This window comes from Melanerpes formicivorus, unplaced genomic scaffold (genome assembly GCF_026170545.1).
Source record: "Melanerpes formicivorus ecotype bairdi unplaced genomic scaffold, bMelFor1.0.p_v2 SCAF_7, whole genome shotgun sequence".
In the NCBI taxonomy this organism is placed as follows: domain Eukaryota; kingdom Metazoa; phylum Chordata; class Aves; order Piciformes; family Picidae; genus Melanerpes; species Melanerpes formicivorus.
The window spans coordinates 16038013-16276521 of NW_027142359.1; the positions used below are offsets into that span (position 1 = coordinate 16038013).

Sequence of the window (238509 nt, forward strand, 5' to 3'; positions counted from 1 at the left end):
CTGGGCCCCTCAGTTTAGGAAGGATGTTGACTTGCTGGAGCGAGTCCAGAGAAGGGCAACGAAGTGAGTGAGGGGCTTGGAACACAAGCCCTATGAGGAGAGACTGAGGGAGCTGGGGCTGCTTAGCCTGGAGAGGAGGAGACTCAGGGGTGACCTTATTGCTCTCTACAACTACCTGAAGGGAGGTTGTAAACAGGCAGAGGTTGGTCTCTTCTCCCAGGCAGCCAGCACCAGAACAAGAGGACACAGTCTCAGGCTGCGCCAGGGGAAGTTCAGGCTGGAGGTCAGGAGGAAGTTTTACACGGAGAGAGTGATTGCCCATTGGAATGGGCTGCCTGGGGAGGTGGTGGAGTCGCCGTCACTGGAGGTGTTCAGGAGGAGACTTGACAGGGTGCTTGGTTACATGGGTTAGTTGATTGGGTGGTGTTGGGTGATAGGTTGGACGTGATGATCTTGAAGGTCTCTTCCAACCTGGTTTATTCTATTCTATTCTATTTCCACTCCTCCAAATATCCTGTAATGTCTGCCTGTACTCAACATACATAGGCATGGTTATTTGAATAACCGTCATTCACCAAGTAGCGTGCAAATATTATTCTCCTTAAATAAATGGACAGATAATTGAGTTGCTATCATGTATGCCATTTAAAATTGATAGAAACCACTACAAGGATATTGTGTGATCCTTCCACAGTCATTAAAACCTGATTTTACTTATTACAGATTTAGGACACGGCCATTGGCACACTTTAGTTTGCTTTTTGTTAAGGTGATTTCTAACCAAAAGTGCTATTGTCCTCCTGTAATTTAAAAAAAAAATCCCGGGTTCCTATTTGAAAAGGTCTTGAAAATAGTTGTTCTTACAGCAAATGGATCCAAAAGTTCTAGTTAATATGGATATAATTTTTTTTTTTACACCTATAAGTACCTTGTGAATTTATAAATGATAGTAGTGTTGAAATCTCACTGAGATTACAGAAAAATGAGATATGAGGTGATGCCACACAGCCATCTTGTATGCACACGATACACTAGGACAGTGATGTTTGCCTGAGGCATTGTCACCAGCCCAGGCTGACCTTAGGTGGCCACAGCTGCCCCCTGGGACTTGACCAGGTATCCCTTCTGACAGCTGCTCTGTATATTTCTGCATTACCAGAGACAAGGCTGGAGGAAGTAAGATATCTTTATGAGATGCAGTGGTATGCTACAAATACGATGCGTTTGTGAAACAGGAAACGTTAGCTATTTAGACAAGGTTACAGAAGTAATGACTACAGTAGAAAAAGTCATCTGTATTTCCATAAGTGTCTAAAACAGTGCAGTTTAAATACAAATGAAGATTTGTTTTCTGATGGTGATTGTTCTATTATTTATGTTGAAGAGAAAGGCATTGTTAACAATCTAGGAACAGATGCACCCAGAGCAAAATTGTGCATATTTATAACAAGATTTACCTATTTACTCACAAATTAACATTAAATAGTAGAATATGTTCACACAGTTTTGTGGAAGTGATGTTAAAATTCATCATATCCATTAACACAAGTATTTATTGTCTACTTTGCTCTATATCCTGTATTTTTTTTTCCTGGAGAGACTAGTGTAAAAGAGCAAAGCTGTCCTTCATCAAAGAAAAAAGCAGTGTCACAGTACAGATTTCATGCAGAATGATGAAAACTTATGCTTGTAACAGAAGATGGACTGTAGACCACTTGAGCAGTATCACAGAAAGCTATAGGAAGGAGAAAATGCTTCAGATAGAAAAGGTTGCAAATCCAGGTGTTTTATGACTGACAGTACAGAGAGTCATCTGCTGGCAGTGACAGTAAGAAGAAAATTGCTTTGCAAAATGTATTTGAAGATGCATATGTGAATAGCACATTAGCTTTCAAGAGAAAGAGGAGATGACGTTTAAAAGTTATGACAGGCAAGTTTTTGCTACAGAGTGTATGTATTTAACAAAATCACCAGCAGTATATTGATAAGAGATGTTGTTAACAGCCATGACTTGAGAATGGTCTGCAGCTATGGAAAAAGCTACCACCAAAGATGAAGGGAATAATTTCCACAAGGTAGAAGGCAAGCAATGACTTTCAATTACTGTAAGGAAATGTATGGAAAACTTTAACAATAAGAAGCAGAGAAAAAGATTGCCTAGGAAGAATACACATCCTCTATAGCAGGTGTGTTTTAGAAGCTGTTGAAGAAATACCTGCTAGCAGCAGAAAACCAGATCTGGGGAAGAAGGATGGATGAGAAGTCCCCTTCAGTTTTACGATTCCATTATAATTTTTACACTGAAAATTATTTTAGTGAAAACACCTATATAGTGATGAGTTTGACATCCCCAGTACCAAATGTGCAACCTTTATGTGCACCGCTAGGTGACCGAAGGTCACAGCTAGTCACTGCTGTTGAACACTTTGTGGGACCATGACAAAAGGGAATTTGGATCACAGCCAGATACAAATATATACCACACAGGCTGACTACTCGGGCATGCTAGATGCTACTGCACTGTTTGAATGCACTTCCTATCACTTGCAGATGCTGGGACACCACCACTGTCTCTAAAGCATTAATGGATATCTCTCACACAATCAATGAAATGAGACTTGAGAGAGTCAAAAGCCAGGACAAGACTTCAACTAAGCCATTCAGTCACCAGCATGTCCTGCTATGGCAATGCAAATCTGTCCCAGAAAGACAGAGAGACACCGAGTTACACTTTTTAAAAGGAATGCAGGTTAAAGTGATGAAGTCTTCAGCATAATAGAAAACAGTGCAACTACTGCACAGCCAAATGCCATTATTAACAGAGGGGAACGCTGCTCTGCAGGAAAAGCTCCCATTACAGTCAATGATTGGTCATTCTCTTAGTGAAGGTACAGGATCAGGTCTTACACACATCATGCTTTAGATATACAAACAGTGACTCAAAATTACTTCACCCAGATGGTTCACAGAAGTTTTCAGTTTCTGTTCCAGTACTGTTAATACAAAACTCCACAATGATTCTGTGAAGCTGTATTTTTACTAAATAATTGTCTGGGCTCCTCATTTGGAAGAGGTAAAGATATTACACAAGTCCCTTAACTTCACCTCACTGCATGCACAAGCTCTGAAATGGTTTTGCATTTTCCAAATGCTGAACAGATTTAGCTTGCCATTTATTCTTTATGTAACAGATCACTCCTGGAAGAGGAGACCAATCTCTTCTGGATGGTGTAAATCAACAGTATATCTGTCAGCCTTTTGGGGAGCAGCGTTTTCCCTTGCCTGAGTTGAACCCAAGTTATCCCACAGAGTCTTACCAGTGTCAGATTAATTCTATATATAACTGGTTCAGAGGAAACACAATATTTGTTTTGTCTGCTATGGGATAATGAACTGGGTGTTTTCTCAGCTGACATTTTGCATCCTCCGGAGAAGGAATTCCCATGAGCTGACAGCTACGCAGTTGTTGGGAGACAAAGCTGTCAAAGGCTGATTCTTTAAAAGTCAGCTTTGGCAGCATTGTTTCCATGACACATGGCACCAAGGAGCCTGGACAACACACCAAGCAGCAGGGCATTCCTCACATTTATAGTCCTCCCACATGTTTTGTCACAATAGGCTGCAGCAGTGCAGCCAGGATCAACTTTTGGATTCACTTGGCTATGCAAACAGATCACTGGGCAGAGAGTTGCAGGACTGACTATTTACCTCCTGTGCTCCTATCTCCTCACCTGTGCCATGCCTTACATTTGCTTCTGCCTCTCTTTGCAGAGGATAAGTCACTTGTTGAAGTTAAAAAAAAAAAAAAAGAAAAAGGAAGAAGAAAGGTTAGACACCACAGGTGCAGATCACCATGACTCAAAAATAAGATTAGTGTTCTGTGGAAATTTATGCCGAATTACAATACTTGACATCTCCCTTACAGAAAATAATAACAAGACATCATTTGTTTCCCTGATGGACATACTTCCCAGAAATACACCAGAAATACTATGCCAGCCAGGACAGAAAGAGGAGACAAGGCTAAGATAAGCGCTTTGTAAATTGTTCTTCTTGTGGCTGCCACGAGAAAATTAGACAGTAAGACTTTTCCTGCTATCAGAGAGCATTTAAAGTAAAGTATGATATTTTATCAGCTCAGCAAAAAAGCATCAGCTTCAGCAGTAGAAGGGAGGATGTCTCATGCCATTTGCACCGTTCAGTTGGTTTTGTGAATCCCAAATCAGATGCCAGGGATGAGCTGCAGGTGCCACCTGTCTGAAGGAAGGGTAGGATAAAGTCTTTGGTAAATCATGGCTGCTAAACTGGAATGCATTGATACAGGAGGAAAAATGCACATTATAGGCTTTTTGCTCCCCTTCCAGTCTTCCACCAAAACTATACCTTTATTCCCTAGATAACTAAAAGCTTAAAAATGCTGATCAATGAAGGTTAGTATTTTCTGAAGGACCAAGTCCACTGCAATGTAACTTGAATTGCATGTTAATGTTTATCCTAAATCTCAATTTCCCTTTTCTGTGGAGCCAGATGACCAGTCGTCAGCACCCTGCAGGTGTGGCAGGCTGTCCTTCCCTTTCATTGCCTGAAAAGCCCTCACAATCTCAGCAGTAAGATGCAATGACATTTGGCTGTGACATTTCCTGCTTTTCTTAGTTTTAATTTCCCATTCCTTCCAGGAGCCATCTGCCCAAGAATGAATTCCCAGCCTTTCTTATCACTGAGGTGTCATTTGCCTTGATTTATATACACACTTGGTACAGTTTTGGTGTAGACTTGGTCAATAAATTGAAAATACAACTATGAAAGTGTATATTTACACAAAACTTGTTAAAGTCGAATTAGCTTTTGTATCTACATGCAAGAGAATATAGAGATAAAAGATACACACATCTGTGTATGTATAGGTATGGACATGGGTAATTTCTCTTGTGTGCCTGCAAAGGGCAAGTAGGTATTTTGCCAGCTTCCTTGGCACTAAGATTAGTGCTAGAGATAAACTGACAGATTAATACATCACAAATCAAGCTAAGAAAGTGAAAGATCTCCAATAAGCTTTTTTACTAAGTTTATGAATATGCTGTCCAGGGTGACAGAGTTAAGAAGTTATAAAACATAAAAAGGTACACAGAAGAGCTTCAGTACTAATGTATCCAAGGCAAGAATTACTCTTGCTGTAATTCATCACAAAAATGGATGTGAAAAGACCTTTTCTTCTTCAGAGAAAATGTCGAGTATCTGTTCACCCTGCCACAGGGGAACAACAGGTAGTTGCTTCCACAGGAAGCAGATAGTACACAGGGAGAGACGCCAATTGGAAAGCTTGAAGAGGCAGTGGGTGATCAGTTTGTTCCATTTGAATTTGTGCTGTTCCTTATCACTTAACCAAGAGGTTTCTAGATGACTCTAACTCACCAGCTGAAAAAGAATAGAGAAATGGAGCAATTAAGGTATAGATCAGAACTCTACTCCCCACAATTTCCCTGCAACCACACGTCAGGGACCAAAGGCAGCACAGAGGGCACTGCCTTCAGCACACAATCTGCAGGACATGCAACACCCCTGATCCTACTTAATGTCTGATACCAAGGGAGTGCTGAGCTGAAGCATCTATGGGACTTCCAAGGTCTGTTTTCTGAAAGTCAGTAAGAAGACCAGAGCTTGTCTCTGTGTACTCAATGTTAGGATCACATACCCATGTAGTGCAAAAGCTTTTCATGATGTCCTATTTGAACTTCTCAAGGCACAACTTCTGCCCGATTTATCCTCTGTATCTACTGAGAAGAATTTGTCTGCATTGTTTTTGTAACCGCCTTTCAGGTGCCTGTAGGTTGCCAGTATCTCCATCTTGGCCTTTTCTTTCCCAGACCAAACCAGCATAGCTCCCTAAATCTCTCTTCCATGCCACGGTGCTTCAGACCCCTAATTACCTTAGTAGTCCTCTGCAGGGCAATCTCCTGTTTCTCAACCTCTCTCTAGACTGGGAAGTCCCACACCAGACAGAGTATTCCAGCTATGGCCTCACCAGTATCAAGGAGAGAGGGATAATAATTTCTCTTAGTTTACTGGCCAAGATCCTCCTAGTGCAGCCCAATATACTGTTGAATATTTGGCAATGTAAACCTCTAGCCCACAGTAACACTCGGATCCGTTTCAGCAGGGCTCCTGATCGGCTGGTTCCTATTTCGTGCAGACCCACCCATTTGCAAATGTCTGCAGTTCTCCTTGTTGACCTTCATGAACTTGCTGTTAGCCCAGTGCTCAGGTTTCACAGTGTCCATCCGAATTCTCCCACAGATCAGCACAACTCAGAATGAAGACTTCTATCTCAGCATATTCCAAACAAAAAGAGGGACAAGGTAGATGATACTGAATTACCCCTGTTGAGAACAACAGTAACCTTCTATAGATAATACAAACCCTCCTATCCTTTCACCTGATTAGCAGAAATTCTACCCAAAAATCAGCCAATTCCATACAATCCTATGACAATCAGGTGCCTGTATTCAGCTCCAGGGAACTATGCCTAGTTATACCAATGAAAGATCTCATTAACCTTTTCTTGTGCCAATTATTTCCCCCCCCTGAAATCCTGAGGACTTGTGATGACCTGTAAATCACTATGTGCTGCAGATATTCTGCACCAGTACTCACACTTCTTTCTGATCTGTTGATATTTCAAAATCTCTGTCCTTGTACATTTAACAGCAACTTAATATTTTGTGGAAACCCAGCTGCTTTATTCTTCAGTAGACATACAAACAACTGCCAGTAACATTATTGGAAAGGAATGAATGTTGTCTTGAACTGCCAGCAGAAGTCAGTTCACATAGTGAATATGCTCGCCAATAGCTTTGCTGACCACATAAATCCAGTTCTATTTGAAATGTGTTTGTGAAATCAAGTGAAGAGAACCAGTTATGCTTTTCACAAGATAACTGCAAAGACAAAATCAGCACTGAAAGCAGATAGCTCTCATACTGATTTCTCTGAAAGCAGTAACGGAGAAGTATATTTCATGCATTTTAGCAGTTCTACTCCTTACTGCTATAAATACATACAGACTAGGGCTCCAAAATGCTCATATTCTCATTCCACTCAGGATCAGAGAAGAAATACCATATGGTAAATGTGCTCAATATGTGGTGATGGAGGAAATTTTGTTGTGCATCTAGGTAAATATAATAATTATGGTCAAAGTTTTACCTGATCACTTTTACAGATGCATTAATGGCAGGAATGGAACTATATATTTATTTATTTATTCATTTCAGTTACAAGTTGAGGGTGACAGAACATTGGAACAGGCTGCCCAGGGGGTTGTGGAGTCTCCCTCTCTGGAGATACTCAAAACCTGCCTGGATGCATTCATGTGTGACCTGGTATAGGTAATCCTGCTCTGGCAGGGGGGGGTTGGACTAGATGATCTTTCGAGGTCCCTTCCAACCCCTAACATTCTGTGATTCTGTGAAGTAATCTAAAGCAACTTTTTAACAGCTAAGGGAAAAGTATTCTTTTATTTCTTTCTCACAACAGAAAGACGTATTTTAAAAGATAACTAATGGTTTGGGTCCCCTCCATTTATGGGCACTCTCAGGAGCTGAAAGTCAAAGGCTTGGGGAAGCACCTTGGAAAAAGCAACATCAGAAGTAGAGCACACCACATCATGAGTCATTTCTCAAAATGTCTCCATAAACAGTCAAGAAGACAAGACAATGTCATGTGGGAACTATTTGGTTACAAACTAGAACTGCTCTGTGTATAAAAGGAGACCATAATCTGATACTGAACATAAGGGGACATATCATTAACTGTTGTATTTTAACAGCTGTTTGAGGTACAAGATGACTTTTGCTGTGCACACTGTCAACTTCTGATTAGGAGGGGAGATATATATACAGAGAAGCAAATGTAACACAGCAGTGACATCATGATTTAAAAATACTCTAATGGCACAAGATAGAATTCAAGATCTAACCAACCAACAGAAAATGCATCATTTTCCTATTTTAAATTTGGCAAGTATCAATCTAAAACAAGATTTATTTATTTTTTTATCTCTACTCTCTTGTCCACATATAAGGTTTGCTTTCCACTACAGGCTATTTTAATGGGTTTACTTACTTAAGTCAACAGGAAATAAATCACTGTTTCCAAGAGGGCCTGTTCAAATTTGGAATTTATTTTCCTACTGCATCAGGTTAAATCTTTCTTTAAAAAAGACAAACAAAAAAACCTAGGTATGTCTACTCAATTACCATATTGATCCATGTTAGGCACTTCTTTCTCAGTAAATCAGAAAAAGACAATTTTAGAACATAAAACTGATTAGACAATATTACTCTTAGATTATTAATTTTTAGAGATGAGTCAAGTACTGCTTTCATTTTAATTTATTAAGCCATCACTTACTCTCTCTCTATATACATGGAGGTCGATTCCACCCTATCACCGCTGTCATTGTGGAATTATTCTAGTAAACCCACTCCAGAGCCAAACCTGAGCAAAAGGAAAACCAGTCCTGTATACTTCTATGTGTCTTCCCATTTGGCATACAAATAATTTTGCTAGAATTGGTACATCTGACAGTTTTTACTACTGAACCATTGACTATTATTATTTTTACTGTATAGTGTCCAGTGCCCCTGGCGAAATACATGATGGAATTTCCTGCATTAGTAAGTTGCATCTCCTGAATATTAGCATTTGAGTAACTACCTGTTCCTCAATAGAAGGGAACTGATTATTCTGACTGCAATTTTTTTTTAATTGCAGAAAACAAGTCATACACATTTGACAGGCACACTAATGTCCATTACATGCACAGTGTTAGATTGAATAGTTGTATAAAAATCTGCTTTTGCCTAATTATGCTATTTGCATACCATAAATTGCAAGTCTGTGTTTTTGATAGGCTTGCAAAGACAATTCTACCTGCTCCTCCTGTCTTCTCAATCTTTTCCTCCCAAAATGCCATTTTTTCCCCCAATTAAATTGCTACACTTTATACCTACGTGAGTTTTCTCATGTTGTCTCTGTTTCAGGATCATGACCTGCACCAGCTATGTGCCCCTGGAACAATGAAACTGTCAACCACAGGGCAAAAACATGGCATTTAGCCCATGAAATTTGGAAGCTTCGCCCAAAAGAGATCATGTTAACTGTGGACATCTGTGCCTTCAAAGTGAAATGCAAAATCCACTTCTTTGATCTAGTCCTCTACTCAGTAACACCACATATATAAACAAGCATGCATCATATAAAATAAACATTGCCCAGCTCCTCGAGCTGAGAGAGAAGAAGGCTCCCTTCTGTGCTCATTTTATTTTTGGGAGGCAACTGGACACTACAGCAAAGAGAGGCCTTATATAAGGACCTAGAGATGTGGAGATTTTCCAAAACTAGCAGCACAGTGTGGTAAGTGAAGCAGCTTTTACCACAAATGCCTTGCAATTCTAGTCATACATTCAGCTGAACCCCCACCTGAAATCTGCCAATGAAAGCAGCTTTAGCTTGCACACAGCAGTGACAGGGAATGAAGATACATATCAGAGTGATGAGCACTAAGAAGTAAATTGTTTGCCCAGATGGAAATCAATAGATCTTTTCACTCTCTTCATTGTTTGGGCTTTGGATGGCAATTAAATCTTACACAGCTGCTGTGTCTTAATTACACGGACAAGAAATCCCATGTTTTCACTTCTACCTGGAATTTCCCTTGTGCCACATTTATTAAGCTTATTACAGCCAGGCCTCTTGCTGTTGCTAGCACCGACATATCCACAGTCCTTGCTTGCACCCAGCTCCACCAGTGAAGTGATCCTCCCAAAGCCCTGGGGGTGCTCCATGATGGTTACCAATCCCTGTACTGCACAAGAACCTTCCAGGCACTGTCTTCCTCTTCCACCCAAATTTTAGTGTTATTTACCTCCCACTGAATTTTGAAACCCACCCTTCCCTGCCAAGATATTTTCTGTTAGTTATTTCCCTTCTGCTTACTTGTTCATTGGCCACTTGTTTTTCTCACTCACACTGTATCTCCCCTCATCACCCTGCTCTCTCAGGCTCTGCATTATTTGCCATACTGGGAGCAGCCTCTCTAGACAGTGAGAAGCAGCCCAGGCCACGGGCAAGATGCAATGCTAGCTCACTGCATGTGGGACTGCACACACAGGCCACCCACCAGTGCTACCTTTGAGCAGGTTATCAGATTTATAGGCAGGCAGGTCATTAGCTGTGTATGCCACTGAGAGCATTCAAAACAGAGCAGGAGGAGATTTCATTTTGACATCCATGAATTTGTCTGATTCTCTTGGAAACAAAGTCCTATCTTTTATGTATTTTGTCATTACAGCATTCATCCATCACTTGTGAAATGAGGCAGGTCTGGATTCTAAGAAGAAAGAGCAGCTTTTACTTCCCTTGTAAGAAAGAATATAGCAAAAATTTCTCATAGAACTTGATAATATCTTGTAACTTTCTGGGCACATTTTGGTGCTGTATAAATAAAAGCAACTAATGGAAAGCTGACCTCAAGCAGTGCAAACTCTTCCTAATTGTCCTTGACCAAAATATATGTGTTTTTTTTCTTTCTGAAACTTTCAATAATGAAGATCTAAAAATGTAGTGCAATTAGTGAAGCTGTGCAAAGAATAGTGAAGAAAAAAAACACACTGAAAGCTCAGGCCTCTTGTTTTATCATCATTATTATCACTTTGTTACGAATTAAGTTGGGAAAATCCATTAAGTACCCATGGATCCAAGAGCCAGGTCTCCAAAAAGCTCTAAAGAGACAAAGCTAAAATAGTTTCCCACTTAGCTCAGCAGCTCAAGATCACAATACCTAAAAGCATTGTGCTGTTTGTCACATTGTGTTTGCACAAAATGGTTAGATTGCCTTAACCACAAGATTCTCTGAACAGGGTTCAACTCTATTCACTAAAGCACAAATCAGTTATGGCATACATCAAGGGAGAAAGGAAAAGGTGAGAGGAAATCCATCATTCCCCTTGAGCCATCCAGAGTGGTCCAATTTACATGTAAACTTCAAAGGAGAAGAAGGTTAAATAGAGTATTGTGAGCATTAAAGAGTATTAACTCATGTCATGCCTTTTTTTGGTCCCTTTAACAGCACTTTAATTTTCATTTATCCTCAGCCTCTACTGCACTGCTCTGGAAAGGAAGAGAGGCCTCAGAGGTAGGTATAAATGAATTTACAGTGCCAGAGAAGCATGGCTGTGCCTTAGAGCTAATGAAAATTATCTCAATTATCAAAGAAACTAAAAATATTGGTCAGTACTACCGTTGGTGAAAGCAAGAGTTAAAAATGTTACTTCACCGTGATGAATTATATCTTGACAATAAATCCCATAGTCATTCTTTTAATACAAATAATTCATAAACTATTGCAAATAAAGCCTGATGGGAATTCTCCTTGCAGGAGGAAAAGACCATCTGTCTTTCATCAGCCAGGCACAAAAGGGATCCCAATGCTGTTTTACAGAAGCTGCCATTCTAGATGTGGGATCATCTATCACAATAGGCAACATGCCATCTCCCACGATGGTGAAGTGCTGTGTAACTTGCAGTGCTGTGAACATGGTTTGTAATTATATTTGATAGTTTTTACATTTAGCCGCTAATTCTTGCCTGGCATTGGCTCCTAGGGATTTTCAGGGGGGATAAGGACAAAGAAGAGTGTGGGGGGAAGACATGTTCTGAACTTTTTGAGAGACTCCTTTTTTTTTTTTTTAGAGAGTTTTAAGGGGAAAAAAAATCTATATGGAAATGTTTTATTATTACTGTAATTCTTGCTCTGTGGTCAGTTCAGTTGGACGACATCCCAGTAAGGCTAGCAAGGGAAGAAAACAAGACAAAAACTCTTATTTTTTTCCTTTTATCAAAGTGCAGGGCTGGTGGTATCTTTCTAGGTATGCCACAGCAGGACTGGTTTTCTTCTTTGACTTGCAATGATTTGTAAGCACAGCTTTCAGGCAGTATTCTGCTCTGGAAACAGGCTCCATAACAATAGTAGTTTTTGTACATGTTGAGTGCAATACTTGGTCATAGGTCATACCCAATGACTATCATGGCAGAGATATTCTTCAGGGCACAAAACACGAAGGCCCATCCTGCAGAGACCTTAGCCATGAAATTTGAGGAGCCACATTCTAATCACAGCACACAAGCACATACTCTGTGAGTCCCTGGGATCTGCTGCCATTAAGGAACCGGAGGCTGAGTGGTGGCACAGCAAAGCCATCCTCAAATGCTCATACCAGCAAAATGCTGGCTGATTGAAGATTTGCAACTATTTCATCTATTTTGGCCTGGAAAGAATTTAGGAATAAGAAGCTTGAATCAAAACTTGAGTAAGCCTGAAGCTATCCTGACATGTTTGTGAACTAAATTCCCCTCTCGACACTTTTCTATTATTTCAGTTCTTGGATCATCATTCTTTGCATGCTGAGACCAACAATGCCTTTTATTGTAGCCTGTCCCATTTTCCTCTTGCACACAAAAGGAAAGCTCCCTCAGTGAATGCCAGAGGCAAATACTGCTTTCTCAAATAGTTACATGGAAGAAGTACGCTTTGGCTTTTGTTTGCGTACTGTAATCTTCAGCTGCACGGAGAGGAGGCTGAGTCATTCATAAATATGGCCTTTGGATTTAAAGGTCAGCTGCGCTTTTCATAATAAAAAACTGTTAACATAAAATCATCCTAGCAAACCCAAACATCAGTTCTAAGTAACTCCCAAATTACCCACCATGATAAACACTTCACCCATAAACTGATGTTCTGCATCCTACAACAAGCAATACCAAATAAGATATGATGGAGATCAGGTGGTCTTAGAAAGGTGTAGGAAAATCTGTGATGTTTTTCACATACCATAGCTCAGTGGAGGAGTTTACAGAAGTGCCTGGCACAGATGGATATGGGAATATGTGGACTACTGAAACAAGAGGCCAGTTGTAAATAAGAGAATAAAATCTGAAACATAGAAAAGAAGCACAATCTATTTTCCAAATCACATTACAGGATCACAGAACCACACAATTATTGAGGCTGGAAAAGACCTCTGAGATCATCAAGTCCAGCCTATGACCTAACACCATGACATCAGCTAAACCATGCCACCAAGTGCCGCATCCAATCTTTTCTTAAAGGCCTCCAGTGATGGCGACTCCGCCACCTCCCTGGGCGGTCCACAATGAAAACCACAAAGTCTTTCAGAGGTTTAAGGGTATTTAAATGTAAATGAGCTTCCTTCACCCAACCTAGAATCAAGAGGTGCTTAGACATTGTTGCATGATTTTCTGTTGAGGAGTTACAACTATGGAGCATCCAGTGTACTCTCTGACAAAGAGCTGTGAGCACGGTGTTTAGGTGTGCATGGGGTTGTCTCCTATTAACTAGTGGGTGTCGGCTCTAAACAGATGCAGCACCTTCACAGCTAGGTGCTGTGTGCATCCATTTTGTTGACGCCAACTGCCTTAAGTGTGTCTGAGCTCATTGTAAACTTGTGATTTTTATGAAAGTAAGTTACAAATACGTAGAAAGAATGGCATGAGGTTGCAACCATATGACAACCACGTTGTATTTTAAAATTTATGACTGGATTTGGAGCTGATGAAAGGCTGCAGTTAGACAGAAACCAAAGTCCACTAAGCTCACAGGAGCAGTAGCTGGAAGCAGCTGTCCCCAACCCCTTGCACCATACTCTGGCCACAGCAGCTGCCACCATCACCCCTGGGGCAGACAGCTGCCCACACCCCTAGTGGTCTCATTCATCCCCAGCCAGCATCAGCAAAGATGCAGCTCAGTACCAACTGCTGGTCCTGCACAGTGAGATGGCAGGAGTGAGAGCAGATAGGCAATGCTGAGCTGTGCACTCATGTATGCCAGACTGAATCCTCATGCTCCTCCTAACCCTTTCCCTCTTGCCCCATTTGAATCAGCAGTCCCACCACCTCTCCTTCCACTCAAACACTCAGAGTTGGACAACTTTTGACTCATCTCGTTCCTTATCTCTTCTGTCTTCCCAAAATGCGTCTAGGCTCTGATATTTAGTCCTCTACAACTCTACTGAGTAGTCCAGGCTAATGTGGTCATGGCTGCAGCATGGCGTCCTTTCTGTCACCCTGGCACTCAGCCACCCCACCCTGCTGGCTAATAATGCTGCTTTTGAAGTCGCTCAACTCTGGGATTCTTCAAAACTATAGCTTCTCATGCGCCTTCAGCAAGTTTGAGCTTCTGAAAGCAAGCCTAAAGCTGATGGCAGCTGCCTTAGGTCCCTCTGACCTCAATATAAATCTTTTTACCATCTGTAGATCTGTGCCGTGCTCCTCCTTTGGAAATACAGCCCCTAACACCATCTCTCATATACACATCCCAGGTTCATCAAGACCGATGTTTTCTTCTCTTTCTTCTGCACCACTCTCCATAAGGAAATGTTTTGCTAATTCTTCTCAGCTTACAACATATTGTCTTTTAAACGCCTCCTCAAACAAATTCTTGCCAGCCTGTTCACAATGAAAACAAGGTAATGTCTGGTTATTTGCATTAGCTTCTCAAGAATTTATGCCACATTATGATACAACTTCAGTCTTTTCCCAGGCGTTTGCAGGCAGGGCTGCCAAAGGAGCTCACTGCGGGTCAGGATAGGTTCCTGCACATATAGGGAGGCTGAAGAGGAATAAAACACTGTGATAGCCACCATAATCCCCCTTCCAGAGCTGGTGCCCTGACCTCAAAACTGCTGTTGCTCTGGCCCCTGTTCTCCATCCCTTCTTCTGTTGGAAACACTCAGCTTTTTTTACATGCAGCTTTTGGTCTAGCTTAAATTTGGATTATTAAGCTCTCTGGACAAGACACTTGTGCCATTTCCAGTAAGAGGGTTTCCCCTAAAGTACCTAGCAATATTTGTTTCTGCTATTTGATAAATTTTGCTCATGCTGATTAAGAATGGCACTATTCCCAGGCCCAGTTAATTCTGCAGAGCGTGATTAGCGGTATGCAACATTTCAGCTGACTGACTCTTTGACCAAACGAAAAAGCCAAAGCTGAAAGCCTTCAAGTGAGCATGTGAAGATGGAAAATGAAGTAAGAAATTGCACACATTTTAAAATGCTTGAGCTGATGGATTTCTGTTGTAGATACAACAAGTACCAAAATGGCTCACGCCACACTGCTGCACTGCTACCCTATTTCTACACCCAAAAAGGTGACAGAGTGCTTGTCCCATTTTCTACATTTGAGAGCTTGTTAAAGCTTGCTCTTGTAACCTTTGCAGCTCATAAGAAGGTCTGTCCCTAGTGAAATGTGTATTAAATTTGTATTTTAAATAAGTTTTGGAAAGTAGAGTCAAGACTTGTTTTATACAGAAGAGTACAAAGGGCTTACAGCTGGCATTTGTCTGAGCTTCAAATTGTACTCCAGTGAGCCAAGATCTTATTTTAACTTGCTTATAAAGATTTCTGTTGGTAAGTGTCTGTAATGTGTTCTTTTGCTTGCCGTTAATGCCTCAAAGAACAGAAGATACCAATGATTGCAATTACAGAGCCTGTTTTCTCCTCCGGTATTGGAGCAGCAGTGAGAGCTGTGCTGGTGATTCCCGAGTGCATTTACAAGACAAACTGTCACAAAAATGGGAAATGGGGAAGAAGTACCAGTGGCAGGAAGGTGAGTGAGGCAGTGCAGGAAGAGTGCTCAGCTTCCATGCAAGCCACAGCCTCAGCTAGCTCTGGTTAGAGTACTGTAAGATTGCTATTGCCTCAGTAATGAGGAGCAAGACAGGCATCTCAACCAGAGAATGGGTAACAACTGGATAAAAAAAAATAAATGTATAAAAGCACACTGTAAAGCCAAGCAGAGAGGTACTGATACCATTTACAGACCCAGTCTACACAATCAGACTAGAAGTTTTTCTGAAAGTATAGGTAGGTGTGGTCTGTACTTCAACACACCAAAGAAAAGCTCCAGTTTAGGGGATCACCTAAGTGCTTAGGCTTATACATATGCTTGTACTTTCAAGCAGATGCAAAGCTAGGTGGCAGCCCAAAGACATTTCATTCTTCACAGATAAAAAATTGATTTTAGGAAGGGTGGATCACCTTTCTACCTTGTGCCTATGCAGCCCTGGGAGTACAGGCTCCAGAGGGTGAACCAAGGGAGACTTTCCTAGGAAGAACTGAGAAGCAAGGTAAAGTAACAGGTGTAAGAGTTGCAGGGACAGTTTGGGTGAAGTTTTGGATGCCAGCAGGGAGTTAGGGATGGGCATTTTCTCAAGAATTAGTATATCTTCAGGAACGTGACCTGAAACACAGAGTTTAGCATTGCACTAATGCATTTGCTGTGTGTCTGGACCTGGGGAGGAAAAAAGTTCAATACATTTCTGCAACAGACACAGGGTCTTTAGCTGGGACAGCCTTCCCACTGCTCTCACATAGTGCCCAAGCAGTCACCTCCTCACAGTTCAGCACACAGAGAGGTACAGGATGGAACTTGTTTTTAAAAATGAGATGTCAAAAGGAGACTTTTTTTTTCCCCCTCCAAAAATGGAAAACACCTTTTGCTGGAAACAAATAATTGAAAAGCTGCTGAAACAAGAGAGTAACAGTTAATCCTGCCCATAGGGTCAATCTAAATTCTCCCTGGAAAAGCAACTGCACGTGGGATTATATATAGTGGTTAACCGAATATTCAAGGGACATTAGTAATTACCATAACATCCCACCACTTACTCTGTCAAATGTACAATTTATGCAACAAGCCTAAACTTCAAAAGGCATTTGTTTACTTTAAAAATAGTTGGAAATAAATTTCCAAGCCACAGTTTTATCCCCAATACCTTCCTGTCCCCACCTCAAAAAATGCCTGAAAGGCTTCTAGGTGTTTTGTGCAAACACATTTCCCAGTGAATTTTCCCTGGTGCCATTAGTTTCTAATACATGGTGTGCCAGGGCATACAGCTCCTTCATTTCCCCTCCTGGCAGAGATGTGCATCGGCCACTAGTGTGAGATGGCTGCTCCCAATGCCAGCTCCCAAGTCCAGAGCCCTCTTGTCACCCTATGCACCCACCTTGGGGAATCTGCCATCATCTTTCACACTCATCGGAACATGGGAGAGGGTCACAAAGAAAGTGCCTGCACAGAGATCAACCTTTAGGCTGAAATCTCTTAAAATCTAAGATTCCTAACAAATACACTGCTGAAAGCAGAAATACACCAGGGAGCTGTAGATGGATGTCAGAGGCCAACAGTCCTCACCAGTCTGCAGCACCAGTGGTGCAGAAGAATGCAGGGGAGTTGATGCTCCTTTTAGCTGCTTTGCTCCTGACTTGGAACAACCCACAGCTTGGGGAGGATGGCATCCCCTGCCTGAGGGGAGCAGATCTTCTACCAGCAGCTGTCAGTGGGGAACCTCCCAACCCTTATCTGTCCAGGCTGTGCTGAGTCAGAACCCTAAAAATAAGAGCAGCCTACTTCTAGCCCCCATGCTCTTCTATCTCCTGGCCTGAATGATGCACTGATCCACAGCTTCTGGAGTGCTTTGACACCCAGGCTGGTGGCCTGCCTAGACTTGTTTTAACCTGTAGCCCAATCATTTCAGTGATGTGTCAATTGAAAGCTTACTCTTTAAATCCAACACACTTTGGTAGTCTGCTTTTCCTTACCTATGCTTTGGGACCACCAGACACTTTTAGGGACTAGAGATCAGAGTGTGTCCCTAATAATGCCGTGTTTTTACAGTAGCACTTCAGTTTCTGGTGGAATTTATTTAAGACTGTGAAATATTTATAGTTAAATGGAACTGACCAATGGAATAAAAATATACTTTATACATCTATGCTATTAATCAACTCAGTACTGGTAACCAAGAAACCAGTGCTTGGTAATATAATTTTGGCTAGCTTAATAAGCATGCTGAACTGAAGTGGTCCTCTGAAGTTGTGCCCTCTCTTAACTTGGACATAGAATGCAGTTGACAGTCTCTGGGGCTCGCTGCTCCTCACAGCATGGCATACTGGCAGAGGAGGACCTTGGCAGTACAGGAGGCAGCTCTTATGCCCATGCACATTGTGCCCTTGTCCCCCCCATCACCTGCAGTGTTCTCCTGACCACTCCTCTTCTGCCTCCTTCTCTGTTTAGTTTTGCCTCTGACCTTGATGGCTTTGCAGCTGCAACTGCATTGGCAGAAGCTCATTATCAAGCCTTACAAGGTTATTTTAAAAAGAAATCTCATGAAGATATGGGAACTGAAAGCCTCACTTTGTTCATATTTGTCTTCCTTTCCCTGTGTGCATGCCAAAGAGCTATCATCTTGCTTCCTGGCTTAAATAGAAATTCAGTAATGCATACTTGGAGAGTTCTGTCACTGTGGTAATCATATAATAGTGATAAATAAACCAGGGAATAAAACAAACAGATGGAAAATGGTCAACTCCATCCATGGACACCTGCTCTGGGATGCAGTCCGTAATGATCTTTATACACTTCAGAGACAAAATTACTTTACCACATGTTGAGAGTATCTGTTCAGATCTTGGAATGAGTTTCAGGAAAGACATAATGGGTACCAAAAATGGCAGAGTCTAAAAAGTAGCTAGTTGTAGTTTTGAAAATAACAGATTATCTCATTCACAAAAAAGCTCTTGAATTGGGAAACAAAACAAGAGTAAAAATATCCCCTAAAGGAAACCAACACTAGCCCAAGCACTATTCATCTCCAGGACAAGTCACCAACACCATAAGCTTCCAGGGCTTTTTCAAATGTGGGTTACCCAATCTGATTTTTTTCAAAAGACACATTCCTCTGACTAGGAGCACAATGGAGCCTTCCATGCAGTTCATTTCCAGGCTCAGGCTTCGAGGTATTTAAGTAGAAGTTAAGAACTTTAAAGACTTTTAAGACTTCTGATGGCCATATTGAATTTGGAAAAACCTAAACACTCAATACTTCCTGAAGGCAAGGTCAGCCTGATTTGTATGCCTAAGGAAGATTTTAAGAGCATAAGACTATTGGCAAGCATCCCAGTCTGAGTATGGGTTACAGTAGAAAAGAAGGTTTGCAAGAATAGCTCCTATCTGTTCATTCAGCAAAATTATTCATGTTTATTAGATTTCAAGAAGCAGAGAAATGATGGAAGAAACCAAGCCACTATTCAACTGCACCCTCTCAGCAAAAAGTTCATCTCTGTCTTTCTCTGTTTTGAAAATATCTCAAAATGCAGATGGCTAGAACACTCTTATGTAATAATGGTGTGGCCTCATGCTACAAGTCACTAGCTGGTCAAATTTCAGCTGTTTCAGTACATATGTATTTTCAGACTGGGGCTGCTGGTCTTTCTTTGTAGGAAGGTTACATTTAAGATTTCCACAAACTGAGCAGAAAGAATTCCCTTTCCCTGCTCTACTCCTTCCCTCCTGGGCTTAAGGGGAAGCAGAGCAGATCCTAAATACACATTCATCCACTACTTGGTCTTTCTGAGTGCATATAAATATGTTAAAATAATTCTCTACTTTTCTCCTGCAGAAAAAAAAAAGCCTAAGTAGGTGACAAAAATGTTATAATTAACTTAGTAAGACATCAATACTTTTACAGGACTAGAAGCAGCTCTGGACTTTGAATTGAATCTTTTATGTCCAATAATGCATTTGGAAAACTTAATCATGAGGAAGAAACAAAAGCAGATGTAAACATGGAAAAAACATTGAAAAAAAGTGGCTGAATTTGGTGGCAATTACACAAAACAAGTGTGATCACACAGAATATACATATATCAAAGCATTATTGCATGCTTGAGTATCAATTATAAACCATCATTCCAAAAATAACTTTCCCAGAAAAAAATCCCACATATCCACAGGAGGAACAGAAGATTGTTATATAAAGGGAATCAGAGTTAAAAAAGAAGGTCCAGGAACAGTGATCCATTCAAGAACCTTGAATTACTTCACCTCTTTCATGGAAAAATACAGGGCAAGTGTAGGCTTTCTTGTTTCATGTGGTTACAACTATAAATACATCTTCTGATGACCTCCAGATATTTACTGATACCAAGCAGACTAGAGGGGAAATCTTCCCAGCCCCTTGTTCCTTTATGGGTCTTTTTTTGGTAACAGGTACATGTTATCAAACACAGCTCTTAACCACAGCATGGTTCAAAAATTACTTTGAGACTCTTACCAGTGAGAGCAACTATTTTTGTAATCCACTTGTCTAGATCCGTGGGATTTTCCCCATTAGATAATTGTTATTTTAAGATTAGCTTGTCAGCCGGAAAGATGAGATAAAAACTTTGCACTGTTTGTATCACCATCTTGAGTCAGTAATTGGTAATGCTGTAAGACAACTCATTTTAGGCAGGAGACACATAAACAACCTTCACCTGGACCAGCATCATTAGCAAACCTGGTGCAAACAGAAAACTATTCAGCATGTTTCAGATGCTGCCCACCACTATTTGTCAGGGAAAACTAATTACCCCTACATCAAGATGCAGATAATATTGTTGCTGCACCCACTGTATCAGTCACAGGGGCCCTGTGAGCTTGGCAATGTACCACTTGACTTACCTTTGCTTCCAAAGGGTATCCTGACAGATGAATGTCCCTGCTGCTGCTGGCCATTACTCAAGCTTTCAGCAATGTGGATTGTGAAAGAGTTTGGCTGTATGGGAAATAAATTGTTATTTTTCTTCCTGTACAGAAAGGAATAGATTCAGCATGTGCCAGATTTGCCTTTTTTTTTTTTTTCCCCTCCTGACAACTTGCAGCCCATTGTTTATCAAATGGCACTCTGAGTCTTCTGCGTCATGTTTTCTTTGACTTAAATACTTTTCTTTAACACAATGTGTATGATGGCAAACAAACTAAAAACCTTAAGCAAGCAGGACTTCTGAGGAAACAGAGTTCACCATTTCCCACACAAATTAGATGCTGATTTTCCTAATGAAATAAAACACTTGCATATAATTCTGCCACTCTGTACTCCAGATGAACTCAGAGCCTCACACTGGATCTTTTCAGTGTGACAGCTGATTACAAACATCTTGTAACCTCCTCACTTCTGCACTTTTTTTTTTCTAAAGATACTATATTGCCATTTTCATTTGGCTTCTAACTATTTTTGTTTCCTCCAACTGGAACCAAACTGTTCCAAAAATACCAGTGTCACCCTCCCCATCAAGGATTCTTGAGGCAGGCTGATGCAGCTGTGGCAGATGACCAGCGTCCCTGGCCCACACTGGTAAGATGCTCTACCACATGCTTCTGTGCCATCGCTGAGCAGGGAACCTGCCAGCAACTCACTGGACACAAGAAGGATTTGGCTGGACCCCAGCACACTCTAGGATGGCAACTCCTACAATTTGTTAATAGCCTGAATAATTTAGAGCAGCCTTAGTGCTGCTCCAAGTCACTCCAGGGGCTGCTTAACCTTCCCTGCTGTGCTGTTGTTGTGGCCCTCAGCTCACTCCAGTTAAGCTGTTTAAATTTTTGCCTTCTATCAGAGAAAGTAAACAAGAAATTCCACGTGCAGTTTGCAAGGGTGGCAGGAGAACCCTGCAAGGGCCTGCCAAGGACAGGCAGCTATGTAATGCCCTGCTGGCACCACCACACCACTGCCTTCTGCACATCACTCTTGACCTGCCTCTGCTCATCCTCATTTGAGAAACACAAAAATACAATCAATCCCTAAAATCCCTTTGAACTTTCTTTCTTTGAAAATCCCTGTGGACTATCAGACTATGCTGTGAGATTTCAGATGGCTGCAGCCCTTCCAGCTAACACATTTACTGTAACGGATTAACGCACCAAAGGGTTAAAAGATTTATGGGCATCATGGAAGGAGGCCAGGAAACATGCAGAGTGCTAGGCCTGTTACAGTCACTTAGCACTTTTAAATGGTACCATCTCCTAAAGACAATATTCATGAGGGGGTGTTTTGATTTTTTTTTTAAAATAATATTCTTCTAAACTTATTTACAATTTTCTTTGAAGGCTTTTTTCTTCAGTTAGCTAGGTGATCTGTACTTATAGAAGCTCTGCCATTTTATGGGTTTTGTTTTGGCTTGTATTTTTTTAAAGCAAGATCCAGCTGTAAATAAGACCTCTGATGACTAAAACGGTGTAAAGCTTTTTCAGGCTGTTTAGAACATCTGAGAAAGCCTGGTTCACTTTTTCCTCTGTACAGGCAAGTTTTCTCTGCCTCTGTGTACAGCAACAGAGGAGAGAAAAACACTGGGAAGATGTTGGAAAATATGATAGTAAAACTGCAAACACTGATAGGTGGGCTCAGAGGAGGTAAAGCTCTCAATAATTTTGTTTTTAATGGACTAGATTTGATATCAAAGGGCTGCCTTCCCCTCCTGTTTAAGGAGGAACCTATTTACAGAGATAGGAGGAAAGAACGCAGGGTGGGGGCATCGAAGGTTGGTGTTGATATTTCACTCAATTTCCTCTAAGCTCTAAAGAATCACTCTGGTCATTTTGCTTGCCTGCCTCCCAAGCCTTCCCCCCCTCCCCCGACCCCACTCCATCCTCCAGGTGTGTGGGGAACCCTCCCGCAAGCAGGGGCGAGTTGGTTCAGCCCTGGGATGCACAGGGGTTGATCTCCAAGAGCAGCTCCAACACCCTTTCCAGACGTGAGGTTTCCAGGCTGCAGCTGGCGGTGAGCTGCTGGCTGCCCATTCCAGCTGGGCACGGCCCTCAAACCAGCAGTGAGGTGACCGGCTGGAAAGGATGGCTCGGGCAGTGCTGGGAAGGGCATCGATGGCACTTCCCCAGCAATAACCTGCCTTTTGGGGGATGCTGTGTTTACGGTGGACAGCAGCTTCCTGCTGGCCAAGCCACAACTGTACCCACAGCCTCACCACGCTCACCCACGCTACGGGCCATGCAGGGCCACAGGCAAAAAGAGTAGCACAGTTTTTTGCTAAGAACACTTGAAAGCAATTTGAGAGAAATGTGTCACATTTGAAAAATTTGGTGTCACATGGCTGTTGTCTTTCATGGTGGGGGGAGATGGGAGATGGAGGTACTGCATCACATAGGCAGGAGGAAAAGGCTTGCAGTGCTTTCAGCTCCACAAGATCTGAGCTGCTCTTCACATGTACTGAGCAGTGGCTACCCAAGCACACAGGTCATTTTTCCCTAATGATGCTCTTGAAGTGCTATTTTTTTCTTTTAAACTGTATATTGTGCTGCCCAGTCTCTCCCAGGCTCTGCATTACCCCCTCCCATGTCCCTTTGAGACAGCATGACAGTCACAGCAAACACCCTGATGGGATCCTAACCCCAAGAGGCAACACCAAAATCAAGCGGTACCCCTGGCCCCCTCCCCTGCCCAGCCCTGCTGCTTCTGTTCCTGGTGTGAAAGCACACCCTCCCTCTGAAATCCTAACCCCCACCCACAACTTCTTTGCATAATGAAGCAGTTGCAAAGCTGCCAACAAGGAAGAAGGATGATCCTTAGGACCCCCACCTCTTCTCTAGAACTCAAAAGCAGGGCAGAGCCTATTCCTTGCCTGCAGCCACAAAGCTTGCAGCAAGAGCTCACCCACGGGTGCCAACAGGCATTGGGAGTGGATCCAGCCACGTATCCATGCCCAGGCTGCATGGCCAACCTAACCAGCTGGAGTGTGAAGGAACAAGGACTCTTCAGTGGTTTTAAAAGGGGAATTTTTTTTTTGCTGCCAGACCATCCCTTCCAGCTTCCAGCACTCACCACACCATCTGACCATAGGTTATGTTTACAACATGCTTTCTGGCTCTTTCTTTCCAGGGAGAGGATATGAATAACAAGGTGGTACAGCCTTCTTATAATGCCACATTTTTCTGGTTGTTAAATTTTCTGGCAAAAGCACAAAGAAGATCCTGACAGATTTCAGTGTGTCAGTGCAGCAGATGCAGGTTGGATGCCTGTACAATGACAGCTGAACATCATCTCCTTTAGCAGCACCCTGGCTTGTGAAGCACCTTGAACTTGTGGAGGTAGAAAGGCAGAATGACTGAGGGAAGACATCTGCCCAGTTTCCAGTAGCCCTTTGACCAAACCAAACGCTTGGAAGTATTGGTGGAGCCATGAGCAAGTTGTGGGCAGTGGAACTAATGAGACCTAATTTCCTATGGATTTGTGTCTTGTGGTTGGACTTTCCGGTGTCTGAAGACCATGTGAGTGCCAAGGAGGCACTTTTTGTGGTCAGGGCGTTCACGACCTCTCCCTCTGCCTCCCCACCATAGATTCTTCCTTCAGCTTCTAGCTACAGCTGTGCTGAGGCTGCTGCCCCCCCTGAACATCAGCAGGGTATCCCTCCTCCCTCTGGCTGCTCATCTTCCTGGCCTTTGGCTGAATCTTTTAGAAGCAAACACCCTTTTTTCATGGTTGGCTGAAATTAATCCAATGGACTCAAAAATAGAGGGTGAACTAGCAGGCAAAAATAACTTTAAAAAAAGGGGCACTTAATAAGAAAGCCAGATTAACAACACTGCAAAAACATTATACTATAAAGCAGTAGCAGCCCAGGATCTTGAGTCAGCCACAAATGAAAACTTTCTCAAGGCCAGCAGGCACTAGGCAGCTACCACACACCTTGGAGTGCTGAGGACAGGCAGGGAGGGAGGGTTCTGAGTTACCTTCTCATGTGTCACAAAGTTACCTTCCTGGGCCCCCCACTGTGTCCCCAGCAATCCCAGCAGCACAATCCCTCCTTTCCTACCTCCTGCTGCAGGCATGAAGCTCAACCTCTGCCATGTATCACCCAGCACAGCAACAGAAGAGTAGGTGGAAAAAAAGCTGTTGAACCCCTTTGTTTGGTACACACAGCTTGGCAGGCACACGTTGCATTTCCCACATTAAGAGTGGATCTGTTGTGAATATGTGTTTTCTCTCAGTGACACTAATTATTTAGCAGGAGCAAGGAAACACCTCTGAACTTTGCTGACCTGCACATGGGTCAGTGCCACAGACCAGCTGTTGCTGTGATAAACACTGCTTCACATGCATCTTTTGCAGGAGCAGTAAGAGTAAATGTTTCTCCATGAAAATACACAACAGAACAAACCAAAGGCAAAAACGAGAGCATACCCAGCTTGATCTACAATGTTGGAGGTATCAGATGCCCTAAAGCTATCTAACTTTTAAAGACAGAAAATGGAGGCAAGCACATTCCATCGACCATAGAGTTTACAGTTGCAGGCAGCAACAGCTTTGAGCACACCATCATGGGGTCCTGTTAAAGTAAACCAGTGACTCTCTTTCCTGTACTCAGTGGCTGCAACAGGCATGAAGAATGATGAAGATGCAGGCTTCCTGCATGTGTACCAGGCACAAAACAGCAGTGAAGATGGCCATTGGTCTGCTCTGCTGAGGGAAGTGGGCCTTGGTCACCCTGGAGAAGGGAAGGCTCGGGGCACCCAAGAGCAGTCCCCAGCACATCTGGGATGGTTATCCAGAAGGCAGGCTGCTCACAGCGGTGGGCACAGGAAAGAGGCTGGGCATAAAAAGAGAGGTTCAGACTGGGTTCTTAATTCCAGACTGAATTATTCAGTCATCTTCTATTTTCCCTGTGCCCTGGCTTTCCATGTGTAAAATGCAAAGGCACATATAGATGACATTTCCAACACATGCAATAAGACTGTATGGCACCAGAGACCACAGAGGTTTAAAAATAAATACCTGTTTAAGACAATGAAGAATAAATACTCATCACATGAGCAAGTGCAAAATTAGCTGGGCTGTTGTCTGTGAGACAGGAATTCACTTTGCTGTCAAGCTGGCGTGCAGCAGAGCTGACAGGCTGCAGGGTGTGAGCTGACAGCACATCCCCTGCTGCAGGAGGCAACAGGGACAGCAGGACACAACCTCAGTCTGTATTTACAGCTTAGTCCATGTATCCCACACCTTCTCTCTTTCCATGATAATCTGCTTCTCAAAATATTTTTCTTTCTAAAACTAACATGAAAACGAGAGCAGAAGCAGCTTAGCTTCAAACTGTTGTTTAAATAGCACTGAGTTACTAAAAAGCAAAGGAAGGGGGAAAAAAAAAAGGGCATGCTGAAGGTGCTGTCATCTGGGGTAGTAAAGATGAGACTGACAAGAAGCAAGAGGCTTCCAGATACACTGCAGGTAAGATGGTTCCCGTTCACAACAACGGCAAAACATCACCAGCATTCAGACCAGAACCCCTCTGCACTGGAAATCAGCTTTCAGATGGGGGCCAGCCACTGTTTTGTATTGACTTGTCTGTGCCACAGTGATACTGCCACTAACAATTTATTTTGTCCATTTAGGAGACATCCAGTTATCTCAATTATTTAACAATGTGTAAAATTACAAACACATTCAACTACAATATGTTCCTCTTGCGTAAACCTCTCCTCTTGGCCACATACATAATAAAAACCCTGTTGAGTCAGTAATAAAATCCAGAGAGCTTTCAAGTCTCAGAACTGAATGTTCAAATTTTGTAGCTCACTTCCTTTTCTAACCAGACAGCAGGACTGCCAAGAGAATTTCTGGGCATTCAGCCCCTTCTGATATACATATACATACACACACCAAAATATCTATAGCACTCTATTGGGGCTGGCAGAAAGCAGGCACTAATTGTTTTTAAAGCAGTTATGAACAAATGCAATTAAAAAAGAAATCAGAATACTACTTGTTTTCATCTGACGGAACAGACAGCTCAGACCTGGACAGGGAAAACGATCAGCTCCAGCTCTGTCAATATAAAAATATTTGCATTTCACTCCAGCAGAGGAAAAATGCAGCACTGATTTTAGGAACCAACCTCAAAAATGCATGTGTGGAAATACCAGGGTTCTTTATGCAAACAGGCCAGTTGCACATGTCAGTGCCTGATTTGCACGAGTAACGGAGTTATATGTGGGCACAGGTCAGGCCTATGATCTAGCACACCACGTTTTGGAGGCTAAGCCTCAGTCTTGTGAAGAGCAGAGCATCCTGATCCTGCAGCAAAGCCAAACAGTAATGGGTGAACTGGGCCAATCACAGCTGGGAAGACCTCAATAGCTAAATATGAGAGCCTTAAGATTATATTACACAGAACACTTGTGATTTCTGTCTGAAAGACTGAATAGCTTCTAAATCCTTTGCACTATTTATAACAACAACCACCACCACAACTGTGTTTATTTCTCTTTAGAAGCACTGTCTGCTTTTGTATTTATACTGCAAGCAGCATATTAAAAGGAAACCAAATAGATTTCACATATGTCAATGCAATACAAAAGCAGGCATGAGCCACGTGAAGAGAACATCCAATGAGTTTCATATGGCATGGAAATACAAAGCTAAGTTCAAGTCTGAGAGTTTTCCCACACTTGGGCTAAGTACATTACCAACAGCAACCAAAGTGCTGCCTTGCCAGCACACAGGAGCAGAATGATACAGGGCATGATGCAGCATCCTTGCAGTGCACACAGGTACTTGCACTGGCATGGGAACAAAGAACAACTGAACGCCAACAACTGAACGCCAGACAAACTGGCAAATAAACGTTGGCTGAGGAATGAGACCCTGTGGCTCTTCACTTGACAGACAGAGCAAGGTCATCCTAACCTATTCTGCCCTCTAAACTGGGAGATCTTCACACTGCTATCATGATTAAATCTTTCCACTGACAATGGGCAATGAGTCAGGATAGGAAAGGGATGCTGTTTACTGAAAAAAATCTTGGAACTAGAAGGACAAAACCAGAAATACATAGGAGAGGCTCAGGATGGGTTCCAAAAACAAGATAAGAAAAATATAGACAAAATAATGGGATTGAGGATGGAGGTGGAAGAAGAAATACCTGACTGAAGGCAAAAAGGGAGACATATCCTAAAAGAATGCAGACAAATCTGAGTACAGGTAAGGAGTAGCAGAAGGAACAGCAGAAACATGTGAATGGGAATGAGAGAGATCAAAAATGGGGGACAAAAGGTGAATGATTCCCAGGCTGTGCACTAATGATGTGCCCTTTTTTAAAGTGAATACATAACCAAGATGAACCTAGCATCACCAGGACATGAAGGCATAAAATAATGATGTCTGAGTAGGAAGAATCATGGCAGTGACTAAAATGACTCAAAAGGAAGATCCATTGCATCCCACCAAAATGCTATTCCTCCCACTGTGAGGGGTCAAATTGGGTATCGTAGCTGCCCTGCACATGCTCTTGTCACTTGTAAGAATCCATAGCATTCTTGCTCATGCTTCAGGTGTCCAAATGCCTCCTAGTCCGAAGCATGCTCCTCTGGCATCCCTGTGAGTCAGGAAACAGTGTTTATCTTCTCTCTACAGAGGGGGCATTGAAGCACAAGGAGATGAATGATTTGTCCAAGACCACACTAGCAGGCTGTGGAAACCCAGAGTTTGAGGGCAGCTCTCCCAAGTCCCAGGACAGAACTGCAGTTGCTAATGAGAACCCAGAAAATTCAAAAAATGTAAATGAAGCATCTTGAAAGTTTAAGTTAAACTCCTGCTGGAGACGTGAATGGAGGAAGTGCATATTCCAACAGGCAAATTCTTTGCTACGCCATCTCCCGAGTCCCAGAAATCCTGTTGATCTGGGCTAATAAATTTCCCCAAGCCCTAGACATTCTCTTGGCCTTCATCCCAAGCTCACATAAGAAGCTATTTCATAAGCAAAGTTCTTATTTACAGTTACTCAACTCCCATAATATTTTATCTGAGGTGACATTTTTAACACTCTCCTCCCCAATACTGGATGAACTGTCTCTTTCTTTGCTTTATAGGTTTGTAACTAATCTAGTTTAAATCCCATAAATATTGGGATGTTTCTGTGGTCCCCATTCAGACAGGAGACTGGTTGAGGGAAAAATCCATTAGCATTAAAACGATGGTGAGATCCAGACTGAAGCTGACAATTCATTCATTTTTTAAGCCTGCTGTCACCATGCCAGCTGCCCTCCAGGAGCTCATGGTGTAGCCTCTTAAATACATGAGACTCAGGCAAGGGCATCCTGCCATAAAATCCAGAGAGCGTCACAAGTCCTTGCCAGGTTGCACAGTAGGTTAATGTGTTGGTTTGCTGCCCCTGGGAGACCCGAGCTGGAGTCTTTGTTTTACTGCAGCCCTGTGTGCCACTCCAACAGCAAGAAGGAGACCATAAATGCAGGGGAATGGAACATCAGGGAGCAGCCATGGCAGAGCAGGGTGACTCAAGCCAGTGCTGCTGCTGCAATCAATGAATCCCAGTTTTGGGGTAAGGTGGCTGGGTTTGCTCAAATCAGCACTAATGCACAGTAGAGGCATGGGTGGCTTACTGAAACATGCCCTGCAGTTCAACTTGCAGAGACAGATGCATTATTGTGCCATTTCTCTTGGGTGCACAATGGCCCTAGTGCTGTTCTGGTAACACCAGTACTGGGTATAGGAGCCCTCTGCATATATATACATATATAGCTGCATTTAATCATAGAAGTCTGTATTAGGCTAAGCACTCTACTTCCTAACTCTACTTTTCTTCAATAGAAAACTTTCCTGAGAAGTTAGTCTTCCCAAGAATCCCTTTTTAAAAGTTAATCTTTTTTCTTCAAGACTTAAAAAGCTGCCAGTTGTTTAATCAGATTATTGAAACAAACTCACTTCTCAGCTGAGGATAACTTCTGAGGAAATCAGAGAGGCATATGCAGTCACCCATTCCTTGGGTGCTCTCCAGGAACTCAAATGTCAGTTATTTTAGTTAATTAATGTGTGCTAATTAATCAGCTTTAATGTCACTGTAATTGAGATCAGAAGCTGGTGCTCGGACAAGACCTCAGCCAAGCTCAAAACTAACATGTAAAAAATCTCCCTGAATGTAGAACTGGATTTCCCACTGTCCCTGTCAGCATCTCTCATGTGTGGGAGATGTGTGCATCCTACTGTGTGGGGACGGCTCTGCACAATGTGCTTTCCCCACAGCATCTGTTCTCTCTCACCTTTTACAAACATGTTCATGGACAATGTTCAGACTCTCAGCTGTGGTCCCCAGCCTCAGCTCCTACTCTGTGGAAAACCACAGGCATCATGAATCAGCCTGTGCCCCCACACACAAGCTTTGCTGTCCTGCTCTTCTCACCTCTGAACTCTTCATTCCACACCCAGCTGTCATCAGGGGCATTTCAGCAACAACCCTCTTCTCCTGCAAGAACTGAGACCTTGCCTGTCCCTTTCACTGGCTACAGAAGTGAGGAAACACATCTTACCCCCCATTCTTACTCACCATCATCTAGTCCTGTTTTTGAAATGTGCAAGGCCTGAGATGTACAATTTTGAGTTTCACATCAGCTAATATTAATAGAAACATTCTCAGGATTTTTTTCCCCCCAGTGTAAACGGAACACTTTTATTTTTTCAAGCATGCCCCTGCGGTGCTCACAGACCAAACACTGCAGCATTATACCCACCCGGGAGCTTGCTATAAACACATCTGTCTTGCTGCTCTGTCAGGCTCACTGAGCAATCTATAAACCAGGAAAAGTAAACCTGTACATTAAATATTTACTGTTTTCATCACGTATAATCTAGAAGTGTTTTTAGCAGCACAAGTATGGTGCACTTTTAATGAATGGGTTTTATTTTGACCTGTCATTGTTAGACACTGTATGGGTACATCCCAAAAAACAAAAAAGCCCATTCCTGGAAACTAGAGGCTCTCCTCTCACAACCAGTTACAAACATTATTGTGTTATCACACACTGCTCACATGAAAAACCCATCCTGTCTCCCATTTCTCTGTTCTGATCCTGAATCATCCCCTAAGTCTAAAAATTGAGCTCATGGGGAGTTTCAGAAGTAGCATCCAGGCTAGGCAGCGAGAGAAGACAGTGACAAATCGGTAGTTGACTGCATACAAAACACCGAATACCACAGCGTTAGAAGAGTAACAGCACAAACCCCATCTTCTGTAAAAGTAAATAGACACCAGCCACCACTAATTTTCTTTTATGATTAACATGTCAGCTTTTAATGCTTGCTCCATACAAAAGAGCTCCTGCTTTCATCTCAACACTAAGAGTCATAATTTCTGTACAACAACAGGAAAAGAGACATTAATGCAGTCATAAAATAGTCTCTGCACCAAAGTAGTCTGCTGATAGCCCCTGCTAACCTTTTGCTTCCTGAGGACATTGGTTCCTGGGAAAACAGCGGGCAGCAGACAGGCTTCCTGGCTGACTCAAAGATATGTTCTTCTTCCCCTGGGGCTGCACAAGCCACCAGCTTCTCGCTCCTGGATGAACACCACATGATGACCCTTTTGCAGAGCTGTCCAACCTATCTCACCAGCTGGCTCCCTCAAGTTTTATTTTAGCCCCCCAGCAGAAACAAGGCAAGGAAAAGATTCCATTCACACAGTTTATTCTTCACTCCCCTAGAAATATCATCTCAAACAACTTCATGGAGCAAGACACATCTTACAGAATTGGATGCTAATCAAGTCTAGCAATGGCTTAGCACTTCTCCCTAATCACAGGCACAGAACACTGGGATGGGCAGGTATTTGCACATTCTTGGATCATAACTCTGTCTCCACATTCTTAAAGCACATACACGATCTGTTGGCTGCTTGCAAGTCCTCCCTATCTGCAAGGATGACATCGTGTCTACTTATTTGTCTGCTATTGGGTAGTTCACTACACTACCATGCACTGTTCTCCGGCTTGCGTCCCTTGCTTTAAGTCCAAGTAAATAATCTCTAACAGCACAGTAGCCCTGGAGGAGGTTGTTGTTGGCTTTCATGCATGGGTTAGCCAGTGTGTGCCATAAAATAAGCATGCACAACAGAGGAACACAGCTAGACACCACTGCAAGGTGCTCACATAGCAAGGGAGCCCACTTTGAACAGAATGGGAATGAACGGTAGCACAACAAACACAACTGAAGTCTCACCATGTTTTAACAAGCTTATGTATGTAGCAGAGAGTGAGTAATGATTCTGGACAAAGCCAACTGGCACCTCAGGGGATTCTGAAATTAATCCAGCGACATTTCCTGCAGAAATGTCAGATCAGGACAGATCCTGCTGGATCAGGACTCTCTATTTACAAGCAAAGAAAAACATATATTAATCAATACTTCTCCCCCCCTAAGAAAATTGCTATAAAAATGTGTTCTTAAAAATCAAAGGCTAGGCAAGTCCTTAGAATGTCCATGTATCAGCCACAAGAAACTGTTCCATCAGGACATGAACAGCAGGGAGGGAGGGAAAAAGTAAGAAAGAAGGCAGAGGGTTTCCCTAGCTGTGACACATCCTAACCTTATAGAAACGTAGCTGTGATTATTAGCTAGAATGCAGCACAACACCTCCGGGAAAAAGAAGAATTTGCCATGTAGTTCAAATGTAGAAAAAGAAAACAAACAAGCAAACCTGAACATACCTGAACAGGGCATATCCTGGGCTACTGCAACACAGATAAAAGTAGGAGGCAGTTCTCTCTAAGGTGCAGTTAAGCTCTAGACGAGGCAGACAGCATCTGACAATCATTAAGGCCCACAGCCTGGAAGCATGCTTTGATCAAGGACTTCTCAGGCACAACCTGATTGACTCCAATCAGGTTCAGCTAGTTTGAATAAACCCTTACGATCATAAGCACTTTTCTTTTGAGCTTGCTCATTTAATTTTAGCAGATGTCAGTTTGCATGCATTGCTCTGCTGGGAAATCCTGCACGGTAAGGAGCAAAGTTTGAAGTCAAGAAGTTTCTACTGAGGTCATTTAGGATGATTAACTCTCTGGGTTAGGATGTCTGTTCAGGCCCTTCATCTCAGCTGATGCTGCAAAGAAACTGGGGGTGCTCCTGATGCCTTGGACACCTTTACAGAACACAGACAACCCAGCTGTAAAATTTTTTTTTCTAGACTTCTGGCTATATTACTATCATTTGCAAGCTACAGTACTGCATGAGTTGAAAATGAAAGACATCAATAAGAAGCTTATATGCAGCTAGGTGCTAGCTAGGGCCACTTAATTTGTGTGTCTGTGTGTGTATGTGTGTGTGTGGCATGGAGAGCTAAAGCCCATAACAATCTTTTCATTGCAAACTTCAGCTATAAGGATGTGCCTGATGCAAACTGCCTCTTTTGAACATAGCCTAATGTCTATACATGCATGAGACTCGCCTCACTGAGGAAACAGTAGTGGCTGGTACTAAAACAAAGTTAATGCCAGATTCTTGAATGACAGTGACAAAGGTATTCTGAGTCTCTGGGCAGGAGGAACAAACCAGGAGCTGGCTGTAACTGCTTTGCATTTCTGCATCCAGGTGGGGTGAGAAAGCCTCTGTTCTACTGCTCTGTTCCTCGTATCTGTGAATGGTATAGCTGTACAGCAGTGCAGCTCACACACTGAAAAGCAATGAGCACAAATAAATACTACATCAAATTTTCCTTCTCTGTTCCATTGTTGGGTTAGAAGGCTCACGAATCCCTCTTCCACTTTCACACAAGGGGAACCTCTGCAACACCTTGACAACAGCCAGAAGAAAACACAGTGCACCTACAAGGTGCCTCTAAGTGCACAAATACTGTGAAGCAAACCCTTCAAAACATTAGAAGCCATAGGCAAGGCACAGACCATATAAAACTGACAGGCATGAGCATAGCTGAAAGGAGGGCAGTAGGGATGAGGAAGAAAACAAATAGGAAAGGCCATACTCAAAATTCATCATAAACTCTAAGCAAATCAAAGCAAGAAAAAAAAAATCTGAACCTACTTGAATTTTAGCTGCTGAAGCCTTCTGGCTACTCAGCTGCTCTGCCTGTGTGCTGCTATGCTTAATTTGCCACACTGGATTTGCACCTCCTGTGAGTGACTGAGAGACTGAGAGGAGCCATTGACTCTGGGAGGACTGATTTAGTGCGACAGGAACCAGCGGCCTGGCAGGGGCTGCAGGAGAGGCCCAGCCCAAGCTAGGTAAACACTAGAAGAGGGAAGGCCACAGGGAAAAATGACTGGAAAAGGGAAAAGGAGAAGAATGAGAAGAGATGGAAGAAACTCACAGCAAAGGATGGGGAGAGGAAAAAAGAGTTAAGCATGGTACAAAACAGGGCTGGACAGTGGATTTAATCTGTTCTTTCTCCATAACCCACAGAACTGTAAACCTCTGGCGTGCTCTGTTTTAATGCTGCTTACTTACTGTCAGTGGGAGCACCAGCACCCAGAGAAGACTCTGTCCTACACAGCACTTCACACTGCTCTGTAGTCCCTATGCATGGCCACAGAAAACTGACACAAGGTAGAGAAAAGATAAACCAGTTATTTTTTTCTCAATTTGTGTCTCTGGGAAGTCCTTTCCCTGGAGAGAATCAGGCCTGTGAAAACAATAGGATACGTTCAGTAAATCTTTTATAACTGCTACATAAGCCAACCACTTTGAATTTCTCCTTTGCATTAACCAAGCTCCCAGCAGACTTTACCTGACAAACAGCGATTGCCTATGTCACAAAAAGCGAGGAGCCAATACAAGACTCCTCATGATGTAAAGCAGGGAGTATTTTCCAGTTGACTTAGGACAACAAAGATGTGGAACAGTATGTTACACTGAACAAAATCTTAAGAAGGAAGATACTCCAAACGTTTTCCTGTTTCCTGATACATCCTGGAGATGTAGGCACAGCCTGGAAGGTAAACGTTGGGTCATTATTTGTGTCAGGGAAACATGTAGAGAAAGTATGAAAGGGTCACAATCTAACCTGAACTCCAAGGAAAGTCAAGTGTTGTCAACTACTTGAAATTCAGGACAGGTTTGTTAAAAGGTGCTTCAAAGCTTTCGAAGTAATATTTTTTGAGCAAATGTAGGTTCAGTTACAGTTTCCCATCAAAGTTGTGTGAATGTGTGGTAGAACATGAAACCAGGTGAGAAAGGGCACTATTCATGTACTTTTCCTGTGACATTTGCTGCATGTTGTGAAAGTCACAGATCAAAGCAAAATGCTTGGTGCACATCCTTAAATGATAGATAATTAGATAAACAAGTGTTTGCATAAATCCCTGGAAAGCAAACCTGGACAATTTATCCAGGCATTGGTGTGCCAGATTCTTCTGCTCTTTCAAAATTTTGAAAAATGTCATTAATCAAAGCATGCTGAATCACAGACTTTTCATCCAGATCACAACGCTGCTGTGTAAAGCCATCCTGGGAAAAAAGTACCGGTGTGAAAGCTAAAGTATCACAGTAAAAAACGTGATCTATAAAAGCGATGGAAAACAGCTTGGATAGCTTGGTAGTCTGGAAATGGGACTGCACCCGGCTCCTCCTCATCACCAGCTGGGGCTCAGCCAAATCAGTAAGGATAGAAAGTCATTACTACCATTACTTGCAACCATCTAAGTTTGCTGGTGGTCTCTGTCTATTTCTTAATGGACACATGAAATAACTCCAGTCATCAGAAATCACACTAAATGGAATATAGTGGCAGATTGAATTTTCCTTTCAGCTACTATCCTTCCTGGTCAAATTCTAAGGTATAACAGGGATGAAGAAAACCACTGCTAATTCTGAGCAGTGAGTTCTGGGCAAGGAGAACCTGAAGCTTTCATCCTGTCACCTTTCCCAAACCACAAAACCGCTACAAAGTAAAAAGTCAACCTAAGTTACTTGCATTAAAAGAAAAACACAAAGAGAATAAATTGTGGGAAGGAAATACCCACAACCCTCTATCAGGTCTGGCCTGGGCACGGGCCTAGGCACCACCGGCAGGAGGGATGCCAGTGCTAGGAACTTGCCAGAAGGGGACATCCTTTGAGACGCAGAAAGATCGGGCAGGGTTCCCGCAGCCTGGGCCGGGAGCGGCACCGGTGTGCCCTCCGATGATGACACCAACCGCGCTGCCACCTCTTCTCCCAGACTGCCGTCGCTGCTCCCCCCGTCCGGCTGCTCGAATCCGCTGCGGTTTCAGCGAGAGGGTCGACAAAGGTGATGGGGCTGCTTCCATCAGCCTCGACGAGCCGCCTCCATCAGCCCCGCGCTGTCCCCCGGGGCTACAGCCGCGCAGAGAAGAGTGCACGTTGGAGAAGCGAAATAGAACGGGGGATGTTTTCGAAAAGCCCGCCGTGAGGCTTCGGGCTGCTGCTGCCTCCCGGCTGGCCGGAGACAGGGGCCCATTGTTTGCACCCCTCCGGGTGCCACCGGCGTCCTCCGCGTCGACCTCCTCCGACCAAAGTCAAGTCCAGGAGCAGCGCTCCCATGACAACAACAAACCCCCTTTTCTGCGGCTCCAGGTCCGACAAGGCAGCCTTATTCCTGAGGGTACTGAAACACAAAACACCACAGCACGCACACACGCGTCCCCGGCCCCTGAGCAGATGGAGCTGCACTGGAAGCAGCACTTACCCAGAGCCATGTGCACAGTCCCCGCTCGGTCCCCGTGAAAGGACTGTGCCCGTAACCCTTTCGGCTGTGGCACTGGGCACGCGACGAGACGTCTGGGGTTCGCTTCTCGGACCAGAGAGGGTGCGGCTGCTCCCCCTCCCTGACTGCCCATCCTTTGGGAGCGGCGCACACAGACACTTACTGTATGGGAATGCGACGCGGACGGGTTAATCACAGCCCCCTCCTCTTCGCATCCCCTCCCTCGCCACTGTCTCACTCGCCCCCTCCCCCCTCGGCTTTTCATGGGTTTTGGAAGGATTTTTGCAAAGTTTTGCCTACCGTCCGAATCTGCCTCTCCACCGTCCAGCCTCGAAGGCCACCGAAAAACATTCCGAACTTGTGTTAGGAACAATAATCTCATTTGCAATGAAAAATCCCTGGAATGGGACTTACGGTAACGCCGTTGGGCAGCAGGCTCAACTGCTGGGCTTTTTTCAATAAAGAAGCTGACTGCACTATAATGCCAGTTGGCTCCTCCAGTGCAATTCTCCTAAATCATGATAGACAGATTGCGTGAAAAACAGGAATTCCAAAGAATTTCCTGCCCTGGGAACAGAAGTTAAGGCTATATTTAACAACATCTGAAGCTGTCAAGAATGCTTTGTGGTTGGATAACAGAGCAGAAAAATGTGAAAAATGCAGGCTACTGCTATACCAAATATGGAAATATTGTTACGTCTGGTGTCTAAATCCCCATCTGGAAATACTTACAGCCATGAAAAGACGCCACAACAGAAGCTTAAACTCTCCTCCCCAACCCCAAATCTTAAACTTCAACAAGGAAATACTATTCAAGGACGCCCAGGTTGAGTGAGGGACACTAAACCCCATGATGCACAGGCCAAAGGAGGGCTGCTCGCTGCCAACCCAGGGTTTCCTTCAACTTCATTTCTGGCCTGGCACCGGGACACCTTGCTGCATGCTGGGCACCGCTAAGCTCCCGTGCTCTGACACGACCCCTGAAACGTTTTGTTTCTCCCTTCAGCCACAGTAGTAAAGACAAAATCCCGAGCACCACCGGGTTAGTCTGCGAAACACGCAGTGATGCGCAGCAGCCGCGTAAGGCCGCGCCGCACCGGGTCCCGGGCACTGGGCAGATGCCTATCCCCTTGCTGCTGGCCGTGCAGGTGGCCAGGTGCACGGCACCACGAAGTCGCCCGGCGCCAGCTCCTGCGGGACACCCACCGGCACAGCCCCTAGTGCAAAAAGGTCCATAAGCATCCTCACGTTTAGGCGCATTTGAAAGGAGAACGGGGAGAAAAATCCCGCATAGCAGGGAAGAGCCTGTGCCGTGTAACGGCGGAGCCGCGGGACCGCTCCGGGCGTGGGCCCTACGGGAGGAGCCCGTCTCACGGCGAGACCCCCCAACCCGCATCCCGCTGCCCCCAGAAGCGGGGCCCGGCGGGCGGTGGGAGGCAGCGGGCCCGGCGGGGGCGGGCGGGAGACCCCCCGCGGCGGGGCCGCCGCCAGCGGCTGCAGTGCCGGGAGACGGGGCGGGGCGGGGCGGCCGCGCCGCGCGCCAGCCGCATTCCTGGGATGCCGCGAGCGCTGGACGCGGCCGCGGCCCGGAACGCGCGACGTCAGCGCCGCGGCGCACGCGGCGGCCCCGCTCCCCATATAAGGCGGTCGCACCCGCCGCTTCCTCAGACCGCGCCGGCCCTGCTCTCACTCTCAGTCTTTTGCTGTCCCTCGCTCTCTCACCGCCGGCGCTAGACATGGGCTTCGCGGGCACTCGCCCCGCTCTGGCAGCCGCCCTCCTCTGCTTGGCCCGCCTGGTGAGTACCGCGGTTCTGTCAGGAGGTTGGGGGTGGTACGGGGAGGCGGAGGTTCGCGTCGCTCCCGGCACTCACCGCTCGCCGCTCTGCTCCGTTCCGCAGGCTCTGGGCTCGCCATGCCCCGCCGTATGCCAGTGCCCAGCGACGGTGCCGCAGTGCGCCCCGGGCGTGGGGCTGGTAGCGGACGGCTGTGGCTGCTGCAAGGTCTGCGCCAAGCAGTTGAACGAGGACTGCAGCCGGACGCAGCCCTGCGACCATACTAAGGGACTGGAGTGCAACTTCGGCGCCAGCCCCTCTGCGCTGAAGGGCATCTGCAGAGGTAAGCGTCTCACCCTTCGCCTCTCCCGGGAGAAAAACCCCTGGTCCCCGTAGTGCCCGAGTTTAGTAATTTCGAGTCCATGTATGGTTATGCTTTGTTGTTGGTAGCTTGGCAGAAAGGCACATGACTTCAGCAGTCTGGAATGCGATTCAGTATGTCTGGGCTCCGCTAAACGCACATAAGGAAAAGTGATTCCTGACTAACTTATTGTTCTGGCCCCGCGTCTCCGGGGGGTTGCAGGGAGCTCCGCCGTAAATTGAATTTAACAGACCAGCAAATACCTGTGCTTAAACTAGCGAATCCCTCCGCTGACTCCCACCTTTTCCTCTCTGTTGATCTCTGCAGCACAGTCCGAGGGGAGACCATGTGAATATAACTCCAAAATCTACCAGAATGGTGAAAGCTTCCAGCCCAACTGTAAACACCAGTGTACGTGCATAGATGGAGCTGTGGGCTGCATCCCACTCTGCCCGCAGGAGCTCTCCCTGCCCAACCTGGGCTGCCCCAGCCCCAAACTGGTCAAAGTCCCTGGGCAGTGCTGTGAAGAGTGGGTCTGCGATGAAAGCAAGGGTGTGCTGGATGAGCTGGAAGGATTCTTCAGCAAAGAGTTTGGTCTGGATGATTCTGAAGGCGAACTAACCAGGAACAATGAACTAATTGCCATTGTGAAAGGAGGCCTGAAGATGCTACCTGGTGAGTATGGGCTGATCAGTATGACAGGTGACAGTTAAGGGGAGGAGGTGGGAGGATGGCTATATGACTCCTTAGACCTCTATGGAAAGAAAGAAACATAGTGAGAGAATGTATAAAATTTCCTTCTAAACCCTCCTTCTTATCTTTCCAGTTTTTGGGTCTGAGCCACAAAGTCGAGCTTTTGAAAATCCCAAATGCATTGTGCAAACAACCTCCTGGTCCCAGTGCTCAAAGACATGTGGAACTGGCATCTCCACAAGGGTCACCAATGACAATCCTGACTGCAAGCTCATCAAAGAGACCAGGATATGTGAAGTGAGGCCATGTGGCCAGCCTAGCTATGCTTCCCTAAAGGTAAATGCAGACTCCTCTGATGCTCCTCTTTTCAGACTGCTTTGGGTAGAGGGTAAGTGTTGGAGAAAAATGTCTTGCTAATAATATTATTGCCTGTCCTTCACAGAAAGGAAAAAAATGTACCAAGACTAAGAAGTCCTCATCTCCAGTGAAGTTTACTTATGCTGGATGTTCCAGTGTGAAGAAGTACCGCCCCAAGTACTGTGGCTCCTGTGTGGATGGCAGGTGCTGTACACCCCAGCAGACCAGGACTGTCAAGATCAGATTCCGCTGCGATGATGGGGAAACATTCACCAAGAATGTCATGATGATCCAGTCTTGCCGATGCAACTACAACTGTCCACATGCAAATGAAGCTTATCCCTACTACAGACTAGTCAATGACATTCACAAATTTAGGGACTGAGTCATGTTGGGGGTGGGATGCTAAATGGAATTTTGAAGTAACCAGCCATGGAGAAAGGACCTTTGATGGAAATGATGCCTTGCCCATCTGAGGGCAACATTGAGATGTTATGAGAGTGCACTGTGCAACTGGACACTAATGCAACAGAGATTTAAGCATATTTAAAGCTTCATAGTACTGGAGCAACCTTACTGCTTCTTTTTGGAGCACCTTCTCTAATTATATACTGTTTTCTGTTTGTAAGTGATCAGATAAATGTTTTGTTCTGGTTATGAAAACTTCTCTTCTATCCTGTTAACACTATGCTTCTCCCCTTCCCTCCTTCTCCCACCCTTTCCCAACCAAGTTGGAAGTTACATTCCTTCCTGAGGTGGGCACTTGTGGGGTGCTCACAGTGGCAGCTATTATGTACCAACTGTAGTTAAATAGCAAACAGAAATCAGTTGTTTTAAAGCTGAATATTTTATTTATCAAACTGTAGCTTTTTTGGGGGTTTTGTTTTGTTTTGTTTTTTTACCCCTTCCAGCCCCTGTAATACTGGAATAAGTTGTAAATGATTTTAATTTTATATTCAATGAGTTAAAAGAATTTATTTATGGAATTAATCATTTAATAAAAGAAATATTTACCTAACTCCTGGTAGTAGAGCATTCTGACAGACAACAGCCTTAACTACAACACATGCAAAAGCTTTCTCTGAAAACTTTGAATTCTGAAAAGCTTAGGTCCTCTCAAAGTTAAAATAAGGTCTTCCACAGATGCAGCAATGAACTAGAGAACCTGTGTCTTAACTCCTTGGGTAAATGACATTTTTTTGAAGTGGATGTAGTCTGCAACAGCATGCTTTAGAAAGCATATACACAAAAAATTCCCTGGCACTGAAGGCAAATGTTTGATAGACTGAAATGTTAATTAGAATGTCAGGTTATTCAGACTGTCCTAGAATTTGCAACATAAGGTACTTCATTAGAATGCAGCACATGCACGGTGATGTTGAACGTTGCAGTGGAAGTGGTTGTCAGGTCTCACATTTTTTGGTGGCTGCTTCTTGCAAATTAATACATTTCTGTGGCAGAAGAATGTTTCCTACAGTCTGCAGGAGGTAGTTTGCTTTCACTGAATTCAAATTAAATGAACTTGAAGCAATGACTTTTGTTAATCCTAATAACCCAGTGATGAAAAGTAAACATTCTGTTAGCAGGAAAAGAATGTGAGGAATTTCAAGTACTTCTTCAACAGAGTAAAAGGCAAAGGAGCTACTCTTTCCTCGCCTCCCCTTCGAACTTTTTAAATACGTAACTACACATTATACTTTGGGACCCAGATGACATTTGGCTAACTGAGGGCCTTGCAAGATAGCTCACTGGGCATGTGGTTAAAGATGACATTTAAGAAAGTTAACTACAGTAGGATCTGAGAAAGCAGCATCCAACATTTGTACTGTTCTGGTTAGCATAAAGCTGCTCAACAGATAAGACTGAAAGGAAAATTCCAACAGGGTTGTTTTGTTCTGTTTTTTTTTCTTGTGACCAGTTAGTTCTTTGGCAAAATATCCTCCCACAGTTGTTAGCAAGAAAGTTGCTTCTTGTGAAAGACTATTTTGAGGTTTTAGAATTGTGAAGGGATGCCATACAGTGTCATATAGCTAGCTGCAGAAGTGCTAAAGAGTTCGTTTCTTGTTAGATTAGACAAATATCTCAATAAAAGAAATAGCCAAGTATCTCAGAAGCTCATCTCTGGCAGCTACTGCTTTGCCTGAGAAATTACTGCCATCTCCCTTGTGCTCAGTCAAGTTCTTTCCCCGAAGGCATTCAAAGCTTGAGCTGTTTTGGAATTCACCACCTGGCCACCAGTCTCAGCTGTACCGAAACTTGTCTGTACAGTATTTGTTGACAGTAAAGGAGCTTTTGTTTTGCTTCTACTTACATCTAGTACTGGCCATTTGACTACATCAGCCACTGAGAACTCATCAGGTTTATATTCTATTTTACATGGAGACTATTTTACACCGCTCACAGGCACACACCAGCTGTGTGTGCATTCCTTGCCATCTCCTGTCACACTGGAGTGATACCCATCTTCAAACTAACGTCAGTAACAGTTCCCTGAAGAATTACATCTACGTGTAACTATATGCTGTATGCAAGTCTGTATGCCTGTAACAAGCACACCACAAACTGAAGTGGCCCTTTCCAACTCATGCCTAAAGTGTGGCTCTGGCCAAGCCCTGGATTTTACAGCTTTCACTTTGGGATTTCCATGTTTCATCAGGTAGAGCGTGGTTCTTTAATCTGCTCACTAAGAAAATGTAATACTGGGAGAGTAAGAGCTGCAGGAGCAGATCATGCAAATGTAAGATTACAATATAGTAAAGGAAACTACCCTGCTATGAAAAGAGGGGATAAACCCCACCAAAATGAACTGCAAGTCTTCTGGAGCTGGGATCTCATCATCCAGATAGCCCTTTTTGCATTTCACAATTACCTGGCAAAACTACCAAACCCCACAATTCCCAGGACTGTAAAAGGAAACAGTGCCATTTTTATAACCTCTGTTACAGCAGAAAATTCTCCTTAATACTGGGCATGAAAATATACATGATAAAAGCACAGGTTCCTTTGCTGGCTGCAAACCAGCAGGGACCATCAGGCATGTGGGTGCAGCTGGCAGGGCTTACAGGTAAGGTTATTGAGCACAGCTATGGTTTTCTTTCTTAGTAAAAAACTAAAATATCAAAATTATTCAAGATGAATACTAAAATATGAGGACTTAGGAACATAATGAGCAAAGTACAAGATAAGAAGCAGTAAGTTTTCAGTACATGTCATTGGCAGGCCATCAAGCAGTTCAAACTCTTAACATAAAGGCACTTGCACTACCTGGAGCCCCTCTGAGCTGGGCAGAGACTAGGACATCCTGTTCTCCTGCCTGAGGTGTCCTAGAGCAAGCCAGGCGGCCAGCAGCACTGCTGAAAACCTACGAGCATAGGGCTCAGAATATCCTCTCCGCAGCAGTCCTGGCTTCACTCCTCCCACCTCTCCCCTCTCACGTCTGCCCCTGGTCCTTTGGCTGTTCATTTTTAAGCTCCGGGCTGTGATACGAGCACACCCCCCCCCCCCCCCCCCCCCCCCCCCCTCCCGGCAGCCGTCCTGGTGCGAATGCTAGGGTCACCTGAGGATGGAGCGCGGTGGCAGGGGGCAGTTTGCTGAATCTGCTGCTGCCGCCAAAAGGAGCATTTGTCAAACTACACTTGCAGGACCGCAGGAATGTGAAATGTCGTCTTGTATTCAATGTACTTCTTCACAAGGATTTGATGGTGGTAACCACACTGTAGTCGGGGTTACACAGAAAATCTTCCCTACTAATGAAGGCAACACAGTGAAGACAAAGTTTCTGCTTCCTTAAGTGCTGCATCACAGGAACCAAAATAAAAGCAAGAGCACGCAGAAAACAGACTCCCCTGATGACATGAAATACTCTCTTGTGGGATGCTGATGCTTGCTCTCCTGAATGGGCAACAGATAGAGGAAAACGGCTAAAGTCTTACTGACAGTGGGATAGTCAAACTACTAATTAACCCTTGCTGAGTCGAGCCCTGAGAACCTTTATACTTCGTACCTAAATTACTGCAGAGCCCATAGCAAAGCAGTCCCCACTAGGCTGCCTGACTCTTCAAAGGACACCTAGGAATCAAGTTCATCACCCTGCTGCTAGTGGGAAGCTGGTGGGCTGTGGAAGGATTGCCAGTGCCCACAGTCCACTGATGCTGCCTGAATCCCCCATGGGTTTTGAGGACTGAAAGAAGGAGCTTTGCAGTGGACAGTCATTTAGAGTTGGAACTCAGCCCTACCCAGCTACACAGAGGCAGTTAAATGTGTTATACCAGAGGCTTGCTCTTGCCCCAAATTTGCCCTTTGAGCTGATCCCGCAGAAAAGCACTTTGATGCACGTGCACATTTTAGTTTACTCCTGTTTAATCAGTGGAACTATTCCCATGCAGTACCCAGAGAGCTTAGCATACAGCAATGGAAGGCTGTATAGTTTTACTGGCCGCTCTGCCGCAAGCCTATTTTCTCATGTAGACACGTCCCTGTTTTTTCATCTTCACAACACTTGTCTCCGTACTACACAGCCATGTATAAAACAGTACACAGAAATGTGGGGGGTGCCACAGTGAAAACAATAGCATGCAACTAGCTTTGGAAACCCCTATGCATGTTTTTGAACTCATGAACAACTGAACTACATTGAACTGCTGTGAGACTTGGGTGTCTAGAAAATCCTGCAATACAAATCCTGTAAAGAAAGACTTTGACCAACAAAATGATACATTGAGCATTTGTTTGTATTATCCTATAAAGACCAATCAACAAGAAACTGAAGAGATGGTATCCAGCATGCTATGATTCCCCACCCTTGAAAAACTACAGAGCTATGACTTCTACAAACACAATTTATATTGGAGAAGATCCTGAAAGACTCCAAGGCACCATTCACATAAGCAACCTCATCTGTCCTGAAGTACAACCACTTACAGGATGGAATGTAGCAGCTGTCCAGGAGGAAAGGATTACACAAGATTTTATAAGCTGTTTCCCAGACAGAAGAAATGTAAAGGTAGGTTGCACAGATCTGCTCATAAGAGAGCGTAGCTAGGACACACACGTTAACAACTTAACCTGATGATGAACGCAGTTTCAGCAAGAATGAAGAGACTCCATTTTAAATATCAGACAGACAGTCAGCAGGGTAGTCCAGCAGTATTTTGAGAACACTGACCACCAGATCAAAATAAGCCCAGTGCATCAATTGGCTCACAGACACCAGTTTCTCCACAGCTACTGATTTCCTTCAGCATCTTAGACAAAACAGGTTAGATTAAAGAATTTGACAAAATCAGACACCAAGACACCGTGGCTGTAAAGCCAGCAAGGCTATTAATCAGACCTTAAATCAGGAAAATATATTTTACTCTACAGAAGCAGATACTCATGCTGTAGTGGAACAATCCCATCAAAACCCATATGGATGCCTAAGTACAGATGAAAATAGGGGGGAAAAAGGCCAACAAAAAGATAGAATAATAGAATAAACCAGGTTGGAAGAGACTCTCAAGATCATGGTGTCCAACCTATACTAAATAAAATAAATAACCTATAATAAATAAAAACCAGATGCCACTGAGAGTTTAGATACAAAGTAATGGGGACTTCTCAGACAAAGTTTCAATGTCACCCTGGTCCTTTTCCTTAGTATCCATACCTCATCCATCAACTTTTTACCTCACTTGGACATACTCCCTTATCAGCACTCCTGCAAAATGGAGAAATTCTGGTGCTACCATACAAATCAGTAGAAAATCCGTAAGCAAGGACTGGAAAGGCAACAGCAGCTTTCACAGTCACTTCTTCCTCTTTTTCGAGGCAGAACTGGGATGACAGGAACAAAGTGCCAGTGTGAACACCTTTACTTTCCCTACCAGTTGAAATCATGCAGGAACTGGCCAGCACAGAGTGTGGTAATTTATCCTCTAAATCAAGACTCTCCCTCCCCTCTCATTTCCCTGTCCTCTTTGGCAGATTACTTTTAACCCCTTCTGATTTGTCATACAACCTCAGGAACAGCTGTACAGATGCAACTGACACAAAAAGAAGGCTAATGCAAGAGGATTAGATACATATGAGGACTACTGTGCTAGTTGTAAAAAAGTATTAAAATCTACTGTTTCTATCACTAGCAGAAGCCAGCAAGTCCACAAAGACTTCCCCTCGCTCCAAAGGTAGGTAAGGCCCTAGTGCCTTTCCATATTTTATTGCTCTATTTGGGTTTTTTTCTGCCAAAAAGCCTACTATAGTAAGATACCCTGGAAATGCTTTTCGGCAAGAAAAGTTAGCAGTGGTGAAATCACTCCAAGCCAGTTGAACTTTTATTCCAAAATAAAAAATGTTACAATTCACAGAGCTAATGAGGGAAACAAGCCCTTGCAATAAAGGCATCATTAGAGCTAGGTGTCTGATGGGTCACTGAGATCTGGCAGGACACAGTGGGAGCACATTTGTCTTAGGCAGTGAGCAACTATCTTGGGTTTTTTCCCCCTTGGTTTTACATCTGCAACTCCCCTTTCAGTTTCAGTATTTATTTCAAGTTGGTTTTGCTGCCATTTCTTGTCTTGCATGCATGTGACTTCCTTCCATTTCACCACAAATTTCCTCCAAATAAAACCATATGCACTGCCATAGCAACATTTTCATACAAACACAGGGTAATCTTTGTTCATTGAAACACACAGCTCTTTTTTCCCCTTTTTTCTCTTATTAACAGAACCTGCATCTGCATACAGTTTAAATGAATGTCATAGCAACAACATAAACACAAATTCAAGATATTTTCTCCTTTAGAGAGAGGAAGAATAAATGTTTTCAGGAAAAGACCGTGGGACTTAAGAAAGCAGAATGAACTGTTTGTGACCAAATAAGGCCTGAAGTTACATCATCACAGCTGTCTATTTGCTCTTTGAAGGCCTGCTCTCACAAGGTGTCATACATTCCCAGTTCCTACAGATGTCAACAGAGAACAGGCGTATTTTTCAAGGCAAGGTCTGAATTGCAACTACATTTATACACGGCACGTAGCTGGGACCTGGTATCAGCGCTATGGTGAACACAAATTTCTGTACCTTTTCAGACTACAGTGCTTACACTGCACAGCAGACAGTTTTACTCCTAATGCAAAGTAAAATTGCATTGCTTGACTGGAGCAATGAAACCTGCTCTAGCATGCCTGTAAGACCTAGCCACACACTTTGAGGCACGACCCTCTATGGATCAGAAATTCCTAATGCAGAGGTACAGTAAAACCCAGAATTGAGAGGTGTTCATTCAAAACCTAGCTGTTACACAGAGAGGGGATAACATTGTTTACCCATGACAACTGACTAACTTATGCCTCATACCCCCAGGAAGTTATACAAAAAAGGAAAAGAACCAAGTTCTCTCAAATGACTGACTCAGTCCCACCTCTCAGCTATTGCTATGCACTTAGCTATGCTCTATTTTTGTCCTTTACAGCTTGTGATAAGGATGACTTCATTAAGCTTTTAATTTTTTTAAAGTAGCGTGTTCATTCAGGACAAGAGCCTTTATTTGTAAGCTGATGGTCTCTCAGCTCAAGCACACTGTGAGAGTTCAGGGTTTGAACCTGAGAAGTCTAAACATAACGGGAAATGCTGTAACAACGTTACACAAATAGCTGTCTGTTCCCTCTGTGACAAGTAGTTTATAGAGGGAAATAAATGAGTAAGCGTAGTAGGCATAAAGTCAAGCACTCAACACAAGCTGTGTTGAATGGTGAAGATTAAATCAACATCACACAGTTTTCATTCACAGGCATCATCTGTGTTGAACCCAGGCTCAGTTTGGTAGGGATACTCATATAATATAATTACAGTAGCATGTCTGCAAACTGGACAGAACCAAAGTCTTCCAGGCAGCCTGAGCTCCAGGTCTTTAAATAAAGTACTTCACCAGGTGTTTAAAACCACAGCATTTAAAGATGCATTTTCTCTCTCATTAAATGATGCCTGGGTTAAATCATGCAGAAAGGGACTAAAAACTTGCTCTAACTGCCTATGAATGGGTTAGAAACTCTGCCTAGCCAAAGAGTGCATAAACTTTGATTAAATCTTATTACCTTGTTATTATGAATTATTACTGTTGCAGAGCTACATGACTGTAGTAGTTACACTGTAAGACATTACTTTTAGCTGGAGACTATAATTTTCATTCATTTTTATAAACAAAAACTGAAAAAGTTTAGCAAAACTGAATAAAAATATTTGAAATCAATCTTGGCTTGCATTTGATGACTCACCACTGTTCAAACTTGTGCAACCATTATCAAAACTAAATAAAAGAGGTAAACAGTAGCCTGGGAATGAATGGTACAGGCCTTACTACCAAGGCCTTTTATTCTCAGTTTGAGTAAACTCCAGAAGATGGCTCCCAGCTTCAGGAAATTTCAGTTCTAGTAACTACCACAGGAATGCTCCTTAGTAATTTAAAAAAAAAACTTGTTTAAGTTAGGAAAAGATTTACATCTGAAGGAGCAGCAGTAACTTAATTTAAAAACAAATTATGGTTCTGTTGGACTCAAAAGTAGCTTAAACTAGATTTACATAAGAACAAAAGTCCAATGCAGCAAGCCCTTTCATACAATTCATGAAAACCTCCAAGAGGAAAGTAAAGCAAATTCTGAATTTGTGTTCCTCTGCCAAAGGCTAATCACACACATGCAGATCAGCACTAGTATTTGCAGTGCTCTCACTTCCACTGTGCACTATGAATCTTAACAGAAATGCCACGCTTTTACTCCAGATGAAACATTTTCTGGCAAATGAACTGTGGCAGTTTTGCTGTTCTGCTCTTTTATTGGTGTTATTATGAATGAGTTCAAGACTGGTTTAAAGTAATTTGTGGCTAGCAAGTCAGCATGCAGTGATCACTGATTAGGAAAAGCTTATTCACTTTCACTGAACTGAAAACATATGAAAGCAGCACCTACAACTAGGAATCCTGGTCCTTTAAAAAGGGTTAAAAAAACAAACATTGAAACAAGAGGTGGGCAGAGGACCAACAATGACTGAAAAAGAAAATAGAGCACAGGTGGCTTCTGCCAGGCAAGAAGAAAAACTCCCCTGTTTTACCAGGGGTTACAAAAGAAACAAAGGAAAGGACATGTGGTATCACTGGGAGAAAAGTTATTATCTGACTAGAAAGGTCTGATGCTTCTTCCAAACTTCAGTAGAGAGATGTCACAATGAGCAATTTTTTATTGACCACTTGTTGCAAAAAAAAAAAAGCCCACCTGAGCATCTCGAAAATCATCTTTGCACAGCATGGCTGGTAAGGAACTGACAGCCTGGTGCCCTGAAGCCTAGACTGAGACACTGGAAGCCCAAGCCTCCTCCCACACTGATGCCACAGAAGGGCTAACAAGGATGGCAGCAACAACCTCACAGAGTTGTTTACAGAGGGATCAAGTCCTTAAGACTTCACAAATGCTGACTGAGCCAGATGATTGCAAATTAACCCCAAACACCGATGCTGATGCCTGAGAACTGCCTGGTGCAAGTGTGCAGAGGGGCCCACCTGCCTCACGCTGCTCCCACCACATGCTCTCATCCTCCCACAGATCCCACAGATACGGGGGACGTAGACACAGTGATTCAGAAATTGTCTTACAGGTTAACAACATATTTCTATTGTCAGCTGATAGGATCATGGTTTTAAAGGTTTATTTGATTTCAGGTAGGTAAATTTAGTTGATATTCCAGTAAATATTTACAGTATTTGGCTTCAGTAGGTAAACTAGTAATCTGAGATGCATGACATCAGCATTGTTTAGAATTCCAATACGTTAGCACTTGTATGCATTTCTATTTATTTAAAACCCCATGCTAGTTTAGAAGATCAGGGTAGAAGATTAAACATACTAGCAACATGCCACTCTCAACCATGGTTTGACCTGTCCTTTACACATCAAACAGGATGCAACCCAGTTAGAGAAAACCCAATGTATTTCATCAGGCACTCAAAATGTCACCAACAGGAGACTGAAGTAAAAAATAAAAGTAAGATTATTTGCAGCAGCTCAGCATGACAAAGAAACCCTCTAAAAGAAAATGTAATTTAATGAAACACTGGCAGTTTTAATACAAATATGTGGTTAGACATTTAACCTCAGAAATCAGATACTGAGCTGCTAGGGGTAAAAGGGAAAAAAATAATTGCTAAGATTGGAAACATTAAATTTGGGTTACTCTGACTGATTAAATATTCATGGCCAAAAGATTGAAATTAAATAAGAATGCTTTCTTTCCAGCCCCCATCGCCCCCAAATCAGTAATTCCCCATCTTTCTGTTTACATCCTTAAATATGCATTACTAAACTAAAAAATAGGCAGGCAGTTTGGAACTGCTGCCTTTAGTGAAGGAAGCCAAACCAAACCTCTGAGAGCTCAGTTGTACAAAAAAAGATTTAATTTAATCAAAAAAACCCCAAAGAAACATAAAATGCTCATTCCACCCTCTTCTCTCAAAGAACTGTCATGAACTGTCCCGAATTTCCCCTTCTTCCATAGATGAAAGCGATGAACTTTCACTGTCCGAGCTCTCTGTAGATTCAGTGGCATCTGAGGGTGTAGGGCACAAAAAACAAACAAGCAATTAGTTTCAGCAATGTTGTTTGCACGTCAAATAGAAGCAGTTTCGTACCTTTCTTTTTACTAACACTTTCCTTGAGGACAGTTGTTTCTGAAGACCTACCCAGTCTCATAACATGGGATAAAGCCCTGGGTAGAGCCTTATTGTTGAAGGAGAAAGCTAGACAACGTTGAAAATTTCTTTTTGTTTTCATATCTTGGTCTTTCAATCAAGTAGGTAAGAAGAGTATTTATCCCACACAAACTCTTCCTCTTCATCCACTCAGATTTTCAAATTGTTCTCCTTGCTTGTTTGTTGTATATGCTGTTTTCTGACTTGCTACACACATATGTCACAACTATTAGGAATTATAAATAATTTACACTTTTATTAGCATTTCAGTTAAGATAAGAGAACTACTGAGAAATTCTAAACAGAACTGGGAAATTGAGAAGATGTACCCATGTGCTCCTTCCACATGTTCCAGCATCCCAATGACGGTGTTAAGCTGTGTGAATCCATGAACTAGTGCTGATGAGGTTAAAGCTGTACAGTAACTTGGGCTTCAGGACACGGCTGTTGTACTCTGCTGACATCATACTGCAAAGAACTCATTTCCCAAAGTGGTCTTCAGGCTCACACCCTGAGACTCCTTCTTTAACGAGCACTGACCCCGGTCACCTTGTGGTGAGGTTACTAGATGCCACTGGTCAGTGGCACTCAAGCAGCACAAAAATAAACTACAGCAAAGCTGGCCCATGATTCATACTCTGCTCTCACTGTTATTTTCAGTATTTGATCCAATTGTGAATTTAAAGAAGTTTTTCAGCATTTAGTGTCAGATGCTTCATTAAGGAAATGCTATTCAAAGTACAGTTACTGTCTTGTCAAGATACGTTCTACAGCTGGCAAATACGGGTAATACACAGGACACAGTGTGCACCTGTATAGTTTCTATGGAATTTGGTCAAGAAAATAGAAGCATTTCACCCAGAAACATTGGAGGTCACATTTTGTCCACATGAAATCTAGTGTATAATCAATTAACATTTATATGCCAGATATGTACTGAGTAATGCACAAAGTAAGGATTGTTTTTGCCCCTAAATCCTGTGAAAGCTTCTATAATCCCCTACTATCTTCAGCCATGACTGACCCTGTATGCTGAAATCAGAGCACCTGTAGTTTTTGCTATAAGCAAGTCAAGCATCAAAATATCCCATAAAAGAATGTGGCAATCTTCTGACTCACAGTGAAGCTCAATGGACAAATTCTAGCTTTAGTTTAGTCTGTTAGTGAGTTTTATGTAACAAAAATTACATTGTCTTCACTCAAAATGAAGACATTTTTTATGGTGTTGATAGCATTCCCTACAACCGAAAGGTTGGTGGTTCGAGCCCACCCAGGGACGAGGCGCTACATTTTAGGGGCAGATGTTAGTCAGAGGGTAGAAAGGCTCTGCAGAGGGACCTCGACCAACTGGACAGATGGGCAGAGTCCAATGGGATGGCATTCAACAAGTCCAAGTGCCGAGTGCTGCACTTTGGCTACGGCAATCCCATGCAGAGCTACAGGCTGGGGTCAGAGTGGCTGGAGAGCTCCCAAACAGAGAGGGACCTGGTGTGCTGATCGACAGCCACCTGAATATGAGCCAGCAGTGTGCCCAGGTGGCCAGGAGGGCCAATGGCATCCTGGCCTGCATTAGGAATAGTGTGGCCAGCAGGAGCAGGGAGGTCATAGTGCCCCTGTACTCTGCTTTGGTTAGGCCGCACCTTGAGTACTGTGTCCAGTTCTGGGCCCCTCAGTTTAAGAAGGACATCGAAACACTTGAGCGTGTCCAGAGAAGGGCAACAAGGCTGGTGAGAGGCCTTGAACACAAGCCCTATGAGGAGAGGCTGAGGGAGCTGGGATTGTTTAGCCTGGAGAAGAGGAGGCTCAGGGGTGACCTCATTGCCCTCTACAACTACCTGAAGGGTGGTTGTGGCCAGGAAGGGGTTGGCCTCTTCTCCCAGGCAACCAGCACCAGAACAAGAGGACACAGTCTCAAGCTGCGCCAGGGGAGGTTCAGACTCGAGGTGAGGAGGAAGTTCTTCACCGAGCGAGTCATTCGTCATTGGAACGGGTTGCCCAGGGAGGTGGTTGAGTCATCGACCCTGGAGGCATTCAAGGGGAGATTGGACGTGGCACTTGGTGTCATGGTCTAGGCATGGGGTCTGTGTTGATAGGTTGGACTCGATGATCCTTGAGGTCCTTTCCAACCTAAGTGATACTGTGATACAGAGTAAGATTGCCCAGTCCTTACCACCATAAAACTGTCTGCCGTTTACTTATTCTACTCTGGGATTAAATTTTTCAGTGCCAGTTTTCTTCCTCAATCCTTACTGTCCTTTTCTTCCTCAATCCTTACTGTCCTTTTCTTCCTCAATCCTTACTGTCCTTTTCTTCCTCAATCCTTACTGTCCTTTTCTTCCTCAATCCTTACTGTCCTTTTCTTCCTCAATCCTTACTGTCCTTTTCTTCCTCAATCCTTACTGTCCTTTTCTTCCTCAATCCTTACTGTCCTTCGATTGTTTTTTTCTTTAAGTTTCAGCCAAAATACTTCAGGCATTTCTGAGAACCAGGATAGAAGAAATACATTTTGTCCTCGTTAAACTCTAGCAGTCTCTCTTCGAAGGTGTTTAGTTTTAGCTCTCTGTCAGTTTTGGGGGGGAAGTAACTTGAATTGCAGGACAAATTGTGATGTTTTCCCAGTATGTGCCTATTGCTCTGAAAACTTGCCTTGCTTTCTTCCTGGGGAATGGGGTGGATCTGAGGTCGCTCAAAGTAACATCATTTCAGCAGTTAAATTCCCATTAGACTGTTTTTTGTTCTAGCCTGTGCCCTTGGGAAACAGCCCCTGGAAGGCTATGGCAGTTGAAGCTCCTGCGCTCTGGCAGACACCCTGCCAAGCCATGCGCTCATTGATGTGGCAGCTGTTTGCCTGGAATGCCAGGGGGAGGTCAGTCGGACAGGCACTTGAGACAGGTGTCCCTCCGGGTGTGAATGGAGAAGGAAGGCAGAAAGGAAAGGCAGTACTGGCAGAGACAGGATAAGCCAGAGCAGCATGGATGGCTTGGGAGGAATGTGCAAGCAATACAAAAAGCCTTGTGTGCTGAAGAAACTGGGCTGCAAGTAACACAGATGATGCTGCAGTAGAATGGTCAGCCCCTGGGAGATGGGAGTGGGCTAAAGCACCTTGCTGATTAGAACAGACTTCATGGAGTGTCCCCAGAGGTGAACCCAGTAATTCCAATCTTGAATGCACCTGGCAGAACAAACTACCATCTTTACCCCTTTATTCTGTAAGGATGACACGCAACAGTGACTGCCACACTTCAACAAAAGTCACATTGGTCTTCAAGGGGAGTAACAGCAACAAAAAAGCCCTCCAATTTTTATAGTCCTGTTCTGAACACACTTTTCTTCAAATAATCTGGGGCTTCTCCAACAGGCTTCTATTCTTAACAGGAAAAGCTCCAAGAACATAGGGTCCAAATCAAACTCAGGGTGAAATCTTAACGTGCTAACTAAAACGATGTACAAAGATTAGTTGGTGAAGTTGTGAAAATAATGAGTTTTTTGCCATTTGCTGTTGTAATCGAGACATGTCAACAGAGACCTATGCATTTGATTTTTATGGAATCTATAGAAGCAATGAAAGAAGTGTTAAGAAAAGTAGTGGTTCCCAAACCCAGAAATAGCTACCAGTGTTCTCTGGATACCATCCTGAGGGATGACTGCTAGCTGAATGATTCCTGCAGCAGAGGAAGGTCACTGTCAAACATTTGCACTGCCCTGTGACAGAACTGCTGGCACTTCCCCCAGACCATTATTGTCTCTCTCTTCCCTTTGGCTTTCTGTTCTGCCTTTTACAGAATTAGCTAGCTGCTGTGGCAGCACAACCTCAAAATCTAGTTGGTCAATCACCACTTATTTGAATCTATACCCTTAAAAGAACAACCTCCCTCCTGGCTCAGGAGATGACACCCAATCCATTCAGGCTACATTTATAAGTCAATTCATTATAATTCCCTCCTGACATCTAAATCATAGGGGTAGGAATGATTACTAAAAAGCAAGGAACCTAGATCAAGAAACAGTAGATAAACTGAAAGCACCTAGTTTCTTTGTACTCCAGTATATGTACCTCTACACCTAGGATGAGTATCAGTGGACCTAGTTGCTCAGACAAGACTCTTATCTCATCCCCTTGCACGGCATCTCACTTGCAGAAGCTCTTGCAGTACAAAGCACAAAAAATGTTTACATGTCGTTTCTGTCAGAGCAGATTGCTCCACTTAGCGTCATATAGCCAGAGCAGCCAAGATCCAAGTCTCATATTTGTTCAGTCAAATTATACACATACAGAGGCATGATTGAGCTGCCACAGGAAAAGAGCCATTGCAAATATACATCAACACTTACCCTCAGAAATGTGTGAAACTTACAGACTGGGCCATGACTGAAAAGTATGTAATTTGTTAACTAAGGTGACTAGCTGGGAAACTAAGAGACAAGAGAACCACAACTGCAGAAAGTGAAGTTGGGACATGAAGCCTTTACACAGAGAGGAAAAAGGGAAATTAACTTCAAAACTAAAACACAGATTCCTGCTAGACCTGGATCCTCCTCTAAGTGAACTCCATGATGAAAGTCTTCTCTCAACTACGTACTTTTGGAAAGACAACATTGTTCTTTTAACCCTCACAAAAATTATATGCTATTATGATGCCTAATAACTGTCCTGTAGGTCAGAATTATTTGTCCAGGCTTAGGAGTTATGATGGGAAGTAATGGAGAATGACTCTTTATCTGGTTAGCAAGCTTACTTAAATCCCATCTTCCCCAGACAGCTTGACTTTTTAGAAAAACACAATCCTGCCAAACTTTCCTACACACAAAAATCTTGGTTTAAGCTTAGTGGCTAAAAATACATTTATTTATTTATTTTGAAAAAATCAAGTACCAGTAAACAAAATTTAGGAAAAACATATATAACACAGCTTATGGATATAAGCCATCAGCCAGCAGTTTTAAGACAAAGCATTCGAAACAGCTTTTTAATATCCATCTTTTAGATTCAAAGGGAAATACAATACACACTGCACATTCCTGGTATTACAGAATCATAGAATCAGTAAGGTTGGAAAAGACCTCAAAGATCAAGTCCAACCTGTCATCCAAAACCTCATGACTACTAGACCATGGCACCAAGTGCCACATCCAATCCCCTCTTGAACACCTCCAGGGACAGTGACTCCACCACCTCCCTGGGCAGCACATTCCATTGGCGAACGACTCTCTCAGTGAAGAACTTTCTCCTCACCTCGAGTCTAAACTTCCCCTGGTGCAGCTTGAGACTGTGTCCCCTTGCTCTGGTGCTGGGTGTGTGGGAGAAGAGACCAACCCCCTCCTGGCTACAAACACCCTTCAGGTAGTTGTAGAGAGCAATAAGGTCTCCCCTGAGCCTCCCCTTCTCCAGGCTAAACAATCCCAGCTCCTTCAGCCTCTCCTTGCAGGGCTTGTGCTCAAAGCCTCTCACCAGCCTCGTTGCCCTTCTCTGGACACGTTCCAGTGTCTGAATGTCCTTCTTAAATTGAGGGGCCCAAAACTGGACACAGTACTCAAGGTGTGGCCTAACCATTGCTTAATCAATAGGTGTATCACTAATTATTATTTAGCTAAAATATCTAAATACAGCATAAAGGAATATAAATATATGCTTACCTTGGCCAAGAACCACCATGTCATTCTTCAGTGGTCTCAAGACGACAAATAAAGTTGGATACTCAATTACTACTTTGCCTTTCAAATTGTCCAGGAGGCTTCTACTAGCATCCAGTTCATAGTACCTTAAAAATAACAAGGAGGTTTATTTTGGATTTTAATACTATCAAGAACATAATAAACACTTGGGGTGAGGGGGAAGCTTTCCAGAAATTCACAGACTTTTCATATGGTATCATGTTCAGAAGAACTACCTTATGGTTCAAATTACACATTCAGTCTTATTATCCAACCACACAATTTTTAAGGAAAATCAAAGTGAAATTTCCCTAAGACCTGAAACGTTGTATCAGTTATTAATGAGTATCTTCACCAAAACTGAATGTGGACACAGAGTTATCCAAATGGATATACTTACCAAAATATCAATTAAGAATAAAACACAATGTTTTGTTTATGGGCTTTAACACCTGAGGTTTAAGAGATGTGGTTAGTAGTGTAGTGTACCTTACTTATCATGCTTGCTTACGAATTACCAGTGAAGTACTGTGAAGATGAAATGAAAGGCACATCTGAACAATTACTACTGTGAAGGCATACTGGAAGCACTTAGGAGCTGTCTCTGTAGAAGTAATGACTCTGATACCCAGAATATTGGGGCATTAACTTCTAAAAGGCAGTACAACATCTCAGTTTCTGCCTAAGCAAATCTCTGCTACCAGCACCATCTGCAAGAAGGTCCCTGTAGAAATCCCCATGTGTGCGCTACAAGGGGCGCGTGACTCAGATGCACAGTCCTTTTCCAGAAAAGGCAACTCTTTACCCTGGAGGGTGAAGCCAGGTATGTAACAAATGATGCCACAGTAATAAAGAGTAAATTGAGCATCTTCACCATAATTATTTCCTAGAACTGCAATATTATCTTCTAACTCTCTAACTGAAACCTGGACATGGGATTCTATGGAATGGAGTATTTCAAAGCCCTCTGAAAGAAATTCTGTTGCTTTCACTTGCTGTTAACTGTGGTATCCAACAGATGCTCTGATATTATTGCACTGCAATCTGAGTTATGCAATTCTATCTGCAATCAGCATTATTGAATTACTACTAAGCTATTGTATCAGTTAGAGGCAAATGAAGTTCAAACCCAAAATACACATCAGGCAATAAGTGGGGTATTTCCCATAGCTGCTCTACCCGCTCTGTTCATTAACATACTATGCAGTTGGGTTTTCTTTTGCCAAAACCAACAATGGATAGATGAAGGAAACGATATAGTTTATGATTTACAGTAATGTGTGATTAAGAATGGTACACCAGAGGAGTCAGCACATGAGAAGAACATTGAAGGTAAAATAGGATTTGAGTTGTTGGAATTTAAGGGAAACTTAGTTTGAGCAAAAATTATTTCTCTCTCATATTCAACTTCAATCATCATGAAAATATTTGGTTTCATGTTTCTTTCAAGCCAAAGTAATTATGACCTCTTCTTAGTGAAACCCTTTAAAAAGGATAACAGTATATTACATTTCTCATTGAATGAATGCATTCATAACTTGTGGATTAACACACATGAACAGAAACATATTTACTGCTTTATTTACAGTGCTCCACATACAGAGTATGGCAATACCTTTCCCTTGGCAAGGACTGCAACACATTCTTTTCTGGTTAAGCAAACATTTACCACCAAGAGGCTAAAGTAATCCACATGCCACAATACACTTTCCATTATCTCATGTTTTAGACAAAATATCTTTAGTGTCCAGCTTGGCATAAGATAAAACATTTGTACTTTAAACTATTTTATGATAGTAAATTACTGAAGTGTTAGATCACTGAGTCAGAGCTTTATCTTTTTTCTTTTTTTTTTGAAAGTCACTTTTATTGGTTGACAGTGACGGAGGAAACATCTGAATTTTTAGTGCTTTAAACTTCAGTGAGAACCTAACAGAGAAACTTAATGCTTCTCCTTTTAAATTTGCTGGGTTTGGCTATCCAAAGGACCTCAGTCTACCATATTCCTTACTTTATACACAAGTGCAGATTCAGGTTTTCTCTTAGTCCAAGCTATTCCTTGACTTTGCATGCTTCAAATATCTCAAAACAAAACTAATCATTGTCATAGAACTCCATAGTCTAAAACAGGATGGTTCCCAAGGAAGACTGATTGTTCAGATTCTCTCTGTAAGACTCTGTCATGACAAAAACCTTCCTCATCTCATCCCAGAACTACAACAAAGTCATACGTCACAGAGTGAATAACAGACTCATGGGTAAGAGATGAGTGTCCTTTTCAAGAAGCCTACATACACACACAATTTCAACTTTTACTGAAGAAAAGGCTAGACCTGTTTGGAGAAAAATGAAATGAAATGACATTTTGGTAAGACTTTTAACTCCCTGGACTGATTATTCACCAGGATGAGCTGAGGACATAGGGTAACAGTGGAATGTAGGTCCTCACATACATGATTTGCAGAGAGGTAGTCTCACCATAGGTAGGAGATGGGCAGAGAGAACTTGGTCATCATGTATATTTTGCATTACCATTTTTACCTACTTGTCCTGAATCACTGGGACTGTGTAGCTTGCTCAGCAAAGACCCATAAGAAGCTCCAGCCTTCTTCAGGCCTTTCCTTCACTATACATTTCAAGTGACAACCCAGTAAAATGAATGACAACCAGAGTAAGTCTGTCCTTCAACTCAAGACTCTTTCATGCTCCAGCATCAGTTGCAGGAACCAACTCAATTAAGGCTGTCATCCCAGACAAGCTCCTTCAGCCCTTCATGACAAGGTAAGCCTGGCTCCAAACAGACTGACTACCCTGACAGAACCAGCACCTTAACACCCCATCTTCACATCCTTTTTTTAAACCCTCCCTGTGGTTTCTTGCTTCTCTCACTGCCCAGCTCATTCAGATTGTCTGCACTTCAGCTTCTCAATCCCTGTATTCAGTGGCATTTCTCCTTGCACCCTTCTCTTTCACATTTTTTGCCTCCCTGCTATTTACTTCCCATGTATTTGCTTTCTCTCTTCCATACATTCTCTCATCCTCCTTGTCCAACACCCATCATCCAGTGATACACTTTCCTGATTATTTTCTTTCCCTAAGCAAGGCTCATCACGAAGCAAGAAACAGGCATAGATTTCTTCTTAATAAGGCGACTCCATTTATAAGGATCACAAAGAGAAAATCTTGGCAGACAACAGCTTTTGGTTTCATCTGGAATGCAGTAACAATAACTGCTTTTTCAAGGACAAAAATTAAACAAAATTTGCCTGCCAGCAGGCAGTTTAAAAGCCTACAAAAATTTTGACAATTGAGAAAATTTCACAGGATTCAGCAATCCCACATCACATTCCTCCAGATAAATCGTTACATTTACTCCATGAATGTCTTTGTTACCTTTCACAAAATGCTGACATTAATGTGGCTCTGCATTTCTGATGGCATCTTTGAGCTTCTGCAAAGGACAGTTTTGCTATCTATAGTTATTCCACCACCTTCCAGGAATTCAACATTTCAGTCTCCTAATCTGTCTCCTACAGGCAGGAATGCCGTGTTAGGTCACTGCATCACAACAAGTTCCCCTCAAATGGAGCCTGTGGCTATTGTCCCAGTGGTGTAACTTGTCTCCATGAACTCAGACAGCAGGAAATTCCCTACTGATCAGGTTTTCCTGAATGTCATCTACAGGAACTTCGATTTTAATAATAATAAAGAGAAACCTGCAATCTGAAATTAAAGATAAATTGTAACCATGTTATTTCTTTAGTTTAGTCTTCCAGGCACTGAAAAGAGGACAAACAAGTTTCAGCCATCTAAGTAATAGTAAATGCTGCTAAAATGCATATTTGTATAATGACGTTCATAATTTTCCTGTCAGAGATCAACTAAAACCCTTGTGCATATTTTAAACAAAGATGATTTTCTTCCTAGAACTGTGGAAACATCGAGGTCTTTTCTTGGCATTACTCAGATACAACAAATCATGCTATCTATGTTGGGCCTAGTCCTAAAAATCCACACTCAAACTCCTGGTAACTTATGGGGAAAACAAAGATTTATTTTTTCTCCCAAACAGAAGAGCATAGCATTTCCTAGGTATCTGCATTTGCCTAGAAGGGAGCAAAGACTGGGTACAGCCTTTAGAGCCTCTCCCAAGCACTCACTCTGAAGTACTGCTGCACAGCAAAGATAATAACTAACAGATGGACTTTCATTCCTAACTGATGAATAATCTCTTTGTGTGGTTATGATTTGGTGAACATGGAAGTAGTGAAATGCATGTTTGAATTAGGTATGAAAGGAAAGTTATATGGCAGAAAGTAAACACCATGTATAGAAATAATGCAACATTTTTGTATTTAACCTTGTCACTGGGATTTCAACATTCAAAAACCCAGAACACAGTGAGTTTTGTTAGTCCATGTATGGGAAAAATAATTAGAAAATTCAATGAGCAAAATAAAAGCCAAGAGCTTAGAAATGAAAAAAGGAAATGTCATGCCTTAACACTTCCTTTGTAATTAATTCTTATCAACAGCTGAACAATATGAAAGACTACTCTGTATGCTCTTTAAAGAAGGGGACAGGAATCAAGGTCAAGTTAATATTTTAACATTAAAAAAAAAAAGTAATTCACTAGAGATTACACAAATACTTTAAAACTTGGCTAAGCTCCTCCTTCCACTCTTTGTCTGTGGTTTTTCTCCTGGTCTAGGATCTTGATAATTTGCCTTAACGTATGTTCACTAACCTCTCTTCTGTACTGCTGATTACCTGCATGGCTCAACCTTTACCAATACAGACCAGATCCCTTCCAATCCCTTTTCAAGTCAGATTCCCATCTTAAGTACCGCTTTCAGCATCATTGATGTCCGTTTCCATAAAGAAGAGGAAACCTAGGACAAGGAATCTCCTCTTACCAACCAGTTAGCCCAAAACTGCTAGGGCGCAACTACAAAAGCATAGAGGGAAAACTGGCCAACATATCAGTAAAGGATGTCAGTTTTTATCAGCATCTCCTAACTATACCTACATAGCCAAAATATAAAAAGGCACTTCCAAATAACAAGAAAACCATGACGCTGTTCCTTTTCCTTGCCGTATTTGGGCCTTGTATCAGCCTCAAACAAAGACTATTAAGACAAGCCAGATCAATCTACAGACTCCTCTCTTCTATGGGCTGTAAGAGGCACTTCCACTAGGGAAATCTAAGAACTCCTGGATTAAAAAACAACCAACCAACCCACAACAAAACACGACAGCCAAACATACGTAAGACTCACAAAACCCCTCTTCTTACAAGCATATTTCAGGGAGCAAAAACGTCATAGAAGAAAAAAGAAAAAAAACAAATACCCAAGTGAAGACAGTAGGAACACAATTGTCACCTAAATTATTTGGCACAATAATAGATGTCCAACTTCGTGCACTTTTACCCAACAAATGTATCAAACCATCAATGGAAATATGAGATAAGTAAAATAACACTACATCTACGTTGCTCTAGAAGCACAAAGGCTGTCCTTGTTTAAATCTCTTGAGAATGAGGCAATTATACAGAGAAAAAAACCAAAGTAAAAACAATTTAACAACAATCATGGAAAAATGTATCATTTGAGGGCAAAACCCATAAAGAAGATATGGCATCTGCGGCAACGATTCAGTGGACTGCGTATTAAGAGTGATATGGTAAATTCAGGATGCACAATAACAATCCGAAAATTAACTGAAGCAAAAACCACTTTGCATTTTTTTTGTTATGGGAGAATTTAAGACACAACTGCAGGAAAATGTGAAACTAGCAAATTTCAGTTTCTTGTACTTGGTAGAATTTGGTTTGAAGAACACAAAAATGATACTCAATTTCAAGAGAGCAAACACTCTCCCCATCTCCTAAGACCTACTGAAAGTAGTAACAAAATCCAGTAGCAAGGAAAGATGTTATAATTTAAGTGCAACATAAAAGTTAAAATATGTAACTTGTACAGCTAATAAAACACTAGCATGATCATGAAGCAAACCAGAGTGTCGTAAGTCTGCTTTAATTACAGTGGCTGTTACACAGCCTCATGAAACGCTACTGCAAATAATTTTAGAGATGAGTGGCGTACCTTGGAATAGCAAAGGATGGCATGAAAAACTCTTAATACATCCAATTCAGAAAATTGCTAAGTCTAATCTTGTTTAATAAATTAACAAAATAAACACAAATGCAACACTGATGAGAAATCAATCCTTGTAAATAGGCAATAGATTTTTTGTTACACTTTGATTAATCTAATGAACTTCCATAGCAGGAACAGGAAGAATTGATACTTCAGTCATTTCCAATCCCTAGACAGCAAATTCCAATTTCCATATTTAGCTCATATGGAGATAGCCTGAATACTTCCAACACTCTGTACTAAATGGTGGAACCATATCCACAGATTTATACTTATTTGCATGGGAATCAAACTGCCAAAAAACTTTCCATTAAGGGGTTACTAATGCTTTACAATGAAGAGGAAAAGCTATGAAATAAAGAAAACAAATTATTTTCTTGGCAAACAAACAGGAAGATCAATTCCCTTCTTGGCAAGGTTGAAACAATCAGCCCTAGCTCATTTCTGTCAAGAAAGAGAAAAAACAGAGGGATTCCCCTTTGGCAGCATCAGGAGGACACAACAGGTTTTCTCCTTCCTGACTGGAACATGAAAAGGTTCTCCCATACTCTGCCCTGATGAAAATGCTGATGGCTACACTGCTGTGCTCCGTAGTGCTGCAGCTTCCAAGTTCAGTTTATGACTCCAAATGCTTGTAAATGCATCTTTACTCCTAGAAGCCTCTTAATCCAACCTCCCATTCTGCCTGATCCCCCAAATTCAAACTTTAAGTCAGTATCTCTGTGTGACCTTTTTCTTTCAAGAAACGACAGCAAATTACTGCTTCAGAGAAAAAATTTCACAGCAACTCAGACAGTTGAACCTCACAACACTTATCCTAGACTTGAATCAGACAAACAGTCTGAACGTTACTTCTGCTCTAGAGCCCATTTTTACCCCCACCAGGAGTCAATGGATCATTCAACAGGGTTTTCCCATCTGCAAACTTGGACTTCACCGCCTGTCAATTTCCCATCAAGTCTGCCTTATACATGCATGCTACACAGTGCACAGACTTCCATGAAGGTATTTTCCATACTATGCATGTGTTACAGAGTACAATATATGTACATGGTTCCTCTCTGCTCCCTAGTAGAGATGGTGGATTGGAGTAAACTGCAAGGTTTGTTCTTGAAACAGCCTTTCCTAGATATTAATTTTTCTCAGAGGAAGAAAATCTGCCTGTGCATAAGCTGGGGATGCTGCTACAAGACCAGCTATGGTGCAGAAAAGAGACTACTGTGCAGTTTTCTTTACATTTCACAATTTGGGGTGTGCCTACCTGCTTTGCAAACATGGAGGGTTTGTACGTCTTCAGTTTTACCTGTGGTAGGTACAGAATAAGACAAACTGCAGGCTGAAGCCCACACTAGCACTCATATTGTTATCTCATCCTCCACCTCTTTACTAACTTAAATATCACTCCTTTGTAAACGGTCTGGATCCAACTTGCTGCAGCATGGACAGCAGAATGTTGGAGCAGAGGCTATAATTCGAAATAAATCTTTGTGTAATAGATGTCTCAGTCAGCAGCTCTCTAGCTGGGACACTCCAGAAACCCTAATGCAATACCATTAATTATAAAACAATTCATCCAAAAGAATTCAGCATGGGTTACAAAATGCTGGATTGTTATTTTAGAAAACAGGCGCCTACTGGTTCATAAAGGAATCCCTTTCAAGAAACAAAATGAATGATTGCTCAAGATAGTAAAATGGACAAATTCTGATTTTTTTTTTTGGCATCATCCCAAAAATCTTCTCAAAGGTCAAGTAATTGTAGTCAGACATCATAAACATTTAGCTATGTGTGGTACAGATTCAGATCACACATTTTATGTTCAGCAATGACTAGTTTTCTGCTTTCCATCTGTGTTACACAATGCAGGATTTCAATGAAAAATGTAAGCTGATAGGAAGGAAGAGTGACTATTTTTTACAGTAAAAGCTATATATCCTGGCATTTGTTGCTCTGCATCACTTTTGTCAGCTGAGACTGATGTTCAGATAAAGGGGGAGCACGTGAAAAATGATGCTAAAATGGCTGCAGTAACAAAACTAGAAAGCCTGAAATGACCTACAAGAAAACATAAAGTATTCAGTACGAAAAGCGGAAGTTTTAATAACCACCCCCCCTCCCTAAACAAAATATAACACTCTGGGAAAAATACAGCAGCAAGTATTAATACACAGAGGTGTTGTGTTTAAGAAACAGACTACAGACCAAATTCTACTTCCCCTTGAACGAAGTCGACAGAGCCTGACTACAGTTGTGCAGTGAAGAATGACTATTGTAAGCTAGCTCTCTGCTTTTGTAAAGCTGGCAGAGCTGCTTTTGTGCCAGCTGCTGTGAGCTAGAGAGGAGTAATGAATTCTACTGTCAATCTTCTGTTGGCATAGGTTAAAGCCAGCTTGGGGTCCGTTCCAACTCATGCCAAGGCCAGCAGTTCAGCCAGGGATTTGTATCCTTAATTCCTGTCTCATGTATACCACATAATAATAACACAAATGTGAAAAGAAATTGCTTCCTAAGTAAGACTGGAGAACCTTAAATAAACCACCCCACAGTTTTCAACATTTGCAGAAAATGCAGAAGAGGAAATAATGCTTGCAATGTACCAATTCTAGTACATATGTTCTGCTAGGTGAAGTAGTATTTTTGAAATGAGATTGTAATATGGTGATAAAAAGAACTGATACGTGCACCACACTAAGAGCAGTGACTTTTTAAAGCAGCTGGAGTTACGAGAAAAGCAGAAAGCAAACTATAAGCTCCGGTAGTTTTAGATGAGGTTATCCACAAATGATAATGCAGAAAGAAGTGCCCTAGAAGAGGATATCAAAAATTAAGGATAACACTAACAGTATTTGAGGCTATCTGCAACATATATTTAAATAGAAAATTTTGATAATAAAATCAGATATAACAGGTATCTAATAGATACTTTCAATGACAGAAAAATAGATAACCCAATATAAATGCAACACTTAAAAAGATTTGGTTCCTTTATATTAATCTTTAAATTCCAAGGTGAGTTCCTAAAAGTCTGTTGGCATATTTGCACACGCCCAAGCAAAAAACTTACTTAGAGTCTTAAATCTATTATTTTGACTACTGTGACCTACTAATGTGATCTAATGCTTAGTTATTTAAAAGCAACAGACTACAAAAGAAAATTCTCTTTGAGCAGAGAACTCAGTCATCCAAGGAAATAACTCTCATTTCTGCCATCTGATCTTGAGACAGGGAAGTGCTCCAAAATTACTAACATCATCCAGCTTTCTGGGAAGCAACTGCATTGGATCAGTCAAAGCAAAATTAAGTGTTCACCACCATAAAGCAATGGCATTTAGTAGGAAAAAAACCCCTGATACTAGTCTAGCAGATTTTCTTCCCTGTGGCCCACAAGAATTAAGTGGCAAACATGCCAGTATTCTCATGTGCACAGCCAATGTCACCACAGAGAGTAAGAAGCCCCTTGATGTTGGAACTGGTACAAAAATGCTTTTGGTATTTTGTGCTTTCTGAGTAACTGAAGCATGCATGAGCTGCACCAGTACTACCAATATAAACCCCAAAATCTACAACTGATTCTCTACCTATCCCTGTATGGTGGCAGTTTTACAGAAGAAAAGCTACAGGATACAGTCTGATACTACTCTGTACTACAGCTCCTTTAAGGATATGGTTCACTGAAACCAGTGGGCTTTGCAAAGCTGTTATATACAGCCAGAGTGTATTTTGCAAGCACCCAAATGTTCTATCAGTGTCTAATGATACCTTCAAATCCCAAAAAGTCTTCTACAACAACATTCATGTGCCAGTCTGAATATATTAACAAGCAAAACCCAGTATCTATGAACAGACCTAATGCAGATGCTTAAAAAAACCACTGCTTTTTAATTCCATTAAACTAAATGCATGTGATTAAAGACAAGCAACTATCTGAGCTAGATTCATGTAAGATATTACTGAACCCTCAACAAGACTTCTTTAATTAATTGTCTCTTAGATGACGATATCTACCTTAAACCAAGTCTGCTGCAGTTATTTCTCTTGTAGAAATAGGACCATCTTAGAGTAATTAATGTTTTCATTAAATATCTGTAGTTAAAAAAAACCCAAGTCTGACCATTACCTTAATTATAACAAGTGTCAAGGGTCTGTTGGATTTAGGAATTATATTTCTGGTTTTTTTGTTGTTAGGTTTTTTTGTTTGCTTTGTTTTGGTTTTGTTACACAAAGCCTAACAAGGAAAACAAGAAGGTATATTTCCCAAACCAGATGGTATAATTTTGCAGTTGGATCTTTCCTTAGTGGAAAAAGCAATACTCTTACCATATGAAGTCACTTTGAAGGCATCCCAAATAAGGGACTGAAGACAGTCAGGACACTAATTTATCCTGAAGAAAGAAAAGACTACTTTATAAAAGAATGTACACTGTAAAATCATCCAAGAGGCTGCAGTTAAACCTTTCTTGGAATAGCTACAGCTAAGGAGAGAATAGACACCAACCACCATCTAAATATTGCACAACAGGTGACAGAGGCAAGCACCACCAAATGGAAAACTATTATAACCCATTCAAATGCAGATTTTTTCCAAACCAAGGTTTTAAAGCAGAGAGAGAGTTGTGTAATGCTGGTTTTCTCAAACCTTTCTTTGTAAGTTTCATTAAAGAGTAAGTGCAATTAATAAGAAGACTATCAAGTGGCTTAACAGTTTCAGTGTTATACAGCACTAGGTGACAGGTAGGGAGGAGAGGACAGGAGGAGAGATTATGCTTTACATTACTCCAAGTAATTGTGAAGTGCTTCCAATTCATACTGAAAGCACTTCTGACAAGCTGGTTTTACAGAAGACAAAAGTAAGAGCTTATCACACAGTTCTCTAGGAACAGTCACCACCAATTATAAAAGGCACCTAAGAAGAAGAAAGCAAGCTCTGTGTTGTTTGGCAACTGTCCATGATGTCCGCACACCAATGGATCCATGCAGCTGCTTTCTTAAGATCTGCAGAACTCCTGTGAGGAAGCAGAAGTCTGTACTACATGACTAATTTATATTTTTGGAGAAAGAAAAAAAGAAAAACCAAAAAATTTAAAGCATTCTGCAAAGGACCTTCAAACTAAAAAAGGCATTTGCTGTGAAACACAGAAAATAGCCAGAACGAAACCACAAACTCCTGTTCAATAAACAATTGCAGGAAATACTAAAATCCTTCTGTAACATACTTATCTTTAAAACAGAAGGCTGACATTTTATAACCCATAATAATTCTGCTTAGATATTATCTGAAACACCATTGGATTTCCTCAATAAGATGTAATTGTAACTATTAACTGTGTTCTTTTTCAGAAGGTTCTGCTAAACCTAAAATCAACATCCGACTCAGCAATGTGTATTTACAGCCTTTCTATTATCTAGTGTTTGTGGAGAAGAAATTTTTTTGGTGAGCCCAAGGGAAGCTTTGAATAACACAACATTCATGCAGACTGTATTTATTTGTGGACTACACCAATCCTACTCCTCCAGTCTGCCCACAGAAGGACGGAAGAGGATTTTGTCATACAGGAACGTACAGCCTAAAACCCTGTAGAGTAAGGTGGCACAGAATGACAAATTACTCTGACAGTGGTGCTTAAGGCTACACAAACCAGAAGTTAACAGCTCCCCACTGTTAAAGAAATGTGGATAAAGAAACATGACAGCACGTCTCCACACAGCTTTTGTTCCAGGCTGAACACCACCATGCAGCAAGCTGGTCACAAGTACTTCCACTGCAGTTGCAGGTATTGATTTATAGAATGAGAGCCATACATCTCAAATTAATTTAAGTGAGGGGGAAGTCCATAGGAGAAGAAATCAATTCACATTCTCTTTTACTTAACTGTAATGCAACTACAGAAAAAATTAAATTCCCTCATAGAGCCTTTGTCACAACAAGCACGCTGGCCTAACTGTGCTGAGAGCGCCCGCTGGCAGAAACACAGCTTGTGTCGACAGAAGATGCTTTTCTGCTGACACAGCAGTGCCATCATTTCAAACAAACTTTGTTCTTTCCTTTCAGACAAGGAATTTTCTTTCAATATGCTGCTTCCTTGACCTGTCTGCACTCCACAGCTGGGCTTGCTCCAACAACTCCTATGAACAGATTCACATAATTTCCAAGTGAGGAACTGCATTTCTCAAGTCAAAACTTTCTATTTTAACTTTCTGCAGTTCTTTTAAAACTTTAAACTTTGCATTCACTAGGTGTGGTAAATACCAATTCCTGTAACTTAGAATAGAATAGAATAGAATAGGACCAGGCAAAGCCAATTCGGGGAATACAGATGGGGCTGAAACTCAAGGTTATTTACAGCAATTAAATTTAACTTCCTGAGGAGAGTTCTCTCTCAATAAATCAGTGAGCTAAAGAAGCATCACACAGATTTCAGAAGAGGAAAATGGTTAAGTAACAAAAGAAACTGATGAGCATAGAGACAGTCCACTTGGATATTAAACTAGTTCTTTCCCAAGGCTTCTATGCAACTCACATACTTCACCTCAGAAGATTAAGAGGTGGACATTACTTGCTATTACAAAAGCAATTTTTTCCTTCTTTTCTAAAAAAGGAAATGTGAAAACCCAAGTGCCAAAACACCACAGAAAACCCCACCTGTGTATGAATTCCTTTATTTTCCAATACTAGTAACTCTTCAAGATCATTGCTTGAATACCACCTTCCCAACCTTGTACTGCAAGATGTACAGCAGTAACATGCATTTACAGTTTTTGTTACTTGAGAAGGGGACAGATGTTGCTCATGCTCTGGGAACCTGTTCTGTTAGCAGATAAGCAGAGGAGTCTGCTAAAAATATTTTTTAAGTGGGAAGTTGTTTCTGATCTCATTTCCTATAGCTGAACTCCCAAAAAGGCTTCCTTACTTGGGTGCAACAGCACATCCAGGCAGCATGGCTACTGTGCCTGTGCTGGACAGCCCTTCATGGAGCACTGGGAAATGCAGCAGAAAGGCAGGAACTGAGCAGAATTCATCTATCAACAGGTGCTTCTGCAGTAAACTTTCCAGGGCAGCTCACAACACCAGCTAAACCACTGCTAAACTTCTTCCCTAAACACCCAGAATTTGGTTATTCTTGAACTAAATGGGAATCAGTCCAGACATCTGTCTTTCAGAAATCTGCATAAATGCCTCTTTTAATCCCTACTGGGAGCACCAGTAGGCCTTAATTACCTGGACAATCTTCACCTGGGATTTCCAACCACATTCCCTTCCCAGGGGTTCAGGAATAGAATAGACTAGATTATTTCAGTTGGAAGTGCCCTACAACAATCATCTAGTCCAATTGCCTGACCAATTCAGGGCTGATCTGATGTAAAAATGTTACTAAGAGAATTGTTCAAACACTTCTTAAACACTGATAGGCTTGGGGCATTGACCACCTCTATAGAGAGCCTGTTCTTGTGTTTCACCACTCTCTCTATAGAAATGTTTCCTAATGTTCAGTGTAAACCTCCCCTGGACCAGTTTTGAGTCATTCCTGTATGTCCTGTCACCAGATACTAGAGAGAAGAGATTGGCACCTCCCTCCCCAATTCCCCTCCTCATGAAGCTGTAGGGGGCAATAAGGCTGCCCTCAGCCTCCTTTTCTCCAAACTAAACAAGCCCAAACTCCTTAACTGAATACTGAAGACACTGAATACAGCCAACAATCACCTCTTCTGACTGGCTGGTTATACCTTACAGGATGTGGTTTGCCTTCTTGGCTGCCAGGGCACACTGCTGACTCCTACTGAGCCGGCTGTTGACCAGTACTCCCAGATCACTTTCTGTACGGCTGCTGTCCAGCCACTCCCCTCCCAACCTACACTTGTGCCCAGCATTACTCCATCCCAGGTGTAGAAGCTGGCTTTTTGACTTGTTACATTTCATCCCATTAATCATAGCCCAGTGCACCGGTCTATCTAGAGCCTTCTGCAAGGCTTTCTGTTCCTCAGGAGTCAACAGCATCTCCCAGTTTGGTATTACCAGCAAACTTGCTAATGGTACATTCAACTCCTGCATCCAGATCACTGATAACTATGTTAAACAGAACCGAACCCAGAACTGAGCCCTAAGGAACATTGCTGGTGAGCTATTAGCAGCCAGATGTAGCCCTATTCACTATGGCCCTTTGAGCTCTGTCTCAGCCTGTTCTTCACCTAGCATACCATGAACCCGCTCATCCCACAGCTGGACAATTTGTCCAGAAGGATGACAGTATCAAAAGGAAGGAAATAAAGTATTAAAAGCCTTACTAAAATCCAGAAAAACTACATCCACCAGCTCCCCTTCATCCACTAGGTGGGTTTTAGTTAAACAGGACTTTTGCTTTGTGAACCCACAATGACTGTGCCTGATGGTTCCATTATTTTTTATATGCCTTTCAGTTGCACTCAGTAAATCTTTGCCACCATATTTCCAGGAACTGAGGTTAGACTAACAGGTCTGTAGTTCACAGGGTCTGCTGCCTTCACACCCTCTTTGCCAACTGGAGTAACCACAAAATATGGTTACATGAAGAGTGATGCAAAGGAGTTGTATCAAATGCAGTGACTGGATGCTGATAAACACAGAGCTTCTGCTGCAATGATTTAAAAAGACAGCTCAATTCAACTATCCCCTCAGTCCTCTTGAGGAGATTAAGACATACACAGAGGAACTTGCAGAAGGGAATGGACACCTCTCTTTCTACTGGTTAATACAGTAATTTCACATTTTAACACAAACCTAGCTTTACTGCAGGTGTTACATTTGCATGGCTTGCTACTGAGGCAACTGAGGTACAGGTACACTCGCTCTTCCACCAATCTAGCTGCAAAGTGCCCTAGCTTCTTAAATTGTCCAAGGATGAGTCTGCTGAATTTCCTACTCAGTAACTGCACAGAAATTTCAGTGTTGACATATTGCAAGACAAAGACATAACAGTTTTGTTTTTTTTTAAGATGGCTGGTAATTACTCATTGAACTTTAACCTGTGAGATTATGTAATCTCCATATTAAAGGCTAAAAAAAAGGCATATTAATTTTGCTGGTTTTAATTAATAAATGCACAAAATGAAGAATCACCTTACCTGACAGAGTTTTGTTGCCTGTTTTCTATTTTCATTAAAATTTGTACATCTGACTGAGGAGACATTGTATACATTTTTAATCTGAAAGAAAGAATATGCCATAGAAATGAAGAATCCATGATGTATAATGGCTTTCTTCTCTGTAAGAGATGGGCATCTTTTGCACATCAACAGCCAAAAGTATGTATTCACAAAGACAGTAATTTGCCACATACTAAGTATTTCCTATAAATGAGAGCTGTAATGAAAAGTATGCTTTTCTAATTACTCTAAAGAAAAGGTTCCCTCTCACCCCCATTGAGGTTAATTATGGTTACATTTTTAGAATTACAGTTGCTTTATTTGATCTTTATGCCACAAGTCAATTTCTTAATCTTTTTCCCAGTTTAAAGTTGGTGGCTCTACTCCAGGGTTAGTTGGTTGGTTAGGATGGTTTTCATCACAGGATTTAAAAGATGTACTGCTGACTGGGAATTCAGCTCTGCATGCTGGAAGAGCAGCTAGTTGAAGCCATTTACTCAGAACTGTTCCCTTCTTTTATTAGTACATTAGATGAACTAAGTAGAAAAGCTGTTCAATACACACCTTTGACAAACTACAGGATCTGACTCCACTGGATCAATGTACGGCTTAAGGATATCAGCAAGTGCTTTGTCGTCAGGCACCCTTTCATCAAAGATAAAAATCAAATACATAAGGCACGGTTCATCATGTACACAAACATCTGTTAGCCAAGTCAGCTGGAGGGAGCTGAGTGTTTGCACACTACAGTGGCACAATTGAGTAGTTTTTGGAAGGATCACAAAAGTCTATCAATGCAGCATAGATAATTGGGAGCTTTATCTCAGTTTCAAAACCAGGACTTCTCTGACATATACAAGGAATAAGCAGATGTGTATCTCTTAGTTTCTAACCCTGCACCAGAAACATGCTGTTCCTACAGTATTAAAAGCAGACAAGGGCATACTTCTCATCCTCCTGCAGGCTAGGAAAAAAGGACAAACATTTGTCAAAAAGAGCTTGGTTTTTGGCCTTTGCAAAATGTGCATGTGGGTTTTCCCACAATGCAAATCTGTTTCATCTTACATGAAGCTCCAGTGTCCCAGGGAGGAGAGACAGCAAACCCTGCTGAATGTTTGCTCCATAAGAACAGGATATGTCAGGTGTACAGGATATACAAGCTGCTCTTGTTTACAGAGAGAAAAGGACTAGCAAACAACCATTCTGGCTGATTTGAAAAGCCAGATAACTTTCAAAGAGGAAAGTACTACACAACTTTCAGTATATTTTCAATTTAAATGTCTTTGTAATGAAAACTAAAAATAATGTTTGAGTTTACTTTCTATAATAGAAACAGATAAGAATTCATTAAAATATGTTGCAGTTCAACTTCAGCAGACTAATTTATAAAGTCTGTTTTTCAAGCTCTTTACCCTTTCAAAATGTATTCAGCATGACAGTGAGGAAATACAAGCTTCAAATGCCAGTAAAACTTTTTCTCCCTGAAAAGAAAAAGAAATGCATATTCTTAGTGTTAGCCAGTAACTACACCTTGTTTTAACCATGATAAAGCTCTAACCCTAACCCATACCCTATAGTTACATGTTATCAACTAAATGAGATTTTCTAGCATTTTTTCATCATCCTCCACAATTTTTCCAAATAGGCCACGTTCATCTACTCTAAGTGACCAAACTTTATTGAGACAGGCTTTCTTTCTGTCAGACTTTTAAATCAAGATAGCCAGAGCAATAGGAGCTCTACCCATCTTCCTCTCCCAAGATGAAAAGGACAAACCCTGATACAGCTCACAGAAATATGTATGTAGTCTTGAGAGCTGTCTCCAAAACAGGCACTTGAAAAAGAAATGTTCCAGAAATACTTCTATCTATCTACTACCTGTTAGGAATACTCTTTATCTGTCTGCAGGAATGGTTATCACATAGCACATTCTGATTTCACATACAAGAGCAGTTTCCTACAGGCTCACTGAGCAGATCCAGCTCATCACTGAGTAAAAATCAGCTTAAGAGGGGTCTTTACAGACTTTCATCATCCCTCCCCCTTCCAGACACATGGAAGAAAGTCTATGGAACAGTGTAGAGGAAGAGCAATGAATCTGGGATTTGAAACACTGCAGTTAAAAAGATTGTTTGTTGTCAAAATGTTTCACTGTAGAAAAACAGAAGTGCTGATCCTTTTTTTATTTCCATTTTCTTCAAAGTAGTCTTGCGTGAAGTAAACAGCAAACAGAAAGAGGCAAGACAGATGAAGAACAGGGTAGGAGAAGGCAAGGGAAAAAGAAGCTTAGAATTGGCATAGCCTCCCTCACCATCACTGATCTCTGCCCAGTTAGAGAACTCGATGTCAACTGCAGATTCTATCAAAGCTGCTTCACAACAAGTTCCGATTAAAATTAGATATCCTGGCTCCAGCTCTCACTGACTTCATTTTCCATTATGGCTCACTGGGGTAGTATTTCCTTCAAACACAACTGACATGTACTATGTTCATTTTTAAAATGAAATTGCTTAATTGAGTAAGTCATCTGCAGTTGAGCAACAGCGCAGTGCATGAAGTGTTCCATACTGCTCAGCTGCCATGGAACGCCACCCCACAGTTTTCCAGAATACCATGGCACTGACTATAAAACTACAAAATGGCAGAGATCTGGATGAGGCACAAGTACATCACTGATGTCAGTAAAAGCAACATCCTAGCCCATCCCTGCATTGCTTGGCTTCACATCCTATTTTGGCTTCTTTGGAAGCATGGAAACTGATCAGAGGGGAAAAGAGCAATAAGGCACCTCTTCCCCGGCAGAGATGTAGTTGCAAATTATGTTCAGAACTGTACAGGCTGTGTTGCAACTACCGCTCTTGTGAAGCAAAATAACTTTCTCCCTTGTCTCCCTTCCATCTCCTCTAAGATTTCAAAAAAATATCTTCTATAATCAACTGTAGTTTTCACAGAATTAGAGATGTATGATCCAAAACATCTTCACAGCAAAGCACACAGCACATCTTACATCAAAATGCAAATACTATTTCCTGTCCATATTATTTTGATGAAGAAGAGATTAAAAGGCCACAAAGCAGTTTAATGAAGGACCAGCTATCCTTTAATTTGACAGCATCCAGTACTCTCACCTAATGCATTGAAGTTTAATTGAAACACTGGGCATTCAGTATTTACACCTTTGGATAACAATGCCTTTCTCAGCTTTCATAAGCAATGCAAATTCAGCCCAAGTAAGTGACTAGATTCTCTTGTGGATTAAGAAATAGTAACTTTCACATTAACGCACAGAGGTATGATTTCCTTCCTCCCACCCCTCTCCAGACTGTGCTCCTAGTGCCAAATTGACTTTGCTGCACTTCTAACAAGAGCACTCAAAACAGGAAGTCTCCGTTTTCTTGAAACTTCATCAAGCTAATTCCTGGATTTGATGTATAAACAGCAAAACTGAAATATTTCTACCAGGCTGTTTCCTAGTTACAGTAAACAGCAAGACAATCAATGAAGAACTGAAGCGTGCTTCCTTTGTAACACGTGTAGTGTTCTAATAAGGGGGCTCCCAACAGCAGAAGATATTATTAACAGTGTGTTGCAATAATAAAACATGCTAGGCTTGAATTGAGAGTCTTGTGTAAATTAAAGGGATGCTGTCAAGGCCCAGTAACCCAAACTCTAACAGTCTTTAAAGAATAAAACCACTTGAAATTCTGCAAATAAACAAAATTATGATTGGATTCACTATGAGAATGAAGTGTTTCAGGTACAGAAATTGGTCAGTACTCATCTTCACATAGAGATGTTCCAAAGAGCTACTGGTTTATTGAAATGGCACTTCCAAGTGCCATTTCTTTGCCTTGGAACTTACTCTGGGAGGTCCCAGAAAGCAAGCAAAACTTGGAACAACTCCATTCAGGTTTAACAGCTCCAACAGTGCAATATTAGCCCAAACCCCAGCTCACATAGCTCCCTGGTAAACAGCAACACTTCAAAAAATTAATTTTAATTATCTCTATTTAGCTAAGGATTAGAGTTAACATTGTAGGCCTTTCAGGTAAAACTCAAAGTAGTTTCCTTAACACTAATGATGTCTTAACTGATGCTAACCCAAATCTCCACACTACACTTTATTCTCAGAACCAAATCAAGGAAGACAGACAATGAAAAGGATTCCTTTTTCTCCCACATACATTGTATGATCAGATGCTCTCAGACTGTAGGCATGCCTTTTACCAGCGGGGAAGACTTGAGCCCTCTGGCTCCCCTTGCCGGGGAGGAGAGGTAAGAAGGATTTTGTTTGGGAGGTCTTGTGAACAGAGATGGGAGAGAGCTAGGTGAAGATGCCTGTGACACTGTAGGCAGCAGGGAAGATCAGAGCAGGACAGCAAAGACTGCAGAGCTGTAGGAGTTGCACTATTCCATTTCAGTGTCTCATCACTGTCATCATCTCCAGCCATGGAGTTGCAAGCTCACTCCCCTCTTCCCATCTGACTACTGACTGGAGTTTCCTGGTTACTGCCTCAACCCTCATCCCATTTTCGTCACATTCTCCACACCTTTGCCAAAGAAAGGATAAGGCATTCTCCCAGACAGCTTGTGAAATATTTCCATACCTATCTGCCAACAGGTTTTTAAATCTACTTGTGTTAAACAACATAAAAGTATGTGATACGCTTCAAAGAGTAATCTCAAAGCTCAATTTGCTCCCTACAAAAGCTACACTTCAGTATGTACCCAAAAAGGCTTGCTAGAGAAAAATAGATTTAAAAACATGATACATGAAGGCAAGTTTTTGTCAGCAAATTATTGTACCATAACCAGGATCTTCCCAATAGCATCAAACCTCCCTTTATCTGTGCCCTTCCTGTTCTTCTGTCCTTTTCTTAGCCACTGATTCCATTACCCTGAGGCCCTCTGGACTTGCTCAGAAAGATACTCTTTACCCTGTACTAACCTTAAAGGCTTATGTTGTTTCATCCACAACATTAAGGTAATCCTCTAGAAAAGTTAAACTCAGTTCTAACCCTGAGATACTTCAATAGCATAACATTAGCAGAATGTATCTGTAAAAGTCTGAGCACATTACCAAAGAAAAGAAAGTCAGTGGCATAACACACAATTAACAACTGGAAGGTTTCAGGCTATTTGGTGTATTCTGAGGGAAGAGTCTCAGTGATCCATAAATTTGGATCTAGAGAGGAGAAAATGTCCCAGATTTCCTTTCTTTCCATTAGTCCACCCTAGGTTTTCTCTACCAGAACCAGTAAAATATGTAACTTTAAAAGGCTAAACTTCTACATCTCTTTTATGCCTTATGTTCTGTTAAAAAGGAAGATCTGCAAACCCAAAAAACTATGCTGTTGCCTCAGAAGAAATGATATACAGGCAGGTGGGTTGAGTAGTTTTCCAGGTAGGTTATTTGTTATAGAGAGACACCTGGTGGTTAGTCACTGGCCAGTCAGTGCCCAGCCACAGGCCAGTGCCCTGCCAGACATCATGGCTTGTACCTTACAGAGAATAAATGGAAAAATGCATCCTGAAAACAGAACTTGTCTCCAAAACTGCAATCATAATAGAAACAAGTGAAAGAGCCATCAGCAGTAGCTGACACAGCTGAGTACTGTGGAAAGCTCGGAAAGCATTTATAATTGCTCCCAGTAGAGCATCAAGTCGATCTCTTAGACCTGTTCCTATGAAAATACTTCAAAATACAAACTCCGGATATCAGAGAAAACCCAGAGTGGATAAAGGAAAAAACACTTAAAAGTCTTTTTAGCCTCTTTCCTGAATTCTTATCTGTCTGTCTGCACTTGTCTCTCTAAGTTATGTTGTATCACGCATCCATATCCTCTAGCACAGCAACTGCTCACACAGCAAAGCAACAGAGATAACCGTATCGGAAGCACCTGTTCAGACTTAAGTCTGCCTTTTCAGAGGGATTTCTCCAATCATTCTACAATAATCCTGTTACAAATCTTTGAAGAAGTGTTTCCTTTTTCTTGTGTTCAGCAAGAAAATTCAATGTCAACTAGAAGATGGAAAAACACAACAGCGCTGGTTCTTCCTCCTGTTACCTAACGTTGGTATTTTTCAAAACAAAATATGAATTCCATCAGCTGCTAAACTCACCTCAAAGAGCCTAAAAAATTGAAACCTGCAGTGTGGAATGATAAATCTAGGTAGCTTTTGGAAAAAATCATGCATCCAACAGATTTTAGAAGCAAGCATGTTGCTATGAATTCAGATTTTGTCTTTAGTGAAAGCAAAATACTGACTGCAACCTAATGAAGACTTACGCGGCATTGTAACTGGTTGAATTTTCTCTTCTCTTTGTAAACCCCACAGGCATTGTTCTCAGATCGATATTACACTTCCGAGCTCTGTTTCTCAACCAATATAACTAGCAAAATAATTAAAAGATAAGTAAGTTGAATAATACATTCAAAATGCAAAGTCAAACAATAAAAGAAAGCTTACAGGAATGAAAAACTTAATAAAGGGACCATGGAAACTATATATTTTCAGGTGAATTTTCCCTTAATAACCATTTTTTCATGATAAACAAACAACATGCCAATGACCTCTTCACAGTAAAGTTCTCTACCATGACAGTCACTGACAGCCATTGTGGGTGTAATGCTGCCCACAGATCTGATTTTTGGAGTACAACCTCACCAGCAGAAAGGATGTGCATGGACCATCACAGCCACTCTGACAAATTCTGATTTGAAGGTAGCGCAGAGGTTATTGTCCTGTAAACACGCCTTGTACCACACCTTAAGAACTGCTACCTATGTAGCATCTCACCATCTTCAGTGCATGTTTTCAAGACATCATGGTGGTAACTGCACACAGGGCATGACTTCAGCATGAAAGCTGGAGTCTTCTAAATTCACTGTCACCAACGTAGGCTCTCTCCAACTGAGTTTAGTGCTGTATTTAAAGATATCATCACAAGACTGTAAAACAACATGGTCCTGATGCCTTTCGGTGACTTATCCACAAGTCAAAGTATTTTGGAACAGATTTTTTTTCTCTTCCTCTTGATCTTGGCCTTCACAATTTATCATCATAAGATTTTCAGAAAATGTCATATATTTCTGTCACCTCATTAATACTTTACTGGAACTGGGGGACTTTCAACAAAATTCCCCTCACCCTTAGAAGGCTGCATTTCATTTCATTGTTGGTTAGATTTATTCTTTGTAGAACTTTAGCTGCATTCATTTGATGTACGAGGAAGCATGTAATAATTTTTAAGCTATTAATAAACACATTGTTTACATGGGAATTTTGTACTTAAAAGTTCAAAAAGTTGTGGAGGTGAAAGCATTCAAGCTTTCTTAACACACATCTATCATCAAACAGCAAAAAACTACTGTGATACTGTGATACATCTATCATCAAACAGCAAGAGTGGTCATGCTTTAATCTAAACAATGTACATTGCTAGCAATCTATTTTTCTAAGCAACTGGACACAGCCATCAACACTATTATTACATATACCTAGAGACTTCTTTTGATTCATGACTCTAAATTTCTAGGTCGTTCATACCCACATAAGAGAGGTACCTGCTCAGAAATCTGGACTGGGACTGCCCCAGTGGGAAATCATAGGTGGTCAACCCTATCTCCACCAGTCCCACTTGCTAATTTAAAACTCACATGTTTTTTTGTTGATGGGCTATGCACAATAGGATGTCGAGCAGCAGCATCAGCTGTCCTTCCCACGTCTTCCAGGAAACGATAATCTGAAAGTTAAACAAGAACAAGAAAGAATGTGGTACTAGCCCAGTAAAAACAATTAACTTTAAAAACCACAAGGAATATTCTTACCACTCAGTAGGTTCAAGTCGGTAAACTCATTTACAGAGACAAATGCTGTTTTATCCCTGATTCCATTACAGCTCTGCAGAAGCTTATGCTTCTTTACACATAACAGACTGAAACGACAAAAAGAAAAACGTTAACGTGCCACATTCAGCACAGATGGGTTAGAAAACCAGAACAATTTAATTCAGATAATAGATACCTGCACGAGTATTTCATGCATCGTGGACATCTATACTTAGCTTCCTCCTGGCTACAGGTTTCACATCTGAAGGAAGTAAAAAGTACCTATTAATAAAACAGTATCTTTGTGCCTTCTTGGCCTGGGGAGGTGAGTGCTCAACAACCATCAATTGACCTTTTCAGAAAGAGTCGTATGAACTTTGAAAGAAGAATGAGAAAATACAAATACTCTAAATTAGTTAAGGTGGCAGATAAAACATAAGACTATGGCAAATATCTCGAGTCTTACCTATATTAAAACACAACACAGATGCCTGAAAGAAAGCTAAAAACCTCATGCTAACTGCAAAGTTAGAAGCATAACAAGGCTGTATCAGTTGATGCTGAGTGGCTGGGTTGTATCAGTGCTTTTCTCCATCACCTGCAATATGCATCATGCCACGCTGGCTTATAACGCTCCCAGTCTTAGGCAGAAGGAAAAGAAATGTTGGGGATTCACATTTAAACTTGAACACTGCATCACATTTTAAAAACGAAACAGAGAAATCATGGCAATATTGTCAGCAAAACAACTTCTGGATTTTATCAAGGTCAAAGTCAGGGAACTTCTCAAGTACAATATGCAAGCTTTATGTATGTATCCAACAACAGTAGTTTGCCAAGAATGATACAAACCCCCCACTTTCAACTACTAGAAAAAATACATAAGCCTCAAAATAGTTTCCTTCCCCTCCCCAACAAGCGTCTACTACTAGCTGACGGCAGAGATGTGAAGGCCAAGCTCAGCAGTCAGTCCCACCTCCTGATGAGAGGCTGTCTCTGTACACCGGCAGCGCAAAATATTCTAAGAACGGGGGGAAAGTGTTTCATACACTGCAAAACAGAAATAGGGATTACTCTGAACATAGATGTCGCCCCCGCTCCGCGCCCCTAGTCTCTCCACAGTGCCCAATGCACACTGGGGCAAAGCTAGAACGCCACGCTTCACCTCTGCGCAAGAATCCGCAGACGCTGCCGCGGGACAAAACTTGCCCCATGCTCAGAACCAGTTCCCTCACTGTGAAGAAAACGGAACCGCCCCGTCCCGGAGCGGTAACGCCCACGGCAGAGGCGGCTTTCTCTCTCCCGAACTGGGAAGAAACGCGGCGGCGCGGGAGCTGCGGGCGGAGAGCTCCGCTGCCGCGCACCACAGGCACTTGCGTTCCTTTGGGCCCTCGACGCCCCCCGGAGCGGGTAGGAGCGCAGGCCTGGCCAGCAGCAGCCCTGGCCGCCATGAGGCCCCGTGGAGTCCCCGGGGCAGGCCTACCGTAGCGGTGCTACGTGAGGAGAGGCTGGCGCAGCCTCTGCCGGCGGCAGCACCGAGCATTTCCGAAGCATAGCCGGCCGCAAGGCTCGGCGGCCAGGTCCGAGAGCGCAAGCCAGATGCGGCCCCGCACGCTGTCCTTGCCCATACCTCTGCAAGGATATCTTCCGCCCGCCCGCTGACGGCCGAGGGCTCCCGGACTCGTCAAGCTCCGCCATGGCTCTGCAGCGCCGCCTCTCCACGCGCTGTCCGCTGGGCCTGGGCAGGGCGGGCCCGGCCGCGGCCTTTCCCGGGCGGCGGCGCCGCCTGGCGGCCGTCAGAGGACAACGACCTCAGGTGGCTGAGGCGCGGGCCGACGCCGGGCTTGCCCTGGAGAGAGGGAGAAGGGTTCCCCACTCGGAATCGCCAGGGGCAGGAGGCGGTCGGCTCCCAGCGGCACCGTTCTCCCTTCAGGGTTTATCGCTCCTGCGCTGGCTGCTACAAAAGCCCTACTTCCCAGGGCTTGTAATCGGCTTTTAACCATGAAAAATAACAATGAAAGGAAAAGGGATAAAAGGAATCGGACAAAAGACTTTTAATCTAGGTCAGGGCTTGCTCTAAAATTAAGGGTAACAAAGTAGATGGCCACCTCAGAAACCATAAAAAAAATTGAAGACGACAGGTCCTTGTTAACATGGTGGAACAAAACTGCACCAGAGCGCCTGTGAAGGCCTTAAGTAAAAGATGTCTGATTGCACGAAACTTTCCAACACGCACACTGCACTGTATACAAATAGACTGTCCAACGGGGTGCCTTCAACCAAATGGTTCCGGCAACCCCCCAACTCAAGTGACGTGGTACACTGCTGCACAAGTTCACTGTGCTGTCTGCATGGGACATGCATTTTTGCCTCAGTTACAGAAATGCATGTTTGCACCTGTGCTGCCTGATAACTACTTTAAGCTCTTTAAAAGAATATAATTTCTGTGACATGCTAATATAACTCAGAAATATAGGCTATAGAGAATTTCCAGGAATAGGGTGAGACTAATAAAAATATACATGAGGCAGAAAATGTTCTAAAACATTAAGTTCATGAAGAAAAAAAAGAATTCCATTTGCCACAACATGAGCTCCACAGCCAAACTAGGAACCAGTGATACCATCAGAGCGTAATGATATTGAAAATGCAAAAAAAGTGGAGCATTTTCTCTGTAATCCTGCTTTGACTTTAGTTTTATGAGATTTTCTTAAAGGGAACACGATGCTTCAATATAAAATGTAATGTGCAATGGCTTGAGTTGAATCTGCTGCTGATATCCTGTACCACGCTGCTGTCATGCCAGCTTCAAAATGAATGCGGTGGCTGGAGCAAAGTATGGTGGGGCTTCAAGTTCACAATGTAACATGAGAAGCTTCCTGTTCTGTTTGCTGCTGCTGGTTTCAGGTTTTTTGGGGTGTTGGGCTTTTCCACTGGGTTGGGGGAAGGTTGCTAGCTTCTGCTGCTGCTTGTGCATTTTGCTGCAATTTTCTGCAAAGAGGCTAAGGTGATTGTGCGTTGCATTATTTCCAGCAAAATTCTTTATCTCAGCCCAGAGGTTGTGGGTGTTTGGTTTTTTTTGGGTTTTTGTTTTTTTTTTTTTTCTCCTGTTGTTACTTTCCTCCTGCCTGTGTTGGGGGAGAAGGGCTTTTGAGTGGGCTGTGTTAACCCAGGACAGGTGTATATTACCTTGTAAAGGTGAGCACTGTCCCGTAGTATTCCATGGCACAAAGCCTGTGTGTTTTCCCTTGGAAAAAGCAGCATTGTCACCTAGTAAGTATCCTTACAGAGGATTTTCATTGTTACTGAGAATGAACTATAAAATACAAAACAGAATAGTAAAAGACAAACAGATAGCTTGGAAGCTTATTTTATTATACTTTGGTAAGTGTGTTTCCCATGGATCAAGACAATTAAACAAGTGTTTGAACACTCCACTACTCCCCAGTATAGTCTGGTATTGCCTGTGGATTGATAAGAGAGGCATATAAAGAGTACTTTTCCTAATGGTAAAATTGTTCTTTTTTTTTTTTTTTTTAATTAAAAAAATTGGAAGATTTTAAAAATAAGATCTAATAGCTTTGAAAAAGTGGAATTTCTAGGTTGAAGAAATGCTGATTATAATTTAACAGCAGCCATTCAGAAGACATGCTGTAGTAGATAATTTTCACAAGTTACAAAATATATACACAATGTATCATCTTAAGATGCCTTTGGCATTAGAAATATTAACTGAAACACAGAATCTAAACCTCAAATCTACTGTAGGTAGCTCTTCTACAACAATTTTACAATGGCTGTAAAGCTAACTGTTCTGACTATATATGCATCATATACAATGTGCGGTTTATATACCATTTCCACAACAGTACACAGAAATATTTTAAACAAGAAATCCACATAAATAATGTTTTCATTGTAGTGAAGTATGTGAGCAACAACTTAAAACAAGTACCTTTACAACAGAAACACATCCTGATGTAACCAGCACATACAGTCTGAAAGATAAAGGGATTCAAATAATCTCTGCTAAGGCCACAAGCACCTTGTGTTATGAAAAGCACCAAGGCAAGATGGACAGGAAACAAAAAAGAGGTAGTGTGCCATCTGTTAAGATGCATGTGTCCACAAAGGACTATAGTAAAACAATGCTTAAGAAGACCTATTGTACCATGGCATAATTCACTTCTCATATATAAACTATTGCACATTTGGGAGCATTAGCCAGTATTGCTCCTTCGTATTGTATGTCTCCAGCTTTCCTCGGGATGGCTTTTCTGCAGTGCTGTTCAAGAGATTGCTAAGAACACCAGATGTCCTGAAAAATTCCATGTTCAAATACTCAATTCCAGGAAATTATGCAAGAAAGCACTAACAAATTTTTGGTACCTTTTTTTATGAAAATTGTTACAGCCTTTTGGTTCTTTCTTTTCTTTTTCAATGCCATTTCTCCTTAGGAGGAAGTCTTTTTCTTCCTGAGGTTCTTTAACCAGCACTGTTTAAAATGATTCTTCAGTTTCCTAGTCATTTTGCCTGCGATGCATTATTACTTTTGCAATCAATCTATGCAGAAATTCCATGTTGATGCAAAAAATTCCAGAACAGAAGCCTTAAAGGAAGCACACTGAACCACTTTCTATGAAGTGCTGCTGTCCTGGTTTGAGATGAGGAAGTGCATTAACTTGTACGACTGGAAGCTGATTAGTGTCCTGAGTGTGAAAAAAGAACTGTGTCTTATGCCAGCTGCCATCTTCAATCTGCAACACACAGAAGCAGAAGGTTAGATTCATATCAAAGATGACCCTCAGAAAACACAAATTGTGCTTGTAGAGAAAAAATAGAGAAGAAGCTTATAGAAACATTTCTTCTCCCAACAGCTCCCAAAGAAACTGTGCAATTTAATAAATGCCAGTTCTCCCATGGGCACTCCTGGCAATGCTCTAACTGTGGAAAAGCCCAGCCTGGAATCTGGAGCAGGCGCAGATACAGTGCAATATGGATCAGGGCAGAGCGCCTGTCACTTTGCAAGTAGTCCTGGACTCTCAGATCGCTTGCTAAATTCACCGCCAATTCTAAACATTAGCTCTCAGGTAAAGAACTCTACAGGTACTTGAATGACTCCTTAGGCCCTTAAAGAACACTTGTAAGGAATGAGAGCTGCATTTTTGCCATGAACTTTGTAGTTTATTCTAATCCTTCAAAATCTCAGTAGAAATTGATTCCTCTTTAAAAACTGTAAAACAACATTATAATGTTGTCTGAAGCTCAGAGTGTCTTGGTGCTTGCAAGCACTCCATTCTTGGAAACCATCAAGTACAGTGGACACCACTGAAAAGTGAAATCCCTGAAGAACAGGTAGTGTGTGAGGCTCTGCACCGCATCTGTACATTACAGTTTTCTACACAGAGTTACAGACCCTACAGAATGTCACAGAAAAATGGCACTTCTCAACAGCCATCTCTGTGTGTCTCAATTTTTCTCAGGGATTAAACCAGTTCCAAACAGACTGGGAAGAAGGGACTTCAATGGCCATATCTTATCTTCATGACACAGTCTACAGCATCTCATTACCATGTGTTAATAAAGGTTGGAGTGTAGCATCTTCAAAGTGACTCAATAAAACCACTTTCTGTCTTCAAAAATCTCACTTGACACCCCTGTATCAATATGGAACCAGCCTCACATCTTTTGTTATTGTGAATGAAAACAGAACTATAAAATACTGAAAGTGTAGGATGCTTGGCTGCTATATTTCACAGTATTCTACCAAGACACTGACTAAACGGATTAGATCTTTGTGAATGGAGTAATCAAATAAGCATTAGAAAATTAAACAGCTCTTAGAATTTTTCTAAATGCAAATAAAATTTAATATTTTAGTTACCCACAGAGTCCATTTCCATTCAGCATTAAATTATTAAATAACCATACAATTGACTCAGTTAATGAATTTAAAGATATTTAATTGTGTGAAACTAATTTCCAGCCTGTTTGAACCCAAGATTGTGTGTCAGATAATTTCAACAGAGTTCCTAGTGAAACCTAAATCTGTTCCTAAAACTTCCTAGAAGACCTGCTTATTTCTGTTCTGATCTCCTTCCAATGTCTCAGTAGTCTTGAAACACATGACACAGTGTGAACAGCAGCTTATAGATAGCCTGTATCACATTTGGATAGATATTGAATACAGTGTCAAATTGCAGAACAATGCAAGAAGTAAGATTAAAGGGATGTGAACCTAAATGTTTGTAATTTGCAGAAAGTTAGCAATGTCTAAACAGAAACTACATTATGGTTTCAATAATGCCAGTGCTAAAAATATTTACCATGCATTCGTCCATAAGCACTTTCGGTTCAAGTAGCGTATTTGCTTTAAATATTTGACCATTCCATCCTTTGAAGCTAACAGATGTTTTCTGGCCGCCTGCATTGTTTAATCTCCACATTGGTGTGTTCAGACAATGAATTGTGATGCTGTGGGTTGCTTCTGAGCTCAGTAAATGAAGGAAGTTCATCTGCACTTTTCCAACGCCGAACTCCAGCTAAGTTCCAAGATAAATGCATTGTTAGACTTACAGCTGGACTATGCTGAATGGCCAGCACAACACAAAGTAATATGCACATACATGTCTGGTGTCCGGCATGGGAGCATGAATAGAGGTTTATACATTGAGATCAATGTCAAAGAGCATGATCTGTGCTTTTCAGGAGAGTTGCTAGGTTCTATTATGGTGATTACTGTAAACAAGAGCGTCATAGGATAGTTTCAGAGTTTAAACATTTGCTAATCTGTACAACATTGTTGAAACAGCTGGGCAGCACACACACTTTTTAAATAAGGAAACTGAAACAAATTATTTTGTGATTCAAACAAAGATATTATTAGCAGCAGTATTTTAACTGCAGCCATATCATGCTAGTGTTTAGTCTTCCTGGGCCACAAATTCTGGCAATATCCATATTCTATTAAAAATAAAAAAAATTCACAAGCCTACTTTGATTTCAGGAAGAAAATCTAGTTACTCATTACTCAACAAGAATGTCTTCAAGACTAGATCATATTCAGGGGTCTTCCAAATGCAGGAATATTTCTTCTGATATTTCTTTTAAGGTATTCATTTTGGTTTTTTTAAACAACTACAGTGTATATGTGAAACTCCACAAAGGGCTATATGAAGAGGGGCATGGACCAATGATATAAAGGAAATCAGTCTCTACCTAGTGGTATTTAAAAGTAGCTAAGTCCTGAAAAGTAGCCATAATTGTCCTTCTTCCCACTGCATATGACCTCAGCGTTGCTAAATTAAACTTAGCTGCCCTGGGTGATGAGTTACTAATGTAGCTTAGACGTATTTCAGGCTTATTTTTGTGTCTTGTCTAGAAAAGTATAAAGCAAAACAAAAAAAATCCATTGGTGTGGAAGGTGAGTAAATTAACAAAGGGAGAGATACACTACTATGTCTTGTGTCCAGAAAATCTGCAATTTCTGTAACAGAATATATAACATGTCCTTCCACAAAGATGCATGTGACCCCTCTCTGGAGTGTAACACTTTTTCATGAGTTAAGTAAATAAGCATTCATTTGCTGACAGTTCTGAGTACAAATACAGTGTCTCTGGAAACAATGCATACCTTTGTCACAGACAATGGTGTTAAACATGTCTGACCACCTGCAGTGAAGTTGCAGAAAACTTCAATGGCATCAGAAGGACATCCAATGTTTGGGTCAATCCAGTATTTTCCTATTAGTGTACATGAAACAAAAATATATTTGTTATTTAAAATTTTGCTGAAATATTAATACTTTTTGGCAAGTATTAGATATATTGTCACATCAGTTTCACTAGGAAATAAGTCTTTTCACTATTATAATTCTACTAACACATGCTGAGCAAAATTATCAGCACTATTCAATTCCGATTACATGTACAATGACTCTTGAGTACTGTCATAGTTTCAAAAAAGTTTTATTTTTCTGTAGGTAAAAGCTGAGGAAAAAAAGGTGCTATGTCCAGGCTGCTCTTTCTATATTAAAACTTAACTTTTTCCTTTTTGGCTTGGCTTTATATAGGAAATATATTCAGGAATGTAAAATATGCATCTAAATTCTCTTGCTCTCACAGCATCTTGAAGATCCTTTTTTTCTTCACTACCATTCACTTACTATTGTGAATCCAATAAAAGAAATAGGACACATACAAATTATATCAGGATTTAGCTTCCTTTAACTGATGGTTAAGTATGAGTCAGCTTGTGCTCTACAATTTATCTGTGAGTGTGTGAAGTGGGTGACTGTATCAGTGACCTTTGTGGCCCTAAAGGACTGAGACTTAGGTAGGAGAGCACAGCTGTAATAAACATTAGGCTCATCTCTACTGGAGTCATAAAGAATCAGTCCATCATCATCTGTGCTATAGAACAGTGATTTCCCAGTGGACTCCAACTTCATTTCCCATTTCCTCCATAGCTTGTTAATGCTAATATTTGATAATAGGGATATTTACAGGTTTTTATGTTATTAGGCACTCAGAAAGTGAATTATGTCACAGTATTGACATTACAGGTTTAAAGAGTTATTTCTTATTTGAAATATTGATTCAGAACCTTCTGCAATACAACAACTGTCAGCTCTCATTAGGATTCTAGAATCGGGTCTACAGAAGTGACTTCAAGATTAGCTGTGTCTATTCACAAAATTGGAGTCAGTTTCTAGTTTTCTGGACACCATTTAAAAAAAATACATAGATATAAATCTGTCTCTAATATCTATGCAATAGGAGATAGCTACATACTTCCATCCTTAAAATTCAGAAATGTTGTCTTAAATATAATATGAAGGCATACGGCAAGAGCATAGAATAAAAGAATCTACACAATAGAATTTTGATGAAAGTAACATTTGGAAGCAACACATTCCCCAGCCCAGCTTTAATGAAAGTGGACACTCACCATCTGACACTTTACGTTCACAGTTAAGTAAATCCCTGCAGATGCGTGCTGGGTTATCTCGTGTGCCAAGAGGGTTCTTGATGCTGTGCAGTAAATTGCTAAGGTAGTGCAGCGTTTTGAATATCTCTGTACTGTGATCTAGTAACGTTACTTCAGTATTCTGGTATTTCTGCCAAGGGCCATTAGCAAATATGTTACCACAAAGAAGTATCACAGCAACAGTACATACAGTAACAGTCAAATGGGCATTGAATATTGCAAAATATTTGCAACGCATGCAGTCAGCCATATAAGACAGAGTAAGAATAACATATTCCAATAAATAGATTAGTACATTTTATTATAATTATCAGAGCAGTGAAGGTACAGGCAGGTAAAGATCATGCAAATACATCATTGTGACATATTAACCAAAAAGAAAAAAAAAAAAATAGAAAAAAAAATTTAGTGTATTTTTAAAATATTTTAGCAGTTTCAGATTGTGAACAGTGAAATCTATGTAGCAAATGTATTTATTTCATACATGTAAGCAATTGTCTTGCAATCAGCGAGACCACAAACTTGCATATATCATATACACTTTTTGAATCAAGGCCTAAATGCCACCATCATTATCTGTGGCTAAGCAGATGTGTGGCAGTCAACAAATTTCCATTACTGTCAGTCAGGACAAAAAGGTAGAAATGATGCTGGTTTTCTTAACTCCATTTCAATTGTATCTTATAAATCCTAACAATAATACTTGCTGTCCATAATTGTTTTTAAATTAAGCCTTTAAAGAAATCTTGTTCTGTCCTCAAAAAATAGTATTACAGTATCACAGTATAACTTAGGTTGGAAAGGACCTCGAGGATCATCGAGTCCAACCTATCAACACAGACCCCATGAATAGACCATGGCACCAAGTGCCACATCCAATCCCCTCTTGATTATTTTTTTTTAATATAAATTAATTTTAAAGGCCATTTTGCTTTTATTGATTTCCCAGAAGAGCTCTTCCTTGCACTTTCCAGACATGATACAAAACAAGCAACAGAACTTTTGTTTCCTGTACAGAAACAGTTTGCTGTATTGTAATTGCATAGCCTGTATGACAATGCAAATGCATTGAAATACATTACCTCCCTCTGCAGTACAGCATTTGACTCAATTAAAGCCTGAACAGCAGCATTGATGTCCACTTGTTTCTGGGAAAAAAAAAAAAAAAGGATATAAAAACATTAACAGGAATATTCTACAATGTAGGTGGTAAATTCTTTGAGCACTATATAGCAACACACACGATAGCTTCATCATTTTGGCATTTTAGAAAATAATGAATTGTAAACACTTACTTTTAAAATAGGATCCTACCTTCCATTTCCAAAGAATGCAAGCATGCATACAGAAAAAGCATATTTGATTTTTATTACTATCCCTATACCAAATTTAGTGATGGTACTCTTGGAACCTGTGAAAAAGTTACTACAATAGTTCTTCCAGACTAATATCCCTACTTAGTTCTCCCAGCCATTTAATTTACATATTTAAGAAACCCAATCCAGATAAGTGTGAAAAGGTGTCGTTCCTTTACAGAGAAGCACACACAAAGCATATCTCAATCATCTATGAGCAGCTAACAGATCAAAGTAGTCTTCATGATGCATTAAGAAATGCCAAGACTGACAGAGTAGCCTCTGAAGCAAGCCTGTTTCTTGCATATTTTCATTCTCTGCACTTTGTGTGATACACAGATATATACCAGACCCTGACAACAGGTTTGTTTATTTTTAAAGAACCGAGTCATGCACACAAGCATCTAGTTCTTGTAATGTCTTCTCAGATGATATATGTCATTACAGGTTTAGGAAACTTCAGAACTGAGTCTGCCCTAACTGGTACAATTCCATTATAAGCTAAATATCTGTGTGTGTATATACAGGGAGAACATCTGGGTCAGAACTAGCACAAAATCCTCTGTTGCTATCTTCCAGAGTGTTCAAATACAGGACAGGAGAAAAAGCTTTTAGAGTGTGATAGAGTTAACCCATGTCAAAAGTACAGAAGGTTAAAAAAAACCAAATATATTGCTGTAGTGATGGAAGTTGTAGAAAAATGTATTTGCGTTTCATGTGCAGTGATGAACAAGCAATATGTTTGAGGAGGATCCCACTATTTTAACTTTCATAAAAGAACTGTATTGTAGGTTAGGGTTGTTACAGGACTTACTGTTAGTCCTGGTGGTCCAGGTGGTCCCTGGAAAATGGGAGAAACCAGGTATTAGGTGCTTCACATGTTTATATAATGCAATCACAACATAAAAACGCAGGCATGGAAATTATGCACTCACACGTGGTCCTGGCTGGCCTCGAGGTCCCTGAGGCCCCTAGAAGAAACAGAGGAAAAATGTAACACATAGATGAACATCTCTGGGTTTTACATTTATGTATTTTTCAAATCCCAGAAGCCCACAATGCATACTGGTTTGGGTAAAGCTGTAGATGATTATCCCCTGCTGTTAAAGTACCATACCCTGTTAACATGTGTTAGAATTGCTGGGTTGCCTGGTTACTTGTTTATCTAATTACTTTTGATATGAAGGGAATAATAGAAGTCATGCAAAGTATTAATACATAACGTGCTATACATTGTGCCAGCATTATATGCATGTTGCCAATACAAGTACCCCAAAGGATGAGTGACCATAAAAGCATTTTAAGTAATGTTATGGGGAGTTGTAAAAAACTAACTTATCTGCTATACCCCATGACTCTCTGCTGGGCTTTTATTAGCTCCATTTATCAGCAGTTCAATTTTCAGGCAGAACATGTTATATTTGTTGTTTAATAGTGACAGTACAAGCTTCCTTCATTTATTTATTTATGTCTGTTTCCTCATCATAAGTTGGATGCATGGAGGAGACAAGGAGAAGAAACAGTTGCTTTTCCCTAGCTTTTAGTGCCTACAATACATAGAGTCTTAAAATCTAAGTTTTAGGCTTGCCTTAGGGCTGGACATGGACCTTCCACAAAACAATAACCTCATCTGAATTACTCTTTCTTTGAGCAACTATTCCCATTAAGATGGAATGATTGTGAATATTTATTAATACACATCAATACTTATGTCTCTCTTAGATTATCCTCTTCAGTCTCTACAATACTCAAAGCCTCTAGGAGCTGCTGTAACATAAACAATAGAAGGAGTAACAACAAAGAAAAGAAAAGGCCTTAATACGACCACAAGTGAAAAAGGATTGAAAGGCATAAGCCAGAGCTGCACCATGTATTAGGAAAACCTTTTAACATAACTGAGTTAATTTAAGCAAAACATTCTTTAGCCCGTGCTGCTTGTAACCAATTATTCAAGCACAATAAACTGTTCCAGCAAAAGCCCTCTTAGTGTATTGTCATGCAGTACTATGTCTGTGCCAAAAGAGAAATAATCTTATCTGACATAGCCATGCTGACAAATATTGTGAAACTGATCTAGTCAGAGGTATTAATTTGTAAACCACTCAATATAGTAATAAGAAGCATTCCTGCTGCGAGATTTCACAGCAAGATTCTTTGTGTGTCACTGCATCAGAGCTGCTGAACTTAGGGTGTACTTCAAGCTGCCACAAGCAAGGGCAGCTGGAAATGGGTAAAGAAAGGCAAGATTCAACCTAACAATTAAGGTATATTTTAAAAAGGGATCTCAAAGCAGATAGGAGTGATTTATTTAGGTCACTGATTAAGAGAATACCAGCTCCATTTCTTATTATCTCTAGATACATTCATAAGGCAAAGCACATGGTAGCTACTGGGGAATGCATGTGTCAGGGGTTACAATGACCTCCATAGCCACACCAGTTAAGCATACCTGCACATGACCTGCTTAGCCCATGCCAAAGAGGCTGACCTGCTGTATTGTGAATGGTGTGAAAAGTGGAAACCATCGTGTAATTTCTAGCGCTAGATCTATACCAACAAGGCTATATTGAGATACTGCAAATGGCTTTAAGGCCATGACCCATTTTTTATACACATCCTTTGGAGACTAGAAGAGAACCAAAACTGAAGCAATTTGATTGTTTAGAGATATGGTCTTGTGATATTTAATTAAGATAATCTTAATGGCAATAAGCTCTAGGGACTGTAAATATAGTCAGCTTTTCAATTGATAAATTCTGACCAGTTTATGTTTCATCCACTTACACCCATTAAAAGGACCCTATGCTGTCTTTTAGGGCAATATTTACTGATATTTTATAAAGACATTAATGCTAAAAATTGGAAAATAGAAAAGAAACCACATATATAGTACAATAGAAATCTCTGTTTGTTCTGTGGCAAGTTCTGTGTAGCTTCTTTTTACTCTTCTGAGTATTACTCAGCTTGAAATTTTCTTTTAAATTCTATTACTACTAAACAGGCATAAAACATTATTTTTGTTATTAATTATTACAAAACTGACGAGAGATGGGTTTGCAGAGATGACATTCACTATTTTGGGCTAGTCCCTCTGCTCTTGACAATCAACTGCCAGCTGAGTAGGCTGACCTCCACATTTCGTTAATCAGACAACTCAGGTGCTGTTAGTCTGCTGTAGGACACAAGGTCTGCCTTGTAGGCACAAGGTCTTAAACAGTTTGTCCCTAAGTAACCACTGCTCTCTGATGAATAGATGTCCTTATTCTGAGTGCTGACATTTAGGCATTCCAGTGGATTTTTCAGATGACTGAATACTTCAGTTAATGCTATATATTCTTGGCATGTATCACAATTTTAAGACTCAAAGTCTTGGGACAAGGACAGTTAAAATCTGCAGTGGTTTCTGAGATAGAATTGAATCTTTCAAAAATTAAAACCTGCGTTGTCCAAATGAATTTAAGGTATTTTGTAAAAGAGGACTGTGATTTGTCTTAACTCACTGTCTCCTTGCCAATAAAACCCATATGAAGAAAAAACAAAAGTAAATATTGAATGCAATTTGTTAATTGAGTTAACTACTTTTGGGAATATTACATTTCTTAAGTGCCTTAAAACTTGAGAGGACTATTTCAGTTACCTTTATAAGCCCTTAAAATATAATGAATCTGCATAGACTGTGTTGAAAATCCTGTAGAGATGTTATAAATGTTCCTTTCCTGTTGCGGAGCAGCAAAATGAGGTTAAATTAAACTTTTCAGAGATTAGATTATTTGCTAAATGTTTCACTGGAATGTACAGGATTGCCTTTACAAATCTACTTAATTTACCCTTTGATGACATTAGTATTTAAGTGAGAAAGGTATAATTCTAGTTCATAACAGCAAAAGCAGAGAATAAAGCAGTTAGTTTCAGTGTACTCTTTAATTCTTTAATCACCTGACTGGATTGCTAGTGCAGAAGTTCAAAGTTTAAAACCCCAACCTTTTTCCAATAGTGTAAAGCTATAATTTTACACGCAGTGACACACATGCTTAACTTTGAAAACATGAGCAAGAACTTCCATATTTTCCATGACTGATGAAAATTTCCAAGAAACAGAAAGTGTTTAACAAAATTATTAATATTAAGCTTTCCCTGCTCACTGATGTCAATATGATGTTATGTCACCATATCTCATAATGGGTAAATCCTAATAACACCATACAATATAATATAATACAGTGTAGCATCTGCCATTAATTATTGTAAATCTAAGCTAAAAAAGCTAATAGAGAATTACAGATAATGCCTTGTCATCTCATCTCGTGTCTTTTTTGTCACCTTGAGGATAGTAAGACACTGAAACACATTCCCCAGGGAAATTACTCAGCCTCTGTCCCTGGAACTTTTCAAAACTTGGCTGATTAAGGCCCTGAGCAACATGGTTTGATTTCAGAGCTGACTCTTTTAAACAGGAAGTTTCTCCAGAAATGTCTTGAGATCACTTACAACCTGGATTATCCTATATCTCTACATTGTAATTCATTATTTGACATGCCATCCTATGTCTCTACATTGTAACTCATTACTGGACATGCCATGAGATAAGAATAATAATAAAAACACAGCAAGAAAATGAAACACACTTTCAGAAATGTTAGAATTCTGAAACAATATTCCAAAATGTACTCTTTGTTTGTCTAAATGTTGCAGTCACAGTGATATGACTATTTTGAACTGAATAGTAACTTTGACTAAAATTTTTCAACAAGCTCTCTTTCTGACTCTATCATTTTTTTCCTCCAGAAGTAGCCTACAGGACCTGAACTTTGGTTCACCACTGAGCAAAACAAGGAGACATGATTTTACCTTCCATGTTTTCCCCAAGATAAAAGGACATTTCTTCCTAGTGAGGTACACTGTATCCCTGACAGACTAAAAACTGTAACTAAAACTTGGACTGCTACAAAAGAAATTTAAATCTTTGTGATTCTAGGAAGCGTGCCAATATAAATTTTAAAGATATAAATTTAAACTCAGAATATCAGATGAAAATAATTTTCTCTCATTTGTATCTGAAAGTAGGTGGAAATATATCCTTGGCTATGCAATATAAACTAATGCCACTGTGTATTAACATTAAACATTCTTCTCTGAAGAAGAAACTAATTCATCTTGATTAATTCAAGAACTTATTAGGAACTAACAAGCACCAACAATGGAAATGGATGCTTCTTGTTCACCATTTTGGAAGTTTATTAAGTGTCAGCATTTTTACCTCTATGCTGGCATAGCAATTCTTATAAACAAACAGTAGAAAAGGACTTTTGAGATGTTTAATAGCAGCACTAATTAAGAAACTAGTTTCCCTCTTATTCTGAGACAGCAATTGCCTCAAGAACATTAGAATCAGAGGACAGCTCTCCAAGACATGTATAGCAAGTTCAGATTCAAGCCTTAATTCTTCAGCAATTTTGAGTATTTCTGATTTATTTTTCAAAACTTTTATAAGGCAGTTAGGTTGAAATTGTACACAGGTGGCTGCTAAAAGCACAATAGAGCAAGATAAGACAAATGATTTTAAGTGATGTGGAGTGAAAGGCAGGGTAAGAGCAAGAGGAGCAAGATCGCATTGGCTAATTACTGGAAAAGGAACTAATTATAAACCTGACATATAAAGTCATGTCATGGGTGTTACCTATCACTGCATTTATACTAGCTGAAATATGATCATTTAATGGCTTTTCATATAGCCATTATTAATTTGAGACTTTATTAGCGTTAACAATTTTTAAATCAAATCTGAACATTTACTAATGTACAGAAACTAACATAATAGCCTTACAGAAAAATGAAAGACAGCAACTTCATAACCTAGCAATGCTGCCTATCGCTACTACAGCTGGCACAGAAGGCACAGACACCCATTCTCAGCTCTAGGCTTCTCCTGACCTTCTGCCTGTCTAGACAAGATGATACAGAGTTATGAACTTGTGTATGTCTGCTATGCTGTGAGGCACTGACAATAAATGTGACACAGGATTTTTCTTTGCTATCAGCTTTCTTGGCCAGCACTCTCCAGGAGCACAACATGACTGTCTGACATTCAGAGCATGCAAGACTGTATTCAGAGTAACATGGCAATAGGTTCTGCACAGTCAAAAAATTAAAAGCAAAGAAGTTGTTTCATCTTACCATTTCACCTCTTGTGCCCTTTTCACCTCTTAGTCCCTTTAAGAAAGAAAAGATGTTAATTCAGTGTGCTTTCTAACCACCTAGGACTGAAAGAAGATTAATATCCATCAGAGTTATACAGCTCTCATAAAAAATCCAGTCTCATCTGTGGAAGTATTTACAAGTCTGGGGCTTTAATCTTCCTGTTCTATTAGAAAGTTAAATTGTTTGAAAACATTTTGTAATTCCTATGTGTGGAAAGCTGTTGTTTACTCTGGATTGTAAAAGTGGTTTTCACAGTAATTGTAACTGTCAGTGTTCTCCCTATCAATCAGCTGCATTCTCTATGTTTTAATCCACTCTAATACATCAATCCTTCACCCTCTTAAGTATAGAGAACCAAACTTAGTACTTGCTACCACTGAAGAAATCCATTGGTTAAATAGCTGAGTTTATTACCCGATTAGCTCTCCTCTCACAGACAGATTAGAGACTGTTTTTCTTTCTCCATGGCATTTTTGTCTAGTTTTACACTTAAACTGTGTCTCTGAAGATGGTAACAATTCTTCAATTCTACAGTACTTCTCTGGAAGAATTTTGCATCTTGATAGCTGCATTTCATAACACAAAGAACTAATCTTCACCTGTAATGCCTTCTTAATGACAAGAGCAAACCATTACAGTCAATATGAAGTCTGTTAAAAGCCTTCATACGAGCAACCGTAAAGTTTTCCTCCCGAGTGGGACTGAGAAGAGTTCCGCAAGGCTTAAAGTACTGTGTTTTTCCCAATAAGTGGAAAGATTAATCTAATTATAGAAGGAACATTTCCCTTCTCCCTTTTCACTTGTAAATACCTTTATTTATGACTTCTATTGTATATTCCTATTACTTTTATAATCATTATTTACATTTTTAGATGTTTTCATTCATCCCTAGTCTTGTTGATCAGGCAGAGGAGCTTGGGTGGCACAAAGAGCCTCTAAAACTACCTTGCATGGCTGGGTAGTCTGCAGACATGAGCCATGGATGTTCTCTTAAAGAACATTGCTCTATCTCTGGCACAGGGAGTGCAACAAGGGATGGAAAGTATGATGAGGTTGGAGCTCTATCACTGCAGGAAACCGGGGGTCCATTGATGGTTGTAAGAAAGGCTAACAACACTTAAGTTGTAACAGGGACCTCACCAGCACCTGGAATACCCCAACAAGGCCTTGTGGGCATTCCTGACAGGTCTAAAGGGGCATTCTGGACAGTTCAGCCCAATCAACACATAAAAAATAAACTCCATTGAAACTGAGTATGGATAATTTAGATAGGTTCTCAGCCGTAGGTCTGAGACATAACTACCATGTGGATATTCTAGGTGCTGGTGTACATCTTGACTCACCCATTGCTACAGGCATGCTCTCTGTATACTGTACTTAGAAGACCATTGAGATGACATTTTTTTTGTCACAGATTTTTGTGCCTTCCCCCCCCACCCCTTATTTGTATTACAGGTCCTGGAGTCACATACATTAACCTACCAGCATGGTATAATGTGAAGGTGTTCCTGCTAGCTGCTATTTGCAAACAGAAAAATGAGAAGTTCACATGTTGCAAAACAGATTACTATAAATAAGGCTAAGTGAAATAACCAAATTATGCAAAAGAGAAGGGAGACTTACAGGCCTGCCAGTTGGGCCTGTTATGCCTTCTTGACCAACAGGGCCCATATATCCCTGTAAACAAAGAATTTATTAGTTGACCATGTTTTCAAAATGAAGACAATCCATATGACATATCCTTGTTTAAAGAACCTAAGCACACAGCCCTGGCAAATATCCAACAATCATGGTGTTATTCTCTTTCTGGACACTGAGTGCACATTGCTACAAAATCAGCAAGGTAATTATTTTAATAATTAGTAATAGGTGTGGTTGGAAAGCCCACACATTCTTTTATGTGAAAGCTGATATACTAAAAACAATGGAAATTTAAGTACTCTGATTACCCAAGACCACGTATTTATTGAGATACAATCAACTACATCTTGAACTGTATTACTGCCCACAAATGCTTTTGTAAGGCTGCCAGGAAGTGCTGCTAAAATGTTTCTCCTCTTTTCCATTTAATTTAGGGCAAATTGCTGATTTCCAGTGTTCATCTTGTATAGGAATGTTTAGAAAAAGGACGTAGTTATTAGAACAGACCCCTAAAGCTGCTGCTCTGCATCTGATTAACTGAACTAATTAACTTCTGTGATGAGAGAAGATTTTATGGTAAGGCCTTCCATACTGCAACTTTCCCTCTTTTTCACTTCAAACTGTAAGCTGAATGCACACTGCCCAATATTTTAAAATGCTAAAGATGCATGTAGAATGTAGTGAAGAATGAGCTAATGCAGTTTAGTAACCTTGTAGATAAAAAGAAAAGAATTATTAAAAAAGAGTATCTACTAATCAATAATGCCTGAGCACCATTCTGTCGTACAGGAAGCTTGGCTTTTTTTTCTTTTGCCGTAGGACAGAGATATACAACCAGCACTGCTGCCAGTAAGAGGAAAGAGAAAGTTCAACCCCAACAGACAAAGATATGACAGCAATAAGGATACTTGTGTAAATGAAATTATACTAGGAAAGCCATGCTTGTCAGCAGAGCTTGCTTTTATCCTTCAAAATTAACAGCACAGCTCTGCTTTTGTACCTGCAACCATGTTGCAACCAGAGCACTCTTGCAGTACAAGCAAAGGGTTTCTAGTGGAGTCAAAATCAGAGAGAAAGGTTTGGTTACAGTGTTGCAGTCTTGTAATAAGGAAAAATGGATAATTCTCTAAGCTATAAATGCGTCACTTGCAAGCCATACTTCATGGAGTAGAACACTTACAGCTTGGCCAGTTGGACCCTTGGGGCCCAGAATTCCAACTAAACCAATGTCCCCTGCAAGACCCTGAAAATAAAAAGGTACAGTTTAATCACATGGGGACATTAGCTATCCATGTTGCGCTTTCTTGGAATCAGTGAAAGTAAGACAATTTCTAAGAGCAGTAATGAATATCAAGCTCACTGACCCAAAATATTTGTCCTTGGACATGAAGTACACAGTTCTGCCTACAATATTCCAGTGGTTCAGATGCATTTTGAATAAATTATTATTAAAGTTAATTAATTCTATGCTTTCCTGATGTTCTTACTCTGTAAATGGCTTAAGATCCAACAGAAAAGAATGAGCACATACTCTTAGACCTGGTAATCCTTGAATCCCCATTAAACCTTGATCTCCATCTTCTCCCTGTAATAGAGGCAGACATCTGTTCTATTGTTTCATGTTGGTAACTCTTGGAACTAGTTGTTTTGCATTAACAGCTATGATTACATACAGTCTGTCCTTTCAGTCCTGTGTCTCCTGCTGGTCCTTGGTCACCTTGTGATCCTGGAAGGCCTCTTTTGCCTCGCTTTCCTGGATGACCAAGAATCCCTGTCTCACCCTATCAATAGGAAGATAATGCATCCTTCATTACAATTATAACAGTTACAAATGTAAAGATGGGTTTCTTGGCAGAAACATGGAACATGTCTTCTCTCTAAGAAATATACCTACTACATTACTTTTATTTCCATCAGTAATGTTTTCAATAATCATACATTCACAACATGCAAATGTGACCTGACTGTTTCTTGGCTTGGAAACATACAAAAAACATACATGTTGGATCATTTCCAGTATAGTGCCTTACAACAAACATTAAAATCACAAAATGAAATACAGAACAGGCAGGTTAGAAGCAAATTTAAAATCTAATCCTCTGAACAAAGCATAGTATAGCTGTGGAACTCCTTGTTGTTAGACTAAAAGTTTACATTGTCTCAAATGGAAACAAGAAAACTTCATGGAAGAAAAATATTCTGAGGACTATGAAACACATGGAAACCATGTCTAGCTCGGGAGGTTACCGAGCTCCAATTAAGGCTGTGAGTCTAAACCTTTCATGCTTGTCTTGTGCTTATGCCCTTTCCTAGGTGTTATCTTTCTGCTTTAACAAAGACTTTTGACCTGCCTTGATATGACCACACTTAATTTGTGCTATGCAGTAACAGTTTTTCCTCACCCTCATTTATTCCCTGTCTTTTTGAGATTCAAACACTTCTGAGCAGAAACTACCTCCTATGGTTCATTGTCTAGACACAGCAGTAAAAATCAGACTGTGAGCACTGGCAGTAAATACTACAAATAGTGAATACAGTTTAAAGAAAAATATTTTCATGAAAAGATATCGAAGACAGTATTTCCCTCTCCCAATTTTCAAGTAACTTAAGGTTTTAAAAAACTGCTTACCAATAAAAGAGCATGATGAATTGTGATTTTTGATTGAAAATTCTATTGTAAATGGCAAAAAAAAAAAATTCTGGGTTTGTTTATTTTTCTTAAACACTGAGTCGAATTAATACGGGGATGTGCTGATGCAAGGCAACCAGAACTGTCTGGAAAACTTAGATTTCTTCTTACTGAAAGGGCTGAACAATAGCAATTTTGTGATAAATGGACTGCCCAGAAAAGTCTGGGGGCTTCTGAGCACCCAAACTTGGGACTTAGGCTTCAAATTCCCATACTTCTCTGCTAGTAGACCATTTAGGTATCCAAATCATCCCAACTGTTGTAGCAGTTACATAATTTTAAGAAGAAAAGTCAGGAAACACCTGGCCCTGAAACTTTCACTAAAACCCAAAGTGTGTTGAATGGCTTCTGGACTGGGAATTGCATCCAGGTGGATGGGACTGTTTTCAAAAACGAGGTCAGCACAACTTACACTCTTACCCTTCAAATAAGTTTTAGTGTCAATTACTTGCATAATTAACAGTAGCATGGTGGATGCACAATCACTGCTCGCAGCATGAAGACTAAGCAGTATCAGTAACACTGTACTTAAACAAGATCACAGGAGTGTACCTTCAGTCCGGCTTCTCCCCTGGGCCCTGGCATGCCTGGCAATCCCTTGGGACCTCGTGCTCCAGGATAACCTGCCAGACCTTGTAAGCCTGAGTTTCCTTTATTGCCCTTAATAAATTGAAAACAATTGATTACAAGCAGAACAGCCAAACCTGCTTTTTTCATTTTATGCTATAACAGGAGTATAATGCACAAAGCCACTGCTTCCTGTATATACAGGTACACATTGATAGTACATCAAAATATATGAAAAGACAATGATTGGCAGCATCATCTGGATTTCTGCTAATACTGTAAAAGCAAAATTCTGTCATACTTATCAATAAAGCTACATTGAGTTGGACTCAGGTTTCTGAGGACTCAAGTTATTATAAAATGTTTAACAAGTCATTGACCGTCAGCAAAGCAAATACTAACCATGTCACAGCCCACTGCAGTTGTTCAGTCCAGTGCTCATATTAAACCTTGCTCTTCCTACCCTAAATACATCCTGTTGTCATTTGTGTGGGATCACCTACCTAGACTTGAAAACTTCTGAGAATATTTAAGAGAATCAGTTGGCTTATGTAAGGCATCCTCCCTGTTGGCACCCTCCTAAAGATGAATAGTTGCCCAGCTTAGACACCAGTAATCAAAAAAGAGTGAACAATATTCTGTCCACAGTAATTGTGCACTCAAGTATATATGGGAAAACTACTGGGCATACTAGTGACTAGTCTTACCTCCTACAGGTAATCATACAGAATAGTTTATATGGGACCTAACATTTTCCCAGATCTGATTATTTGCATCTTCAGATTAATAGCCTTTAGCACTGATCCCTGTTTAATTCTGCTCTAACTCTGTTTTGAAATCTGCATGAAAAGAGTACTAATCTCCATTAATTGTGGAAGATGATCCCTGGAGATGGTTCTTGGATGAGTGTTGTATGATGTCTGAGGATTCTAAGCCTATGATAAGGAGCTCTTTCTGATGAAAACAAGATGCTGAATTAATTTGTTACAGGTGGACTGAAAATACAGTTGAGACTCACAGTATTGATTTTTTCAAGAAGGAACTTTACAAGAAGAAACAAAATGAGACTACCTTCCCACAGACTCATTCAAAATTCAACACCCTTATTCATAAATATCAGACATGCTGAAAATATTAGGATGATTGTGTGCACTCTATAGGGATTCAGATACAGTAACTTTACCTCATGAAGATTAGATCATTTGTTATGGAAATGTATGAGAACATAAACAAAAGCAACTATGACTGAAAAAAGCATGTTACTTAGTACATGGAGTTTAAGCCAATTTTGACACATTAAAAAACACAAAGTGGAATTTCACTGCCATCCAAATAAATATTTCTGTGATATCATTTAGTAGAAATACACACACACATATACAAATAAGAAAGAATATATATATATATATATATATAACATTGCATTCAGCTAAGCATTCATTGAATTATGACTTTTAAATTAACATGTTTTACAGGGCTTTTGATTATAGTACTGTGGCTTATGTTCTGATGGACTAATAAACTTGTATTTATTGTGGCAAAAGCCATTGACAAGCCTCTTTATTACAATTGTGATGCTACTCTATATTGTTCATACAGAGTAGTGGAAAAGACAGGCAACATTTTGAGTGGAAAGGTAGAACGTAAGAATTCTTTGGGTTGATACTCCTAACTCTAAAGAGCAGGGTACATCTGCCCCCTATGGGTAACTTGTTTAGTTTTCTTTTTCTTGAACCAGATAGGTTTGGCACATTGATTATTTCCCACCACCAAATCTAACTTGCCTTCCTTTTATAACAATGGCTGGTCCATCTAACAAGAACTACTGAGAAATACCACACCTGAAAACAGTGATCAGACTTTCGAAAATAAGAACAAGTAAAGGCATTTTCTCCCTCTTCTCCTGAAGAGCTGCATCACTGCTTCTAGAAACAGCTGGCAGCAGGTGACCACCCTTGGCTCAAGATGAAAAACAAACTCACTGCAAGACTGCAAAGCTTACAAACTTAAGGCAATAAGGAAAGTGCGGGATCATCTCAAAGCCTGAGTGGAAACAGTCTCAGCTGGGCTCTATATCTCATTTCCAGAACAGAACTGCCAAGCCTCTGAGATTAAGAAAGCATTTTCACTTGGCTGTAATTGCTACCAACAAATGCCAGTGAAATGTTTTTTTCTTACAGCACACTTCCCTGGGGTCCTTGTGATCTTATCAACATTTATAAATACCTGAGGTGTGGGTGTCAAGATGAAGGTGACAGTCTCTTTTCAGTGGTGCCCAGTGATAGGACAAGGATCAATGGGTACAAGTTAGAACACAGGAGGTGCCACCTCAACATGAGAAGACACTTCTTTCCAGTGAGTTTGATGGAGCACTGGAAGCGGCTGCCCAAGAGAGACTGCGGAGTCTCCTTGTCTGGAGACTTTCAAAACCTGCCTGGATGCATTCCTGTGCAGCCTGCCCTAGGTGATCCTGCTTTGGCAGGGGGATTGAAATTGATGCTCTCTGGAGGTGCTTCCAACCCCTAACATTCTGTGATTATGCTAAATTTGCATCCTGGCCAGAACATCAGGAGAAAAAGAGAAACAAAACAATTGGTCTAATTGTCAGATGCTCAAGAAACTGAGAATGTGTCCTTCTGTTTAAATACATTAATCTTAGAAAGTCTGTAATGCAGGATGACATAAAGAGAGGCAATGTGGAAGGCAACTTACCTTAGGGCCAGGCTTTCCTGACAGCCCAGGCTTGCCAGGGTTCCCAGAAATGCCTTCTGGTCCAGGGTATCCAACTCCTCCTTTCTCCCCAGCTGGCCCTGGTTTTCCCTTGAAACAAATTAAAATTAAATACAGCATTGTTAGCTCTCTTCATCTTCACCATCACTGAACTAGATTTTAGCCACAGTATTTCCTAAAGCCTACATAATAACATACCCAGTGATACAAATGAATACTTGAAAAGGGAGCTCTGAGTTATGATGCTTGGTTTGAAATATTCTTCACTTAACCCTAGACTTGCTGTGTTGTAAGATCTGAGCACATTCACCTGAAATCATTGGGCTGACCCCTCTGTGTTTAAACTGAAGTGAGGAAACCTAAAAAAGTAATTTATTTATCCCTGTGAAAAACCCAACCATATATCTTTTCAGCCTTTATGTTACTTTATATTCTGTGCTGTACATTCACAAATACATGCTGTTCAAATTTGAACATTTCCAAAATATATACAGTCTTCTAATAAGGCAAGTTTGTGCTAACTAGCTACAGTTGCATGAAAAAGCCTCATGTCACATCCACCAGGGATACAGTGATTTTTTTTCTTTACAATTATGTTCTTTTAGACTGACATACACAATCTTAAGGGGCTTGGAGTTCTGCAGTCATCTCTGCATGAATGCATCTCTCAGGAAGTTAGAATATGCTAACTACAACATATCTTGTTACAAAAATTGTATTTAACAGGCATATGCAATGTAAGAAGTGTGTCGCTTAATCTTATTCCTAACTTCTGGTTGAAGTATCTTGCTCTTGGGATGTGCTTTGAGACTTCCTATTTCCCCTCCTCACTTCTCCAAATGTCTTGCCTTTCCCTTTTTCCCTTTGTCTGCTGAATGATATACTCTCTGCAGTCCTACAGAGGAAAGAGCCAAGTATTTACATAAGACAAACGGTTCCTGCCTTCAAAAGGCCCTTCTTGCACTCTGCCCAGCAGGCCCAAGTTCTGCAAAGCAGCAGCATTTTTCTGGTTACTGACAATGTTTTGATGTGAGGTAGTAAAAGTTATTTACAGTATGTCCTGGTGTGGCATTATTTATTAGGGGACCAAAATAGCGTTGATTCAGTTTGTTCTTGGTCATGTTTACAGAACACCTACTGCTTTCTGCTCTTTTTTCTCCGTAAGGGAGAAATGGGCAGATGCAAGTTAGCTTATCTACAGTAACTCAAAAGAGAACATGAAAAAATTCAGCTTGGGTCAAGTTAAAGAAAAAAGTAAGGCTCTGGGAATCTTCCAGCCCTATCCATTGTGGACATACGAATCCAGGCTTCTGTATGCTTCAGCTGCACCACAAATGGATGGAAACAGAGAGTGAACAGTAGTACAGCTCCATGCAATATAATTATGATGACTTGCACTTTGACTACAAGCTACATGCAAAAGTAATCTAATTAAGTAATTCTACAAGTGGGAAGGACCTTGTTGTATTAGCTACACTTCACTTCCATGTATTAACATTACAATTCAACATACTTTCAAACACCAGTTGTATTTCCACCAGGGTTCTTTTACACTCCTAGACATGAAGTAGGTTCTTTAGAATGAGCATGAAATTTTCTGGTACCATTGACACAACCCAATTTTTGTTTTATTAGTTATTATCTTATTAGTTTTATAACCTGAAGATAGACTGTAGACTTTTGTTACTTACCGGAATTCCAGGTTTGCCTGCCTGACCTGTTGCTCCTTTCTTCCCCATGGGCCCCTAAAAGTTACAAGTACTTGTGAACTGACAGATGTCTTAAACTCAGTCTGATAAGAAGAGGTGAGAATTGTTCTCCTCTAGTACACATGCACAATGTGTGGCTTTGGATCACATTATTTCCACTTCAGGAGAGAGCAGAAAGCTGTTCAAGTGAACATACTTTGGGTAGAACTGTATATATTTTTTCCACTTGCTGAATCGCTACAGTGTTTCAAAAACAAAAGGCATAAGGTTTTTCGCTATGAATCTGGCAATTTCTCCTCTATCAGCCACATCTCTATAAGGAAGCACACTTTGATATTACTGAACTTCCTGTACCTTTTAAAAAGGGAAATAAAGAAAAGGAGGCCACTGAGTGTGGAGAGGAATACTAGAAAATAACAGTGTCACATATGGAAACATTCTTTTTAAGTAATATGTACACAAAAGGAAAATTTACTTAAAATCAGATTAATATTTATTTCTTTTTGGCCTTGACCAATCTAGGAATCTGCAGTCATAGAAATCTGAAGTGATACTGATAGGAGATAATTTTCTTATAAGTGGTTTAGAAACATAGAAAGCCAAGTACGAAAAGCTCAGAATGGGTCAAAAGCATCTCTGAGAATTTTTCTTTATAGGATATTCATCATAAAATATAAAGATCTATGGCATGAATTTTATCCTGCCACTAAAAGATACAACTACTTGGACACCAGGGAAAAGAGTACAGCTTGTTAGCATAGAACAAGTAGAAAAAGGTTTCCAAGATTTTCTGGATTAATTATTTTAAACACTGTTCTTAAAGTATAAATGATACTAAATTACTATGCTGCAATGTTATGTAACATGCAATAAAGTGAAAAGCTAAAGTCAATGTTAGAGTAAATGGTTTATAATTAAAGATGGTAATTTAGCTCTATACCTTAATTTAATGCCTTTATATTAAGAAAGGCATAAAAAGGTCCACTAATCAGAACTGGAATATGTATATTCAATGAACAGTATAAAATACAATTTTCAACACACCACCAAGATGAACTATTCTCTCTAAAAGAAAAGATTTAGTCTTTTGTCTTTTTTTTTGTGACTTGCTCTGTCATTATTCCTCTACCATTCTGCAGCAAATTCCTTATTTCTATCATTGAAAACTCAGTGCAGCACAGTATGAGTTGGCTTCATTTAGAGGTCAGAGCAGTAAATTCCTGGGTGCTTTTCAGAGATAGTTTGCCACAAGGAACTCCATTTAAAGATGTAATTTACTATCACTCAAGCATTTCTAAAAGAGCCTCTCAAATGCATTATATCATTCCAAAGTAAAACCACTTACCTATCAAATAACACATATTTAGTACCCCAGATCATTGTGCAGTTTTAGATTCTGTATTTTTGTTGTCCCTGCCAGTATGAAAAGTAAACTCAAACAGTGAATTTTAGCCTTATAGAACAGTTTCACAAGGGCAGTCAGTGAACAGGGAAACACACAAATTCCAGTTAAGTCAGTTTTGCTTTACTTTTTTCCACTTACTTCTGGACCTCTTTCTCCTTTTTGTCCTTGCTCTCCCAATTCACCTGGCTCTCCCTTTGGAAAGAACATATATTAAATAAATAAAATGAATCATTTAGATGCAGATGAAAATGTATTTTCAACATCCAGTAGAGAAATCTCACTTGTTTGAAACACTTACTGGAGGCCCCTGCTGTCCAATAGGTCCTCTAAGCCCTGGAAGACCTGTATGTCCCTAGGAAGAGAAAGTATATTAGATAAGTAACTCAGGAGGTCATGCTCAGTGAGCTATAGATTTCCCTGTAAAGCCCATCCTGGGAGGTGCTGGATTGCCCCAGCTTCACTGATGTGACCTATATAATGTATACTCAGCTCTCCTAAGATCAGACTGCAGGGAATTTTTCTTCTTTAAATTCTCTACTCCAAATTCATGTGAGAATTACGTATTGTTTAAACATTTCTGCACTTCTGTAAGAACAGATCATATTCAATTCTTTTTTTGATATCTACCTGTATTATCTGTGTAAGGTAAACAGAATATTCTATGTCAAGGACTGTTTCTTTTGTGTTTCAGCAAAATGCATCAGCAATTAGCAAGAGCTGCCATCCAATCTGTATATGCTGAAAGACTGAATACAAATAATTATTAATTATTAGATTTACAAAGAAACAGTGCTTACGTCTCAGAGAAAAAAGGATTTAATTGATTCAGTATTACAGAACTGTTCAGGCTGAAAGGGACCTCATGAGATTATCTAATGCAATCCCTACTTCCCATGCAGGGTGCGGTAGAGAAGTTTGTCTGGGACCACACCCAGTCAGATTTTGAGCAGTTCCAAAGATGGAGACTCTACAGCCTCTCTGGGCAGCTTGTTTTGGTTCTCAGTCACCCTCATATTAAAAAAAAATCATTTTCTTGTGTTCAAAAGGAGTTTAATATGTTTTAATTTTGCCCTTTTCCTCTTGACCTGCCACTAGACACTACTGAGACAAGACTGGCTCCTTCATCTTCATTCCATCCCATTAGATATTTATACAGAATAAGATCACCCAAGTGTTCTCTTCTCCAGCATGAGTCCCAGCTCTCTTCTCCTCATAAGAAAGATGCTTTAATAACTTCTAAAAGCTCATCAGTGAGACAACAGCAAGTCCATTTCTGGACACTTGTGAGAGAAGATGACATTTCTGCTACATTCCTTTACATGATTGCTCAGCACGCCATGTTCAAATAAAAAGACTAGTGAGCAAGATGTATTACCTTGTAGCCTTCATCACCAGGTTCTCCTCTATCTCCACGTTCACCACTAGGACCCTGGAGAGAAAAATCAAGGAGCAAAATATTACACCTGAACTGAAAAAAAATGGTGCAGTGAAGTACTGAAAGGAGATGGTATACCTCTCAAAGCAGACTAACCAATGAGTTGGAATTGAGGATTGCAAAGATGGAAGCAAGCTTGTCTAAAGGAATTAACATGCTTTTTTACCTCAGCAAAACACATTGCTGTCAGACAGCAGCCACTGTCTAAAATATTTTGTATCTGAAGACTAGAAGCTGAAATATACATCTTACGTCAGCATAAATGAAATAGGAATATTGACATCAGTAGGACCTCTCCAGGTTTATACCCTCATGTACATATCCAAACTAATAGTCTCCATAAATAAATGAAGAGATTTTGTTTTCAAGATATGCAAGGAAAACTTTCATGGTTTCTGTAAGACAGCACATTAAAAATTGTATATTTTTTCTGAAATGGCTGGATGTACTCTGCTTAAATCTGATGTTTGCCCTAATAAAAAGGCAATTTCAATCCCTCAGCATGTCTCACACAAGAGCTGCACAGGAGCAGAGAGAAAAGAAAAATTTTTGTCAGTCATGGTTCACCCTGCTGCGCTCAGACACCTAGCTGGTACTACTTTATGGAAAGATCCCTACTCCAATCCTACAGGATACAGGATTTTTCCCCAGAATTTTAATTCTCATTGTATCAAACAGTCCAAATGTCAGTCAAAGGAAAAATTATGGGACAGGGAATCATGACCAAATAAATGTCAAAGATTTTCCAAAGTACATCCAGTCAATCATTATGTGTCTCATCATGAAAAATTGGCTAGGCATCACCTACTGCAGCATATCCACTAACATAATATTATGCAACTGCCTGTATACTCTCCAATGTTTCAACAGCCTCATGGCACACTTCCTAGATGGAATCCACAAGGTGGAAAGGCCCTGCTTATGACATTTGAGCACACAGCTTTACAGAGACAGTTTGTCTACAACTGAATTGGCTGGAGTCTCTTATCTCATGCATTACCATAAGTAAGAATCTAGTGCAGACCCTGCTTTCAGTTACATTCAGGGTTTTATAGCCCTGCATTTTGAGGACGTGAAGCATAAATAGTAAGATTTAGTAGTGAAGAGAAGAGAAGTAGGCTGTACAAGTATTACTTCTGGTGCAATCAGTCTGAAAATGAAACACTGTTTAATAAGATTTTGAGATGGATTTTTTTTTCTTGACATGTTCATAACTGCTGCAAAGAGATACTCAACATATGAATTAAGTTAAAAAAAAAGTTACAAAATGCAGCTCTCTCTAAATTAGCTAAATTGCCTTTGTAGTGAAAATGAAATAAGTCAAAATGTGTTTCTGGTTAGTAAACCAATTAGGTATAATTCAGAATAAACAGAGAGGGTAAAATTCTGTTCCAAAATGTACTGACCTAAACACAGAGGAATGGCATTAGTATAATTTAACACAGGGCACATAGTCTTTATCAGGAAAGAGCACATGACTGCATTTTTCAGAGAGGGATTACCAATTAAAGGATCATCATTCTACATTTTTCTGCAAGTACTGACTACTGAGACAATGATATAAAGTACCAGAAAGAATTTGCATTTTCTCTTGCCTTGAGAGGTAGTAATATAATTTTTTTGAGAAAGAAAGACCTACTGGTTCACCTATGGGCCCAGGTGGTCCAAGGACTGTATTGTCTTCTCCTGGGTAACCCTAAAACCATGATAAGTATTAAAAAATATTAATATGGAGATTCGACCTTGTCTACAATGCACACATGTTCAAACGCTAATAGACACCCAGAGAGCACATTATTACAGATGCTAAAAGTAAATATACAGAATACAGAATGAACTAGGTTCAAAAAGACCTTCGAGGTCATTGAGTCCAACCTATCACCCAACACCATCTAATCAACTAAACAATGGTACTAAGTGACACATCCAGTCTCTAATATGATGCCTATGGTTTTAACATGTTAAAAATTGTAACTTCATTTTAATATGTACCTAAATGTGCTGAAGACATTTAGGAAGGAAAGAAAAAAAAAAGCTAAGTAATTTCTCTCTTTTCAAAGACATATCTATATATTTATATATATATATAGAGAGAGAGAGATACTTGAAAAGGGTCCATATAATCATTTATTTATTTAATGAGAAAAAGCATAAACAGGATATTTGACAGGAGGAAAAAAAGAAAATTTCTTCCACTGTTTTGAGAAACATACTAAATATAGAAAAACAAGTGCACAGAAGACTCCAACACTAAGCCTGAACTCTATTAAATTTCAAATATGAAACAACTGCCATCCAAACCAATAGACACAAACTTATCTTTTCCAGATGCTACTTACCAGCATTTCACAGAATCATGGAAGAGATTCCTTGTGGTTAGAAAAGACCTTTAAGCTCATCAAGTCCAACCATTATCTACCAAGTCTGGTGCTAAACCACGTCCCTTAGCACCACATTTGTGTGTCTTTTAAGAGTCTCCAGGGAAGGGGATTCAGCCACCTCCCTTGGGAGCCTATTCCAGTGTTTGGTAATTCAGTGAAGAAGTTTCTTCTAATATCCAAACTAAGCCTTCTCTAATGCAACTTGAGGCCATTTCCTCTCATCCTAATGCCAAGAAGCTCACATCTTAAATATGATTAAGGGTTTCCAAATACACATCAAAGTGCTTTTTCAGTAGTGACCAAGCAAGCTAGACACCAAACAACTGCCTTTTCAGTTATTGTTTCTGAAAATTTTATCAGAACCACTATTAGCAGTATTCACTGCAATACTGGCACCAATATAAGAATCTCTGTCAGATGCAATTTCAAACTAATCTGTGCCTCCTAGGGGCCACACAGATTTCAGTCAGCACATAAATCTTTCTGGAGGATTTGAGACTTAAAAGAGCAACAGTGAATTTTACACTGACATGGCAGGACTGAGGTAACATCCTGCCTCTAACATTTTATATTAAGCACAGACCTTTGTCCATATTTGCAGGACTTTCAGCAAAATCTGAGAGCATACTCACAGGCTTAAAGCTAGGTAAATACTTAGCTTGTTTCATGATGAGTATTACTGTCAGCAGTGTTCACTAAGGACAGTGGTGCTTTCTGATACAATAGGATGTGTTTCTTAGAGTGGGTACCGTGTGTTTTAAAACCTGATACATTTCAGCTGTATAATTGGGAACTCTGCCACTGAATGATCGATTTCCCCACTTTGGAATTTCTATTCTCTCCAGTACTGATAAATATTGCAAACAGTGGCTGTTGTTGCATGTGGTGGAAAACAGAGGGCATGTAGTAACATTTCCTTGCTTTGTAATTGCTCAAATTGTAGGAGTACCGTCTGTCTTCATACCTTTTCTCCTTTGGGTCCTGGGGGCCCTGCAGGCCCTGGAGGACCCTGGTGACCCTAGAGAAGAAACAAAACAAAACTTAGTTCCAAAACTAACCAAAGAACTAATTGATTCCAAACTCTCTTTTAGCTGCTTGTTATTATTATTTTTTAGCTGCTTGCTAATAATGGTAAATAGTGATATGGCTCAAAATTAATGTGCCCAGGCAAAAAATGTATTATGTGCAGGAAAAGCTCTGTGCACATTGGGCAACCAAACATTCTGGCAAGGTTTGGGGCAGGTGAGGGGAGCTGGGCTGGTTCTCACTTTGAGGCTAGGAACACTGATGGAAATTTCTGCTTGGAAAAAAGATATGACAGGACTCAATCCATCTATGATGATGATCATAAACACTTTTCAGTTAAAGGGCACAATATCTTTACGTGCTTAACCAAACTCATTCAACCAGTTTTTGTGTATTGATTTACTGTTCTGCCTGGCCACACAGTAAGCAAAAGTAGTGGTGTTTGCTGAACTCTATTTATACTGTTTTATATTAACTTTATTCACAAAGAGAGAGATACATTAGTCAAAAAAAGTTTGCAAAAAACAAATGCTAGGGAGCTCATAAAAGCCAGTAATCATTGCATAAGGCTAACATTATCACATGTCATATAAACATATGTGAGTATCTGACTCTCTTAAAGATATTTATGTGTTCTGCATGCAGACACCCATCTTTGAAATTATTTGGAGTACCATAGACTTACTTAGGGATGTGTTTGTAGATGAATTTAATAAACTCACCCCATAGCCTGGAATTCCTGACTCTCCTTCAAGTCCCATTCCTCCTAGGTGTCCCTGTTAAATGTGATAAATCAGTGACAGGAAAATTAGTTCTGTTGCAAAATATCACAACAATGTCACTTGAAAAAATCTTAAATGTTGAGATTTGAGAAGCACAGGCAATTTTTTTATTAGGTCCAATTTCAGTATTTTAAGTAATAGCAAACCTCATGATTTCTGTTCTTGGAACTGAAAAGGTTTAAGCAGCAGTGAGGTTATACATGGGTGTATGTGGATTAAAGAATCACAGAATCACAGGATGCTAGGGGCTGGAAGAGACCTTGAAAGATCATTTAGTCCAACCTCCCTGCCAGAGCAGGATCACCTATACCAGATCACACAGGACTGCATCCAGGCAGGTTTTGAGTAGCACCAGGGAGAGAGAGACTCCACAACCCCCCTGGTCAGCCTGTTCCAGTATTCCATCACACTCACAGTGAAAAAAGTTTTCCTCGTGTTTCTATGGAACTTCCTATGCCTCAACTTCCACCTATTGCCCCTTGTCCTGCCATTTGGCAACACTGAGAAGAGCCTGACTCCATCCTCTTGGCACTCACCCTTTACATATTTATAAAGATTAATGAGGTCACCCCTTAGTCTCCTTTTCTCCAAGCTAAAGGGCCCCAGCTCCCTCAGTCTCCCCTTGTAAGGCAGGTATTCCACTCTCCTAATTATTTTTGTGGCTCTGTACTGGACTTCTTCAAACAGTTCCCAGTCCTTCCTGAACTGAGGGGCCCTGAACTGGATACAATATTCGAGATGCAGCCTCAGCAAGGCAGAGTAGAGGGGGAAGAGAACCTCTCTGGACCTACTGACCACAGCCCTTCTAACACACACCCAGAATGGCATTGGTCTTCTTGCCACAAGAGCACATTATTGACTTGTGGGGCATGACTACTCCATAGCATGCTCTTCTGATAGTGAGATTAGGAACATGAGCAGAGCATGAGATAGCTCCTTTCAGGTCCATGACACATATTTCTGTTTGGAAAGGTGCACAGGTCTTATTCTGATGCTGAAAGACTAGGGCACGCATCGGGATGCACATAATGGGAAGGACACTGCCTGCATTCTCCAGCTACCTCAGAAAATATGCATACATGTTACAGCTGTGACTTGCCTCTTTCCATGAAGAGATGCGATTCAGTTAAACCAGAAATATATGAGCTCTTAAATAAGCATATTTTGTACAAACCAAGGGACCTCGAGTTCCTCTTGCACCTTTGGGACCAATTTCTCCAGGCTGTCCTGAGTCTCCAGCAGGTCCCATTTCTCCAGGAGGGCCAAGCTGCCCTTTTTCACCCTGTTGGTGTTATTGTATTAAAAATAGTAAGAAACTACAACTCTTTCAAAGTACAATACTCACCAGAGTGAGTAACATTATTTAATAGGACTACCACATTTACATATGATATACACTGTACCACTTAGAGTGTCCGAACCCAGAGCTCTGCAGTGAAAAAGACCCCTCTGCTAAAGCGTATTGGTTTGCTTTGTTTTAGCCAGAATTGATATTTTTAATAGCAGCAGAAACTGTTCTGAGTTGGAAAATCACATTCTGATACAAATGTCAGTTTCCCGAAGTCCTGAATGCTACTGATTGCAGAGTGAGAATAATTCTAATTGCTGCAGCTGGAAAGAAAAACATTGGCTTGAAGCATGACATGAAACAGGGATAGACTTGGTTCAGTGGAATAATTTTGTAATGTAAGTTTGAGTTTCAGATACAAAGAAGAGAATTTGGAATATGAATAATGCTACCTTCTTTCCTAAACGGCCCCTCTGACCTGGATTTCCTGGTGTTCCTTCAGGGCCCTGTACATTTATTGAGGAGAAAAAATAAATGAATAAGAAAAGCTTGAAAACATTTAAACTGTGCTCCCAATTGGATAACTAAGTAAGCTTTTGGAATGCAGAGATATGGGAGGAAAAATTTCATTAATGGTGGCTGCAAGCAAGTTTGTAAGACTATTTCAAGTTACCGCAGAAACAAGTGGGCAAGCATCAGGGATCACTTATCGAAAGACCAGTGAAAATGCGCTGAAAATAGTGTGTGGGGAGCCAATAAACCTTGTCCACACAGAAAATAGTACTTTAGGAATAAAACTGCTTCAATACAATCATGGGATTTAGAGAAACACAATATATAACCAGAGGCAAACTAAGAAACCCTTAGGCTGTCAAGTGTGAAGAGCAGGGGCTCTGACACAACTTGTAGAGCAGGGACCTAACTTAGTAAGTGGTGATGCCTACCATTGCCTGCATCTTGGTGACTGTGTAATTGGGTGTGCTGCTGCAGATGAAGGGTGCTGTGGAGCTACAGCCCTGATGCCCTCTAGGCCGTTTCAAAAATTGACCCTTCCCAAAGGCTGCTCATTGGTTTCAGTTTACCTTGAAATTCTGTGAGTTAGAGGAGGTAATTTAGCCTCATTTTTGGATAAAGGGAGATATATTTGGATTTTTTGAGTCATTGTGGTGATAAGCCAGGGTAAATGCAGTTGAAGCTAATTTGGGAAGCTTGTTGCTTTGTAAACTTCTAAGAAAAATGCAGTCTTATTCTCATTTCCAATAAAACACTCAGACAATTGATTATAGAACTAATTTCCATGTTTGGCCCAAGATGTTATGATCTGTCCACATTCCTAGAAGGAGGTCAAACCAAAACTGTGATGTGAGCACTCCCAGAGTATGAGTGGGGAGGGAGGCAGCTCTGCAGCCACCGTTGGAATGTGTGGAAAAGAAATGTGGAAAATCCCCCAGTAACCACATCCTCCCAAACACTGAATTGCCAGACCCTCCTGTCTCACTGAAGCACAGCAGCACTGCTGATGTTGTTTACAATCTATGAGTATGATTACATACAATGTAGGCATGCCAAGGCTGAGCTGTTTTTTGATAATTTCAATATATGAAGCTTCCATGCTTTTCCAGAATCGCCAATCCAAAACAGAGAGAAAAAGAAGTCAGGGCGATACTGTTGTGTCAGGAACAAAAATTGTTTCATAGCACATCAAGTGCTTTTTTCCTTCATGAGGAGAGTAGTTCACTGCGAAGAACATAGAACTAAAGACATCAGATTGTAACATTAATGCTTACAGGACAGAGGGGACAGTGCTCACAGCAGCTGTCAGCTGGCCCTCCAACTAATGTTTACTCAAACTGCATCACTGCAGAAAAGCTAAAGAGAAGGCAGCCAGAGGACTGCAAATGAGAACATGATGATTTTTGGTACATGAATCTGATGTCTAAGTTGAAGCTACAGACTTGCTTTGGAAAATATGCTCCAAAATATTAGTTCATATGAAGAAGTTGCATAAAATTTCAGCAAAATAGATTTTCTAGAAGGGCTCTAGCTGCTGGGAGTGATGCCAGAACAAACATCTGAACTGATCTAACAGTGTTGACTACACATCCCACTGCTCATCTACTATTTATGTATGCTTGCTGTCCTTTCCCTCCATCTGCAATCTCTGTTTCAGTTGTATATATCAACTGGTATTCTCATGGTATATTTATATAGTTCCTTCCCAAGGTACGGAAATGAAGTTAAAGAATAAATATCTTTCAAGGATGAAAGGGAATCATGATGTTCTTCATTCTCCCTCCTTACTTTTTATAGTATATGTCTCATCACAGGGTGCTTGACAAGGTGAGAAGGTCCACCAAAGATGTGACATCACAGCTCAGAACTATCATTTGAAGCAGGACTGCCCAGCATCATAGACTATCATACCTGGAAGTCAGTTCCAGTGCAAGATGAATAACATCCGTAATTTTGTCTTTAACAACAAATTGGCCAGAGCATAGAAGACCATTGTTAAGAAAGGCAGGCCATGCAACTGATCAGGAATCATCAGTAGGAATAATTTGGATTATCTGATATCTATCATGTGATACTGATTTTAAGTCACTTTTGACCTGCTTCATATTCCTTAGAAGAGAAGGTGCTACAATCCACACTGATGCTTAAGAAATTTCATGCACTTGATGTTTGTGCTGCAATGTAACTAGAAACATTTCTATACGTTTCTTGAAACATTTTTAGACCTTCCTTTTGTTGTTAATCAAGCTAAGCATGTATGTGTTATTCAATTTCAGTCATATCTTGTGTGCTCTAAGTTGCATGACTGTTTACAATCTGCTCCTTTGCCCCAAGGAACATTTAATCTAAACTGAAAAACAGATAGCCCTGGAATAGTAAACAAAGTCAGAAGTAAGGAAAGTAATACAAAACAAAAAAAGATCTTACAGCACAATTTATGGTAGTATATGCATCTAATCAATTTGGGTGTTTTTAAAATTTAAAGAATGATCTAATACTTTGTGATTGATCAGTCTCCAGATGAAGGTGAGGATAGAGACTAATGACAGGTGGTTGTCTGGAGAGAACAGACATGAAGAGAGAGGCTCCAGGCTGTGTGATGTATGTGTCTAGATTACAAGTGGTGATAAACCACCATCTGCCAAGAGGTCCCAGAATGAAGATATAAAGAACATTTGTCTCCTCTCTCTACCAACTCTGAAAAGTGAGGTAAACTAATTTAGTGATGTCATCTTTAATTGCAATAGAAAAATCAGAAAATAAATAAAAGAAGAAAACAAAATTTAAAATAAAATAAGTGACAAAAAGCAAATGAACAAAAACACTTACAGGAATGCCCATTATACCAGGCTCACCAGGAGGTCCAGCAACTCCTGGGAACCCCATCTGTCCTTTTTCACCACTTTCTCCAAAGAGTCCCTGGTCTCCAGGTTCTCCCTAAAACAAACCAAAACCAGACTAAAAACAAGGTTAGTGAAGCTGCTGCTACAGATTTACTTACTCCTGGGAAATGTGAATCCTGAATCTTTGTGTCTCACAAAAAGCACAACAAAACTGCTGCAAATCTTACCAGTCATATTCAGACAAGCCACCATGTTAGGAGAAAGCCCTTTCTATCTCATTTATATACTCTTATTGACAGATATTGTCTCATTCATCAACAACTACCTGAAGGTGTCCTCTGTGACATTCCCTGTCTTGGTACCTGCCACAGTCCCTGGCACAACATTGATTCAATGCAGGGAATAGAGCATCTTTGGACTCACTCTCTCCAACAGCATAGTCATCACAGAAATAAGCTGTACTTGGTTCTACAGCTTGCACTTCTCTGTCAAGTCATCCAACTTCACAGCCCTTGTGAGACAGGCATGTGCCTAAACTGCACAGGAAAGCCTACAATGTACCGGGCCTCCTGTTAAAACAAAGTTCACTTAGCTAAGTTCTGTTGAAGTAAGAGAAAGAAAAGATATTTGCATCCTTAAGCTAATAGGCTGCTTTACATCTGCTACAAAATCTGAACGTACCTTTGGGCCATCTTTTCCTTGAACACCATCTTCTCCTGGAGGTCCTGGTTCACCCTTACAGAGAAAGGAACAGTTTGAAATGAAGTTATAGTCTGAATTTCTTGACATAGAAGTATTGCCTTGGAAGAACTCAGACTCATTTTGGACATGCTTATTGTCTTTCTGGACAACTTTTATATTGCTGTTATAATTATTTATCTTCATTTCTCACTGCTTCACAGTGATAGTCACAGATCTGTGAATCTCAAACACAGGAAAACATAAAAGATGATCAACATTAGAAAAATGAGGCAATACTATGTCCATATAACACTGGAGATTTGAACAGTGGCATTGGGATTTTTCTGTTTCAGACCATAAAACATGTAATTACAGTAACCTCAAAAATACACCTATTCTGTCCTGAAACTTCCATGTTTATGCAAGTATCTGCTATATTGGTACATTTAGTGAAAACGAATAACTCACCAACAATATTGGCACTTTGGCATTTTAGAATATTTGTCTTTTGCAGGGTGTTTAAGAGCAGGCTGGATGAGGCTCTGGGCAGCCTGATCTAGTGTAGGGTGTCCCTGCCCCTGGCAGGGGGGCTGGAACTAGATGATCCTTGTGGTCCCTTCCAACCCTGAATGAAACTATGAAACTATAAAGACACTGGCAGCTTGCAACTTTTTATGCAGATACTAAAAAAAATGTTTAATGCACCTCACTGAAGATTTTGGGCAGGAGGAAAGCATGGTAAGACTTAAATCTGAAAGGACAGTTTATGCTCTTTTAAGAACAGCCTGGATAAAACCTTTTCTAGCACATTGGAAGTATTTTTCAGTCTTTGAAGTAGGCAACTGTTTCAGTCAGATAAGGGGTGTAAGAAAGCACAGGAAGAAGGGGCACAAGTGCATGATAAACCCAAGTGCCAAATGATCCACCCAGGTGCTTTGGATGGTGGTACCTTTTAGACGGTGTACACCCTGCTCTGCTGACTCTATACTGTTCCTATTATCTCACCTGGACTGGGTATCTGTACGCAGAATTATTGCATGCTATCATCTTAACAGCTGGGCTGGACACCCTTGGATTTATTTTTATGCTCAAACCACTTATTCCTGTCTCTTAGTGACATGAGACACTTAAAAATATTTCAACACTATAATCAATACCCTTGCTACAAATCACCTTTTTTATTTTTCCCTCAAGGTATCAGAAAACAGCTTCTTTTTGAATTCTTATAATAAACCAAGATTTCTCAACCTGCATTTCTTGCACATTTGTAACATCCTTTCCTTTTTGGAAGAAGATTTGTATCCACAGCTTACCCTTAAACCTTGGATGCCTGGTTCTCCAGCCTTCCCAGCAGGTCCAGTGTCTCCCTAAATTATCACAACAAAAGTAAATAATTGGATTTTAAGGACAGTATTCCTAACAATGGTTTACAGATAATGTAGTCATCATGATAATAACAATATTTCTTACTGGCTTGTTTTCTGTATCACTACCTACTTGTCTAGTGAATGAGATCACTCTGATTTGATTTGCTTTAAGGAAATTTAAAGTTTTAAACAACACAAGAAAATAATTGTCAACATTTACCTTTGTGCCTGGTTCTCCTTGCAGGCCAGGTTCTCCTTCAGGGCCAGGAGGTCCCTGCATGGTACAAGAGCTACTGTTGTACATGATTACAAATAATAGTTTTGCAACACCGAATAATAGAGACAAAATTGAAGTAGAAAAATGGCATGGGGAATGATGCATGTCTGAAAAAAACAAATTAAAACAGTTCTTTGTTCTTACTAGAGCTGAACAGAAGAAAAGAAAGGAGAGTATAGGAGCTGCTGAGGAACTGTGCTGTGGGTCAGGAATATGTTGACAACTCAGCAGGACCACTAAGCCTGTATCTTCCATCATAAGTTATTAGCAGGTTGAGCAATCATCTATCTTTTGTAAATCTGACTGTGTAGGCTTGGAGCCAAGTAGATAGAGCCTTTGAAGAACAAAGGCCTTTTTAGAGGCTTCAGCCCTTAAAGAGTTAATAATACCAGACTGCTTCTTTTAGAGTTTGCATTTAAACCTTTTTTAAAACCATTCAGAAGACTGGATTTTGGATGAGTGCAGAAGGACATTTATTTGAACAAACCAAATCTCTGCTATTCTAAGTGAGCTCATCCCTCAGCTACTTCATTGCAAATGTGGCTAATACATTCTGTCATATTTCTTTCAAAGAGATATTGAAAACAAAATGAAAATACAGAAGCAAAAGAAGACTGCCTGCAGCTGCTTTTGGTTTTGGTGTTGTGGTTTTTTTTTCATGTACCATTTGCAAGGACATATGATTAATGCTGCCCTATTGTTTATAAAAAGGAAAAAAAAAACAAGAGTAATTTGCACTTTTTAGGTGCAGATGTCAAGAATGTAAGCCCAAAGACAAAGGTCACAACAGAAAGTTATTTGAAAGTTGGTGTGTTGTTTTTTTTTTTTTCAGTAGCTTTAAGTAGGAGAGTCTGTTGGCAGCTCAAGGTATTCCTGTCAGCTGTAGTACACATTTTCCAGGCTTATTCAGTTGCTTGAGTGCTTGTAATTGCTATGCAAAAGGTTAAAAGCTCACCTCAAACCCTGCTTCCCCAATAGGGCCAGCATCGCCTGGTTGTCCTCTTGGACCCTGGCATTAGACAAAATTTTGTATGCATCATTCAATTGACATTAAATTATACTGTATCATCTTTACGTTGTATAGTCTCCTCAGAACTCTTCCAATTGGCATAAAGAAACGTATTTCATTGTCTTTGCTCCTAAACAGAACAGTGTAAGTACATGATGGCATACACTACTGAAGACCTCACTGCCAATCTTGACACACTGAAATAACAGATTTCAAATAATAGTGCAGATGTCTTTTCTCTCAGACCAAAAGTAAATTATTATCTAAACTAATCTCTCCTCTTCATTAACTGAGACTTTGTTTAATTAAGGTTTGTTAGACTGTCTGGTTTGCTTTGCGGAAAAGCCTACAGTCTGGTGTGGAATTAACTGAAAACAACTACTGTATGCTTCACTATGGATTTAGCAATGTTTACACAGGACAATCGCTGAAGTGTAATGGACTGGAGGCTTTTTGGTAATATTAGCAACTATACTGTGTGCATTTTCTTATAAGCCCTACCACAAGTAATACATTTACTGCTGTGACATGTAGGGACCTTCCTAAGTGGCACGCTCAAATTCTCTACACCTATTATACCGTCCATCTTTCCTCACAGAGGTGACATTTGTGTGCTGGGGGTAGAGGTTGCCTGTAACATCTTACAGCTGATGCCATAGCATGTATGTATGTCAGGATGAATCAACATTCTGGATGTACCCAGTCTTTGAGCTTTCATGAAGTTCATAACCATTTACCCCTTAAGGACTGTGTTTAAGCTCATTCTAAATTGAAAACACTTTGTTGATGTGTTACTCTCATGCAAAAGAAAGATGCTGCTACCCATATTTATGATAGAACCCTTTTAGGCAAATATTTACTCCTTTTTGTTTTGCTTCCTCTTACAGATTATGCATATGGTTTTGCTCTTCCTGATGACTTGGCAGCAATAATGCAAGTAATATTCTTCCCTTGGAACAATAATGTAAACAGTATAGTCCTGAAAGGATTTCAGCAGTTGCATATATTTTGCCCTATAGCTTCATTTAAGTGTGAACAACTGAAACTGCAGTTAATTTCCTGTTAAGAATTCACTTAATTCTAAGCTAAGTCCACTGGTTTTCATTTGCAGCAACTCCATAACATTCCACTAGGTAAGTGTTGCAAAGCCTGATTCATAAGCCAAGCATTTCTTTGTATTACCATGGAGCTAGGTTTGTTGGATAGGTAATGTATTTTACCCACAAGACTTCCAGGCAATTTCAGATGCCAAAATTTTGCAGCAATATAGGGACTCTTTTGAATCATTAACAACAAGGATTTGCAAAGAAGGATTACACTGAAATATCTAACAGGTAGGTTAGTGTAGTTTAGATCAAGCCTCTTACTACAAATAGTTGCAACTGCTTGTTTCTCTGCTTCTCCACCAAGGAGTAAAGTTTTTCTAATCCGTGCAGAACTATTGACAGGGTCAGAGAAACTGCTTCAGCAGCTGACTTTCATGTAGGGACTAGCCAACAGAAGATGAAATCAAGCTGATTGGCTGGGCAGTTAAAAAATGAGCCATACTTCTAATTTCATAACATCTTGCGTCATTCTCAACACTTCTTTCTAACTCCAGAGACCACTTTCCAAAGACGTTTTACTCTTTCAGCACTTGTAGGAAAAGGTACCCTGTTCCTTCCAGAATAAGCTTTTCTATCTTCTACACTGCACATGCAGATTCTACAATGATGAGCACAACAGAAACATAGGTTGCTCAACAGTGGACCACTTAGATTAGGTAAGGCTGATTATCATTCTATATATATGAAAATTCAGACTTGACCAGAAAATGGCAGGAATTTTAAGTACAAGCCTTGCTCTATAAGGCTCTCAGATGTCACACCATGAAGATTAGATAAAGTGACAAAGTAACAGAAATACAACAATAACTTAGAAAAAACATTTTCTATTGAAATGTTTTGCCACTCCTACAGCTGGCAACTCAAACTGAGATGGCAATTATGTCCAAAAGAAAAGTTACCAAAACAAAGTTGGTATTTTTCTAGCCCCATAAGCATGCCAGCCAATGGTTTAGTAGAAATAATATTTAATAACATTAGAAATATTAATAACTAGTAGAAATAATATACTTTATATCAACAGTCCAAACAGGATTTAAATTAAGTGTATGTCATTTCATGTGCAAAATAACTTTTCAGAAGCAATGAAAACACAAAGTTTTGGACACTTTATTATATTTCTGCACTATAAAATAGCAGCCTTCTCTGAAGTTTCCCTAGGACAGCACACACTCTTTCACTGTATTTATATAATCTGTTTTCTCCCAGTGATAAAGATGTAATACTATTCCTGTCATGGCTACATCTTGCAGCACTTTGTGTATATTTGCTGCAGGTTCTGCACGATCTTCTGTTACAAGATTAGACACATAAAAGTGAGCATGGCTTTGAAATAATAACAATCAAAACAAGAATCCATTCAGCAGAGGAAATATTGGAGGCTTATTTTAATAGTCTCTTTTCTGCTGAAAATTTAATTTGCCAAATAGATACGGTCCCTGAGTTCCTGAATAAGTATCCTAAAATCTGCTTGAAAAAGCCATGCCACCAGTATCTGTATTGGCACTTATATTTACACAATCCATAATGTAGTTTGCTACAGTTTGGTCCAGATTCTGTCATGATCTTTTGTATTGTGCACCTCACAGAATCACAGAATGCTAGGGGTTGGATGGGACCTCCACAGATCACTGAGTCCAACGCCCCTGCCGAAGTAGGATCACCTGAAGCAAGCTGCATGGGAATGCATCCAGGTGATTTTTAAGTCTCCATAGAAGGAGACTCCAGAACCTCTCTGGGCAGCCTGTTTCAGGGTTCCCTCACCCTCAAGAAGCATCTCCCCATGTTGAGGTGGAACCTCCTGGGTTCTTACTACAGTGCTTCCTAACATGATTAACATGTCTCCTTATTCGTAAGTTACACTAAGCATGGAAGGAAGACTAGTCCTGCAGTTTTGGGACAACTACTCCACATTTCCTATCGAACCACAGCTGGCAACACTGAAACTTGGTAAAACAGTGCCTGATTTACCAGGAAATTCAGCATAATATGTGGAAAATATTTTAAGCCTGTATAAGGATCGACTTACTGGCTCTCCCATTGGTCCTCTGTCTCCTGTGGTTCCAGGAGGCCCAAGTAAACCCTGCAAGAGTAAAATAAAATAAAAAAATCAGTGGAAACAAGCTGGTTTGTATTCTGTGAAAAACCACTTCCTCTTGTATTTCTGCTCACTCAGTAACTTGCTCAGAAATAGCCAAGAAATACATTCAGCTTTTTCTACTGGTTGCAATGCCACATCACTACCTCCCTGTGTCAGGTGAGGAAGCCCTGGAAAAAATTCTTCCTCAGTTCCTTTTACATAGACATGGATCTTAATTGACCCTCTATTTGCCAGTTGCTCACCATTCTCCTTGGACTCATGTGCTGCTTTGTGTGTGCACAATGGGCCTAAACACAGTGTTGAGTTTCTTATCCTACAAACTGTATTTAAGATGATCAGTAAGGTTCACAGCCCACTTTCTGCTCAACCTAGCTCATAGTGTATCTATCTCACACTCCTAGAAACTCTAGTTGTATCTTGTACTATCTGCAGCAGTATCTTGTACTTTGCAATAAATGTAGTAATTCCCATAATGACAACTTAATTAGGTTTTGTTTTATTCATTTCTGTATGTATAAATACAGCTAAAAGTCCTAGTGAATGAAGAGGAAATGAAAATCCATTGTGTCAAGGTAAAAGGCAACAAGCTCGTGCATCTGAGCAGAAGAATCAAAAGAAGTGCAATGACAATCAACATTTGGAGTCTCAATTTCAGCACAAAATCACCACCATCTGCTTTTCTGCTTCCTTCCTTACTGAAAATCCAATATAATTTGAATTTTTAAAACAAAGACTCAAATTGCACGTTAGATTTCTATTGGAAGAAGCCCTGAAAGGAGAAATGTTCTCTTGTACATGGTATACATTGAAAAGATTTTTCTGCATTTATCCCACCACTGAAAGTACACATCTACTCTAAAATCTATCAAAGAACTATTTTTCTATGTCATAATGATCTTCTCCCTTGCAATTAGAATAATGAAAAAAAATAAAAGAATCTTCTAGGCCACCCTCTACTAACTTCTTCTGCACTTTGCTACCAAACAAAGTATGAAGTTTTGTGAATTTTTTTTTGGTAGAAGTACTAGAGAATTTCATACTCACAAGTGCACCCTCATCACCTCTTTCTCCTGGACTTCCAGCTTTACCCTGGTCAAAGACGAATTGAAAGACAGTGCTGGCTTCAGATAATTTCCATAGACAGCTCAGAACTCAGTTGAAACTTAGTTAAGGCTTACTACAGAGATTGCTTCCAATACTTACGATGAGCCCAGGAACTCCTTTCTTTCCTGGATCGCCTCTTTCTCCCTGATAAATAACCAACAATGTGTCAATTCCATGTGCATTTGCTGGATGAGCTGCATAGACTCGCTGCCAGTTTAAATGCTGGGTAACTGCACAAAGTGCAAATTCAGGCTTAGAAGGGCTTACACCATAGTAATAAAGTTCCTGAAGAGGGAGAAATTTGCAAATCACCTGGATTATATGGAACTTCATGGCTTCTGACCTGCTGGGTTGGTTTTCTGGTGGGTTGGGTTTTTTTGGTTTTTTTTTGTCTGCTATGGCAGATGGTTTGTATAGTATTGAGCAATGCAAGCACTCACCTTAATGCCTTGTGTTCCTGGTTCTCCTGGAGGACCATCTAGACCTCTTGGTCCCTGAATATTGAACAAGTGATTTAGAATATTAATTACGTATTATATTTAGCTATCATCAAAGCAATGCAACATAAGCTTTAGGAGAGAGGAAACATGTTTGTTAGCACAAACCCCAATTTTCATTGCATGTTAATTGTGAAATAAAGTTTCAAAGAGTAAAGTATCTGGTGTGCTAAAATAGAAATTTAAGAAGAAATATTTTTTTTTGAAAAATATGTAAAGAAAGTGTTCTGGGTCTCAAAGATAGCTTTCAAGGTACTATTTTCATCTCTCTTTCCCATCCATTTCTTATGCATGCAACAGACATACATTTACGGGGATTTACAAGATGAGCAGTAGCTGCATATTGTAAGTTGTATCTGCAAAAATCCAGCTTCCTAGTACGACTCTAAAACAGGCAGATAATTTTTTCCCATTACTAAATCAATTTGAGGTAAGAGTAAAAGCAATTTATAATCTTGCATAATGAATCACTTTATTGTTATACTGGAATGTCTCTTTGTAAATTGACATTTTACAACCAATACATGATTGTTTAAGACTGGAAAACTAAATCTATTTGTTTAGAAGTTAATGGAAAAATCCTCAAAACAGATGACAAGCAAAATGGAAATGAATGTTTTTATTCATGCTGAATTAAGAGGTTATTTCCATAATACTAAACACCATGACTATTTGGGTATGGAAAATAAAACTAAACCCAGTTAATAACGTCCTAAAACAAATGACCACTTTAAAGCAAGCGCTAAATAAGTATAGGCACAGAGCCAGGCTCTTTACAGCAGTACACAGTGGGAGGATGAGACAAAATAGCTTTTCTAGTGGAATCTGGGCTGGGATCAGACAGAACTAGTACACTGCTATGGCAGTGTCTAGAGGAAAACAATCTGCATTTTGAGAGTGTATTTCTGAGATGCAGAGCACCTTATGTCTTGGGTGACAATATATAGTGGAGGGCATACAATCATGACTGATTTCCAGAGAGTTATACTGTTCTAATAGGTATTAATAGAGATGTGTAAAATGGCTTTGTTGGAAGCACACCTGATTTGTTTAGATTACTTTCCCCTCAAAAATGCCTGTGAATTACTTTCTCCTCAAAAATGTCACAGCTGAATTTTTGGAAACAAAACATAGCAGAATTCTGGTCTGTCTGACTTGGATTTACTTATACACATCAAAACCTCTGTCAGAACAGATTGTGAGCATGCACATGCTTCTCTCTGGAACTACAGTGGAAATGTCTGACTGGTAATTCATGAACAGTGTGTATCCATATTCTTTTAAGCTTTCCTCCTGAAATGGAGAAATGTCAAGAAAAGGCCTTTCCTGTGAGCTGATATATATTACAACTCCTGGCAAAGACAGAAGTACCCTATGAGAAACTTAATCTGCCAGCATTTCAGCACTGCTGCTTCTGGCCAGCACAAGTGAGCCCAGAAAACATAGGAAAATGAAAGGCATGGAAAGCTGTCTGAAAACTTTGGATACCTCAATAGTTTGGGGGGCATCTGTTGTGAAGCAATCCCTGGGTTAGCCTGGCCACCTTTTTTGTTTTGGTCTAAGCCAGGAATGAGTAGTTACAGGCTTTTTTTTCAACCTAGAGGAGAAGAGAGGCTACAGTAGATGACACTCCACAAGAGTGTCCCAAACCAAAGGATATTAAGTTTGTGAAAAAAACTCATGGTGATTTCCATGCACTCAGAGATCAGAACCAAAACACTAATGGTGTTTCCAAGGGTAATGGAGGCCTTTAAAAGAACAAGAGTGAGCCTCACATTAAGATTATGTAACAGTGCAAACCAAATTATTGAATTATTATATAGCATAACATAAAGGAAAGATAAACATCTTGATCAGATTAGCATCAGGTTAATGGTTTGCACTTTTTCTGTAACTGATATCCATAATGCACACAAAATGGCTTGCAACAAAATTCAGGGCAGACTAAGCAGGTTTTGAGTCCCATGATCTGATGTTCCTTTCAGGTGAAAAGTCTCAAAGAACAGGAGAAGAAAGGAGAGGGGGAAACTTTGAGATGGAGTGAGGATGGGTCATTAAGCTGGAAGATAAAAATGGGGAGACACTCTCAGAAAAGCTGCAGAGAAATCATCTAGAGCAACACAGGAAGGGGGGAATTGAGTGTTAACCTGAGCAATTGCAGGATAGTTTTAGTGTTTCACAGATATTTTTGGGTATGTGATCTATCATTTGTCTTTTTGCATCCTCCACATGACTTACCAGGGAAAAGAATCTCAAGATGAAAGGACACATTTTGATTATACAGGTTTGTGTAATAAAGAAAATTCTTCCTGTTTTTTCTTTTATCAATCACACTAATGAATAAATTCTTTGAATGCCCGTGACTTCCTTTTAATTGCAAAGAGGGTCATAAGTCCATAGTTTGAGAAATGGTGTTGTCAGAACACTGGGCAGGATTCTCAGTCTGTGGAATGCACATAACACACCAAAAACCTTCCTGCTAATCATGCAGTTCTCCAAAGGAGTTCACACCAACAGCCCAATCATTAGGAAGAGAATGACAACTGATTTGGTCAGTAGAAAGGAAAAGAGGCCCACCATTCAAATCACCAACCCTCTACTACACGACTTCAAAATGAAAACAAAGTAACAGAAGCCAACACCATGCTCTGTTTGAGACTCTGGGGCATGCCTGTCTTTAGCCAGCTGCAGAATAGAGTGAAGGATCCCCAGGGAAGGGCAATTTAATAGTTTAAACAAAAGCACACCATAACATTCCTATAAATAGTATGATGTGACTCATTATTGGCATAGTTTAATTGAATCTGCATAACTTCCTACTATAGCTAGTACAGAAAGAGAGATACACAGTTTGCATGCTGTTGTTGAATTTAGGTTGCAACAGAACTGAGCGCTAAGCTGCCAAAAGATTGCTCCTGCTTTTTTGCTTTGGCATGGTTTCAGCTTTGTTTCTAAAATGGAACTTACTACATTGACAACTTTAGGATGATAAACTGAGAAAAAGTTAATCTAAGGCATCAAGAAGGTTCTCTCTCATCCTGCCTCCTAAATATAAGAGTGAAAATGTCAAGTATACTAGGTAGCTACTTTTCTTTTTCATTGGTGGCCATAGGAGAATACTGTTCCATTGAACAATTAAGCCAGATAAACATATTCAGCTATTGATGTATCACAAAGTACAGTGGGCCCTTGTTCTGCATAACTCTGAAGCACATACATTTTTCTAGGTTCCACACTCCCTGCTCTGAGAAGTATGAAAGATACCACTCATTAAAACCGAGCACTGATGTCCTTAGTTAATTGAGGTTCTTTGTGCCAATGCAGACACAACTGAAGAAGAGCTAACCATACTGGCTGCTACAGACATAAGCTGCCATTGCGTGACCCCAAATCTACAGCACTTCACTATGCCACTTATCTGAGTTTTCAAAATTGAATTTCCTGAGCTGCATTTCAGGAAAAAGCAAGCAGAAAAATCACAGCTCTTGAGTTTAAGAAAAAAAAACAATCATCAGCCTGAAGGATGCAAGCTGCTAAGAACAGTAGCAACTATCAGGAATTTGTTTAGTTCTTACTCATGAAATTAATGCAATGATACAGGACCTTGTCCTCTCAAAAGCTCCAGTGGTACTAGTTGGAGATTACAGCGTGAACTAAATGAACCAATCTCTGACATTGTGACTTTCTTCTACATGCATCAGCAAACAAGAGCTACAAAAAAAACAACTATGCAACAATGGCTTCAGGGCTGCTATGCTGCAACCAGTGTGCCTTCAAGATAAATGTATTTCTGTTTTCTGGTCACAGAGAGAACTTCCTAATTTTTTAGAGGCAGATATTCCCACCCCTACTCCTCAAGTGTCATTCTGCCATTGAAGTACCTACCCACTGTGTTTTCAAGAGATTAAAAAATAAAATGTGGGTCACAGGGGGACCCAACCTTCCAAATGATTCCCGCTGAAGTGCATCAGCTCTTGAGTATGAGCTGAGGAAGCAGTGTGCCATCACTACAGCATATGCCCCCCAAATCTCACAGTGACAAGAGACTCCATAAACTCCTAGACAGCCTGCCTTCAGCTGTCCATAACTCCTGGGTGTACTGGAGACTGAGCAGCTGGATACTCTCAGGCATAAGCATGCTGCTGGGTAATCTTGGATGCGAACCGGTTGCTGAAAGGTCCAGAATTTATGAGATGAAGGAATTCTACTCTGTGACAGTGCCGAAGCAGAGGGTCAGTGCTCCTAAGACTTTCTGCAGATTCCAGCTGTGAAGATGGGATATGTTCCTGTTTCAGCACACAACAAAGGGGATTTTCCATATGCTTCTATTTAACTTCTGTATGTGACTGTGGTATTCATTTTTCCAAGGCTTGCCACACAGAGCTCAGGTTCTGACACTTCTCTGTCTGAATCCAGTGATGATAAAGACCAGGTTTCAGGTGGCCCCAGATATTTTCCTTATACAAGATTCTACTTTGGGTCTAATATTTTGCTTTGGTGGGTGTTTTTTTGCAGAGCCTGAAGACTCAAGTCTGCCCTGAGACCCCCTTCCATGAAGCATTTCCAGTCATGCTGGATGGAAACAAGGGCATAAACCATAGCTCCAAACTGGGACTTCCACAGAGCTCAGGATGTTTGGGATTTATTTTGAGTGATTTTTAATTATAAACAATGTACTCCATGAAGTGCTGCCAGAATCACAGAGAAAGACTCCCTCAAAAATTCCTCTCAGTTGGCAGAAGATGTGACACTCCTTAAATAAAAACTGTCTTCTACCGTCAAAATACAGTCTAAATTGAAATAAGTCATTCCCCTATGAAAACAATTACCAGGTAGCAGATGCTGTTGGGAAGGAAGAGAGCCTGCCTCACATTCATGCCAATAGCTTGGCAATGAGTCCACCTGTGGCGATGATGTCAAATGGTCTTGCTAGGAACAGTTTAGAGTGGAATACTACATTCAGAGGAATTAAAATGTACAACCTGCAGCATTTAAATACCAATCTCAGGGATAACTATTTACATCAAATTGTCTTTGAGCTAGGCTTCTAAGCCACTGCACTCTCTGGGACACCAGTCAAACTGAAATTCTAATGGACTGATAGGGCTCTGGAGTTTTCCTTTTTAGATGAAGCTCAAACATCACTTTACAGTGAAAATGACTGTACATGTGTACTCTTCATCTGATGCCACTGCCTTGTGTGTCATGATTCAGTATAACACTTCAGCACATATTCTGCTTTCAGACATGCTCCTACTGAAATCACAGAGAGGTAAGGCACTCATTTGTTTCACTGAATAAGAAGTGGTGCAAAGTTGCTACTTTATTTTTTTTTCCCCCTCTTTCACAATTGATTTGCATTTCTGTTTCGGTTTCCATTATCAAACCTGCCTGTGAAGGAAGAAGGCTGTTTCTCTCTTTGTGACTCTAAACCAAAGCAACGAGTTCCACTCCTGTCAGAAGGCTTAGTCATGCACGTAGGGTTCCCATGAGCCTCTCTCCACTGAACTCATATGTATAGGCACCTTTTGAACACTTCACAAACCACTTCTCTGCTAGCTGATACCTGTGAGTAGAGCGCACTGCGCTAATAAGTGTGGGTGGATTTTGCTTCCTGCAGGCATTTTAAGCTTAGACTGCACAAACATGACCAAAAAAAATGGCAGAGAGGAAGAGCAAGGGACCAGTAGGGTTTATGAAGGAAAGTGGTTCTGAAATCCATGTAGCCAACCATCCCCAGGTAACAAACTACAATACTTTCACCAATACTGATTTTGTGCTTTGTGATGAAATGCACATACAAATCAATGTAGACAGACTTCCTCCTCACTTAAGTGGGCCTTGGATTAGTGTTCTGTACACAGTGAAAAAATAGCTCTCATTTTCCTGATAAAAATGAATGAAATAGAAAGGACTATCAAATCTGAGGTTTGAGATTCTAGCATGTACTATCTTCTGACTTTGCTTCTTGGAACTCTATTTAGGTGATTTTGATTGTTTTTCTAAAGACATAAATGACGTGCAGATAAAGAAAATAGTCCTTAAAACACTGAAACAGTCCTATGGTAGTCATAAATGCCAACATTTCCATACTTATGTATAGAGAAAATACAGCCATTGATTAGTTTTGTTCTGGTCCTGCTCTCAGCTGAAATCTCAGCCCCATTTTATCTGTACTGTGAAATGGAAATCCAGGTATCTGATTTCAGTGTAAATGGCTTGAGTCCAGACAGCAGAGCTCAAAGGAAGCAACTGTACATAGGTAATACATTAGATGCATATTGGCAACACACTTATCTCAAAGTAACATGAAACAGCAATATGACTTACCATTCTTCCCTTAAGTCCCTGTGGCCCTGGTGGTCCTCTTGTCCCTGAAGGTCCCTACATGTCAAATAGACATATTAATTGTCTTTTACATACAGGTCTCTGAAAACTGCAAGGCTCATGCAAAATGAGCAAAAGCCAAAATAACCACAACAGTTCAATCACTTCAACTCAGAATTCAAATTCAATTACTTGTGCTAGTACAACTTATCTAGAAAAATCTAAACAAGATACTTTATGTAACTTTATCATAAGAAATCATAATGTGACTGTGGGAAAATTACTTCTGTCCAACATCCCCAAATGGCTAAAGGATACTTGGATTTCAGCAGTATTATTTTTAAAAATAGCCTGAAGATTTCTGACAGAAGGTTCAGGTTTTGTCTGTCCTGAAGACCCAGACTAGCCAACTTATAACACAAGTACACACAGAAAATTAGAATATAATTTATTTTTTATTTACACTGAAACTAAACATGTAATGAATGGATTTATATCAGGCATCAATGAATTAAAATCTAAATTGCTGCTTATTTATAAGCCACCCTTTAAAAATCATGTTCTTTTACTTGCCTCAAATGAGTAATTTTGAAATGGATGACTAGATGTTATAATTAGTTCTATCTCTCATGGATCATCCTGGTAAAGAGGCAAGCAGACTTTGTGTCTGGATGGGTAAATTTTCATGACAGTTTGTAAAACTGCAGTATAAATTAGATACCATTCTTAGCTTCAGCAAAGAAAAAAAAACCCAAACAAACAAACAAACAAACACAAAACCAACAAACAACCAAAAGCCAAACCAATTTGAAAATGGTATACTTTATGGTAAACCAAAGCACCATTCTATACCTACAGGTAATCCTTCTGGCCCCAGAGGTCCAGGGCCTCCTGGAGGTCCTGCATAGCCCTAGAATTGAAATACAGAACAGTTTTATCAAAATTGTCATAACAACAATCAATCCATTTACTTACCTGAAAAAATGGAGGTAAGTTAATAAAATGCTTGATCTTGCAAAATTTATTACCCAAATTCTGTCTAGAAAACAGGCATTTATTTGCATATATCACAATAATCATTAAAGCAACCCACACACAGACACTAGCTGACAGGGATGTACTGAAACAAAAGCTACTGATTCCTAGATTAATTTCAGATTTCAACACTGTGACAATGGGAAGAGAAAGTTGCCACATCCTGGTGTTGTGAAGAACTAACCAAGACAAAAAAAGCTAAGAACAGTTCTTGAGGGATGCAGTGGAAAGGGCTCTCACTGCTGTGGCTTAACTGGATTTGCCCTATGGCAATAAGCATTATTTGTAGTTGAAAACAGAAAATGATAGGACTGGATCCTATGCTAATAAATCTTCTTCTTTTAATCTCTCTAAAAAGATTTTTTCTCTGGATCAAAAGAAGCTGGTTGAAGGTACTGCTTGGGTACTGCTCTGCAGTAGAATTAGAGATTATGCTAGTTACCAGTCTATATATTAAAAGAACCGGTGATACCCCAATATATACAGGAGGTCTTTATTTTACTTTCCCTCTTTTATTTATCTCTCCTTTCAACTAACTGTATTTAATTTTTTTATATAAAGTTGTGTAGAGCCGTTTTTCAAAAATGCAGTTGCCCTGCTGCTTCATTCAGTGGATCACTCCGCAGTACCATTTCCACAGAGGGCATAAAGTTGCTAAATTAACTCTCTTAGGATCATGAGTACAACTCTTTTCCATAAGGCCAGTGCAGTGAGAAGAGTGAGAATTTATTACTGTTTTGGAAAGTAAACTGCCCTTATAAGTAACATAATTATGGATTCTACATTACTTGTGACTTACCATGACACCTTTCTCTCCAGGAGGACCTACTGGTCCTGGACTGCCTCGCTCTCCCTTTAACAAAAGATTAAAAATAAGAACCAAACCAACCCAAAACAAACAAAACAGTGAGCGCTCTTTCCCTGAGTCATTACATGTCCACCGAGCCAGGTGATTCTGGCCAACAAGTCCAATCTACAATAACAATAGCAGAGCAATGCAAATTGTCTTTCATGAAGGTTGTAGCCCATAGTCTATAAGACATTTATTTGCTAAAGAGAACCACTGCTTGCACTGCACAACACTATTGGTTCAGGGATGGCCCTTCAGAAACAGCAGAGAGACCTTTTTTTTCCCACTTGTACATTTCTGCACTCCTTCCTCCTATAAGATCACTCATTTTGAAAAGTTGATAAAAACTGAGTTTCTCTGTCTTTTCTTTTCCTAAAAGACTAAAGAAGAGATCAATACTACATCAGTCTCTGCAAACTGCAGCTAGCAGAACCCTTTTCTCTGTGTTGGGTGCATCACATTTGTAGTTATGTTTTTTAGTCCATAAAATGCACAACAATAAACAAGCAAAAATAAAAAATTTGATTTTCACTCCCTTATTTCTACAGTATGTGTTAGAATGTCTGTTCAGTTTGTTTATTGCAGCTAGTACCTGTGACAAAGCGATAACACTGTATTGCATACTGTAAAGATACGTTTCTTCAACACAATTATACTGGAAGTAGGTTTGTCATTTTAATGCACATAGCATGTTTACACTGTACTGTTTAAATCATAGAAGAGAAAAAAAAATTCTATAGAAAGAGCATAGCAATGACAACAATTATTGCACCATGAATGAGCTTGCTTCCATTTGCTGGTGACAGATGAATTAATTTTTTACTACCTTTTCCCTCCTAGCAGCAGTATCCCAAGGTAATTTTTGTTGTGCCAAGGATAATTATAAAGAACAGGAATCCTTTGACATTGAATTCTAAGATGATATTATGATTATAACCATATGAGACCTGTTTTAACAAGGATTGGTTTCCACTGATGTATTTCCTTTCATAAATTATATAAATTATAATCAGATTTTCATGGAATTTCAAATACATTACTAAGATTTTTTCAATATAATATCTGAATAGCTGCCACCAGTCTAGGTGAAATAATTCAGCCCTACAGGGAGGAAATGCAAATGGTGCTGGATAATTCTGACAAAAAATTATGGTTTTATTATAATTGAAGCTGACATGCTGTCCAGTAATAGTTTCCTGTTTTTCAGTTTTAAAATACTTCACCTAAATAAACCCACGTCAAGTATGCTTAAGCTATTTAAACTGTCTGCCACATTAAGTCTGCTAAATTTTGCTTTCATAAATACAACTGCTCCTGCACAGCAGAAAAAATGTTGTCTTCTTTATTCCGTCAATGCTTACAGTCAGATTTTACCTTTCTACTTTTGTCTGCATTATGTAGCAGTGCAAAACCACTAACTGCTGCATAAAACAAGTATAACTTATGTCAGTTTCTGTGTCAGTGGATAATAAAGTGAGAGCCCTAATATGAACAAGACATCAAATCTATCCTCTCTAAACTAACTACCAAATAAAATCAAGGACATGAGATGCATACCTCAAATAACAGTATTTGCATTGCCATTTATTACAGCTCTGAAGTAGCTACAGGAATGTTAGCTTTGTCAGAGGTCAGTAAACGATCTCTCACTGATGTTTTATCACCCCAATAGCTTTGATGCTGATTTTTGCTGCTGAGTAGTCAGATATGTTATTGTACCTTTTCTCCAAGACTTCCAGATGGCCCAGTTTCTCCAGGTAAGCCAGCTGATCCCTGTACAAAAAGTAAGCAGAGTTTGATAAATGCAATGTCTGTACCAGTTCATGGTTGGCACATAACCTGCAAACCAGCAGCAGAGCACAGCGCAGCACATTTCTTCGTCCCAGAAAAACACTGGTCTGTTTGTGTAGATGTTCCTGTGGAGAAGTGAGGACTGCACAAGCAAACCTGGCTTACAATCCTTGCAGGAGGATCACTGCATCTAGACACACCAACAGTAAATGGCAACTGCTAGAACAAAAACTATATTCATTTAGTCAACATGCTGTGCTACTACTTAAGGTCTGCCACCAAACTCAGCCTTGCAGTCCTACAAGCTTTGCAAACATAAAATTAAAGGTGATAATTGCTCTACTAGCACTTCAGTCTAACCACAAATTCCCAGGGAAAAAAGTTCAGTGGAAAAAAGTAAAATCTCATAAAAAAAAAAAAATTATACTGGATCAGGCAATGTCAGAATTTTCACTTCAAGAGTTGTATCCCTAAATGCTTTTGCAGTCAGGGGAGGATCAGAGTCTTTTAGCCTATCAAAAATGAAGTAACTCTCTCCTGAGGCTCTCCCTTAAGTTTCTGCTGGATAGAACAAGTACCAACACAGGGGACAGGAAACAGGAGCAAAAGTACTTTTCAAAAGCTTACTCCCAGTGCTCATGATACCTTATGTTATGAAATGAAAAGAAAACAACAACAAAACCCCAACAACCAAAACCAGTTAGTGCAACATCCCAACCAAGAAAAGTATGATATGGTGAACTTGAATTAAAAGAGTAGGTGTCCAGAGTACATGGCATGACTGCTCGTGAAAGATGGCAGAACCAGGAAAGCTCTTAGAAGTGACATAATACTCAACTGTACCACATCTGTAACACCTTAAACAAAAATTTGCATTTTAAAACATACAACTCACACATGGGCATTGCTGTCACTATATGTGTAGGAATGTACTGGCTTAAGCAGCACTACACTGGGATTTAAGTGAGTTTTCAAAAAGCATTACCTCTGAGATCCCTAGTCTGCTCATATTCCTTTCAAGAGCCTAGTAGTAGTTTATTACATTGTAGCAGTTTTAGGCTATGCCTTTAAAATTTAGCTGCAGATTTTGAGCAGAAAAGTAGAAATATATAAATAATTCACTATTGGGTATAAAAAGGAAAAACAAAATATTATTCCAAACAAATTCATTGGGCAAAGTCTGGGGTATAGAAGCAGTTGTTCCATAGTATCTTTCACATTTCACTTCCATTCCCATTCCTTTTCTTTTCTCCTGTGGTCTTAGCTGTTCTGCTTCACTCAGGGAGATAATAACCACTTGTGGTTGGCCTTGAGAAAAGATAAGAACACTAACACTGCTTCTCTAACATTCTTTCCTTTTTTTTTCTCTTTGGTACAAAAGGAAAAGGGGGTTGTAGACTGGGGGGGTGTGGGCAGTGGAGCAGCTTCCCTGAGCTCTAGGGAACCAGAGGGGTGTCAGGTAATGCCCCATGCATTCACCAGTCTTTGAAAAATAAGGTTTTTCCTCAACTGCCTTTTCTCTTGGCCTATGGCTTACATTTATTGTTGCACATCCCCAAAGCACAGACTTTTCACAGCAGTTCAGAGAACTCTGTCTCTTGAACATGCTGAAAACATCAGTTAAAGTCCATTTAATCTTTTTTTCCCCAATTGCAGTTTCCATTTTCCATGAATTAAGCATCCTTGCGGTGTTATTTTCTAATGGTATAATATTGTAAATACTGTATATTTTGCACATATTCATTGCATTCCATTGTAGAGTGCAGTTTTTGCTTGTAAATACATCTTCCATTTGTTTCCAGCTGAGTTAGTCGTGCTTAGCTAATGTGAATGGGAAACTTCAATCCACCACATTATGCAGAAATAATTTCATAGAGAAAGACAACATTCCAGTCTGAGATTTCTGCCTTTAAATCCTTCCAATATAGTTCAGCTCCAAATACTTTAATATATCAGGTACAAAATAACTAAGGTTTAGGATTGCTACTTACTTTCTTGGACTGCTAGCTACCCTGCAGATCCCATAGTTCACATAGATTGCAATGAGCCATTGATACAGCTGCCTTTGAGGTTGACAATTGTGGCACAAATTAATTTCTGGAAGGGGCTAAAGAGATAAATAGTCATCAATATAGCTGCTGGACCAGTGTATTAGATGTGAGAACTTGTGTATTATATGTCAGACCTGAGAAATCTTTTGGCTTGGTAGCAGACAAAGATTCATGCTGGTGATACTGGCTCAGCCAACACCCAGACGTCACTGGTAAGAATGAGGGACTTTCATGATGAACTCCCAGTGAGCTACTACTGCTACCAGTCATGGCCAACAGTGGGCCTCAGTACAAGGCAGAAATCTGTGAGACAAAGAATTAGTCTGTACTCATATTCATCAAGATAAAAGAGTGTGAAGGTACAGTTTCAAAAGGCTAACAACTAATGACTTTGATTCTCTTATTCCAGAAAGGGCATAAGAAATATCAGAGCCAAGATGTAACTCAGACCTCCTCTTCTTCCACAGAGACACTCCTGATATCCCAGCCAATGCCACACTGTTTGTAGGACTGAAGATGCTGATTAGAAACATGGGTAGCTGTGCCTTGCCCCAAGAATGAAACATTTACTATACAGCCCTTGATCAAGTCCCCTTTTCAACTCAAAAGTATTGTATTTCTAGCTCAGTCATTCTGTTCTGATAGAAGGAATGACTACGAAGCACTGACTGTGAAGGTGACATTAGGATTAGCCTACAAAACCTCCCAGAGTGAAGACAAAATTTGGCAGTATATCAGTTCATTTAGGGTGAGACCAAGGTACAACATAGACACAAAAGTATCATTATTACCATTCACCATTCACCATAAAATCTTCACAGAATTTATATCAATCTGAACACAATAGTTTCTGAAAGCAGCAGGTAATGCCCCGTGCATTCACCAGTCTTTGAAAAATAAGGTTTATCCTCAACAGCCTTTTCTCTTGGCCTATGGCTTACATTTTTTGTTGCACATCCCCAAAGCACAGACTTTTCACAGCAGTTCAGAGAACTCTGTCTCTTGAACATGCTGAAAACATCAGTTAAAGTCCATTTAATCTTTTTTTCCCCAATTGCAGTTTCCATTTTCCATGAATTAAGCATCCTTGCTGATTTTCACTTTTGCAAGAGACATGCTCATTGCTTTACAGGAATTCTTCTCAAAAGCAACTCTACTCCTAAGCACACAGCCTCTCTTCAGTGTGCGATTGCCTTCCCACACACTCTCACAGGCTAACCATTTTCGGCCTGCTCTGGGCTGCCACTGACAGCCTAAATACAACTATTTTTTTTAAAAAATTTGTTGAACTGTAACTTTCTTTTCTTTTTATATACACCCCTCCACGCCCCACACACTTCCCCTTTCCCCCCTGTCCCCAGATGGCGAGGGAGGAACACTTCTTATTTCAGCTTGATTTGTCTTTGGCTGTTTGAAAAACTATTTGTAACTGGGATAATGCAACTGGGGAGACTTGCTGACATACAACGTTTCCAGGTCTTTGAAGATTATTTTTCCAGGATTTGTGTTCATGAACTCTGCTTATTTTAGTTCGTCCTTCTAACACCAGTTGTACATGCTGCAGCTGACAGTTCTACCCATGTATTCTTTTCCAATAGCTGTATAAGCATCAGTTATTTCTCATTCAGAAGCATATTGTCCAAGGGCTAAACTTCTGTAATGGAGGTAGCAAGGAGAAACTGGAATAATCTTGCACTTATTCAGTGTAGCCTAGTCTGGGCAAATACTAGCAAAACAAAACAGCAGCAATCCTGAGAAGCAACTGTTTTAAGTTCAGGTAAGTTAACTTTTGTGCCATAAAAGCTGCGATATGAATAACTTTGTTAAATCATCCCTGACACTTCAATACAGACAAGTTGTTTGCATGAGATGCTGATGCTGCTTTCAAATATTTGCTACCTATCACTGGATATTATGTGATCAAAGCTTACAAAAATCCAGTTACATGACACGAAAGCAAGATTTTCCTCCAATTTTCTCAGTAGCTGAAGAGGCTGTTTCCTTTGGCATGACTTCCAAAAGACTCTGTCTCATTAGTAGTGTAAATTTGCTCTGCCTGCTGTCCCTCACTTCTATCTTACCCACTTCCTCTTCACTTGAACCTGGTAGTCCTGCAGTTAACTGAGTATCTTACAAAGAACAGCTGCTGGGTCCTACTGCAGCTTCGGGTGGCACCACCTGAACCTGCCCATCCTTCCCTTTAAATAGAGCATATGTTGTTAAGAGAGAAACAGTTTTTGCTGTATTCTTGGTTAAAGAATAGTGTCTGAATTTTGATCCTGGACACATTCCTGAACTTGTAGTAAAATCTGTGTAATTTTCAGCTTATGAGTCCAGTGAACATGCACTTCATCAGAAATGTGGAGCATCAGCAGCTTTATGTGACCTAAGACATGTTGGACAATAAGGCTTCTACTGACAAAGCTGTGTTTCAGCACACATCCCAACTTACTAGACTGAATAATGAAACACTGTGGTCCAATCTCCTGCTATTGAAGCTTCCCTGCTTGTGTACAGCTGCCATCTGTATTTCTCTAAGCAGATATTAAGCAGTACTTGACCTGGAAAAGTTGTTATGGAAAACCAGTAACTATTTTGGCATCTCAGGTAGCAGTGACAGATGTATTAGTCAAAGACAGAAGACGGATGATACCAGGGAGAGTAAGAAAAGGGAGAAATGGAAGAAAAAATATTGATGTAACCCTTTGGTATTAATATCAGATACACACATGTGCTTCATGTCATAATTACCTATGAAATTGACATTTACAAGATTTATTATAGCTTCTTTTGACAGCTTATTAGCAAAATGCTCTATACTTCTTCTAGACACTGGACTTTCTATCAACATTTTGGTAATTTCTGTTTCTCTTTGCCTTTAGTATTAAATAAATTGTACAATAATTGCACAATGTTTAGTGCTATTTCCACAAATCCTTCGTGTTTGCCATCACCAAGCAATTGTCTCAAGGCATCAGCAAGGACAGGTGCTTTCTTTCATACCTTCCTTTGGGCTTCATCTCAAAATCTGTCAGAGCAGCTAGTAACATTTGTACTTTGTATTCTGTTTTTCAATTTTTTTTCTCTGTGTGCAGCATATTTGATTCCAGAGATGTCCTGGAGTCATCACATATGCCTCCAGAGCCAATACTGAGTATCAGGGAGCAGATTTATCTGGGAATCCAAAGTTTTCATTCTCTCAGCACAGTGAGGAAAATAAAAATTACTCATAACAAACAGAAGCAGTAAAAACTGCATCCAAAGCATACAGAAGTATTTTGCAGTAGGACTCACATCTGGAAAACCATTTTCTGAGTATGAGACAAACTATCCTCTTCCTGCTAGTACATTTCAATTTACTTTAAAAAACCCTTAACTGTTACAGATTGCAGTGGTGAATAAAGTGAAGGGATTTTGAAAGGTCTTCCTGTGAGTTCTGCTCAGTGTGTTTGAAAAGCTTCCTGCTCTTGTTTGACCATCAGCCTTAACCACAAGATATAAAGACCATGCAGTGGGTTAATACCACAATAGGATCAAGGGCATACAAAGCTCATATAGCAAAATGCATGTACACAAAGCAGAAGGCACCCTACAGTCCACAAGTAAAAATATCAATAAAAATCTTAATTGATATTTTATAAGCTAGATCTCAGTTATGTCATCTATATCATATTCAAATAATCAAAGCAGCAAGTCTGGGGAGTGGTAATCAATAATGGGCCATAATGACCTTTTTAAATAACACTGTAACAGGGCTGCAACATCCTCTGTTTTGGCACAAAGAATATTTTTATTATTTTATCCTTGCAGCTTGCACCTGACAGTAATTAGGTAGTTAACATAATTCTTTTATTACTTATCACTGCAACATATAATCACCAATTATTTGAGCTAGTGACTATTACACTTGTATTAGAATGAGCTCATTTAGTGCTAAATGAGATTATGTCCATACAAAACAGTTGGTTTGTGGAATATGGGTATGCTGAATTCAAGTTCAGTCTGGAGCAAAACAAAGCCCATGACAAATCCAGAAACTTAAGGTTAAGTAACTAGCTTCTGTGACTGTTTTATGTACTCTTTCTAGCGTAGTGACTTAAGATTGAGCTTAGCTGTATTATTTGTTGAGGGTTTTGATGCATGTGGCACTGTAGAACAGAGTAACTGTTACAATTTTTCACTAACATATTATAGGCTGAAAACATGAATTCATATGCTACAAAAGCTTTATTGTGCTCACTGTTGAGAAGCAAAAAGGAAAAAAAGAGGGGAAAAAAATCAGCAGGTGTAACATTAGCAGAGAAATACTAATTGTATGGACAGGAGAATTGTATTTCTGTGTCCCAGTAGAGTCATTTCTGCATCTCTCCATAAAAGGCAAGGTAGCATTATGATGTCCTATCTATTCTCCTCGACCTTGATATCCTCATGCTCCAGTATTTATCCATGTTTGCCCTAACCATTCAGCCATATATAAACTCCCAGATTTTCCAAATGGTATCATAATGGAAGCAGATTACTACTTTACAACTCTGATTAAAACCTAACAAAATTAAGGTTTTGCTAGGTATAAACTGCTGAACAAAGCTATGGATTAAGCTGCTGTTAAGTATACTTGTTACATTTAGAGACATGCTGGTTGACTTCTAGTGGACCTTATGGCATTACCAGTTCCTGTCTAAAAAGATAGTTTTAACTGGGCTGAGAATCCAGCTTCTCAGTTCCCTCCTCTACAAGAGAGTAAGAATATGACTTAAATTATTTACAAAACATGAAAGGCTAAGTGAATTGGGACTGTTTAGTGTGATAAGAAAGACTGGAGGTGGCACACAATAACAACCATCATTTGCACAATGTGTGTTTCAGCAGGAGGGTGTCAGGTTACACAACTGGAAGATATTAAACAACAACAAAATGTTTTTGAAAAATGAATAGAGAAGCCCTGGGCTGCCTGCAGGTCACAAAGCCTTTGTTGGAGATTTTTAATAACTGATGAGCCAAGTATATGCCAGGAGTGATATAAAGATCCTGCCTAGACAGTAGAGAGTGGCCTGTCACCTCAAGGTCACCTGGGTCTCTGTGACTTTATGGAGCATAGGCAGAAAAAGTCTGCAAAATACATCTCAGGCTAAATGCAGCTTCTCAGATGTTTGAACTGGAAAAGGAGCACTTGTTCACTTACTCAAACATGCTTTGGAAGATCCCTACAACTACCTGTAATGTTCACTCAACCTAATAGGAAAACAGTAGAATTAACTTTGGGAAATACTTAAAAGGGGAATTTTGTTAAACAGTATGATTCTGAAAGACCACAAAGGTACAGCCAACATATTACAGCTTCAAAAGAAAGGCAAACTTAATCAGAAAGTTGCTGCAACAAATTGTTCATTCACTCCCAAATAAACACAGAATTAAAAATAAAACTAGAAAGAAAGATTCAAACTTACTGCTTCACCAGTTTTTCCAGTGTTTCCTTGGTCTCCTTGTTCTCCCTGGTAAATGTAAAAAACAGATGATGGAGTTCATTAGAAAAGTAATTTCTTTCATATGTGTATATGAGAGTCCTCTATTTTCCTAAGAGCCTCTTATTTTCTAAATTACATCTGCCAATTAAAACTGTAAGAAAGAAAATTAAGCAACCAGCAAAAAAAAAAAATAATATTTTTTTTGGTGTCTACTTCTGATTTAGTAAAAAGATGTCCTCATGTATTTAGGACTTGGACTTGTTCACGAAAAAGAAAACTATGTATTAAGGGCTCATCAAATACATTGCCAGCAAATGCTACAAACAAATGATTTAGTTTTTGTTTAAGCCTGCCTTTCAGTAAATGACCTTGTTTCACAACTGTTTAAAAAGTAAATGTTACCTCTGCACACTATAATTTTATTTTTGCTATGAAATATTAGGAACATTTCACATTTCAGGGATATTTTAATAAACTTCTACCCCTTCCACATTCCCCCAAAAGCTTGGAACTGGCAGAAAGCATTATTCTGTTACTTCTCCTTAATAACACTGCAAGTCATGTTGTATACTGCAGAACGTTTTGCTTCACATTTTGCAAATGGAAGCTGGGTGTATGTGCACTATTAATTATCTGACTCTGACTGTAATCTACGTGCCCTGACAAACACTGATTTGGATACTGTTTACTCAGGTTGCAACTCAGCACTGAGAAATTCTGTTGCCATAAGCTCATCTTTCAATCTGCAGCACTTTGTTTTATCCCTTCACCACCTTGAAGTCCTGTCAGAGCAGGGACTGCCCTGGATCCACTGCTGTCTGCAGGCTCAGCCACCTCCACATAACCAAACAAACAGATCTCATTTTAGCCAGCCTTGTCTTTGTTCATATATTCCTATATCCTAGAACTGCATTATTTCTTTCTTTTCCAAAATGACATGTTGCCAGAGAGAAGAATCACCAGTATGGTATCAATTTTTATTGTATGGAAGCATGTCCACTCATATCCTTCCATTAAATCACAGAATTATAGGATCATTTTGGTTGGAAAAAACCAAAACAAAACACATTTAAAATCATCACATCCAAACATTATCAAACTCAACCCAGTTTGGTGCTAAACCATGTCCTTTAGCACATCTGTGTCTTTTAAACACCTCCAAGGATGATGATTCAATCACCTTCCTAAGCAGCCTATTCCAACATTTGACAACCCTTTCAGTGAAGAAGTTTCTTCTAATATCCAATGTAATCCTCCCCTTATGCAACCTGAGGCCACTTCCTTTGGTCTTATCACTCGTGGTTATTGATCTCTCACCTAGTAACTTCACTACAAATCTCCTTCCAGGTACCGATAGAGAGTAATAAAGTCTCCCTTCAGAATCCTTTTCTGCAGGCTGAACAACCCCTGTTCCCTCAGTCAGAGGGAACAGATCTCAGAAGATCTGTTCTCCAGTCCTTTCACCGGCTTTGTTGTGCTTCTCTGGAACTGTTCCAGGACCTTGATGTCTTTCTTATAGGAAGGGTCCCAAAACTGAACACAGTGTGCAAGGTATGGTCTCACTGATGATGAGTACAGGGGGACAATTACTTTCCTGCCTCACAGAAGCCATCACTTTCTGCTACATAGATACCATCAATCTCTGGTCAAGCTGACAATATTTCAGTGCCTTCCCCACGTGCCCTTCTGCATGAACTGCTGTGCCACGGCCTGACTGACATCCCACACCCTGCTAGCTATTCAGTCACTGACCTCCCTGGGGACTTATTTTAAAGGCACTGGTGTGCTTATTGCACCAGCAATGCTCATGCCTCATCTGCCTGTCCCATGAGAGCTGCCAGCTCAGTGGCTCTCTTCTCCCTCAGCATTTTCCTACAAAGGGAAACCCAGAAGAAACCACCTGTACACCGAGATTTCTCTCTCCACTGGTGGCCAGGCCATTTCCAAAGCAGATGCTCTTTATGACTGGCTATTAGTTCCAGTTTTAGTGCCACTGTATACAGCAGTGTGTAACTGTACACAGCTGATACTCCCAACATCTTATTTCATACATATATCCAGCACTTACCTTTAAACCTTCAGGTCCAGGATCACCTACATAACCTTTATGTCCTGGCTTTCCCTAAAATAATGATTAGAATAAAATATTGTAAATTTTTAAAAGATAGCCTCATATCAATTTCTGTATTTACCAAAAGATATGCACTCAAAAAATGTACCACTTAGTAATACTTAATACCAACATTTGAAGCAAACGTATTTATAAATCTACATCTGAAAACAGACTGTTGATGTTACAGCAAACACTAGCACAGTAAGCAGAATCTGTATTAACTCTTGGTTAAAGTGATTATCACTGAGGAAAAACAGGAACAGTCCAAAATGTATTCAGGAGACAAAGAAAAGGCAAGGTCATGTTCTCTCCTAGTTAATTCCAGCAGAATAGGGAATCATACTAACAGAGTTTGATGTTTGGACTTCAGGGACTAGTCATAACTGTCCTTCCTCAACCAGACAAAATGAGCTCGAATATCCTCTCCTCTTTGTTTCTTTTAATCCTCATGCCTCTCTACTAGCATTTTACTACTGATAGATCTTGCTGACCTGATATTCAGTTCATAATATGTAGTTACACAGAAGAAAATACAGCAACATCAACCACAGCAGGAGGCCATGAAGTGAGGAGGTCTTTGAAACATTTTTTAACATACGTCCCTCCTTCTTGTCACTTGCATAGACCCACAAAAGCACCCAAACCAGAATGCTTTTCTCATTAATTTTCAATTAGATGTTTATAACTCAATTATGTCTTCTTTTGCCTCCAGATAGACATTCTCTGCAACATAAATCATGGCCTAACCATTTGGTTATCTGAACAACATGGCTATGTATATATATATAGGACAGTTTTCCCCATGTACTCTGAGGCAAAGACTCTAGATCAAAACTACAGGTCCAGTGGACTGCCTTTGGCTCTTGAGCAAGTTGCCAAGGAGATCACTGAAGCCTGAAAACTGGAGGAAGAAAATTAAACACTTCAATGATTCAGTATCAAACCCACACAGATTTCTGCTGAAAGGAAATTATCAGCTGTTGTTTCAGTAGATTGAATAATTGCAATCACAGGACTCTGTAATGAGAGCTTTCCTTTCCATGTTGGCTGTTCTGAGACAAGAGCAACAGAAGTAACATATAATAAACAGGTTTCTTGTAAAAGGATGCAATTTTTCCCATTTGGCTTTTTTGTTCTGCTGCTCTGTGCCTGTCGGTCAGCGTACAATGTGTGTGTTACTTTCTGGCCATCTGAGAAACTGGCTTAATATTATATTGTCTTAGTAGGCTCCATGACTTGTCATATTAATCCCTTTTTATCTCTCTTCTTCTCACTCTGCCTGCCCAAATTTTGCCCTACAAGTTCCAACAAATATTGCTGCTTTAAAAAAGAGAGTTTTGTTTTTGTCAATGGAATAAAACATGGCATAACCATGAATGCAGGGAGAAAAGACTGTGACGTTTTGAGAGATAATGCAAGCCATGTCTTTCCACAAGGCTTAGCAAAGAACAAGTGATGGGTTGCTGCAGGTTACTCCATGATGCTTGACTACTTCGCTGAAAACAACCTTCAAGTCTAAGAGGGCAAGACTGCAACGTAGATGTTTTAAACTAGACGACTAGCAGCCATTATTAACTGCCTTAATAATTTTATTCCTATCAGAAGTGGCATTACAGCACGCAACAGTTTCTTGGCTGTAGTACTCCAGCTATGTACTAGCTGCAAGAAACACACAACATAATGCAAGCTGATCAGAAAAATGGAGCATAGGGATTTAACTGGTAAAGCAATATGAAACATACAGACTTAGCATTAACCAAAAGTGTAATACAACTGCAAATTACACATGGAGGAAATGCCACTGGCAGAGGGTTAAACTAGGGATGCCTGATTTTCTGCTTGCTAACACCTGAGAAAATTGCTCTTTAGGGCAAGGTAACCCCAAGTGAAATAGCTTGTTTCCTAAAATATTATCTGGAAGTTCTGGCCTTCTTTTTTAGGAAACAGCACTCACCTATGCTCCTTTCACCTCAAATTGGGTTGATACAGATCCCTATATTTAATATAAATATCTCTCATTATCACTCTTTTCCCATCCCTTCACAAGAATCTCACAAGCTTCTCACATGCCTTTGGCCCACAGGAAGACATATGCCACCTCCAGAAAATACTGCACTAGGCGGGAGGGGCAGGTTTGAGGGTAATTTTCCTCCAATTTCAGGAGTAACTTCTCACCTTATGATGATACAAATATCAGCTTTTGATTTACATATGTATCTCAGAAAGGAATCAACTCAGTAATCCTTTTTTACATTCCAGTTTAAAAGTTTAAAACAATCTGCCCCCGCTTTTAAAAGCAATATCTGCTCCAGTACTGAAGTTAAAAACAAAAATAGAGTACCAATGCTTGCACTGAGCTCAGATACATTGACAGCTACAGTGCTACTATTTGGATAGCCTTTGAGAAGGAGTTAATTGGCAGGAAATTGGATAAACTTTTTTAACATAGCATCTACTGTATTTTCACATGACAAAGGTGAACTAACTAAATTTAAAAACCCTGTATATCTATAAACAAGCCTTTTTTGTTTAGAAGGATTAATTTAGGAGAATGCAAGTATTTGAGTTTGGAATAGAATGAGTGGGAAGTCTTGGAAAGGAATGAGTAAAAATAAAAATAAAAATAAAATCATGTGATCAGATTCAGCTCAAAAAACTCTTCCTAAATTCAAACAGGCTAAGCTCTGTGGGACCTGAGATATATCCTGAACATTCAGTGAGATCATCCTCAGTTTGGGCTCCAGTTGTTTTAGACATACAGGAATTATTTTTTAACCTGAGACCTGAGAAGCAGAATGAAGGTTCATATTAATCTTCAATTCGAATAGAGGATGATCTATTTTTTTTCTGGCGGCACTGGTCAGGTAGATTCCAGGAGTTTTTGGTCTCATGCACATTTTGTAAAGCAAATGCCAGAAATGAGGCCAAAGGTAGGGGATGTGCGCAGAAAAAATGAGGTGAGAATTTATGGCTGTCAATTTGGCACACACCAAAACCTGAACAACTTTGACCTGAAAATTACAGAGCCGAATAGATGAGGAATACCAGAAGCACTAGGAACATGCTTCATTACTGTCCAAGAAAAAAAATAGAACAGTTTCATAAGTATAATCAAAGGTTTACAATATATCACCTATAAGGATAGTTTGGACAAAATTTAAGTCAGAGTTAACAGTGGCTAAAAAGAGGACAACCTGTTAACCATGCCTATGAATAAAGCCTGTAGGACAGGAAGCAAGGTTGCAACAAGAAAGACGCAGACAAAACATTCAGCTAGAATGGTTAGATGTTAGAAAAATGTCTGACAAATAAAGGACTGAAGCAGATTGCACTCCTGGATGCTGCAAAAAACAAGTTACGAGCTGTCAGCTAAACGCATAGCTGACAACTGATGCTGCCTCAGGACCATGCATGGCCATGGGTCTCAAACACCTCCCCTTCCCCCATGGCTATTTAATTAGTACAGTGACAACAGCTTTGATAGAATTTACTTTCAGATGCAGTATTTACTTTTTGACACTCCTTTCATGGAAAATGGAAACAAAGGAAACAGTGGAATCAAATGAATGTGAAACTGCAATCAAGCAAGCATAATTTTAAAAGACAGATATATTCAGCAGCTTACAGACTCAGTCCTGCTAAACTGTATCAGATTTAATGACTTCATAGTTGGCACCCTCTCTCCAATATAATCATACAGTCTGTGTAGAAGTGGGAGTGAGGAAGCAAGGACAAGCAGAGATGGGAACAGAGTTCAGAGCAGCAGCATCAACAAGTTGGCCTGGAGCTATGAAACAGCTGGAGCCAACAGAAGCTGTATAATCCAGGAAAGAGCAGATGGGCCCTGGGATGAGGGGAAAAAAACAGGCAGGGATCCCCATCAAGCAAAATTCCCATTTCCCCTACCTCTCATTTCAGAAAGGGATGTTAGCCAGCAAGCTACTAAAAAAAGTCTGGATACTGCAACTCTAGGGCTCACCTCAGATGCACACATTCTTCTCTCAACAGCTTGTTGTGAGAGACAGAAACCATAATACATGCCAACGGTGTGCACATTTCCCATTTGGAGAAATCAAAACCAAAATGATTTAGGTCGAACTGACCCCAAATAGATCTAAATTATTTCAGTGTCCTAGGTTACACAGCAATTTTTCCTTTTGGGTCACTTTGACACCAGTTTATGGTGGCTTGTGCATGCCCAGAGAGACAGAGAACATGAAGGTCAGTGTCTCATTGCCCATGAGTCACCCACTGTAGCAACATCTTTTCCAGTTACCACAGCACCATATGGGAGACGCTGTCCAGCCATGAAGCCCTGCTTAAGAAGGATACTTAAAGTATGATGCAGCCAAAACAATTTCCATAAGGCTGTTGGTAGAAGTTCAGGCACATTAAACTGAATATTGAACCAAGTCACAAAATGTTTTCCAATTCTGTTCAATTTTGTCATGTTTTTCTCAGCTGGAAAAAAAATATTATGTGTGTTTTGTGGGGTTTTTGTTTGGCTGGTTTTGTTTGGTTTATTGTGTGGTGGTTTTTTTTCTAAACACCTAATCTGTGTGGCAAATACATGCTTTAATGCTATTTCTAACAGAAAGCAAATACCCAGTTTTGATTACCTAATGAGCAGGAAAAGTTACACAGGACAACATCTGCTTTAGAACCAGGAAACAACAGTAAAGACTTTCCCAAAGCAAGAAATAGGAAATCATTCAAAATGAAGATCAAGCTAGTGATTACCACACAAGCAAATCAAGTAAATGAAGATGATCATACTGCTTTCAATAAAATTTGCAAGACTCCTGCTGCCCCTGCTGCAGGATAGTGTTCATTTTTAGCTTAGAATTTTTCTAGAAGTAGGCTTCAAATCCACTAAAATACTCTTAGACACTCGTATATTTTTGTAGCTAACAGAACTGGCTGTTAGTTGTCTTTTTTGTTTGTTTGGGTTTTTGTTTTAATCTTTAAAGACATGTCAGCACAAATACCATTAAGACATTCCAGCTCTACTGTTTTCAGCAAATGTCTACCACATCAGTTTGAAAATCATTTAAAGCATCAATTCCTTTATGATTCTCCCTCTGAGCGGAGTCTCATTCTTCTCCAATTTAAATATTTTGCTATATCTGCTGGTTCAGACCCTAGGAAGCACATGTTGGTTTCATCTGTCTCAAGGAGCACCATAAACAGCTTCATATTGACTCTGCTTTTCAAAAATTTTATTTTGTGCACCACAGCTGCGATTTCCTTCCAAATCCTCCATATGGAAATCCATTTCTCCACCCAGTGCTGCTCTGAGCACGTGCTGAGGAAAGTGACACATTTATTCAGGGCATGCTACTTTAACATAGTCACTTCTCACACTAAATGTATTTTTTTTTAGGTACTCTGCCCTAACAAAATTACTTATACTTACTCTTGGGCCAACTCCTCCAATAGGTCCAGTTGGTCCGACTTCTCCCTAAAAGAAATCAGAACTTCAGTAATCTTGATCCAAGTCTAGCTTTAAAAAAGAAAATCTACACATAACTGTATTTATTATCATCTTAGATTTGGTTCATATGTGTTGTATGAGTTCATGTCTGGTAGAAGCACTATATGAAAGACCAGGCTGATTTCATTACCCAGAAAGCCATGCCCTGTGCAGCCACTAGGTGCACCCAGAAGGCTGTGAAACTGCTGGTATACCTACCATTATAGTAACATTTTCACAGCTTTAAGCAGGAAAAGACTCAGCAATGAGGGACCAACCTCTCTGTCTACTCTGCAGTTACTCTCTTCTAGTAATGTTTGACACTTCATGACAGTAAAACCAGTTGGAACATTCCTGCTTTTCTCTTCCATGTTGCTGTACACTAAGTTAGCCAAGCCTTTTTTTTTTTAACACCCCCCCCCCCCCGCCTCCCTTTAAGGATGGAGAGAGACTGGAGATCAGCCTTGTCAGGTGTATAAGAGAAGAAATGAGACACTGTGTCTCTGCTGCACAGTACACTGATATAATTACATTTGATGGGGAACTGCAGAGTTAACTCTTCAGGTTCACTCATTACACAGGTATATTAAAGCATGAATTTGTATCAATGCTGTGTCAGGATGCCATGCTGTGATCATTTTATGGTTCACTGGTCCTCCTCAATAGGGAAGATTTTCTCCAGGTTTTGAAGGAAGTGGTACACAACTTTTCAATTACAAGCCATAGGAAACAGCAGAATTAAGAAATCCTATCAGCAGCTTCCTAGCTTACAACTAAAGAAATCCTTTTGCCATTGTTAGTCTTTATTTGTCTATCATGGAAGCCTGCAATTAAGTTACTTGAAAGTCTAGAGGTCTATTTCTACTATTAATTGCTTCTAGCCTGAAACACATGAGTTTTAGTTTTTACAATGATGAATACTCAATAATACTAAAAAATGAAGAATACTCAATAAATTTGCAAGATGAAGAACTGCCTTCCTCTCCCTTCAGTTACTAGGGGTCTTACTGTTTATTTCGGTGTATCTAACAAAGTAATTACATCGATCTACACTATCCCACCAACACCCCAGCTCACCAGTTTAACTACAACCACATCTGATTCTGGGCCCACTGTCCGAGAAATACCGAAAATAAACCAAATAATAGATGCACAGCGCCATAAAGTTACAAAAGCATCTTTGCAACCCTTGCTGAAATGCAAAAGAAACTTGAACATTTGCATGACAACACCATAAACATGCAACTACTGTTGTCTAACCCTCTTATTCCTCATAATTTCTTATTTTAAACAATCTCTTTACCAGGTAGCTCTTCCATCTTACCTCAACTCCTTTGGGGCCTTGTGGCCCTGGAGGCCCTCGGTCACCCAGAAGTCCCTAAACATACAAACACAGTGAAAACCTGTATCAACAATCTGGATGGTGTAGTTTCTTTCCTGATGTAAACCTGGACAGAAATGCAAAAATGAGGAAGCAGGTCTCATTTCTTACCATTGTCTTTGGATTTACTTTAGGAAGTCAGGAGAAGATGCAGCAGAATTTAAATATCTGCTGGAAATTTGAGTATCTTAAGAACTTCTACTACATGCATTTTCCTTAATCTTTTTAATGGAACAAAAAGACAATTCCTCTTTTTGGAAGACATAAAGCATACAATCATGTAAAGTAGAACCAGTGCAAGTCTCATAGATCTTTGATTTAGGTAGTTTTAAGCATAACGTGATTAAATAATTGCAATGGAAATGAGTGAATTTAAACTACTAGCTCGTTCAAAACTACCTGTGATTTTCAGCCCTTATTTTTCTGTCAGGATTATAATCAGTTTCTCAGAGATACAGCACCTTACCCTCTGCCAACTCTCAGTTTTCATGACTGCTCACGCCAACATTTGCAAAACTTTGTTAAAATGACTTTGCAGCTAGCGGTGTGTCAAAAATATCGTTCATCCCAATTGCAATGGCAGTAATTGGGAAAAGCACTTGACTTGGCGTTGGACAAAAAAAATAATCTCTGTAAACATATTATTAGTGTTCTGGGAAAGCTAGGCTGAACAGTATCAGGTAAAGCAACAAGAACAAAGAAACTGCCCTTTAGGAGTGATATGATTAGCCTGTGAAGAAAGCAACGGTGGGAAAGTTCCAAGGGCAAGCTTTGTTAATTGCTCACTAATGAAGCTGAAGTCTAGACAGAAGGTGCCAGCATTGGTCCAGAAGAGTTTACTTAACACACAAAGTAAAATGGAACAGAAAATGGAACAGGCCGCCTCAAGGTAGAGATCCTGAAAGAGTCCATCAGTCTGGGAAAGACTAGGGTGGATTGTTTCATGTTGTAGGTTATGTCCTCAGCCCAGAGCTGTTTCAACTCAAACCACAATGCACATACCCCTACAAAAGTGACAGGAGGGCTTTTAGTAGTAGTATTACATGAGTAATATTCTTGTGTAGTTAGTCACCACAATTTTTCCGTGACAGAACTGTTGTTTCATTCTAATAGCAAAGCAAATTAGGAGATAAAGCTTTCAATGCAATGTAATTGCACAGTGGAAATGTTAGAAACGCTGCTACTGTACACACCCTTCCACTGCATTTAAACAGATCTGCAAAAAAGTCACAGGCTGTAAAATGAGTATTAAAACTAAATGAAATTTCCATCTCCCTCTTGATGTTTCAGGCAACAAACAGAAAATTAAGATGGTCATTACACATATGCCAAAGTGTCTGGAATAAAAATAGGGGGTCAGAAAAATGGAGGTATCCTGTATTTCACATACAGAACTGTGCAGCTGAGCATCCCTTCCAGAAGTGGCAAACTCTTAGTAGTCACTTCTATTAAATGTGTTATCCAAACAAATGCAAATGAGCAGAGGAAGGAAGTTCCTAACTACTTCCATAGTACAACACACACTGCTGGAAAAACTACAGTCATAGCATATTCCAACCATCATTTCTTCTCACTTCTTTCAGTTACAGAGCATAAATATTTGCAAGAATAACATAGGAAACAAACTAACTTGTTTCAGAACTTCTTAAAAACATTTTTATTTCCTATTTTTAAAAAATATTTTATTTTCTAGTAAGTGGTGGACCAAGATCAAACACCTTCCAAAATATTCTTTCCAAGTTCAGAAATATGCTCTAGACCAAATTACATAATGAATCTTTTGAATCTTATTCTAGAGGGGTCAGATTTGCTGATTATTGCATTAATTTAGGTAAAACTGACAATCCAGAACTTCTACTGGTATTTAGAGATGGCTAACAACACTCAGAGGGCTTAAATGTTTCACCAAGAGGCTGATTTTTTTCCCATGCCAACTGCTAACAAAAGATAATTTCTTGGTTTTTAAAATGGTATTGTTTCTGAGGAAGTATAAACAAACACATGAGGAAAAGAGGAGCACAGTGAAAGCAGTTTTCTAAAAATAAAAGCTGGAGGACATTTTTATAAAACTGCAGTCAATGCAAGACAGCTGGGAATCCCAAAAGCCAAATATTTCCAGTGTTATGCAGCCCTGATCCCTTGGTACTAGGAGCAGTGTAAGAATTTTTCCAGTTTGGTAATCTTCCTTCTCACATGTAAGCCATCAATTCTTTGTTTAGAGAAGGCTAAGCTTTTTAGTCTCTAAGACCAAGTGTGCCGGAGTCCTCTGAATCTTGTTTGGCTAGATAATTTCTGTATCAAAGGAATATGGAGTCTTAAACTTTGTAGGCTACCTTTTTGAATTTTTTTTTTTCCCCCTAGAATCTGTGAAAAGGCAAAAGATCAGCAATGTATGTATTAAAACATTGACCTAATTCTAACAAAAATATCTAAGTTAACACTTTTGATTTGGAATAATATGGTCTCAGTGAAGAAGCTGGGCAGCAGTTACACCATTCATGTGTCATTTGACGCTCAAGAACTGTATTTCTCTTCTCCTAGTTCTCCAAGACCCTAGACACAGTCTTACATCAAAAGGGTTTAAGTGCCCTGGTACTTCAGAAAGACAGAAGCAACTGCCACTGCAATGGTCAGGGAAAACTAATTTGTATAAGGCTCCCAATATTATACATAAAAAAAAGTTAGCAAAGCAATAAATCACAACTAAAGGAAAAGTCCCTATTTGTCTCTGGAAATGTATTCAAACTTCTCCCCCATTTGCTACATGAGTTACTGTGTTCTTAGTTTTCCAAGTAAATTCATGCCTGAGCTATTTTGAGACAAGGTTCTTGACGCAGTTGGAAGATAATGAGATTCAGAAAAGATTTGCCATGGCTTTGGCAACTGGATTATTTGAGATGTTCAAGAGTGATTAGCTTTGGCATAGAGAGTGTATTACAGTCTTCCAGGTACAAATAAGACTGTATCTTTAGACTATTTACTGCTCCCTGTCCAATGTTTTCTTAAGTACTCTGACACATAATTTCTGTCTCTGTTTACTCATGGACAGCTTGGATGTTTTTTCCTCGGGCCAGTGATATTGTTGCTCTTGCACAGTTCTTTTGCCTTGACATTTCTGCCCTCTAGTTTCCTTATGAAGCTCCAAAAGGCCCTTCATTTTGGAGCCTCTCAGAATACAGTCATTCAAATGTCCTTTTGTCTATGTAGTCCCATTTGATCGAGCCCTTCTGGAATGCAAATGCTCAGAACTGTGTGTACTACTTAGATAAATCTTCTTGTGTTTTGTGCAGTGGCATCAATGAAACACCTTGCCTCATGTGTTCTAGAATTTCACTTGATTTCTAACCACCTTAGTGTGCTTTTATTTCAGAGAGATCTGGCAGTGTCCTTCCTTCTTGCCAGGTGTGAAGCTCTAAGTTTACAGCAGGACTTGCTGTTGTAGTCCTTGCATACATCAGTTTGAAGCAACAGAATTGGGATGAATTAGCACAAAGTGCAGTTTTAAGATGCTGCACTCTGTTTAATATGCAGATTAAATAGCCAAGTATGAAGGAATTAATGGGTGAAAATACAACATAAAAATAGTCCCAGGACTGGTGAGTGAGGAACATAATTGGTACTTGCCTTCCGACAACAAATAGTCCATCTTTAGCTATTCTTCAGTCATCTTCCTCTGGGTTAATTTCTGATCCACCTGCACTTTTTGTACCAGTCTCCACCTTTGTCACTTCAGACAAAAACTTCCCATAGGTACTTCAAGGCAAAGCTTCACTGAAAGCTCTATACATATGAACTGTTGCCTAAGCTTGGTCTCAAGTGACCAAAAGCTAAATGAATCTGTCACAATCATTTTTGGGGTAGATAATTTAGCTGTTGTTGTGATGTATATTATTTTATACATTATTTCATCTGGATTCTGAATTCTACCCATTATCCCATGTCTTTAGCAATTACTTTTTTCCCCAAAATTGTGAATAAATCTGTATTATGCAGACAAGGCTATAGAGATCTGATTGGATTTGGTATGCATTTTACTTTAATATAGGTGAAATACAAGCTACTTTGTAGATTCATAGTATGTTCTCCTAATTTCCTTGCACTTAACTTGCCATTACATGCTTCCATTTAATGGTCATTACTCTTAAAACTTCATGGACAGCACAAAACATCAGATAAACTTTCTTATAGTGACACCTGAGGCAAAGTACTTACATTTTAACAGTAAGGTTATCTTCTCATAATGCCAGTGACCATCCCTCAGAGCTTTTCCTCAAATATTTATACTATTTATTGTCACTATGAACTCGTTTTCCTATAGCCTTACCTTTGGACCTTCAGGGCCATTTAATCCAGGTACACCAATATCTCCTGGAAAACCCTAGAGAAATCACACAGACAAATTATTTACAGAGTAGGAGTGTTTCCAATCTACTTGTTTTGATTCTGTTCATTCATTTAACAAACCTGAATCACAGGAAGAAGAAATAAATTTGTTCTAGCATCCCTAAAATGTCAAAACACATTAAGTTTCCTTGAAAGGACTTGGATAAGTGCCAAGTTTTAGGCAGCTTTCATCAAACTCAATTTAGCAGATGTCAGAATCTGTTTCACTTCTCTTAGCATTAGACTTTTTATCCACTAAGCAATCAAACCATTGGACTGGTCTTGATGCACATATACACACATTAAAAAAAAAAAAAAAAAAAATATATATAAAAAAAAAATCAATCCACAAAGCAGCCAACACCAGGTCCTGTACTCAGGAACTCTACTGGTTTTTAAACAAAAAAGTGCAGAGAGCAGCTGAAGCCTTTTAATCTGTAGCCACACTTTACGGACGAGATCACTGCAAGATTAAGAAAAGGGTAGAAAGCCTTTTGCCTCCAAATCAGCAGGTACTAAATCCAGGCCTGGCTAGCAATAACTGAAGGTCAGCAGCCTGAAGCACTATTCAGAATAAGCCTTTGCTAAATAGTGTGTGCCATGGGACCAGTTGTTGGTAAGGAAAAATGAATATGCAAAGAACCAACTAACATTACCATCCTAAACCATCTGGAAAGTAGGCATGTGGTGGGACTCTATACCAGAGGAATCCAGTGCAACTGGATTGCTTTATAAGGAATGAGTGTGTTTTAAGGAAACAAAATGATGCAGCTAACCCTTATGCAATACGCTAATGAATTACATTTCGTAAACATCCAATGAAGAAACAATCTTTGTATTTGTAAGCTAAAGCAAAGCATTCATAATTGACATTTTAGTTAGCACAGGGCTTACTCTGTCACCTGCATTTGGTTTTCTTATTTCTATAACATTTCATTAAATCACATCTATCTGAAAATAGACTGCCACTGAGAGGTTCTACCTCCGAGTAAAATATTTATTACTACATCTCTGCACATCTATTGCCCAATACCAGTCAAAAAGTTTAATTCTCCCCTAATACAAAATCATTGCAGATTAAAATGTATAAGTATTGCTCCTTGCTTGCACACACATTCAGAACAAGCTAAAGAACATCTCATAAAGAACTTCTAGCATTAAATCCACTCTGGCACCCTTCCACACTAATGCAGGCTAATACATGTCATTATCAAAGCTTCAAGTCACTTTTTAGGTTCTTTAAACAGGAAAGAGGTATTTCAAATATATTTGCTTCACTAAGTGGATAATAGTTAACCATACTCTAGTCTTCCAGCTTCAAATACAGGTAATAACCATTTCTAATGATTATTAATAATTAGCTGACATTACCTTTCTGGTAAGTTTTATTTGTGATTAAAGAAAAATCATATTGCAGCAAGGAGTTTAAACTAAAGCTTTATTTCACTCTCAACTGCCACATAATAAAGTTTTATAAATATTTAGGGCATCCCTGTTCCTACTTGCAGGGCTTTCTTCTATTTGGTTTCTATTACCTGTTCTTAACAGGGTGCAGAGTGACTTGTAAGTAGACATTTAGATGGGATGTAAATATTTTTTGGGGGTTTATATAACACATCAAAATATGAAACAGAATTATGATTTTTTTTTAATAAAAATAAAATAATTAAACAATGTAAGTTTTAGCATGTCAATGCTGAGTACTAAAGCAAACTACCAAAGAGTAAAAATTACTCAAGCAAAATACTGAGGAGTAAAAATGAACTGATCCGAGTTTTCAGAACAAGTGGAACAATGTGAACACAACACACGGGACTTTACGGAACAGCTTGGGTGTTCATTTCTTTTTGCCATAAAGCAGGAGCCAGTAGCAAAGCTATGCAACACCTCAAGGTGCCTCTAGGTGGCACATAGCATATGATTCACGTGTGACCAAGGCACCCGGTCCGATCCTTACCTACTCACTTGGATCAGCCTATATGGTCCATAAAAGAACTTTTACAATTTACTGAAATACATTGAAGAGTTTTGTCAGTTGTTTGGAAGCTGCTAACTCATCCTTTCTTAATTTTCAATTTGCCTATTTACAGACATTAAATAGTTAGGAAGGGGTGGGTTGTTTAGTACATCTGTAAACCTTAGACTTTCTAATGTGTGAACTCAGTCCTAAATGCTGACACAGGGAATTTCCCTCAAGGTAATAAACATTCCAGAAAACAATCTGTCAAGAAAAATGTCTATTTCAAAAGATTTTTATACATATATAAGGGAATACATCTACTTTATTTATTTGTTTAAATACTCCTAGAAGGAATTCAGTGAAAACCACAGGATGTAAGCATTGACAAGCACTATCACAGGCAGAGCAATCACAACACCTGGAAACTTTTCATCTCAGGCAGAGACGTAGGATGTGAGGGCTACAAGCCTGACAACATCAACACAGAAATGCATTTAAAAGTTTCAAATCTTCATTATTTTTGTCTCTGCTGCAAAGCTGGAATTAGAGAAAATTCAGACACTATAGCAGCATTAGGACACTATTTCCAAGATGTTCTCACATTAATAACCCATGAAATAACTGGAATAATCCAGGACACCGATAGCCACTTGAAACAATTCCAGAAAACGAATGAACCAGAAAGGAAAGTTCTTAAAACACCTCAGCAATACTGCTTGCCATTCAGATTCTGAGTAAAGTGGTATACATGTCATCATTTATTTGAGTTTGCCAAGACTTATCCAGCAGCCAGTTCCCTATGGAGACACTCCAGATCAAAAATTTGTTCTTCTTCCATAAGTGAAAGGCCAGATCAATGTACTGTTTCCAGCTACAATGTTATTTTCAGCAGAGACTACACAAAACAAAACAGCACTCAATATTATGACTTCTACTAAGGAAACACAAAGTGTAGATGCTTATCTTCCCAGCAGCCAGAAGCCTGGCAGCTGGTAAGTTACAAATTATTTTCAAAATCTTGCTGCAGTTGTGGCTTTCTGCCAGCAAAGCACTTTAGAGTTCACTCTGTTAAATCAAACTACAGAGGGTGTCAGTGAAACCTGAAGTTACCAGCCATCTTGACACAAATGGGCTTTAACCTTGCTGTGAAAGTGTTGCTTTTTGGACTGAATATGTTAAAATATTAAAGCACTATATTTGCATCTATATAATCTTTTATTAAAAAAAATGCAGAGGTGATCAGACCCTTACTATGTCAAGGCATGTCTTTTTGTACTGAAGTCAGTGCTTCAGAGATGAGGAACCTGCCAAAAACTGTTGCCTTTTTGTTTGTCTTCCTGCGTGGTTGCTAACGTGGATGCAGAATATCTGAAATGTTTGGAAATTACACTACAGTTCAACTACAAATTCTCTTACAGTCACAGAAATCTAATCACTCCAAGCAATTTCCCTGGAACATTTGCCATCATAGTTGTAAGTCACTGGCTCTCATGTCCTCTAGCTCCTCAGCAGCCCTCAATAGGATTGAGACACAGGTGCTGGTGGAAGAGCACCACAGAGCAAAATCCTCTCCAGGGACTGGGATCATTCCTTCTGTTGCCAAGTCTCCCTGTTCCAATATTATTTAGTTCAATCACATGCTTCATTTCATTTTTATGAGAATTTAGAATGAGTTTTCAAAAGCCAAAATGAGGGGATACAGCTACTGATCTTCAACAAGGTGCTTATCAAAGCTTTATTACTAATTATTGCCGAATTACAAAAGGAAGATTTCTGCATAAAACTAAGGTAAGGACTTCAGTGCAGACCCTCTCCAAGTTATGTTACAGCTACACTTGCTTCCAGTAGTCAACACACAAGGTGCACCACAGAAGTGGTTACATGGGCAATCATGGCCTAGGGAGACCTTAGCCACCTGATCAATTACTCACAAGGCTCAAAAATGAAGGCAGTAATTCAACACCAACAGCTACTTTTGTGGAGCTTTACAACATGTTCATAAATGCTAAGCAAAGAGATGTACATTTTAAAATTTTGTTCTCACTTGTGATGAAAACAAGCATCAAGTATGGGAATCCCATGAGGGACAGAAATACCAGAATATGTATATATTTTAAAGTATTCAGGCTCACTTGTGTATTACAAATTACTAAGAGCCCAAGAATGCATCTTCTTTCAGGCATGCTTCTAATATGACAGTGGGGTTAGGCAAAGACTGAATACAGGGGAAAGTCACCAGAAAAACTCTTTAACGCTTAGAAAAGGGCAGTAACTAATTAGTAACTAATAATCAGTGAAATAATCCTTGTGCAAGAGGAACTCTGTTATCTTGCAGGATGATTATTTCACTCTATTTGGCATCTATGCCCAGCTACAGAGAAAAGATTTAGGAAGCACCTTACTTCTGACCTGAATATAAGAAGCCAAAAACCTTGGACCGAAGCCTGCCAAGCAGCTTCTACTGTTGTGTGCAGAGATAACTATACACTTTCAGCTGCTGAAATAATATTTTCTTTTCTGAAACTGATTTGCAGCAGTTCACACATGAAGAAAATTAGGGAAATGACAGCTGACTCTTTGTGCTGGAAGTTAAATGTATACTCAAATGTGAGGAGACTGGCTGTCCCTGTGTAGACTTCCATAGTACTATATACAGTTCTTAATCAACTTCCCAGCTAGATTCAGCTGATTGACAACGTGGCATGTGTTTATTTCTTGCATTCATTGCAAATAAAGTTATTTTGTAAAAGATAAACATGCAACCAGGCTTGGAAAATCCCATTTGTAAACATGCTGCAGAATTCATTACTTGAAGTGTATCTGAGAAATCGTATAATCCTCATTCAAGGTGTAATCCGTAACACCTGGATTCACAAGACAGTATATCCTGGACACATAAACAAGTAAGGAAATACCTGGTATTCAGAAATCCTCTGTATTAATTTTAGAAAATTATGAGCTAGCCTTTTGTACCTTATGGGAGAGAATGAATTAATAAGACTGAACAAAAAGTAACTTCTAAGACAAGTAAGACAACAACCTTTTGTGAAGCAAACCTATTTCCCTTCCATTTTTGGTAATTTAGAACTAAATGACATTTCATTTGTCTCCATCAAGCAATTTTTTTACCTCAGGTCCTGGAGGACCCAAGGGTCCAAGGGATCCAGGATCTCCAATTTTCCCCTTAAAAATAAAGTGAAAAACAAACAAACAAAAAAAAAGAGTTAGATTTTAAAATATTTATTTATTTATTTTAACAACAGATTGTTTTGACTAATTATCAAAAAGAAAGTCAAAGTGTTGAGATTACTTTTCCACTAAAGAGGAAATTTTATAACTGTCTTTGGATTCAATTGAAAAATTCTTCATACCTCTTTGAAGTCCATGGAATGGTCCATATAATCATACTAAAAAAACCCCTCTTGTGAGGGGAATTGCAGTTGTTTTCACAATAAAAAATAGAAATTATTTAAAAGTCTAAGAAATAATTGTTATGGATATTGGTTTAGGTACTACATTGAGAACAAAAATCTCTGTGTAAACTTACTTGGGGTCCTGGCTTGCCTCTGATTCCTGGAGGTCCTGGCAAACCAACAGCACCCTGAAAAAAGAAAGCTATTAAATACACCTGAAAATTTGTGTTATATTGGAAGCAATAAATTGCTACAGGTTGCCAGCTGAAGCAGGATTCAAAATAATTCTGAGAGATGTCTTCTAGCATTCAACCTTCATCAAAAGACTTCTCATGGGATGCTTCTCACAGAGACTCCTGATCTGCTAGCCAAATAAGAAGATACTTATTTGTTTCAGTTTCATGATATGAAGGAGCATGTCAGACCATGTGCTGCTGCCAACCACAGCTGGTCCAGGTGAGCTGCAGAATAACCTTAAGGTTCAAGGGAACATCTTTTACAACAGGTTTCAGATCATACCATAGTTTTTTTCTTGTTTGGTGCATCTCTGAACACACAGCAGCCAGAATTCTGCCTATGTTCTTTGTCTCCATTCACTGCTTTCCTTGACTAAGTTTCAACTAGTACAGTGTATCTTAAAAACATGTCAACTCACTTGTATCCAGTGACTTTTAGTACTGCATTCCATTTTTATGAAACTGGCTTGTTTCATTTTAAGAGACTCAGGGCCCTGATAAAGTTGCTGAAATTAGACGGTTTTGTAAAACAATGCAAGTGTAAATTACCTTGTCACCTGGGTACCCCTGTTCTCCTGGCTCTCCTGCAAGGCCATGTTCACCCTAAACAACATATTATTTTAGACACACATATGTTTATGGCTTAAAATCAGGTAGTTATCAGAGAATGAGAAAGATGAATCCAATACTGAGTATTTAATTTAACACAGATCTCTGAATGACAGTGCAAGATGTTTCACTGAAGCACACCCTTTAGGAAGCTCCATTAGACACATTACCAGATATTATGCCCAGCAGAGTAGTATTAGTAAGCCTAAAAAGTAAATTTGTCTAAAGTACCAGATAATGAGACTGAAGTAGTTTTAAAAATTAAGTCAGAAGAGAAATCAAAAAGGGAAGATGCTGTCAAGCACATAATTTTGCTCAAGATTTACCATAAGGAGTCTGAAAAAAAATATTTATCTTTAAGATAATGGAAATATTTAAATCACCTTATCACCTTTCATTCCAGGCTGTCCCACACTCCCTGGGAGACCCTATTAAAATGAAGACAACAAAAATTCAGTGGTTTCCATTTCCATCTCAAAAGCAGCATAGGCAGTGGACTGTGAGATTCTTTGGCACTATACCATGGGCCCTGGAATTCCTGATGGTCCTCTTGGTCCTGCTGGCCCAATGACTCCCTACAAGACAGGAGGAAATGTGACTGCATTAAGTATTTGATGAAATGGAGTTACTTAAAGAGTGGTAACTGAATGTGTCATTTTCTGCACCACAGGGATAAGCCAAAGTGTTTTTCAGGCTTTTGTTTGTTTTTTGGAAAACCTTCATACTTCCCAACTATACCATGTTGGCACATGCTTATCAGTTGGGTTAAACTTCACTGACAGAGAGAAAACAAACACTGCTTCAGCTACATATAGTGTACCTTTCTCACCCTTTCTATATGACAAGTGAAATCAAAGTAAAATTGCTTTTACCTATCAAAGATATAAGATACCAGTATTATGTGATTTTTTTTAAGGAAAAGAAAAAAAAAAAGGTAAAAAAGCTACCTCTGATAACTGTAGCTGCAAATGTTGTGAAAGTCTTCAATTTACTACAACTCATGGCCTTGCAAATCTTAAGAGACTGACACAAAACTCTGAACTTAATCAACAGCTCTGCATATAAAAAAAAAAAAAAGGGATGGAAGAAAGAATTCTTGGACTCAGCTTTCTGATGCTGCTCACTTTGTCATTGTTCTCAAGACCAAACACAAAAATATGAGCTGGAAGCCACTCAGCTTCCTTGACCAAGATGTGTGTCTTCATTATAACAACGCCATAGCAATCCCAATCAGGCAGCAAGGGAAGACTTACAGGAATATTTTTTTAGTTAACATATAATAAAGAAGATAATATTACTGGAACTCAACTGTCGTACTTCAAAGGAAATGTTAGATGGCCATCAGTGTAAACTAACAACCTTATCATGGAAGTTTTAGATCTCCAGATCTCAAAAAAAAACCCCAAACAACCCAAACTAAAATACAAAATCCAAAGAACAACAATCACAGCTTTCTTAAGTGCAAACATCCATGTTCTCCCACATTATGAACTATGAACATGGCTGAGTAGCCAGCCTTGACTGAGCCAACATCCAGACTCAAACATAGTATCCTCTATCAGTAAACACATCAATTACTTAAAATAACAGAGTAAGACTACACAGTATGAAAGTATCAGTATTTATTATATCCTGTAGGACTCGCTCATGCCATAGAGCTTCTCTGGCACAACTGTATTTATATAACTACAGCTTGCAACTCCATAATGAGCACTGCAATTTTATTCTAAGAACATTTAAAAGATTTTTGTATGTGACGCTGTATACATGATAGAACACTTTTGCTTAGGTATGAATTCTACTTAGAATTTGGTAGCCAAAGAAATGAATAAGGACTGTGGATGCTAAAAATCTTTGAGTGAATTTGGTTGTCTCAATTAGAAAATCCAGACCTACAAGAAAAAAGGCACACAAACCCAAACCAAGTACAAAGGTGTTCAGGAGGAGACTTGATGGGGTACTTGGTGCCATGGGTTAGCTGTTTGGGTGGGTTGGATTGGTTGATGGGTTGGACACGATGATCTTGAAGGTCTCTTCCAACCTGGTTTGGTTTATTCTAAATAAAGGTTTATTCTATTCAAAAGAACTCCATCCTAGCAATATGACAGTAGTTTTGTGCAATTATTTTAATGAAAATTGTGTCTAACTAAACCAAAGTATATTTAAATCCCTGGATTCTTAGATTCCTTTTTATTATTCCACAAACATACACAACAAAAATTTTAATGAAACCATATCAAAGTAAGTATTAAAAGTATACTCACTCTTAGTCCTGGAAATCCAGGAGGACCAACACCACCAACAATTCCCTTCAAAGAAATTGAATTTTAGATTATCTGAATTGTACCATTTACAAAAATTCCCTATGAGAACATAAACCAAAGTGATCCAAAAAGCAAGTCAGGTTGGATTTTTATATAGAGTTCCTGAAGAATGTCATCTTATCCCTGTATAGGGCAACAAGGTTATTAAAATCCCTGCTGTGAAATTAGATCTCAAGATATTTGCATCATGAAATCAGTCCTGCATTGCCAAGGAACAGGAGATTGTTACCTGTTCCCAGGAAGAAAAGAAATATTTCTGGGTGGAAAAACCATCATGAGAATTTGAAATATAAATAGAACACTGGCTCAGTTCACAGAAAAACCTTTGCAGATGAAGGCTACATACTCTATGATATAAACTACAGTATTTGTACTTTACATAGAAGTAACAAGTTTAGCAGTATTCTATTACTGCCTCTGCTGCACTCATGTTTGACTCAGCAGAGAGGCTAAAATCCTGGCCACCAAAGAAAATACTTGCCAAATCTCTTTGCCCTGCACGAAGGGGTATTGCAGTCCTCCAGATCAGCATGTTTTGTGCATGCTGTCCCAACACCTTGGATTTGACAAACAATAGATACCATACACAGGGCTCACTGCAGCCTATTGGCACCCACAGTAATGGGGAATTTTTATGCAAGAAAACCTGGGTCCATCCTGAAGCTATCCAACAGGGCATGGCTGCTGGGCATGGCAGAGAGGACACCTTCATGCCCTCCTCTATTCTCTGGTGCCTAAGCACCTTCTCTAACTTTCCCCAAACTAATCACAGGGGAAGCTCAATGCTTTAGCAACATCTTCACTGTAGACTGACATCTTCAGAGAACTGAGGTGTGGTAGAAATGAAGGATGGCATTATTAAGTAGACGAAATTAGTCATGAACACAAATGTTTTTAGTGTCAAGTCAGCATATGAGAAGATGTGTCTTTCCTTCCAGTTCCTGCCACCACAGGCCTCCCAAGGCAGCTCCTGCTCATCTCTGCCAGCTCAGAAATGGGCTCTGTAAAAATAACCCATTAGCCTTGCAGCCCCCTGCAGCTGCAGTTCTGGCCCCTTGCCTGAACAAGCCCTGCAGGGTGAATTTTGGGAAAGAAAAGGAGAGGGGTTGCTGCCTGTCTGAAGAGGCAGTAAGATCAGCAGCTGTCTTGGCAGATCAGAAGGAACTTGTTTGCAAATGTTTGCATTAGAACAGGCTTCTTTGTAAAGTGCAAGTCTGTAATTTCAGATCCAGGGTTTATGCGGCTGTGTTTGTGTTAAAAGTACTGTTGTTCTACAGATCTGGTGGAAAGACAATATCTGCTTTATCAGGAATGAAGAAAGGTTTAGGAGTACCTAGGAGGGGAAGGAAGAACTCCTTTTTGTATCCTCTGCAAAGCAGCTGGTGACACAACCCCTCAGAGGGCTTTTAGGATGAGAAGCACCATACTGACATCACCTGACATTACCCTCACAAAGACAACTCTGCCTCAGGGACCAGAAATGTAAAATAACTTTCTTCCTATGTTCCAGATTGCTGACACCAAACATTGATAACTCACCAACAAAATTCACATAAGCTCTTTTAAAATAAGTTTCTAAGATGGGCATCAGGAGAGAGCAGGCCTTCAAAAAAGGAGACCATCTCTGCACTGCTGCTGACTGGTCTGTATCAGAACAACCTTTAGGTAGAAACAGATAGCAGTTTCCTAAAAAGCACCCAACCATAAAAGCAGATTCAAATCAGCAGCAATTTTACCCAGCACTTGTTGCTTTCCCTTTATCTGGTCCAAAGCCCTTTTACTGGTTTCTTGTGTTAAAGGAAACCTGAGTTTGGAGTCTGCAGCCAGTTTCCCTACAAGTACAGCAAGACAGCAAAGCTCCTTTGAGGGCAGCCAGTGAAGTGATGTGACTATGCCACATTTACAGCACCATAGCACAAGAGCACTTTAGTCTGCACACACTGCCAAGAACAAAGCTGTTATACTAATTATAATGCACTAAATGACATACTGAATACAATACTAATTGTATTCAGTAACAGTTCAAAGGATACCATTGACTATCAAATGCATAAGCGAGGGTTTTGGCACATATGCAGAATCCCATTTTCTTAAGGTGATCTTAGAATAATGGTTTAAATAAACAATGCAAAGTCATATCCAATGCAAGAATTTTTGAGGACAAAACATTCATCAGTAATGCAGTGAGAACAGCAAGACATCTGATTCTCAAGGTAGAGAGCACATGCAGCATTGGAAATGCTTCTCCCAGTAGCTTTCTGGTTCTTTTTTCTCTCCCTCTCTTTTTACAATGGTATCTTAGTTATTTCCATAAAAAAGTAACAGTCCAAAATTTTTCTGTGGACTTCAAGGCACAGATTTTGAGGCAAAAGTCTCCTGTCATTTGGGAGGGGAGTTAATATTGTTACAAATTTTATCATGTTAATCAATACACAATTTGATACTTACAGGATTCCCATCTGGACCAGGGGAGCCCCTATTTCCAAAGTCACCTGGAAAGCCCTAAAGCAGAAGACAGAATGCTTGTTCTTTATTATCCAAGACAGAAAAGGTGGTCTGAACACTGAATTTGGACAGATACTAGAAATCAGGACATTGGCAAGTGGATTCAGGGAGAAAGATGGGGGGATGGACAAAATAAAAGTTTCAGCTGTGCAGTTCAAGTGAATAGAATAGTGGTATTTTTGTCTCCTAAAATCATGACCATGAAAGACACAACTATATACAATGTAAGCATGGGGCAAAATAAGATGACTGGAGGCTTTAAGGGCAATAATAAACAAGTGTTGCTTGAATTGTTTGCTTGGAGTCTCTTTTCCTGTTTAATAATTTTACTTCAAATATTCCACCACTACCACACACACCCTCCATTTCCTACAGTATTCACTAAAACATCCGTCTTTTGTTTTCTCCTTACTCTTCCCCAAATACAAACAGTTTCAGTCTCAGTGTGACACATTAGAAATCAAACTTTCCATCTTTTTGGCACATCACTATCCTTACCAACATGAACATTTACCTTAGTGTGCAACTAGAGACTGAAACAGTAACCCAAACGAGACACAGAAAAGTCTTCATTGCTCAGAGTTTGAACTTCAGACACTAAATCATCAGGACAGGAAAGAGATTTGACTGGCCACATCAAGTGCTCTAACTGCTGAGTACAACTGAGTGCCCAAATGGAGAATGCTGTTGCTGCTTCCAATCTCAAAACCACAAGCAAGTTTACATTGGAAACTCCTGGATAACTTCAGAGATCTGAAATAATAAGGTTGCAGCAGAAAACAGGACAATTGGCATTGATGATACACCACAGGAAATACGTAAAACCTAATAATGTGTACTTAACAGATTTGTGTTTATTCTCTGCTGTAGAAATACAACAGAGAATAATGTAGAGGACAGTTTTCATTTAACATATTCCAAAAATACCAGATGCTAGAAGCAGCTCATTTGCACTTAAACCAACACCAAAATCAGACTTCTAAGCCTTATGAGACTTCTATCATATCTGTACCTTGTGCTAGCTCTAATTTTACAGATTATGTTTGTGTTTCTGATCTGGCTCATACCAGTAACCAGCCACAGGCTCATCATGTTGTCTTCCTGTCTTCAGAACATGTAGTAATAACTTGTACATAATTTGAAGTACTAACTAGAAATAATAGAAAGTCATCTATAGAAAAAAACAAAACTAACATTTCTCAGCTGGTTACAGTTACAGAGTGAATTACAGTGTATTTACTTTGACAGCATAAATTGTGACAAGTCTTGGAATTTTACCTGTCTCCCTTTAGGACCTTTTCTTCCACGGGTGCCTGGGATGCCCTGAGAAGGAAGTAGTTCATCATAAGTAAGTTTTCTTCAAAAGCTTAAAATAAAGCAATTAAACCTGCATTTGATTGAAAAAGATAGTGTGAGAAGAAGCACCACTGTCAGAGAGATGAGGTTGTATAACAGGAAAGCAGAAACACAAATATTGCTTCACTGTGGCCACATGAGAAAAGCTATGCTCAAGAGAAGCAAGAAAAACTCAGAGTGACAGAGGCTGAGATTTTCTTTAGTTTTATTGCAAACTTCATCTGACATCTGAAAAATACTAATTATTGACTGAACAAAATGGTTCAATGAAAAATATTCAGTATGGACCTTGGTGGTAAGAAAAAAATACCCATAATCCTTGCTGCTCTTGATTAAATTCAAATAGTAACTTACAGCTGCTTTCCATTTAACTTAAGCACCAGGGCATTTCATTGATTAGAATAATTAGATATGACTTATTAAATTTCCTCCACATCAGTTTTCTTTTAGACAAAGACTCAAATGAATGGTTATACTTTGTATATTTTTTCCTCATTCTAACATATATCACGTTACCATCCAAATATCAATTATTTCATTAAACCTACCCTTTCTCCTTCAGGTCCTGGTTGTCCTGCCACACCTGGAGGTCCAATGAAACCCTAAAAAAACCCCACAATTCTTGATTACAATGCTGCCTCCCACTGATGTTGCTTTTCCCACAGTATTGGTCAGCTGAGGGTTCAAAATCCAGGGATTAAATTTTGGCTCATTTAAAATTACCAGTAAAGCTCAGTCAATTTAAATGTGAGCAGGATTTACTCTCCAATCAACAGGAAAAGCAGTTATCTATTATGAGGAATAAATAAGGAATTACTAAGTTTTACTAAATGCTCCAGTAAGACAAAGTTGCATCACAGAGGTTTTTTTTTTTTACTAGAATAAATGAAAAAAAAAAAAGTTAAATTTATTCATTAAGAACATCAGAAAACGTGTTCTTGTCTCTAGTAACACTGTGTGATCACTGCTATATGCAAGAGTCCTAGAAAGTTTACCTTTAAGAATATTTTCCTTAAAGTTCAGTCATATGCATTTCTCTCCCACCTTCCCCCCCTAGAAAGTCATAAACAGGTCCTGTCATAATCAGTTGCATGAGCACAGAAATGAGCTTCTGATTTACCAGAAATAACACTTCAGTTTACAAAGACAGTAGTAGAGGTGGATTCTGCACTACCAGATTCCAACTGAGATCAGAACAAAAATATTATTAATTACTAAAAAATAATCCTTTGCTTTCATCTCTCTCTCCTGTCCTCTGATTGTAATGATTTGGGGTTTTGGGGTAAGGGTTTTGTTGGATGGGGGGGTTTGCTGCCTCTTTGTTGGTTTACTTTGGTTGTTGGGTGGTTTGTTTGGTTTGGTTGGTCTTGGGGTTTTTGGTTTTGTGCTGTTGGGTTTTTTTATAATTATGAGAACTAATTCTCATCTTGTCATCTAATTCTAATGAGAGTAAGGAAAACAAAGGCATTTCTATTTATTTGTTTTTTCCCCACAGTTTCTTAAACCAGCTGATAAGTAGAATATAGTTTGATTGCAGGAATGTTCTAATCTTAGTGCTCTAGATGCTTCATACCATGCTGCAATACATTTCCATCTTATGAGGGCTGAATCATTGCTTTTATTGAAACCTGTTTGCAGAATACATATACAGGACTTAGCTTCAAGACCTTAGAGGTGTTTTTCCTTAAAATTACTCATACATTGGCCATTATTAACTTTGTGGAAACAGAGAAAGAATAACTTCTCAGGAAGTGAAAGGGATCACCTGATGTTTTATTGGTCTTGTAGAAGGAAGAAGACAAAATACATTGAGAATCTAAGCAAAATTAAACTGAAAAAATGTAAAAGATACACCCCCTGAGGGTGCAATGTCTGTTGGCACTTGATCCTGACAAACTATTTTTCCCATCAGTCTAATGAAAACTGACATAAAAAAAACAACCTCTGTTTAAGAAACTGCTACAGATTTCTAGTAACATTGAAACAAATCCAAACCCAACAAATAACACAGGACAAAAGCAAATCTAGCAACACAATAAGGTTATTTTAATAGATACTTGAGAACACAGAACACTGCTAAACAGCCTATATGTGAGCCAAAGGCCTGAAAACACCTAGCAAAAGTCTCCTGCAAATCCTAGGTGCAACTAGCAACATGCAAGTTTCTGAAAACTTGTTCTTTGGCCTGATGATGAGAGTTGGTCTAATAAAACATTCATACACAGACAAGCAGGTGTAGGCACGCACATGTGCCTATTAAAACCCACCAAAATACCAAAGAAACAAACCTCCAGCAAAAAGACCAACCTATTTTACTTCCAAGAATAATAAAAAATTAAACCTTGAATCACCAGAGCATTAAGAGCCTTTACAGCCTAAAATATATGACAACTGAACCATTTAAAAAAATCTCAAGATCATTTTTAAGTGACAAGATAGTTTCCCTTCTTCTGTAGTTGCTACAGACGACAAATGCCAGATATGTCTCCCTTCTTGACCGTTTCCATTATGGAAATAATGCTTCAGGCATGAAATATCCACTCCTCTTCACACCCACTCTCACACACCCACATTCAGTATTGCTTTCCTCCTATTGCCTGCATGCATTACAGATGAGAAGAAGGGAACAATGCCCTATGCTGCTTACCATGGGGAAAAAAAAAACAACCTAAATTTAAATCCTTACAGGTATTTTGAGAAAAATCCCACAACAACAAAAACCAACAAACAACAAACCAAAAACCCCACTGTGTTTTCCCATTTGCAGGTTCTGTAAAGATACCTGGTCAGCAGAGCTGAATGAAATTCCTCATCCCCTTTCTTATATAACTGTATCGATACAGATAGGCATGCCAAAAGGCTCAAAATGCTTACTTACTCTTACACCTTTAGGACCTGGGTTACCTTCTGGTCCAGCTAAGCCCTATTACAAAAAGACAGGAGTTATACTTTGTTTTAAAGAAACAGATACACTCTACTTAAAAAGAACTGTAAAATCATTTGTCAACTATAAACTGTCACTACATTCTTAAAACCATTAAGCTTAAAAAGGGCGTCATTAAGCAGCCCCCTGGGATCATGTTCAGAAAGGTCTCCCATCAGTTCATGCATGACCCTTAGACAATGACTGAAAATTCCTTTGCATTAAATTACTTCTTCTGGGAGCAATTTTTTTTTTCCAGAACAAGTGATTCTGGCATTACAGTTACAAAAATTTCACAGGGCTTTTCATAAGCTTTTGTATTTTAACACATTTCCAGCTATTTTCAAGCTTCTGTCAAAAGAGCAGATGTAGTCCAAATGCTCTAGACATTTTAATTCAACAAAAACGTATTATCATCCATCACTGTATAGGATATTGTCATAGAATTTTAATATATATCATCATTACAAATGTAACCAGATAAAACACAGGAGTACTGGTCAAATTCATTCTTTAAGGAGACAAAACCACAAAGTCAGTTGTTGAATTTGGCTCATACACTTCCATATGGGAAAAATAACAAATATTTCTACTTCATGTATTACTGGACTGAGGTATCTCTTAGCTTATATGGAAACTAAAAAGAAGGTTCATATAGTGCTTGTGTTTATAGAAGGATGATTTCTGTCTTTATTGCTTCTCCTTCTCAAATATCTGAACAGGAAAAATAAATCCATAAAAAGAATCTTTTAATGTTCTTTTTCACAGATTCAGCAGTGATGCAAATACATTGGTGAAAACCAGGAGGAACTATACTACAACAGGTAGTTTCCTATTGCTTCTGGGCTTGAAATATGAAGATAAGACATGCACAACCACAAGAGGTTTGTGAAGGAGCATAAAGTGTTCAGAAGTTCAGTGCTTTGGAAAAGTCATTAACATCTTCCAGAAAGCTACAGCATCACTGCATCTAAACCACTCCAGTTAAGAGCCACAAGACTCAACATTACCTAAAGGGTTCCACCTGTGAAAGAGTTTTGTTTCAAGGATAAATGGCAGGATGTAAACACTTAACTTTTTTTGGAAGTACCAATAGCATAAATGTGATACAGTACTTTTGAAAAGAACAAACAAGAAACCCCCCAAACTGCAAAAAACATTCGTATAGTTACTGCACCTGCCTGCCAGGGTAACCAACCATCCCAATATTGCCAGCCACTCCTGGAATTCCCTAAGTGGAAAACAGGGTGAGGAAAAACATTTTAAAAGGCAAGAAAGAAAAGCAGGCTTAACACCATGTTTTAGAGTTCATTTTTTAAGAATCATTTCTCTCTTAACATCTAGTCATATGACAGAGCATAAACTCATGGAAAGATTACTTTTTGAGCAAGCTACATAGCAACACCCTAGAATTTACACATCATACATAAAGAACTCAAATTTCAATTGCATACCCTTAAAAAATACTACAAGAAGGCTAGTCTCATGTTTTGTGAAATGCAGCAGTTCATGCCTTATTTCCATAATAAAAATATAGATGCTATTTATAAAATGTATTTGAGGACAGGTCCTTATAATGAAATAAGGGCACTGGTCCTAGTGGCATTTGAACAAATGTGTTCAATGTTTCATTAAAAAAAGAATCTTTGTGTCCTTACAAAGCCAAATTTTTATGACCGTTTCCTTCCTTTCTGAATCAGGTCAATACAGCACTGAGTTAGTCATGAATGCATGGATCTTCCCTCCATCTTTCTCCTCCTAATTCAAACTATAAGTTATACTGCTGTTATTTTATTGACATCTGAACACCTCAATGCTTATTTTCAGAACAATGAACTTCTCTAAAAACATTTCCAAATGTCCTGAGCCCATCACCATAACACAGGGTGCTCCACCTAACCTCTCCTCAGTTAATTTTATTTTAAATAAGCCAATTATATAAACTGGACACTCCTCTAGCCTGACACTTCCACCCACTGCCATATTGTCAACTGTTACCACTAAAGCCATAACACAGAGCAATGAATCAAGGCTTCCTTTCTGAGCTGTTCATAGTTCATTTATGATCTTAGGATCAGACCTCAGAAGTGCAGGTGCAAAAAGGAGTTGCAGTACTTTTTGTTTAAATGAACTGCCATTGAGATGATTCCGTCACCTGCTTTCAACTGCTAGTGATTAATCTTCTGACATATGATCTGTCATGCAATACTGTCTCCTATTTTGGCTCAGATGTACCCCCAAATATGAGTATATTAAAAACTACTAGCATTTGAAGCATAGCATTTACAACTTATCTTTTAAAACATTTCCTTTGCTGTTCCACACATCACAAATTGTGCAAGCTTCTAAAAACTACAAGCACAGGAAGGCACTACTGATGACAATAACCTAACTCATCACCTCCACCAGCCAGGCCCTAAAACACCACTAGTAATAACTGCGTGTAAATTATAACTCTTTCCTCTGAAGTATGCTCCTGGTCAAGAACTATCAAGTACTTCCTTAAGCAGTCAATTTATTGACTCTGATACCTTGTATTGAACACTTACATTGGATTATGCATTCTTCTGTACTCAATTGTTCATTTGTAGAGTATGGTATACTGTGTTTTCAGCACTCACCTGCTCACCCCGAGGCCCTTGAAGTCCCAGAAAACCTTTGAGACCCTGCAGGTAGAGATATGTTACAGTTAAATAAGCAAAACATAGCTGCTTCTTTTTTTTTCCTACTCCTATCTTTATTTATCAAGCAAAAAAATGATCCAAACTTGTTTGCCTGCACCATTAGTGTAAGTTCATATGAAAGCCAAGTCAGACAAAAAGTAAGAAATCCTCATGGCATTTTAGACAATTTTGGTGTATCAGCATACTTAAAAGTCAATTCCTGACTTGTACTCTTAAACAAATGAGTACATGGGATGCTGTCACCAGCTATCACTGAAAGGGCAAAACTGGATCCAGTACAGAGCATTTCTCCATCCCAAATCCTTGTCAGGATGTCCTTTCTGAATAAGGCAGTTCAGAGGAGGGGTGTAAGTAGAGGGTTATCCCACACTGTTCTAGGACACTCTCAAGAAAGACACACAACACAGAATTCCAGCCCTAATATTAAAAAAAATATATATTGGTAGGGAGAATAGCCTGCTCCTCATCTCAACACTCTTTCCTGTGGTGCTGGAATCATGAAGCTGTCAAACTTTACTCCCTGTGCATTGACCATTTCATGCATATTTTAGCTCTTAAAGGAAAACAAAAAATAATTAAAAGTGGAGCTGAAGCCTGCCATCTGCATCAGTACACTTGAAACAAGACATCTTGGATGTTTCTACACTGTACTAAACATACCCAGACAAGCTGTCCTAGAAGGAAGACTGTATAACAGTTGTATGATTGATGCTGAAGCCAAGTGTCTGGTGTTCACATCCCTTGCAAGAGGTACTGGGGATACACAAGTTCCAAAAGCTGCAGCTTGAAAGACTAAAACAATCCTTATTCTGGATAGAAATCTATCCTAAAATTGGCCTCAAAGACATTGACTGAGTAGCAGGAGTGTTTTGGCTGATGTCAAACATCTGGCTGCCTTGCATCATGATGATATTCATTAGTCAGTAGAGACTGGAGACCCACTGTAATAAGGAATACTGCAACTGATTTCAGCAGACGAGACATCCCCAAGTTTCAGATAAGCTTCTGCATGACCACTAGAGTATTTCTTCATTATATTAATTTTATTCTCATATACAAAACTAAAAGGAGGAATGATTTTGCTCGGTGATAATTTTAGATAATAAAAGAGAAGGATATCTCTAAGGCTTCAAAATTTGCAATTTTTCTATTATGGACTTGCTTGAGGAATCTTGATCCAAAAGAGATGCAGACACTGAGAAACTCAAAGACCTTACTTTCTCAAAACACAACACCACAGGTGCATCCTTTCATTTTTCTAGTCACAAAAAAGGCACTGTCAGTTAACGAAATTATAATCTATTCTGGCTTCAATCCTCTCCTGTAGATTAAGTGTAAACAAGGTACATGTGAACTTGTATCTAAGGAAAGAGGTCTGCATTGCTGTTGGGAAAAAAAACAGAAAAAAAGTCTGTAACACAGGTAGTCAGGAGCTTGGACAAACCAGTTAATATAAAGTATCCCCATTTGCTATATTAATGCATCAGCTCTACACTCTCATCACATGGCATCCACTTTTGAAAAACTTCTTCACTGGCAAATGTTTTTTTGTTGTTTAGTGTTTTTTTTTTCCCCCTGCATTACTCCATTCTGTTTTGTTTGCTGATGTTTATTAACACAACTAAGATTTCACCTAGTATCTCTTAGCCTGAATATCCTAAGGAATGGAAATACCACTTAAAAAAACCCAACCCAAACCATATATAAAAAAAATTGGACATTTTCTTAATGTAATTTATTCTATTCTTTATTCTAATTCAGTAGAAGAATTTCTCTTACAGAGCTGAAGTTTCCTCCAGCTCAAGGAAAAATGCACTTTCTAGGAGAAGCAGTGGGAGATGCTTGGTAGCATAACGTTGACGGCACCACGGGTACTGCTTTCAAATGTATCCATCTGCCTTGCCTCTTACAGGATGCAAAAGTCAAGACAAGAAGAAATACTGAGCCTTTCTCAGGTTGCAAATATTTTTTTTTTTCCTCCAAGTTGTCTTACCACATTATCTTTTATAATGTGAACTTTATTGGGATTTTATAGATACAGATTCCCATGATTTACTCTTACACACATATTAGATATGGAACAAGGCTAGCCCCAAATTTCAGTCAATCTTTTCAAAAAACATTTCCAATCTCATCACAAAGTATCTGCAACCACCCAGGCACTGCTGTCATTCTAATGTACTGGCATGATCTTAGGCAAATTAATGTCTAGGAGTGATGTCCTTTGGCTAACAATCTACCCCCAGTACCCTGACTAGCAGACGTAAGCACTTGCATGGCTGTGCAGTGAAGCTGGATTTTTTTGGGGGGCTCTACTCTGTGAGGTCTCTGGACTGATATATGGAAAGTTTTGAGTGCTGATTTAAAGATGATCCTGCCAGTACAGCTCCAAAGATGAGATTGTACAACTGTTCTGGAATCAGCGTGCTCCTCAAATTAATCCTCATCTCCTGCCATTGTGTCTGTGCTTCAAAAGATATCTGAAAGTAACAGGCCTCTAAACACATCATAAACATGCAATTTTCTGTCCTTATTCTAGAAGAAATTTGAAGCCCTCTCTCTGAGCACAACATGGCCTTTTATAGCATGTTACAGGCATGAAAAACATGTCATATTTTATATGCAACCACAAAGATGCATACTTCGACACTCGCCATACAATGAAAAGTAAAGTCAGTTGTCTGCTCCCTGAGTCTTGATTATTAACACACATTTGTTTTACTACCTCTCTAAAAAACCCTGTAGATTTTCAGCTTTATAAGAAGAAATACACCATTTTATAGTTCCAATCTAAGACAGTAGTTTATTGGTGGTGTTCTACTGCATTGAGGGCTTCAAATGTTTTTGGTGGGTTTTTGGTTTTTTGGTTTTTTTTGGAAAGGGAAGAATGATTTTTTTTCCTCAAGAAACCATCCTAACATGATCTCAAATATTCAGAAGAAAATAGAACCAAACCCACAAGGAATATAGCTTCTCAAAGTCAATCTTGTCAAAACCCCTCAAAATAACATGCACCCTTGCCTCAATGTTCCACCACACATGTTTTTTATATTAGCACCAAATAATGCTGCACAGAAAGTTCAGAACCAGGCAAATTCTGAATAAAGAACTTGTCCTGTAGAGTATCCTCCATATTCACAGCCATCCTGGCATGGTGTAACCACGCCCGAGCAAAGACTGCAGCCAGCACAGCACACCCTCCACTGAGACTTAACATATCCAAGTGCTGGGCTCTACACATTGGCCACAACAACCCCATGCAGCGCTACAGGCTGGGGTCAGAGTGGCTGGAGAGCAGCCAGGCAGAAAAGGACCTGGGGGTACTGGTTGACAGCTAGCTGAACATGAGCCAGCAGTGTGCCCAGGAGAGCCAAGAAGGCCAGTGGCATCCTGGAATGTATCAGGAATGGTGTGGCCAGCAGGAGCAGGGAGGTCATTCTCCCCCTGTACACAGCACTGGTTAGGCCACACCTCGAGTACTGTGTCCAATTCTGGGCCACTCAGTTTAGGAAAGATGTTGACTTGCTGGAACGAGTCCAGAGAAGGGCAACAAAGTTGGTGAGGGGTTTGGAACACAAGCCCTATGGGAAGAGGCTGTGGGAGCCGGGGTTGTTTAGCCTGGAGAGGAGGAGGCTCAGGGGAGACCTCATTGCTCTCTACAACTACCTGAAGGGAGGTTGGAAACAGGTGGGGGCTGGTCTCTTCTCCCAGGCAACCAGCACCAGAACAAGAGGACACAGTCTCTAGCTGCACCAGGGGAGGTTTAGGCTGGATGTTAGGGAGAAGCTCTTCATAGAGAGAGTGATTGCCCATTGGAATGGGCTGCCCAGGGAGGTGGTGGAGTCACCATCACTAGAGGTGTTTAGGAGGAGACTTGAGGGGGTGCTTGGTGCCATGGTTTAGTTGATTAGATAGTGTTGGATAATGGGTTGGACACTATGATCTCAAAGGTCGCTTCCAACCTGGTCTATTCTTCTATTCTATTCTACAAACCCATTACTCCATCCATGGGAAATGGAGGATGAATTCTATAAAGGAAAAAAACCTCACACTTGAAGGTCTTTCAGTAAAATACACACAAAAGTCAATATAATTGTCACAAACCAAACAGATTTGTATTACACCATTAAAAAATATTTGGAGAATTCAGTGTTTATACTTGCTATCAAATATCTATTTAGAAACTACTCAGTTAACACAAGCACCATCAAAATCAAACAGAATGTGGGACACCATTAATTGATATGTAGGATTTGGTTTTATCTTCCCTTTTGCCTGGATGAGAAAGAATATTGGAAATACGCTATTTCTTCAACATTGTAAAGGATACCAAGTATTACTGGTGCTCAAAACAAAAATGGAAGTACTTGATTCTTCTGCAGTTTGTTCTTGTAGCTGGTTTAGTTCACAGCTACTTCTTCTCATATTCCTTTGAAAATGATTTTTGAGATCACACTGAACTAAAAGCATATTTACCTATTTACATATATTTAAAAGCAAAAGATCGGTTATATGAAGTACTTTTAACAGTTTACAAGTATAGTGTTGTTGAAAAGATGATATTCTTACAATCTGGACCAGGCAGAAGTTATGTTAAACTCATTCTAGTTGGTCTGATGTGTACAATGTGGAAACAGAGCAAAATTTCCAGTGATTAAGTGAGCATGATTCTCCACAGAATCTCTAACCCTTAGATAAGGAGTGAATTCTTGTGGCAGGAAGAGAGCATGATGTCCATAAGATTTTAATTTCCTTGCCCTTAAATATCAGTCTCATAATCCAGAACAACTGACAGCTGCTTCCCATCTAAAAAGCCTTAAATCAAAAACTTCTTTGTTTTTGGAGCAAAACTATAAACTTAATGAAATAAGAAAGTACAATGCTTTGGGAATCTCAAGGTGGCCCAAAACAGGCAGTGACAAAAGCTGCCAGTGTCCCAGCTTGTAGGTTAACTCTTAGCAGAGGGGATGCAAATTCTTGTCAGAGCTATGCGTTTTCTTAGTTCAAAAAACTCTGGACCACGTTTGGCAAAATAAATGTCCACACTCCTCCTGGTGCTATATCAGTGATAGCTTCCTTCTCTAGATACTTTTTTCCTATGCTTTGGTTAATTCTAGAAATGATTGAAAAGACTTTTTGAAAAATAATTGTCATACATTTTAAAATCAATATATTGCTGAATTAAGCCATCTTAAAACATAACACTGAGTATCGAGTTTGTTGTAATGGCATTTTTCTTTAGTTTCAACAAGAAGCAACTATTTAATTAATATTCCTTCTATGTAGGTTTCTTGCTGATTTTTGCCACCAAGTATTCAGAGCAGCCTAGTGTCAGATAACCTTTCTTTGCACATGAATTATATTCACTATCTTCTGGGCTGATTATCTTAAGCTTGTCATATTTCCTCTTGACATCTTTCATGTTTCCTTCCCAAAACTGCCTGTCTGTTTTATACTTTCCTATACACACAGGACTGCCATTATTAAACACAGTGTGCAGCACTTGACATTTCTCATGTTGAAAAACATTGCATTATGTTGCAATCTTCCTAGTACTTCTTCTGATGGACAGAGGTACACTGTGTCTTCTGAGGAACACCAACCTAAGCAGCTGTGATTTAGTTGCAAAGGAAGGTTTTGCACTGTTGGCCCTGGAGCCTGACGCTATAGGCAGTCACAGTACCAACAGCAGACCTAAAGCCCTTCTGTTGTTTCCTGACTGCTAGATATACAGGTACTGGCCATTTATTTGAGCCAGGGAGGGTTACATGAAAATGAAAACAGAATCTTACCTTCTGGCCTTTGATTCCAGGTGGGCCTGGAAAACCCAAGGGGCCGGGATCACCCTGCACAGCAAAGAAATCCATAATAATTGTTTCACTGGAACATGATACAGAACTTCCTATTTTCTCTGCATTCTCAAACATTTGGTATGATGAAGTAGCTAATGTTGCTTTATCAGACAAATTTAATTTTTCTTCAGAAGAGGAAAATTGAAAAGCCTCAACTGCAGCTACCTGGTACAACTTGCCTGCTCCTGCACAATGGCCGAAGCATGGCTGGAATAGAATTAGTTCACAACCCACAACAGTGACTTCTAGCCAACCCATCAATAAATGGGAGCAAAGGAAGTACACAATTCTTAAGCTAACCCTACCCTTTAAAGTGTGTGGGTTCACCTCAAGTTTATATATATTTTAACTACTACTGCTTATCATGCTTTTCAACTACATGCTGGTATACATGAATGAGAATTAGATCACCTCATATGTTAGAGAGATGGAAAATCATGCAATTTTTTTTACGGTTATTGCAGATCAAGGAGGAAAGAAGCTTGTTCCTGGCTTTTTTCCCTTGCTCCAGACTGACAGTGAAGAGACTATCTCTGTCAGGATTAGTGCCCAAATTAATACTCAGTGAATCAAGGAACAGATCCTGGAAGTGAGTTAGCATCAAAGTAAATTCAAGTTGATTATTTAGGGTGAGAAAATCTGACTTGGGTGAAAAATTAAGAACCCAAAATAGTAAGAAATACAAAATTGAATATTAGTCACATAGTTGTGGATTACAGATGCATTCCATGGTTTTAGGTGTACATCATACAAATACATGGGTTGGCTTTACACTGTTCTGCAGCACCTTGGGCTCATGCCAAAGAACATACCTTCAGTTTCAGATGGACACACGTAGCTCAGAACATTATGATTACATTGTCAAAATCAAAAGTTGGCTAGAGTAAAATAATGTTGCTATGTCTACAAAAACTTCAATTCAATTTTGTATCAGTGCATCACAGGCAAATTTCTGAATCTTACTCAGCAGCTTTTTTAACACTGAAAACTTGTGAAGTTTAGGGTTTGACAGGTTGTATGCATTAAAAAAACACCACCAACAACACTTAATTTAGGTATGCATCAGCACTTAGTAAATGATAGTTATTTGATAATAGTTGCTTCATTACAGAGAGCAGTCCTGGACTCCTACAGTGCTTTCTACTTAGCACAAATGTTCCACAACTGAACTATTAGCAAATGCTCCCAATAAAACTTAGCATAAATACATGACTTTCTGAAATATATAGTGTAGGCAAACACATTAGAATGCAAATATGCCATTACATTTATTATAATCACACCGATTTTAAAGTTTCATACATAGTAGCTTTTTCAATCCAAAATGATAATCATCACAAGTGTTCAAGACTGGCTTAGGAGGAACTAGAAGGAAAAGCCTGCTAGGCTCTGAAATGAAAGGACAAATCTGAGTGTCAAGAGTTTGTTAAAAAACAAGTGGTTGAATACAACACAACATGGAATAGCATGTGCACTTTTCATCACCGAATTTAGTCTGTCCTGCACAACTGCATGGACTAACACAAGCTGTTAAGGAGAACTAGAATCTGTACTTTGCTTTATCAGTGTGAACCAAATCCAATTTTATTGTTCTAAAAGTGCTTTCCATTTAATATTACTTTCTTTCTATAAATGGAATTAAATACATAAGTTTCAGCTTTGGGTGACATCACCTGTGTCTGTACTGACCAGTCACATAATTGAGTGTAAAAACACACCAGCATCACGGTAAATGCAAAGCATTGTGCTGCTTTAACTTGCTTGAACATTAAAGACTTAAACAAAAGAGTGGGACAGTCAAAACATTTTTCTATAATTTAAAAAATAAATAAATTACCTTTTCTCCACGTTTTGCTTGTCCTGGAGAAACTCCTGGGTCTCCTTTAGGGCCCTGTCACAGAGTAATTAAGCTCAGTAATATCATCAGGGAGGAGGGGCTTTAATTAAATATGTGCAAAAATGTTTTCAACTGTTGCAGCAAGACGAAATGTTCATACAAAATGCATTTGCTACTACAAATTTATTTTCCCCTAAGTTTTTCAATAAAGAACTACAGTGAATATAATAGCATGAGTTCACACAAAAATGAGAATTACATTTTCCATGTTTCTTATTGCCACAACATGTTGTGATGAGAAGATTTTACTGGTAAATATAAGCAGGATTACAGCAGACATGCCAGCTGAAACGCTCTCCCCATATGTCCATCACTTCAGTTCACCAACTGTTGTCTGAAGACTGTGCCAGACTATGGGGCTGTTACTGTGCTGACTAATTTGTTTAGGTTTCCTCATGCTGAGCACTTGCTGAGCTACTCTCATGGGCAACATAGGATACTCAGGCAGATGTACAGGACAAGCAGCATGAGGCTGCCTGACCATCAGCTATTTCAGATTTGTAACATACAGGACTTGAAACAGTTCAGGGACTGATCCTCTGCTCACATACAGTACTGCACATCAGGGGCCACACTTCCCTCTGCAGTTCATATTTGTACACGTGAGGCCACTTGATAAACTACATTTGTTGAACACAAAATGAAGACTGGGCAGCGAAATTAATCTGTTGTGTTAAATTGGTGACAGGTCACAAAGAACAGTTATTCAGCATGGCAAGAGTTATCCAAGTATTTTCCAGTTGATTATATCTTGGAAAGCAAACAGTTACACTCCTTGAACAACTCCAATTTGTATTCTGCTTCCATTTTCCAATGCAGGCATATCAAACTAAGAGTTTTAATAGCTCTCGGCTAGTTAAAAGACAGCTATTGTGATAATTTACCCATTGCCTTTCCTTTCCCTTATAAGCTCAATCAATTCCTCATTCTTTTTAATTTAGAAATCAAACAACCATTATTATGCATGTTCCTCAATTGTAGATGAGCAGTAAGTCACCTCATGGTCAATACAGGAAGATAAAACAAAACACTTCATTATTTAATCTATGCAATATTATATATCATTTGATCGGTGCCAGAATCCACAAACTAGATTTTCTTAACTAATCTATTTTCAGAAAGCCAGGAATACAGCCAGAACTCATGAGTACTTTTAAACTACTTTAAAACCACCCATCAACTCTTTATCAGGAATCAAATGCCAAGGACATTAGATATGGGCTGAAACTGCTAGCACATGCTCAGGGCTTGATACTATACTGTAAGGCTATTAGCTACTGTTTCATGGTTCAAAAGCAAGTGCATAAAGGATGTCTCAGCACACGTGGGACAAGACACATGCATCTCAAAGGCAGAATAAAATTAAGTAATTTACTGCCAGAAAATTGTTGCAACCTGTCTGCAATGTTTTAAGATCAGACAGAAGTATGTTTGTTCCAGCCTACACAGTAAAGCATGAGTCAACCAGATCTTTATAGTCAAAACTTGGTGAGCACCTGGCTCAGGTTTATTTAAAGAAAAGTGTTTCAAAAGATACCTGTACTGAAAGGATAGTTCACAGTCTAACAGAAAGATCACTAAGCAAATAGTAATATATAGATTAGATATAGATAAAAATATACCTATATGTACATATGCAATACAATTCCTTCTATTCTTAAAGTCAGGGAGACAGATATAGAACTGATCAGAATTATGATTCTGTGGAGGGAGAAATTTAACAGGATTTACTCTCCTAGCAATGTATTCCATTATACAGCCAGCATAAACATAGTAAAAATTAATTATGAATGTCTAAGTTTAACTGTTCCCACAGAATCAGATAATAACAAAAGCACACACAAAAATAGAGTCACTTGGTTTAAAATATTTGACACTGGAAGCTTTATTAAAATAATTTCTTTCTATGTCCTCAAGCAGTTTTTAACACCTGTCATGACAGGTCAGACTCCTGCCATTAGGAATTGTACTAAACCAAATTGTGGTAGCTGCTGGTTTTTTTCCTAACATATCTATCAAGTCGTTCAACTCAAATGAGTTGAAGGCATCCTGCAACTGCACAGATCTGTCAAATCTATTTAAAGGGCTTATGTTACACAAGTTTGAAGAGTTTTATTTGTACTTCCAGTCTAGTATTTTGTCTTTGGTTTTGAGTAACCCATCCGTAAATACTCAGAAAAAAAAACTAGTTAGCATGTTAATCAAGTGACACAGTGTAAATTATTAGAATATTTAAATATCAAATATTGGGCATTCACAAAAAACAAATAAAAAACAAAAAAGAGGTATTTATAGTGAGAATAGCAGTCTGGGTTTTTTTGTTCTTTGAAAAAAACAAAACATAAATAATCAAGGCAAAAGATTACAACAAATAATACTTATTCTCACTTTAATTCCAGTTTTCCAGAGCCCAAACTGATTTATAAGAACTCTTTTGGGAAACACAGGCTATTTGCATGGCTGACAGTTTCCAAGTCATCATTCTGCACACACAGGGTGTTTTTTTTCCCCTCAAGAGCTTTGTATTTTGTTTTGATTTGAAGTTTAATTTGATGGATTACATGTAATTAAAATGTTTATAGTAAGTCTCCATCTGAAAACCATAGCAAGACAATTGTTTCTGTTACAGGAAACAGTTCTGGGGCTTCCAAAAAGGCATTAAGAAGTTCATAAATTTACATGGCAGCGTAGATAAATTAACTCACCTTTGGACCTGGCAATCCTGGCAAACCTGGTTTACCATGTGGTCCTGGAATACCCTGGGGGAAGAAAACAAACCAAAACAAGCACAAGAAGAGAAAATAAAAAGAAGGAGTGGTGGGATTATTCAGTACAGAACACGTATGAACAGTTCACAGAGAATCATTTTACGGGATCATTGTTGCTTTTAGAAGCACTGGTTGGGATTTCCAAAGGATTCTCAAGAAAGAAAACATGCACATCTTCCTAAAGGGAAGCTGAGTACTTCCCTTTCTTTTAAAAATCTGTTTCTATTACATTCCAAAGTAATTCTTAACAGGTACTTGGCACACAGTCCCTGCAATGTTGCTTTCCTGCTGCAACACTTGGAGGCACTGGGATAAAACTGAGAAAAATCACATTCTGAGGTACTGAGCTATACACTACAAAGTGAAAGAAGTGGATTGGTTCTTGCTAACTTAAAAGGCAACTCAAAGCAACATGTTGTACTATCTCTAAACAAATCACAAGCAAAACCCCTTCCCCTTCATGATTTCCCACAGCCAGTGTAGAAAATGGGCTTGTTACTAAAAGAGCTGGGCTTAAACTATTCCGGGAAGAGACTAAATCTACCAGGACTATCTATGCCTTCTAGGCTAAGTGTCTGTTCCTGCAATACACTCAGCAATTCTCACTTCTTGACAAACTACACGTTAGGGAAAATATTTGTTACAATGGCTGTCAGCAGCTATTCATCTTCCAAACACTGAAGGTCCAAACTGGTGAAAACCTTTCCCTGGTAAATCAGCAGCAAAGCTTTTGTTGAAGCCGTTAAGGCAAAAATGTAACCCAAACAATTAATCCAAATTCCAAAAATAATAAGAATCCTTTTTTTGCTTTCTCATACGTTCAGTGGTCTAACAACAAATAAACTCAGTGTTTCTTTTCCTCATCTGAGACTGAATTTACTGGTTATACTTTGCAATAATACTGAAAGCTCTGTCTGTTAAGTGCTCTCTCACATTAACAACAGTGTTGACATGACTGCACAGAAATGTTAATCTCACGTGCTGTTTGAAGGGTTAATTTGCACACTGGCAACTTTTGAGGCATTCTCGGTGATTCAGGAGAAAGGAAACAAACAAAGTGCCAATGTAGCTACAGCCCTGAAGTGGCTCCTAGCTATTGTTGCTTGAAGTGTTATCATCTTAGGGCATAGTACTGCAACACAGAGGCGCAAAAGTGAATTTCATCTCATCACTGCCTAATCCTGAAATTGCTAAAATGTCGTTACTCAGAAACTCAAAACAAGACACCTAGAAAACATTAACTGTCAGATGTGACCTTCTCTATCACAAATTCAGAGATCAAAATCAGTTCTTCATGGAAATCTCAAAGCATTAATCAGGCACTGACATCATGCCCTAAGTCACCAACCCATGTGAATGTCAGGATCAGATTTGATCACACACCCAAGAGACTCAAAAAACCCCAGACAATGTGCCTTGGCTCTGTGCTGCTTCCCTCCAACACCTCAAGTCACACTACAGGATCAGAAAAGGCAGCTTATGTGAAAGAAGACAGCAGTCATAGGGCAGACTGGTAAATGGGGACATGAACTTTGCATCAGCAAGGTTTTTTGGCTCAAAAAACGCTCCTTTATCATGCCATGTATCTTCACAGCTGTACTTGCTTGAACTGATCAGTGTTGTGTAAACTAAAGAGCACTGACATTTCAAAAGCATTTATTTCTTTGATCAAATAGTTTTATAGACTTTCATGACCCACGTAAAATACATACGCTCTGGACTATTAGTAAATATTCATCTTGGCCATTTTCATATTTTTCCAGGCTGCCCTCTTGTAACTTCTCTCTTTACACTGGAAATTGTATCCTAGTTAATAATTAATCCAGAAAAATCACATGGTAGAGCACTGTACTCTTAAGTACTCTATACCTTAAAAAAACCCACCAACCAAACAACAACAAAAAAAAACCCAAACCAAAAACCCCAACACCAAACCAAAACACCCAAACAACTGAGCAAGAGAGATGTCACCAACAGGTATGGCTTTAAACATATGCAAACCCCCCCTCCAAACCAAAGTCTATACTCCAGTTGCAAGGACCTACTTGGGTATGTGGGATCTTGTCTCTGCTGCCAGATGCATCATTGAGAAAGGCACTATCCGACGTAAAAACCTAAACTGTAACCATTCTCAGCTCTTACATAGAAAGATCATTTGTAAAAAGGATTCCAGAAATCAGGAATGTGGATTTGAAGGAATGCTTTTCATCCTATGCTTTTAAACATGTCTCATCACTCCCTTTACCCCAACTGCTTTAAAGCATCTGTTTAGGTTTTGGATCCTTTCACCAGTGCACTTTCTACCCAGCCACACAAAGTTTTGAAAGCCAGAAGAGCACACAACGTTCAACATACTATTGAGCAGCAGCTTGTTTAAATGTCCCTCAAAGGATGAGTCAAAACTTCTCCCACGCATGTGCTGAGCCTTCAGATAAACTACTCCCTTATCTCCCACTTGTGATTTGCCTGGATGAGTGCACTCCAGCCATAACCACTTACATACCAAAAACCATGGCCCAAAGTCATCTACACACTCTCAACTCTTCTCTCCAGCTGCTCTTCCCTTAAAAACCCTAAAATCAACCATGACTTCAGGCACTCCTCGTGCATAGTTATTGGTACACAATTATGTAAACAGATTTTTGCACCATTATCTAATCCCTGTAGTGGCACAGACTTCTCCCATGTTCTTTGCAGCTTGTGCTACAGCCTTTTGCTCATTGCAGGCTGCTGTCCCTGCTCACTGTTCGGGTACAGAAAGGAAATCAACATATGTTACTGAAGCTTATTTCTTGAGCAAATTAACCAGGTATCTGTGGAGCTTTTTGGAAGTGGTTCCCCGGTCTGTCTCTCTCAGTGGTTAATTTTATATCCACTGCCAGATCCTCTGTGGCTGTGGCATGCACTGCTCACTCCCCCTCATTCCAAACACAAATGAACATGACCTTAGATTGCAGCAGATGGGAGCAGCATGGAAAAACCAGAAGTTAACAGTGAGAGCAGCACAAGCTAGCTAAGAATGTAACAACACTCTGTGTACGCACCCATACACTGAATTAACTCTGCCGGAGGTTCACGCCAAAAGAACCCAACAACTGTTTGCTTTTGCTTACTTCAACATATCTGCCAAATGTTAAGAATCACGCATTTTATTCATATCCTTGATTATTATAAAAAAAGAGAAAAACAAAGTTATGCAAACTTCAGTTTGGTTACTGGTGACCTGACTAGAGCTGTAGAAGGACATTGTTGTTTTACTCACCCGAGGACCTCTCTTTCCTGGCAGACCAGGTAAACCTGGAGGACCTGAAGGACCCTGGTGATAGAAAAATCAAAACAATTGTAGCTAAAACTCAATACAAAGTCAGTATCACAAGTCTGAATGAGACTGGTTCTTTTAACTGATAACTTTTTATTCATGCAGACCTTCTCAAGTTGAAACTCAATTCCTGAACTACAAGCATGTGTGTTTTTAATCTGCCTCTAAATCTGATTTCTTTTTAGAGGGTATCTTATGTCACTGCAATTGGAGCTAACAATCTAGAGAATAACTTTTACTGAAGTGTATTTATATTAAAAGAAGAAGAGATCAGCTCAAGGATTAGAAATAAGCAAGTGCTGTGTATTTCAAAATAAAGAAGATGGAATAATCAAGCTTTTTAAAATAAGCATGCTGGCATGCCAAACATTTTAGAAGAGTCAGGAGTAACTTTGAAAAATGTAGATATTACCTCACAGAAAAGACAGACATGAAATAGAAGCATATAAACATTGACAAGTGTTTAGTTTCCTGTTGAAAGATTCTCATAACTGGTAACATGTTTGCCCTTGTATAAATGCTAGCATATAACCAGATGTTTCTTTTGCAAATAAATTAGATTATTAGTCACTCTAAGACTATTAGTGTACTACGCTCTGTAGATTTAATTGATTGTAGAAACCTTTTGTTTTCTGTAACTGCTGTTCACATTCAAAACACCAGGATCTACTTCACTGTACTTGAATGAGATCTCTACACTAAAACCTGCAGTGATTTATATTTCATCTACCACACTTGACTCCTAAGGAAGCATGGGCTATTCTTAAGGATGAATTCAGCTGCCATAAAATTGCCAGCAAAGCAAATCAGAGCTTTAATAGAAATCCAAGTAATTCCATTGCAAGAGAAAAGGTGCATCAGAAAAGTCAGACCTCATGAAGAAGAGGAGTCAATAATGGCAGAAAGGGATTCACCTTGCTCTTCCACCCAGTTTCCTTACACTCCTGTGGCTCTGTAAATACTACAAGCTGACAGGCATACCAGGGAAGCCAGAAGGGCAACTATGGTGGCTTAAATAGCCAACTTGCAGCCTTTCAAAATAGGAAGCGGGGGGGGGGGGGGGGGGAGGGGAAATGGAACACACACCCCACACCCCACCCTTTGGAGGGTTTATTAGCAACCAGCATATTATTAAGATAAAATTAGTGGGTTTAAAAACCTCCGTTTTGTAGAAGTGCTATTTCTTTCTCCTTGGAAAGACAATGTTACTGGCAGAGAAGACAATGCTGATTCCAGACTTTGTCAAGCCAATTACATTCATTTCACCAAAGTCAAGACCGCTCTGGACAGTTCTGGGAAAAACAATGTTCTGAGGAAGAAAAAACAACCTGATTTCTTTCTCCAATTAATCATAGTAATCTTAGGAGTCTAATTGTAGTGCAACTGCCTGTTAGGAGTTAGGAATATTGGTAAATCCATACATCCAGCATTTCCTTCTCTGTGTAGTCTTGAAGACAAATCTATGTAACAGTCCAGATCTTTAGGTCAAACTGTAGCATGTCATAGTTTTACAATAGGAGATTTGTTATTCAGCCTGACTGTATAAAGGCTGACTAATATCCTCACATTCTTAAGTAAAAAGATTTTGTGTTTAGTAACAATGACAACAAAACAAGCAGCAAATAGAAAAAGAGAGAGCTCTTGACCTGGGACTCTTGTCCGGGTTCAAAACTGTGCATGAAACAGTACAGAGAGCTACCACTCTGCCACTGCTGGAGTAGTATGCTTTCTAATAAAGTCCTCTCAAATTTCAAGTTAAAAGATGTTCTTTGCTTAGAAAATTTTCATGGAACTATATAGGGAAATATTATGTTTTTATTATGTTCAATAAATGCAACCAGTGTGCATTATTTTGAGATTTGTGGTACAATACCCCCATTTCACATGCTTTCTGTATTTCCTTAGAAAAAACATTAATAGCCAAACCTCACCATTTTCCTAATAAAAATCTTAATGAGTATTTATTAAGATACTTTATCTTTGCTGCTGATTTATTGAATGAGTACAGTGGTAACATTTTTCCCTGTGTCATCTCAAACTGTGCCAGGGGAAGTTTGGCCTTGAGGTAAGGAGAAAGTTCTTCACAGAGAGAATTGTTAGCCATTGAAATGGGCTGCCCAGAGAGGTGGTGGAGTCACTGTCCCTGGAGGTGTTAAAAAAGGGATTGGACATGGCACTTGAAGCCATGGTTTAGTAGTCATGAGGTCTTGAGTGACACATTGGACTTGATGATCTTTGAGGTCTTTTCCAACCTTGGTGATTCTATGGTTCTATGATTCTTTAATAGCACTTACTTCATTTGGAAAACAAAACAAAACCAAACAAACAAAAAGACCCCAGCCCACAAACCAAAAATCCCCATCACCAAAACCCCTCTCATTTTCATTACACTAACTCATAATTATCTCTCCACCTAAAAAAAAAAACCAAAACAACCAAACCAACCAAAACCCCAGAAGGAATAAAATCTAATCATAACCAAGCCCTCAGCAACCCCTAAAAGAAGCAGTGAAATATTTTGAACTACACAGCCAGACATGAATAACGCTTCCTCGAGGCTTTCTAAATCAAAGCCAACCACTGTAGATTAAGTTAACAATAATGATTCAGCACCAGCAACCCAGATGTTTGATTATAGCACTAACAAGGACTTTCCTTAACCAGAGTATGTCACTCCTTAACCTTCAACTCAGACTCCCCCCTGTAACTTCAGCAACATCTCCACTGACAGCAGACTTAGTAAAACATACACAAGCCTCCCTGGAAATGCTTTTCTGACTACTTCTACCCTACATACTTCAATCTGTGAAATGAACTACAACTCACAATCATCATGACAGGTTTTTACTAGCTAGAAAGTGATTTATGTCTTGCAAGCCACAGAAGTCAACCTCTGAGAGTGAGCAAATCTCTCTTAAACCAAGGAATTAGTCATTTGTTTGAATAGCTTTTCCTCCAACTACTGGAAATAATAATTAAACAAATCTGAAGAAAATAAAAGTGCTAATGTGGGGTGTGGTTGGGTTTTCTGTGTTTGGTTTGGGTTTTTTTTTTGCATTTGACACTGACACAAATTTAAAATCAATTCATTTAATAACATCATACGTACCTCAAGAAAGGTATTACAACTTACTGTCCTTGAGAAACATAAACATTTCATTTAGCTATTGAGGAAAGAAGCCCAAGTTCCAAATAATTATGACATAATACAAGTAGGTGCTACTCTCCCAGAAATTGTCACTACCTTTCAAATGGTCTTTAGGGCGTATGTATTGGTGAACTTTCACAGACACTTTTCTAGAATACTGAAAGCCCTTCTGTGGATGGATGTGTTTTAAACTTGCACTACGCCAGAGGTAACAGGAAGGATTTCTTCTACATATAACAAGACCCTAACATTTCAGATGCACAGCAGTGCAGCAGTGTTAAGTAGTTAAGACTTCTGCACAGGCGTATGCTGATCCTGTTGCCATTCAATAGCTAGATCCCTTAAGTTTCTCTTGCAAAACAACTACAAAGTTTGTCTTTAAAAGGCATTTGATTACCTCCGAACCACTCAACCTCAGCTTGCCTCAAACACTTTAAAAAAAGATTACATTAAAGAAAAGTGAGTTTAATGCTTGACTCAACAAGTACCTAAGGCAAGCAGTCCTTCAGCTAAACAAAATAACTCCCCCATCCTTTGTACTTTTAATTTCTGTACTATCACACTGAGTTTCATCTCATCAGCTTTAGACCTTCTGGGATTCTGATACTATCACTAAGAATTCTTCTATATACTCCTAATATGCTCTGTCCACCTTTTAAACCCATGTCCACCTACTTTTTATTCTTGCTTCACTTATATTTCACTGGAAATTATAATAAACCCCACACACTACTTTTTCCAAATGCCCTAGAGTAGGCAGTCCCCTGTGTACAATTAACCTCTTTTCTTGACATCTGTGGATGTCTGTCCCCTTCTCCTACAACAACCAAAGCAATGTCATCAACAGTGCATCTACATGGCTTTGGCTTTTCAATACTGCTACTCAGAAGACAGGGAAACTGTATCCATTTAGGTGAATTAAATGTTTGAATATTTAAATATAATATCTCTTAGCTACTAAAAATAAAACTGAAAAAAAAAAAAAAACAAGTTTCTATCTGAATTAGCAGATACTGAGATTTCTCAGCCTGGGCAAGGAAACAACAGTTATTTGCAAAGCTAAAAGGCACAAAAGCAATGAACTGCCCAGTATATTCTCTGTGGCCAGGGACAGCATCATCAGGCAATTTTGTTCAACTGAGAAATAAGCTAGAAGTGAAATAAGTGGAAGTGTGAAAAGGTAGGGAAGAATAAAATAGATGAAATAAGCTAAAATAAGCTGTTGTTGATTTAGCACCATATTCAAGATCTCTGAACTGCCTTCTCTCAGGGCTCTCACTCACACATCTTGGTTGGAGTAAAAGAAGCCATCTCATCCAGGACTCAGTTCTGCTTAATGCAGGGCTTGCATTTCCAATTCCTCGTGGAAATACCTCCAGATCATTTCTCTTTACAAACCAGATAGCCTAAGGAGCACCACCTTCTGGTCCTCTACTATTTCTCCTCCTGGCTGATTGTCTTCATAATCCAGAAAGCTTTTCCAATAGAATAAACTAATTCCTACCTCATTTCTCATGGGGAAACCAAATCCCACACAGATAGGCCTGCAGATGCAATTACCTACCAGCAAGTAGCATAAGTCAGCCCTTCAACTCCCGTTAACCTCTCCTTCTACCAAGTATGCAACTATGTATCATGTACTGCAAATTGCTTTAAGGACTGCAACAGAGAATGAGTTTGAATGTTAAACAGTTGGAAAGAGATACCAGATTCTTTTAAACTTTATACAGTGCCAAGACCCTCTGAAAGACAAAAAGGAGTGGCTCATCAAATGAAGGGAGCAGCTTTCCCTCTAAACCCATGGTTCAGGAGACCACACTGTCCGGCTTTAAACTCACTCTGTGTTTTTGTAGGGGTTGTGAGTCATTTCATTTGGTATAATTTTAATCAGAGTCTTAATAGCTTTTAATAAATAGCTGCCCATTTTCATATGCTATCCATAAATGAAAGGTTTAATTTTGGATCTCAGCTTTGCTTTGAAGGATGAATTTCACAGCTGTGGGATCACGGAGTACAACAGGCCTAATTATAGAAGGCAAGAATCAGCTCTGGTAGATGCTCAAAAGCTAAATGAAACTGAGGAGTTTAAGAACCACAAAAACTACTTCTTGCTGATCAGCTCTAAAAGAATAAACATTATTTCTGTGGTGAAATCTTGAAAGAAAATTCCAACCAACCACAGCACAAGGGAAGAAGGAAAAAAAAAAAAGGGAGTTTCATGCCCCATCAGGATTTTTTGCTAAAAGCCAAGTTTGTAAGTTCCTTAGTTTTACTCTTCAAGGATCCCCATGGATAAGACTCTGTGAGTACTTATGCGTAATATTAAAGCCACACACATAAAATGTGGATTATCAGTGGTCTTCGCTCCAAGCCAGGATCACCTCAAGTGTGAGGCCAAGAACTACTGTGCCATGCAAATTCCATGAACCACAATTCTTTACAAAAGTTTGTGCAGACAAGGCCATACGGAGGCCTCGTTTCCCTTTGGCATCAGTCTCTCTGGCAGCACAGAGATTTAGCTTTGCCTCTGTTCCAGTGGTGCTGCTGGCCCCTTCAGACAAACTAGTGCCTGTAATGGTCTAGACTAACTTCCCAACTCTGTCACAGAGCTCTAAATCTTTAGGCCTGGTCTTACTTAAATCCTGACACCAAAAAAAAAAGTTCAGCACAACTACACCATATTCATTGCTACTGACTATATCAAATGCAAAGTCTGCTCTGCCTGCCTTCCTAGATGAGACAACCTTCTGTAAGACAGGCATAGAAAATGGGAACAAAGACGTCCTCAAAATCTCAAACTAACTATCATCTTTGATGCTGCATGTGTAGTGTTTGAGTCTATAAACACAAAGAAACAAACAAAGCCCCCAACAAAAGAAATCGCAAACAAACTGACCCACAAAAAAACCCCAGAGCATTTGCTTAGAATTTCTTATTAATGCAAACAATCCATGGCATTATCAGCAGCCATTTCTGTGCCTAATAAAAAAGAATTTCACCTTCTTGGCTGTAACTGACTAAAATCACAATCTACAAACTATGCACTGAAAATAAAAGCTTCCAATAGCAATTATTAAATATCCTAAGCTCCAAAGCTGGAAATTAACCTCATGTTGATGACAGCTATACACTAAGTCCTATGTCCCCATAAATACTACTATAAGGGACAAAAAAGGAAAAATAATTAATCACTTCACATTCCAAAAAGATTAAGCAAGAGCATCTCTGGACTAACATGACTTTCTTGTTAACACATTTTTCAGTTGTGTTAACAATCCCTTTGCATCTGGATCCTGTTTAGTGTAAAAACTGAACTTTTAAATAGGTTCTCTGTGGATGACTACCTTCAGAAAAAAAAATATTCAGTGCTGAAAGAATACATGTAAGAAATTTATGGGCATGTTCAACTACATATTAGGAGCTGATTTACACATATCACATTGCTTTCCAGTTATAACCACACAAATGTGTGTACACACATATCCCTCCAAAAAAAAAATCCCAAAACCAATTAAATAAACAATAACAAACCAAGACAAGCAAGTGGAATTATCTGATGCGTGATATGCTTTAAAAATGATAACTAAAAGCTCAAACAAGAACAAACCATTGTATTTCCCAGGATAAGCAGGAACATCTGTTCTTTCGTGTCTGTAGCTTCATGTATATTGCTCCCATTTTTATGTATTAAAAAGTTTGAGTCTTGTGTGCATAGTAAGAAAGGACAAAGAGCTTTCTATTAAAAGCACTACCATGCTTCTCTAATTGTTACCCTGCAAACTGAAAAAACGCCATGCAATCCTCTAAGACTGAACTCAAAATTACTTTACATGCAGGTATGCAGGACCCCATAGCTTTGGCTAAAAATGGTTTTAACAGTCTAGATTCTGCAGCTGATCTCTTCCAACAATTATGACTTTTGATAACATTGCTCAACTGAGAAAGCTATATCAGCCTTTCTAACAGCCTGGCTGCTTCTTGCATGGATCAGCATCTACACTTGTGTACTACATGAATTTATCTTGCAATTTTATTAATACTCTCCATAATGAACAGTTGCCTACTACTTTATCAGAATGTCTTGAATGTCTTTGTATTCTGCCAATAAATAATAATATACAATGCTTACACCAAGATTACATGCAAGAAAGAGATATACTTAAGGCAGGCAAACATTTGTACAGTACAGATGGGAGAAACTGCAGTCACAGCTTTGGCATGCTTTGCAAGGTTTCTTTCAAAGGTTCTGTTAAATGTATGTTGCTGCACTACAGTAAAAAAAGCAGTAAGAATAACTTACAGGAGGTCCAGTTTCCCCCTTTGGACCTCTGACACTTCCCATTTCAAACATTTTGTCAAGATCTTCATAGTCATAACTATAATTATCAACACTAATTTCATAACTGGTTTCCATATGGTAAGTCTCATCAGCATCAAATGCACCTTCCTGCCCTGGATTGAGTTGATTATCCAGAGAGATGTCAGCAGGCAAACTATACAGGGTTGTGTTGAAGATTTGCTGAGTTTTGCTTGATTCTTCTATATGCTGGTTTGCTTTGTCTGTCCTCTTGGTTTCAGTTTTGCTCTGTTTTACAGGAGAGATCAGAGAAGGCTCACTTTGTCTGCCTGCATCTTTTGTGGTATTATCTAAAGTATTTAGATATGATCCTGATGGGACTTTAGTGATACTTCTTTTTTTGCTCATCTCCTGCTGATGAGGAGGCAGATTGATTTTCTCCTGGAATTCTGTTTCAGGCCAGGCTTCCAGCAACAGCAACTTGGCCTCTGCAAACCCTGATGCAGAGACATTTTTCGACTCAAAGTGTTCTGGTAGAAAGACAATTTGAGCAACACTGCTAACAGGGATGTTTGATGCTTCTTTCCTTCTATAAGCTGATATATCTTCTGACTGTTTTTTCTCATCAGTCATCATCTTTGAAAAAACATCAAGCCCATCTGACACACGTGGTGCTCCTAGCAGAGATCGGTATGTTTCGGCCTGGCGACATTGCTGTTTCACATATTTACAATAGTTTGCAGCGGCTTCTGCAGAGGGAATAATATCTAGCTGACATATAACTCCTTCAAAGCTGACAGAGTGAGAGTTCATCCTTCCCAGGGTGAATAAACTATCCAAATCAAATATTTCCACCTCAGAAAGCACTTCTCTGCTATAGTACTTCTTTCCACACTCAGCAAATATTGAGACAGTCTTGTCTCTAATGTCAATGGCAAATGAATGCCATTGTTCATTATGAACACTATAATCAAAGTATATGGACTGCTTCCATCCAGTGTACACCGCTACCTTTCTTGGTAGCAGCTGGACACCAAACTGCAATCTACTTTTCTTCCTGATACTGAAAAGGAAAGCATTATTTACTCTGTAAGAGTACAAGCCAACCAATATGGTGAACTGACGTCCTAGATTTGATGGTATGACTTGAACAGTGGGGGACTCAATATGTGCATCACCAGTTAGTACAACTCCTGACACAGTTAGACGAACACCCCGAGGTAAGAGAGATGATGTTGAGGACACTGTTGTCTCTGAGGGCTGTTGAATGTCTTTCACAAGGCCTAGCTGATGAAGAACATCTATTCCTGTAAAAAAGAAATAAAGGCATAATGTTAATTTCCTTTACAAGGTCATAAATTCAGATCTGTATAAACAAATGTACACACAAATTCTTAACAAATCTGTACTTCCTAGAGCGCACTGCACACAGCAAGGCCACCAAATCCCTAGTGTAAGGCACACCAATCTTTCATATAAATCAAACACATAATTAAAACCAGAACAAAACTTCCACTAAAAAAAAAATCAGATTTAGGCATGTTGGAGGTGGAGGGCATAAACATCTTCCTTCAGGATGAATAAAGACACTTATGATGGAGATGAAACAGAAACACTACAAAGGTTTGAACAGGAGCTAAACTGTTGCAAGCAGTCTTCCAGTACCATCACAAAATAACAACACTTACAGCACTGTGATTAGCAAAACTATGTTTGTGAAGAGTGCTACAGAAATACTCCAGAGACAGACAAAACAGACAAGAAGGTTGGGGGCTACAACACATGACATGAGAAATGGTTGAAGGAGATAGATTTGCTGGGCCTGGAGTTGTCCATTATCTGAATTGGAGTTATAGGGAAAAAGAGACAAAAGTTGAAGAGTAATGGGCACAAGCTGCAATACAAGAAATTCCAGCTCCATACAAAGAAAAAGCATTCTCATGGCAAAAACCTTCAAGTGTGGGACCAGGGGGGCAGAGACATAGTGTGAGCTCCATTTTTATAAAATGTTCAAAGCCCAAAAAGATAGGACCCAATGACCTGAATTATGTTCAGCATTGACTCTGTTCTGGTAGGACCAGTTGAGTCCAACATCACTCTAACCTGTATTTTTTATTTTCTACACAAGGGGAAACTGAACATTTTAGTTGTCCTAAACAGCATTGCACAAAAACATACAGTACCAGTTTTTTGTTTTTTTGTTTTTTTTTCCCTAACTGGAACTGGCTGAACCTAAGCTTCAATCAACTGCTTATATTGAAAATGATTGGTTGTAACTATCAGCTGTAGTGATCTAATAAACCTAACTAGGATGAGACTGGCAATTCCCATAGCATTTAGCTGAGGGCACTTGTACAATGGACAATGTGCCTGTACTAAGTAAATAAAGCTATTAAATGGCATAACAAATATTTGCAATAATCAGGAAAATGAAGGATTCTCTGTTATAGTAAGAGAAAAGAGCAGCTGGAACAAATGGATGCTCACTGGGAAAACAGGTCTCCTTTTCCAGTCCTCCCTTTTTTCTGTTTACTGAAAGTATTCATAGCAAACTTTAAGAATAGACAGATGTTGGCTTAGTTTCAGTGGTAAATTACGAAAACAGCCTGAGATTTCCTTGAGAGTGGTTTATGAATTGGAACCAAAAGCATTAACCTGACTGCACTGTACATCTTGAAAACTAATTACACACCTTGTAGTGTTTCTAGTCATGTTTGAGATTCATGGATGCACCAAGATGATCCTGGCAGGTAGCCAGCGCAGACAGGGGTATGGAGGAAGTATACCTTTGCAACAAGTCCTGTGTATGCCAATTTCTCAAGATGTTTTGCCTCAGAGCAAGTAATTTACTATGGCTGTATTTTTATCCATCACACTGATAGCAGAGGTCAGGTTTTAGTAGAGCTCCAAAGCACAAAGCATCTGCTAATGAACCACAACACTTTCTCAGGATTCCAGTCCTGCATGGTCTGCAATGCAGAGGTCTTACACATGCAAGTAATAAACCAAGACACTGCTCCAGCACCTCCGTGCACTGGCTGGGCTAGCTGACTGCACAGAAGGGAACAGCTAATAATCTAAAGCTGAACCCAAATATCACACCCTAACCTGAAATATTTGGCAACTGTTTGCATTTTAAATATTTGCAATTATTGTATGAAAAAATAACAATGCATGTGATCTGTGTGAAGTGTTATCAACTGAAATATAAAACAAAAGGCTTGAACTTAAACTGGCTTACAACAGCCAGTTTTGAAGTGACATTCATGAGTACTGCTACCAAATAACAAACTGAAAGCTAAGTTGCCAAAAACTTTGCAGTTGGATTTGAAAACAGCATGCTCTTTAAAAGTTATTTCAAAAAAGGAAAATCATCTGAGAGCATCATGAGAAATAAGAGACATTCTCCACTTCCTTCAAACAGATTCCTGCAAACAGTGACAGGTCCTGAGAAAGTTAAATGCAAATAAATGCTGTGTGAAAAATGTCAGCAAAAGATTAAGTATCAGCTAATTATTCCTTGCTGACTTGCTGTGTCTGTTAACTGGCCATCAAGCCAAAACTCTGTTCCAAACTTTTTTGGCCAGTCATTTAATTTCTGGTCCAACATGCATTTTTATTTTATTTTAAGGCTTTCAGAAGCTCTTGGCAGTACACAGGGGTTTGGGAGCAGGCAACCTTCTTGACTCTTCCTCCCAACATGACAACCACTATTTTCTTTACCTATCAGTAGTCAGTTTTCTTTGTTTATCCTTGGCTGCACAACATCTGTCTCCACTTACTGTATACTCAACCCATTAGTCCCCCAAATTGTAACAGTTTGTCTTCTTGAAGGAAAAGCTGTTTGGGGTTTTTTGTGTCAAGTGCTTTCCTTTCACCTTCTAGGAGGACTTGAAAAATACACAGCCTTACTGCAAAATGAGGGGAGATAAACTTAGCATGAACTTCAGAAAAAAGTCTTCTGATCCTTACAGCATTAAAAAAAAAAAAAATCCCAAAAAGGAACTAGAGAGGGATGAGAGGATTTGGCTATTTGACTGTTCCATACATCAATCTCCCTTGTTCATTTTCCATGTTCCTCCGTACTCACAACTACTCTGAAGGCAGGATTATTTGGAGTACTCTCTCTATTTTAACAATCTTAGTATAAATATCACTTGTTTTCCCTCTATCATTATGGGGAAATGAAAGACAAGAGTTATTAATCAGTCAGCTCCACCAGAACTGAGGGTAATTACTCATCAGGTTGCCCATTTCCTAGGTGGTAATGCATCTGCCTCTTCCCTTTCCATTACCTACAAGTCTGGAGCAGGACAGGCCACTCACATTTGTGGATGCTGCCCTACTCCAATGAGAATCAGCTATTAGAAAAATCATCACAAAGGCATATGTTCCCCCTTTGAGCTGGATGTGAAAAAAAATCAACAACCAGTCTTGCCAGGCAGACCGTCAGCAAATAACGGAAGGCAAAGCTGCAAAGAGAACAGGGGAAAAGCAAAACCCCAATACTCTGCAATTACTAGTCCCAGTGAATGATGAGATGGAAAAAGGCATTAGTGAGAATAATGGTGTGAGGCTGCTGAGATATCCCACTGGGCTCTAGCAAAACGTTATCAGGAATGAGTCTTGTCTTAACCATGTAGCCCATGTAGTTCATATTCAGCTGAGCATTTGCAGTTAGCATACTTACCAGCTAAGGATAACCTATATCTTGCTTGACCTGTATGGTAAAGGAAAATGGCAGAGAAGTGATGCTACCACTTTCCTGGCAGATAAGAAATGACTAAATGGCATGTTAGCCTCCACCACTTTGGGATGCTAATACTCCCACAGCAGTTTCCAGTGCAAGCTGTACATCTGGTACAGTTATAACAGCTGGCAGATTAAAAAAGAAACTAAAAACAAGACAACTTTATTTCCTCCCTAACATCTGCATTTGAATGCAAAACCAAATGAATACACAATTTCACTTTTTGCTTTAATGATGCCAGCCTAGACTAAGCCTTTATTATATGCAGTGGTTTGCTTGCACAGTCCTAAGTGCAAAGGTAACTCAGTTGTAGCCTGCCACCCCCAGGAACACCCACTTGCAGTAAAGACAATCAAAGCCTTTTCATTGCACAAGGCTCCTCTTTTATGAAGAGTTTGTTTAAATATGTGAGCAATTTCATAGACAAAAAATCTGAGTATTTTTCAAAAGGTCATCTCTTCCAAACTGGTTGCTTTAAACTTTTGCTCTCATTATGCTGTAGCTGGCATTTTCTTGAAGTCATCATTAAGGCATCGAACCTAAGATCACTAGTAACAACAGCCATTTACTCTTTGCATCTAGTAAGAGATTACAAAAATGTCCCATTATAAACAGAAGCATTCTCACCTTGTTTGGGTACTTGTGCAACACCCACAGCTACACATATTGCAATGAAAAGGACAGTTTTCCTGAAAGGGAAAGAAAGAAAAGAACATTTGAGGAAACGTTTGCAATTTCAGAACTCCAAGGAATTAGAAGCTTGATTCAGCATCCAGAGTCAATGACAAGATATCACTGATTTCAGCAAGTCCTGGATCAAAGCTATCATGTTGTACAACTTTCCACTGATGCTGAGAAGGCATTTTACACAAAGATCAAAGATTATGTATGCCTTCCTATATAGCACATATATGTAACCCTGGTTTATTAATAAAATAACTACATCTGCTTTATATTTCCTTGCAGCATTTCTTCCTGGAAATTAAATTTCTTCCTGGAAAGTAAAAAAAATCCAACAAAAACCCCAAAACAAACCACCACCACCAACGAGAAGTTACTGTAAAGAAACTACAAAACAAATTACAAGACAGTGTTTGGAGAGATTAAATTAAAGTGTTGAGTCATGCTTTTGTTTCTGTGTTATAAAATTTTGTTACATTACAAATAAGACATGATCTTCAGAAAGTAAAACAAAACTAAAGAATTAACAAACAAACCCCAAACCCACACACCACATCTTGACTTAAAACCTCATGTGCAGATAGAAGAAAAGACATACTGACAGGTATCATAACCTTACTGAGGGCCATGAGCACAAGACTGATACAAACTATGTGCTCAAAATTTGCTTTAAGTGGGAAGTGTTGAATGTTGGGCAAATAATACATTTTTACATTGGCTGAAACCAGACTGCTGGATTTTACTCAAGATTTGTATTAGCCAGACTAGCACCTAATCACACTCTTGCCAGTGACTGAATCTTTTCATAAATGAGAAATCAATTTTCTCTTAATGTTGGACATCCAGGCACAGAAATGCAACAATCATAGCAACCTATATCTATTTAGTTTCAAGAAGAATTATTTCTAGATTATCAGAAATATAGTTCTGGTACTCACACTGAAGTCTCAGCTCAACCCTTTTCCTCATTAACATGTAACCTCATTGATTTTTCATAATACTAAATGCTAGAGTGACTAAAAGTGTTTGTTGGACAATACCAGAGAGCGCTTGAGGATGTGGAATAAAGAGTATTTGAAAGTAACAAAGTTGCAACTAAACACCTATAACTTCATGGGATGTAAGTTTTACAGCTTTCAGGGTTGCACAGTGAAAAAAAAAAAAGTGCAGGAAGAAAACCCTAGGAGTTCACACTGGAACATATGGTTCAAACAGCAATGACAGACAAGTTCTTTCATTGCCAGTTTGATTTCAGCTCAGAGAATAAAGTATGCATATACCACGTATTAGTAATGCTACAATGACAAGAGCTCATGGTATGATTTAAATATTTATATATTTAAACATCCAGAAACATCCAAGTGCATGAAAATCACAGAGTAAAGGTCTGGTTTTATCAATTCACTCACTGAAATAAAGGAAAGTGTCAGAACTCATTGACCTAGCAGAGCATGGGTTTGATTACTTGCTCTCCGCCCACTTAGGGCAGTTTTACTGTGGGATTTCACAACAGCTTTCAAATCAAGTCCTCTCTAACGGAACAGAGTACTTCACAGCTGGTACTGATTCTTTTGGGCCCCATTCCTAGCCCAGTGCAACCCAGGAATCAGATAGTTTTAAACCGCTGCCTTTCCAAGCCCAGCCCTCGATAGGTACTTGCCATCCAAAGCCCACTGGCTGAGCGTTCCCCCAGTTCTTGTTATGAGAAAAAGCACCAGTGGCAACTGCTAACAGGAGAAAGGAAGCATTACAGACCCCATTCCTAACAGGTCTGTTGGTTCAAATGATGATTAAAACCGCACTACCCATCACCACCCACTCTGCCTCTGGCAAACCTCTATGTAGCCCTTTCCCTTTCTACCTGATCAGCAGCCTGGACTCTTCACGAATTGCCACACTGATTTTCAGGCAAACCATTTATTTAAACAGGGTTTCAAATCATGGGGGCAGGGAAGAGAAGCTTTATAAAATGGTACTAAAAATATTTTTCCTGCTGTGATATATCTTAAGAGTCTTCTCCAGAATAATTCAAAACATCTGCTCATAGTTTTCATAGTAAATAAATGGGCTTGATTTTGGACAAATTTAAGTCCATTGGCCATACACCTACATGTGGATTTGCAAATCATGAGAGCTTAAGTTTTTGAAACTGGAACAAATAATGTAAAGAACAGCATGGCATGATAATAGTTTTGTTGGGTTTTTTTCATTGATATTGCCACTGTAAAACTGTAGATACATCCTGAGTTTTAGAAGAAAATGCACAGGATATTGAAAAATATGCATCATTGCTGCAGCTCTGATCAGAGAAGGGGAGTGGGGTGGAAACTATGCCTTACAAATCCCAACATGCTTGTAAGGGCACATTTTTTTAATTAACCACTGCAGTCCCTAGCTATTCTTTTTGGAGGCTTTCTCCTGCTATGGCCATGAAATGCCTGCTGGCGCAGCTCTGTCACTCCTGCAAAAGACCAGCAGGTCAGCTATATGCTTCAGAATTTTTGGCTCTAAAGATCAGAATTCAAGTTCGTACTTTGCATGTCACACAATGCATCATCTTTTCTTTCCCCCAAAGCCAGCACACATGTGGTGAGCAGAGCAACCTGCCTCACCAAGGCAGCCGCTCTCATGAGGGAGGTGGGCAAGGCATGATCAGAGCCACAGCCTCAGAGGGCTCTTTAAACACCTCAGGAGCGCAGGAGTCACAGATGTTGAACAAGACTGGACAGGAAGGAGCATGGAGAGGCATCTGGGTGTGCCATGGCAGGTTGCGGGGTTAGGAGCGTGGGCATGATCAGCTATGGTTACATCCCAGGCAAAGACTATTAGTAATGTGGTGAACCAGACCACAGACACCAGCCCCAAAAGGCAGGTGTCCAGGCACCTAGCTGCAGGGAGTGCTAGAGCCAGAGCAAGTCATGCTTAACCAACCTGCTAGCCTTTTATGAGGCTACAACCAGGTGGATGCAGTGGATATACTTTATCTTGATCTCAGGAAAGCATTTGACACCATCTCCCACAGCATGTAAACTGAGGAAGCATGGTCTGACTGATTGGGAAGTGAGGTGGATTGTGAACTGGTTGAAGGAAAGAAGTCAGAGAGCTGTGGTCAATGGGACAGAGTCTAGTTGGAGGCCTGTATCTAGTGGAGTCCCCTAGTACTGGGAGCAGTACTGTTCAATGTATTCATTGATGACCTGGAGGAGAGAACAGAGTGCACTGTCAGCAAGTTTGCCGATGACACAACACTGGGAGAAGTAGCTGACACACCTGAAGGCTGTGCTGCCATTCAGTGAGACCTGGAGAGGCTGGAGAGTTAGGCAGGGAGAAATTTAATGAAATACAACAAGGACAAATGTAGAGTCTTGCATCTGGGAAAGAATGACCCCCCAGGTTAGTGACAGACCTGTTGAAGAGCAACACAGGGGAATAGGAACTGGGGGTCCTGATGGACAGAAGGATGACCATGAGCCAGTAATGTGCCCTTGCGCCCAAGAAAGCCAATGGCATCCTTGGGTCTATTAGAAAGGGTGTGGCTAGTAGGTTGAGAGGCCCCTCTACTCTGCCCTAGTGAAGCCACATATGGAATATTGTGTCTACTTCTGGGCCCCGCAGTTCAAGAAGGACAGGGAACTGCTTGAAAGAATGCAGTGCAAAGCCACAAAGATGATGAAGGGAGTGGAACATCTCATGAGGAAAGGCTGAGAGACCTGGGTCTCTTAAGTGTGGAGGAGACTGAGGGGTGACATCATTAATGTTTATAGGTATAGATATGTGAAGGGTGAATGTCAGAAGGACAAAGACAGTCTCTTCTCAAAGATGTCCAGTGGCAGGACAAGGGGCAATGGGTGCAAGCTGGAGCATAGGAGGTTCCATGTGAACATAAGGAAAAGCTTTTTCATGGTGAGGGTGACAGAACACTGGAACAGGCTGCCCAGAGAGGTTGTGGAGTCTTCTTCACAAGAGACATGCAAAACATACCTGGATGCATTCCTGTGTAACCTGCTCTAGGTGTTCCTGCTCTGGCAGGGGAGCTATACTAGATGATCTTTTGGGGTCCCTTTCAGCCCCTGACATTCTGTGACTCTATGATCTTTTGACTAATGAGAAACTCAATGACATGAAATAGCTGTGTTAGGAATAAAGCCCATGCATTGCACTTTATCAGCTAAAACTCAGGACAAGTCTTCATTGATTTGACTTTCATGAGCACAAAATGAATTCACAATTTAAAAGAGTGTAAGACATTTGAATTAACTCCAAAGTCTGAATGCTCAAAGACCCCTAGAGCCAAAAAAGCAATGACAACTCCTCTTAACACCACAACAGCCTCTTCCACAACATCAGCCAGGGACAAGCTGTGTGTCAGGTACCTGCCTCCATCACCTCCCGGCAAATATTGTAGGAAGGCAAGAAATGCCAAAATGCTCCCAGGGCTGTAAATTACACAGATGTAACTGCATATACAGAAACATTTAGTGAGAAGTAAAGACAAATGTCTGGCTTACACAGTGCTCTCCAGCTAATGTTAAGAACAGATGAGTGACCAGCTAAGAGAAAAAACAGAGACCCCAGACAATTACAGGGCTGGAGGTCCTCTAATGTGTGGCAAAAGGTAGTCTTCCTTCTACCTTTTCTCACAAGTAAAACTTTGTAGATGAAACCATGCACAAGCTTAAGTGAAGTTGTATGAGGGAGCCCTCCATAGCTGAAGATGAAAGAAAAAAAAACCCACCAAAGTAATTTCTGTCTTTCCAAAATAATCCATTTGTGTAAGCCCTCCCTTTTTGCTCAAGGTCACTATTCTGCATTTACAGCTTTTAAGCTGCAGTCTCAGTCCTCAGTCTCCATTGCTCAGTCTCCATTAAGCTGCTCAGTTATCAGTCTCCATTCTCACACCAGCACTGCCACTAAGCCAACAGGCTCCCTCCTGTATAATGCACATGGAGCCTGATGCATTATCTGTCATAACTGCAAGGAACATAGCAAACAGCATGCAAAACCCGAGACAGGATGCCTTAGTTGAGCCCATAGCTCTTGGGTAAACTTGCCCTGTTGGGATATGATGGTAGAAAAGCTCAAAAGCACATGGCAGAAAATAATCCAGCTGGCTATTTTTCCATATTTAGCATTACACATGAGGCTGTTATCCCTTGGCTATGTCCTGTCCTAGAGTCTAAATATCTCTTGAGCTTCATGCCCTTCTCCAACCTTTTCTCCCTCTCTCCTATTTTACATGCAAACACATGCTGAGGACAAGTACATAACTATTTAGAGGAAGGCATTGTCAAATGTGGATGAACTATTCTAACACATAAAATAGAGCTTATCTTTCTAATAATCTTCAGCATCTTGTGGCTTTTTGCTTCTTCCTACAAGTGGACAGTGACTATTCATGTTTATGTTGTTTCCCACTCAGGGTGAGAGATCTGAGAAACTGGTAAGCTACAAAGCAAGTTGTGGCAAGCAACCACAAAAAATTCCACCCTCTGAAGACTATTTCGCAGCCTACAGAGCTTAGCTTTGGTCAGTGCACAGCAGTATCTTCTTCATTTCAGGCTATTTTCCTAAACCTCCTATTTAAAGGAAAAAAAATATCACTAGCTGCTAGAAAGGGCAGGAAAAAACCTGTTGTGTTGTAAGTGACACACATATATTCAACCCTGCACTCATGAGTGATGATGACTTGTATACCAGCACCTGCTCCACATGCATTGCTTCCCTGAATCTCTTCTGAGGACTGCTAAGGAGAATGGTCCAGTTTGTGTCCACCAAACCTGAGGAGGGCTTCAGAAAAGGCAATAGGACCTTGTGGAAAGAGATGTCCTGGGCATCTAAGACCTCAAGCTATTAAAAACCTTGTCTTTCAAGATCTGAATAACTAAATAACTAACTAAATAAAACAGCTTCCTTTGCTGCTACAATGAGACCAGCCAGCAGGTCCAGTGCTGCTTCCCAGATTTTAAGAGACCTACCATCATCTTGGCTTCAGAGGATGTAACTGCCTCCAAAGCCTCTCCAGTTTCAGTTGCATACCTTTTGGATGCAGATGCCATTGTGCACCTAAGTGGTAAGGGGGAAGCTTTTTTGCTGCAAGTTCATAATTTGAAAGAAGGGAAAAAGGTAGAGACTCAAGATAATGTGAGAGGTAGAGGATCAAAAAATGCATTGCTCTTTCCTTCTGAGGAATAGTGGTTTAAGAGGAGTCCTGCTTCAGCACTGTAGTACAGAGAAAGGGAACTCCCTGTCTGGTGGCTCAGACACTTTCTAGACAGTATTTGGCTCAAGATGAGAAACTACCATGTCCAGAAGAACAGTCAACTCCACTAGCATTTCTGAAAGGAGAAAATTTAATGAAAAAATATGTGACTGTAAAACCATCTTACAAGTCCATCCCATATTTCTTACAGGAGATCTCTCATCTAGAGAGCTTACAATGTTTTCCTCTGTATTAAGGCAAAAGTATAAAGCTCAAATTCCAACTCCTGAGAAATAAGCAATTATTTCAGAACATTTTGTAGATCATTCTTCAAACATTCTACAACACAGTGATCACAAGACACAAAGGCAACATAAGGCTGTTCAGACTTTAAAATTAAACCATCAGCAAATATGGTGAAAGATTTAGGAGTCATGCAGCTACAAGAATTTTATTTATTTAACCTGCACCCCTACACAGGTAGCAGGTCTGACTTAATGGCATTTCCACAAAAAAGTTATCTATGTTGAAAGGGATTGACCGGTTTAATACATGCTGATTCTCCTGCAAAGTATTTCTAGTTTAACACACGGAAGCAACCAGGTTGCTTTCTCTCCAGTTGAGTAAATTAAGTAAACAAGACAGAAATGTACAGAGATATTCTGAAACTACCTCTGTCTTTGAACTCGAGTAAACCACATCTCTGATACTGTGATACTCCACTGTAATTCAGTTTATATTTCTTTATCAGCAATATCCCTTAACAGATACTAGATAAACCCCTTGGTTTTAAATTGCAATCAGACGATTCCTGAATCCCACAGGCACAGCCATTAAACACATAGATCTCCTGTGAAGGCCACCTTCAGGCAGCCACGTAACTGCTCATGAACGCACCCAGATTACACACCAGGCACACTTCAGCAGTGTAATCCTCACTACAACACATGACAAATTTTCCCTGTCCCATCTCAGTAAACTTAAGCCACAGCCAGAATAAAACAAGCACTTTACAAAAGCAAACACACAGAGGTCACAAGCATATCATCACAACTATCAAAAGTTCACTGCCATCTTGCTTAGATTGTTTTAGGCAAATTACAGAGGGAAGTGGAGCTCTATCACTGCACTGCAAATGATGATGCTTTAGAAATGCCTGAGCCTGCTGCAGAAGCACGTAAATACGGACACTTCACCTGGTCATCTCAGGCATTAAGGGAGTAACCTCAGCTCTTAAAGGCAAATTCGACAGGTTTTGCTTGTTTGCTGTGGGCCAAAAAGGAGAACGAGCAGCCAGGTTACTTGCGGGTTCAGAGCCACGTTCTCATCCAGGATCCCTATTCCAGCCTCGGGGAGCAGGGGTGCACCGGCTCTCAGTCCGGCTGCCCAGCTCCCCGGGGGTCCACGCGGCCACTGAAACCCTTCTCGGGCGAGCTCCCCAATGTCAGGCTGCCTGCCAGACGTGGGCTTGGATGCGGAAAGAATGACACCACTATGCTGGACAGGGCAGGGAACATCAAGGAAAGCATGAGGGAAAGACAAGAGAGAGCGCGCCGTGGGCAGAGGTACAGCCATTGGCACCCGAGGGCTCTGTCCGGGAAGAGCCCCCGCAGTCCTCGCCGCTCCTCCGAGGGCACCCGAGACGCGGGGTCAAGGATGGAGCTCGGAGGGTCGGGGTAGAAGGACAGCCGACCGGGGTCGCCGTCCTCTGCCCCCGGGAAGGGAGCTGAGCCACAACCCCCCGCCTCCTGCCCAGTCCCGCAGGCGAGCCCCGCGGCAGAAGTGGCGGTGGGTTGCGCCCCGTCGCCGCCGGCCGGGTGTGCGGGGCCCGCCGTCACGCCACCCCGGCTCCCGCTTACGTTTGTGCTGCAGGAGAGATGCGTCCTCGCCTTGTCCTCTCGACTCCCAAATGCATTTGTATGCATTTGCCCGGGCAGTGGAGATCCGAGGGAAAGCCGGAGTCGAGCGCCGCGCCGCCGCAGGGTCAGGTCCTGTCCATGAAACCCCGCCGGCCCTGGTCTCAGCCGAGCTGCGCGCAAGCCCGAAGGCGGCCCGCATACGGCCCGCGGGGGTGGGCGGGGGGTGGGCCGGCTGGGGGTGCGCCAGGGGCTGGGTGGCGAGGGAGCCCCGCGGCTGCCCGCGGAGTCCGGCAGCGGAGCGGCTTGCAGCCGCCTGCCCCGGCACCGGCGATCCTCCCCGCCTGCCGCGGTGTTAAATTTCAGCGCTGGCTGCCTGGCGATTACATCAGCAAACGCGGCCCCCGGGGTGGGCCGGACCCCGGCCGGGCATGGTGAGCGCATCCCCGCGCAGGTCGCGGACCCGAGGCGGCCACCGGACCCACCGGCAAGCCCGGCACTGTCTGCTCCAGGTGCGGCGGAGCCGGGTAGGGAAAACGGTGCGGTCGCCCCAGGTGCGGTGGGCAGCGCCGTTGGCAGCGGTGGGGTAGGAACGGCGCAAGCAGGTGATGCTGTTCAGTGCATCCGAGGGATGAGGAGCGCCTTCGGTTCCCTCTGTGCTTCAGTTGGGAAGGCTAGGCAGGAAGACGCAAGTTAAATTAAAATGTAGGGACGAAGACAGGGAGGGGGAGGGGAAGGGAGAAGATGAAATAGTATAAAAAGGAAAAGCTAAGTGTACTGCAAGTTTTGTATCTCGAGTATAATTGGAGTCCAGCAATCCTCGATGGAAAATGTCTGAAGTGCAGATGCAATTTGGTAGCATTATAATACCAAAAGAAATATGATATCCTTCATTGCCTTCTTCCTAAAGAAACAAGCGTCTTTTCAGCTTTAATTTCCAGTTTTCTTACCTTGTTCCAGTAATGCAATCTATATATCTATAAATCTATGACTTTACCCTAAAGACACATTTATGCAAACTGTCTCTCAAAATAAACAAGGTAGAGTTAAACCAAACCAGACGTTACAATACACACTGTACAGCAAGCCCATGCTCAAATCCTGCAGACTTACTAAGGCAAAACTTCCATTGACCTAAGCAGAAATTTGATGAGTTCATTTTGTGGTATTGGGCCCTTTGCTGAGTGGTACAACAGCAAAGATTTCACATCAGACCTGCAGCAGAGACCTTCAGGTTGTAAACTGGATCAAGAAAGGTGATATGAGATACAATCAAATGTATTCTCAAACAGTAGGAAACAAGAGAACTGGTAAGGCTCAAATAAAGGTTGTACAAGACAAGGATTTTATATTGCTGTAATGGAAGATGCTCCATTCATCCAAAAATGGCTTTTCTGAGTGGTGGAGGTAGCTGTGAATAGACAGGAAAACGAGAGGGGAAATTGCAAGGGAACCAAAAGCAAACACAGAGCAGTATATTTTCTCGGGAATAACAGAAGCCAAAGTGACATGGGAAAACCTTAGGCAACACACCGGAGTGTTTTAATGTTTAGTTTCACACTCAGTTTTCAATACCTCCAATCATTCAGAACCTAGTCTTAATTAATTACCATGGAATTTCCTGTGAACTTAGCTTTTTGAAAGCTGAAGGTAAAAGCTGACATTTTGCCTTCCTGTCTGTGTACCTTGCATTAAACAAAGTGAAAGCAAAGCATAAAAATGTGTTTGTTCACTGAAGAGAACATGATTTCTACCCAGGGAGATATTGGGGATGGCTGCAATAAAATCTTTGCCACCACACTTGAATAGCTTCCCACAACTGCAATGTTTACATTTCTTTCAATTTTCATTTGTTAGCATTAAGATTAACTAAAATGTGTACATTACAGATTGCTCTTGTAATGGTTTGGTGCCATTCCATGAAATCTATCAATCCCTTACATAGATGTCTTCTATGTAGTAGACATACAGTTGATTTCTTAATCCTTTTGTATCAGTATTAGGGCTATTATGGAAAGAATCCTGCCCTGAGGGTGACCCCGGATAAGTCCTGACCTCATTTCAGTACACACTGACAAGTACAGGAGCCAACCTGCAGTCTGTGGTGACTTGGGCTGGAGACATCATATGCTGAGCTCTCCCTTTCCAGCGTGGTTTGTACTGAAGAAGGAACAACTTGAGATTCTTGTAAGCTGTGCACACAGACAGTAAATAAAGTTTTTCTGACCCTGGTTATGCAGTGACTTAAAACACTATGAAGTTTTAAAGTTAGTTCACGTTTCAATATTCAAAAGCTACAAAATTAAGTTCACAACGTAGGGACACTTCTCTGTAGCGCTTTGCTCCTTAGGTCTTTGTTAGGGCAGGGTCCTTAGCTGTTCCTGCGTGAGAAGCCAGAAGGACTGGTCAAGCTGCAGGGAGTCCTGGACCAGGGGAAGGATTACCTCTGCCTTTACATTTTCCGGCTTCACACAGCTCACATGTCTGTGAAGCACATGACCACACATGGCTTGCAAATGTGCAAGGGATGCTTCTTGTTCCCTTTTCTGTGTATTTCTGCCTGGAAGGTCTTGCTGTCCCCACCCCACCCCCTTGTTTGTGTGTGTGTTTATTTGTTTCGGGGGTTTGGGTTGTTTGGGTTTTTTGTCTGTTTTGTGTGTCAAGGAGTGACTAATATTACCGTGCAGCACATTTGCTTTTCTTTGACATTAACACTCTTCAACACTGCTGAAGCCGCTAGCAAAAGAAATGAGCACTAAGGCAGATGAAGAAAGCAAAGAAAAAAGCATAAGGACATGAAATTACATCCCAAACATCAGACACTGAGTTTGTGGCACTCTTGGAAATTATTGAGCAGTCCCCAACTTATTGCCCATCACCTTGTGTTTTAGATTGGCTCCAGACCTCTTCTGATCTTCATGGCATGATCTTCATTAGTATTAGTTTTATTCTTACACTTACTTCTTCCAAGTGTTGTTACAGCTAAGAATCAAATCCTAGTACATTTAAAGCTATCAGATTATGTGTGTTTATTTCCAGAGCTATATATAGCAGCCTGTACACTTAGGCACATCAAAAGACATGCTCGAGCTCCAACCGTGATAACTCTCATTGCCATACAAAGAGGCTGTGGTTTATTTCCTGTAGTAAATCTCCCAAGATTCCCTTTTTACCACATCTGCTATGTCCTTGGTCACAGCCTACCCCTGGTTTCCTTTATCTTTCCAAGTAAACCCAATTCTTTTGCTATTTCACTTCTTGCCTTTCTGACATGATTAAAAGCTCTTCTTCTGTCTGTGTTCACCTTTTCCAGCAGCTTTTCCCCTCCTTTCATGATGTGACTTGCTCATCTGTCACTCCAGATTACAGCTGCTGAGTTCCAGCCACGCTTTGGGGCGCAGAACAGAAACTACTTTTAAACAGCATAAGAGACAAGGCAAATGTTCTTATCTGTGATTTGCCTTCCAGAAAGTGTACAGGAGAGAGCAATGGTTAGCCAAAGCCTAAAAAATAAAAGTTAAAAAATAATAAGAATTTGAAGGAAAGTGTGTAAAATGGGAATGTCAGGACTGAGTGCGGGTGCCTGAGCCTTATCCCACTGCAATTAGTAGGTGCTTCCTTTGACTTCAGTAGGAGCAGAACAGGACCCACACAAGTTTCCTGGTACAGTCCCAGAACTAGGAATTTTTGGCAGAAGATCCATGCTGCTGTTGAGTTCCTTTTGGAGAACTGACTTTCCCTGCACTCCACAATATATGGCGTTAGGCTGCATACCAAAACTGCTGGAACCTAGTTCAGCAAAATCACTTAGAATTCTGTGTCAGCCAAAGAAAGTTTAACATGTTACACTAGTTATAGCAAGTTACCAAGCTATCAAATGTGACTAAGAAATACAAGAAATGGAAAGGATTACAGCATGTCTTTGACAGCAGGCTAAATTTGAAAAGGGTACTCCAGATCTGAAGCCATTAGGCATGTCTATTCTTTGTAGAAAGCAAAGGAAATTGTGATGACCAGCATCTGCATTCTCTTTTTAGCTATGCCTGTTACCTTCTGCTAGAAGGAATTAGTGAGCAGCAGTGTTCTTCAGTTTTGTATATTCCAGAAATCTGAAAATGCCTTTTAAAAGCACAGTTGATGCCTTTTTAGATTAATCTAATTTTCTACCAGCAAACTAAACAGATAATTAAATTTGCATTCTGAAGAATTCAGAGTGGAGTGACAAATCATCTGCTTTACAATGTAAGCACATAAAAATCTGTGAGAAGAAAGGGCTGAGAGAGGAAGGCAGAGATGGCCTGGGTGGAAGAAACCAAATTTAAGTAGTGCTGGCATACAAAACAAAACCCCAGCACATTAGAGTCAAGACTGACAATAATGCCAAGCCACAAATTAACATATAGACTACTGAGACTCTTTAAGATGCTTAGTTAAAAGGGAATATATCCAGCCAGGAGCAAGAAACAGAAGAGAGCCTCAGTGAACTGAAAGACAGGGGAGAGCCTCCAGACCACAAAGCTTCATCAGTTCCAGCTGGAAAGGTGTCTCATGGAAGCCAAGACAATTACAAAACTAGGTGTCGATGATTGCAAAAAGTCACTGCTATAGCAGAGACCTACCATAAAAAAGAGTGGAAAGTCTTGTGGAGAGAGCTGAAGCTGGGGGACTGAAGCAAAGCCTTTTGGAGGAGCAACCCCACACTCAGCAGCTGAAAAGCTGTGACGTGTTATTTCAGCAATGGCACGTCATGTGCTGTACCAGGAATGTGGAGAAGCCTAGCCAAACACACAAAGAAATATTAAAGAGAGAGAAGCTTGAGAAGCAGTTATTAGTAAGTAATAAGGGAATGGAAAATACAGGAGCGAGAACGAGTGCAATGTGGGAACCATGGGAACAGCTCACCAAATGAGAAGACTCCAATTACCAAATAGTCCAAACTGCCAAGAGAGAAACACAGTAAATTTCCATCTCAAAGAGGGGGTCTGGAGCCTAAGAGCGACTAGCAAAAGAAAAAACAGTAGGAGCTAGAGAAAACCCAATGACTTCCATTTTTAGTTAATCTTTATGCCATCATTGATGGAGTGTTTTGCCATCCTGGCAGGAAGTGAAGACACCCACTCTTACAGGCAGGAAGATGTGTTTGACATGAGGTATTTTCTGGGATACTCATTGAATTGAAAATCCCTTTGTAGATGTCCATAAACATGACTAAGAGTCTATATTTGTAGGACCAAGTTACCACTTCTACCAACATGTTCTGAGAGACACAAAGACCAAGACAGGCCTCAGCAGATGTGTTTAACAAGCATTCCTGCACTGGAGTGGTGGCTGTGACCTCCTGCCATAGGCGTTCAGCAACTTTGGTGGGGTCCCATGCATGAGGGCTTCTGCTACAGTCTCCTTAAAAACTCCTGCACTTGGCCAGAATCCTCCCCAAAGAGTCCTGGTTCTCTGTCACTGTATAACACTTAACTGTTTCCATCAGTAAAAGGAAGCAAACCCCTACTTATATTTTTTAAATGTAAAAGCTGTGATTATCCTATGGGGAAAACCAATAGCTCATAGCACCCAACACTTAACCTTTCTAGTAGTGCCCTTTTGCAGTGGAAGGATGAATCAGAAAACCTTTAAAGACATCTTACAGAGCATTTTTCTGCAGGATAAAATCTGCAGGTATTTCCTGAAGACCACTCTCCATGATAGAATAAAAATGGAGTCTATTTGGAGTGAAATTGTCCACATACACATGGTGCTCTCGGCCCACTAGCAAAATCTCACCAGCTCTCAAAATTGCTCACACATCTGGAAGAACCAGTGCAGTCATCTGAGAAGTATTTCATTCCCAAGCCACAGAAAGCTCTGCATTAGGCCAGCCCTTTTTAAAGACACTCTTTTCTCAGCAGCTATGGGAGATGCTTCATTCTGCAACTCATTAGTCATGAAAAGTCTTTCTAGACCATCTCTGCTTCCAGCCCCAGAGCTGTGCAAATTTTCACGGTGCTGCCCTGCAGCCCAAAATACCTATTCCCAGATATTCCTTCTGCAGTAACTAACATACAGTTTTGACTTCTGCAAAATTACTGTCTGGCAACAGCAAGAGGAATTTGTAGAAGCCTCAGTTTTACACTCCTCACCTGAAAAGTAAGCTACTGATATTCAGTATCTTGTACCACATTAAATCTCTACCTTGGAGCAGGAGAACTTGTTTTCACATTAAAAATCATATCAGAATTTTCTCCTCATTTACAGAAGCAGAAAATTCCATGTGACTCCAGTTTGTGACCTTCAAAATGATGCAAAACACAGTTGTTTGAGGCAGTCACAGGAACTCCATTTTCTGTGGCCAAACTTTGAAAGAGAAATAATCTCATAACACTATGAATATTTATGAACTCCACCTCTGGAAAGAAAGACATTTAGTCACAAAACCCTAAATTATTTGACCAACCTCATGTAGGTATTTTGTCCATTGACAATAAATGTTTGCTCTGATACGTCAGCTTCCTCCAACCTCCCACCAACTCTTTCCAGTGGTTTTTAAATGTTCTGAATCTCTAAACACAAAGCATACCCAAATCATGCAGCACAATGGAGCAATATAAACCTGACATTTGTTGATGATACTCATCCAAATAGGTGTTTCTAGAGTCAATAGATGTTAACAACATCAAAGAAAATGAAAAAGGCACTATTTTCCTTTTGGGTTTTTTGTGGGAGGTTTCTTGTTTGGCGGTGTTTTTTTGTGGTTTGGTTTTACACACACACACACACACACATTTGCAAATCATCAGGCTTGTTCAGTACTCTTTAGCTCCCAATAAAGTAAAGTATTGTGGAGTATGACATGGTATTTTGGTATGTGAACATTTAATTCCCAGATCAATAATTCTAGGTCAAGCAGGAAAACTTTTATATAGAGAAAGAGAGTCTAAGGAGATTGTGTTTTCTGAAAATACCAGACAGATGAACATGTGGAATCCAAAACCAAAATACATTGGCACTAACTTCAATGCTGGTATTTTTACTATAGTAATGTAATTAATTTTTGTAAATCCCTTACAGCTGTACCACCAATATAGCATAGTATTTTTAATAGGCTGCTTTCATCACCTTATTTTTAGAGATGAATTCTGTTCTTCGCTTATTTAAAACTGATCAGCTATATGAGTGAGAACTACTGTTACAGGAAAGTAAGGACTAGGTCTTTCACAAGACACAAGTATTTCAGAGCAACCTTTCCCCGCTCCACCCTCATATCAGGTAAAAAAGTAAAACTGAACAAAATCCTCCTATAAACACTGCTAAAAATAAAAATAGAGAAAAATTCCAAATATATGTGAAAGATGAGATTTTTTTTTTCTGCTTAGATCAAACAAATTCTTTCAGCCAGATGCTCCTGGATTATTCTTATTACAGTCATTAAAAACCTCATGGCTGTTCAGATACCCAGTGTTGGCTTAGATATAGCCAAAAGTTAAACGACTGATAAGTAATTGCACCACATTGACCCAAAGACACAAGTAACAGTTAAATGAATCTTGATGAACATCATCAAGATTGAGAAGTCTGGAACTAGTCAAAGCACCAGCATTATACTTTTGTTTACAACCTCACATTGTGCATGAGAGTCATTACAGAATCATGGATTATTTTTCATATGCCTCCAACCTCCTTCTTGTGCTCCAGGTCCTCCAAAGATGAATGATGTTGCACCCTGGGAACTCCAGGAAACAGAGGTGAAACCTGCAGTGTCTCTCCTGGACGCAAGATTTAACTGCTGCTTTTTGAAAGGCTCATCACCTGTGTGAATTGTAATGGCAAGGCAACAGACATCAGGTTGGCACTATGATCTTCTGCACCACCAGATTTTAGCCATTGTCTTTGAAGTAGGAAATGCTAAACCTTACCTCAGCTTCCATTTTCAAACACAGGGACAAGATGATAATTGCTACCTCCCTTCAGAAAATACTGGAGCCATTTAATGTTTTCTGAAGCCACGAAGCTAAGACAGATGCTCTCACAGACCAAAATGTAGACATTTCTAAAACTAATAAGAGAAAAAAAAAATTAAAAAACCAAACTATAATTTGCTCTTCTTCCATTTTATACTTTGAGGACTTTTTCTTGTCTGAAATACTTACAGCATTGGAATGTGCACACAAATATTAACATTTATGGTTATCAAATGTTTAGCTTTGCTTTAAATTGGTCAGCCAACACGTGTAAACTAGCTGATCTTTTCCAAATAATTAGAAAATTGTTTCCCTATGTTTAGGTAGGGGGTTTGGGGTTTTGTTTGGTTGGGTTTTTTTTGGGGGGAGAGGAAGGGGGGCAGCACTTTGTGCATTTGTTTTGATCTTGTGGGAGGTTCTTTCCTGTTGTTTGCTGGGGTAGCTGGGGCAGTATGAGGCTGGGGATAAAACAAAGCCTTCCTATTAAAGTTTGGGCAACTCATTCAGAGTATTCACAGGTCCTAAAACACCACATTTGTCAAAGCAGACTCCTGAGGACACTGCAGCAATCTAGAAGTATTACATTTTCCAAGACAAAAGTCTCCTTAAAATTCATCTGGATATTTCAATAACATTTCTTTATATGAACATAACCTTCATCTTTGGCAATAGCATCTCTACTAGGTCCAGTTTACCTTTGCAAAATCCCATAACTGTCAAATACACAGTGGAAGAACTCCATGTTTTTGGAACTTGGCCACAGGGAAGAGGAGCATGTCACACATGCCTGACAGCCAACAACAACTCCGTGCCTTCATTCAATGCCATTTTCTGTACTTTGAAGGATGGAAGACATTTTGAAGGCCTTTGGTTTGGCAAACTTGGGGATAAGAAACTTCCTTCTGGACTTGATACTGTTTGCTGGAAGAAGAGATGTATTAACAACAGACAAGCAAGCATGCCCTTGTCACGCATGCTGGAAACAAAGCACAGAGATGAAGACATGAATCTATTTTAAGAAAAAGATCACTTTGTAATCCTAATGATGCCTCTGACAAAGTGGTGGTGCCCACAGGAACACCCAAAAGACTGGTCACTGCTTGTCAGACCATCATCTAGTAGAAGGAGGAATCCCAGTGACACCAAAGCAACTTATTCCATGCTGTGGGACTTTATGAAGTTAATTCACTTGGCAATCTGACAAGAAAAAAATAAAGGCACATTTTCATTTTGCATAGCAGCAGTTGACATATTACTCCAAATCTTTACATAATTTAATGGAATAATTATCAGAGAAATATTTGCTAACACCGAGAATCACTTCCTTGTTGATGTTAGGGGATTTGTTTTCCATTCTTTCCTGCGCCTCTCCAGTTCAGCTACTTTCCTCATTTGATGGTCTTCCTTAAAGACACTGAAGAAAACGATACCACAAAACATTTGGAAGAGAGTGTTTACAAAGCATATAAATAGACTGTGCTGTATCCAGAGCAATTAGTTGTAAGCAAAGTAATAAAAAATGTGGAGAACTTACAAGTATGCCAGAGGACTGAAAATCCAAGATTTATTCAGATGTTAGGGATAGATTGAATGCTACATGTATACAGGATAAGTGCCACTGCATAGTCTGAGGGCAAAGGATAAGCAATGGGTTACATTCATACCAAATGCCTGTAATATAGCTGAAGTATCAGTTGAGCCAGATGTTAATTTAGCTCATGATCCTAAAAATACATTTCTGCAATCTTACACACAGTGTGCAAGGCAAGAGGTGTTTTTCCAGACTATTTCCTGAAAAATTAATTATTCTGAAAGCAGAGCCTTAAACCCCCTGGAATTCTTCAGAACATTGCCATTGCAAATACAGCTTCTGGAGAGATTTGGAGAAAGAACAACAAAGACTGAAAATACATCTCATTCTTATTGGGTAAGCAGCTGGTTTGCAGTGCGAAACCCCAGCCCTCCTTGACTCCTGCTGTTACGCTTTAAAAATTAGTGCAGGATGCCATCAGATCAATGTTTATTTCAGACAGGGAGGTTTTGGCTGAGCTGTAGCTAATGTCCTTGGTGTGTTTTAAGTAGCATATCAGAATGAATCATCTACTTTGGTAATCCTGCATTATACTTCTGTCTCTTGCTTAAACAAGTAATGCATAGCAAGAGAACCTTTGAAGATTCACTGTCCAGTGATGTAGGTACAATTGTGTGTACACATGCAGTGATTTGTGACGGCAGTCCACTGAATGGCAGCAACTCTGACCTGGCACATTCTATACACACCTCTCTTCTTGTACCTTCTCTACTGTGTGGTACTTTTAGGCTGTGCCTTTAAAATTTTTCACAGATCTTGAACAGAAAAGTAGCAAAATGTAAATAATTGTAATTTGCTTGTAAATACAGCTTTTGTTTGCTTCCAACTGGGCTGGGCTGGCAAAGTTAATTTTGGGAGGGGTGGGTAGAAATTTCAACCCACCACATCATGTAAAATATTAACTAATCCTCCCATCTTGTATTTCCCAGAAGAATACAGTACAGATTAATTATAGCTGTGCAAGACACTTTCAAAGTATTAGAAATTGCTCTCTCCATTTGCTGATTCTCATGACAGATCACACAGTAATTTTATCCTGCCCTTTTATTTACATGTTTGGTTCTACACACACAAACACACACACACCCTTCTTCCCCACCCCAAGATGTTCTGACATTTGTTAAATTACTTTTATACAGTTTGTTGACAGCATAATTTAGCTCAGGAAATCTTTTAGTCAATCTTCAATTGCTTCCCCAAGGACAGGTAATGACATCTCACAGCAGGGGTTTAGTGTGGTCTGCTTCTCTTTGTCATATTTTCAGTTGTGTTTTACCTTGCAATTGTTTAATCCTGAATGCGCTACAGAAGGAACTCACTGTGAGAGGAATATTCTCTGTGAGAGAGAATTGATTACCATTTTTTCCACCAGACAAGTTGTGTTGTCTAGATACTGCTTCATATGTAAAGGGGTAAAATAAGCACTTACAAAAAAGTCGTAAGATATTGGTTCTAATCTCTTAGTAGAGCAAGTCAAGCCATGCTCTGGAATGATTCTTTGAAATCTAGCTCATACTTTGCAAGTCTCCTCTTCCACAAGAGCATTAGGGAAACCTTCATTTTTGCCTAAACATGATATATTCATGAATCACTTGTTTCAGTGATGAAAGATCAGATTTAGGCTGTCTTATTTCAGACTCTCCAGAAAAATCTACTGCAAAATACATTATGAGAGGCAATGGAAGAGTGACATCTGTGTGTTTTGATGCCTTAGAGAGAAGCCTGGATATAGTGTGGAGCCAGATGCACCACAAGATACCCTTACCTTGCCATCTCCATGCACAGGCTGTTGCAGGGTACACAGCTGACTCAAAGCAAGGAGCCAGGTCAGATATCCATTACTCCCCATACTCACTGCCTGCCCCCTGATTGGCACCCTTGGACAAAGGTGTTCAGCAGCTCAGCCAGGAGATGAAGATCAAGGGACTGCATGCATACGAGCATCCTAAAATGACAGTAAAATACTTCAAGCAGTAGATTTATTAGCAGCTCTAGCTCCTTCTAAGTAGCTACTCTGAAACACATTATCCAGTTCTACTTGAAGTTTAATCATACTGGACAAATGCATCCTCCTGTCTCCAGGATTTCTACCTGCAAAAAGCTACCTACTGCTTTCACATATGCAAATATTTAAGAAAAAACCTGCAGACTACCAAGTTCTTTTTCTAAGAGACAGAATTTAATCTGTTTTCTGCAGAGGCATCTCACAGGACATCTCCACTCTTCTTGCAGTTTCATATACAAATATTTATGATAATCAGCAAATACCCTTGACAGGAATGAGGTGGTTTCTGCTTTGTTTTGGGTTTAATCTCAATAAAAAAAACCACAATTAGACTTAACTACATTATTTCTTTGTGCCATCATAACTGACAGTAGCTACCAATATGTTACCAACAGCAACACAACACCATCTAAGCCTGAAAAGATTTCAGGGCAAGACAAATAACAGATCATTTTGGTCAAATATTTGTGTGCCTGTAACAGGACAGGAAAAAAACCCCAAGAAATCATGGATGGAAAAAGTTGTCATGAAAATGAAAGCTGTTGAAATGGCTTCTTTGGGAAGATCTTAGCGATTTTGTCAATCTCAGAGATCTTGTCAACATGGAAAAGATACCTTTCCTCCTTTGATTTTTCAGGTGCTAAGACAAGACCTTATAGATGTTGTGGTTACGTGTCCGCTTTAGAGAACAGTTAATTCCACTGGTAGGTGTTACTGTGTACTGGAATAAGCTTTCAGGCCTTTTTGGCAGAACTGTCACACAAAGTGAAGAAAAATTGTAAAAGTATGCTTGCCCCAAATCCTTGAAAGGTTAGTTTACAGACTTCATAGCTTTGTACAAACACCTTAAAACCCTTTCATACTTGGAAGAAGATGATCATCTTTAACTCTTAAGTTAGCAATGCCACATGTATTTAGGAGGACATCAATCTCTTCATGAAGAAAGAGTTTCTCACCCTGAACCTGGCACTGTTTGCTTTCTCAGGGGGAATGAAGAACAAGCTGTTTACTTCCAGGACCTTGCAGTCAAGGCTGCTTTACGGCTTCTTTATGCGAAGATCCCGAGACAGATGGACTGTATTCTCATCAGCCTCTGGGCTAAGCCATGTTTTCACCATGGAAGACCTTTGCCTGTTCCTTACCTGCAGCCTCTGAACCAGGACCTTCTCTTCTCTGAACATGGAAGCTATTTGTGGGAAACAGTATGGAGAAAACATAACCAGTAACCAAGAGTCTTTAAACTGTATCAAGTTGACATAAAAGTGGAGATAGGAAAACTCGAGGTATCAGTCTATTCATACCTTCCTGTATCACAGGCTACTTTGGGGAAAACAGAATTACAGATTTAGTGGTTCTGGCCTGCAGAAGGAAAGCCTATGGCTATGCTATCAACAGAGGTCAGCCTTATAGAGAAGCCTAAAAACACTACCAGGATTGCAGTTCTTTCAAATTAAGTTGCCTCAGCGACAAGCTAAATCATCTGGGCTGCACTACCAAGCATGTTCAAACTTTGTATAACTGTTTGAAAAGAGGTCCATGACTCTGGCACAATGCCAACAGCAAAGTCTATGTCTCAACCACTTTGACATTGTTATCTTCAAGCACAGAAAAGGATAAAATGTCCTTGTATATAGTATCACCAGTTTGTAGTTAAGATCAATCTGGGGCATGATGTACAGGATTTGAAAGAAGTGAAACTATGAAACTCAGTGGCACACGGTCTGCCTGAGGGGCCACATTATCTTCCCCAGCATGTGTAGTTTAATGCAACCACCAAACAGCTGTGCTGAAGAATATTTTTACTGCTGGATTCTAACCCTGTTGCAATGGAGTAAGCACATAGGTGCTACTACAGCATTGGTCCTGATGGTAGAGGGCTGAATGGCCAAGGCAAGGAGCTGTGCTGACACAAACAGGGCAAAAGCAGCAGGATGGTTAATTGGACAAAGAACTCCAGCTCATGCCAGATCAGCTCAGGTTAATCAGCTGCTTACTTAATCCTTTTTGTCCTCAGTTTATTTTTTCACTTTTTTCTTTTGTTTGGTTATTTAGTTGTTGCTGATTGGGTTTTTTTTTGTTTGTTGTTGTTCTGCTCATCTACTAACAAGGTGTAGGACAGACCAACAAATGACATTAACAAGAAAAATCAAAAGGATTATTGTCATGCTTTACAATACTATTGTAAATAAACAAGAAATCTTTGCATCTGGTATTTTTGTTTAGCCAGCAGGTACTTTTCATCATTTGCTACCATAGTATGTCCATAATAGAAGTACAATAAATGATCCAACATCTATAAAGTGTATTAAATATTGATGTCTGGCTTGGGACTTGGTCAAAACTGAACTAGTGACAAAGCAAAGGAACTATCTTGCAAGGTTACATAGTAAAAAACCACCAAAGAGTACCCAGCTTAAATTACTTTTCCATTTCATTTCCTAATTCAACAATCTCATTTAAAAATGAATGAATGCTGCCTCTTGATGACTTTCCCAGCCTTATTTTAGAGGAGGAAATGGAAAAGACTGTGGTTGACGCATTAAAAGCAAGGAGAAAGCTGTGCAAACTTTGTCATGTTTTCTCTTCATTCTAGATGTTCTTGAACTCTGGCTTTCTTCTTGGAAGGTTATTGGAACGGGCAAATGTTACAGATAGTCTGAAAACAAAGTTTTTGGCTAGTGACCTTTGCACAGAAACAAAAGAAAAATGGTATTTGTGCAGGTACTATAAGCAAGCCCAGGAAACATGACATGTTTGAGAACGTGAAGAGAATGTTTGAAGTAGACAAGACTAAGCCACATCTTACTGTGATACTTTTTGCATGGTCAAAGACTGCTCAAAGGGCCAAGTACAATAGGAAGCTTGCAATTAACACTGATGAACAGCAACAAAAAATTACAGCCATACATTTCTACTAGCCTGTTGCATCTCTCTCTCAAAACCAGGATAAGCAGGATGTGTTTCTTCACTGGTGGAAATGTACCTTTTATCTAAATATCCCACAAAGTAAGGGGGGTGGAGGTTCCAATGACCATGCCTCAGAACAGGGCCATTGCACTTGAGCATCAGGACTCTGATGGCCTTCCCATTTCTGCCAGTTCCTCAGCATTGCTTTAGCAGGACACACTATTATTTATGCTTCATACTCCCTTCCATGTAAAGCAACCTTACCATAAGTAAGAATCAGCCCCAGATGTCTTCACAGGAAATACTATGGGAAAAATGCATAGCCCTACAAATTTAGAAACCTTTTCTCTCTCCATCCGTATTCAAACCTGAAATTTTCCTTAGACATATAAAGACACATATAATTAAGGACATCGGGCTGGCTGTAGGGATGCAAATTTGTAGCCTGCTTTAAGTTAGGTCATTGAAACAGAAGTAGTGAGACAGACCACTAATCAAGGAGAAAAACATTTATAGAAGGGAGGATGGGGGCACAGGATATCTGCCCATGGATCAAACAGTGGATCAAGCAGTGGCCTTACACCTGCAGTGGACCCTTGCACAAAAGTGACATATTCTTCCCCCTCCCAGTATCCTTGCCCAGAGCCTGCCTTCACCCAGGTACCCTTGGTAAGGGTCAGAGAACAGAAGGAAATATCTTTTGCATTGGGTAGGACAGTCAAGGCTTTTTGCCTGAAAAGGAGCCAGAGATGAATCTACAGCAGCTCATGCCTGCTCCTGTGTTGCGAGGACCACCTCCTGCCCCCCCTATAAACTCCCCACTCTCAAGGCAGCCCCAGCACATGCCTGAAGCTGTGCAACTCCCCCGTGCTCATTTGAGCCTTCACAGTTTATAGACAGAGCTGCATCTTTACCCAGGCTCCACTGCTGTCAGGCACATGGGGTAGCACAGAGGAGTGCTGAACCCCCGCTATTTAGCTCATTCTTTCTACACCCAGGACAGGTAACATCAGGTCAGTTCTACAGGATCCTCCACACTGCAAGGGAGAGGAGCATACTTGGACACCTTTGAGGGAAGTAAACACAAGGCATGCATTGCTTACCAAGAAAGGCCATCTTTAAATGGTGTCTTTATTGTGCAAGTTGTCATTCAGTACAAAGCCTCCTTTTACCAAAACACAACAGTTAAGATTGCTCCCCTTCCTTTAGAGCTCCTCTTCCTCCAAAGATCACACTTCTTTCTTATGTTACCAAAATGACACTCCCAGAGCAAGCAAGTAATATAGCAGCTGTGCCAAAACATTGGGAATGCTTTCCTACAATGTAGTTTCTTGCTGAGTGATGGCCTTAAAGGACAAGGTAAATTCACCATTGTTTTGTTCCCTGCAGCTGGGAGAAAAACAGTAATTTTGTTATAATGCAGAACTTCAACTCCATATGGTGTAACATAACTGATTTCAGTGGCAGAACCAATGGTATGAAGCTGACCACTTCCAGTATGGACAGAAAAAGTTCTTCCCTTTCATCTAACAGTAATTTGCTGTGTAACAAGGTAGTTAGCAGGAAGGTTTTGGGGCTTTTAAATTTTATTTTAATTTGCTTTTCACTTGCTATAGAAACCAAAGTTTACATTTGGATTTCCTTTCACAAATATTCTACAAAGGAAAATAAATAGTCCACCACACCAGCAGCAACACAGCACATAAGCATTCCACTCTTACAGATGTTTTCAAAAGTTATGCAACAAAGTCATAATTCTGGTTTTCTTCTGTTATTTTACATCAAGACTGTAAGAGAGAAAGAACGGTAAAAACCCCTGAGCGTGTCTCTGCAATCACAAGCCTATGGACAAACATTTTGCAATATTCATGCAGGTGACTAGCTATAGTCATGTAGCTATAGCAAAACACCAAGAATGGGTTTCTAGACATTCACACATGAATATCATAGCAGAGAAATGAAATAATAGAAAGGAACCAAATAAGGACTCAAAAACCTCATCCATATGCAAGATTTGCATAGCAGCTGCATTCAGTCAACCATCAGAAACTGCAGGACAAGCCACATCAATTTCTCCCCCAAACGACTAAAACTAACCAAACATCTTTCTACAAAGAAACAGCTTTGTTAAAGCATGTTGACCCTACTAAGTATGACATTCCACCCTCAAGTAAGAGCAGTTGAGCAGTTTTACTTACATACTGCTTCTTATAGAGACACCCAAAATAGCTGCTCAGGGCCAGCATTAGCCCAGCTGAAGACCAGCAGAGGATCATCTCAGCAGCCTTCCCCTAGTAGTGAAAGGGACTGTTTCAGGCCTGGGGGAGTGTGAGGGTGTGTGTGGGAGTGTGTATATATAGGGAAATGAGCTGATTGTTTGGGCCTGATCGTGGTAATTAGAGACAATACATCACAGCTAGAGCTTTAACATAGGCTGAGGCTGTTCCTCATATAGAGTGCCATAATGTGTTTAATCATCAGTCTATATTTTATGTCTTATTCATATCTGTGCTATTTACATTTTTCTGGCTTATTGAACAGCAGCCCACATGCAAGGAGGTGGCGAAAGCGAGTCCTACCTCTTCAAACTGCAGCACCTTCAAGAACTGCTATCATGGAGTGCTTTTACTCAAGCACTCAGTTTGCCTTCTTCCAGCTTTATATATGTATTTACACACACTTCTTTGAAGTTATAAATTAAGCTGGAAGGGGTTCAAATGCCCAGAGCAATTTATCATAGCTGTTAGGGAAAAGGGATTTTGCATACACATTCCAGTTAATATGAGTAAGCATGGAAAGGCAGAACAAACTCCACTTCTGCATAAAGCATGTCCATCTTTATGCTGAAGTGATTTATGAGATAAAAGTATCTGCCTGTGAGCACCTTTTAAATTAGAATAGACAAATGCTAATGATGCAAGTATTTAGAGAGATGGATAAATACGCTGGTGTAAGCAGGTGCAGCTCTGTTTCAGCCCACAGCACAAATACATCCCATAGCAGTGGGGAATGTGGGTCACTGTAAACGGCACATTTCAAAGTAGGTTCAGAACTACACCTGATAGTAGACATCATCACAGTATCTTCCAATATGATATATGTTTTGGGATTGGTGGCTTTCTGGGACCTGCAGCAATCAATAGTGCTTATTCTGGGTGAAGTACACTGCATTGCACTGAATGACAGCAAAGAAAGGTCCTGCTGTGTGTCCTCCAGACCCAGGTTTACTTAGCTAAAGAGAGTCTGAGGCCAAAATAGGTCAGTTGCTTGATAACTCAGGTTTGTCTCACTAAGGGTGACATTGTTGCTCAAAACATAATTTTCTGAGGAGATTCCTGTACTGACAGGCCACTGTGCCACGCTCAGTAAAAACTGAGACTCGTGCTGTACAAAAGCAACTGCTTCTGAGCATTTTTTTCTGGATCTTTTTACATCTGTGCATTGAAAGAGCATGAAGGTATTAAATCCCAGAATGCTGCTATCTTCTCCATGGACACATCATGTATCTGTGCAAGTCTTCATGCTTGCACCACCCACCCTTGGGGTCTGGTGGCACTGAGCACACGCAAGCATCTGCTGGGATTCGCTGGCTGCTCTCAAAGGATGCTGTTCCAAGCCAGGTGCCTCTGGTGCAGAGAGATTTACACAGTATATATGACTGCCAGCTACAGACCTGATAATATCTAAACACCCACTTTTCACCTCTTTAGGTGGAATGAGTTAAGTCCACTTTTCCACATTCTACAGCATATAAATATACACCAGATGTGCATGAGAGGGGATGAACTCCTGTCGGTCCATGAAAAGCCATGTCAGAGCCTGCTTTTACATTTCCAGCTGCTTCTGAATATGCTTTTGCAGTGGCTAGTACCAGCACAATGGTTTCCACTCAAAGGGCCCTGGGGAAGCAGCTCTGTGTCCAGACCTCATTGAGGGTGGCTTTCCCTCTTCACATTTTGCCATCTTGGACTTGAGATTGTCTGTCCTAAGCATGATAGCCCAGAGAGATATTTCACTGAAAGCTGTAGCCTTTGGGAAGCAGTTTCCTAGAACTAAAGCGCAAGGAAGTAAATTTTAAAAGTCCAGTATGGAAGATAGAAGCAACATGAACATTTTAATCAAAGTGAAGAAGAGGCCACAGTCTTGCGTTGGCAAGATGTTCAAGATAATTTCACACATCACTCTGTGATTATTCATCGGCATGAGGCATGTGAAATTGTCACTTGCTTTATCACCTTTCTCTTTATTTAGTTACTATCTGTCCAACTAAATTAACTTTGTAGTTAACTTTGTGCTCCATATCAGAGGACTCAGCACATTTATAGGCTTTAATGTCTGCTTAGACAACCATGATTGTAAGCATCTGAAGATTTTAGCACATTTTTCTTAACCTTTTTTTTTTTTTTTAAAGGCTTATTTTCCACCTCAGAAATAAAACATTTTTATCCATTTATCTTTACAGGCTACAAAACCCTTAAGGGATTCCTTCTGCTGTAAAGTTCTTGTCTTTTATTTTCAGAACATTATATAGAGGTGCTGTGCATGACATTTTTATTCACAATAAATGTTAATAAAGAAAAAAGTATTATAAACATAAAAATACATCATTCAAATCAGTAAGAGTCCATGAAGAAGTCCATCTGGGAAGGTCACATATGTTAGGAATAAGGTTTGCAGTTAATTGGCAACAACTTGAGAGATTTGAGTAAGGTTCCTTTGCACAGGAGGACATAATCCATGTCCATAGAAAGTCATATCTGAGTCACAGATGCCACTCCATCTTGAAGATAAGCTCCTACTGACTATTTCTAGCAGAACTGGATCTGAAGCATCTTCTATTGCCACACAAGCACCTGTTTGCTTGGAGACCAGGCTGGTCATTCCTCCTACACATTTGGATAAGCAAGTAGTGCCACTGCCAAGAAGCCTCTCACAGCAACCAGGTCACCTTTCTTACATAAAACTTCTAAACAAAATAAACTCTCTTAGTGAAACCACATTTACTGGAGCCATCAGTTTATGTCAGACAGAAGAACGTTGCTAAGAAGGTCTAACACAAGAGGATGTTTACAGTTTGAGATTTGTTTAGCGCTTATGATATAATTCGTGCCACATGTTCTCTTATTTACAGTTTTCCCCACAAACCATTTTCTACTACACACAGAGCACAAAGAACTTTCTAGCTCTGTGCCTTGCCCCATAACATACCCTCTCATTACAGCTGGGATCATCCTTCTGTGGCAATTCATAACTGAGAAACATGTCCCTTGCATTTTTAGTCTGGTCTCTGGCAGTAGAGAAAAGTTGCAGCTGAAGAGTCTGATTTATTAAAACCTAATCTGAGAGGATGGAACACACATGGAATACAGAACATTCAACTTGGTTTTCCGATGACCTTCTGTATTTATCTCAGGAGAAAACCTCCTTTGGATGCTCTTTCCAGATGATAGCCTAGGACACTCTGGAGTGAGTATTTTAGTAAGTATAAGCATGTGTTATTAATCATACTGAGGTTGCAGCAGCAGTAGTAAATTAGTGAGCATAAAGTGTCACAAAGAGTTTGAAGTGAAAGGCTGAAACTGTCAGACACCACAGAAGGGTTTTTACATTCCTCCTATCCTCCTTGAAGGGACTGACTTGATATTTCAGCACACAGTGGAAAATCAGGGAGTAAGCCACAAAGGCACAGAGAAGAACTGAAGTGCCTGAAATGTCTGATTGGCCAAAGAGCTCATTTTCTTGCTTTGCTGAGTAAGATTTCTTTTCTGTGACACAGCAAATTGTTCAAAATCCCTTTTTGTGCCTGAGAACAAGAAGTTTTTCCTTCAATGACAGGTACATTTCTAGAGGCTCTTTCTATTAGTTAATGTATTATAATAATAGAATTGTATTGTTTGGAAAAGACCTCTAAGATCATTGAATCTAACTGTTGACCTGACAACACCATGGCCACTAAACCACGTCTTGAAGTGCTGTGTCCACACAATTCTGAATGCCTCCAGGCACAGTGACTTCACCAGCTCTCTGGGCAGCCTATTCCACTCTTTCAGTAAGGAAATGTTTCCTAATATCCCACCTAAACCTAGCCTGGTGTAATTCGAGGCCATTTCCTCTCTTTCTATCACTTGATGCTAGGGAGAAGAGACTGACCCCTATCTCACTATAACTTTCTTTTAGGTAGTTGCAGAGAGCAGTGAGATCTCTCCTCAGTCTCCTCCAGTCCAAACAATCACAGTTCCCTCAGCCACTCCTCATATGACTTGTTCTCCAGATCCTTCACCAATTCTGTTGCCTTTCTCTGGACACACTCCAGCACTTTCACGTTCTTCTTGCAGTGATGGGTGCAAAACTGAACACAGTACTCAAGGCATAGCCTCACCAGTCCTGAGTACAGGGGCATGATCACCTCCTTACTCCTGCTGGCCACACCATTCATGATACAGGCCAGGACGCTGTTGGTCATAGCCAGCTGAGCACAATTAGACAGACAATTCAGAACAAATAAACATGGAAATTTTCTGATGTTTTTCTGAAGTGGTTCCTCAGGCTGTCTTCACAGTGACTGTTGATCCAGCTCCTACTATCTTCCCACTGTACTTGACAGTGGTCTTTCCTCCAGTGAGGAAATGACCAGACTTAAAATTTTCAGTTGGATTTTTCTGATTACACTTCCGTTGGACTTTTCATTGCTGTTTATACATCATGTTTTTGTGCAGAGCTTGCTTCCTCCATGCTGTTCTTGCTCAGAAAGAAACAGGAGACTGTTTTGACTGACATTGTGCAGACTTTTCATTTTTCTGGGCAATTGCTCCTGATGTTTTCGAGAGCAATACTTGTGAGCTAATAAAAAGTGAAAGATCTATCAGTGGGTTTAGGCCAAAACAAAATGCAAAACAAAAGAAAAAAGCAAGAAGAAGGATGTGTTCAGGTCCTGTGCATGGTCCTTTTACTTCATCTTGTGACAAAAAAAACCCCATAAATAGTGGAAACTACCTCTGGGTGTGAAGTTTCCGTTTATTTCACTCACATTTTAGCTTTGTTAAAAGGATAAACACAGGTTGGAGAAAGGGAAAGTTCCCACCTGAATGCAACTCTGATTATACTGAAATGGCACAGATCTGTCCTTACTCCTGGGCTGGGCCCCCGGGGAGCACTGTTTTCTCCTCAGTGTTCAGCAGTGTATAACTTCATCCCAGGGTTCTTTAGCTTCCCCTTCCCTCTGCCTGTGCTGACTCCTGCAACACAACCCAGCTCCATGGCATCTGCCCCTCACCCTTGCCTGCTTCATGCTTTTGGTCAATGCCATATGTCACTGACACCATCATCAACTGGAGGGCTGCTAAAAATCCTGTACAAATGATCCACAGGGTCTCTGCTGCCTTGCCAGTGCTGCAGACAAAAGCCCAGACTGTGCCAGTGTCATCTGCACCCTGAGAGGTAAATACTTATTTGTCCACCAAAATCTTTTTATTACATGTGTCACTGGAATATAATAATATGAATGCAATAGATTTATTACAAGTATCAGTGAACATAATCAGTAGGCAGGAGAGAGCACCTCTGATGTAGTAAAATGGAATCGGCAATGCTCAGCTTAAAGTGCAGTGCAGCAGTGCACTATTCTGTTATTCCTTTTAATGCTTTTGCAGGCTATTCTTAACTCCTCGCAAAGGTACATACATCTTTTGAACGGCCCTTACTTAAAAATAGATCAAGCATGCTAATTTAGCACTAAATATAATCCATGTGGCATCTTTGAAGTAAGTTCTTTAATGATTTCATCAAAATCAATACAGCTCGCTAATTGTTAATTAAACATTTGCATCTGGTAGACCACAGCCTGTAGAATTAAAACTGTGAATAATAAAATGAATAAATGAAGGAAACATAAAAGACTTTCTTTTGATCTGTAGTTTTTCTCTACCAGAATGAGATCACAAATGCTTCATTATGTTTTACAGACTGACAGAAGTTCAAAGCTAGAACTAGACAGAAACTGAATGTCATCACTGGATTAAATATCCATGGTTCAGTCAGATATGGTTACTGGTTAAGAAAATTCCTGCAAGAGAGTATCCATGAATATAGCAACCAGTAACATATATTGTCACAAAAATATTTAATTTTCCCTAGGACCATCATTACAATCTGTGGGCATAAGAATCAGCATTTTACTGTGGAATGCTCAAAACAGAGTAAGCAAGACACTGAAGACATTTAGAAGGAGGCGTTTCATCTAATACACAGCTGTGCTGATTTCCTAAGGACCCTCCACACTGATTGGATGTTGGGGCAAAAGTCCATTCTTGACTGTATTTGCAGTCAAACACCTCTGCAAAAGCTGCCTGCAGAGAGGAGCTGGAGATTTGTGAACAAACCAAAGCACCAGTACAGAACCAGATGCGAGAGAACTACTTGCTCTGAATGCAGAAAACCTCCATGGCTGAGGTCCAGCTGTCATGCTGGTCAGACTCTGAGATCAAAGAGAAATGTGTAAATAAGAAGGAATTGGTCCAGGACTATATTTAATGTTCTGTGAGTTTGATGTAAAAATATATCACTCATTGCTCACATATATCTTCAAAAGTTGAGTGCTGCTGAAAATACCTGTGAGTTTTGCAGCAGGAAATGTGCAAAAGCTCTTGAAAATATGACACCTATGTGAACACTTGGTTTGAATACAAACCATAAATGTAGAGCAAACACCATCTTTGGGAACTTCTAGAGAGGACCTTCACATCAACACATTCTTTGCTTTATGTTGGGAACCACGTGAATGAGGTCTGAGTATACACAGATATGAAAATACATAAAATTCATATGCTGATTAAAGGCAACCTAACAGAAACACATTTTGATGTTAAGCAAATGATTCTTTTTAATTAACATTTGGTATAGATGAGTATGACATAAATCATTTATAGCCTGGATCAGCTTTAACTTACTATGGAAAAGGCACTGATGCAGAGTGTAATGCAGAATGGAGAATAATCAATATTTTTTTCCATTACCCTGAGACCTTTCCATGGTTGCAACAGCTGCCAAACATTTCACAGCTGAGTTGTTATGGCCATTTTTTGCACCACTCTTATCACACGTTTTTAATAATATGGGACCATAATTAATTTCATTTGATACTGATACAGCAGCCTAGAGAGTTTGATGATGTTACGCATAGGAGAGCAACTATGTTTTAGGAATTTGGACAGAATCAACCTGATTTGAGAGTTTGTGCAGATGAAAGACAGAAGTAATACTGTGCTGCATTTCATTTCCTCCCCCCTTTTCCAGTGCTAGTACTAAAACACTACTACCAAGAATATTCCTGCATAATCCACCATGAGTATCATGATGACGTAAACCTTTATTTTTGTGCAGAAACATTGAAAAGCATACAGACCAAAGACATAAAAAAATGCTGGGCTGAAACTCAATCACACATCTTTCCTTTGGAGGTATGTTTCTGTCATACCTCTGTGGTGAAGCTGGTTGTTTTCCTCATTCCTGCTGTGAATACACATTATTAGCAGCTCTAAAATGATTCAGCCTCTGCAAATATTTCTGTAAGTGTAGCAACTGTGGAAGAGGCAGACTGCAACTTCCTAGAAAGTGGTAGTAACTTTAATGAGTAAATCCATGACAAACAAGATGTTTAGGCAGAAGAGTAACAAACAAGCACCCCTGGGGATTTAGTTTCATTCCTAGTCTCTTGCATTTCTGGGTTTGGATGACTGAAGGGAAGATTTAAGGAGATCTACTAACACTAGCACCCAGCTGAAAAGATCACAGAAACCACCCACAAGGTTGTACTGAATGACAAATTGTTTTTTAAACATTTGTATCAACATTTTCCAAGGTATAAACTGGATCTGGTGTGTGTGCACTTCCATGCTCATTCAGCTCCTGTCATATGCCTGTATTTGGAGAATCTAAAACTTCCTCAATTTTTGAGTTTATTTGGGAATGGGAAGGTAAACCCCAACCAGGTTCAACCAGGTGCTTGGTATTTATTTTTGGGGGCTGATTCCTTGTCTCACTTGACTGCAAAGAGCTCCTGATCGTACAGCAGATACCACTTGGTTTAGTTTTCTCCAGTTCACGAGTTCTCCAACCCTGAAAGTGTATTTGAAATTGTGAGAAAGGCAAAAAAGCCTTTCAGATTCAAGCAAACTACTCTTTCCTGTGGAAAACTTCTCAACCACTACTGATGATGCAAGGGACAGAATATCCAGTGCCAAGTAAAAAAGCAAAGGGTTGCTCAGATGGTTCCAGTTCCTTTTGATCCTCAAGGCAGGAAGAAAAGAGTTTGGTGGTTGGTTTTTTTTTTTCCTGCTTACCAGGGCTGGATGTGCCTGGGGCTCAGAGGATGTCGGCAAGGGCAGGACAGTTTCTCAATGTGAGAGCTCTTGGATACTCATGCCTCTCAACAGGAGGACTTACTTCAGTAGTCTGGCAAGTGGGCATCTGCAGGTTTTTCTTGTCTTCTTTTTGCAATACTATAGGGCAATTTTTTTCCAGTTATTGATTCCTGTGATATACTGCTAGTAAAGACACAGGAGATGGCATGTACCTGAGCTGCTAACATTGAAAGATGCACTAGGTGGAATCTTGCTGAAATTAGGGCCTGTTCACTTGCAAGCACAGCTTTACAAGAGATTCTTTGTCCAACATATGAAAAATAGAACTTCTCAAAGCAAATGGAGGTGAATGAGGAGTTTGATATACAGTGAGTATTTGGGAAGAATAAGTAGAATAATAAAAAGCTAATTTAGTTCAGGATATTGGCCTGGGATTTCCTGGGTGTCTTATATAAGTTTTACTGTTTGATGTGAGTAGAATGTTAATCTAGTTTGACAACTTTCAATCATAACCTCCTTTTGTTTATAAGATTTGATATAGTTATTATGAAGAAGGGTTTCAACTAATGATGTCAATGTAATTGAAAAGCTATTCAACATCCTTAGTCTTGAACAGATGCTCGAGAGATTCAACCCAAATTTATCATTTGGTTTCAGAGTTTAAGGTCATTGTTAAGAACTACAAATCCCCTGATTATTTATTTAAAGGAATCTAAATATAGCTTCTTTTAGTGTTTCTGTGCCTAGAAAATACAACAGCTGTCAGCAACATGTTTTTAGGAGAGGCATTCATACGAACACTGTCTGTTACTTCTAATTCCAGAAATGTGGCCACAGTCAAGTCATTGCAGACAGGTATGCAGTCCAAACACAGTGTTTTTATTTGCCAGCACTTATGTATATTAACTACCAAGATGGCAATACTAAGTTTTACATAGTGGAATAGTAAGAGCTCTGAAATTAATATCAAATGTCTTGACACTGTCAGATGGTTACCAGGTGCCTTAGCCTATGAATTTTACATCATTAGAGACATATTTAAGAAATGTGATTTGTGGTGCAATGCCACTGGAACTGCCAAATTCACACATTGAATTATGATGGGCAAAATAATTCCTCACATTTGGCAGATTTAAGTGACTCAACACATGGAAGTTATTTTTGTCCTACAGGATCTGTGGACATTTAATCCAGACATTGTCAAGTGGGCAAGACCAGAATTTGACTAAAAAGGTGATGTACTTGTTCATGGCCAGGTTAAATTGGTCCACAGTTCTCTATAGTTCTGAACAAAACAAAAATTCTAGCTTCAGAAAACAGCTACAGACTTTTACTTCACACACAGTAAGCAGAAAAGCATACGGCAAAGTCCTAGCTGTATTGACGTCACTGGCAAAACTTCTATGGAGTTGCAATAAAATTCTGGCCCTTGACTCTATCAGGTACTGTTAGAATATCAAAAAGTGGATTAGCCAGAGACTGAGTATAGAGGTTGCTTCCTTTAATATAATTCACATTGTGTGAATTAAAACTTGTTTTCTCTGTTTTTTCTTAATTAAGAATAACAGCATGTCTGAGGATGTGTGGGAAAAGCTGCATACAGTCTCCAAGCAAAGATACCAAAGTTCACAAATTTGAGTTTCTTTTCCAACAAAACTCTGTGAAAACATTATTTTTAAAGAAGGAAGGGAAGCAAAGTAGAGGAACAAAGCCAAGCATTCTAAGATACTTCTGTATGGGAGTATTATTTCATTTAGCTGGCAATAGCCGGTAAGCCAGACAAAATTAGCATAGTTTGAATTGAGGGCACAATAGCTGCAACCACAAATACATAAACTCACACTTTGCTCACAACCCCTTTTTTTAATGTTTGTGTACATGCCTGAAATATGTTACATGTCCACACATTTCTCATACAAGTGTGAGAGTTTGAATGCCACCATGTGTGCTTTTGCCTCTGAGCACTGGCAACAGACTCTGCTAGCAATGGGCAAGAGCACAGAGAACATCATCTAAAGCCATTGCAGAAGCAGAACAAACAGAGAAGCTTACTGAGAAGAGTTTACTGCTTTGAAGGAAATGTCTGAGACTGGTGCTGACAGAGAGCCTTTGTTAATGGCCTATGGATTTTTAGTTAATAAAATTTTAATAAATCAAAGTTAATCTTGAGTAATGTATCAGTATGGAAACAATCTAGTTCAAAGGATGATTAATCCATTCCAGTGCGATAAACATTAAGGAAGGATAATTAACTCCAGATTTTTAAATTCAGAAACTTGAGCTTCTGAATGGCTAATCAAATACATACAATGGAAAGATAATTCAGGAAGTCTGACCACATCTCACATGCCCCACCAGAGGCCTCATCTATCATATAAGAAATAATCTCCTCCTTAGAGCAACTTGACAGCACAGTCAGACATTGTACCTAAAACTACCCATTCCACATCTAGCCATCCATCCAAAACAAACTGCTTGGGCATTCATCTTGGAGGGATTTCTGTAATCCATATGCTCTTTAACAAAACTTTGCAAGCATATATGAGTCTTCATTTTGATCTCCTTTTGTAAGCACTCAATTTATATTATCTTAGACCAATGTAGATGGTAAATCACTAAAACCTGAAAACAAATCTGGCAACCTTGGATATACCCTTAAGTAATTAATCCAAGTCTACAGTTCGAAGATGCATCTCTTCTTTCTTTGTGGACAGGCACAAGTATAAGGCTCACTATTATAAATGAATAGACCAGAACAGAATAGAACAGAACAGAATAGAATTAACCAGGTTGGAAGAGATCTTTGAGATCATCGAGTCCAACCTATCATCCAACACTATCTAATCAACTAAACCATGGCACCAAGCACCCCATCCAGTCTCTTCCTAAACACATCCAGTGATAGTGACTCCACCACCTCCCTGGGCAGCCCATTCCAATGGCCAATAACTCTTTCTGTGAAGAACTTCTTCCTAGCCTCCAGCCTAAACCTCCCCTGGCACAGCTAGAGACTGTGTCCTCTTGTTCTGGTGCTGGTTGCCTGGGAGAAGAGACCAACCCCCACCTGGCTACAACCTCCCTTCAGGTAGTTGTAGACAGCAATAAAGTCTCCCCTGAGCCTCCTCTTCTCCAGGCTAAAATATTTACTGAGGCGGTAATAGCTACAGTAAAATACAGTTTTCCCCTATTTGAGTAGATGATACTGTGAGTCTAGTAACTGTAAGATTTTAAAACATAAGTTTTTACAAAGCAGGAAACCCCAGCAAATTTAGGACTGAATAAGGCAATTTCTAGAGAATCTGTTAAGGAGGGCAGTTGCTATTACAGATTTCCGGTCAGATTTGGCCTACACAGTTACTGAGGATGAGGATAAAGCTGAGGTCCTGAACACCTTCTTTACCTCAATGTTTAACAGCAAGGCAGGAGTTCAGGACGAGTGGTCTCCGGAGCTGGGCGTTGGGGTCGGGGAGCAGAGTAATACCCTGGAAATCCATGAGGAGTTAGTTCGGGACCTGCTGAGCCACTTGGATATCCACAAGTCCATGGGACCAGATGGGATCCATCCTAGGGTGCTGAGAGAGCTGGCGGATGTGCTAGCTAGGCCACTCTCCATCATTTTCCTCCAGTCCTGGCTCACTGGTGAGGTCCCAGATGACTGGAAACTGGCCAACGTGGTCCCCATCCACAAGAAGGGTCGGATGGAGGAACCTGGAAACTACAGGCCAGTCAGCCTGACCTCAGTGCCAGGGAAAGTGATGGAGCAGATTATCCTGGCAGCAATAACTGCGCACCTGAAGGATGGCCAAGGGCTCAGGTCCAGCCAACATGGATTCAGGAAGGGCAGATCCTGCCTCTCCAACCTGATCTCTTTCTATGATCAGGTGACCCGCCTGGTGGATGTGGGGAGGCCTGTGGATGTGGTCTACCTAGACTTCAGCAAGGCCTTTGACACCGTCCCCCACAGCAAACTGCTGACTAAGCTGTCAGCCTGTGGATTGGACCACTACACTCTGTGCTGGGTTAGGAACTGGCTGGAGGGCCGGGCCCAGAGAGTGGTCGTGAACGGTGCCGCATCCAGCTGGAGGCCAGTCACCAGTGGTGTCCCCCAGGGATCAGTGCTGGGCCCTGTCCTCTTCAACATATTCGTTGATGATCTGGATGAAGGGGTAGAGTCAGTCATCAGCAAGTTTGCAGATGACACAAAGTTAGGGGCAGATGTTAGTCAATTAGAGGGTAGAAAGGCTCTGCAGAGGGACCTCGACCGACTGGAAAGATGGGCAGAGTCCAATGGGATGGCTTTCAACAAGTCCAAGTGCCGAGTGCTGCACTTTGGCTATGGCAATCCCATGCAGAGGTATAGGCTGGGGTCGGAGTGGCTGGAGAGCTCCCAGACAGAGAGGGACCTGGGTGTGCTGATCGACAGCCACCTGAATATGAGCCAGCAGTGTGCTCAGGTGGCCAGGAGGGCCAATAGCATTCTGGCCTGCATTAGGAATAGTGTGGCCAGCAGGAGCAGGGAGGTCATAGTGCCCCTGTACTCTGCTCTGGTTAGGCCGCACCTTGAGTACTGTGTCCAGTTCTGGGCTCCTCAGTTTAAGAAGGACATTGAGACACTTGAGCGTGTCCAGAGAAGGGCAACAAGGCTGGTGAGAGGCCTTGAACACAAGCCCTATGAGGAGAGGCTGAGGGAGCTGGGATTGTTTAGCCTGGAGAAGAGGAGGCTCAGGGGTGACCTTATTGCCCTCTACAACTACCTGAAGGGTGGTTGTAGCCAGGAGGGAGTTGGCCTCTTCTCCCAGGCAACCAGCACCAGAACAAGGGGACACAGTCTCAAGCTGCGCCAGGGGAGGTTCAGACTCGAGGTGAGGAGGAAGTTCTTCACCGAGCGAGTCATTCGGCATTGGAATGGGTTGCCCAGGGAGGTGGTTGAGTCATCGACCCTGGAGACGTTCAAGGGGAGATTGGACGTGGCACTTGGTGCCATGGTCTAGTCATGGGGTCTGCGGTGTCAGGTTGGACTCGATGATCCTCGAGGTCCTTTCCAACCTAAGTGATACTGTGATACTGTGATACATATGCTAGAGGCAAACAGAAAGAAATAGCACTAGAGGATAATTACCGAGTTCCCACTGAGGTTTTTTTGGCTTGATTATCTTGTTTCCGGTACTTGATTGGCCCAATTACAGCTGTCACTGAAATGTGCCATTTGTGAGAAAAATGAAAAGGCTATTCAAAACAAAATGTTCACTGTAGAATTGTATAATCTCTAGGATGTACATCCTCGGGAGTTTCTGAAACTCCCACAGCTAATGTAAATAGCAAGATACAAAGCAA

At 40.1% G+C, this 238509-nt stretch overlaps 3 protein-coding genes and 1 long non-coding RNA gene across 12 annotated transcripts; 1 reads left to right on the top strand and 3 right to left on the bottom strand.

Annotated features, from left to right (window-relative positions):
* Nucleotides 1–31359: 31359 nt before the first annotated feature.
* LOC137442429 (uncharacterized) lies at nt 31360–37745 on the bottom strand. Of its 5 annotated transcripts, none has more exons than XR_010987674.1 (3): nt 36666–37745; nt 35741–36527; nt 31360–34632 (listed from the first exon to the last, which is right to left on the bottom strand). It is a non-coding gene; the product is annotated as an uncharacterized lncRNA (long non-coding RNA). The 5 variants fall into 5 exon arrangements; XR_010987673.1 differs by having other exon boundaries at nt 34708–36527; XR_010987672.1 differs by having other exon boundaries at nt 31360–34326; nt 34432–36527.
* A 302-nt stretch (nt 37746–38047) lies between these two features.
* CCN1 (cellular communication network factor 1) lies at nt 38048–40566 on the top strand. Its single transcript, XM_068141185.1, has 5 exons — nt 38048–38161; nt 38264–38480; nt 38826–39173; nt 39325–39527; nt 39634–40566. The coding sequence occupies exons 1-5, from the start codon at nt 38102–38104 to the stop codon at nt 39931–39933; spliced, it is 1128 nt and encodes a 375-aa protein (XP_067997286.1). The 5' UTR covers nt 38048–38101; the 3' UTR covers nt 39934–40566.
* Nucleotides 40567–49948: 9382 nt separating this feature from the next.
* Nucleotides 49949–80740, bottom strand: ZNHIT6 (zinc finger HIT-type containing 6). The gene is made up of 10 exons (XM_068141186.1): nt 80657–80740; nt 79223–79288; nt 79027–79133; nt 78856–78941; nt 77485–77588; nt 72607–72675; nt 71759–71839; nt 71174–71254; nt 55899–56023; nt 49949–50122 (listed from the first exon to the last, which is right to left on the bottom strand). Exons 1-10 carry the CDS (start codon nt 80722–80724, stop codon nt 50037–50039), a joined length of 873 nt encoding a protein of 290 aa, XP_067997287.1. The 5' UTR covers nt 80725–80740; the 3' UTR covers nt 49949–50036.
* Nucleotides 80741–82380: 1640 nt separating this feature from the next.
* On the bottom strand, nt 82381–208527 carry COL24A1 (collagen type XXIV alpha 1 chain). 5 transcript variants are annotated; one of them, XM_068141187.1, is made up of 60 exons: nt 208366–208527; nt 200254–200315; nt 194880–196183; nt 187375–187428; nt 184050–184103; nt 181285–181338; nt 179388–179441; nt 173533–173577; nt 172089–172142; nt 170867–170911; nt 168537–168590; nt 167911–167955; nt 166576–166629; nt 164068–164112; nt 162325–162378; nt 162187–162231; nt 161744–161797; nt 161093–161146; nt 160675–160728; nt 155527–155580; nt 151146–151199; nt 149765–149809; nt 144304–144357; nt 142218–142262; nt 134648–134701; nt 132878–132931; nt 131900–131953; nt 131047–131100; nt 124660–124713; nt 124319–124363; nt 124160–124204; nt 123044–123097; nt 119858–119911; nt 118846–118899; nt 118572–118625; nt 117259–117312; nt 116564–116671; nt 113674–113727; nt 113108–113215; nt 111874–111927; nt 111090–111143; nt 109384–109440; nt 107685–107738; nt 106608–106661; nt 106448–106501; nt 104887–104940; nt 103178–103285; nt 100451–100558; nt 98883–98990; nt 98741–98794; nt 98390–98452; nt 97192–97245; nt 95545–95580; nt 90306–90341; nt 90185–90211; nt 89098–89163; nt 87977–88145; nt 86660–86769; nt 85353–85568; nt 82381–83783 (listed from the first exon to the last, which is right to left on the bottom strand). In XM_068141187.1, exons 1-60 carry the CDS (start codon nt 208419–208421, stop codon nt 83637–83639), a joined length of 5076 nt encoding a protein of 1691 aa, XP_067997288.1. In that variant the 5' UTR covers nt 208422–208527; the 3' UTR covers nt 82381–83636. The 5 variants fall into 5 exon arrangements, 4 of the variants coding, with proteins under 4 accessions (XP_067997288.1, XP_067997289.1, XP_067997291.1 ...); XM_068141188.1 differs by lacking the exon at nt 119858–119911; XM_068141190.1 differs by lacking the exon at nt 104887–104940.
* Nucleotides 208528–238509: the final 29982 nt, after the last annotated feature.

Bases quoted from the DNA above. Each gene is read 5' to 3' on its own strand.
- CCN1 (XM_068141185.1), top strand. From the start codon at position 38,102: ATGGGCTTCGCGGGCACTCGCCCCGCTCTGGCAGCCGCCCTCCTCTGC. The intron at 38,162-38,263 runs GTGAGTACCGCG...TCCGTTCCGCAG, and splicing joins TCCTCTGCTTGGCCCGCCTG to GCTCTGGGCTCGCCATGCCC. The intron at 39,528-39,633 runs GTAAATGCAGAC...TGTCCTTCACAG, and splicing joins CTAGCTATGCTTCCCTAAAG to AAAGGAAAAAAATGTACCAA.
- ZNHIT6 (XM_068141186.1), bottom strand. From the start codon at position 80,724: ATGGCGGAGCTTGACGAGTCCGGGAGCCCTCGGCCGTCAGCGGGCGGG. The intron at 77,589-78,855 runs GTGAGTTTTAAA...TTATTTTGCTAG, and splicing joins GCCCATCAACAAAAAAACAT to TTATATTGGTTGAGAAACAG. The intron at 72,676-77,484 runs GTAAGTCTTCAT...TTTTCTTTTCAG, and splicing joins TCAACCAGTTACAATGCCGC to GGAGAAAAAGTTTTACTGGC.
- COL24A1 (XM_068141187.1), bottom strand. From the start codon at position 208,421: ATGCATTTGGGAGTCGAGAGGACAAGGCGAGGACGCATCTCTCCTGCA. The intron at 109,441-111,089 runs GTATGAAGACAG...TCATGGTTTTAG, and splicing joins CAGGACCCAAAGGAGAAAAG to GGTTACCCAGGAGAAGACAA. The intron at 86,770-87,976 runs GTGAGTGTCCAC...GTACACTAATAG, and splicing joins TGAACGTAAAGTGTCAGATG to GAAAATACTGGATTGACCCA.